The 288,358-nt window shown below is 37.1% G+C and overlaps 2 protein-coding genes and 1 pseudogene across 2 annotated transcripts; all 3 read right to left on the reverse strand.

The window, feature by feature from the left end:
• Nucleotides 1-5,025: 5,025 nt before the first annotated feature.
• Nucleotides 5,026-11,151, reverse strand: LOC149205999 (immune-associated nucleotide-binding protein 1-like; annotated as a pseudogene).
• Nucleotides 11,152-55,034: 43,883 nt separating this feature from the next.
• Nucleotides 55,035-63,402, reverse strand: LOC149206000 (immune-associated nucleotide-binding protein 9-like). Its single transcript, XM_089397563.1, has 6 exons — nucleotides 63,369-63,402; nucleotides 63,191-63,283; nucleotides 60,807-61,081; nucleotides 58,170-58,334; nucleotides 57,929-58,086; nucleotides 55,035-55,056 (listed from the first exon to the last, which is right to left on the reverse strand). Exons 1-6 carry the CDS (start codon nucleotides 63,400-63,402, stop codon nucleotides 55,035-55,037), a joined length of 747 nt encoding a protein of 248 aa, XP_089253689.1.
• A 59,897-nt stretch (nucleotides 63,403-123,299) lies between these two features.
• Nucleotides 123,300-230,491, reverse strand: LOC149206001 (immune-associated nucleotide-binding protein 9-like). Its single transcript, XM_089395248.1, has 5 exons — nucleotides 230,207-230,491; nucleotides 171,600-171,877; nucleotides 167,964-168,128; nucleotides 167,716-167,829; nucleotides 123,300-123,775 (listed from the first exon to the last, which is right to left on the reverse strand). Exons 1-5 carry the CDS (start codon nucleotides 230,412-230,414, stop codon nucleotides 123,533-123,535), a joined length of 1,008 nt encoding a protein of 335 aa, XP_089251374.1. The 5' UTR covers nucleotides 230,415-230,491; the 3' UTR covers nucleotides 123,300-123,532.
• Between the last annotated feature and the right edge of the window lie 57,867 nt (nucleotides 230,492-288,358).

Raw genomic sequence — 288,358 nt, forward strand, 5'->3', positions numbered from 1 at the left:
TAGAGAGAGTAGACCACCTGAGAGGTTTTGTAGCTATATGGCAATGGCTACCACCATCCTTGACTCTGAGCCTTCTAGCTATGAGGAGGCAGCTAGCCAGCAGGTCTAGAGAGAGGCCATGCAGGAGGAGTATTCTTCTATCATGAAGAATGATGTTTGGGAGGTGGTGCCGAGGCCTGAGGGCAAATCTGTGGTTACTTCTAGATGGCTTTACAAGGTAAAGCATGCTGCACATGGCAGCATTGAGAAATTCAAAGCGAGGTTTGTGGCTAGAGGTTTCTCCCAGGTAGAGGGAGTTGATTATAAGGAGACCTTCGCTCCCATGGCTTGATATACTTCGATCTGCTCCATTATATCGATAGCAGCAGAGATGGGTTGGAAGATCCACCAGATGGATGTGAAGATTGCATTTCTCAATGGCTTCATACAGGAGGAGGTGTACATTGAGCAGCCACAGGGCTTTGAGGTGCATGGGAAGGAGTCCCATGTGTGCAGACTGAAGAAGGCCCTTTATGGCCTGAAGCAAGCTCCCAGAGCTTGGTACTCTAGGATAGATACATACTTGCAGGGGATGGGTTTCACAAAGAGTGAGGCAGATCCGAACCTTTACTATATTATGATAGGTGAGGAGCCTCTCATTCTGGTGCTGTATGTGGACGACTTGGTCATTACAGGTGCAGAGAGACTCATAGAAAACTGCAAGAGAGATCTTGCGGCGGAGTTTGAGATGAAGGACATCGGCTTGATGCATTACTTTTTGGGTTTGGAGGTGTGGCAAGAGGAGGGGCATTTCTTCCTGGGGCAGGGGAAGTATATTGTGGACATCCTTGGCAGATTCCACATGGAGGATTGTAAACCCATGTCGACACCGATGATCACCAACTGGAAGAAGCTTCATGCTTCAAATTTCGAGTTGGTGGATCCCACATTGTACAGGCAGCTGATTGGTTCGTTTATGTATTTGGTCAACACTAGACCAGATATTTGTTTTGCAGTCAACACGATGAGTCAGTTTATGTGTGAGCCTAGGAAGGTTCACTAGGTGGCTGCAAAACACATTTTGCGGTACTTGCAGGGGACAGTGGATTATGGTCTGGACTACAGGCATGGGGATGGAGTGAGATTGGCAGGTTATACTTATTCTGATTGGGCAGGTTGTGCTTCTGATAGGAAGAGCACTTCAGGGTGCTGTTTTGGGTTGCGTTCGGTAGTAGTGTCATGGTTCAACCGGAAGCAGCAGTCAGTAGCATTGAGTTTAGCGGAAGCAGAGTATATGGCAGCCAGTCTAGCTAGTTGTGAGGCCATCTGGCTTCACAAGATGTTGTTTGGCTTATTTGGTCAGCCGTTGAGACCTTTAGTGATTTACTGTGATAATCAGAGTTGCATTAAACTCATGGAGAATCTAGTATTTCATGACAGGTCAAAGCATATCGGGATCAAATATCATTTCATTAGAGACTATGTTCAGAAGGGAGCTATGAAGCTTGAGTATATTCCCACTAATGAGCAGGTCGCAGATATTATTACCAAAGCCTTACCACGGGGCAAGCATGTCTACTTCAGAGACAAGATGGGTGTGGTGAGGAACACCTTCCTCGGTAAGAGGGAGTGTTGAAATTTGGTACTGAAGGACAGGTGGTTCCCTAAGGCTTTGATCTTTGGCCTAGGGAAAAGTGTCCAAAAGAATTTAATTTTTCTCCTAAAGTGACTTTATAATTTTTATAAAGTTAAATCTAATTTAAAAGTGACTTTAAGTGATAAAGTTACTAAAGTCTAATTTTAAAGTGACTTTAATAAAATCAAGGTAAAATTAGAAAAGAAATGTGACTTTGGACATAAATGACTAAGTGGGGTGAATTAAAAAATAGAAAGTGAGATTTAAATGAGCATTTAATCTTAGCCCTAGATCTCAATCTATTTCAGCCATTAGATTTAGGGATTCCCCAAAAGTATTTTAGGGTTAGATTAAAGGAGGAAAAGGAGGAAAAGGTCATTCATTATTTCAGGAGCAGATTGAGAGAAGGAGAGCAAGAGAGCAAGGGAGATTTCTGGACAGTGAGGAGAAGGAGGCAGCAGCTTGGCACACATTCCAAGGCAGCGTTTCAGCAAGTCCGTACAACTTAGTTAGCACACAGTGAAAGGTAGATTTTGGGCATCATTTTCTAGAAAGGCTATACAACAGTTTTGGTTCAAATTCCAAGGAGGCCGTACAACAAGTTAGCACAGAAATCGAGGAGCAAAAAATCTGAAGTTTGCTGGCACGTTTTTCAAGGGAGGTCGTACAGCAAGTGGCTGTACCTTGGCATGCTTTTCTAGGTAGTCCGTACAGCAACATTAAGGTTGAAATTTGGGCACAAAAAATCGAGGAGGTCGTACAACATTTATTGTTGTTCTGTTTTGCTGTTTGCAAGTTTTTCTAGTTGGTTATGAGGCATGAAAATGAGATAAGTTGTAAAAGTTTGCTTGCTGATTTTTTGCTGAATATTTCTCTCACTGTAAAAAGTTTTTTTTTTCTAGAAATAAGAAGGAGCTTTCGAACTGGTTTTCCCCAAGAGTTTTAGGGGGTTTTTCCAGGGTCACCTTGACCAAAAATCACTGTGTTTAAATGTGTTGAATGACTATTTGTATGTGCTGATATTTAGTTCTGCATTTTCCAGCATTCTGTAATATTTCCAGAATTTGTGTTTTCAGCAAAACTTATGTTCCAGTTGTTGAATGTATGGATATGGGAAAGGGTATTTAACTATTTTGGAGAAATAAGGTGAAACTGAAAACCGGGGTGGGAAATAAGAAATTTTTACAGGTAGCAGGGAGGATTGTACAGTAAAATTTATATGTTCCATCACCAGAATATGGCTGAGCTTAAATGGTGGGGTGTGGGGAGCCTTGCTCAGTGCCTGCAGGATTCAGAGATGGTAGCAGGGAGGATTGTACAGTAAAATTTATATGTTCCATCACCAGAATATGGCTGAGCTTAAATGGTGCAATTTGCAAATGAAAAGAATTAAAGAGGCAGTAGCAGCTGCATGAGTTGTAAAGCAATTTTATCAAAGACTATGGTCCAATACACTGTGAACAATGATCAGGTGTAGCATTTTGGAGTCACTCCAAAATAAGGCAAATCATCAGAATTCTAATAAATGTTAATATTATTGGATGTTTTAGTAAAGTCTCAATGATGTGTAATTCAATCAAACATAACACAGTCATTCCTCAATCAGAAATTTCTTTATTCCTAAAATAACCTACAATCTACAATTCATGAAAACTTCCCTTGCCTCATTATTCAAAGCTAGAAAACCCAATTCCACATACAGAGTTGAGAAGGAAAAATAACCTAATCATGCATCAATCTCATCTCCATACAAGATTTTCAAGGAAGTAGAAGTACAATGTCTAAATTCACCTCTTGATTTGATGTCATAAGTTAACTAGGGGAACCTCCCCTCATCGGCTATTATGTTAAACTTGTCAATTACATATCTTTCATACTCTTACATGATGTGGCCTCGACATTGAATTCAAGCTTCAAGCTTCCTGCAAATCTTTTCTCTGCATTGTAAATCCATTTTGATAATTCTCTGGATCCCATATACCATAATGAACTAGTCCCCTGTCCCACTTGTGACTTGTAAGACATTTAAAATAATCTTTTAGCCTACTATTAAAAGGTCTCTTACCAAAGTTCAAAATCAGATGAGGACTGAAGGTTGGAAAAATTCATAGCCGCATCAATTTTGTTCATTATGCTTTGGGGTTTGCTTTGGTAAACTTGAAATGTGGCTTAGAGCTCACAATAAGAAGAGGACTGAAGGTTGGAAAAATTCATAGCCGCATCAATTTTGTTCATTATGCTTTGGGCTTTGCGTTAAAATCTCCATAGTATTCATGGGATGCATAGCTATAACAATCACCAGATTAGAATGTTTGCAAGAGATTAGGAGACCCATATCTACAATTATATTCCAAGAAGAGGAGGTAGTAGTAGATTCTAAATAAATTAGCAATGCAACAACATAAATGTTTGCAACAAATTTAGAGAGATCCGCCTTCTTGAATAATGCACACATTACATGGATAATGGATTTTTGCAGTTTATGCGTTACCACGTTTCCTTTACAACATCTGGTGCAAATGCTAGTTACTATTTTCTATTATTTAAATTATAAAAATAAATCATTTAAATTATAAAAATAAACATAATGAAAAATTGTTTTAAAAATATTTAATAGGAAGAAGTTAAATGAAAAATACCTCTATGCTAGATGAGGCTTGCTATGATAACTAACGATCATTGTGTATGGTATTTATTGAAATTGATCATGCATCAACTCTAATACGGATAGAAGGAAACGAAAATAAGAATAAAGTAAGATTAATATTATCAAAAATATTCCATGGTATTCATATTTTAAAGATGAATTCCAAACTGAATTACACATCCCTTCGTTGAGATCCAGTCTCACAAAGCTGGTAAAGGTTAAAGGTTGAGAGATGTTCAACTAGTGAATCACGATCGTATACTTCAAGACTAGGTCGCACATGCACAATATATATAGACATTTACGACACATCGGAAGCACTTGGATAAGCAGTTGTCTATAACGCGACATTTTGAAAGTCTTTTTGACGGGTTTTTCCGGTCGAAATCCGGCAGGAATTTATTGGAATCACAAGTTTGATAGCTATTTTCTGCACAATGAAAGGGTCCAGGGGTTTTCGAGGGTGCTGAATCCAAATATACAGTTAAAAAACTATTTTAACGGCAACAAAGTCGAAATCCGGCAGGAATTTATTGGAATCACAAGTTTGATAGCTATTTTCTGCACAATGAAAGGGTCCAGGGGTTTTCGAGGGTGCTGAATCCAAATATACAGTTAAAAAACTATTTTAACTGCAACAAATCAAGATTTAACCTCAATTTCTTCCGCCGATTCCGTCACCAGAATCTCCAAAAAGTCGCATTATAGACAACTCCCTTGGATAATATATATGGCTGAGTTTTAAAAACAAAATCATTCACAATCAGATAACCCAACAAGTGAGCCGCCTAGGTTTTAGCAAAGCTAATCCCAGACAAGGGAGCCGCTTAGGGTTTCGCGAAGCTGAGTCCTCTCGAATTCGCAGTTGCTCTACAAGCTCACGGATTTTTTCACCTGATTTTTTCTCAATCTCTTCTCGTGCAGAACGTTGTTCTGTCACCCGTTGTTCCAATAATTTTGTAGCCATACGCAAGTTCTCCTCTACCTAATAAAACACGGAATGCCATGAAAATATGGCCAGAAACACAAATTCCAAACTCTAAAATGTGTATCAAGGCCATGACTTTGTCAATATCTCATCCAAATACAGAATAATAGTAGAATTCCATTATTTACTGTAACTCAACAATCCAATATACTTTACGGCGTAGGCTACTTGATTTTTCAACTACATGTTTTATAAATTTTTTACATTTTCATGTTAACTTGCATTCATATTTGACATGCTGGCTTAATTTGATGTAGGAGATTTTTCAACTACCTGTTATTATAATTTTTATAATTTTTTTACATTTCAATGTTAACTTGGATCAATACCTGACATGCTGGCTTAATTTGATGTGGGAGATTCTCATAACTCTTAGGAGAAGATTAGGAAGGGAATACTGTAACAAAGTTGTACATATTTTTCCAATTTAATTAGTATTAAAATTTTTGTATCTAAATTACATGAAATTAAGGACTAATATAATTGTATAAACAGTTTTTAAAAATCTAAACAGTTTTATAAATAGAACGATTACCATTTCCTGCGACTTCTTAAGCTGTTCCTCGTGTGCTTTTTGAGTATTTGTTGATTCGAATATCGACATCCTTGTGCTTATTTGACCATTCGTGCATAAATATACCAGAATTAGCAAAAAGGTCTCTCAGTATTCATTGCCACTATATTTGAATTCTGAAAATTGCACACGTACCTGAGCTTCGCGGAACAACTCATTAGAATAGGGAATGCCTCCTTTTTGGGCAATTATATTGTCTATTTGCTTCAGCAATTCAGTTCTCTGCTTTTCCTTCACTGTTTCTGATGTGGTTTTATTATCGAAAAGGACCTTTGCACCATTGCATCTCCTGCAGTCATCAGCATAGGTTTATATATATAAACAGGTCATTATCTAAATATATTGGTTTGGAAAAAGGAAAGCATATAACATAAACTGATTCCAATTTATTAAAGACACTTTGCTAACTCACTTCCATTTCCAAAATGGAAACGAAGGAAGAATAAGTTATAAAGCGCAGAATAGTTGTATTTTTTTGCTAGCCCATATCACATGATCAAGGACAGTTGGCCTAAAATTAATAGGCAAAATAGCATGTTAGATTATTATTGAATATATCATGATGAAAAATCACTACGATTTATAAAAGTGATTTGTAAGAGAATAGTTAAAGTTAATCGAGATTTATAAAATTTAATTATTATTATTATTATTATTAGGCAGCTTATTTTATTAATATTTATTTTATTTTGGAATCAAACTACACACTCATTATACTTTTTTAATTATTTATAAAATATAAAATTATTGAATACATAATTATTAGGAAGATGGTTAAGGTTGGTTAAGATTTATTTAATTTATTAAAATAATTTAAAAAAAATTATATTTTTATTTTATTTTTATATTTAAATAAAGTTTTCAAAATTATTATTTAAAAAATAAATAAAATAAAAATTAAATTAACATTTATATAAAAAAAAAATTTAAATAAATTAAATTCTCAGGACTAAAAGTTATTTAACCATCGGCTAAATTAAAAAGTAAAGTGTTAATTTTCAGCCATATAAAAAAACTCCAATCCAAGTCACCTACCATTAAAACAAGTAAACTCTATTAAACTAAGTCTTTATTCCTAAACAGTAATAATAAGACTATTCAAATTTTCTGATCTCCTTAGGGAGGTCCTATATCTGTAAGTTTTGGGTTTCATATGCTCGCAAGGATGCTAGTTTTGACCCTTGCTGTCTCTTATATGTACTCTTTATATTGACTCAATATAATACTATGAAGATTTTTTCTAGTTTTGACCCTTGCTGTCTCTTATATGTACTCTTTATATTGACTCAATATAATACTATGAAGATTTTTTCTCTCTAAAAGACTATTCAAATTCAATAGTGGCAAATTAGGACGACATTCACAAATCAAGATTATAATACACTGACATTAAAACAACTCTATTAAACGAATTGCATAGCAGCATATATCTTAATGATAGGATTACTCAATTCAACACTCCCAAATTAAGATAACATTAAGAAATCAAGATTATAATACACTAATATTAAGCATATTATAATAATTTTTAATAAGAAATAATTAGTATTAAACTTTATTTCAAGTTATTGTTTCAGTTTAGTATATTCGTTATTAAATTCAAAATATAATAGAGTCGCATTAAACATTATATAATAATATATATTTTTTAATTATTAAATATATTTAAATTATATTATTTATTATTAGTATTGATTATATTTCATTTAAAATGGGTAACATTATCTATTTCTAAAGCTTCTCATAAGACATCTCATAGTCGTCCTCTCTCTACTACAGGAGTTCCTTGTCTTGAAACTAAACGATTTCTTCTCTTCTATTCTATTTTTCTTAGAACTCCAACAAATAATATAGTGAATATAATAGAACAAATAATATAGTGAAAATAATAGAGAATGTCACGTGAAAGAAGGAGAAATTAGAATTTGTTAGCTTCACAGCAAAACATAAAGCATTTGGAGAATAGCAAGATGCATTGTGGAGTTGTTTTGAGGATTATAGGGATGGAAAAGTAAAAAAAAATACCGAAGTCAACAAATTGTTAAAGAAAATAGATTTGAGATTCTTGGACTCTTTGGTACGAAAGGGGAGAAACAATGTCCAATTACACAAATAAGTTTGGTACACTGCATAGTTAGAAAATAAAAGAAACTAAAGAGCCCAGGAAGTTGCTTCAAGGAAGGCATTTATTAAGAGCCTAAGAAGTTCCAAAAGGCATTTATTCCTGAAAATTAGTTTAGACTCTGGCGAGCATGACCAGAATGCTAAAGACATTAGGGACCATGGGCAGCTCAAGGCAGCCAGTAAGCATAAAGTTTTATGTCAAGTTGAAAACTTAAGGAGATGTGCGTAATACAAGATCAGGAATTAGGTATAACCAGAAATAGGAATTTATGGCATAGACATTGCCCTTTTAAAATTCAGACAACAATGTGATTCTAAGGGGGCTACTTGATATCACGAGGTAACAAGAAAACCATCCAGAACCAATTTATGGGTCTGTCGAAAATGTAATACTACGGTCCTAGCAGAACGAAGAAGAGAAGCAAAAATAAAATAATGTCTCCCTCCTAACGCTTTTAACACTTTTATGTACATGCATGCCTCACTGTATATGATAAAAGGCTATAGTGGAACACCATTTGTTTAGGCATATAACACTGGCCATATTCTATTTCTGTATGCAAGGAGAAGGACATTGCCAATTTTGTTGAGAAACAATCATTGCACAAACAGTTCAGCATTATGCCATTTATTTGTGAACATAGTTTACAAAATCTATTTTAGGGTTAAACTCTTTTTCATGAAAAATTCAGAGATGATTATTTTATTTTATTTTTATATTTAACATAAGTAGAAGAACTAACCTAAATGTCAAGTGGGATCTCACGCAAGTAGTCTTCTAATGTCTCTTCATTTGCTTCCAACTCATCACCACCAGTAAAGATAACTACCATGTAATTGAGAATTTTTTCACCAAACAACATTTGCAAGGTCTCCAAAGCAGCTGCTTCTTCTGGGGTATACCGATTTCTAACGGAAAGTACGAAAAGAACTGCATGGACACCCTCCTTTGCGAGGTCAATACATTTGGAAATTTCTTTGCCGATAATGTTTGGATTGACAGTCGGGTCAAATAGACCTGCAATGGAGAACTTTTTAACTTAGCTTATTGCCAATTTTACAACATTTAATCATTGAGACGACACTGCCAACTTTACAAGATTTGTTCATTGAGTCAACTCATTCATGGTCGAAGCTCCAAATTACATAATCAAATCATGGCCAAAACTTATTGATATTAAAAAAAAAAGGCCATCCAAAACCAAAAGGAATCATGATACTACACATTTGAAAGCTACTAAAAGTTTAACAATAAAGAGAAAGGAAAATTTTCATTTGAATACAGTGATTTCAAAATGGGAGGTTGTGCAGTGGGCTAGAGAAAGTGACCACCAGGGTCTCTTTCTAATGATTACCAAGCTGTTGACGTGTCTGGGATTTGATCCAAGGTGTGGAACAATGGTAAGCATTCTCTTTCCCCCTGCAACCACCTTTGTGTCAATGAATAAATCCTCCTCTCCACATTCTTCTTCATCTATATATTAATATGGGGTGTCCGTGAGCGCTGTATGTTTATGTGTTGTTAGCCAACGTCTCGGGCTACTTGTGGTCAAAGTGTGGTGTTGGGGTTTGTTGATGGTTACATGTGATGAATTTGTTTTTATGTGTTATGGCCAAGGATGAGGGAGGCGTGAGTTTTTTCCATGGGGTGATTCAAGGGAATATTCTTGTAGCTAAATGGGTAGTCTGATGTTTGAAGGATCCACTCCATGGCAAGTTTTGTTAAGACATAGGTTACATATTATAGAATGTCTTGTCAATGTTCAAGAATCTTTGGATTATGTGGGGCTATTTTAATATCTTTACATTTTTAAATTGTTGACACTTTCATTTTCATTCAAGTTCAAGAAATGTGTTTGGTTTTGTGAGCTCATAGATATCTAGGGGTAGGATTTCATGAGAAAACCAATTTGGAGCTAGAAGTTGCAAGATACCTATATTGAATACTCTTTCGACTTCCAAATTTGTTTAGTGATTAAGAAGAAGATTTTGTTTTGGTGAGATTTATAGTATGCCAATAGGAATGATTGGTCATCCCTTAGTCATGAGTATTATATTTATTCTATTGATTGTCTCACCATCATGGATTTGTCCCATTAGGATATTAGCTCTCGGAACCATTAGTGATGCATAGATCATCATTGTGCCCTTTCTTTTATTCATTGTCCCATCAGCATGGAGATCATTATCTTCTTCTAATAAAATGATCTATTAAAAAATAACTCTCACATGCCAAAATCTTTCTGATAATAAAGTTTCTCATCACACCCACTTTCGGTCCATTAATGCTCCCTAGGCGGCGTATTTTCTCAAATCTAGCCCATAAAGTTTGCCTTAAATGTCTGTCGCCTGCTCCATTTGGTCTCAAACCAAGCATCACATTGTGAATAGTGACTGCAATGGTCACTTTCCAACCAACCCGTGCGGCAGCGCAGCTACCCTCACGCTATCACGGATCCTATGACACTTCACTCCGGTGTGCAGTCTTGACATCGCGCAGCTCCCGGGCATATTAGTTTATACTCCCTCGCCTCCTTTCAACTTCCTAGAGCGCTAAGCCTGTACTTCCTGTGGCTACTCAGATGGTCGGGCCACCTGTATATGGCTTCAACTGACTACCATTGACTTTTCCTGGGAAGAGTTCACCATTTAATTTCACCAACTGCACCGCACCACCATCTGTGATTTCCTTAATAACATACGATCTCATCCAATGCATTCTAAGCTTCTCTGGGAATTTATCAAACTTACTATCATATAACAACACCAAATCATTCACCCTAAATGTGCGCAACTTGATATGTCGATTGCGCTAGGCCTTTTCGTGCTGCTTCTGTACCTGTTGGTAGAATCCAGCCAAAAACTATTCTTCTTCAAGCTCTTCCAATTGTACGAGCCTCTCCTGCAGGGCTCCCCGATCCATCATACCTATGAGCACTACTATGCACAGACTAGGCATGATGTACTCCATTGGCATTACAACTTTTACTCCATAGACCAACCTAAAAGGCGTCTGTCCTGTCAGTTTCTTGCATGTCATCCTATAAGCCCATAATACTACAGGTATGCGTAGGTCCCAATCACTTCGATGCACATTGCATACCGTTTTCAGTGCACTGCACACCTTGTTGAACGCTTCCGCGTGGATAACCTTTTGTGTGTTTATTCTTCCTACATGCTGTCTCCCCAACATCGAGAGCCATTTGCACATTTGCCCCCCCAACACATGCTTATTGACCATCACTCTCAGCGTGAAATTCATGTGCATCCGCGTAGGTTGTTTTCCATATACCTGCACCCACATGGCCAGATGTGCGTGTGGACCATCCCATCCATCGTGTTTTTCTGTCAGCCGCACCCTAAGCTTTCCAAATTGTGTTTGCATCATCCTTCTACATTTGCACTAGTCTTCAATGCTTCCTTTGTGTGTACCCCACCACCTCATGAGTGTAGCACGTAATACCCAATTCAAGCCCTGGAAACATTGTTTTTCTAGCACTTCCCTTTCAAATTTATCCAAGAAGGTATCTACCTCACTTAACCCATCATAAGTAGGCAGATCTCTCACTTCTGTCGATACGTAGCGCAATGATCTTTTCATCATATTACATTTCAACGTGGTTACTTCGTGTAATCGATTCTACCATCGCTATATCTGTTGGGTTGTGTTATATTATTTCTATGACTAGCTGACGTAGTTAACAGGGGGGTTAGAAGGGGGGCGAAGCCCACCTTTCATTGCGTCGATTTTGTATCGGGGGGGGGTTCACAGGGGGTTTTGAGTGCACCGTGGAAAATTTTGTTTTTGGACCCTATATTAGGTTGGGCAGACCTACCTATGGTTTTGGGCATGATTTTTTGTACATGGTTTTGGATGCAATGGTTTTCAGTCCATGGTATTGGATTTTTAGCATGTATAAATATGTATTGTAAAATTGAAAGGAACATAATGAAAAATCAAGTTGGTAGTCGCGATTTTGGGATCCAAGGGAAATCTCTGTGTATATGTGTTTTATGTGTTATGCTCTCGCATTGTTTATTTTCTGTGTTTTAGAATTCATATGCAGGTAATTTCTGTTCGGGGTTAAAACCTACATTTGTTATCAAAGTTGTTTTGGCTTCAAGGAGATGCCTTTGTTGCTGAGGGGTTTCGCTCGAGCCTATGGTAGACCCTATTCAGTGGGAGATATGCATGATCAATTCTGGTGGTGAAGGAAGATGGCGAGTAGTGGAAAGATAGAGATCGAGAAATTTAATGGTCAAAGTTTTGAGTTATGGAAACTCAAGATGGAGGATTTGTTGGTCGATAAAGATCAATGGGTCACGGTAGATCTAGGTCCTAAACCAATAGGAGTGTCCGATGAAGAATGGAAGTAGTTGGATCGGAAGGCTAAGAGAATAATACGATTATGTGTCTTAGATTTAGTATTGTTGAATGTATCAAGGGAAGCTATGGCGCAGGCTTTGTGGGAAAATTTAGGGACTTTGTACCAATCTAAGTCTCTGGTGAATAAATTGTTCCTATGAGAAAAGTTGTATAACCTGAGGATGAAAGATCGAGACTCAGTGACATAACATATGAACGCATTTAATACTGTGGTAAATCAGTTATTATCTGTTGATATTAAAATTTTAGATGAAGATAAGTGCATCAGTTTGTTGTGTTCTCTACTAGATTCGTGGGATAGTCTGGTTATTACAATAGGTAGCAATACAACTGCCTTGTAGTTTGATGAAATAGTCTCATCCTTACTGACGGAGGAGATGAGACAGAAAAATATGGAGAGCTAGAATGGTGATGCCTTGTCTGCATGAGGATGGTCTCAGAACAGAAACAAAAATAAGTCATCGAGTGGGAGATCTAAATCTAGAGGGAGATATAAATCTCCAGGAAAACCTGTAAAGGTGGTGTGCTGGAAATGCAGAAAGGAAGGGCACTACAAAAGGGACTGTAAATCTAAAGCTCCTGATAAAGGAAAGGGATATGATGATGCTTCTTCTACAAAGGTGAAAATCACCTCAGATGAAATTGGGGATGTGTACTTGGCTTCTTCAAGTATACATGTAGATCATGATGCATGGTTGATTGACTCAGGTGCATCCTTTCACTTCACTCCCCATAGAGAGTAGTTCTGCGAGTATGAGAAATATGATGGTGGTGATGTCTTATTGGGGGATGACAAGAAGGCTAGAATCGTTGGTTGCGGAAAAGTAAAGTTGAAGTTGTAAGGTGGAAGGGTTAGAACACTGCCAGGTGTTGTGCATATTCCTGCATTAGCTAGAAATCTGTTTTCTGTAAGCAAGCTAGATGATGCAGGTGTAAAATCAGTGTTCGAGAAGGATACCTGCAAGATGGTTCGAGGGGCACTGGTATTGATGCATGGAGTTCAAATTGGAACTCTGTACAAGCTACAAGGTAGCACTATTGTTGATGGGTGCAACAGTTCCATGGTTCTTGAAAGTGGAGCAGAAAATCTAGTGGTCTCTGGAGAGAAGACTATGTTGTGGCATCATAGGCTTGGACATATTGGAGAAAAGGGCCTTCGAATACTTCATGGTAAAGGTATGGTAGAAGGTATAAGTAATAGCTCTCTAGATTTTGATTTCTGTGAAAATTGTGTATATGGGAAGTAGAATCAGGTGAGTTTCCCCTCTAGTGGTAAGAGGGCAAAACAGATATTAGAGCTTGTGCACAGTGATGCGTTTGGACCTGTGAAGGTTCCATCACTGGATAAGTATGTGTACTATGTATCATTTATAGATGACTTCTCAAGGAATATATGGATATATTTCCTTAAGAATAAATCTGAAGTCTTTGACAGGTTTAAAGAATTTAAGGCTCTGGTGGAAAACCAGATAAAGAAGAAGATAAAGGTGCTAAGGAAAAATAACGGTGGAGAGTTTTGAATTAAGGAATTTGAAGAATTCTATAAGAAGTGTGGTATAGAACGGAAATCTACTACTCCATATGCACCTGAGCAAAATGGAGTTGCAGAAAGAATGAACAAGACATTGATGGAAAGGGCAAGAAGCATGCTTTGTGGTGCAGGGTTAGGATAGGAATTTTGGGCAGAGGCGATGGAGACAACATGTTACCTGGTCAACAGATCACCTTCAGCAACATTGGAGGATAAGACTCCATAAAAGGTATAGAATGGTAAGAAACACTCTCTTTCACATCTGAGGGTATTTGGATGTGATGCATATGTACATGTTCTAAAGGAGAAATGAACCAAGTTGGATAGTAAATCTGAAAAGTGCATCTTTATTGGGTATAAGGATTGTTTAAAGGGTTATAAGCTTTGGAACCCAGTAACAAGGAAGGTTGTGTACAACTGAGATGTGGTGCTTAGGGAGGTGAAAGATGTTATTAAACATGAAGTCCAACCAAAGGAACTTGAGAATATAGAGTTTGAGCTTAAGGAGGAAGATTTAGACTCTATAGTAGAGGAGGAATCAGAATATGAAGAGCCACAAACTCTGAGTGTGAGAAGATCAATTCGAGAAAGAAAGCAGCTAGAAAGATATAGTCCTGTTGAGGGCCCCGAGGTCGGGTCAACAACAAGGGGGATACCCACCCGGTCCGGAACCTGGTTGGCGGCTCCTTGCCCGTTTGGAGTAGCGGGTCCGACTTGGGGTAATGGGACTAGTTTCCCAATGTGATGGGTGTGTGTGTGTGCGTAGAGTCTGATGATATTAATCTAGAGGTTTTTTTAAACTAGTCTTGATTTTAACTGCTAAACTAACTCTATGCTAATGTAATCTAATGAAGAGAAATACATCTGATCTATGCTAACCCGGGGTGTTTTTCTTTTGTTTATGCGATCTAGAAGGATTTCTAACAGCAGCTGGTAATAAAGATCATTCAAATGATATCAGAATATAAACCAATAAAGATAAACCGTTCTGCATAAGAAGTTAGGCAGAATAGTTGTGAAAAACATATCGCATAATTAGTTTTCTATATGTTAAGCATGATTAAATGATCCCACCGTACAGAAGTGCCAAATGGTAATGCAGACATTCATACGATAACATATAAAGAACTCAGCTACATATCACTTTAGGGATACTAGCAGAATCTAGTCAAGAGATAAAAGTACCATTTATGACTAACTTCACCAATAAACTTCAAGTAATAATGATTTATTTCTACTTGTTCTAACATCTGCTAAGAGTACAGAAGTGCAACATCAGTAACAGATATTAAAATGAAAACATAAATAAATCTTGATCCATCTATTCATCAAAAACCTCCTCTGAGGGTGCAGAAGTGCATGTTCTGAGGATACGTTTTTTGACGGATTTCCGGACCCTTCTCCAAAAACCATGAGAAGGGTTAAATACCACTAGCTAATTGATATTAATTACACGAATCTAGGGAATCGGCTTCAAATGACCGCCCTTTACTAAAAGCAAATTTATTTCTAAAACTTTAAATCTAATTTCTGACCATTTCTGTATATTCTCTTTAGTGCTGTCAACAGCGCAACGTTTTCCTGGGAAGAGTCGGCTGACTGCCTTCTTCTTTTGTTCGGGAGATAAAAGTGGAAATAACAGGAGCTGGCACTTCCTTCTGACATACCGGAAGATATTTTCGAAAACCTTTCTCTAGCTGGGTGTATTCGCCGCGTGTATACTTAGCACAACCCAGGTTCTTCTCGAACTGATTTTGCTGTTGCTGTTTTGGTTTCCGGTTGTGCGAATGACTGAGCGGGTTAGGAGTCGCGCTGTATGGATAACCCTCTGTTTTAAGAATTGTTTCCGTTCTTTGTTCCAGGTTTTCCTGAAGCGTCTTCCTTCTCATGCGCTTCTTTCTCTGCTTTACCAAGTCTGAGCTTCAGGATCTTTTCTGAAAACGCTGCTTTTGTGCGCCTTTGACTCTGAGTCCTGGATAGTCTAATTTCATCAGTGCCGGTTGTCTGATAGTCTGGAATCCATGGTCCTGCTGCATGCGGCATCCGTTTGCGAAGGCATCTTCTCTCTGCTATTTGATTGGTGTTTTCCCCTTTCTCTCAGATGTTTCCTGCATATAGATTTATATCAGTTGCGTGTCTTGCAGTCTACGCAAAGAAGAAGGGAAATGAAAATATTGACATGAAAGCATTAAACTCTAATGAATGCGTAATCCTGACATGCATCATGACTTGACTCTTCGATAAATGCGATGCAATCATTCCTTGATACTCAAGAATGAGGTCATTAAATTCCTTCAAGGCGCGCACTTAATCCTGGGCTTGTCGTGTGATAAGTCTTTTCAGATCGCAGATCGCAAATCGCTGCCATCGCAGATCGCAAATTACAGATATCGCAGATCGCAAATCGCTGCCATCGCAGATCGCAAATTGCTGCCATCTCTGATCGCAAATCGCAGACATCGCAGATTTTGCTTAATGGTTATGTCGTATAGCGCGATGCTTGCGATTTGCGATTTCGCATATCGGCGGTCGGCGTTTTTTGAAGGTCTTGTTTTAAACGGGCGCGTGTGATGTATGCGACGTGATGAACTTCGCATCGCTCATTCGCGGTCTTGCTTTTCGCGCTCGAGCCATGCTTCGGCCTTTCTTTGCGATGCGATTTAAGCCTTAGGGAGAAAAATATAAAAACTTTAGAAAAATATTTTTTTTGGGATTTTTTGTTCAGGGTCCCCTCTTTGCTTGACATTATTGCTAATGTCAAGTGAAGAAGGGGGGTTGTTGGTGACCACAACAATGGCGATTCACTGCGAAGAACCAGTTATCTCTGCTTGTTCTTTTGCATTTTCACTTCCAAAACAGAAAAGTTTTCTTACGCCTAAATTTTGTTATGGACAGATAGAGTATTACCCCTTATCCTGTTAATGATGTTTCGCCACAACTTTTCATTTCATTCCGATTGTTTGCTTCCTCTGGGCTATTGCTTGTATTTATACCTAGACATTACTCAGTCTTTTCAAAGACAAAATAAGGTCTTCTCTGCGTATTGGCTTTGTAAAGTATGCTCATTTGTCGTAGGTAGAGCCTCTGTTGCCCGCAAGCGTCCATAGCCTCGACAGGGTTACCATATTATCCAACAATGATCCTTTTTCCTGCTTGAGGTTATTTACAACATTCCAGAGAAAAATCCTTTTGACACTTTTTCTTTCTTTTTTAGTTTCTTATTTCTCTAAAGAACAATGTCTTGGTTTGGTGGCCAAATTATGACACAGTCATTCACTTGATTTACACTTTTGCTGAACAAGCTGGCTCGGGATGAGACCCCTTGTCTTTTGATTGCAACAATCTTGAGTCGTTGCCCTGTTTTGATAGACAGTAGTGGCAAAGTCAGCAAGTTATAATATCTGTGATCATGATAAGCCGGCTCGTGATGAGACCTCTTATTCTTTGAGATATAGTGTTTTCTTGGATTGTTTCTCTGGATGCTGCGATTTTCCTTAACAGGGAGGAAGTCATTGTTTTTCCTTAAGAAAGCTCTGGACGACAATAATAGAGTTTAAGAACAGCAGTTTTGCAAAGAATACTTATTTTGCTATTGATGATACTTTTCATTGCGTTGGCATAGAACAATTTTTTGCCAAAAGTTACCTTCATCCCAGATTTCTTTGTAAAGTTGAAACTAACATCACATTCAAGCTAAAGTTAACTCTACCTGTCAATAATAAAAGTCATATTTTTCGAAAAGTTTTACTATTTATACAAGTGAAATCAAAATCTGATAGAGAAATGGTATATACTTCATAAATACAATTTATGATCACTCACAACCAACCTTATTTATATTTAAAAACTAAAACTAAAATAAAACTAAAATTACCTACAAAAATTAGAAGGATAACCTTCTATGGAAAATACATTTTGAGGATTTATCCGTTTACAGGTAGAGAATCTCTCCTGCCTGTCAAGTCCTGCAACACAAAAGTCGATGGGCCTATGACTTCTACTATTTGAAAAGGACCAAGCCATAGCTTCTGGAATTTCGTATGTTTGCCCTTCTCTTCGTGAGCTTTATCCCACTTCAAAACTAGATCTCCCATCTGAAAGTTTTTTCTGGTCATTATGTTCGAATCAAAAGAGGATTTTATCAGCGCTTGGTGGTGAGCGTGGGGTTTCTTGGCCTGTTCTCGTTGTTCTTCTAGCTTGATTATTTCCATTTGCCTTAGTTGTAAGGGAGAAGTGGATACTTCATCAATGTATTGTACTAAGGACAAGGAGGGAATGACTAAGTGAGTAGGAAGAACTGCTTCTCTCCCATAAACTAAATTAAAGGGAGAGGTGCCGATAGAGGCTTTCTTTGTAATTCTGTCTGCCCATAGGGCGTTTACTAGCGCTTTATGCCAATTCTTTTGGCTATGGTCGACTGTCTTTTTGATAATCCTAATTAGGTTCTTGTTCGTTGATTCAGCCAACCCATTACCTTGTGGATAGTAGTTGGCAGAATACTTTAGTTTGAACCCTCTTTTGAGTGCGAACTCAGTCATGGTATTTCCAGAAAAATATGAAGCGTTATCGAATATTAAGGCCGTTGGCAATCCAAACCTAGTAATGATAAACTGATCTATGAATTCAATAATATTTTCAGAATTAGCTGTCTTGAGAGGAACTGCCTCTACCCATTTAGTAAAATAGTCAGTTGCAGTGAGGATATACCTATGCTGTTTAGAGGAGTGAGGAACGATCTCACCTATTATGTCCAGGCCCCATTGGCTGAACGGCTGTTCGATGTTAACCGGCTGCAGTGGCATGGATGACTTCTTTTGTTTCCCTGCAGCCGTTTGGCAGACTTGGCATTTTCTTACGTGATTGCACGAGTCTTTGAATAGCATGGGCCAGTAGTATCCTGCACGTAAGATTTTGTTTGCGGTGGCTTCTCCAGCATAGTGTCCACCTGCTGGTCCATCGTGGAGTTCCTGCAAAACCTTTTCGGCTTCAGTTTTCTCAAGACATCTAAGAAGCACAGAATCATAGTTTATTTTAAATAAGACATCATCTACGAGCTGATATTGTTTGGCTTTTAACCTCAGGGCTCTCTTTTTGATGTGATCCAGGTGAAATGGAGCATATCCATTTTTCAGGAAATAAATGATGTCAGCATAAAATGATTCTGCGTCGTTTATGCTTACCTCATACGTGTGTACCTCTTCAGGCGATTCTTCGGGGATTTGCGATGCTCCAGCTAACATCTTGCAGAAGCCTTGGCCTCTTACGATGTGTGCCGGCTTGATTTCCAGGTCGTATTCTTGCAAGGCGGTGATCCAATTCGCTCTCTTCTCACCCACGTCTTTCTGAATCAGGAGGTTTCTTACCACTGGGAATGGTACTATGACCTTGGTATGGGCCTTTAGCAAGAAAGGTCTGAAATATTTGACCGCTTTGAAAACGGCATAGGCTTGTTTCTCTACGTCCGAATATTTCAGCTCAGCACTTTGTAAGTTTGAGCTAAAGAATGCGATTGGGGCTTCTGCCTTTTCTTGGTTTGCCTGGGTCAAGATCGCAGCATAAGAATTTTCTGAGGCGAACGTGTATAAGATGAATGGTTCTGAAAAATTTGGGGTTGCTAGGGATGGAGCGTTGATGATGGCTTGTTTGATTAAGTTAAACGCTTCGTGCTCGTCTAGACCCCATTTAAAGTTTGAATTCTTTTTTATCATTTTTTGTAAAGGAGAAATAATGCGTGAAAAATCTGGGACAAATCTTTTCACAAAATTGATCTGTCCTAGGAAATATTGCATGGTCTTTTTGTTATGGGGCATGGATATCTCGGAAATTTCTTTGATTATGTCCGGTTCAATGTGGATGCCTGATTTGGACACTATGAACCCTAGCAATTTTCCTTCACTCAACGCGAAAAAAGATTTCTTCGGGTTAAGCGAGATTCCATACCTTAAACATCTTTGAAAGATTTGCTTCAAATCTTTGAGATGGTCGCTTCGGTTCTTGGAGTACACAGTTATATCATCCAGGTAAATCAATACTGATTTATTGACTAACCCTTTGAACGCAATGTCCATAGCCCTTTGAAAAGTAGCACCGGCGTTGATCAGACCGAACGACATCTTCCGATACGCGTAGGTACCCCATTTAGTTCGGAAGGTGGTTTTTAGCTGATCGTCTGGGTGTACCAGCACTTGGTTATATCCTGAAAATCCATCCAGGAAAGACATCAATTCTGAGCCTGCTACAGCCTGTAGTATTTGCTCCATAGGTGGGAGGGGGAAATTGTCTTTCTGACAGGCTTTGTTGAGATTCCGGAAGTCGATGCAGATTCTAATATCTCCGTTTTTCTTCCTAACAGGTACCATGTTGGATACCCATTTGGAATGTCTGACCGGGAAAATTATTCTGGCTCTCAACAACTTATTCAGCTCAGTTTTTATCTGATTTTCCAGGTTGGGGTGGATTTTCCTGAGCTTCTGTTGGACGGGTTTCTCGTTGTCAATCATAGGGATAGTGTGCTGAATGATAGAAGTGTTAGAAGTTTTCAGCTCATCGTAGTTCCAGGCAAAGACGTTTTTGTACTGCCGTAGAAGACGGATGTATGCTGACTTTTTTTCAGGAGCTAGGCCTTGGCCTAGATTAACGTTTTGGGGTTTCTCTTCGGTTCCTAAGTTCATTGATTTGTAGTTCAGAGTTGAACTGTAAAGTTTGGCGTTAGCTGATCTTTTGAACCGACTTTTTAAGTCATACAAATCTTCTAATTTGACCACTGATTTGGGTATAGCATTATCCGTGCCATTTTGTTGTATTTGGTGGTCATGACAGTCCTTGTCGATTATCTGGTTTGAGTAGGATCCTTCAGAGGTAAGGAAACATACGATGTCTGGGTCGTCGTTGAATACTCTCCAGTTGGTGATGTTGTCAGGGATAGACGGCTTAAAAATTAACTCTATGGAAAACCTATCTGGACTAAAGTCTTCGGAGGGGATGAGTCTGGAGGCTACATTTGCTAGCAGGTCTGCGCTTGCATTGTGAAGTCTTGGGATTGATGAAATATTGAATGCTGTAAAATGCGCAGTGAGATCTTGCACTAAAGACTGATAGTGCTTTAAATGACTAGACAGGCAGTGTATGGTGTTACGTACCTGTTTGACGACGATCTCGGAATCTCCAAAGACTTGAAGATATTTGACGTTGCAGCCGATTGCTTTGTATAGGCCTTGCACCAAGGCTTCGTATTCCTCTGTGTTGTTCGTGCAATCGAACTCCAGCCTGCATGTGAGCATGGTCTTATTTCCGTCGGGGCTAATCAAGACGCATCCTTCTCCCGCTCCCTCATTGGACTTAGAGCCATCAAAATATAATTTCCAAAATAAAGAAGTATTTACAGGGTTATCTAAGAAACTAACACATTTTGAATCATCAGTCTGGGAAAAGTTTTCTACTTGGGACACGACTGAATTTTCTAAATATGGTGATATGTGAGCATTGAAATTTCCAAGGAAAGAGTCTACCGAGTAGTTGCCTATGATGCTGCTGTTGTATGCTATGGCTTCGTTCTCTCCCTCCAAATCTGTCACTATGTACTTTTGGTGCAGTTCTCGTTCAACCTTTATTTGATTTGGCTTCCCGTTGAAGGGTAACCACATGTGTGACCAGTCAGTCGAAAAATATCCGTGGAGCTTCTCGGACCAATCCCTGCTAAGAATTAGACCATAAAATTCAGGGATGTCAGCAACTAGAATATCGATGACCTGGCATACCTTGGGGTTGGACGACAATCTTATGTTCACTTGATTAAGTTCGCCTATCACTTCGACTTGTGATCGATCAAGTTGAACTATGCGCACTGCGGATTTTTGCGGTTGAACATTAAGTTTGGCACATATTGACTTGGGTAAAATATTGGTTGAAGCACCAGAATCAACCAAGCAGTTATGCACGTTTCTGTTAAAGATCTCATAAGTGAGGAGGAAAGGAGGAGTGTGAGATCTAGACCTCCCTCCAATCAAAGCGATGTCATTTGGATCGATTTTATTGATCGCGTTGATTGGGGGTCTTCCTATATTATGGGAAGCTATAGCTGTAGGTAGAGGTGCAGTAGGTACGGCGTGTAACTCTTTCATCATGACCTTCTGTTGGTGTTTCAATTTTCTCAACTTGTACAGGGTGATATTAGCCCTAGTCTTCTTCATGTCGTCGATGATGTTATACTCCATTTCATCCGACACTATTAGTGTCTTTGATGGAGGCGATTGCTCTGATTGGACTGGACTAAATGAGGTCGCTTTAGGGGTTGTCTTCTTTGTTGCGACCCTTTCTTTCGCTGGAGGGATTGCGCCCTTCTGTTTTGAGGTAGTCTGGGGAGGATCAAGTTGATTTCTGCTTCGTGTGCTAACCGGAAGTGCTTCTTGATCTTCCTCTTGTGGGAGGATGAAATCCCACATTCCTTGCAGTTCCACCACTTCTTCGTCGTTGGTCTTCGTTTCGATGGTGCTCTCTTCTTCTTCTTCTTCAGATTCCACATTTGAGACCACGTTGGGTGGCTTCATCTCCATAGGGGGATTTCTTTTGAAATTCCTAAAAGGCTTTCTTGGGGACGATTCTGCTACTTGCTTTCTTATGTCAATCATCTCATTAGACATTGCTTTCAAGACTTTTTGTAATCCTTCCATGTCGAAAGGATCCTTCGTTTGCTTCTTCTTGGTTTCTTCTTTGAAAGAGATTTTCTTAGATTTACGCTCTTCAATTGTAGATCTCTTTTCTAGGGCTACTACGCGTCTCTCGACTGCCAATGCCTCAGCCAAGTTTTTGACTAAGGTTGTCTTGCTTGCCCTATCTACGAAGATGGCCAAGTTTGAAGGTAAGGCCGTGATGTACCATTCGCATCTTACTTCCTCGCTGGGCTGGGAAGCAGTGGGGATTTTATTGAGGATCTTGTTGAACCGTAAGTTAAAATCTTTAATAGGTTCCCTAGCCTCAGCTTTAAGATTGGACAGATCGTTGATCAGTGTCGCTGTCGATCTATCATCGCCGAATTTGGTGAGAATTTGATTTTGAAAAATATCCCAGCTGGTGATAGATCCGGAGGGTAGCGAAAAGTACCATGACCCGGCTGTCCCTTGCATCGTATAGGGGAAGAGTCGAACCACGGCATCTTCGTTGGTGACCCCGTTGAGATTAACAGAAAGCATGAAATTATTGATATGTTCTTCAGCTAGCATTCCAGTTTCTGGATTGAACTTTGGTAACCACTTCTCAGGATGGGCAGGTATTGGACTCAGGGGTGGAGGCATTAAAACCGCCCCAGGGTTGTTCCATGGAGATTGTGCCATCGCTGAGTTGCTGGTTAATAAAAGTGTAGAAGATGATCTTCGAGGTTGAGAAGGTAGAGATGTTACGATCTTTGACGATTGTGGAGGAAGGGTTGCGGAAGATGGATGAGTGATTTGAGGTGGAGATGTGGGTGGTTGACTTCGCGGAGAGGGAGTTGAAATGGATGAGGTGGATGAAAGAGTCTCTCTGTCAGACTCTTGAAGTGCTTTCCTTGCTCTTTTCCTAGTGGGGAGAGGGATTTCAGTTGGCTGAATGCCGAACTTTTCACTCTTCAATCGGGTCAGAGGATGAGCAGGGTTGTATTGCGAAGTCAAGCTTCCTTTAGATTTATCAGATTTCTGGTTAAAAATAGAGAATCCCTGGAGTTTACGGATCAAGGTTTGAACTTCAGGGGGATCGACAATAAGTTGTTCTGATATATCGGGATGTATAGCAGCGGTGGATGTCCTAGCGACTTCCAGTTTCGAGTTTAGTCGTACCCGGGAAGTCGGGGAAGTTGGTGAGGGTGACTTGCTCTTAGAATGGTATTTGGATTTTGAGTTATGCGCCATTCATAGCTCGGCCCTCCTTCTAGCGCCAGAAATGTTGAGGGCCCCGAGGTCGGGTCAACAACAAGGGGGATACCCACCCTGTCCGGAACCTGGTTGGCGGCTCCTTGCCCGTTTGGAGTAGCGGGTCCGACTGGGGGTAATGGGACCAGTTTCCCAATGTGATGGGTGTGTGTGTGTGCATAGAGTCTGATGATATTAATCTAGAGGTTTTTCTAAACTAGTCTTGATTTTAACTGCTAAAATAACTCTATTCTAATGTAATCTAATGAAGAGAAATACATCTGATCTATGCTAACCCGGGGTGTTTTTCTTTTGTTTATTCGATCTAGAAGGATTTCTAACAGCAGCTGGTAATAAAGATCATTCAACTGATATCAGAATATAAACCAATAAAGATAAACCGTTCTGCATAAGAAGTTAGGCAGAATAGTTGTGAAAAACATATCGCATAATTAGTTTTCTATATGTTAAGCATGATTAAATGATCCCACCGTACAGAAGTGCCAAATGGTAATGCAGACATTCATACAATAACATATAAAGAACTCAGCTACATATCACTTTAGGGATACTAGCAGAATCTAGTCAAGAGATAAAAGTACCATTTATGACTAACTTCACCAATAAACTTCAAGTAATAATGATTTATTTCTACTTGTTCTAACATCTGCTAAGAGTACATAAGTGCAACATCAGTAACAGATATTAAAATGCAAACATAAATAAATCTTGATCCATCTATTCATCAAAAACCTCCTCTGAGGGTGTAGAAGTGCATGTTCTGAGGATAAGTTTTTTGACGGATTTCCGGACCCTTATCCAAAAACCATGAGAAGGGTTAAATACTACTAGCTAATTGATATTAATTACACGAATCTAGGGAATCGGCTTCAAATGACCGCCCTTTACTAAAAGCAAATTTATTTCTAAAACTTTAAATCTAATGTCTGACCGTTTCTGTATATTCTCTTTAGTGCTGTCAACAGCGCAACGTTTTCCTGGGAAGAGTCGGGTGACTGCCTTCTTCTTTTGTTCGGGAGATAAAAGTGGAAATAACAGGAGCTGGCACTTCCTTCTGACAGACCGGAAGATATTTTCGAAAACCTTTCTCTAGCTGGGTGTATTCGCCGCGTGTATATTTAGCACAACCCAGGTTCTTCTCGAACTGATTTTGCTGTTGCTGTTTTGGTTTCCGGTTGTGCGAATGACTGAGCGGGTTAGGAGTCACGCTGTATGGATAACCCTCTGTTTTAAGAATTGTTTCCGTTCTTTGTTCCAGGTTTTCCTGAAGCGTCTTCCTTCTCATGCGCTTCTTTCTCTGCTTTACCAAGTCTGAGCTTCAGGATCTTTTCTGAAAACGCTGCTTTTGTGCGCCTTTGACTCTGAGTCCTGGATAGTCTAATTTCATCAGTGCCGGTTGTTTGATAGTCTGGAATCCGCGGTCCTGCTGCATGTGGCATCCGTTTGCGGAGGCATCTTCTCTCTGCTGTTTGATTGGCATTTTCCCCTTTCTCTCATATGTTTCCTGCATATAGATTTATATCAGTTGCGTGTCTTGCAGTCTACGCAAAGAAGAAGGGAAATGAAAAGATTGACATGAAAGCATTAAACTCTAATGAATGCGTAATTCTGACATGCATCATGACTTGACTCTTCGATAAATGCGATGCAATCATTCCTTGATACTCAAGCATGAGGTCATTAAATTCCTTCAAGGCGCGCACTTAATCCTGGGCTTGTCGTGTGATAAGTCTTTTCAGATCACAGATCGCAAATCGCTGCCATCGCAGATCGCAAATTGCAGATATCGCAGATCGCAAATCGCTGCCATCGCAGATCGCAAATCGCTGCCATCGCAGATCGCAAATCGCAGACATCGCAGATTTTGCTTAATGGTTATGCCGTATAGCGCGATGCTTGCGATTTGCGATTTCGCATATCGGCGGTCGGCGTTTTTTGAAGGCCTTCTTTTAAAGGGGCACGTGTGATGTATGCGACGCGATGAACTTCGCATCGCTCATTCGCGGTCTTGCTTTTTGCGCTCGATCCGTGCTTCGGCCTTTCTTTGCGATGCGATTTAAGCCTTAGGGAGAAAAATATAAAAACTTTAGAAAAATATTTTTTTTGGGATTTTTTGTTCAGGGTCCCCTCTTTGCTTGACATTATTGCTAATGTCAAGTGAAGAAGGGGGGTTGTTGGTGACCACAACAAGTCCATATGCTTTATGTTCAAGTTTTGCTTTATCTATTACTGATGATGATCCCAGAACTGTGAAGGAAGCAGTAGATTTAGAGGATGGTAAATTCTGGAAAGAGGCAATGGTTGATGAAAGGGCATCTTTGCACAAAAATGAGGCATCTGGTGGAGTTTCTGGTTGGAAGGAAACCCATTGGCAGTAAATGGGTATTCAAGAAGAAGACAAATGTAGAAGGAAAGGTGGAGAAATACAAACCTCGGTTGGTAGCAAAAGGTTATTCCCAGGTGCCGGGAATTGATTTTGGTGATATTTTTTCTCCTGTTGCCAAGGTAGATTCTATTAGATTACTTCTATCTATTGTTGCTGCTTTTGATTTTGAGGTAGAATAGATGGATGTGAAGACAACATTTCTTCACGGGGATCTGGAAGAGGAGATCTACATGAAGCAACCTGAAGGTTTTACGGTGAAGGGTAAGAAATAACTGGTATGCAAGTTAAATAAGTCTTTGTATGGGTTAAAACAATCACCAAGGATGTGGTATCAGAAATTTGATACATTTTTACGGGGACTTGGCTTCACCAGAAGCAAAGCAGATCACTGTGTGTATTTTAAATTAATTGGTGACTATGTTATTTATCTGGTCTTGTATGTGGATGATATGTTTCTAGTTGGAAATGACAAAGAAATTATCCAGGATTTGAAGACCCATTTGTCCTCCAAATTCAACATGAAAGATCATGGTGCTACAAACTATATTTTGGGCATGGAAATTAAAAGAGATCATACAAAGAGGAAGCTCTAACTCAACTAGAGGAAGTATGTCGAGACAATATTGCAGAGGTTTAATATGTAGGATAGTAAATTGGTGAAGGTTCCTATTCCTGTAGGTGTAAACTTATCTGCTGAACAGTATCCCAAAACACAAGAAGAGGAAGAGGACATGTCCCGTGTTCCATATGCAAGTGCAGTCGGTAGCCTGATGTATGTGATGGTCTGTACTAGACCAAACATTGAACATGCAGTGGGAGTATTGAGCAGGTTTATGTCAAAACCAGGGAAGGAGCACTAGACAGCAGTGAAGTGGGTTTTCAGGTATTCGCGTGGCACTAGTGATTATGGTTTGTGTTACCAAGGAAGACTAGGATTGGACAGGGTGTTGGATATTCATGGCTTTGTTGATGCATACCAGGTTGGAGATCTAGATCAGAGAAGATCTACAAGTGGGTATGTGTTTAACATATTTGGAGGTGTAGTCAGTTAGATGAGTAAGAAACAATCTGTAGTGGCACTATCAACTACAGAGGCAGAATACATGGCAACCACTCATGCAAGAAAGGAAGCAATTTGGTTGCAAAGAATGTGTTCATGTATGGGTTTAGTACAGGGAGATATAGGGATAGAATGTGATAGCCAAAGTGCAATTTTCTTGGCAAAGAAACCTACATATCATTCAAAGACAAAGCACATTGATGTTTAGTATCAGTTTGTGAGGGATATGATAGAAGACAAAAAGGTGTTGCTGGTAAAAATGGACACTTTGAAGAATACTACAGATGCATTGACAAAACCTGTGAGGTCTGAGTTGTTCTCTTGGTGTAGGGAAACAATGGGCATTGCAGGGCTAGATAAATGACTAACATCTCCTGTGGCCCCTATGGAAAGAAAACAACAAGTGGGAGAATGTTGGGTTGTGTTATATTCTTTCCACGACTAGCTGATGTAGTTAACTGGGGGATTAGAAGGGGGCCGGAGCCCCCCCTTTGTTGCACTGATTGCATAGCGGGGGGGTCACAGGGGGTTTGAGGGGTGCAGGTAACCCCATTCTATGGGGTCTAAGGCAACGCCCCAGAAAATTTTGTTTTTGGACCCAATATTAGGTTGGGTGGACCTACTTATGGTTTTGTGCATGATTTTTTGCACATGCTTTTGGACACGATGGTTTTCAGTCCATGGTTTTGGACGCGATGGTTTTCAGTCCATGGTATTGGATGCTTCGGCATGTATAAATATGTATTGTAAAATTGAAAGGAATGAAAAATCAAGCTAGTAGTCCCGGTTTTGGGATCAAGGGGAAAATCTCTGTGTTTATGTGTTTTATGTGTTACGCTCTAGCATTTTTTATTTTCTGTGTTTTAGAATTCGTAGGAAGGTAATTTATGTACGGGGTTAAAACCTACACTATCTCCTCATCTGAATCTGAAGTATAGGAGCTCTCGTACTCTCATGAAATCCTCCCATCCATGGTGGGATTTACCCAGTCTTGCTCTCCCGCTATTATTTTGTAGATGCAGTCGAAATCATCATCATTTTCATAGTCGCACACTAGCTCTATATAGCACGATCCTTCAGCAGTGTCCAGGGGTATAACTACATGTAGCGACTTCTTCTCAAAAATCATCTTGTGCTTCTTCAGATTAATCACCATGTTCATGTTAGTGGCCCAATCAATTCCTAAAAGCGTGGGGTAGGGATTGTTGTCATCAACAATCTTTATCACTTCAATGTCTGCTAGCACACTCGCTCCTTCAATATCCATAGTAATTCCCTGCAATCTCCCATGGGCATTATCTTCTGCTAGTTTGCCATTCGCAGCTGAATAGGAGACCACTATTGTGTAGCTCTTCCCATTCGCTCCCATGTCTTCTTCGGCAGAACATTCGCGTTTGATCCTAAATCCTGAATTACTTGGTCCATTTCATATTCTCTAATCTATACGGTTAACCTCATTTCTCTTCTCATCTTCGTCTTATGCTTTCCAATCTTTTGGACTATGCGCGGTTCTCCTGGCGCGATCCCAAAGCATCTATTAATGAGTTCCTGTAATCCTTTTACAACATTACTCTCATGTAGTAACTCCATACATGTTTCCAGGAATGGCGTGAGCATAGATGGGTCCATCTCTAGCTCTAGTCTATCTTTTCTTCCTAAAGTGGAGGAATCAGTGAAGCTCTTCTTAGCTTCCATAAAGGTTTCCCAGGTGCACTCCAAATCAAACAGAACGTCTTTCGGCGGAGTTTGCTAACCCAAGTACTATCTTCTGGTTGTTTTCCCTTATCATCTCCCATCATGATTCCACTTTGGAGCATAATTTTCACATTCAGATCTTCCTCATGTGGCTCAGACCTCATCATCTGTAGGTTCTGAGTTGGGGGAGGTGGTAGCACTCCCTTGTCGCATATCCTAGATATCAAAGTAGGACAATCTTTTGTCTCATGATCAAACAAGGTGCAATATAAACATGACGGACACGTTGGATTCATGCAATCGTGAGCATAATGCCCTGGCCCTTAGAAATTGTAGCATATCAATTGTCCATGACCTCTTCCAGGTCCTCCTCCGCCTCGGCCTTGTTCGCGCTGCTGAAATCCCATTTGCACCATTCCTGCATTCTAGTCTAGGGGTCGCATTTTGGCTTGAACTCTGTAGGTGGGCATCCTATCCATCATCAACTCATAGCTTCTACAAGTGTGCTCATCGTGTCCCACCGACCTACAAAAATTACAGAACAATTGTTGCGAATTTTGCATGTACTTTTGTAACAAATGGCAGTTGTCTATAGCATGCTTTCCACCTATTTGACAAATTGTGCACCACAAAGCAGGCATCGCACTAGGTCCTTCTTATGCTTCGAGCCTTAATGGCATTGGTCCTCCTCCCGCGAGGTAATTTGTGAACATTAGGCAGTGGTCCTTGTCATGACCCTGACCCTTGTATTTCACGCACCACACCTCTTCGCGTACTTCTAATCGAGCTGTCGTGTCCCATTTCAGACTCTGCATCTCAAGGCATAAATTTTTCAGTTGCGCATGGACCTGCTAAAATCCTAAGTTACGATCCTGCATCAGGTTTTCGTGCAGCCTCATCACGATCTCTAAGGCCTCTGCCTGAGTCGTTAGCTTCTGCTAAGATAGTGCACTCCTTAAATGTGGCATTAGCGATGCTATAAACCATTCGCATTGTTGTCCATCCATCAAATTCATATTAGCTTCACAAATCATACATTTTAGCCTTTGATCCAACTCCCAAGGAGTCTCACCTGGTAGCATCGTGATCTCTTTGAATCCAATGATCGACTGTGCTTCAGACTTCAGCCTGCTAAATTCCTTATTTAGCGCAATCTGGATATCCACGATTCTTGCATTCGGATTATCATTAAAATGCTTAATATACCAAGTCAGCACGCGATTCTACAGGGCACTAACCAGCGTCACTTTATTTACATTGTCATCTATAACTCCTTTCGCTTCCCATACGACTCTTACCACGAACCAAAATTGGTTCAGATCTTCATTTCCCAATCCCTTGAACACAAGAAACTTTATCGTGCTTGCCATATTGAATCACAGCGGTGGCATAGGTGGTACGGGTGAAGATGGAGGTGATGGCAGCGAAGCTGGTGGCAGTGTGGGTGGGGGTGGTATGTGCAGAATTCTTTGTCTTATCATTCAATACCATGGACCGAAAACCATCGCGTCCAAAACCATGTGCAAAAAATCATGCAAAAAACAATAGGTAGGTCCACCCAACCTAATATAGGGTCCAAAATCAAAATTTTCCGGGGCGCACTCAAAACCCTCTGTGACACCCCCCCACTACATAATCAGCGCAACGAAAAAGAAAAAGGCAAACCCCAATCAAGCAAAAAGGAAAATTTGATAAGGCAAAGAATTTTACAATACATATTTTTACATGCCGAAGTATCCAATACCATGGACCGAAAACCGTCCTATCCAAAACCATGGACCGAAAACCATCGCATCCAAAACCATGGACCAAAAACCATCACGTCCAAAACCATGTGCAAAAAATCAAGCACAAAACCATAGGTAGGTCTGCCCAACCTAATATAGGGTCCAAAAACAAAATTTTCCAGGGCGCACTCAAGACCCCTTGAGACCCCCCCCCCCCCCCCCAACTACACAATCGACTCAACGAAAAAGAAAAAGGAAAACCTCAATCAAGAAAAAAGGAAAATTTGTTAAGGCATAGAATTCTGCGCATACCACTAAGAGAGAGGCAGCAGCTTCCCTCACTGCTCTCATCACCCCAGTCAAGCAAAAAGGAAAAAGGAGGCAAACCCCACTATATTTCATAACAAGAAAGAGCATAAGAATCAAACAAGGGAAGCCACAAATATCAACAAAAAATCCTATTGAGATTGAAGATTACCCTACATAAAGAGACAAAATGCGTTCCCCTAAGTCACCAATCACCTATGTAAGGAGGCCTAATACTAGATCAGCTTCCTCAAAATGTAAGGCAATCCTATAGGATCCACAGCAAAACCTACAAGAAGCGAAAACAGTCCTACAAGATACTCTGCAGAAACTATTAGAGGCACAAAAATTGGAAAGCAAGGTAGCGGAGCAGCAAAAAACAAAATAAGAAGACCCAGAGACAAAGGAACCCAACCCCCAACCTAACCTGGAATCTTATTACCAGTTTATTGAAGGAGGAAGGGCAATACCTCAAAAATTTGCCATCCTATTGTTTTTCGAACTTGAGAAGGAGAGGGCCAGAACCCACCGATGGTTGCAGATCACCAAATCAAAGAGGGTGAGAGACATTGGCCACATGGAAGAGAAACTCAAACAAATGGGAAAAGGGCTAAGTGGCTTAAGGGACAAAGAAGCAATAACGAGAAGTCAACTTGAGAGAGAAAATGCATGGCTGAGGGGATAGCTGTGGGAAAGAGAGAACCAACTAGCATGTATGGCTAGCCTCTCCTTGGAGGGCATCTAGTGTAGGATTCCAGCTAAATCCTATGATCTTCACCTCAAAAAACAATGCCTACAATTTCAAATTAAGACACTAGCACAAAGGGGAACCATGCCATTTTAGGACTACAAGCAGTCTATTGATCTTTGTGATCAAAGTACACTAGAGGATAGGGCCAAAATGGTTGAGTTTTGTTTGCACAACATGGCCCTCATAGACATGAATGTTTGGGACCCTAATGCCAAGCTAGGAGATCTACAATTAATGGCTTTGGCATCATGGATGAACCATGAGGAGTCAAGAGATGCAGAGATCAAAAGAATATTAGCCAGAGAGCAAAATGAACCTCTTTTGATCAGAGCTAATCAATCAAATCCCATGGCCCTCATCAGTACCCATAATTTGATTGCAAATGATCCTCAGTTGGCACCTAGATATCTTGCTGCCCAAGAGCAAGCAATTTCACATTTTGAGGATATGTTTAGGCTGCTAGGAGATGATAATATACATGCCTGCCTAAGGAGATGGAACACACTGCCACATAGCTTGAAGATAAGAGAATATCACTCCCCTCAAAGGTTGAGAGAGGCACTCAACAAGACACCTATGTATAAGCAATCTATGTAAAGGTTGAAGGTCAATTGGATAGGACTAAAACTCAGCCCATCACTACTCTTAGGGATGATAGAAGGGGAAAGAAGAAGAAGAAAAGAGGCAGTGGGAAGAAGTAGAAAAGAAAGCAAGCTTCTATGAACAAGAAGAAGAGACCATAGCAGAGGCATGGAATGTCAGAGAGGCTACCAAAGCCATGAAGGACATGAATATTGACTAAGTTGCTCAGAGGATGAGCAACAATTCAGTAGGGGGTGATGATGAGCCTCATCATTGGGTAATTATATGGGCCTTAATTCACCTCATAGCTTAGTCAAACCAACTATTCTCATAAATTATTGCATACTTTTGATTATATTTTGTTTATGAGATGAGTTAGAGTTGGATATTTTGCTTTGTGGTCTAATGTGCATTTAATGCAGGATTGAAGGAGAAAATAAAGGAATTTTGGCAAAGACCTTGGTCAAAAATCAAATGGGACAAGGGAGAGTAATTATAGGAGGAAAATCTTCCTCATTTACTACCCCTCCTTTCAAATATTTCTCATCATCTTGAAGTGCAAACAGCCAAATCATGAGGACTAGAAGGTAGGCGAGCAAGTGAAAGAAAAAGCACTAGTTTATCTCGAGTTTGGGATCCAAGCCTCCCTAATTTTAAGGAAGTTTTTGGAGACTTCAGATGTATAAATAGAGAGGCCTAGGACCTCAGTACGATTCAGATTTTTTATTGTAAAACTCTACTCTATTTTCAAGCTGCAAGGCTTGTGACAATTTTTGATGTAATCCATTGTTTTGATAAAGAATGAGTTTTGTTCTGAGCCAACACTGAGTTAAATCATAGGGTTGAAGCACTTGGGTTAGCACCCAACCCTAGTAGCCAAGTCTCCTATTTATTGTACATGTATGCTAGCATAGATTCATAGTTTAATTGTTCATTTGCTTAGTAGTTGCATTTCCATTACAGCAGTGTAGGTTAGATTGGTTGTATGATAGTTTTCTTCCATTTGTGCCTTATTTCAATTATCTGTTTAGTAAGGAGAAAAAGGATAAACATAAGGTTGTCAGTAGGTGTCTCAGCCTCACTTCCTCCCTCTCAGACCATGACTTGAGGAAGAGACCCTTCAGCGGCCCCAAAAACATAGATTTCTTGTTCTTGCATGAGCCTTGGAGTTTGTTGTCTTTGATTTGGTATTTGGCTCATGTTGCAAGGTAGATTTCATTGTCATCTCTTTCCATCTCCATTTATGCAATAAGATCTCACTCATGCTTTCATTCCATTCAACAATTTTCTTCATGCATAACATAGGCAATTGATTCATACTTTTCTAGTTTATGAAAATGTGTCTTGTTGCATAGTTCTTGGAAGATATACATGTTTTAAGAAAATCAGGTACTTCAGGAGGAGACTCAAACTTCATTGTAGGTTTTAACCCCGTACAGAAATTACTTGCATATGAATTCAAAAACATAGAAAATAAACAATGCGAGAGCATAACACATAAAACACATAAACACAGAGATTTCCCATGGATCCCAAAACCAGGACTACCAGCTTGATTTTTTTCATTATGTTCCTTTCAATGTTATGATACATATTTATACATCCTGAAGCATCCAATACACCCCCCCCCAACACCCCCCCCCCCCTGCTACACAATAGGCACAATGAAGGGGGACTCCACCCCCCTCTAACCCCCCAGTTAACTACGTGGGCTAGTACTGGAAAGAATATAACACAACCCAACATTCTCCCAATTGTTGATTTCTTTCCACAGGAGGCCACAAGAGAGCTTAGTCATTTTTCTAGCCCTGAAACGCCCATTGTCTCTCTACACCAAGAGACTTCTCAAAGCTCATAGATTTTGTCAATGTATCTGCAGTATTCTTCAAAGTGTCCACCTTTACCAGCAACACCTTTTTGTCTTCTATCATATCCCTCACAAAATGATATTGAACATCAGTGTGCTTTGTCTTTGAATGATATGCAAGGTTCTTTGCTGAGAAAATTGCATTTTGGCTATCACAGTCTATCCTTATAGCTCCCTTTAGTAACCCCATACTTGAACACAATATCTACAACCAAACTACTTCCTTGCTTGCGTGAGTGGTTGCCATGTATTCTGCCTCTGTAGTGGACAATGCCACTACAAATTGTTTCTTACGCATCCAATTGACTGCACCTCCAAATAATTTAAATACATACCCACTTCTAGATCTTCTTTGATCTATATCTCCAGCCCAGTCTGCATCAACAAAGCCATGAATATCCAACACTCTGTCCAATCCTGGTCTTCCTTGGTAGCACAAACCATAATCATTGGTGCCATGCAAATACCTGAAAACACGCTTCACTACTGTCCAGTGCTCCTTCCCTGGTTTTGACATAAACCTGCTCAATACTCCCACTGCATGTGCAATGTCTGGTCTAGTACAAACCATTGCATACATCAGGCTACCGACTGCACTTGCATATGGAACACGGGACATGTCCTCTTCCTGTTCTTGTGTCTTGGGACACTTTTCAGTATATAACCTCACACCTATAGGAATAGGAACCTTCACCAGTTTACTATCCTGCATATTAAACCTCTGCAGTATTGTCTTGACATACTTCCTCTGGTTTAACCAGAGCTTCCTTTCTACTCAATCTCTTTTAATTTCCATGCCCAAAATATAGTTTTCAGCACCAAGATCTTTCATGTCAAATTTGGAGGACAATTGGGTCTTCAAATCTTGGATAATTTCTTTGTCATTTCCAACTAGCAACATATCATCCACATACAAGACCAGATAAATAACACGGTCACCAATTAATTTAAAATACACACAGTGATCTGCTTTGCTTATGGTGAAGCCAAGTCCCTGTATAAATATATCAAATTTCTGATACCACATCCTTGGTGACTATTTTAACCCATATAGAGACTTCTTTAACTTGCATACGAGTTCTTTCTTACCCTTCACTGCAAAGCCTTCAGGTTGCTTCATGTATATTTCCTCTTCCAGATACCCGTGAAGAAATGTTGTCTTCACATCCATCTGTTCTACCTCAAAATCAAAAGCAGCAGCAACAGATAAAAGTAATTTAATAAAAATTACCTTGGCAACAAGAGAAAAAATATCACCAAAATCAATTCCTGACACTTGGGAATAACCTTTCGCTACCAACCGAGCTTTGTATTTCTCAACCTTTCCTACTGCATTTGTCTTCTTCCTAAACACCCATTTGTTGCCAATGGGTTTACTTCCAGCCAACAACTCCACCAAATCCCAAGCCTCATTTTTGTGCAAAGATTCCATTTCATCAACCATGGCCTCTTTCCAGAGTTTGCCATCCACTGAATCTACTGCTTCCTTCACAATTATGGGATCATCGTCAGTAATAGATAAAGAAAAATGTGAATGAAAAGTAGATGGACTATACCTTTCTGGCTGCCTTCTTTCTCAAAATGATCTTCTCACACCCAGAGTTTGTGGCTCTTCATCTTCTGATTCCTCCTCTACTGTAGAGTCTAATTCTTCCTCCTTAAGCTCAAACTCTATCTTTTCAGGTTCCTTTGGCTAGACTTCATGTTTAATAACATATTTTACCTCTCTGAACACCACATCTTGGCTGTACACAATCTTTCGTGTGAGTGGGTTCCAAAGCTTATAACCCTTTAAACCATCGTTATACCCAATAAAGATGCACTTTTCAGATTTACTATCCAACTTGGTTCGTTTCTCCTTTGGAGCATGTACATATGCATCACATCCAAATACCTTCAGATGTGAAAGAGAGGGTTTCTTACCAGTCCATACCTCTTGTGGAGTCTTGTCTTCCAACGCTGATGAAGGTGACCTACTGACAAGGTAACATGCAGTATCCACCGCCTCTACCCAGAATTCATGTCCTAACCCGACACCACTGAGCATGCTTCTTTCCCTTTCCGTCAACATCTTATTCATTCTTTCTGCAACTCCATTTTGCTGAGGTGTATATGGAGTAGTATTCAGTTGTGCTATACCACACTTCTTATAGAATTCTTCAAATTCCTTGCTGCAAAACTCTCCACCATTATCTGTCCTCAACACCTTTATCTTCTTCTCTCTCTGATTTTCCACCAGAGCCTTAAATTCTTTAAACCTGTCAAAGACTTCAAATTTATTCTTAAGAGAATATATCCATGTATTCCTTGAGAAGTCATCTATAAATGATACATAGTACACAAACTTACCTAGTGATGGAACCTTCACAGGTCCAAACACATCACTGTCCACAAGTTCTAATATATGTTTCGCCCTCTTACCACCAGAGGGGAAACTCACACGATTTTGCTTCCCATATACACAATTTTCACAGAAATCAAAATCCAGAGAGATATTACTCATACCTTCTACCATACCTTTACCATGAAGTATTCGAAGGCCCTTCTATCCAATATGTCCAAGCCTTTGATGCCACCGCATGGTCTTCTCTCCAGAGACCACTTGATTTTCTACTCCACTTTCAGGAACCACAGAACTGTTGCACCCATCAACAACTGTGCTACCTTGCAGCTTGTACAAAGTTCCAATCCGAACTCCCTGCATCAATACCAGTGCTCCCCAAACCATATCGCAGGTATCTTTCTCGCACACTATTTTCACACCTGCATCATCCAGCTTGCTTATAGAAATTAGATTTTTGGCCAATGCATGAATATGTAGAACACCTAGGAGTGTTCTAACTCTTCCACCTTGCAACTTCAACTTTACCTTTCCACGACCAACGATTTTGGCCTTCCTATCATCCCCCAAGAAGACATCACCACCATCGTATTTCTCATACTCGTAGAACCACCCTCTATGCAGAGTGAAGTGAAAGGATGCACCTGAGTCAATCAACCATGCCTCATGATCTACATGTGTACTTGAAGAATCCAAGTACACATCCCCACCTTCATCTGAGGTGGTTTTCGCCCCTTCAGAAGGAGCATCATCAGATCCCTTTCCTTTATCAAGAGCTTTAGATTTAGAGTCCCTTTTGTAGTGCCCTTCCTTTCCACATTTCCAGCACACTGCCTTTACAGGTTTTCTTGGAGATTTAGATCTCCCTCTAGATTTAGACCTCCCACTCGATGTCTTATTTTTGTTTCTGTTCTAGGACCATCCTTGTAAAGACAAGGCATCACCATTCTAGCTCTCCATATTTTTCCATCTCATCTCCTCCGTCAGCAAGGCTGAGACTATTTCATCAAACTGCAAGGCAGTTGCATTGCTACCTATTGCAATAACTAGACTATCCCACAAATCTGGTAGAGAACACAACAAACTGATGCACTTATATTCATCTGAAATTTTAGTATCAAAAGATGCTAACTGACTTATAACAGTATTAAATGTGTTTATATGCTCTCTCACCAAGTCTCCATCTTTCATCCTCAGGTTATACAGCTTTTTCTGCAGGAACAATTTATTCACCAGAGACTTAGATTGGTACAAGTCCCTAACTTGTCCCATAAAGCATTCGTCGTAGCTTCCCTTGATACATTTAGAAATACTAAATCTAAGACACAAAATCGTATTGTGCTCTTTGCCTTCCGATCCAACCTCTTCCATTCTTCATCAAACACTCCCATTGGTTTAGTACCCAGATCTACCACAATCCACTTAGCTTTATCCACTAATATATCCTCCATCTTGAGTTTCCATAACTCAAAACTTTGACCATTAAATTTCTTGATCTATATCTTTCCACTGCTCACCATCTTATTTCACCACTAGAATCGATCTCATAGATCTCCCACTGAACAGTGTCTACCACAGGTTCGAGCAAAACCCCTCAGCAACAAAGGCATTCCCTTGAAGCCAAAACTACTCTGATACCAATGTAGGTTTTAACCCCGTACAAAAATTACCTGTATATGAATTCTAAAACACAGAAAATAAATAACGCGAGAGCATAACACATAAAACACATATACACAAAGATTTCCCCTGGATCCCAAAACCGGGATCAAAAGCTTGATTTTTTTCATTATGTTCCTTTCAATTTTATAATACATATTTATACATGCCGAAGCATCCAATACCATGGACCGAAACCATCGCGTCCAATACCATGGACCGAAAGCCATCGAGTTCAAAAAACATGTGCAAAAATCATGCACAAAACCATAGGTGGGTCCGCCCAACCTAACATAGCGTCCAAAACCAAAATTTTCTGGGGTGCTACCTCAGACCCCATAAAGTGGGGTTACAGGTACACCTCAAACCCCCTGCGACTCCCCCCACTACACAATCGCCGCAATGAAGGGGGGCTTCACCCCCCTCTAACCCCCCGGTTAACTACGTGGGATAGTACTAGAAAGAATATAACACAACCAAACATTCATCACTGGCAACCACCTTTCACTTCATCCACCTTAGCCATTTCTTGTTCCAGCATCACCCACTAGTTTTTTTATCATTTTTCATTGAAATTCCCCTAGATACATTGAGTGAATCTAACCATCTCTTATCTTGGATATTGACTCCTGAGTGCTCCTACATCTTCTAACACCCCATTCTACTCATCACATACCTTTTCCAAGCTTCCCAACACCACAAACACCTCACAATTAGCTCTCGGCTGTATGCTATAGGTTTCCTGTAATTCCTACAAGATCATCCTGTAGGTTTCTAGTACATCTTGTAGGTTTTCGTGAAACAACCTGTTTTGAGGCCGAATTGATGGGAAACCTCTAGGAAGTCACAAAAAGCCTCCTAGGACCCTTCCACACCATCCAACCACTCCATAAACCTTCTATCCATCCTCAATCACCTTCCATACACCTATCACATCCACAAGAACAATTAATTTGTACACTTTATTTTTCCTAAAAAACCAAAAAAAAAGTGAAAATAGATTTAGTTTAGTTTTTTTGCTTACACATCAGTATGGTTTTATTCTCTTTACTTCTATAGCTTAGATAGTAGCATTTGTTTAGTTTTGATTAGCAATTCTACTTAGCATGGTTTTTTAAATGGTTAATTAGGATATGGTGTGATTTAGCATTACATATTGTTTTCTTCATTACTACAGTAGAGTAGCTCTCTTAGAGTAGATTTTCTCTTCTTCCATCAAAGAATCAAGATTCTTCTAACTCTATAGAAGTCTGGCTTGGAATCCCTGGGGTGTCTCGCCAAAAAAACAGTGACAACAGGCAAGACCTTCACTTTTACTTGTGCATATAGCACTGTCACCTCCAAGTTTGTACAAACCCAAGGTTGAGGAGTTGCAACATCCTTGCTGCAATACTGGTGCTCATCAAGTGGCCCTCCTTTAGATGACCCCAAAGTGCTTGTTACTATCACAAATAGGATGAAACGTCTTGAAAAATTCAAACATAACTACCCATTGTCCCCTAATCCTTGGGCAACTGGAATTTCTAACCCCTCACATTCAAGTTGTCAAGCTGCAGCTTCATCATCTTCCTCTCAGCCTAATTTTGTGATTTCTCTTGCACCATCCAAGCATTCGAATAGGCCACCTCTTCACCCTAACCAGTCTCAATCTTCAGCTCCTCCTATTCCTCTTGTTCCACAACCGACTGCAGTTATGAATGCTTGGGTTAATGCTAGGTATTGTCCCCTTGATTGCTGAGGGGGTTTACACTATTTTCCACCAAAATGTGATCAAAACCTCCCACAGTTCGATAATGAAGGTGATTGAACTATCAAGGATCATGTAATCAAGTTTCAAGATTATTTTAAAAATTTAGGTGCTGAATATGATGATCTCTGCATGAGAATGTTTGTACAAAGCTTTGAAGGGGAACCTCGCAAGAGGATTAGAACCCTCGCTGCAAATAACATTAACTCCATGGATAGTTTGGTTTCATTGTTTATACAACAATATGGGGTTAAAAAGAGTAATTAACTTTGACTTACAAAATTTTCCACTTTAAAATTGACGTTAGGTGAATCTATGTCTGATTTACTAAGTGTTATAACCACTTTCCACCTGTAGTTCTCCCTTCCGATACTTCTGCAATTGTGGTGTTCACTATTGTGCTAGACAACGACCTGTCATACGCTCTAAGAGAAAGAGAACCTGTGACATTAGATGATGCATAAGTTAAATCTTGCACTTGTGAGGGAAATATCATTGCTACGGGAAAAAGGTTGTCCCAGGATACTAACTCTAAAGGTAAGAAAAATGGTACAGATGCCTCCCAGCATCTCTCTACCTCTTCCTCTTTGCAATAATAGAAGATTGAGGAAATGTCAAAACTTATTAAATCTCTAACCAATAATATTCAAGGCTTACAACTGGGAAACAAACCTATTCCCCCTCTACTTACGAATCCTTTGGTTCAACCCAATTTCCATCCCAATCCGCGGAATCATAATCCAAATTTTCCCCAGCGCAACCATGCTCCCTTTAACCATCCTCATTCGCAACAAATGTTGCAGCAAGGATAGAAGCCTCATGAGACCCCATGAAGAAATAATGCTAATATTATCTAAGAATATGATGATGGCTTGATAAGCTAGCTAATGAACCTTAAAGAAGGATAATGCCCCAATCTAGATTCTATTAATTCCTTCGACATAGCATCCCCCGATTCTCCTGAGTACATAGAACCAGAATTCTGGGATACCCATCTTCGATGATTTGCAGAACAGTTGGAGGCTCAAATTCAGCATAAATATAATCTTAGGCCCAGGAAGGGGCCACTACCTCATAAGGAAATCAATCCTCGGCCTCCAATGGCTAAGCCTAGTACCACCTTCTAATAAAAATGCTTCTTTTTATTTTAAACTAAATTTTGAAACAACCAATAATATTGGCAAGTATGAAGATCTTCTCCTCAGATTAGAAACTATGTGCAAAATTAACATGAAGAATTTATCTATATTTGGTGACTACTAATTGGTAACTAAGTAGGTGAAAAACAAATTTTGGACTAAACACCATCATTTTCATGCCTATAGGAATCAGGTTTCGGACTTAGTCGCTAATTTTTTCTTAGAATTTAATCAACTACGGTCCCCCATGTTGAAAATGGCAACAAGAAATGCTAAAAATAGCATTGCTATAAATAATAGTCTAGGTACCAGTGTTGGACATAGCAACAAGGAATGAAAAATGGATGTGATAAAAATAGCATTTCGTGATACATTCTGATTTTAGTTAGTCCCTGAACTAAAATTGAGAAGTAAAATTTGAATTTGTTCTTCGTAGCTATTTGATTAATAATTAATTAATTCATCTTGAGCTAATTAGTTGGAGAAAATCAAACTTGAAGTCCATGTGAAGACATGCAACAGTTTCTCCATTGATTGAGGAATTTATCCTTTAGTTAAGGATATGAGGATGAGTTGTAATTAGTTAGCTTAGTCAACTGAGTTAAGTCCAGTTAGATTAGTTCTAATAGTTTGTAGAACTAATTGTGAGTTCAGTTAGTTAATGTGTGCATGCATGTAACTACTGCACTTCAGATAGCTGAATATTCTCTCATGAATAACTCATGCATGTCAGTTCAGTCAGAGACCCAATTAAGATTAAAGGATGGGACAATGTACTATCAGTTGGAGGAATTTTCCTATATAGGAAACTCATCCATGCAGAAGGATCTCATCTCCTTCAGGATTGTGCAATTAATTCAGAGGTTAGTGAGTGTGTGAAGAGGCCAATTCACACAGGTGGCATCATTGGACCCCAAGGAAAACTGCGCAAGGAAATAGGATTCTTGGAGGACTGAGGAAAGGCATATGTGTTGTCTACTCAGTTTGTGAGTGCTATTGAGGGATTGTGCTGAGAGCTGCATAGCCTGTGAGCTAAAGCTTTGTGTAATTCTGAGATAATTTCCACTTGTATGATAATACAGATATTGGGGTTTTAGGCTGAGGCTTTCCCCGAATTATTCTTCAGTGTTCATGTGTGTTTGCTTTCCCTTCATCAGTTATATGTGTTCTATTTGATCTTGCTCATATTCGATTAAGCTTCCGCAAAGTTTTTTGTAGAAGTAGATCTAGTATTTTACTTTAGTACATTGCATTATCAGGTGATCTACAGGTGGAATTTCTACACACCACAAACAAATCAATTAGATGATGCTTTGCCTGTTACAACAACCATTTTTGTCGCACCACTTAGACTTCAGATTAAGTTTGAGATAAAGGTCCTTTATAGACCCTCCATACCTGACAACATCAAGCATTGGAAGGTATTCGAGGATGAGCAAGAAATTAAGAAGTTTATACAATTGATCGAAGAATTCTTAGACCATTGCATCAATGAAGACAAGGAGGGTGATATGCCTCCAGCTTTTGCCTCTCATTTACATTCTAGGATTGAAAACCATAATGTTATTCAGCTGAAAAATAATTACATCCCCAGAGGATTGATTCCTTTGGAGAAAATTTTCAATCATAATGACGTTGTTGCTAGTCCAGCCCTTAAACCTTTGAATATTGAAGTAGATGTTGTTGACATCTCCGCTACATCTAAGAGTAAATTGATTAATTTATCTAAGCTCCTGCCACCTCATATGAAAGAATGTTATATTCATCTTCTCTCAAAATATGCTGATGTCTTTTCCTGGTCGTATGAAGGCCTCAAGGCTTATGACCAAAATATAATAAAGCATCAGATTCCCCCAAAAGAGTGAGCTAAGCATTTTAGATAGAAGCCTCATCATATTAACCCCCTTTTACTTCTTCCTATTGAGAAGGAAATCAAAATGTTGATAGATGCCAAGATTATAGTTCCCTTGTGATATTCCACCTCAATCGCAAATTTAGTACCTGTCACAAATAAAAGTGGTGAAATTAGACTTTGTGTAGATTTCAGGAATCGAAATAGAGTGTCCTTGAAAGATAATTATCCCCACTGTAAAATGGATGCCATTCTATAATCAGTAGTGTGTACTACCTGCATCTCCATGATGGATGGATTCTCTGGTTACAACCAGATAGTTATCCATAGGGATGGCATGTATAAAAATACTTTCACTACTCGTTGGGAAAGGTTCATGTATTAGAAAATGCCTTTCAAGTTAATGTATGTCGAAGCAACGTTTCAGCGGGCGATGGATATTTCCTTTTCCAATGAAAAGTATCAGTTCCATGGTCATATATTTAAATGACATGGTTTCATTCTCTTCCGACGATGACCAACACCTTAGACACCTAGAGGATATCTTCTAGAAGTATCGTAGGTTCAACTTGTTTTTAAATCCAAATAAATCTTTCTTTTTGATGACAAAAGGGAAGTTATTGAGGCATATAGTATCCTGCTAGGGCATTAGGATTGATCCCGAAAGAGTACAGGAAATTCAAACTATTTCTTTCCCTCACACTAAGAAAGAAGTCTAGGCATTTCTAGGGAAAATAAATTTTGTGAGAAGATTCATTCCCAATTTCATAGAAATAATCAAGAATATTACTTGTATGCTGAAAAAGGGTAATGATATTCAATGGGATGAAGCATCAAAGAATTATTTCCAAGAAATTAAAAGAGCTATTATGGAGGCTCATGTCCTCATTAGCGAAAATTACATGAAGGATTTCATCATTTTTCCATTCGCTTCTGAGCATACTATCGCTGTAGACTTGTTGCAAAAGAACCAATATGGGTATGAACAACCCGTTACCTTTTTCAATGAGTTCCTCCAAAATGTTGAGTTGAAATATAATATTATAGAAAAGCAAGCTTATGCCTTAGTAAAAACCCTTAAGGCATTCAAAGAATACATTCTGCTGGCTAAATTGATAGTATATCTCCCTCACCCTACTATAAAAGATATACTCTTACAACATGACACTGAGGGGTGAAGGGGAAAATGGATTGCTAAAACCCAAGAATACAATATGGAATTAAAACCTATTAAAATCATCAAATGACATAGGTTATCTAAGTTACTAACTGAGGAAAACTTTGATTCACTCGGCAACAATTTTATTTCTCTTAAGAGTTTGGTTGCAAAAGGGAAGATCAACAAGAAAAGAAATCACAGTTGTTGCAACCTCAACCCGATCCTACTGCCATTCATCCTAATTTTTTGTCAGCCGAGTGGTGCAAGGATATTATTAGTTACCTTCAGACTATGAAGCTGCCTAATTCCTTGAGAAAAGCTGTGAAATGTTCTCTTAAATTAAAATCTATTAGTTATTATATTATAGATGGCAGTTTATTCTAGAGAGATCCATTAGGTATCCTATTAAATTGTGTTCTCTTGTCTCAGGTCGATAATCTGATCACTCAAAATCATAGCAGGGTGTGCAGTGGCCACTATTCTTGGCGCTCTACGACCCATAAAATTTTAAGAAGTGACCTTTATTGGGCCACCCTTTTTCATGATGTAAATAGAAAAGCAAGGTCTTGCCACCAATGCCAGATTTTTGTAGAGAAGCAAAACCTCGCTGCGCTGCCCCTTAAGCCTATCGTAACTGAGGTACCTTTCCAGCAATCGGGTCTAGACTTCATTTGGGAAATCCACCCCCCTTCTAGCACTCAACACCATTGGATCATCACCGCAACCGACTATTTTACAAAGTGGGTGGAAGTTGCACCATTGAGAAAGATTAATGATAAGGCCGTAATGGAATTTTTAAATGAGAATATATTCTCTCATTTTGGCTGCCCCTAGAAAATTATAGCTAAAAATGCTAAGCCCTTTTTTTTAGCCGCATTTCATAATTTTTGTAATAACTATGAAGTTAAATTGGGGCACTCGACAACTTATTACCCTAAGGGGAATGGGCTCACTGAATCTACCATTACCTCTGGATAGGACCATTTGTTATCGATAGAGTTGAGGAGGAAAACTCATTCTCCCTCAAGAAATTTGAAGGAGAGGAAGTTGGTCATGCCATCAACGGTCAATTCCTCAAACATTACATTACCTACTAAAGATTTTCCTTTCAAAATAAATATATATATATATATATATATATATATATATATATATATATATATATATATAGATACGAAATAAAAAAACAAAAAAATAAAAAAATAGTAATAACAACTATAAGAAAGAATTAGTAATACATGACGTATATAGAATGTGTATATAAACAAATTAAATACAATAACGAGAAATAACTTGGAAATGTATATATATATATATATATATATATATATATATATATATATATATATATATATATATATATATATATATATATATATATATATGAAATAAAAATAAAAAATAATAGTAATAACAACTACAAGAAAGAATTAGTAATGCATGACGTATATATTAGGATAGAATGTGTATATAGATAAATTAAATACATAACGAGAAATAACTTGGAAATGAAATAATTATAATCAAATAATTCTTAACTAATAATAGTTGAGATGTAGGAATGAAACTGTAAACCTTATACAATCTGAAAAATACTAAGAGAAATTTTTAAAATCATGTGAGTTTTCTTTTCCCCATTTAGAAGTAATTAAGTGTTGAATTTTCTATTGTTAATCTATTCATGGTACCCTAGGTGGTTCCCAAACACAATCAACTTTAAGGTTATATGATTTGTACACAAAACAAATCCGGATCCCAGTTGATCCCTTGCCTCATGTCCTGGAGATCACCTAATAACCCTTTTATGTTGGAAACATCAATAGCACAAGTCGGTAAATAAAAATCATTTCCTCTTGTATGAACAAAAAACTATCATGGTCTGTTATCACTAATATTTATCCCAGATTCTTAAGCTGGGGTATGCTGACAACTCTGTCCAGGCTATAGATGCTTGCTGGAAGCAGAGCAAGGTCAGTGACATTGAGGGATTCAAGGCACAACCTACCCATTCCCTACATTTTGGTTAAAGCGAGGTATGTTGATGACTCCGCTGGGGCTACAGGAACTCCATTGAAGTGGAGCGACATCAATGACAATGGAAACCTCCAATGTGGTCCTTTCCACTGTGTCATGAAAATGGAAAGCTATGAAAGAAATCAGTTGAAAATATGATAGACCTTAACGGTATGGAAAAATAAGAAGCAAAGGAAAATCTTACCAGCGAGGCAATGAATGACTCCATCGAGGCTATAGACAATTGATGATAGTAGAGAAAAGTTCGATAGTAACTTCCATATAGGGGTGTCCTAAAATCTTGTATCTTAATGTTTTCCTTGTCCTGATATCTATATCTTTGCAACATGACAGTCACTTCAGAGGCAATCCTGTTACATATACTTTTATCAATTCTCCAGGAGACAAAATTCCCCTTTTGTATCACCTTTTATCTCTTCAGTTTTGTGTTTCATCACCTAACACGTAATAGTTTGTTTAGGAAGGGCTCCGGGGTTACCTATAAAAAATAGTTGTTCATTTGGCATACACATATAAGGGAAAAATAAATATATCGTAAAATAAATTAAATAATTATTTATGTCTAGGCACATTGAAAAGAAAATGAAATGATAATATAATATTGCATCTCAAGATTCCTTTCCATCCGACATATTTTAAACAAGTAAAATGAGAATTAACCATTTCATTTTAATAAAATTGAAACCACTACATTTTATAAGGTTAATTATGTAAATATGAGTAACACTTTTTCCACAAACATAGCCACAGAACCTCCGTGCTTTGTAATACTTAAACGTTGTACACAATGATAATTCTAATAGCTATCAAAAACCTGAATTCTTTCCTTAATAGGGTTGGAAGAGCCTGCGAGATGAACACTCCCAGTTGTCTCCCATGACAAGATACTTTACAATCCTTGACAAATTCTTCGTAGCAGTGTTATTTGACCTTAAATTCATTCCATACGCTCCTCCAACATTGTTATCAAGTGCATAAACCTATCCAGTTTGTCCTAAAGAGTCTCACAATGACCCTTGTTACTGCTTTCCACACTTGCCATTGTAGCTAGCTCTTTGTCATAGATGGTCTAGGGAATTGTGTTTTTCCCTAAGGTGGTGATTATATCCTTTAATAAAATCTTGTCATTTCTTCATTAATTTTCCCCTTTAATCAATTGCATCGCAAATATTTCCCCTGTGTTGTAACTATATGAAACTGCCTAATCGGGATCCTATGTCGTTGATTAATTGCGACTCCATAACACAACCAGAAAAGGCACCTAGCCCACATTCTTGGCTCCTTGCACCAAGAAGCCATCCCCAAATGGAGACAATGTTGGGATAGAATCCCACCCCCTACTAAAATATTTCTAAGTATTCCTCTCTCTTGAATTTAAATACGAGGGTAAGAGACCCTTTAGAAAGAGCGATCAGGTATATAGGGAAGATCTCGGTTAATTCAAGATCAATGACTATGGATTTCCCATCGCCTCCCATCTAACACATTATTTCCCTTCCCAAAAATCCCTAGCATGTTTAACACCTGCACAATTTCATGATCAATCATTGGAAAAGATTTGATCTAACATCTCATAGGCATGCTCACAGCATGAATAACACATGCATTAAACATGGCTTTTTAACTTGATTGTCCTCCATTGTTTGATCCCTTTTGATCCGATGACTCTTTGCTCCAATCACACTCAGACATGCCCATGAGTTAACGTTACCTTGTAGAACCAACGACACGATAGTCATTGATCGCCTCGAGAACATCGGTTACAACACTTGAACCTGCGCGCTACTTAACCATCGGCTCCCATGCCATGAACGAGACCCACCTTCTGAAGTTGGTGACTTGACCAATAAGAATAGGTCACTTACATGTTACATTAATTATCTTACTAATTTCCCCATAAACCTCCCGACCGCCATGTAGGTTTTAACCCTGTATAGAAATTACCTGCATACGAATTCTAAAACATAGAAAATAAATAATGCAAGAGCATAATACATAAAAAACACATATACATAGATATTTTCCCCTGGATCCCAAAACTGGGACTACCAGCTTGATTTTTCATTATGTTCCTTTCAATGTTACAATACATATTTGTACATGCCGAAGCATCTAATACCATGGACCGAAAAACCATCGCGTCCAAAACCATGTGCGAAAATCATGCACAAAACCATAGGTGGGTCCACCCAACCTAACATAGGTGAAAATCTGAACCCCATAGAGTGGGCTACCTGCACCCCTCAAACCCCCTGTGACCCCGCCGCTACGCAATCAACACAAGAAAGGGGGGGCTCCACCCCACCCCCGCCCCCCCTCTAACCCCTCGGTTAACTATGTGGGCTAGTCATGGAAAGAATATAACACAACCCAACATTCTCCCACTTGTTGTTTTCTCTCCATGGCAGGCCACAAGAGAGCTTAGTCATTTATCCAGCCCTTCAATGCCCATTGTTTCTCTACACCAAGAGAACTTCTCAGATCTCATAGATTTTGTCACTGCATCTGCAGTATTCTTCAAACTGTTCACCTTTACCATCAAAACCTTTTTGTATTCTATCATATCCCTTACAAAGTGATATTGAACATCAATGTGCTTTGTCTTTGAATGATACATAGGCTTCTTTACCAAGAAAATTGCACTTTGGCTGTCATAGTCTATCCTTATAGCTCCTTGTACTAACCCCATACTTGAACAAAATCTCTGCAACCAAACTACTTCCTTTCTTGCATGAGTGGCTACCATGTATTCTGCCTCTGTAGTTGATAGTGCCACTACAGATTGTTTCTCACTCATCCAATTAACTGCACCTCCAAATAGGTTAAAAACATACCCACTTGTAGATCTTCTCTGATCCAGATCTCCAACCCAGTCTACATCAACAAAGCCATGAATATCCAACACCCTGTCCGATCCTGGTCTTCCTTGGTAGCACAAACCATAATCACTAGTGCCATGCAAATACCTAAAATCCTGCTTCACTGTTGTCTAGTGCTCCTTCCCTAGTTTTGACATAAACCTGCTCAATACTCCCATTGCATGTGCAATGTCTGGTCTACTACAGACCATCGCATACATCAGGCTACCGACTGCACTTGCATATGGAACACAGGACATGTCCTCTTCCTCTTCTTGTGTCTTGGGACACTGTTCAGCGGATAACTTTACACCTACCGGAATAGGAACCTTTGCCGGTTTACTATACTGTGTATTAAACCTCTACAATATTGTCTCAACGTACTTCCTCTGGTTTAACCAGAGCTTCCTCTTTGCCTGATCTCTTTTAATTTCCATGCCCAAAATATATTTTGCAGCACCAAGATCTTTCATGTCGAATTTGGAGGACAATTGGATCTTGAAATCCTAGATAATTTCTTTGTCATTTCCAACCAGCAACATATCATCCACATACAAGACTAGATAAATAAAAAAGTCACCAATTAATTTAAAATACACAAAGTGATCTACTTTGCTTCTGGTGAAGCCAAGTCCCCATATAAATGTATCAAATTTCTGATACCACATCCTTGGTGACTGTTTTAACCCATACAGAGACTTCTTTAACTTGCATACCAGTTGTTTCTTACCCTTCATCACAAAACCTTTAGGTTGCTTCATGTAGATCTCCTCTTCCAGATCCCCGTGAAGAAATGTTGTCTTCACATCCATCTGTTCTACCTCAAAATCAAAAGCAACAACAACAGATAAAAGTCATCTAATAGGAGCTACCTTGGCAACAGGAGAAAAATATCACCAAAATCAATTCCTGGCACCTGGGAATAACCTTTTGCTACCAACCGAGCTTTGCATTTCTCCACCTTTCCTTCTGCATTTGTCTTCTTTTTCAACACCCATTTGCTGCCAATGGGTTTCCTTCTAGTCAGCAACTCCACTAGATCCCAAGCCTCATTTTTGTGCAAAGATGAAATTTCATCAACCATGGCCTTCTTTCTCGAACTGATCTTCTCACACCCCGAGTTTGTGGCTCTTCATCTTCTGATTCCTCCTCTGCTGTAGAGTCTGATTCTTCCTCATTAAGCTAAAACTCTATCTTCTCAGGCTCGTTTGGTTGGACTTCATGTTTAATAACATATTTTACCTCTCTAAACTCCACATCTCAGTTGTACACAACCTTCCTTGTTACTGGGTTCCAAAGCTTATAATCCTTTAAACCATCCTTATACCCAATAAAGATGCACTTTTCAAATTTACTATCCAACTTAGTTCATTTCTCCTTTGGAACATGTACATATGCATTACATCCAAGTACCCTCAGATGTGAAAGAGAGGGTTTCTTACCAGTCCATACCTCTTGTGGAGTCTTATCCTCCAACGCTAATGAAGGTGATTTGTTGACCAGGTAACATGTAGTGTCCACCACCTCTAACCATAATTCTTGTCCTAACCTGACACCACTGAGCATGCTTCTTGCCCTTTACATCAATGTCTTGTTCATTCTTTCTGAAACTCCATTTTGTTGAGGTGTATATGGAGTAGTCTTCTATCATGCTATACCACACTTCTTACATAATTCTTTAAATTTCTTACTGCAAAATTCTCCATTGTTATCTATCCTCAACATCTTTATCTTCTTCTCTGTCTAGTTTTCCACCATAGCCTTAATTTCTTTAAACCTATCAAAGACTTCAAATTTATTCTTAAGGAAATATATCCATGTGTTCCTTGAGAAGTCATCTATAAATGATACATAGTACACAGAATTACCCAGTGATGGAACCTTCACAGGTCCAAACACATCACTGTGCACAAGTTCTAATCTCTGCTTCACCCTCTTACCACTATAGGGTAAACTCACCCGATTCTACTTCCCATATACACAATTTTCATAGAAATAAAAATCCAGAGAGCTATTACTCATACCTTCTACGATGCCTTTACCATGAAGTATTCGAAGTCCCTTCTCTCCAATATGTCCAAGCCTTTGATGCCACGTCATGGTCTTCTCTCCAGAGACCACTAGATTTTCTGCTCCACTTTCAAGAACCACAAAACTGTTGCACCCATCAACAACAGTGCTACCTTGCAGGTTGTACAAAGTTCCAATTCAAACTCCCCGCATAAGTTAGGATCCTACATCGGGGTTTCGTGCAGCCTCATCGCGATCTCTAAGGCCTCTACCTAAGTAAATAGCTTCTGTTGAGATGGCACACTCCTTAAATGTGGCGTTAGTGATGCTACAAACCATTTGTGTTGTTGTCCATCCGTCAGATTCCTATTAGCTTCGTGAATCGTACATTTCATCCTTCGATCCAACTCCCAAGGAGTCTCGCTTGGTAGCATCAAAATCTCTTTGAATCCAATGATTGACTGTGCTTTAGACTTTAGCCTGCTAAATTCCTTGTTTAGGATATCGATGATTCTTGCATTCAGATTATCATTAGAATGCTTAATATACCAAGTCAGCACGCAATGCTACAGGGCACTAAGCAGTGTCACTTTATTTATATTGTCATCTGTAACTCATTTCACTTCCCATACAGCCCTTACCATGAACCAAAATTGGTCCGGATCTTCATTTCCCAATCCCTTGAACACAGGAAACTTTATCATGCTTGCCATATTGAATCACAGTGGTGGCGAAGGAGGTACAGGTGAAGATGGAGGTGATGGAGGCGAATCTAGTGGCGGTGTGGGTGGGTGTGGTATGCACGGAATACTTTGCCTTATCAAATGGATCACACTTCACGAAGAGACCTTCGCAAGCTCTTCCTCGTCCCCTCGCAGAGGTGAAATCAAGGGGTTGTTCTCTGGTCCCTTACTTCCTTCTTTTCTGTAAGCTTTCCCACTTTGCGTAACCCCAAACATCAATGTAACTACATAATCCTCTTTTCACACAATAGCATTTTAATCCAAGTATTGAGAGAATTTACGTACTTACCTCACGGTCCTTTGAGAAAACGTCGCTCTACCTCATTGTAGCTGACTGATGTATCGACTGCAAAGTTAGTAATGAATCCTCCGATAATCCGATCAAGACAGTGATCAACAGTGCATGCGTTCTTATCCTCAAATGCTTCCAATCTATGCACCAACTCTGGGGTCAACAAAATAGGACCGTCAAGCTTCCACCTTCCTTGGCTATCTGCTAGTTTCATGATCCACTCATACAACTTAGTAAGGAAAGATGCAAAGAAAATTTTATGGATATCTGTGTACAGGTAGTAGTCTAACCACTCTTCTTTTGACAATCGCAAATTCTTATTCTCCTACACCATGAACTTATGGATTCTTCTGTCCAACCAACCTTCAATTTCCTTCTTAGTTGGATTCCAATGATATGACATCAGACATCTCTATGTAGATTCTGGTCCTGGAAACGAAACCATTTGTTGGCTTGAGAGGGCCTAACCTAGGTTCAGAGTTAATTAGCCAAACAAATCCCTACACTACTAGCCCTTTCGGCATCAGCTCGTGAAGCACGGACTGAAGTCTCACTTGAAGCAGTATGGGGGGGTGCTGGAACCAAGTTTCCACACCCTTGAGATGTTTGAGTTCTTGATTTAATCCAACTGTGCCTACCTTTGCATAGGTCACTTCGTGCACTGTTTAGACCTACAAGACCTTCGCAATCTGTTAGAATCGTTCTTCACAAAGCCCTAACTAGGGGTTGAGATACTTTCACGCTGCTATGGTAGCAATCTACGCTATTTCCCCAAATTACATCGTGTATATTACTTATCTTCTTATAGATGTTAGTTAACTACTAGGCCTCTGCACACTCAGCTGCAGAGCCTTCTCCTACTCTACGACCCAAAGACTCGACTCTACACTTAAATCTTCCGCTATGCTTCTATTTCATGATTGTCACTTGAGTTTCTTTTTTTACAACTTAGAGCCTTGTTCTATTTATACAATCCCATGGTTCGCGGACCATGGGTAGATCTATATAGCCAACATTAGATTACAAAATTTAGGGTGGACAACCGTATGACACTTTTACAAACTACGCACTCCGCGACAACAAATTGTGGAGTCTTTACATCAGATTTACAACTTTTAAGCAAAATCTAGGCTTTAATCCCCAAAAATTCCCTTGGGGGATCCCATGCCCAACAAAAGTACACTAATCAGTGTGATCAGTGCCAGAGGATGGGAATGCCTACTCAAGAGATGAAATGCCCTTGTAGCCTCAAGTGACTTTTGAGCCATTTGACAAGTTGGGCATGGACTTCATTGGGCCTATCAACCCTCCTTCAAAGAAAAAACAATATATTATTGTGTGCACTGATTATTTGACTAAGTGGGCTGAAACCAAGGCAATTAAGGCAGCAACAGAAGAGAAGGTGGCTAAGTTCCTAAGGGAGAATGTATTCTACAAATTTGGGTACCCTAGAGAGCTAGTCATAGACCAAGGCAACCAGTTTACCTCCAACATGATTGAAGACCTACTCAGCCATCACAAAATAAAGCATAGGACCTCCACTCCCTATGATCCACAAGATAATGGGCAAGTGGAGGTGACCAACAGGGCATTGGAGGGCATCTTAACCAAGGTATTGAGCAACAACAGGAAGGATTGGGCAAAAAGACTAGTTGAGGCCGCTTGGGCTTATAATACCACATGGAAGACCACCACTAGATCACTCCCTATGATATGGTCTACGGGAGAAAGGCCTTTTCGTCCATTGAGTTTGAGTATAACACATTAAGGATGGTATTCCAACTAGATTTGGATCTCAACAATGCACAGAAAGAGAGATTGTTCCAATTGAATCGCTTGGATGAATTCAGAATGCAAGCCCTCCTACATACAGAGATAGTTCAACTTCAGAGGAAGATCTAGCATGATAAACATATTAAGGAGAAGAAATTTCAGGAGGGTGATTTGGCATTGTTGTATGATTCTAGGTATAAAGACTTCAAGGGAAAGTTAAGGACAATATGTCTCGGACCTTATGTTGTGGAAAGATTCCATGATAATGGTTCAGAACAAATTAGAACAATAGATGAAGAAGCCATTCCTCTTCTTATTAATGGGCACTAATTGAAAATGTACAAGAGATCTTTATGAAAACAAGATTTCATTGATAATATCAATAAAATAGTGATGATGGTGGAGAAAGTTCCAGCTCCTCCCTCATTAAGTCACTCAAAAAGAAAAAGAGAGAAAAAGAATAAGGACTCACGTGAAAACCTCCATGAGGTGCCTGAGTCCCATATTTGGGTTGAAAACCTCGTGAGGTGGCCTAATGATGAAGAAAAAAAATCAGAAGATCCCTGGGTGAAAACCTTCCTTGAGGCACCCAGGGAAAACAACTAGGGTCAAAACCTCTTTGAGGTGGCCTACTTGTTTTTCAGAGAAAAATATATAATTGTTATTTGCAGGTGGGTGAGAAAGATAGTCAAGGAGAAAAATGAGGATCCAAAGGGAACCCTGCCTCACACATATTCATCTCCTCCACTCCTTACCATGCATCCCTCCATAATTTCTATCATTTTTTCACTCCATTACTTCGATTTATGCGAAGACTGTGTTTTCTACAGGATCCCCTGAAAACCTACAGGATGATCCTGTAGGAATTACAGTGGCCCAGACAACCTACAGGAAGCAATATGAGGCACATGATAGATTTATTAGGTCCCTAAAATTCACCTTATGCATGATGTAACACCTCACCTCATCCTCCATCATCATCCCTCCACTCACCATTCAAAACAAAAAAAATCAGGTTCAACAGTTTCTCCCAATCTTAAAAAAAAGGGAAGGGAAAACAGAGTGGAGTAAGAGCATTACCTGAGTATCTGTTGCTCTACATACACTCCTACTCCTTATTTCCATGCATTACACCATCCTCATAGCCCCAGCCAGCAACATGATTAAAGAATTTTGAGGGAGAAGTAGCTGCAGGACATTCTGTAGTAGCCTATCCCACAGAATGCCAATCACCAGCAACAGGTCTTCACTAGGATGATCCAGGAGCTCCATAGCAACAAAAACATCAGATCTTCAGCCACAGATACCTGCAAAAGAAAAGAAACCATTAGCAGACAGCAAGAGGAGGAAAAAGAATGGCATGCAGCAAAGAAACAACACAACACCTCTGGTCTTCGACAGCTACAACATGGCATTGAAACCACAGGTAAGTATCCCGCTCGCTCACTCATATGCATCATGTAGTAAAAAATTGTAAGGGTTATGAGATAGTTGGTTTATAAGTGAAAAGGTGGCCAGTTAACTTGGCCACCTTCGTTCAGTCAGCACATGTAGAACCGAGTGTCCTCTCACACGTAGCTATAGTCATCTCAAAGACAGAGAAGGAGTAGGACAAAAAGCACTTAAGCTACAGATCTACAAGGTGGGAGCTTATTACGAAGAGTGGTAAATGATGAGGTGGTAGTGGGGACCTACGGTCCAAAAATGGCAACGTACCTCTGCTGCTAGCAAACCACCTCACCTCGAAACACCGTAAAGGGAAATAAAACATCGTTCCCATGCATTCATGCACTTCAACTCCTTGAAACTCCCTCACTCAAGTCGCTCTCATAACCCAGGCCACCCACTGTAAGAAAATATCCATTGTTCTACATAGGAATTCCTATAGAAGCATGCACAGGGATTCCTACAGGATACACAGAGACAGTCTACAGGATAGGCAGAGAAGAGTTCAAGAGGGTATATAATGGGAATTGTCCACTGCAACCATTCTAAAGAGGTAGGCTCTAAAATTTCATCCCCATTTGCAAGCAAATGAGCCAGAGATATTCTAAAATCTAGTGAATTTAGCAACTATGAGAAGTGAATTACATACACAGTCAACTCTGTTTTGCTCCTGCATTTAAAAAAAATTGTGTCAACCCTCTCATTTTCTCCTCAAGCTTCACCAGCAAGATGATGGGAGGTTTCAATATGAGAGAGCCCACAAACACTATGAGAATACAACAACACCCTCAAGTGCTTGAAGTCTTTACAAAACACAACTGGATGGTGTTTTTCGAAAAATTCACAGGGTATGATGATGAGGCGGTTCAATAATTTTCTCACTCCCTCACTCCACACAGCAGAATCCATGCCACTATTTTAGTAAGATGCCTCACTATAGATCTCACCCCAAAGCTCAACAGTAGGGTCACCACACTTCCCCTAGGAATTCCATGTAGAAAAGAAGACAATGGAGATAGTCAGGTGGCAAAAAGGAAATTATTTTTAGAAGGTGAATAACCCACTGAGGACAAAAATGGAGTAAGGAGGGACAGTATGACATACCCATGGAGTGAGGTAGGCTACCAAATCATCAAATACTTCTCATGTGAGAGTAGATATAGTGTTGTTTATGGCTATCATTTCAAGATCCTTGAAGAATCAAGATTTGGGGTAGAAACACCAGTTCACCAAAGACTCAACATACCGTATTTCTTGCTGCAACCACTCATAGACTCCAACAACAAAGTGAAGGAAGGGAATTCCCAACAATTGGCTCACCATCGATTGATTAAGATCCTCATTGAAGTTTCCCTCCAAAACATCAGAATCCCTAGAACATGGTCAGTCTTCAGAGACTTGCTAGTAGAGGATGACATCAAAACCCTCACTTATGATGTGAGTCCTTCTGTCACTTAGGAGGAGGCAAAACAAGAAGAGGAAGATACAGAGCTAGCTAAGGATGATATGGATGAAGAAGAAGCTAACACAGAGGATCATGATGAAGAGGAAGAAGAAGAGGGAGAAGAGAAGGAGGATGATAATGAAACAGAGGAGGAAACTAAGGAAGAAACTGATAGAGATGATGAAGATCCACAAGAGGAAGAAGATAGGAAAAACAAAGAGGAAGAAGGCATTGAAGCAAAAGGTAAATAACACAAGGAAGAGTCAGCTAGGGTGTATCCAGAGGCCATTGAGAGAGAGGCAACAACTTCCCTCACTTCTCTCATCACCCCAATCAATCAAGAAGGAAAAAGGAGGCAAACCCCACTATATTTCAGAACAAGAAAGAGCACAATAATCAAACAAGGGAAGCCACAAATATCAACAAAAAATCCTATTGAGATTGAAGATTACCCTACACAAGGAGACAAAATGCATTCCCCTAAGTCATCTATCACCTATGTAAGGAGGCCTAATACTAGATCAAATTCCTCAAAAGGTAAGGCAATCCTACAGGATCCACAACAAAACCTACAGGAAGCAAAAACAATCCTACAGGATACTCTGTTGAAACTACAAGAGGCATAGAAATTGGAAAGCAAGGTAAGGGAGCAACAAGAAACAAAATAAGAAGACCCAAAGACAAAGGAACCCAACCCCCAACCTAACCTAGACTCCTACTATCGGTTTATTGAAGGAGGCAGGGTAATACCTCAAAAATTTGCCATCCCATTGTTTTTCAAACTTGAGAAGGAGAGGTCCAGAACCCACCGATCGCTATAGATCGCCAAATCAAAGGGGGTGGAAGACATTGGCCACATGGAAGAGAAACTCCAAGAAATGGGAAAAGGGCTAAGTGGCTTAAGGGACAGAGAAGCAATAACGAGAAGTCAACTTGAGAGAGAAAATGCATGGCTGAGGGGACAACTGCATGAAAGAGAGAACCAACTAGCATGTATAGCCAGCCTCTCCTCGGAGGCCATCCAGCATAGAATGCCAGCTAAATCCTATGTTCTTTACCTCAAAGAACAATGCCTACAGTTTCAGATTAAGACACTAGCACAAAGGGGAACCATGCCATTTTAGGACTACAAGCAGTTTATTGATCTTTGTGATCAAAGTACACGAGAGGATAGGGCCAAAATGCCTGAGTTTTATTTGCACAACATGGCCCTCACAGACATTAATGTTTGGGACCCTAATGCCAAGCTAGGAGATCTACAATTAATGGCTTTGGCATCATGGATTAACCATGAGGAGTCAAGAGATGCAGATATGAAAAGAATATCGGCTAGAGTCGACTTCTTAAGCTGTTCCTCATGTGCTTTTTGAATATTTTCCATATAAATATGTACTTGTGGATTTGAATATCGACCAGAGTCGACATCCTTGTGCTTACTTGACCATTCCTGCATAAATATACCAGAATTAGCAAAGAGGTCTCTCAGTGTTCATTGCCACTATATTTGAATTCTGAAAATTGCACACATACCTGAGCTTCACGGAACAACTCATTAGAATAGGGAATGCCTCCATTTTGAGCAATTATATTGTCTATTTGCTTCAGCAATTCAGTTCTCTGCTTTTCCTTCATTATTTCTGATGTGGTTTTATTATCAAAAAGGACCTTTGCATCATTGCACTTCCGTAGAATCTCCTGCAGTCATCAACATAGGTTTATATATATAAACAGGTCATTATCTAAATATATTGGTTTGGAAAAAGGAAAGCATATAACATAGACTGATTCCAATTTATTGAAGACACTTTTCTAACTCACTTCCATTTCCATGGAAACAAAGGAAGAATAAGTTATAAAGCACAAAATAGTTGTATTTTTTCGCTGACCCATATCACATGATCAAGGACAGTTGGCCTAAAATTAACAGGGAAAATAGCATGTTAGATTATTATGGAATATATCGTGATGAAGAAGATCGTTAAAGTTCACTAAGATTTATAAAAGTGATTTGTAAGATAATAGTTAAAGTTTATCAAGATTTATAAAATTTAATTATTATTATTATTAGGTTGTTTATTATATTAACATTTATTTTATTTAGGAATCAAACCACATACTCATTATACTCTTCTGATTATCTACAAAATATAAAATTATTGAATACATAATTATTAGGAGGATAGTTAAGGTTTATTAAGATTTATTTAATTTGTTAAAATAATTTTAAAACATTAATATTTTTTTCTATTTTTATATTTAAATAAATTTTTCAAAATTATTATCTAAAAAATAAATCAAATAAAAAATTAAATTAACATTTATAATTTTTCTTTTAAATAAATTAAATTCTCAGGATTAAAAGTTATTTAACAATCTACCAAATTAAAAAATAAAGTGTTAATTTTCAGCCATATAAAAAAATTCCAATCCAAGTCACCTACCATTAAAACAGGTAAACTCTATTAAACTAAATCTTTATTCCTAAACAGTAATGATAAGACTACTCAAATTCAAGAGTGGCAAATTAAAACAGCATTCACAAATCAAGATTATAATACACTGACATTAAAACAACTCTATTAAACAAAATCTTTACTCTTGAGCAACATATATCTTAATGATAGGATTACTCAATTCAACACTCCCAAATTAAGAGAACATTAAGAAATCAAGATTATAATACACTAATATTAAGCGTATTATAATAACTTTTAATAATAAATAATTAGTATTAAACTTTATTTCAACTTATTGTTTCAGTTTAATCTATTCATTATTAAATTGAAAATATAATAGAGTCACATTTATATATATATATATATATATATATATATATATATATATATATATATATACTAACTATTAAATATATTTAAATTATATTATTTATTATTAATATTCATTATATTTCATTTAAAATGTTTAGCAATATATATTTCTGAAGCTTCCCATAAGACATCTCATAGTCGTCCTCTCTCTACTACAGGAGTTCCTTGTCTTGAAACTAAATGATTGCTTCTATTCTATTCTATTTTTCTTAGAACTCCAACAAATAATATAGTGAATATAATAGAACAAATAATATAGTGAATATAATAGAGAATGTCACGTGAAAGAAGGAGAAATTAGAATTTATTAGCTTCACAGCAAAACATAAAGCATTTTGGAGAATAGCAAGACGCATTGCGGAGTTGTTTTGAGGGTTACGGGGATGGAAAAGTAAAAAAAAATACCGAAGTCAACAAATTGTTAAAGAAAATAGATTTGAGATTCTTGGACTCTTTGATACGAAAGGGGAGAAACAATGTCCAATTACACAAATAAGTTCGGTACACTGCATAGTTTGAAAATCAAGAAAACTAAAGAGCCTAGGAAGTTACTTCAAGGAAGGTATTTATTAAGAACCTAAAAAGCTCCAAAAGGCATTTATTCCTAGAAATTAGTTTAGAATCTGGCGAGCATGACCAGAATGTTAAAGACATTAGGGACCATGGGCATCTCAAGGCAGCCAGTAAGCATAAAGTTTTATGTCAAGTTGAAAACTTAAGGAGATGTGTGTAATACAAGATCAGGAATAAGGTATAACCAGAAATGGGAATTTATGGCATAGACATTGCCCTTTTAAACTTCAGACAACAACGTGATTGTAAGGGGGCTACTTGATATCACGAGGTAACCAGAAGACCATCCAGAACCAATTTATGGGTTTGTCGAAAATGTAACACTACAGTCCTCGCAGAACGAAGAAGAGAAGAAAAAATAAAATAATGTCTCAACCCTCCAGAACCAATTTATGGGTTTGTCGAAAATGTAACACTACAGTCCTGGCAGAACGAAGAAGAGAAGAGAAAATAAAATAATGTCTCCATCTTAACGCTTTTAACACTTTTATGTACATGCATGCCTCACTGTATATGATAAAAGGCTATACTAGAACATCATTTGTTTAGGCACATAACACTAGCCATATTCTATTTATGTATGCAAGGTGAAGGACATTGCCAATTTTGTTGAGAAACAATCATTGCACAAACAGTTTAGCATTATGCCATTTATTTGTGAACATAGTTTACAGAATCTATTTTACGGTTAAACTCTTTTTCATGAAAAATTCAGAGATGAATATTTTATCTTATTTTTATATTTAACATAAGTAGAAGAACTAACCTGAATGTCAAGTGGGATCTCACACAAGTAGTCTTCTAATGTCTCTTCATTTGCTTCCAACTCATCACCACTAGCAAAGATAAATACCATGTAATTGAGAATTTTTTCACCAAACAACATTTGCAAGGTCTCCAAAGCAGCTACTTCTTCTGGGGTATACCAATTTCTAACGGAAAGTATGAAAAGAACTACATGGACACCCCCCTTTGCGAGGTCAATACATTTGGAGATTTCTTTGCCGATAATGTCCAGATTGACAATCGGGTCAAATAGAACTGCAATGGAGAACTTCTTAACTTAGCTTATTACCAATTTTACAACATTTAATCATTGATATGACATTGCCAACTTTACAAGATTTGTTCATTGAGTCAACACATTCGTAGTCGAAGCTCCAAATTACAAAATCAAATCATGGCCAAAACTTATTGATATTGAAGAAAGGGCCATCCAAAACAAAAACGAATCATGATACTACACATTTGAAATCTACTAAAAGTTAAACGATAAAGAGAAAGGCAAAATTTCAATTGAATACAGTGATTTCAAAATGGGAGGTTGTGTAGTGGGCTAGAGAAAGTGACCACCAAGGTCTCTTCCTAATGATTACCAAGCTATTGACGTGTCTGGGATTTGGTCCAAGGTGTGGAACAATGGTAAGCATTATCTTTCCCCCTGACACCACCTTTGTGTCAATGAATAAATCCTCCTCTCCACATTCTTCTTCATCTATATATTAATATGGGGTGTCCGTGAGTGTCGTATGTTTATGTGTTGTTAGCCAACGTCTCGAACTACTTGTGGTCAAAGTGTGGTGTTGGGGTTTGTTGATGGTTACATGTGATGAATTTGTTTTTTTTTGTTATGGCCAAGGATGAGCGAGGCATGAGTTTGCTCCATGGGGTGATTTAAGGGAATATTCTTGTAGCTAAATGGGTAGTCTGATGTTTGAAGGATCCACTCCATGGGAGGTCTTGTTAAGACATAGGTTACATATTATAGAGTGTCTTGTCAATGTTCAAGAATCTTTGGATTATGTGGGGCTATTTTAATACCTTTACGTTTTTAAATTGTTGACACTTTCATTTTCATTCAAGTTCAAGAAAGGTGTTGGGTTTTGTGAGATCATAGATATCTAGCAAAATTGTGGGGTAGGATTTCATGAGAAAACCAATTTGGAGCTAGAAGTTGCAAGATACCTATATTGAATACTCTTTCTACTTCCAAGTTTGTTTAGTGAATAAGAAGAATATTTTCTTTTGGTGAGATTTATAGTATGCCAATAGGAATGATTGGTCATCCCTTGGTCATGAGTATTCTATTTATTCTATTGATTGTCTCACCATCATGGATTTGTCCCATTCGGATATTAGCTCTCGGAACCATTAGTGATGGATAGATCATCATTGTGCGCTTTCTTTTATTCATTATCCCATCAACATGGAGATCATTAGCTTCTTCTAAGAAAAATGCCTATTCAAAAATAACTCTCGCATGCCAAAATCTTTCTAATAATAAAGTTTCTCATAATGCCCACTTTTAGCCCATTAATGCTCCCTAGGCAGCATATTTTTCCAAATCTAGCCCATAAAGTTTGCCTTAAATGTCTACCGCCTACTCCATTTAGTCTCAAACCAAGCATCACATCATGAATAGTGACTGCAACGGTCAATTTCCAACCAACCTGCATGGCAGCGTAGCTAACGTCGCGTTGTCACGGACCCCACTTCACTTCGGCACACAGTCTTGACATCGCACAGCTCCCAGGCAAATTAGTTTATACTCCCTCACCACCTTTCAGCTGCCTAGAGTGCTAAGACTATACTTCCTGCAGCTAGTCAGATGGACGAGCCACCTGTATATGGCTTCAACCGACTACAGTTGACTTTTCCTGGGAAGAGTTCCCCATTTAATTTCACCAACTGCACCGCGCCATCGTCTGTGATTTCCTTAATAACATACGGTCTCATCCAATGCATTCTAAGCTTCTCTGGGAGTTTATCAAACTTACTATCATATGACAACACCAAATCATTCAACCTAAATGTGCACAACTTGATATGTCGATTCCGCTAGGCCTTTTCACGCTACTTTTGTACTTGTTGGTAGAATATAGCCAAAAATTGTTCTTCTTAGAGCTCTTCCAACTGTGCGATCCTCTCCTTTAGGGCTCCACGATCTGTCATACATGTGAGCGCTGCTATGCATAGACTAGGCATGATGTACTCCATTGGCATTATAGTTTCTACTCCATAGACCAGCCTAGAAGGCGTCTGTCTCGTCAATTTCTTACATGTCGTCCTATAAGCCCATGATACTACAGGTACGTGCAGGTCCCAATCACTTTGATGCGCATTGCATACCTTATTCAGTGTGTTGCACACCTTGTTGAACGCTTCCATGTTGATCACCTTCCACGTGATTGTTCTTCCTACATGCTGTCTCCCCAACATTGAGAGCCAGTTGCACATTTGCCCCTGCAACACATGTTTATTGACCATCCCTCTCAGTGCAAAGTTCATGTGCATCCACGTAGGTTGTTTTCCATATGCCTACACCCACCTGGGCAGATGCACGTGTGGACCATCCCATCCATCGTGTTTTTCCGTCAACCGCACCCTAGGCTTTCCAAATCATGTGTGCATCATCCTTCTACATTTGACCCAGTATTCAAAACTTCATTTGTGCGTACCCCACCACCTCATGGACATAGCACGTAATCCCCAATTCAAGGCCTGGAAACATTGTTTTTCTGGCACTTCCCTTTCAAATTTATCCAAGAAGGTATCTACCTCAATTAACCCATCATAAGTAGGCAGATCTCTCACTTCTGTCGATACGTAGCACAGTGATCTTGTCATCATATTACAATTCAATGTGGTTACTTCATGTAGTCGATTCTTTCCACGACTAGCTGACGTCTTTAATCGAGGAGTTAGAAGAGGGGTGAAGCCCCCCCTTCATTGCACCGATTGCATAGTGGGGGCGGGTGGGGGTCAGAGGGGGTTTTGAGTGCACCCCAAATTTTTTTATTTTATTTTTTTCTGGACCCTATATTAGGTTGGGAGGACCTACCTATGGTTTTGTGCATGATTTTTTTCATATGGTTTTGGATGTGATGGTTTTCGGTCCATGGTATTGGATGCTTCAACATGTATAAATATGTATTGTAAAATTGAAAGGAACATAGTGAAAAATCAAGCTGGTAGTCCCGGTTTTGGGTTCCAGGGGAAAATCTCTATGTATATGTGTTTCATGTGTTATGCTTTCACATTGTTTACTTTCTTGTGTTTTAGAATTCGTATGTAGGTAATTTATGTACGAGGTTAAAACCTACATTTAGTATCAGAGCTGTTTTGGCTTCAAGGAGATGCCTTTGTTGCTGAGGGGTTTCGCTCAGGCCTATGGTAGACCCTGTTCAGTGGGAGATCTATGGGATCGATTCTGGTGGTGAAGGAAGATGGCGAGTAGTGGAGAGATAGAGATCAAGAAATTTAATGGTTAGAGTTTTGAGTTATGGAAATTCAAGATGGAGGATCTATTGGTGGATAAAGATCAGTGGGTCGCATTAGATCCAGGTACTAAACCAACGGGAGTGTCCGATGAAGAATGGAAGAAGTTGGATCGGATGGCTAAGAGCATAATAGAATTGTGTGTCTCAGATTCAATATTATTGAATGTATCAGGGGAAGCTATGGTGAAGGCTTTGTGGGACCAATTAGGGACTTTTTACCAATCTAAGTCACCGGTGAATAAACTGTTCCTATGAAAAAAGTTGTATAACCTGAGGATGAAATATGGAGACTCGGTGACAGAAGATGGCGAGCAGTGGAGAGATAGAGATCAAGAAATTTAATGGTCAGAGTTTTGAGTTATGGAAATTCAAGAGGGGGTTTTGAGTGCCCCCGGGATTTTTTTTTTTGGACCCTATATTAGGTTGGGAGGACCTACCTATGGTTTTGTGCATGATTTTTTTCATATGGTTTTGGATGTGATGGTTTTTGTTCCATGGTATTGGATGCTTCAGCATGTATAAATATGTATTGTAAAATTGAAAGGAACACAGTGAAAAATCAAGCTGGTAGTCCCGGTTTTGGGATCCAGGGGAAAATCTCTATGTATATGTGTTTTATGTGTTATGCTTTCACATTGTTTACTTTCTTGTGTTTTAGAATTCGTATGTAGGTAATTTATGTACGAGGTTAAAACCTACATTTAGTATCAGAGTTGTTTTGGCTTCAAGGAGATTCCTTTGTTGCTGAGGGGTTTCGCTCAGGCCTATGGTAGACCCTGTTTAGTGGGAGATCTGCGGGATTGGTTCTAGTGGTGAAGGAAGATGGCGAGTAGTGGAGAGATAGAGATCAAGAAATTTAATGGTCAGAGTTTTGAGTCATGGAAATTCAATATGGAGGATCTATTGGTCGATAAAGATCTATGGGTCGCATTAGATCCAGGTACTAAACCAACGGGAGTGTCCGATGAAGAATGGAAGAAGTTGGATCGGATGGCTAAGAGCATAATACAATTGTGTGTCTCAGATTCAGTATTATTGAATGTATCAGGGGAAGCTATGGTGAAGGCTTTGTGGGACCAATTAGGGGCTTTGTACCAATCTAAGTCTCCGGTGAATAAACTATTCCTATAAAAAAAATTGTATAACCTGAGGATGAAAGATGGAGACTCGATGACAGAACATTTGAACACATTTAATACTGTGGTAAGTCAGTTACTATCTATTGATATTAAAATTTCAAATGAAGATAAGTGCATCAGTTTGTTGTGTTCTCTACCAGATTCATGGGATAGTTTGGTTATTGCAATAGGTAGCAATACAATTACCTTGCAGTTTGATGAAATAGTCTCATCCTTGCTAACGGAGGAGATGAGACGGAAAAATATGGAGAGCCAGAATGGTGATGCCTTGTCTATACGAGGATGGTCCCAGAATAGAAACAAAAATAAGTCATTGAGTGGGAGATCTAAATCTAGAGGGAGATCTAAATCTCCAGGAAAACCTGTAAAGGTGGTGTGCTGGAAATGCAGAAAGGAAGGGCACTACAAAAGGGACTGTAAATCTAAAGCTCCTAATAAAGGAAAGGGATTTGATGATGCTTCTTCTATAGAGGCGAAAATAACCTCAGATGAAAGTGGGGATGTGTACTTGGCTTCTTCAAGTATACATATAGATCATGATACATGGTTGATTGACTCAAGTGCATCCTTTCACTTGACTCCCCATAGAGAGTGGTCCTGCGAGTATGAGAAATATGATGGTGGCAATGTCTTCTTGGGGGATGACAAGAAGGCTAGGATCGTTGGTCGTAGAAAAGTAAAGTTGAAGTTGCAAGGTTTAAGGGTTAGAACACTTCCGGGTGTTGTGCATATTCCTGCATTAGCCAGAAATCTAATTTCTCTAAGCAAGCTAGATGATGCAGGTGTAAAAACAGTGTTCGAGAAGGATACCTGCAAGATGGTTCGGGGGGCACTGGTATTGATGTGGGGAGTTCGAATTGAAACTCTATACAAGCTACAAGGTAGCATTGTTGTTGATCGGTGCAACAGTTCCATGGTTCCTAAAAGTGGAGCATGAAAAAATCTGGTGGTCTCTGGAGAGAAGACCATGCTGTGGCATCAAAGGCTTGGACATATTGGAGAAAAGGGCCTTCGAATACTTCATGGTAAAGTTATGGTAGAAGGTATGAGTAATAGCTCTCTTGATTTTGATTTCTGTGAAAATTGTGTATATGGGAAACAGAATAGGGTGAGTTTCCCCTCTAGCGGTAAGAGGGCGAAACAGATATTAGAGCTTGTGCATAGTGATGTGTTTGGACTTGTGAAGGTTTCATCATTGGGTAAGTATGTGTACTATGTATCATTTATAGATGACTTCTCAAGGAATACATGGATATATTTCCTTAAGAAGAAATCTGAAGTATTTGACAAGTTTAAAGAATTTAAGGCTCTGGTGGAAAACGAGACAGAGAAGAAGATAAAGGTGCTGAAGATAGATAACGGTGGAGAGTTTTGTAGCTAGGAATTTGAAGAATTCTGTAATAAGTGTGGTATAGCATGGTAGAATACTACTCCATATACACCTCAGCAAAATGGAGTTGCAAAAAGAATGAACAAGATGTTGATGGAAAGGGCATGAAGCATGCTCAGTGGTGCAGGGTTAGGATAGGAATTCTAGGTAGAGGCAGTGGAGACAACATGTTACCTGGTCAACGGATCACCTTCATCAACGTTGGAGGATAAGACTCCATAAGAGGTATGGACTGGTAAGAAACCCTCTCTTTTACATCTGAGGGTATTTGGATGTGATGCATATGTACGTATTCCAAAGGAGAAACAAACCAAGTTGGATAGTAAATCTGAAAAGTGCATCTTTATTGGGTATAAGGATTGTTTAAAGGGTTATAAGCTTTGGAACCTAGTAACAAGGAAGGTTGTGTACAGTCGAGATGTGGTGCTTAGACAGGTGAAAGATGTTATTAAACATGAAGTCCAACCAAAGGAACCTGAGAAGATAGAGTTTGAGCTTAAGGAGAAAGATTCAGACTCTACAGCCGAGGAGGAACTAGAGTATGTAGAGCCACAAAATTTGGGTGTGAGAAGATCAGTTCGAGAAAGAAAGAAGCCAAAAGGGTACCATCTTCTTTATGTTCAAATTTTGCTTTATCTATTACTGATGATGATCCCAGAACTGTGAAGGAAGCAGTAGGTTTAGAGGATGACAAACTCTGGAAAGAGGCCATGGTTGATGAAATGGCATCGTTGCACAAAAATGAGGCATGGGATCTAGCGGAGTTTCCGGCTAGAAGGAAACCCATTGGCAGCAAATGTGTATTAAAGAAGAATACAAATGCAAAAGGAAAGGTGGAGAAATACAAATCTCGGTTAGTAGCAAAAGGTTATTCCCAAGTGCCAGGAATTGATTTTGGTGATATTTTTTCTCCTATTGCCAATGTAGATTCTATTAGATTACTTCTATCTATTGTTGCTACTTTTGATTTTGAGGTAGAATAGATGGATGTGAAGACAACATTTCTTCACGGGGATCTCGAAGAGGATATCTACATGAAGCAACCTAAAGGTTTTGCAGTGAAGGGTAAGAAAGAATTGGTATGCAAGTTAAAGAAGTCTCTGTATGGGTTAAAAGAGTCGCCAAGGATGTGATATCAGAAATTTGATACATTTTTATAGGGACTTGGCTTCACATCCTCATCTTATGCTTTCTAATCTTTCAGACTATGTGCGGTTCTCCTAGCATGATCCCAGCACATCTGTTAATGAGTTCCTGTAATCCTTTTAGAGCATTATTGTCACGCAGTAACTTTGTACATGTTTCTAGGAATGCGTGAGCATAGGTGGGTCCATCTCTAGCTCCAGTCTATCTTTGGTTCCTGAAGTGGAGGCATCAGTGAAGCTCTTCTTAGCTTCCATAAAGGTTTTCCGAGTGCACTCCAAATCAAACTCCGCTTCTTTCGATGGAGCTTTGTGAACCCAAGTACTATCTTCTGGTTGTTTTCCCTTATCATCTCCCATCACGATTCCACTTTGGAGCACAATGTTCACATTCAGATATTCCACGTGTGGCTTAGACCTCATCATCTGTAGGTTCTGAGTCGGGGCAGGTGGTAGAACTCCCTTGTCACGTATCCTAGCTATCAGTGTAGGATAATCTTTTGTCTCGTGATCAAACAAGGTGCAATATAAACATGACGAACACGTTGGATTCATACAATTGTGAGCATAATGCCCTGACCCTCCGCAATTGTAGCATATCAACTGTCTGTGACCTCTTCCAGGTCCTCCTCTGCCTCGGCCTCGTCCGTGCCCCGGAAATCCCATTCGTGCCATTCTTGCATTCTAGTCTACGGGTCGCATTTCAGCCTGAACTCTGTAGGTGGGCGTCCTATCCATCATCAACTCATAGCTTCTACAAGTGTGCTCATCGTGTCCCACCAACCTACAAAAATTACAGAACAATTGTTGCGAATTTTACGTGTACTTTTGCAACAAATGGCAGTTGTCTGTAGCATGCTTTCCACCTATTTGACAAATCGTGCACCGCAAAGCAGGTGTCGTGCTAGGTCCTGCTTATGCTTCTAGCCTTAATGGCATTGGTCCTCCTCCCACGAGGTAATTTTTGAACATCGAGCAGTGGTCCTTGTCATGACCCTGACCCTTGCATTTCACGCACCACACCTCTTCACGTACTTCTGGTCGAGCTTTCCTATCCTGTTTCAGACTCTGCATCTCAAGGCATAAAATTTTTAGCTGCGCATGGATCTGCTAAACTCCTAAGTTAGGATCCTGCAACAGGGTTTCGTGCAGCCTCATCATGATCTCTAAGGCCTCTGCCTGAGTCGTTAGCTTCGACTGAGATAGCGCACTCCTTAAATGTGGTGTTAGCGATGCTATAAACCATTCGTGTTGCTGTCCATCCGTCATATTCATATTAGCTTCATGAATCGTACATTTCAGCCTTTGATCTAACTCCCAAGGAGTCTCACCTGGCAGCATTGTGATCTCTTTGAATCCAATGATCGACTGTGCTTCAGACTTTAGCCTGCTAAATTCCTTATTTAGCACAATCTGGATATCCGTGATTCTTGCATTCGGATTATCATTAGAATACTTAATATACCAAGTTAGCATGTGATCCTACAGGGCACTAACCAGTGTCGCTTTATTTATATTTTCATCTGTAACTCCTTTCGCTTCCCATATGGCTCTTACCACGAACCAAAATTGATCCGAATCTTCATTTCCCAATCCCTTGAACACAAGAAACTTTATCGTGCTTGCCATATTGAATCGCGATGGTGGCATAGGTGGTACGGGTGAAGATGGAGTTGATGGTGGCAAAGCTGGTGGCAGTGTGGGTGGGGGCGGCATGCACAGAATTCTTTGCCTTATCATCCAATACCATGGACCGAAAACCATCATGTCCAAAACCATGGACCGAAAACCATCGCGTCCAAAACCATGTGTAAAAAATCATGCAAAAAACCATAGGTAGGTCCACCCAACCTAATATAGGATCCAAAAACCCCTCTGTGACTACCCCCCCCGCTATGCAATCGGTGCAACGAAAAAGAAAAAGGCAAACCCCAATCAAGCAAAAAGGAAAATTTTATAAGGCAAACAATTTTACAATACATATTTATACATGCCAAAGCATCCAATACCATGGACCGAAAACCATCGCGTCCAAAACCATGTGCAAAAGATCATGCACAAAACCATAGGTAGGTCTGCCCAACCTAATATAGGGTTCAAAAACAAAATTTTCCGGGGCGCACTCAAAACCACCTGTGATACGCCCCCCCCCCCCCCCCCCCCCCCCCCCCACTATGCAATCGGCGCAACGAAAAAGAAAAAGAAAAACCCCAATCAAGCAAAAAGGAAAATTTGATATGGCAAAGAATTCCGTGCATACCACTAAGAGAGAGGCAGTAGCTTCCCTCATTGCTCTCATCACCCTAGTCAAGAAAAAAGGAAAAAGGAGGCAAACCCCGCTATATTTCAGAACAAGAAAGAGCACAAGAATCAAACAAGGGAAGCCAAAAATATCAACAAAAACTCCTATTGAGATTGAATATTACCCTACACAAAGAGACAAAATGCATTCCCCTATGCCACCAATCACCTATGTAAGGAGGCCTAATACTAGATCAGCTTCCTCAAAAGGTAAGGCAATCCTACAGGATCCACAATAAAACCTACAGGAAGCAAAAACAATGCTACAAGATACTCTGCTGAAACTATAGGAGGCACAAAAATTGGAAAGCAAGGTAGGGGAGCAACAAGAAACAAAATAAGAAGACCCAGAGACAAAGGAACCCAACCCCCAACCTAACCTAGACTCCTATTACTAGTTTATTGAAGGAAGTAGGGTAATACCTCAAAAATTTGCCATCCTATTGTTTTTCGAACTTGAGAAGGAGAGGGCCAAAACCCACCGATGGCGTTAGATTGCCAAATCAAAGGGGGTGGAAGAAATTGGCCACATGGAAGAGAAACTCAAAGGCATGGGAAAAGGGCTAAGTGGCTTAAGGGACAGAGAAGCAATAACGAGAAGTCAACTTGAGAGAGAAAATGCATGGCTGAGGTGACAACTACGGGAAAGAGAGAACCAACTAGCATGTATGGCTAGCCTCTCCTTGGAGGCCATCCAACATAGGATGCCAGCTAAATCCTATGCTCTTTACCTCAAATAACAATGCCTACAGTTTCAGAATAAGACACTAGCACAAAGGGGAACCATGCCATTTTAGGACTACAGGCAGATTATTGATCTTCGTGATCAAAGTACACTAGAGGATAGGGCCAAAATGGTTGAGTTTTATTTGCACAACATGGCCCTCATAAACATGAATGTTTGGGACCCTAATTCCAAGCTAGGAGATCTACAATTAATGGCTTTGGCATCATGGACAAACCATGAGGAGTCAAGAGATGTAGATATGAAATGAATATTGGCTAGAGAGAAAAATGAACCTCTTTTGATCAGAGCTGATCAATCAAATCCCATGGCCCTCATCAATACCCATAATTTGATTGCAAATGATCCTTAGCTAGCACCTAGATATCTTGCTACCCAAGAGCAAGCAATTTCACATTTTGAGAATATGTTTAGGCTACTAGGAGATTATAGTATACATGCCTGCCTAAGGAGATGGAACACACTGCCACACAGCTTGAAGATAAGAGAATATCACTCCCCTCAAAGGTGGAGAGAGGCACTCAACAAGACACCTATGTTTAAGCAATCTATGCAAAGGTTGAAGGTCAATTGGATGGGCCTTAAAATCAGTCAACCACTACTATTAGGGATGATAGAAGGGGAAAAGAAGAAGAAGAAAAGAGGCAATTGGAAGAAGTAGAAAAGAAAGCAGGCTTCTATGAACAAGAAGAAGAGACCACAATAGAGGCATGGGATGTCAGAGAGGCTACCAAAGCCATGAAGGACATGGATATTGACTAAGTTGCTCAATGGATGAGAAACACTTTCAGTATGGGGGATGATGATGAGCCTCATCATTAGGTAATTATATGGGCCTTAATTCACCTCCTAGCTTAGTCAAACCAACTATTCTCATAACTTATTGCATACTTTTGATTATATTTTGTTTATGAGATGAGTTAGAGTTGGATATTTTTCTTTGTGGTCTAATGTGCATTTAATGTAGGATTAAAGGAGAAAAGAAAGGAATTTTTCCAAAGACCTTGGTCAAAAATCAAATGGGACAAGGGAGAGGAATTATAGGAGGTAAATCCTTCTCATTTACTATACCTCCATTTGAATATTGCTCCATCATCTCAAAGTGCAAACAACCAAATCATGAGGACTAGAAGGCAGCCAAGCAAGTGAAAGAAAAAGTACCAGTTTATCTTGAGTTTGGGAGCCGAGCCTCCCTAATTTTAAGGAATTCATTGGAGACTTCAGATGTATAAGTAGAGAGGCCTAGGACCTTAGTAGGATTCAAATTTTTTATTGTAAAACTCTACTCTATTTTCGAGTTGCAAGGCTTGTGACAATTTTTGATGTAATCCATTGTTTTGATAATAAGAATGAGTTTTGTTCTGAGCCAGCGCTGAGTTAAGTCATAGGGCTGAAGCTCTTGGGTTAGCACCCACCCCTAGCATCCAAGGCTTCTCTTTATTGTACATGTATGCTAGCATAGATTCATAGTTTAATTGTTCATTTGCTTAGTAGTTTCATTTCCATTACATCAGTGTAGATTAGATTGGTTGTATGATAGTTTTCTTCCATTTGTGCCTTATTTCAATTATCTAGTTAGCAAGGAGAAAAAGGATAACCATAAGGTTTTCAGTAGGTGTCTTGGCCTCACTTCATCCCTCTAGGACCATGACTTGAGGGGGAGACCCTTCAGTAGACCCAAAAACACAGATTTCTTGTTCTTGCAGGAGCTTTGGAGTTTGTTGTCTTTGATTCAGTATTTGGTTCATGTTGCAAGGTAGATTTCATTATCATCTCTTTCCATCTCCATTTCTGCAATAATATCTCACTCATTCTTTCATTCCCTTCAACAATTTTCTTCATGCATGACATAGGCAATTGATTCATACTTTTCTAGTTTATGAAGATGTGTCTTGTTGCATAGTTCTTTGAAGATACACATGTTTTAAGAAAATTAGGTACTTCAAAAGGAGACCCAGAGTTCATCACTAGCAGCCACCTTCCACTTCATCCACCTTAGCCATCTCTTGTTCCACCATCACCCTCACTAGGTTTTTTATCAATTTTCATTGAAATTCCCTTAGATACATTGAGTGAATCTAACCATCTATTATCTTGGATATTGACTCCTGAGTGCTCCTACATGTTCTAACACCCAATTCTACTCATCACATACATTTTCCAAGCTTCCCAACACCTCCAACACCTCACAATTAGCTCTCGGCTGTATCCTATAGGTTTCCTGTACATCCTGTAAGTTTTCGTGAAACAACCTGTTTTGAGGCCAAATTGGTGGGGAACCTCTAGGAAGTCACAAAAAGCCTCCTAGGACCCTTCCACACCATCCAACCACTCCATAAACCTTCTAGCTATCCTTAATCACCTTCCATCCACCTGTCACATCCATAGGAACAATTAATTTGTACACTTGATTTTGCCTAAAAAACCAAAAAAAAGTGAAAACAGATTTAGTTTAGATTTTTTTCTTACACATTAGTATGGTTTGATGCTCTTTACTTCTACAGCTTAGATAGTAGCATTTTTTTAGTATTGATTTAGAAATTCTGCTTAGCATAGCTATTTAAATGGTTAATTATGATATGGTGTGATTTAGCATTACATATTGTTTTCTTCATTACTGCAGTAGAGTAGCTCTCTTAGAGTAGATTTTCTCTTCTTCCATCAAAGAATCAAGATTCTTATGACTCTATAGAAGTCTGGCTTGGAATCCCTGGGGTATCCCGCTGAAAAAACAGTGACAACAGCAAGGAACTTAACTTTTACTTGTGCATATAGCACTGTCACCTCCAAGTTTGTACAAACCCAGGGTTGATAAGTAAAGCTGGTAGCCTAGGAGTTGCAGTATCCTTCTTGCAATACTGACACTCCTCAAGTGGCCCTCCTTTAGATGACCCCAAAGTGCTTGTTACTATCACAAATAGGATGAAACGTTTTGAAAAATTCAAACATAATTACCCATTGTCCCCTAATCCTTGGGAAAATGGAATTTCTAACCCCTCGCGTTCAAGTTGTCAAGCTGTAGCTTCATCATCTTCCTCTCAGCCTGATTTTGTGATTTCTCTTGCACCATCCAAGCCTTTGAATAGTCCACCTCCTCCCCCTAACCAGTCTCAATCTTCAGCTCCTCCTATTCCTCTTTTTCCTCCTCCACCTCAAGTTATGAATGCTTGGGTTAATGCCCAGTATCGTCCCCTTGATTGTCAAGGGGGTTTACACTATTTTCCCCCAAAATGTGATCGAAACCTCCCATAGTTCAATAACAAAGGTGATTGAACTGTCGAGGATCATGTAATCAAGTTTCACGATTATTCTGAAAATTTAGGTGTTGAATATGATGATCTCTTCATGAGAATGTTTGTACAAAGCTTTGAAGGGGAACCTCACAAGTGGATTAGAACCCTCGCTGCAAATAGAATTAACTGCATGGATAGTTTCATTTCATTGTTTATACAACAATATGGGGTTAAAAAGAGTAATTAACTTTGACTTACAAAATTTTCCACTTTAAAATTGAGATTAGATGAATCTATGTCTAATTTTAATAAAATATTTACTAAGTGTTATAACCACCTCCCACCTACAGTTCTCCCTTCCGATACTTCCGTGGTCGTGGTGTTCACTATTGTGCTAGACGATGACCTGTCATACGCTCTAAGAGAGAGAGAACCTACAACATTAGATGATGCATAAGTTAAATCTTGCACTTGTGAGGGAAATATCATCGCTACGGGAAAAAGGTTGTCCCAGGATACTAACTTTTGAAGGTAAGAAAAATGGTACAGATACCTCCCAGCATCTCTCTGCCTCTTCCTCTTTGCAAGAATAGAATATTGAGGAAATGTCAAAACTTATCAAATCCATAACCAATAATATTCAAGGCTTACAAGTGGGAAACAAACCTATTCCTCTCTACTTATGAATACTTTGGTTCGACCCAATTTTCGTCCCAATCCGCGGAACCGTAATCCAAATTTTCCCCAGCGCAACCATGCTCCCTTTAACCATCCTCATCTGCAAAAAATGTTGCAGTGAAGACAAAAGCCTCATGAGACCCCATGAAGAATTAATGCTAATATTATCTAAGAATATGATGACGATGTAATAAGCCAGCTAATGAACCTGGAAGAAGGATAATGTCCCAATCTAGATTCTATTAATTCCTTTGACATAGCATCCCCTGATTCTCCTGAGTACATAGAACCAGAATTTTGGGATCCCCATCTTCGATGATTTGCAGAACAGTTGAAGGCTCAAATTCAGCATAAATATAATCTTAGGCCCAGGAAGGGGCCACTACCTCATAAGGAAATCAATCCTCAACCTCCAATGGCTAAGCCTAGTACCACCTTCTAATAAAAACGCTTCTTTTTCTTTTAAACTAAATTTTGAAACAACCAATAATATTGGCAAGTATGAAGATCTTCTCCTCAGATTAGAAACTATGGGCAAAATTAACATCAAGAATTTATCTATATTTGGTGACTCCTAACTGGTAATTAAGTAGGTGAAAAACAAATTTCAGACTAAACACCCTCATTTGCGTGCCTATAGGAATCAGGTTTGGGACTTAGTCGCTAATTTTTTCTTAGCAATTAATCAACTACAGTCCCCCATGTTGAAAATGTCAACAAGAAAAGCTAAAAATAGCATTGCTATAAATAGCAGTTCAGGTACCCGTGTTGGACATAGCAACAAGGAATCAAAAATGGAAGTGATAAAAATAGCATTGCTATAAAATAGCATTTCAGGATACCTTCCTATTTTAGTTAGTCCCTGAACTAAGATTGAGAAGTAAAATTCGAATTTGTTCTTCGCAGCTATTTGATTGATATTAATTAATTCATCTTGAGTTAATTAGTTGGAGAAAATCAAACATCAAGTCTATGTGAAGACATGCAATAGTTTCTCCATTGATTGAGGAATGTATCCCTTAGTTAAGGAGATGAGGATGAGTTGTAATTAGTTAGCTCAGTTAACTGAGTTAAGTCTAGTTAGATTAGTTCTAATAGTTTGTAGAATTAATTGTGAGTTTAGTTAGTTAATGCATGCATGCATGTAACTACTGCACTTTAGATAACTAAATATTCTCTCATGAATAACTCATGCATGTCAGTTCAATCAGAGACCTAGTTGGGATCAGAGGATGGGATAGTGTACTGTCAGTTGGACGAATTTTCCTATATAGGAAACTCATCCATGTAGAAGGATCTCATCTCCTTCAGGATTGCGCAGTTAATTAGAGGTTAGTGAGTGTGTGAAGAGGCCAATTCACATAGGTGGCATCACTAGACCCCAAGGAAAACTGCGCAAGGAAATAGGAGGCTTGGAGGGCTGAGGAAAGGCATATGTGTTGTCTACTCAATCTGTGAGTAGTATTGAGGGATTGTGTTGAGAGCTAGATAGCCTGTGAGCTAAAGCTTTGTGTAATTTTGAGATAATTTCCACTTGTATGATAATACAGAGATTTAGGTTTTAGGCTGAGGCTTTCCCCAGATTATTCTTCTGTGTTCATGTGTGATTGCTTTCTCTTCATCTGTTATATGTGTTCTATTTGATCTTGCTCATATTCGATTAAGCTTTCGCAAAGTTTGTTGTAGAAGTAGATCTAGTATTTTGCTTTAGTACATCACATTATCAGGTGATCTATAGGTGGAATTTCTACATGTTATCAGAGCAAAGGTGATCAAAGCAAAGAATAGTATACAAGAAGTGAGAAGTTAGAAGTTTAGAGTTTCTGATTATAGAAATCGAGTTCTTATCACATCTCAATTTCATCAATGGAGGTCAACGATTTGAGACTTGAGTATGCCCTTGATGGCAGCTCAAATTATATATCCTGGAAGGATTGCATGGAAGTGGTATTAGAGGACAACGGGTTAAAGGACTTCATTGATCAAGAAGTCCCCAAGCTCGCAGCAACTAGTGCCCAATAATTGGTGGAATGGAAGAAATGTGTGGCTAAAGCAAGGAGAATCCTCCTGGAGGGAGTTCAAGACCACATTGTCTCGAGCCTCCATGGGAAGGAGACACAATTTTCGATGTGGAAAACACTGAAAGATCTATGTCAGAATAGCAATGATCAGAGGAAGTTGGCACTGAAAGACAAGCTTCAGAAAATCAAGTGCGAAAAGAGCGACATGATCTCTACATTCCTGAACAAGCTCACCATCTGTAGTGATGAGCTTGGAAGTCTAGGGATTACAACAGCCGATGACGACATGGTGAGTCTAGCTCTCCTTAGTCTTCCTAAGAGCTGGCATAGCTACCAAGACTTGTAAAATGGAAGAGAGAAGCTGCCAGATTGGGAATGACTTTGGTCAGTTCTGATGAAGGAGGAGATAAGGTGAAGCACCAGAGATGGTTCCCCATCCAAGGAGGATGAAGAAAATTGCACCTTGGCGAGTAATGCAAAGAAAGGGAAGGAGAAGGATTCTCATCCCAAACCAAGTTCTTCCTATGGTGGGAAGACGTTTTACAAATCAAAAGTGTGATGCTTTCATTGTCATGAGGTGGGCCATTTTGCTACAAATTGTCCACTGAAGAAATCCAAGAAGGGATCCTTGGGAGGATCAGAAGGTGAGGCACTGACCTCACAGTTTGAGTTGGATTTCACACTCATCGCGCGCATGGTTTCATCCATGGTGGGATGTGGTCGGTTTCTTAACAGTGGAGCTTCCTTCCACATGACCGACGACAAGAGTTTATTTAGTACCTTGGAGGAGAAAGATATCCAGATACTCATAGCAATGGGTAATGATGAAAAGTATGGTGTCTCAGGAGTAGGCATGGTTGTTTTTTAGAGGGAGCATGGAGCTTACATTACCTTGATTGATGTCAAGTATGTACCAAGATTAAGGAAAAATTTGGTGTCGATCATAATGCTGGAAGACAAAGGCTATGATGTAGTCTTCAGTAAGGGAAAGGTTTTCCTTAGACACATCACCACTAGACAAGTGAAGCAGATCAGTTCACGAGTCAAGAACCTGTATGCTCTTGAGGTTCAAGATGCATGCAAAGGCTTGAGGAGCAAGGGAACTGTTGGAGACTTTGTGGTTGAGAGGGAGAGTACACTACCTCTCAACATGCAGTGCCAGAAGAAGTCTCAGACAATTGTGGAGGAGCCACGATTGGTGAAACAGCTTCAGGAGGTTGTGGAGCAGCGACAACTAGAGAAGCCAAGAGGAGATAGAGTGGAAGCAACCACTCATGCAAAGACCTCTAGTAGGGGAATTTTGAGCCAAGTGGGTAGAAGGATCACATGCAGCCATACCTTGAGGTGAGAGGTGGGGCGATGTGAAGAGATAGTCTCATGAAGGCTGAAATAGGGGTAGGATCCTCGAGGTACACAACCTCTTGGATTAGACCTTACTACGGGAGCCCCAATGAGGAGTAGCAGGACTGGCTGAGTGGGTAGAGGCAGATGCGGATGGAGCGGTAGAGAGAGCTACAGTGCAGGAGTTCCAAGATTGTGTAGAGCTAGCAGGTTACAACAATGCGAGAGGCACAAGAATGTTGCACCAGTGTAGGATAGCACAGAGAGGTGTGCAATGGTGCAGGATGCATGGAGTGTTGCAGAAACTCATAGGTTAGAGAGGGAGGACTTGTCAACGGCAGAGGGAGTTTCAACATCAGAGGGTGTTTCTAGCCCAATAGAGAGGTCAGTTGGGAGTTTTTATGTTTCTATGTTGCTAGAGCAACAACACTAGAGAGTAGTGTTGCATGCAGAACATTCCAAAGGTTCAGGATCGGGTTCGAGTTGAATGCCTTTCTTGTTGAGAGGGAGTGTTGAAAATAGCAGCAAGAAATGCTAAAAATAGCATTGCTATAAATAGCAGTTCGAGTACGAGTGTTGGACATAGCAACAAGGAATAAAAAATGGAAGTGCTAAAAATAACATTGCTATAAATAAAATTTCGGGATACCTTCCTATTTTAGTTAGTCCCTCAACTAAAATTGAGAAGTAAAATTCAAATTTGTTCTTAGCAGTTGTTTTATTAATAATTAATTACTTCATCTTGAGTTAATTAGTTTGATAAAATCAAACATGAAGTCTATGTGAAGACATGCAACAATGTCTCCATTGATTGAGGAATTTATCCCTTAGTTAAGGAGATGAGGGTGAGTTGTACTTTGAGTTGTAATTAGTTAGCTCAATTGACAGAGTTAAGTCCAGTTAGATTAGTTCTAACAGTTTGTAGAATTAATTGTGACTTCAGTTGGTTAATGCATGCATGCATGTAACTACTGCACTTCAGATAACTGAATATTCTATCATGAATAACTCATGCATGTCAATTTAGTCAGAGACCCAGTAGAGATCAAAGGATGGGACAGTGTACTGTCAGTTGGAGGAATTTTCCTATATAGGCTAACTCATCCATGCAGAAGGATCTCATCTCCTTCAAGATTGTGCAGTTAATTCAGAGGTTAGTGAGTGTGTGGAGAGGCCAATTCACACAGGTGACATCACTGGACCCCAAGGAAAATTGCGCAAGGAAATAGGAGGCTTGGAGGACTGAGGAAAGGAATATGTGTTTTCTACTCAGTCTGTGAGCGGTATTGAGGGATTCTACTGAGAGCTGGATATCCTATGAGCTAAAGATTTGTGTAATTTTGATATAATTTCCACTTGTATGATAATACAGAGATTGGGGTTTTAGGCTGAGGCTTTCCTTGGATTATTCTTCTGTGTTCATGTGTGATTGCTTTCTCTTCATCAGTTATATGTGTTCTATTTGATCTTGCTCATATTCGATTAAGATTCCGCAAAGTTTGTTGTAGAAGTAGATCTAGTATTTTTCTTTAGTACATTGCATTGTCAGGTGATCTATAGGTGGAATTTCTACACCCCACAAACAAAAGCAATTAGATGATGCTTTGCCTATTACAACAACCAGTTTTGTCCCACCACCTAGACTTCAGATTAAGTTTGAGATAAATGTCCTTTATAGACCCTCCATACTTGACAACATCAAGCATTGGCTAGTATTCGAGGATGAGCAAGAAATTAATAAGTTTATACAATTGATCGAAGAATTCGTAGACCATTACATCGATGAAGACAAGGAGGGTGATATGCCTCCAAATTTTGCCTCTCATTTACATTCTAGGATCGAAAACCATGATGTTATTCAACTGAAAATTAATTGCATCCCCAGAGGATTGATTCCTTTGGAGAAAACTTTCGATCATAATGACGTTGTTTCTTGTCTAGCCCTTAAACCTTTGAATATTGAAGTAGAGGTTGTTTACATCTCTTCTACATTTGAGATTAAATTGATTAATTTATCTAAGCTCCTGCCACCTCATATGAAAGAATGTTATATTCATCTTCTCTTAAAATATGCTGACATTTTTTCCTGGTCATATGAAGGCCTCAAGGCTTATAACTTGAATATAATAAAGCATCAGATTCCCCTAAAAGAGTGAGCTAAGATTTTTAGATAGAAGCTTCTTCATATTAACCCCGTTTTACTTCTTCCTATTGAGAAGGAAATCAAAATACTGATAGATGCCAAGATTATAGTTCCCTTGCAATATTCCACCTCAGTCGGAAATTTAGTACTCGTCACAAAGAAAAGTAGTGAAATTAGACTTTGCGTAGATTTCAGGAATCGAAATAGAGCATCCTTGAAAGATAATTATCCCCACTGTAAAATGGACACCATTCTATAACGAGTAGTGGTAACTACCCACATCTCCATGATGGATGGATTCTCTAGTTATAACCAGATAGTTGTCCATAGGGATGGCATGTATAAAAATACTTTCACTAGTCCTTGGGCTACGTTCATGTATTAGAAAATTCCTTTCAAGTTAATTTATGTGAAAGCAACATTTCAGCAGGTGATGGATATTTCCCTTTCCGATGAAAAGTATCAGTTCCATGGTCATATATTTAAATGACATGGCTGCCTTCTCTTCCGATGATGACCAACACCTTAGATACCTAGAGGATATCTTCCAAAAGTATCGTAGATTCAACTTTTTTCTGAATCTGAATAAATCTTTCTTTCTGATGAAAAAAGGGAAGTTTTTGAGTCATATAGTATCCTACTAGGGTATTAGGATTGATCTTGAAAGAGTACAGGAAATTCAAACTCTTTCTTTCCCTCACAATAAGAAAGAAGTCTAGGCATTTCTAGGGAAAATAAATTTTGTGAGAAGATTCATTCCCAATTTTGCAGAAATAATCAAGAATATTACTTGTATGATGAAAAAGGGTAATGATATTCAATGGGATGAAGCATCAAAGGATTATTTCCAAGAAATTTAAAGAGCTATTATGGAGGCTCACGCCCTCATCAATGAAAATTACACGAAGGATTTCATCATTTTTCCATTCGCTTCCAAGCATACTATCGTTGTAGTCTTGTTGCAAAAAAACCAATATGGGTACGAACAGCTACCATTCATCCTAATTTTTTGTCAGCCAAGTGGTGCTAGGATATTATTAGTTACCTTCAGACTATGAAGCTGCCTAATTCCTTGAGAAAAGCTGTGAAATGTTCTCTTCAATTAGAATCTATTAGTTATTATATTATATATGGCAGTTTATTCTAGAGAGATCCAATAGGTATCCTATTAAATTGTGTTCTCTCGTCTCAGGTCGATAATCTAATTGCTCAAAATCACAACAAGGTGTGTAGTAGCCACTATTCTTGGCAAGCTATGACCCATAAAATTTTAAGGAGTGACCTTTATTGGGCCACCATTTTTCGTGATGTAAATAGAAAAGTAAGGTATTGCCACCAATGCCAAATTTTTGTAGGGAAGAAAAACCTCGTCGTGCTGCCCCTTAAGCCTATCGTAACTGAGGTGCCTTTCCAGCAATTGGGTCTAGACTTCATTTGGGAAATCCACCCCCCTTCTAGCACTCAACACCATTGGATCATCACCGCAACCAACTATTTTACAAAGTGGGTGGAAGCTGCACCATTGAGAAAGATTAATGATAAGGCCATAATGGAATTTTTAAATGAGAATATATTCTCTTGTTTTGGCTGCCCCTAAAAATTATAGCTGAAAATGCTAAGCCCTTTTTAATAGCCGCAATTCATAATTTTTGTGATAACTATGAAGTTAAGTTGGGGCACTCAACAACTTATTACCCTAAGGGGAATGGGCTCACTAAATCTACCAATAAGAATATCATTAAAATTTTGAGGAAGTACTTGCATTCAAAAAAATGCAACTGGCATGTGGGACTTAAATATGCATTCTGGGCTTATAGGTTCAGAACCAAAAAGTCCATTGTTACTTCTCCTTTTTAGCTTCTTTACGGGCTAGAGGATGTGTTCCCGTTGTAGCTAGGTACAAAAGTTATGAAAAGCCTCCAAATGATTAACAAGGAAGCCAATGACTTATAGTGATGAATTAATCAAATGATCTAGCAATAGTAAGAGAAAGTGATATGGCCTTTGAAAGAATAAATCAGCACTAGAATAGATTCAAACGGTATTTTGACAAACAGGCTAAGAACAATTTCTTTTTTCCCTCGGAACTGGGTTCTAAAGTGGGACAAGAGGAATGAAGAGCCTGGTAAACACGGGAAGTTTGATAACCTATGGATAGGACCATTTGTTATCGATAGAGTTGAGGGGGAAAACTCATTCTCCCTCAAGAAATTTGAAGGAGAGAAAGTTGGTCATGCCATCAACGGTCATTTCCTCAAACATTACATTACCTACTGAAGCTTTTCCTTTCAATATCTATCTATATATATATATATATATATATATATATATATATATATATATATATATATATATATATATATATAGATATATATATATAATAGTAATAACGACTACAAGAAAGAATTAGTAATACATGACGTGTATATTAGGATAAAATGTGTACATAAACCAAATTAATTACAATAACGAGAAATAACTAGGAAATGTATATATATATATATATATATATATATATATATATATATATATATATATATATATATATATATATATATATATATATATATATATATATATACGAAATAAAAATAAAAAATAATAGTAATAACAACTACAAGAAAGAATTAGTAATACATGACGTATATATTAGGATAGAATGTGTATATAAATAAATTAAATACAATAACAAGAAATAATTTGGAAATGAAATAATTATAATCAGATAATTCTTAACTAATAATAGCTGAGATGTAGGAATGAAACTGTAAACCTTATACAATCTGAAAAATACTAAGAGAATATTTTAAAATCATGTGAGTTTTCTTTTTCCCATTTAGAAGTAATTAAGTGTTGAATTTTCTGTTGTTAATCTGTTCACGGTTCCCTAGGTGGTTCTTAAACACAATCAACTTTAAGGTTATGTGATTTGTACACAAAACAAATCTGGATCCCAGTTGATCCCTTGCCTCCTGTCCCGGAGATCCCCTGATACATATGCATCTTTGTAAGTCCTGTGAGACCTTTTTATGTTGGAAACATCAATAGCACAAGTCGGTAAAGAAAAATAATTTCCTCTTGTATGAACAAAAAACTATCATGGTCTGTTATCACTAATATTTATCACAGATTCTTAAGATGGGGTATGCTGACAACTTTGTCCAGGCTATAGACGCTCACTGGAAGCAAAGCAAGGTCAGTGGCATTGAGGTATTCAAGGCACAACCTACCCATTCCCTACATTTTGCTTAAAGCGGGGTATGTTGATGACTCTGCTGGGGCTACAGACGCTCCTTGGAAGTGGAGCAACATCAATGAAATTGGAAACCTCCAATGTGGTTCTTTCCACTGTGTCGTGCAAATGGAAAGCTATGAAAGAAATCAGTTGAAAATATGATAGACCTTAATAGTTTGGACAAATAAGAAGCAAAGGAAAATCTTACCAGTGAGGCAATGAATGACTCTTTCGAGGCAATAGATAATTGCTGATAGTAGAGTGAAGTTCGATAGTAACTTCCATATAGGGTTGTCCTAAAATCTTGTATCTTAATGTTTTCCTTGTCTTGATATCTATATATTTGCAATATGACAGTCACCTCACAGGAAATCATGTTACATATACTTTTATCAAATCTCCGGGAGACAAAATTCCCCTTTCGTATCCCCTTTTATCTCTTCAGATTTTGTGTTTCATCACCTAACATGTAAAAGTTTGGGAAGGGCTTCGGGGTTACCTATAAAAAAATATTTTTTCATTTGGCATACACATATAACGGAAAAATAAATATATAGTAAAATAGATTAAATAATTATTTATGTCTGGGCACATTGAAAAGAAAATGAAATGATAATATAATATTGCATCTCAAGCTTCCTTTCCATCCGACATTTCTAAACAAGTAAAATGAGAATTAACTATTTCATTTTAATAAAATTGAAACCACTAAATTTCATAAGGTTAATTATGTAAATATGAGTAACACTTAGTCCACAAACATAGCCACAGAACCTTTGTGCTTTGTAATACTTAAACGTTGTACACAATGATAATTCTAATAGTATCAAAAACCTGAATTCTTTCCTTAACAGGGTTGGAGGAGTCTGCGAGATGAACACTCCCAGTTGTCTCCCATGACAATATACTTTCCAATCCTTGATAAATTCTTCGTAGCAGTGTTATTTGACCTTAAATTCATTCCATACGCTCCTCAAACATTGTTATCAAGTGTATCAACCTATCTAGTTTGTCCTAAAGAGTCTCACAATGACCCTTGTTACTGCTTTCCCCACTTGCCGTTGTAGCTAGCTCATTGTCGCAGATGGTCTCAGGAATAATTGTGTTTTGTGCTACAGTGGTGATTATATCCTTTAATTAAATCTTGTCATTTCTTCATTAATTTTCCCCTTTAATCAATCGCATCGCAAATATTTCCCCTATGTTGTAACTATATGAAACTACCTAATCGGGAGCCTATGTCGTTGATTAATTGCAACTCCATAATTCAACCAGAAAAGGCACCTGTTGGCTTCTTGGGGCCTGACCCAGGTTCAGAAATGTTAGCCAAACAAATCTCGAAACTACCGGCCCTTTTGGTAACAGTTCATGGAGCGCGGACTGAGGTCTCACCCGAGGTAGCATGGGAGGGTGCTAGAACCAGGTTTCCACACCCTAGGGATGTCTTGATGAGGGCTGGAAGTTCGCGAACTGATACTACGGACTGCACTACTTCCTCGCAACCTTCAGTTCATAGAATCTACAATCGCGCAGTTTGTAAGACGAGTGCGAGTACAATTTACCTTTTCTGTGTTTAATATTATTATAGATCTTGAATTACTTAAGAAGGCACAATGCTTTAAGTTACCATTTAACATGAAAGGCATACGCGTCATCGTAAACCATAAACAAACGCATAAACCAGAATATAGAATAGATATGTAATATTCCAAAATGAACTTATCTTTATTAATGCCTTTTTCCAGTTACAATCCAATTCCTACCCTACGCACACAGCTGCAGGGGTCCGCACACATAGCTAAGGTCTCTACCAGGCCTCCACGCATAGAGCTGTGAAGCCTCTATCTCCTACTACAACGCAAAACTCAGACTTACAGACCCAGATCTAATACCACATTCAGACACCCATATTACTTCTTACATCACCAAAAAGCTGCCTTTTACACTTAGAGCCTCGCTCTTATTTATACATTCCCATGATCCACGGACTATGGCTAGGCTGACACATTCTAGATTAATCTACAATATTTTAGGGCGAACTACCCTTAGACTTGACCCATTACAATTCGCGCTCTGTGCACTTCGCGGAGCCTTTATAATACCAATACCCAAAAATGTGGGCTTTAAGCCCCAAAAACGTTACACAGGGGATCCGCTACCCAACAACACCTAGCCCACATTCTTGGCTCCTTACACCGAGAAGCCATCCCAAAATGGAGACAATGTTGGGATAGAATCCCACCCCCTACTAAAATATTTCTAAGTATTCCTCTCTCTCAAATTTAAATACGAGAATAAGAGACCCTTTGGAAAGAGTGATTGGGTATATAGCGAAGATCTCAATTAATTGAAGATCAACGACTAGAGATTTCCCATCGCATCCCAGCTAACACATTATTTCCCTTCCCAAAAATCCCCAACGTGTTTAACACTTGCAAAATTTCATGATCAATCATTGGAAAAGATTTGATCTAATGTCTCATAGGCGTGCTCACAACATGAATAACACATGCATTAAACATGGTTTTTTAACCTGATCGTCCTCCACCGTTTGATCCCTTTTGATCCAACGACTCTTTGGTCCAATCACACTCAGACATGCCCGTGAGTTAGCATTACCTCGTAGAACCGATGACACGATAGTCATTGATCGCCTCCAGAACATCAGTTGTGACACTTGAACCTGCGCACTACTTAACCATCGACTCCCATGCCATAAGTGGGACCCACCTTCTGAAGTTGGTGACTTAACCAATAAGAATAGGTCACTTACCTATTACATTAATTATCTTACTAATTTCCCCTTAAACCTCTCGGCCGCCATGTAGGTTTTAACGCCGTACAGAAATTACCTACATACGAATTCTAAAACATAGAAAAGAAACAATGCGAGAACATAATAGATAAAAATACATATACATAGAGATTTTCCCCTGGATCCCAAAAACGGGACTACCAGCTTGATTTTTCATTATGTTCCTTTCAATTTTACAATACATATTTATACATGTCGAAGCATCCAATACCATGGACCGAAAAACCATCACGTCCAAAAAGATGGACCGAAAAACCATCGCCCTCAAAACCATGTGTGAAAATCATGCACAAAACTGTAGGTGGGTCCGCCCAACCTAACATAGGGTCCAAAACCAAAATTTTCCGGGGCACTGCCCCAGACCCCATAGAGTGGGGTTATTTGCAACCCTCAAACCCCCTGTCAGCCCCCAGTACGGAATTAGTGCAAGAAAGGGGGGCTCCACCACCCACCCCCCCCTCGAATCCTCCAGTTAACTATGTGGGCTAATCATGGAAAGAATATAACACAACCCAACATTCTCCCACTTGTTGTTCTCTTTCCACAGGGGGCCACAAGAGAGCTTAGTCATTTATCCAGCCCTACAATTCCCATTGTTTCTCTACAACAAGAGAACTTCTCAGAGCTCACATATTTTGTCAATGCATCTGCAGTATTTTTCAAAGTGTCCACCTTTACCAGCAACACCTTTTTTTCTTCTATCATATCCCTTACAAAGTGATACTGAACATCAATGTGTTTTTTCTTTGAATGATATGCAAGGTTCTTTGCCAAGAAAATTGCACTTTGGCTATCACAGTCTATCCTTATAGCTCCCTGTACTAACCCCATACATGAACACAATCTTTGTAGCCAAACTACTTCCTTGCTTGCATGAGTGGCTGCCATGTACTCTGCCTCTGTAGTTGATAGTGCCACTACAGATTGTTTCTTACTCATCCAACTAATTGCACCTCCAAATGGGTTAAACACATACCAACTTGTAGATCTTCTTTGATCCAGATCTCTAGCCCAGTTTGCATCAACAAAGCCACAAATATCCAACACTTTGTCCAATCCTGGTCTTCCTTGGTAGCACAAACCATAATCACTAATGCCACGCAAATACCTGAAAACCCGCTTCACTGTTGTTCAGTGCTCCTTCCCTGGTTTTGACATAAACCTGCTCAATACTCCCACTTCATGTGCAATGTCTGGTCTAGTACAAACCATCGCATACATCAGGCTACCAACTACACTTGCATATGGAACACGGGACATGTCCTCTTCCTCTTCTTGTGTCTTGGGACACTATTCAGCAGATAACTTTACACCTACCAGAATAGAAACCTTTGTCGGTTTACTATCCTGCATATTAAACGTCTGTAATATTGTCTCGACATACTTCCTTTGGTTTAACCAGAGCTTCCTCTTTGCCTGATCTCTTTTAATTTCCATGCCCAAGATCTTTCATGTCGAATTTGGAGGACAATTGGCTCTTCAAATCTTGGATAATTTCTTTGTCATTTCCAACCAGCAACATATCATCCACATACAAGACCAGATAAATAACAAAGTCACCAATTAATTTAAAATACACATGGTGATTTGATTTGTTAGAAAGTTACATAATATTTTGCAAAAATATAAACACATAAAATGCATAAAACAAGAGAGACACAAATATACGTGGTTCACCCAGTTTGGGCTACGTCCATAGAGAAATAGCCAGTCCTTCTTTCATTATATTATCCAGCAAATTGAAGAGATACAACCTACAGTAGATCCACTATAACTCCCTCTTCGCTCTCAATCTCCTCTCTTTTCCTCACTCTAAATACAAATATACATCTACGCAATACAATTCCCTCATATATAGCGAGGGGTTGCCTTCTAGTGCAAAAAACCCTAAATTAAACATAACTTCTATCGTCAAATCATCCACTTAATGAACGACCCAGATTGACTAGAAATTACTATACTTTTACAAGGCAATTTTACATCTATTTTTAGCTTCGGGGGACCGCCAGCCCCCAGACCCCCTAGCCAGGGGGGTTTAGCCCCCCCGGACCCCCGCGGGGGGGACAAGTCCCCCCCGTAACCCCCCGCGCGCGTGGAGGGGTGTACAATCTTTTTGGAGTATACATCTGGCTGAAGAATACAAAAGATAATCAGGCTCCACACCCAACATGCTTTGCTTCTGGTGAAGCCAATTCCCCGTATAAATGTATCAAATTTCTGATACCACATCCTTGGTGACTGTTTTAACCCATACAAAGACTTCTTTAACTTGCATACCAGTTCTTTCTTACCCTTCACCGCAAAAACTTCAAGTTGCTTCATGTAGATCTCCTCTTCTAGATCCCCATGAAGAAATGTTGTCTTCACATCCATTTGTTCTACCTCAAAATCAAAAGCAACAACAACAGATAAAAGTAATCTAATAGAAGCTATCTTGGCAATAGGAGAAAAAATATCTCCAAAATCAATTCCTGGCACCTGGGAATAACCTTTTGCTACCAACTGAGCTTTATATTTATCCACCTTTCCTTCTGCATTTGTCTTCTTTTTGAACACCCATTTGTTGCCAATGGGTTTCCTTCTAGTCGGCAACTCCACCAAATCCCAAGCCTCATTTTTGTGCAAAGATGCCATTTCATCAACCATGGCCTCTTTCCAAAGCTTTTCATCCTTTGAATCTACTACTTCCTTCACAGTTCTGAGATCATCATCAGTAATAGATAAAGAAAAATTTGAATAGAAAGCAGATGGACTATACCTTTCTGGCTACCTTCTTTCTCGAACTAATCTTCTCATACCTCGAGTTTGTGGCTCTTCATATTTTGATTCTTCCTCTACTGTAGAGTCTGATTCTTCCTCCTTAAGCTCAAACTTTATCTTCTCAGGTTCCTTTGGTTGGACTTCATGTTTAATAACATCTTTTACCTCTCTGAACACCACATCTCGGCTATACACAACCTCCCTTGTTACTGGGTTCCAATGCTTATAACCCTTTAAACCATCCTTATACCCAATAAAGATGCACTTTTCAGATTTACTATCCAACTTGGTTCTTTTCTCCTTTGGAACATGTACATATGCATTACATCCAAATACCCTCATATGTGAAAGAGAGGGTTTCTTACCAGTCCATCCCTCTTGTGGAGTCTTGTCCTCCAACGCTGATGAAGGTGATCTGTTGACTAGGTAACATGTTGTCTCCATCACCTCTGCCCAGAATTCCTATCCTAACCTGGCACCACTAAGCATGCTTCTTGCCCTTTCCATCAACGTCTTGTTCATTCTTTTTATCACTCCATTTTGCTGAGGTGTATATGGATTAGTCTTCTGCCATGATATACCACACTTCTTACAAAATTTTCAAATTCCTTACTGCAAAATTCTCCACCGTTATTTATCCTCAACACCTTTATCTTCTTCTCTGTCTAGTTTTCCACCAGAGTCTTAAATTCTTTAAACCTGTCAAAGACTTCAAATTTCTTCTTAAGGAAATATATCCATGTGTTCCTTGAGAATTCATCTATAAATGATACATAGTACACAGACTTACCCAGTGATGGGACCTTCACAGGTCCAAATACATCACTGTGCACAAGTTCTAATATCTGCTTCGCCCTCTTACCACTAGAGGGGAAACTCACCCGATTCTACTTCCCATATACACAATTTTCACAGAAATCAAAATCCAGAGAGCTATTACTCATACCTTCTACCATACCTTTACCATGAAGTATTCGAAGTCCCTTCTCTCCAATATGCCCAAGCCTTTGATGCCACAACATGGTCTTCTCTCCAAAGACCACTAGATTTTTTGCTCCACTTTCAGGAACCACAAAACTGTTGCACCCATCAACAACAATGATACCTTGCATCCTGTACAGAGTTCCAATCCAAACTCCCCGCATCAATACCAGTGCTATATGAACCATCTTGCAGGTATCCTTCTCGAACACTGTTTTTACACCTGCATCATCCAACGTGCTTACAAAAATAAGATTTCTGGCCAATGCAGGAATATGTAGAACACCCGGAAGTGTTCTAAACCTTCCACCTTGCAACTTCAACTTTAATTTTCCATGACCAACGATTCTAGCCTTCCTATCATACCCTAAGAAGACATCACCACCATCATATTTCTCATACTCGTAGAATCACTCTTTATGGGGAGTGAAGTGAAAGGATGCACCTGAGTCAATCAACCATGCCTCATGATCTAGATGTGTACTTGAAGAAGCCAAGTACACATCCCCACCTTCATCTGAGGTGGTTTTTGCCTCTGCAAAAGGAGCATCATTAGATCCCTTTCCTTTATCAAGAGCTTTAGATTTACAGTCCCTTTTGTAGTGCCCTTCCTTTCCGTATTTCCAGCACACCACCTTTATGGGTTTTCCTGGAGATTTAGATCTCCCTCTAGATTTAGATCTCCCACTGGATGACTTATTTTTGTTTCTGTTCTGGGAGCATCCTTGTACAGACAAGGCATCACCATTCTGGATCTCCATATTTTTTCGTCTCATCTCCTCCATCAGCAAGGATGAGACTATTTCATCAAACTGCAAGGAAGTTTCATTGCTACCTATTGCAATAACCAGACTATCCCACAAATCTAGTAGAGAACACAACAAATTGATGCACTTATCTTCATCTGAAATTTTAATATCAATAGATGCTAACTGACTTACCATAGTATTAAATTCGTTCATATTCTTTGTCACCAAGTCTCCATCTTTCATCCTCAGGTTATACAACTTTTTCTGCAGGAACAGTTTATTCACCAGAGACTTAGATTGGTACAATGTCCCTAACTTGTCCCACAAAGCCTTCACCATAGCTTCCCCTGATACATTCAACATTACTGAATCTGAGACACACAATTGTATTGTGCTCTTTGCCTTTCTATCTAACTTCTTCCATTCTTCATCGGACAATCTCGTTGGTTTAGTACCCGGATCTACCGCAATCCACTGATATTTATCCACCAACAGATCCTCCATCTTGAGTTTCCACAAATCAAAACTCTGACCATTAAATTTCTCAATCTCTATCTTTCCACTACTCGCCATCTTCTTTCACCACTAGAATTGATCTTGCAGATCTCCCACTGAACAGGGTCTACCACAAGCCTGAACGAAACCCCTCAGCAACAAAGGCATCCCCTTAAAGCCAAAACAACTTTGATACCAAATGTAGGTTTTAACCTCGTACAGAAATTACCTTCATACGAATTCTAAAACATAGAAAATAAACAATGCAAGAGCATAACACATAAAAAACACATATACATAGAGATTTTCCCCTAGATCCCAAAACCAGGACTCCTAGCTTGATTTTTTGTTATGTTCCTTTCAATGTTACAATACATATTTATACATTCCGAAGCATCCAATACCATGGACCGAAAAACCATCACATCCAAAACCATGTGCGAAAATCATGCACAAAACCATAGGTGGGTCCGCCCAACCTAACATAGGGTCCAAAACCAAAATTGTTCGGGGCGTTTCCCTAGACCCCATAGAATTGGGTTACCTACACCCCTCAAACCCCCTGTCACCCCCCCCTCTAACCCCCTGGCTAACTACGTGGGCTAGTCGTGGAAAGAATATAACACAACCCAACACGCCACCGTTTTGACATTCTGCCTTGCTAGTTTAGCTTTCCACATGCTCTCTCGCAAAGCACGACCATGGTCATTTTGAAATTGCATGGAAAGTCTTTGGTCGACACACTCACCATTACTGGCTGATAAGTCATTCCTTTTATTCTCTTGTTTTTAAACCTATTCAACCATACTGACAGCTATGGCCAAGCCACCGAACAAGGAATCCCTCGTGAATGATATGGCTAGGGTTCAGGACACTAAGTTGTGGTTTCCCGATATCTTGACGTTGAAGAGGACCCTTACCCCTTCAACCCCCATGACGACTGACAACCTATGCCTTCTCAGAACTAGGATTTTGCATGCAACTCTCCCTCCATTCCATTTCAACCTTGACTTGATTATGCTATTGGTCGAGCATTTCAATTCACATTTACAAGCAATTTACTTTAAAAATAGTCACACATTCTTTCTTAGGGTAGACGAAGGGATATTGGCTAAGATGTTGGGTATCCCAGCCCAAGGTATTGACATAACGGAGAAAGTATTAGATAGGGAATTTATCACTTGGGCTGAAGAGGAAAAGCTCGAGTTCCTTAAGACCCTCTTTGAAACCCTTGACCTTGAGTTGAAATTACTCTTTCCCATTTCTACTCAGTTGCTTAAACCTTTCTACCAAACCTTGACTTCCCTCATTTCTGTCATTTTTGGTCTCGTTGATGATTCCCAGTTGGACGAGTCAGTATTTTTTTCCATTCATATTATCACCCTTCATCCTAACTAGCAAACCATAGATTTTCTGAAATACTTAGCCTGCGCCCTTACAATAGACTTATCTACCGCCCTTCCTTTCAGTTCTTGCCACCACTATTCTTACCTTGTACATTTGGTCCTTTACAATTACCCTGCATATTTCATGAGTCTTAAACTTATTCTGAGCACCACCGACACTAATGGTAAAGAGAAGGAGGTATTCCATTGGATAGATGCAATCTACCCTCAACGCCTCCCTTTAGCTTATTCTCAGTATATTGATTATTTTTCTTACCCCCTGAAGGCTAAAATAACGGAAACAAATGTGGGTAGAATTTTTGAAGAGCAGACCAAAATTCTAAGATTGACTGAATAGGAAAGCACCAGGAGCTAGTTCTTATTTCCTGATTATATAGTGTTATGCATGTATGCATTTGATAAGCCACCTTACCGGTTACCTAAGTATGTTTCTCCTTTATTGTTTGTGTATGAAGTTTTAAGGAAAAAAATTATAGTTAATGAATTTCATTTTGTTTCCAAAAAGAAAGGAGCACTGTTTAGTTATCCTTATGTTATTTCTCCTTTAATCACTAAGAATAAAAATTCCATTGATACTTTGGAAAGGGAGATCTCTTCTTTTGGATTCATGCAGGATGACTGCTGGCACTATGACCCCTTGGGTGTTATTTCATGACTTAAGAAGCAAGTTGGGTTATCAACTTACATTCACAAAAGCAGGCCCGAGTTGGAAAAGATGGAAAACTTACCAATACTAGCTGAGGAAAATTTGTAGCTAGCATCATCTATATGGATGACTAAGACATTTGCACAAATTGACTCTAGTCAATCCCAAATTCAAAGAGGTGCCAAAGAAATCGAACCCATAGTGTTGTGTTCTATTGTTTCTTCCATCAAATGAAAATCCAAAAGCATGACTCAACTTTATATGATTTGGTGGGTGAAGCCCAAGGAATGTGATGTAGATGCTGCTATGTTTGACCAACAGGTCGAGAAGTTGAATGCAGGAATCAGGTAGACTTTAGAATGTCAAACCAAAAGACTCAGGGGCATATGCCCTGGACATTTAACACTCATTCACGAAGCAAAGGGAAGTGATATCTTCTATAGCAGATTGACCATAGTTCCAAAGCATTCTCCATCCACAGATACCTCAGCACTTAAAGAAGTGTTACATGTAGGCATCCCCTGTTTTGTCTTACTACTAATTTTGAGGAAAACGTCTCGAATCTTATAGTGATTAGGGCCAAGATAGGGGAGAACCAACAAATGATCAGAGCTAGGACCCCTAACTATAAACTTGGGCAAGGTATTAGATATTGAGATGATAAATTTACATAGACATGTAGGTGAAATAGTGGTGTGAAAATTGCTAGACTCAACAAGAAACAAAAAAAATGTAGGCTATGCTCGAATAGGTCTCTAAACAGTTGTGTATAGATCGGGTAGGTCATCATACCAAAACCAACCATATCATAGAATTGGAAGATATCATCATATGATAATCAGAATAGCCCCATGATACTTCTCCTCTAAAGAAATTACTAGAGGAAAGGCATAAGGTCAAAGCACTGTAGACGATCCTTAATATCCATGACCACGATCCTCATGTCCTGATACAAGCTTTCAAGATGAGGGAGGATATCGAAACCAGTCTCCGAGAAATGGAGGTCGCCTTGCAGATTAAGGAAGGAGAGGGACAAGATTCTTTCAAACAATTAGAGATGCTCAAGAAAGAATTTCATGAAAAAGAAGAGCGACATCTGGAGCTCTTGACCGAGTATACAATGTAAATTAACAAAGCCCCTAGTTCGGCCCCGACCGTTGAGTCAGAAGATCCCAATTTATTGCATTTCAAGATCACTCAATTAGAGCTGGATCTATGAACACTCACAGAAGAAAAGGCACAAGTGAATCGTAGGTTCGAAGCTGCAGTAAGGCGAAAGAGTGCCGAAATTAAGAAAATTCAAGCTCTATGAAAGAAAAACATAACAAGGTTAAATATTTGCAATAATTCCTTCCTTTCACTGTGACGGGAAATACTATACTCGTATGGGCCAAAGAGGAGATATGGAGAGAAATTTGGTAGAAGATCACGATGGTCGAGGAATACATGAAGATTTTGGGGGACTCCGAAAAAGATCTAATACAAACGTATAGATAGGAGGCTAAATATAAAAATGAAGCTCTAGATAAAAGACAATAGCACCTTGATGCCATTATAGATGTGGTCAAAACCTTAGAGGATGTTTCCTTAGAACAAATGGGATTACCTAGTAGGGATGATTGCATCTATTCTCTATGTATGTTAAAGGAAAACTTGATTGAGTTCCAGGTTATGTGAGATGAATTTGATAAAGTCATCAAGGAGATAGATCATTTCAGAACTGAGTGGAACTACTTGGGAAGATTTGGTGTGCCTTCATTTTGGAATAAATAAAATTGGGCGATATCATGGCATACTTTCTCTGATCAACTGAAATTCACACCACAAGATTTAGTTTGTTTGAACATGCAAGGAGAAGAGATAATAGACCCTTCCATAGTTGTCAATTCTCTTTTCCAAGACTTTACTCTCCAAGATGGGATAAACAAAATTATACAAAACCTGTCTCCTACTAGGTACCAGATAAGGTCACGTTTGGTAGTAGTGATCACCAAATACAAAATCGTGCCTTGGTAACCTACTGTTGAATGGGACAAGATGGTAAAATTAAAGAATATATTCAAATGTTGTGTCACAGTCGAGCAACTCACTACTACCTCACAGTTTGTTAATCGTTACGGACCAACCTGAGGATTGGGATGAAATCCCCTTGATTACAACACATGCGCCAACTGTAAGGATGCAGGGGGCACACACACTCTCTCCTATGGGGCTCACTAAGAAAGCCAAAGCTCCAAAGTCGCGATGACACCATAATGTTTAATTATTTTATTCCCATTTTTTCATTTTATTTTATTTAAGTTTATTCAAACCAAATTTTAGTTGTTTATGTAAATACTGTTACAAAAAATTGTTATATTGTGAAGACTATTATAAAAATCCCTATTTCCCACTGGGGGGGTTGTTGACAGAAGCAAGAACTTATTTTTATACAGAAGCTGATTGTACATGTTACACAATTTTTATTTTCAAATATGAAATTCTATTATGGTGATCTCATGTTTCTTTTTCTTGTTATTTTAATTTACAATCACAAAGAACTAAATTTGAGGCTTGCCCTCATTTAGACATTATATTGTTTGGTTTTCATGTTCTGATATTTATACTATCATCATAAACGCTAAATTATCAGCCATGAGTTATGGATAACTGAAGGTCGAACTTTCATTTTACATAATTCCTGTCTCCATTGTGATTGTAGAGTTGTTTATTTTGTTCTTTATTTTACTAAATGCAATTTATTAGTATGTCTTCATTGTTCTCCAAAATCATGAAATTCTTCTTTTTTGTTAGCACTTCCAGTCACGATATTAACTATTAATTTTTTTTGTTTAAAGGCTAAAGAAAAATAATGAATATGCTTGTACTTGATGCACATGTTATGGTTTAAACTTGGTGAACAATCTCCATGCTTCTATCTTCTTATTTTAGCCTTTCTTTCTTTCCCTTTCTTAATGACCATTATTATTACTTTAGTCCAAATTTATAGTTACCCTTTCTGATCGCTCGAATTAGGATCTTAGAATTGAGATCCATTAAGTTGCATTCCTCTCTTCTGTTAAATCCATCCATTATTACAACAACTTATTATCTTCATCTGGCCTAATTATTTTTTTCGAAAATTAAATATTTCATATTCCATGGTTACCCGTTGTGGTGTGCTAGAGGTCAGCAGTGACACCTAGAGCGGGAGGACAAATTAGTCCTCAGTGAATGTGTACTTAATTTGTTTATGTGTGGGAATTATTTAAGCACCAACACTATCATTGGCATGGGTTTTTCTAGGTGTGACAATGTTCTTCAACCTTTCCTTTCCATTTTCGGTTTGCCATGGTGTGGTGGGTTCTCTTGTATTTGGTTAAGCTAGATTGCTAGATGGACTCGAAGCTGAGTAGGGTGGTCTTAGGATTATTCACAAGGCCTAGGAATACTAGGGTGGGATACATGGTAGAGATTGGTTGTGAACACCTCAATTGAACCTAAGAACCCCGACTAGTGAATGGGGAGATACATGGTAAATTTCAGAGGTGAATACCCTTGATTGAGCCTATGAATCATTGACCTATGAATGGCAGGATACACAGTAAAACTTAGAGGGGAGTACCCTTGATTAGGCCTATGAATATGTTGAGTGGTGACAGAGGGATACACGGTAAATCCAAGAGGGTGGATATCTTGCAGGCCTTGGAATCCCTTGCCCGGTAATGGTGGGATACATGGTAAATTTCAAAGGTTGAGATGAACAAATTCCTCATGGTTTAGGAGGAGAGATTCAGAAGCATCCATGCTTGTTTAGGCCCTAGTGATCGGTTGGGATTATGGTAAAGCCTGGTTGTATTAATGAGGGTTCAGGCCTAGTGATTCGGTAGGAATTACGGAAAAGCCTAAGGAAGCCCTGGTTGGTTTTGTTTTTAGTCCCACACTCATGCTTGGAATATGACACGAGGGAAATTGGATGAAAGAAAGTTTTGGTTTAGCCCAATCTATGGTCGAGTGGTACGTGGAAGTCCAAGACTTGGCTTCATTTTGTATATGTTAAGAAGATCTATTCTCCTTGGTATTTCATTTGTAAATATATTGTTTCCTATGATATTCTTATGGCTATTATATCCTAGTCATTTTTGTTGGCTATATGTTGGTTATGAATATGTTTTATGATAGACTTGATGTATGGATCTCACCATGTTTTGATTAGTAAGTGAATGTACAATGAATGTATGACCTAATAGATGATAATGCAACTATTTTGATATGGAAACAATGCTTATTTATGAATCCTAGATAATTATGAGACCACTACACTCATATTTGTTGTTATGACCTGTAGATTACTTATTTATGACATGTTTGATGAAATTCATGTCATGGATAGTAGGGGCAAGATAAAGAACTTGTACTAGTGGTTGCATTAGTAGCTTTGTTCCATTTTTATTTATCATTTCTAAAGGTTTCATGGAGTTCTGGGCACTGGCTTGAGACCTAGCCCTGAAAAATTGGTTTAGGATCTGGGGTCACTGTCTTAAAACTGCTTGGAAAATTGCACAGTCATTGGCATGCCTTGTTGTGGGAGTGACTGGAAGGCATCAGTCACATGCATGGATTTTCATGGGCGTTTCTGAGGGCCGAGGTTAGCAAAATGACAAGTTTCCTCAAGGGTTGGTCACCTAGAAGGGTTGGTTGGCTCCAGAAAGTTCTATAGCAAGTGTGGAAGGTCAAGTTGGCTTGGTTTTGTCAATTACACTTAAATATACATGGGGAGTTGAATCACATCATAGTATCATCTCATCACATGTTTACCCTAGTGGACTGGTTAACTTGGGTAAATGTGGGAGGAGGGCATTACAGAGTGGTACCAGAGCATGGTTCACCCCTTCGACTGGATGGGCGATGTGTTGGTCATGCATACATGTCGGTTGCATATGTGTTCTTTATGCTTGTTGTCTATGTGATTTTTGTGTATTCATGGTGGAGGTCATGGTTGCAGTTGTGTCACTAATGTGAAAGTTGATGGTGTTATTATTGGATGTGGTCATCATGAGTATATGTCGATTACACATTGGTTATGCATGTTAATGTTTATATGTTGTTATCCATACATTAACATGGTGATAGTTGTCGTGCATGAGGTAATGGTATGTGGTTGGTATGGTCATGCATTAATAACTATACAATGGTTGAAATGATGTGTATATGCTGTTATGATTATGATTATACATGTATCGTGCTAATCTGGTTAATCTTGCAGATGAGATACCCTTACCTGAACTATAATGAGGTATATTGAGTATGTTATGTTTTGGTTTAGCTGACATGGTATACTTGTAGGAAAGAGATCAAGATGACTAGCAATATGGTAGACTAAATTTCACAAAATTATCCCTATGGATCAGATGAGCAGCGTGTTGGTGAGAATTCTTCTTACTTAGTACACACATTGAGAAGTTTGAAGGTAGAAATAAGAATTTGCAAGGTGGATAATGATAGAATCATGCAGGAACAAGAGAAAGTAGTAGAAGTTAATGTACTAATACTTCAGAGTTTTTTAGAATTGTAGAGTCTGTAGCGGACAGTAACCGACTTATGAATGGCTCGATTCCAGTGCAGAAGTTCGTGCCGCCGGCTCCAGTTTCCAAACCAGTGGTTAGAATCTCTGATCCGGCGGTTGATTCTGCAGTTTCTCCGTTGGATTCCTCAGAAGTCGTTGTGGGAGGCTACGTTGTTGCAGCGAGATCCGTTGATGGGAGCGATCATGGTTCATTCCCTTCTCCTCGCCCTGATTGCTTGTCTAATGAGCTGCGCGTTGATTTCAATAAGAATTATTTTAATGGTAATAGTAGCCAGAAGGAGAGCGGTTTTGATTTTATTATTGATAATGTTATTAATAAATATAGCAATAATATCAATAATTATAATACGGATAGGGTTATAAATAGTGATAATAATATTATTATTAACGGGAATTGTATTAATATTGATGATAATAGTAATAGTATTAATAATTATAATTTTATTAATATTGATAATAATATTAAATATGATAACAATAAGAGTGTAGATATTAACAATGTTAATAATTTTAATAATTTTTTGAATAGTAATAATTCTAGGAATAATGATAATACTAATAGTAATATTAAGATTAGTGAGGATAGTAATAATAGTTCTAGCAAAGAAAATATTATGAGTAGTAACAATAATATGATGGTCGGGTTTAAGAAAGATAGGAGGAATAATTCTAGAAATGGATATAATAATCAGAGTAATATTAATCCTCCTTCCTCTCATAACAAGGTGATCAATCTTTCCAGTTTCTCTTTTCCCCATGGCGTTTTTAAGGTTTTGAGTAAAGGGCTAAATTTTGCCTTAGCTCCTAAGAAGATCCCTGTGGATGATATTATTTGTGACATAGAATTTGGGATCAGAGGTTTACCTGATAGGATCAAGGATACTATTAGGCAAGACTGTGCAGTTGTCTTAAGAAAGGCTAAACCCCCTGAGAGCAACCTTAGCAAGGAAGAGTCAGCAACTCTCAGATCCTTAAACCAGAACAAAGATATCATTGTTCTTAAGGCTGATAAGGGTGGTGCTGCTGTCATCCTCAACAGGGCTGATTACCGCAGCAAAATGTTGGATCATCTTCTTAATAATGGTAGTTACAGAAAGCTCCCCAAGAATCCTTTAAAGAAGGTTTCTAGGAATGTGGCTCTTGCCATTAAATCCATTAGTTCGTTGAGTTCCCTTCACCATAAACTCATTGAGAGCAACCCTATTACTCCGAGAATCTATGGTCTCCCCAAGATTCATAAGGAAGGAGCTCCTTTGAGGCCCATCGTCAACACTATTGGAGGTCCTACCTACCTTCTTGCTAAGTTTCTTGCGTTAAAGCTTAAGCCCCTAGTTGGTCGTACGGAGTCCTTCGTTAAAGACTCTGCTTCCTTTATTGATGAACTTAAGGACATTAAGCTTGACCCTGGGGACATTCTTGTTAGCTTTGATGTTGTATCCCTTTTCACTTGCATTCCTATTAAGGAGGCCTTGGAGGTGACCTACCACCAAACTGACCCTGACACTGCCAGGTTGGTTGAGATCTGCCTCAGTTCCACCTTTTTCAGTTTTGAGGGGGAGTTCTTCGAGAAAACCTGTGGTGTCGCCATGGGTTCCCCCCTGTCCCCTGTTGTTGCCAATCTCTTTATGGAAGATTTTGAGTCCAAGGCTCTGAATTCTTCCCGTCTCTTGCCTAAGCTCTGGAAAAGGTATGTGGATGATACTAATGTCATTTGGTCTCATGGCCAAAAAGAATTAGATCTTTTCTTTGAGCATCTCAACAATCAATCCTCTGCCATTAAGTTCACTAAGGAACAAGAGGTTGATGGGTGCCTCCCATTCCTTGATATTCTTATTTCAAAGAATGATGATGGTTCCATCGCCCACCAGGTTTTTCGGAAGAAAAATCATACTGAGCAGTATCTTCATGCCAGTTCTCACCATTTCCCGGCTCAAAAGATGGGTGTTCTCAATACCCTTGCCACTCGGGCCCTAAGGATCTCGGATAATAAGAGTTTTGAGAAAGAAAAATCCCATCTCCTTGATGTCTTTGTTGAGAATGGTTATAGTAGATACTTGGGACAGAAGGCTTTCAGAAAAGTTGCCAAGAATTCTCTAGCTAAAAAGGAACCGAAGGAACGGATTCCAGGTGTCCATCTTCCTTACGTTCAAGGGACCACTGATAAGGTTGCAAGGATTCTCAGGATGCATAGTGTCCCCGTAACCTTTAGGCCCCTTAGCACCATCCGTTCGTCCCTCAGATTAGTTAAGGATCCTATCGACCCCAAAGATATGAAAGGGGTTTATATTATCCCCTGCTCCTGTGGGACCCCTTATATTGGTGAAACCGGTCGCTCCATTAATCAGAGGATTAGTGAGCACGCTGCTGACCTTAAGCATAGAAGAGCTAAGTCTTCCGCTTTAGCTGAACATGTAGAAAAAACTAATCATCATGTTTGCATTGAGGAAGCTAGTGTTATCGCTAAGGTTTCGCATTTTCATCATCGGAAATTTAGGGAAGCTATTGAGATTGAAAAGAGACCCGACAATCTCAATAGAGATGATGGTTGGAAAATCAGTAGGTGCTGGGTCCCAGCACTTTCTTCTTGATCGTTTTTCCTGTCTCTTACTTTTATTTATATTTTTATTATGAGTTATTAATCCATTACTTATTAAACAATTACTATTAAAAATTGCAAATAAGAAACTTTTAACAATTACTTTACTTATTAAACAGTACTATAATAAACTATTACTATATACTATTTTATAATAAAACGATTACTATATACTATTATTTGGTCTTGTCTCTTATTTTATTTTTATTTATTATTATTATTTGTTTATTTATTTATTTTATTATATTATTATTACTATTACTATTATTTTTATTATTTATTTATTTAATAACTTAATTATTAACTATTTTATTTGTTTTTATTTATTTATAAACTATTACTAAATACTATTATTTAGTAATATAATAAACAATTATGAAATACTATTATTTGGTAATCGTTTTTTTCTCTTACTTTACTTTATTTTTATTATTTTTATTATTATTACTATTTATTTGTTTATTTTAATTATTATTTTAATTTATTTATTTTCTATAACTTAATTCTATTATTATTATTATTATTATTATTATTATTAATAACTTATTTCTATTATTATTTTGGTTATTACCTTTATTTATTTATTATTTCCATCATTCTTTCATCTTAATAACCCTTTTATTTGTTTATTATAAGGAATGGTCCCTTATTACTTTTAAAATTTTTAACTAAATTTTTTTTTGAATTATTCTTACATTTTTATTTTTTATCCGTTATATAACCTCTAACCAACTATAATTATTTTATTTTATTTCCAATCCCTATTTCCTCTTTTTATTGGAATATTTAATTTATTTATTCTTTGGTTCTAATTTATTTATTTATTAATTCTAAATCTAATTTACCCATTAATTTGTTTACATATTTATATATTATAAGAGATGGTCCCTTACGTAACTACTTCCCTTTAGTTTTACCTAACTAATGTTACCATTTATATTTTATTATTATTTTTTGATTTTATTTTTCATTTATATATTTATATATTTATTTACTTTTTACCTAATATAACTAAATTTGACCTTGCTCCTTAAGTCAACTTTTTAGGTAACCGTTGGTGTCTCTGTTCTAGCTATTTAAACAAGCTAAGCTGGATCTGTTTTTCAACTTGTCCCGACGATGAACCACACTGGTTGGTTCGAAACGTGTCGACAAATGGTTTCTCATGTGATTTTCGCCGAAAAATCTATCATTAAATTGTAGAGTCAGCGACCACCTTAGATCAACCATGGGAATGAGTATAGGACTGATGGGGCATATGGTAATAGTTATGCCGGTGGAAATAGGTCAAATAGAGATGACACAATTAGATAAGGAAGGCTCTTGGATACTCTTCATAGGAGAAGTGATGGACACAGGTTCTATTCTAGTTCTACTTATGACAGACACTATGATAGTCATCATTATCATCCTTACAAGAGGAGTGACAGGCTATATTTTCCAAATGAGTTAAAAAAATAAAAGCCACCTACCTTTGATATGGAGTTGAAGAAGCTAGACAATGGAGAGGCATGGTTACATGAGATGAAGAAATTACTTGAGTTGCATGAGTACACAGAGAATATGAAGGCCAAAATAGCTATCTTCAGCCTCAAAGGGAAAGAAAACATATGGTGGGAATATGTGAAATGGGTCAGAGACATTAGGAAAAAAGACTTGAGTTGGCATGAATTCAAGAGACTCTTCAGGAAGAAATACTTGTTAGAGAGGTACTATGATAGCAAGGCTAAGGAATTCTATGAGCTAAATATGGGATTGATGACATATGAGGAGTATATGACCAAGTTCTTGTAGTTATTGAGGTATGTACCGTATCGTAAGGATGAAAAGGCTAAATTTTAGAGGTTTTGCAATGGATTACCATTAGCATTTAGAGATTGTATTGAGTATGATGAGCCTTAGTCAGTTGAGGAAGTTATTGGGAAATTGAAACACTATTATGAGCAGTCAAAGTGTAAGATAAAATTGCAACAAGTTTGGAAAGGGAAAGACAAAGCTAAAGGTAAATGGAAGCCAAAAAGAACAAGGCCCCATGATGTAGGTGAGAAATAAAATGTTGCACCTTCCAAGAAGTTCAACATAGTTAGACAGGGACATGGGTCGTAGCCTGGAGGGTAGAAGAATAGAGGTGATGGTATGGGACCAATGCAGTGTTGGATATGTGGTAAGGAGAATCTTAGGAGAGAATATTCGCACTATCAGGGTGCTAGGCATCAGATCTAAAGTCAACAGGAGGCATAGACAGTTGGGGATGTTGGGAAAAGCATTCCTCATATCTATGCAACATTGGATAATAGGTAGGAAAATCACCAAGCATCAATTATCCAAATGAACAGTAAGATTTTTGATCAAGTTGTTTCTATTTTGATTAAACCTAGATCTAATTATAGTTATGTTAACCTTGACTTGGTGGATAAGCGTGGTTCGAATAAGGAAGTGCATGCATGATCTTGGTTAGTTCAGTTTACTATAGGTACAAAGAAGAGAGTTTGTCATTGGCTAAGAGCTTTTCCATTTGAGTGGAATGGCATTCCTACATCAGCGCATTTGAATTTATTATAGTTGGGATCATATAATATGATTTTGGGTATGGATTGAATATATCTTCACATGACCAAGGTGGATTTTTATGAAAAATATTTCGAGTGTTTGGATGAAAATAGAGAACAAAGGATCTTGAAGGGTAAGAAGAAGGCAACATATGTTAGAATGGTGAAAGAGATGCACGCAAAGTGCAATTGTAGAAAAGGGTGTATGTTATTTGTAGTGGCTATTTCTACTGATAAAGGTAAGGAGGAGGATGATGCGGAGGTATTAAAAAAGTACATGATATTGCAGCAATTTTAGGATGTGGTTCCAGTAAAGATGTCAGAGTTACCACCTCACAGGAAAGTGGATTTTTCTATTTAGTTGGTACCAGGGGTGACACCAACATCAAAGGCACCATACGTGAGTAGCACTCCAAATTTAGTAGAGTTGAAGTTCTAATTGAAGGAAATGCTTGATAAGGGGTACATTAGGGCAAGGGCATCACTGTAGGGTGTACTAGTGTTGTTTGTAAAGAATAAGGATGGTAATATCAAGCTATGCATTGATTACAAGTAGTTGAACAAGGTAACCATCAAGAATAGATATTCGTTGTCGAGCATTAATGACTTGTTTGATCAGTTTAAGGGAGAAATAGTGTTCTTGAAGATTGATTTGAGATCAAGATACCATCATGTAGGAATTAAATAAGAGTATATTTACAAGACAACTTTCCTAACCAGGTATGGGCATTATGAGTTTTTTCTAGTTCCATTTGGTTTGACTAATTCTCTAACTACCTTTATGTTCTTGAAGAATAGTGCGTTGTGTCCTTATGTGGAAATTTTTTTAATTATATTCATTGATGACATCTTGATATATTCTAATGAAGAGGAAGAACATGTCGCACACTTGGAATCAATATTGATATTGTTGAGAGAGCACAAGTTTTATGCTATGCTCAGTAAATGTAGTTTCTTTTAAATAGAGGTACATTACTTCGGACATGTTGTTTCCAAGGAAGGAATAATAGTGAATCTAGAAAATAATAGGGCTATCATGGAGTAGGAAAATCCTAGAAATGTGGATGATGTAAGATCATTTATGGGGCTAGCAAGTTATTATAAGAGGTTCACTAAGAACTTCTCTCAGATTGGAAAGGTAAGAAATTTGAATGGATAGAGGAATGTTCATCTAGTTTTGAACAATTGAAGTAGTTTTTGATAAATGCTCTAGTGTTGATTGCAGATTCGGAAAAAGAGTTTGTGGTGTGTAAAGATGCTTGTAAGAGAGGACTTTGAAGAGACCTTATGCAGGAAGGATAGGTAGTATTCTATGAGTCACAAAAACTAAATGAGAATGAAAAAAATTATCTTACACATGATCTTGAGTTGGAAATGATCATCCCCGCATTGAAGATGTGCATGCACTATATTCTTGGTAGGAGGTTTGTATTGACGAGTGATCACAGTGGATTGAGGTATTTATTTGAACAATTGAATCTAAATTCTAGACAAGCTAGATGGTTGGCCACAATTAGTGAGTTCGAATTTTAAATCGGGTATATCAAGGGTAAATAGAACAAGGTTGCAGATCCTCTTAGCCGGAGGATACACGTGAATCATATAGTGGATATGAGTTCTTATGGGAGAGACTTACAAGATCAGATCTTACAAACATGATAATAGGTACATGGATTTTTGGCAAGGTTGCAACAATGTATATGTGAGAAGGATGTAGGACTATAACCTTACAACATATGCTTTGATCATATTTAGGGACAACATACATGTTCCAAAAAAAAATGAGCTCAAGAAGACTATCTTGTGAGAGTTCATGCAAAACCATATTTAGGTCTCCCATGATACCAAAAGACATTGAGAGGAGTGAAGACGTTTTATCATTGGTGGAATCTAAAGAAGGACATGGTAGAGTTTGTAGCTAGATGTTTGGACCTTCATTAAGTTAAAGTAGAGTATAACCATCCAGATGGATTATTGTAGTTGATTTCAATTCTAGAGTGGAAGTGGGAGGTCATTTCCAAAAATTTCATTACATGTTTTCCAATGACATATAGACATCATGATTTCATCATGGTTGTGGTGGACAGGTTGAAAAAGGTAGCACACTTCATTCCAGTAAGATATACGTATTCAGCTAGTGACGTGGCACAAGTATTCATCAGAGATGTGGCAAGGTTACATGGTGTTCCGAAGAATATTGTGTTAGATAGGGATGCTAAGTTCACTTCTAGGTTCTCGAAAGATTTATTTGCATGTTTACGGACAAAATTAGCCTTCAACATAACTAATCGTCCACATATAGATGGACATACAGAGAGTGTCAACAAGATATTAGAGGACATGTTGAGGATGTATGTGATGCATTAGAAGAATATATGGGAGCACTACCTTCCATTGATTGAGTTTTCTTACAACAATGGTTACTAGGAGTCACTTAGGATGAGTTCACTTGAGGCACTCTATGGGTAGATTTGTAATAGTCCAATCAATTGGAGTGATATAGTGAACAAAGTGTTGATAGGAATAGATATGTTGGCAAATATGGAACAAGAAATTTAGGTAATATTGAAGAATCTTAAGGCAACATAGGACAAGTAGAAAATTTATGCAAATCAAAATATGAAGTCTAAGGAGTTTTAGGTTGGGGAACATGTGTACTTGCACATCAAGCCCAAAAAGAGCTCCTTGAGGATTAGATCATGTGCCAGGCTAACACCTCAATTTTGTGGACCTTTCAAGATTCTTGAACAGATTGGACCAGTAGCCTATCGAATTTCACTTCCTCCGACAGTGAAAGTCCATGACGTTTTACATGTGTCATTTCTTAAGGAGTATGTTAAAGATGTTTATCATGTTATTGATTGGTATTTATTGAAGGTGGACCAAGAATTGTATGAGCTAAATATGGGATCGATGACATATGAGGAGTATACGACCAAGTTCCTAGAGTTATTGAGGTATGTACCGTATATTTAGGATGGAAAGGATAAATTTTAGAGGTTTTTCAATGGATTACTGTTAGAATTTAGAGATTGTATTGAGTATGATGTTCCTTAGTCACTTGAGGAAGTTATTGGGAAATTGAAACATTGTTATGAGCATTCAAAGTGTAATATAAAATTTCAACATGGCTGGAAAGGGAAAGACAAAGCTAAAGGTAAATGGAAGCTAAAAAGAGCAAGGCCCCAGGATGCAGGTGAGAAAGAAAATGTTGCACCTTCCAAGAAGTTCAACGTAGTTAGACAGGGGCATGGGTCATAGGCTGGAGGGCAGAAAAATAGAGATGATGGTATGGTACCATTGCATTGTTGGATATGTGGTAAGGAACATCTCAAGAGAGATTATCTGCTCTATCAGAGTGGTAGGAATCAGATCTAAAGTTAACAGGTGATCCAGGTGTATATTGGTGGCCACCCACCAATTCCACTTGGACCCCCACCATTGCTTCTTTTAGTTTTTCAGTTTCCTTAATTGCAGCACAATTTACTATTTTTAGCAGTTTTTCGGGTCCTAAACTTTCAGATCCGTTTTGAGGCCCTAAACGACGTTTTTTTGGAAATCTACTGCCAATTTTTTTCTATCTAAAATCATCTTTTCAGTCATATTCCTTGGAGAGATCTTTCCAACGGGTTATCATGCACCTAAAACGGAGATAATATGACCAAGTCGTGACCTCAAGAAGTTGGCTATCCAACTGACCCCAACGGGGCCCATAAACTCTTGGTGTTACATCTCCTTGGGTTAGGGTTTTGGTTGTTTAGGATTTGCTCTTATTGTTCAATAGTAAAATGCCCTTGAGCCTCATTGTAAGGCAGTTTAGAGGCATGTAGCCGCCACATCTCTTCTTAGAGATAAGCTACCATTGCCCGAGCTAGTTTATTTCCATTTCTATTTGTAAGCATATTTCAGTATTCTCCATTAATGAAATGAAGTATTATTTTTGTTGTATCTATGTATTTGTGTTTATTTTTGTACTTTATTGCCTTCCTATTTAAATCTGGATCAGTGATATCAGAGTGGTCTGCTCTTTCTCTATTTTTCCTTGCATGTCCCCAACGAGGTTGGGATATATGGAGTTAGGGCTTGAACTGGTCAAACTTTTGCAAGACCAGCCTCACAAATCCTGATGACCTCCCATGGTGGATGAAAAGAAAGACAAGGGGGTAGGAGATCCTATCAAAATCTTGCTCGAAGAGGCCCTCGAGCGACAAAGGAATGCGATGATGGAAAAATTTGTCCAGATCCTTCAACGGCTACCCAAGGATGACACATCTACTTCCAGAAGCTACTCTCGAAGCACCACACCCTTTAAGGTACATGTTAACTTTGACATTCCCGTATTTCAAGGTCAGATAGATGCAGACATTGTAGACAAATGGCTAAATCTGCTAGAAGGGTATTTTTCTGTTCATGATTTTGCCGGCCAGGAAAAGATTACTTTCACTCTTCTCAAAGCCGCCCCCCACATCAAGGATTAGTGGGAAACCTACTGCGAGCAAAAGGATGAAAGTACAACCTCACTGTTTTCAGTCGCACCCACTTGGAATTCATTCCGGGCTAACGTCAAGGATCAGTAGTACCCTGTCAGAAGCTATGAGGATCAATACATAAAGTGGACCACGCTACAACAAGGAAGGGACTAAGACATTCCAGAGTTTACCAATATTTCTCATACCCTTTGCACAAAGTTGGGTATCAAGGATTCAGAGCATTATTTGGTAGTCAAATATCGTGGTTTCCTACACAAGTACATCCAGGATGAAATAGAATTCTTGAACATCTCCTCGCTCAGCATGGCATAATGATATGTTGTCAAGATCGAGAAAAAGATTAAAAAGAAGAAGCGAGACTTTGGATCTGTGAATCTGAGGCAAGGGAAAGGTGCCCCCAAACCGAAAAAAAAAGGACAAAGCCAATGCAGGGTGACGTAGGACAACCCGCAAAAGTAGCAAGCAAATAATAGCACCACAAAGTCGAAAAAGGACACGAGAAAGTGGTGTGTGCTCCATAAGAGCTCCACTCACAACACAAGCAAGTGTCGGGCCAAGCAATCACTGGTGGCTGAGCTAAAGGCTTCAGAATCAGAGGCATGTTTTGACTCTAAGTCAGAACCCAACAAGGGGAATGACAAATGGAAGTAGATTATCGATGGAGAGCCTAATGCCACCATTGCCACCACGAAGATCCAGAAGGAGTAACCTGAAGATCCGAAGGAGGAGGAGCACCTCTTCCATTCCTAGATGTGGGTAAAGGGCTCCTCACTATAGTTCATTGTCGACAGCGAGAGCCAAAAGAACCTCATTTTGGAAGAGGTCATGAAGCGGCTGGGCTTACTGACCACAGCACATCCACAACCGTAGACAATCGGGTGGCCTCACCAAGGATGGGATCTTTGCGTGAGCCAGCAGTGTCGCCTTCCATACAACATCAAGCCCTTCATGGATGAGGTATTGTGTGACGTTGCTCCCCTTGATGTTTTTGATGTATTATTAGGCCAACCATACTTGTGGAAGCGACATGCTATGTATGAATCAAGGCCTCGTGCTATTATTGTTACTTTGGGAAAAAAATTGTACAAGATACCAGAGGTAGCACAACCTACTGCCATCTCTTTTGTTACTGCAAAACAATGCAGTAAGCTCATTTCCAAAATAGGGAAATTTGTTTTCCTGATGATATGCCCTTAAGGAAAGAAGAAGATGGTGGCCATGACCTCTAGACAGGGCCCCTTTTCACGACAACTACAGATGGACAAGATCGTGGAGGAGTACGAGGACATCTTCACCTCCCCTACAGGGGTTCCTCTGCACTGTCAGGTCAAGCACTCCATCAACAAGACCCCAGGTGCGTCACTGCCCAATGGACCAATCTATCGGTGTTCTATTATGGAGAATGATGAAATAAAGAGGCAAATTTAGGAGCTGTTGTAGAAAGGTCACATCCGACTGAGTTCATCACCCTGTGGGAGCCCGATCGTGTTGGTATAGAAGAAGGAAAAGGATTTGGAGACTCTGTATTGACTATCGGGCACTAAACAAGATCATTGTCCGGAATAGGTACTCGATCCCATGGATTGATGACCTTTTGGACCTACTGAAGGGGAAAAATATTTAGCAAGATTGATTTGAAGTTGGGATATCACCAGGTACCAATCGAACCCTCTGATGTGTGGAAGACTACCTTCAAAGCCAAGGAGGTCCTTTTTGAATGGTTGGTTATGCCTTTCGGGTTGACGAATGCTCCTGCAACCTTCATGAGGCTAATGGATGACATATTGTAGTCATTCACCAACTCATTTGTAGTGGTATACTTGGATGAAATCTTGATCTTCAACCAAAGTTGGGAAGAGCACCTCCACCACATATGACAGGTTCTCCAAACACTGCGGCAACACAAGTTATGTGCCAATTTGGAGAAATGCACTTTTGGCATGACCCAGGTTCAGTATCTAGGATACATTATTGATGAATGGGGGGTGCATGTGGATCCATCCAAGATACAAGTCATTCAGGATTGGCCATCTCCAACCACTTTGAGAGAGCTCCGCAACTTTCTAGGTCTCGCCAACTTCTACTGCAGGTTCATGTTGGGATTTCCCATATCACTTGGCCCTTGATTCAAGTCACCAAGGGAGGAACGAAAGAAAAATTATTTTGGTCTGAACCTAAACAAAAGGCATTCACAGAGTTGAAACATTGCCTCTACTCAGCACCAGTGCTCGTATTACCAAACTCGCAACAACCATTTGAGATCGAGACAAATGTCTCTGACTATGCTATTGGTGTAGTCCTTACTCAACACAGGCATCCAGTGGCATACCACAGTGAGACACTTACAAAAATAGTCTAGAAGTATCCCACTTATGACAAAGAGATGTATTCCATTGTGCAGACTTGCCGATAATGGAAGCATTACATTTTGGGGAAGGAAACGGTCATCTATATAGACCACCAGCCCCTGTAGTTCATACAGACCCAAGGGAAGTTGTAGAATGATCACCATTAGAAGTGATCAACATACCTGCAACAATTCCATTTGAATATCAAGTATAAGAAGGGAAACACCAATAATGTTTCAAATTGTCTCAGTCGACCACCGATCATGGCGTTAACCACCGTGCTCAACTCTTGTGGGCATGAGACTTCTGGTTGGCGACTTCTCTACAAAGGCGACCCAGAATTCGGCCACACATACAAGACACTCTTGGAGGGTCAGCATGTTCCAAATTTTCACCTCCAGGATGCCCTGTTATGCCACCTTGGTCACCTTTGTGTTCCTTCAAGAGAGCATGCCAATATGATTTTGGAAGCACACTAGAGTCGAGCTGCTAGCCATTTTAGGGTCAAGAAAATGGTGGCAGTACTGTAGAAGTATTTCCACTGGCTGAATCTTCGACAAGATGTCAGGAAGTACATCAGATCCTGCACTGCCTGCACCATTTCCAAACTGACCTTCAAGAAGAAAGGCCTATATACCCCACTTCCTACCCCTAGTCGACCTTGGGAATCCATCTCCATGGATTACATGTTGGCCTTCCTTCTACTAAGCAAGGAAACGATTGTGTGTTTATTGTCATCGACAGGTTCTCGAAGATGGCCATTATGGCAGCCTGCAAGAAGAATATCATAGCAGAAGCCACTGCTAAACTCTTCTTTGAACAAGTGTGGGTACACTTTGGGATCCCACAATCTATCATCTCAGATCGAGACAGCAAGTTCCTCAATACATTTTGGTCCAGTCTCTGGTTGAAGTTAGACACCAAACTCGCTAAGTCCACAGCCTTCCGTCCCCAAACTGATGGCCAAACGGAGGTTGTTAACAGGATGATCGTACATATTCTGTGCATGTACAACTCAAAGAATCCATGCACATGGGATGAGAGCCTCCCCTATGTTCAACACAACTATAACTGGGCTCTCCACAGCTCGATTGGCCATAGCCCTTTTCAGGTGGGCTTGGGATTCCAACCACTATGTCCCATTGATGTGGCCATGCCATTTGTAGCTACTTAGGTAGATTCAGCTCATGTCCAGTTCGAAACAGATAAGGCAAATAACTTCATTGAGCACATCTGAGATATCTGCCAGCAGGTCCATGACATTCTAGAGAAATCAAATGCCAAGTACAAGCAACAACATGATCAACATCGGGTGCCACACAAGTTTCAGGTGGACGACAAAGACTAGTTTCATTTGCAAAAGGAACACCTTACTGGAGCCCATCAGAAACTCAGACCACTCCGATATGGTCCTTACACCATTACCAAGGTTGTGGGGGACAATGCATTTAAGCTCAGCATTCCCCCATTCCTTGGCCTACACCCATTGTTCAATGTGGACTGCCTTCGGCCATACTTTCCACCATTACTAGACACATCCAACATTGTAGAACAACTCCCACCAATAGAGTTAAATCCAGATTGCATGGAACAAGCTACAACTGATCAGATCATGGACACACAAGTCAAGCACACTCGCTAGCAGGAGATCCAACTGTATCAAGTTGTCAAAGCAGGCCAACTCCTTCACCAGGGCAAGTGGCTCACTAGGGACCAAGTTCAGTAGAAGTTTCCTCATCTCATGGAGGAACTCAACACAATGGGGACCATTACTTCCTAAGTGGGAAGGAATGATCTAGGTGGATATTGGTAGCCACCTACCAATTCCACTTGGACCCCTACCATTGCTTCTTTCAGTTTTTCAATTTCCTTAATTGTAGCATAGTTTACTATTTTTAGCAGTTTTTCGGGTCCTAAACTTCCGGAGCCATTTTGAGGACCTAAATGATGTTTTTTTGGAAATCTACTGCCAGCTATTTTTTTGAAAGTTTGTCTTTTTTGTCATAGTCCTTGGAGAGATATTTCCAATGGGTTATCATGTGCATCAAACAGAGATAATATGACCAAGTCACAACCCTGGGAAGTTGGCTATCCAACTCACCCCAACGGGGCCCATAAACTCTTGGTGTTACATCTCCTCGGGTTAGGGTTTTGGTTGTTTAGGGTTTGCTCTATTGTTCAATAATAAAAAGGCCCTTGAGCCTCATTTTAAGGTAGTTCAGAGGCATGTAGCCACCACATCTCTTCTCAGAGATAAGCTAACATCGCCCGAGCTAGTTTATTTCCATTTCTGTTTGTAAGCATATTTCAATATTCTCCATTAATGAAATGAAGTATTATTTCTATTGTATCTCTGTATTTGTGTTTATTTCTGTACTTTATTGCCTTCTTGTTTAAATCCGGATAAACAGGAGGTGAAAATAATTAGGGATGTTGGGAAAAGCATTCCTCATATCTATGCAACATTGGATAATAGGCAGGAAAATCACAAGGCATCTATTATGGAGATGAACATTAAGCTTTTTGATCAAGTTGTTTCTATTTTGATTGACCCTAGGTCTAATTATATTTATGTTAACCTTGACTTGGTGGATAAGTGTGGTTTGAATAAAGAAGTGCATGCAGGATCTTGGTTAGTTCAGTTGAATATAGGTACAAAGAAGAGAGTTCGTCATTAGGTAAGAGCTTTTCCATTTGAGTTGAATGGCATGTTTACATGAGTGCATTTGAATTTATTACCGTTGGGATCATATAGTGTGATTTTGAGTATGGATTGGATATATCTTCACAGGACCAAGGTGAATTTTTATGACAAATCTATTGAGTGTTTGGATGACAATAGAGAACAAAGGATCATGCAGGGTAAGAAGAAGGCAACATCAGTTAGAATGGTGAAAGCTATGCAGGAAAAGTGCAATTGTAGAAAAGGGTGTATGTTATTTGTAGTGCCTATTTCTAGTGACAAGCGTAAGGAGGATGACGATGTGGAGGTATTAAACAAGTACCTGATATTACAGAAATTTCGGGATGTGTTTCCACTGAGGTTTTAGAGTTACCACTACACAATAAAATGGATTTTTCTATTTAGTTGGTACCAAGGCCAACACCAACATCGAAGGCACCATACAGGAGGAGCACTCCAAAGTTAGTAGAGTTGAAGTTGTAATTGAAGGAAATTCTTTACAAGGGATACATTAGGCCAAGGGTATCACCGTATCGTGTACCAGTGTTGTTGGTAAATAATAAGGATGGTACTCTCAGACTATGCATTGACTACAAACAGTTGAACAAGTTAACCATCAAGAACAAATATTTGTTGTCAAGGATTGATGACTTGCTTGATCAGTTGAAGGGAGAAACAACGTTCTTGAAGATTAATTTGAGACCAGGATACCATCAGGTAGGAATTAGGGAAGAGTATATTTACAAGACAAGTTTCCTGAACAGGTATGGGCATTATGATTTCTTTTAGTTCCATTTGATTTGACTAATTCTCTAACTACCTTTATGTGCTTGAAGAATAGTGTGTTGTGTCCTTATGTGGATAAGTTTTTAATTGTATTCATTGATGACATCTTGATATATTCTAAGGATAAGGAAGAACATGTTGAAAACTTAGAATCATTATTGAGATTGTTGGGAGAGCATGAGTTGTATGCTATGCTCAGTAAATGTAGTTTCCTTCAGACAAAGGTACACTACTTCGAACATGTTGTTTCCAAGGAAGGCATAGCATTGAATCTAGAAAATATAAGGGCTATCATGGAGTGGGAAAATCCTAGAAATGTGGATGATGTAAGATCATCTATGGGGCTAGGAAGTTATTATAAGAGGTTCATCAAGAACTTCTCTCGGATTGGAAAGGTAAGAAATTTGAATCGATAGAGGAATGTGCATCTAGTTTTGAACAATTGAACTAGTTGTTGACAAATGCTCCAGTGTTAAAGATTGCAGATTTGAAAAAAGAGTTTGTGGTGTGCACGGATGCTTGTAAGAGAGGACTTGGAAGAGACCTTATGTAGGAGGACAGGTAGTATGCTATGAGTCTCAAAAATTGAATGAGAATGAACAAAATTATCTAACACATGATCTTGAGTTGGAAATGATCATCCTTGCATTGAAGATGTTTAGGCACTATCTTCTTAGCAGGAGGATTGTATTGATGAGTGATCACAGTGGATTGAGGTATTTATTTGACTAACTGAATCTAAATTACAGGAAATCTATATGGTTTGCAATGATTAGTGAGTTCGAATTTGAGATTAGGTACAACAAGGGTAAAGAGAACAGAGTTGCAGATCCTCTTAGTAGGATGATACAAGTGAATCATATAGTGGCTATGAGTTCTTATGGGAGAGACTTACAAGATCGGATCTTACAAGCAGGACAACATGATAATAGGTACATGGAGTTTAGGCAAGGCTACAATAGGGTACAGGTGAGAAGGATGTAGGACTATCACCTTACAACAGATTGTTTGATCAGATTTAGGGACAAGATATATGCACCAGACAATAATGAGCTCAAGAAGACTGTCTTGCGAGAGTTCATGCAAAACCATATTTAGGGCTCCCATGATACCAGAAGACATTGTTAGCAGTGAAGAAGTTTTATCATTAACTGGATATGAAGAAGGACATGGAAGAGTTTGTAGCTAGATGTTTGGGTTGTTAGCAAGTTAAAGCAGAGTGTAACCATCCAGATGGATTATTATAGCCGATTTTGATTCTAGAGTGGAAGTGGGAGGTCATTCCCAGAGATTTCATTACATGTTTTCCAAGGACATCTAGACAGCATGATTTCATCATGGTTGTGGTGGACAGGTTGAAAAAGGTAGCACACTTCATTCTGGTAAAATATATGTATTCAACTAGTGACGTGGCACATGTATTCATTAGAGATGTGGTAAGGTGACATGGTGTTCCAAAGAATATTGTGTCAGATATGGATGCTATGTTCACTTCTAGGTTCTGGAAAGATTTATTTGCAGGTTTAGGGACAGAGTTGGACTTCAGCACAACTTATCATCGACATACAAATTGACAAACAGAGAAGGTCAACATGATATTGGAGGACATGTTGAGGGTGTATGTGATGCATCAACAGAAGAGATGGGAGAAGTACCTTCCATTTCTTGAGTTTTCTTACAAAAATGGTCACCAGGAGTCACTTAGGATGAGTTCATTTGAGGTGCTCTATGGGTAGAGTTGTAATACTCCCATCAATTAGAGTGATACAGTGAAAAAGGTGTTGATATGAATGGATATGTTGGCAAAGATGGAACAAGAAATGAAGGTAATCTTGAAGAATCTTAAGGCAACACAGGACATGTAGAAAATTTATGCAGATCAAAATAGGATGTCTAAGGAGTTTCAGGTTGGGGAACATGTGTACTTACACATCAAGCCCAAGAAGAGCTCCTTGAGGATTGGATCATGTGCCGGGATGACACCTTGATTTTGTGGACCTTTCAAGATTCTTGAATGGATTGGACCAGTAGCCTATCGACTTGCACTTCCTTTGATAGTGAAAGTCCATGGCATTTTGCATGTGTCATTGCTTAATAAGTATGTTAAAGATGTTTATCATGTTACTGATTGGTATGTATTGAAGGTGGAGCAAGAAGGAGAATTACAACCATGACCACATTGTATTTTGTTGCAAAAGATGATCATTCTTCGGAACTGAGAAATTGAGTAGGTTAAAGTGCAGTGGAAGCACTTTGGGCTCGATGAAGCTACATGGGAGATGGAAAATCAGATGCAGGCTATGTATGCTTCTATATTTACCGGTTGAGTGAATGTTTTTGGTGTATGTTTTGGTGTGATGTTTTGGTAGATGTACATATGTATATTGATGTAAATACTTCCATAAGTTATGTTATAAAGCTCCAATAAGCATTATGGGTTTCATGTCATTATGGTTGTTATGTTGTTATGTTCTTCATGTTTGTTTGCTTCTGAACAAGTTAATTATTGTAAATACTACAATGAGATAAGTTATAAAGATCCATCGGAAGTATGTTTTTATTTCAACAGTCTTATTTATTGTACGTGTCATTGAACATCGAGGATGGTGCTCCCCCAAGGGGAAGGGTTCTGTAACAACCCTGGTGAAAGAAAGATTTGGTTAAGCCCAATCTATGGTCGGGTGGTACGCGGAAGTCCCAGACCTAGTTTCATTTGTATGTTAATAAGAGCTACTTCTCCTTGGTATTTCATTTGTAAATATAATGGTTCCTATGAGATTCTTATGGCTATTATATCCTTATTATTTATGTTGGCTATATGCTGGTTATGAGTATGTTTTATGATAGACTTGATGTTTGGCTGTCATCATGTTTTGATTAGTAAATGAATGTACAATGAATGTATGACCTAGTAGATGATAATGCAACTATTGTGATATGGAAACACTACTTCTTTACGAATCCCATATAAATATGAGACCCCTATGGTAATATTTGTTGTTATGAACTGTAGATTACTTATTTGTGATATTTTTGATGAAATTATTGTCATGGATAGTAGGGGTAGGATCAAGTAATCGTATAAGTGATTGCATTAGTAGCTTTCTTCCATTTTTATTTATCATTTGTGAAAGTTTCATGGAGCTCTGGGAAGTGGCCTGAGACCTAGCCCTAAAAATGTGGCCTAGAATCCATGGTCGTTGGATCCGAACTGCATGGAAAAGTGTACAGTCATTGGCATGCCTTTTCGTGGGATAATGGAGTTCTGAGATGTGGCCTGTGACCTAGCCCTAAAAACGTGGGTCAAAATCCACGGTTGTTGGATCTAAACTACCTGGAAAAGAGTACAGTCGTTAACATGCCTTTTCGTGGGAGAAATTGGAATGCCTCAGTCGCATGCATGGCTTTTCATGGGGGCGGATGAGTGTCCATACCAGTAATATGACAAGATTCCTCAAGTTTTTGTCACATAGAAGGGTTGGTTGGCTTTTGAAGGTTTTGTAGCATGTGTGGGAGGTTAGTTTTGTTTGGTTTTGTCAGTTCCACTTCCTTAACTGTACATGGGGATTTGAATCACATCAGAGTATCCTATCATCACATGTTTAGCCCAAAGGACTGGTTAACTTGGGTAAATGTTGGAGGAGGGTGTTACACCTAATGTCCAAAATTTTCCTAATAGAAACCTTAATTTTCTCGTGAGAAACCAACCTCCCTACTTTCTCCCTTATAATCCTCATATTTTTCTAAGGGGACAATGGGTAGATAAACCCCCCATCCAACCTCCATTGAGAAATAACGCCAATCTTTTAGAAGATTACGATTATGAAATTCCTAGTCAACAAATGATCCTCGAAGAGGAGGAACAACTTCTGATTATCTGTGTCAAACCATGAGCTAATTTTGTCTCAAAACCTACCCATTATATTGAATGTAGTTTTTGGACACTAGATATTGAAGGCATCAAACAACACTTGGAATCTCAGTTTTAGCATAACTATAATTTGAGACCTAAGAAAGACCATGTAGTTCAAGACGAGAGACTGAACAAAAATCCTCCTCCATATGATAAAGTTCATGATATAACAAAGGAATCTGATCTGTGGGACACAAATCCTCGCAATGTCCCTAATTTTAGTTTCCAAAATGAGCTAACTAAATTAAAATCAATATGCCTTTAACTCAAATAATTAAAGTGCCCACTCACAAGCGAGAAATTAATAGATTTTTTCAAAGTACCACTACCCCTGTTGATCAATTAGAACTCATTGATATAATCAATATACAATATGACACACCAAATATTACCATTAGACCACATCTCGAGAAAGAATACAATTTAATCCTACCATTTTACGTTAGTTTAAAAATACATGATTGGACCCTTCATAACTATATGTTGGATTCTAGGGCCTAGCATAATTTGATGCCCAAAGAAATCATGGATAAAATACGATTGGACATTTCCCGAGAATATAAGGATTTGTATTCATTTGATTCTTGGAGAGTAAAATGTCTAGTGGTGATTAAATACATAGTGGTAATACTAGCCCAGGTGCCAATTAAAAAGCATAGTCATAGATGTGGTAATGGTAGATGTCCCACCCAACTACGGTATGCATCTGTTGAGAAGTTGGGGAAATAACTAGATCTATCCTACACTATTATTCCTATTTTCGGAGGTGGTACTCGTTGCCTATATAGAGAATCACAACTCACTTATACTATTAGAATTGTCGCCTATGTTTATGCTTATGATTATAAGCTAGGAAATTTTGTCTTAACCTTATCTGATGAAGTGAAGGATTTGATGCACACAAAAGAATGCATACTGAAAATACACACAATGCAAGTTAGATTTAGATAGTGGTTAAGTAACGAATAATTGTCAAACCAAACATCCTCGATTAAGAGCTTATTGGAATCAGGTGTAGGATTTAATCGATAAATTTTTCTCTGCCATAAATTTTACCACTATCCCTAGATAAAAGAACAATTAGCTGATGCTTTTTCCATAACGGTGGTGACCTTTATCCCGCCTACTAAATCAAAATTGAAATACGAGATTGAGGTCTTGTATTGATCTTCCATCCCTAACAATGTTAAGCATTGGTAGGAGTTTAAGGGTGGCCAAGAAATATAAAGATTCATTGAGATTATGGGGGAGTTCTCTAAACAAGGCATAGACGAGGGACCCGAGGATAGTCATATAGATATCAATACTTTTTAATTCAAAAAAAATATAGGGAAACATCATATTTTTCTAATTAAAAAAACCTATATTAGGTGAGGATTTATTCCTTTAGAAAAGAATTTTGACCAAAATGATGCAATTGCACACCAGACTCTCAATCTCTTACACTTAGAATTTGAGCAAGTAAATTTTGCAAATGAAACTCAAACCAAATTAATTGATAAAATTTTGACCATACTTGCAAAACTTGATTTTCATCACTCATACATTTCATCAAACACTTTAGATGTAAATCTTTCTTCAAATTCTATGTATACAACCAATAAAGTAGTCTTTTTTTTTAGACATTTTTCAAACACTTTGCATGAAATCAAATAAAAAACACTGCACTAATTCCACTTATAACATACCAACTAAAATATACCACTCAATCATGTAAGTACTGGTTTCTTTCTTTTGAGGTATTTTATCAAATAGTTTGTCTACAAATTGTAATAAAAGTCCTTTTAACAAATTTCTTCAAATGCTTTGCATGCAAATAGGCATAGATTATCTACAACAATACTATCATACAACGATCTTAACATGAAACAATATTATCCACGTCCATAAATCAACATTGAAATTGGGGAATTTCATTAAATAGTTTGTATGTAATGGATCATTAAACCATTCAGGCATTTTTTTCAAACACTTTCCATCCACACTAATATAGCAACTTCCTTAGGGCATATATACTAAATTATACATTCCAAGTTCTTAAAATTAAAGTAGAGGATTTGTGGGATTTTTTCTCACCATGGTCCAAGTTCCAACTTCTGGAACCTCCTATAAGAAAATGTATAGTATCAATGTGAACATGACTTGTTTGATTCATTATTTCAAGAGCACCCAAGAATATCGACTTCCTCCTGTCATATCTCCTAAAATATCATGGACCAAGATTTAAAACTTGGTTTAGATTACCAGAGCGATTTCCCCTAACTATAGTCAAAGTTTCAGCTTCTCGACCCCCACAGAAGAAATGTTATAGAATAAATGCCAACATTAAATAAGAATTTAGGAAGCACAACTTCCTCTAATCATATTTCCTAAAACATTGTGACCCAAGATTTAAAAGTTGTACTAGATGATCAATAGGATTTCCTCTTACAATGGTCTAAGTTTTTGCTTCTAGAACTCCCAATAAAAAAATTTGATAGAAAAAATTCCAATATGACCTCTTTAAAGAAGAATTTAGGAAGCCCAACTTCCTCTAGTCATATTTTGTGAAAATTCGAGAGCCAAATCTGAAAATTGGACTAGACGATCAAGGAGATTTCCCGTCATTGTCGTTCAAGTTTCATCTTTTAGAACCTCCTAGAAGAAAAGATATAACAGAAATGCCAACATGACATGATTAAAGAAGAATTTAATAAGCATACCTTTGTGAACCTGTGTCGTTACAATATTTAATAAATATAAAAATCTAAAACGAAATAATATAATAGCTACTTCCATGATAAATTTGCTAAAGGGTAGATGCATGTACATATAAATTTTCTAGAAAGAGAACTTAGATAATAATGCATGTCACTAAACCATCTATGCAAGAAATAAATATGCATGTATTATACCCAAAAAAAAATAAAACTTGATGTAGGGTGACCCATGTTCCACCGCACCATAGGGTCAACTATGCTTCAATATTTTTCATAGTTGGCCACCCTTGAGTTAAATTTTGATGCCTTGAAAAAAAACAAAACTCAATGATTTCACACCAAAGTCTTGGTTAAACAATCAAAATATGGAACCCACTGGCCATTCTTAATTTCCATCTAATGGAAAGCACCAAGGTGGTTTATCTATTGTACAGAAAGAACCACAATGTGATTTATCAACTATACAACAAATAACATAATGTGTTTTATCAACTATACAACAAGCACCACAAGGTGGTTTATCGGCTATACAACAACCACCACATGGTTCTTTTTCGACTCTACAACAAGCACTACAGGGTGGTTTATCAACGATACAAAAAACACCATTGGGTGGTCTATCATCTATATATCAAACACCACAGAGTGGTTTATCAACTATACAACAAGCACCACAGTGTGGTTTATTAGCAATAGAGAAAACACCACAAGGTGGTTTATTGGTTATACAACAAGCACAACATGGTGGTTTATCAGCTATACAACAAGCATCACAAGGTGGTTTACTAGCTATATAACAATTAGTTCTTTGCCACCCATCCTTTTCCCAATTCAAATTTTCTAAGTGAGAGAGAGTGAGATGTATGAGTTTAATAGAAAAGGGGGAGAGTGGAAGCTTAAGAACCAAGAGGAAGAACACCTTGATTGCTCCTCCCACTTAATTTTATAATCACTACATGACACTTCATCTTCCCAACATTTCAATTTCTTGGAAAGAATAACCATCAAATCAAAGGGAAATCTTCACCCAACATATATTTTTCCTCTTAAGTCAAGTTTTCATGGTCCCGAAGACATCATAATCTATTGGTCGTTCCCTTTCTTTAGATCTAAGATTTTTATTAATAAATATAAATATTACATCATATAATAGAGCTTGACACCATAACATCAATGTTGGCACCAGAACATTATATGTTCATAATTACATTACAAAATTTGTGTAATGAAATGGATGTGGCACCATTGTTATAATGAACGTTTTGGCTGCAATAGTGATGAAGGAAACATGAAAACTATTTAAGGCACTCCTAGGATTATATGATAGATTGCATTTATTCCATTGAAGCAGTGCTTCAAAAAACATTTTCAACTTTTTGCATTTTGTGTTAAGATTATAGATGAAGTTCTTAGGATTGAATATTTTTTAGTGTTGTGGGATTTCAAGAACATGTTCCAAGAAAATGAGCAGGAATGTTTACAAATTTTTTTAAATGTGTTAGATATTCATGCATTATATGTATTTAATTTATTCTATATAACTAATTTGAGTTAGGAGCAAATTAAAAAGTGTAAAGTCATGATCTTAGATATAAAGGTTAGAACTAATTCAATCACAAAAATATTTTACATATTTTGATATCAAGAAAAAAATATATATATTTTACAAATTATCTATTACTTTTCATTATGGAAGTCTACTAGTCATAACATATTTTAAGGATTATACTTAGAACTCACTTATCTTAAAAAAAAAAAGAAGAATAAATAAGTTTGATTATTTCATAGAACTCACTCATGTTAAAAAAAAGGAGTAAATAAGTTTGATTATTTCATATAAGAAATTAATCCATAATTTTTTTTGAACAAAATAATAGTTAGCACATTTAAAGAAAAGTACTCGAAATTCATATATACCAAAAACAAAATAAAATAAATGATTATCTAATATCGATAACTGTTTTATAAAATTTTCAAATCAAAACCACGATAATATTTTGAAATTTCCATGATATATCTTGGACACTATATTTTCTGCAAATAATCTATAATTTCAAAATACAATTCACCATTAAATTAAAACAAGTTAATATGAAGTCATAGACATTAATTACAAAATTTAATACAGTAACATAAAAGTATATATGAAATAAAATTGTGGTATAGTGATAGTCGTAAGGTTCAACATAATTATAAAATTCAAGCCCGATGCATAATGAGATTCCAATCTCAAAGGAGAAAGGATTGGCTTTAAAAGTAATGATTTTAAAATCATCATTTTAATCCACTGAAAATAGGTACCTACAAGACGTCGAAATCCTTTGGACCATAGTTGTATGTTTTAGAAACAAAGTTATTCACGTTACATAATCCCACAAGAGCCTTCACTTGATTTTTTCTCAACCCGTTCACGACGAGGAGGAGGAGCCGGCGGCGGCACATAAATGATTTGAGGAGGAGGAGCCGGCTGAGGCAGGTTCCGCAATTTCTGATTAAGCTCACTGATTTTTTCACTTGATTCTTTCTCAACCCGTTCACGTGCCCTCTTTTCGGCTGCCAACTGGTCTTCATACATTTTTGCGGATATACGCAATTTCTCCTCTATCTGATCAAACCAAAGGCCGCGGGTGATGAAAATATGGCCAGAAAAGGCAGAGTTAATTTCAGGAAACGACTTTAACACAAATTTTAGGGATACAGTTTAATCAAACTTGCCATTTATGAAAAATCTAAACCAATCTTTATCCCTGGGCACAAGTTATCCTAATTCAACCGTAAAATATCAAGAGTCCCCAATCAAAATATCTGCTTAGAACTCCGGTAAGGTGCAACAAACAAAATTTAGTGAATCGATTTTTAAGGGAAAGCACCAAAAGAACTCCATGGACACCATCTTTTGCGAGGTCAATACACTTAGAATATTTGAGCATGAGATATTTACATACAAAAATTTTCATCCTATATCTTTTAATGTGTTTTATCTTATACCGTCAAAATATGTACCAATTTTTTAGTTATTAATTTGCATATGGAAAGTTGTAGATTTCTTCAAATTGGTGTCTAACTTCTTCCAAAGCACAGTCTAAAAGTCATTTAGAAATATGGTCTCCCTATTTGAGATGGTACTTGCTATCCCAAAGTGCAACTAGACCTTTTTAAGCAACAATTTTTATTCCTTTTTTCCGTGAATGAGACTTTAATGAGGTATAAGAATGTGCATCTTCCATTTTGCAAGGGATGGCATCAACCTTGATTTCTATTACTAGACTTTTAAGTATAACATAGTATGCATCCGATAATAAATTGAGATACATCTTGTTGAATCATAGGCAAATACACATACCTATATGAATTGGAAACTATCTTTCCAACAACAAAAACTCCTACAACCTTGGATGTGTTAGCCTCTCCAATAAGCTACATTTTTTCACCTATAGGAACACATGTTTGTTTAGCTTGTAGAGCAACCCATTATAGAGATGAAAGTAATCCTTACCATCACCTTTGTTTATTTATATTTAGCCCTATATCTATTGAAACACTTCTTTATAATCTCTATTTTCCATCATGGAAAATTTTAGGGGCTAATATTTGTAGGTGGGCTAATTTTGAATGATTTTTCCATAAAAATGATTCACCAATTTCCATTTTTTATAAAAATAGTTCGCCCAAGTTTTACAATATAAACTAATTTTACCTTAAAAATCACCAACATTATATAGAGACTATATATAAAATCATTATAAATTTTAATAATTTTACAAATATATCAATAAACATTTTATAGTTTTCATATTAGGGACTAGTGAGATTCGCCAATGTTTTTAAACTTCAAGATAATTTTCCATCCTTGAAATTTCCCATGTTTTCCATTTATACATCATCAATAAAAGGATGCAAGTGAATATGACTTCCCAAATCTATAATCTTGTATATGGGTGGCCTTGAAAGCATGTTTGCAAACATGTCAATATTTCTCTTCTTGTATTTCATCAGAGGATGAAATTTATACATAAACCACTTCCACTTTTATTTGTTGGTTTGTTGAATCTTGCTTTGGGCATGAAATACTATAGTGGCTAGTGATAAATGTGAATAATGGTTTCATTTTCCATTAGATAATGCTTTCACTTCTTGAAAACTTGAACTAGGTTGTAGATTTGATTATCATACATGGTGTAGTTTAGGACTGCACCATGAAACATTTCAAAATGATATCACATTTACTTTTGTCCTTGCAAAAGTATCATTACCATAACATATCAACCTATATCATTCTTCACTTTGAAAGGCTTCTAAAAATTATGTAGTGAAAGAACTAGTGCTGGATGGATCCTCAATTTCACCTCATTGGAAGCTCTCTACTAATTATTTCCTACTAAAAACTCTTACTACTATCTACAATGGCATGAAGTAGCATAACTATAGCTAGAATGGGTGCTATAAAATTTTGTAGGTACTATATTGTGACAATAAATTTCCTAACCTCAATGTCATTTGTAAGAACTAACTATGCGACAATTACCTCCATAATCATGAGATCAATCTTGAATTCCTTCACAAAAATCATATATTTAAAACACAAATTTTTGCTAACCAAACTCACATGTCTTAATGTTATCTAGCAATTTATGATTTTTCGAATTCTCTAATACCTACATGAGATGTGAGATCTTCTCATCCTAAGTAAATTTATAGACCAATATATCATCTACATACACTATCATAATGGATCTAAAAACAGACATAATCCATCATTCATCAAATGTGTGAATGTAGTAGTGCATTACATAAAATGAAAGACATTATTATCCATTCATATAGGAATTTCCTTGTCTTAAAGGTATTCTTCAAGGTTTCTTCTTTAACTCATACATATTGGTACCTTGATTTTAGATCTAACTTGGTGAAGTATTTGGCAAGTCACAATGGATTTAACGAATATTCAATCCTTGGTGGAAGACACTGAATCTTGAGAGTGGCCTTGCTCAAAATTATGTAGTTGATACACATTTCCTAAGTTACATGCTTCTTGGGTACCATGATGATAGATGGCACACAAGGTGAGGTGTTTGGTCAAATTAGCTTGTATTGTAGGAATTGGTAGTATTAATTCTATAGTTCATCTACTTCTATGATGTATTTTTTGTAAACCCAATATTTGGCACTAGGGAGTTAGGCAGAAAATGTGTTTCATGCTCCACATCACTCTTAGGTGGTAACCCTTAATTCTTCTAAAGAACTTCTTTGTGTGTCCATAACAACTATTCCAATTAACTCCTATTTAAAACATACTAGGAGAGATTCCTTTACTTTTCTTGATTTTTTAGCAACTTTTTTCTCTCTTAAGAAATAAATCACAAACATCCTACAAGAAATGATCAATCTCTTCACTTGGCTAACCCTCACGCAAAATACTTTTGGTATACCTTTGTGTGTATTAATGACAAAATTATTCCATCTTGGTATAGGTGATCATTTTTTTCTCTCCTCATAAAGATTTCAACCCTCATATAAATTTAGGAGAACCAAAACACTACACCATAGACATAAATTAGTACTACATCTATCTCCACTTCATCAATATATTATGCACTTATAACAAACAAAAAAAAAAATCATTATTTAGAGGCCTTGATTTGTACATCCTTATTTACCCATCCTAATGGATATGGGATAGGGTGATCATGAAATTGCAATCCATTATTTTTTAATTTATTTTTTTGTATGGGGTGTATGCATGAATTGGAACCAAATAGATCATGCACCTTTTTCTTCTTGACCTATATCGTAAGATGGAAGAGTTAAGTCATATCCTACTCTTCCTTATGATGAAGGATACTCAAGTCCACCTCCTTCTACACTATATTTTGACAATATTTTCATCCACATATGAGCTACTATCCACTAATTTTCCTAAGTCCATGGCTAGAAAGTTGTTATATTTTCCTCCTTAAAATCCTTTGGATTTATTTCTACATATAGCTTGCAATACTTAACTCTAATGTTATAATCAATATTAAAATGGTTGGAATGGTTGTTTTCATCCTTGTATTTATGTACTGTCTATTTTATTATTTTCAATTCCTTTCCACTTCTTCTTTCCATCCTTGGAAGCATATTGATGGCCTTTCTATTTGGAACCACTTAGTTTTACTTTTTTTTTTTACCTATATTCTCTATGTCCTATGTTTTCACATTAACCTCATCAACCTTCCTAGGTTCTCATAGCATCACTTTATTCTATGAATGGATATGTATACCTTTGAATACTTTAGGAGTGCATCTAGGCACTTTGGAGATATACCCAATGTAATCACTAATTTTTCACCTGGTGGCTCACGCTTCCACACTGTTTCCTTCCCTTTTCCTAAAGTGATACCAATGAATCTAGAGGTCCTCTACATAACTAATAAAGTACAAATGAGACTTGGTAAGGGTTTTAAACACATAAAATTTAGTTACTAGTGGATCATTCTCTAGCCTAAGTATCTATATGTGTCTTTCCCATAATGTTAGGGCATATCCCTCTAGTTTGATTTAGGAAAATAAAATATTTTACACTTATTTTATGTTATGGACAATAAGATAAATTTTTAACACTTTCACCTAATGGTTCAACTTGGTAAAATCAATCTCACCTTGAGAGAACTTGATGTTCACTTTTGCTTCCATTTTAAATAAATAATGAGAAGAAGCGATGGAACTAGAATGTTGTTACTCTTTATTGCACTCTTTTCTCAGTCGATTTTTAGGGTCTTCATTATATCACATTTTCTTATCGAGTCCAAATTTTAAGTTAGAGCCACTGAATTTTGTAAAAGGTACATACTTGCTCACTAGTTCATACATGGCTAAGCCCATATTTTGACAAATCTACCAACTTTTTCATCGAAATTAAAAAATCTCTCATATGCCTCATCTTGAGGGTTGTTGCAATTAATACAATCTATTATGGCTAGGGTTTTGAAATTTTCTTCTGAAGCCAATTATTGGATGCAACAAATTCCCACAAAACCCCCCAAAATGTGTGCTCTAATACCAATCTAATATGTAAAGTTCCATGTACATTCCACTGGAAAAATCCATTACAAAAAATATTAAAATATTATGAAAATATTTTATTATGCAATATATTACTTTAAATCTCATATTTATCCCTAAAAGTGTAGTCCTAAAAATTATGGAAATAATTAAATCTAAAAAGAGAGAAATAAGAAAATGAGAATACCATAGAAATGAATGAGCACAATATGTGACATGGAAGACCTAATATGAGAGAAACCATAGATAGAAGTGGAGGCGTGTGTCATACTCTATTATTCTTAATTACGAATTGTAAGTACAAAGAAAGGGGCACTCACTATTGAGTTTCCATGGACACTTTGGATAGAATGACTACTACAAAATATTCTACCTCGTCTATTATTCTTCAACATCCCATTGATATATGCTCTACCAAATTATGGAACAATCACAATACTAAATGAAAGGAATCCCTTATATCACTAGTAGCCACTTATTTAACATATATTAATAGTCATATATGGTTAAGTTTATGATTTTTGCATCCCTGAACATTGAATTAGTGTCGGTGTTTTGGATCCTTTAGAATATTCTTGAATATTGACATGTAATTGTGATAAAAATCTTGGGGGAAATGAATTAGAAAGCTTGAATGTAGGGAGAGGAGGAGAGAAAAAATACATATCTACCATGAAACCAATTGTAAGAACATTGATATAAATGCAACTAAATACATCACAAAAATATGAAAGGGGAGAAATGCAACTAAATACATCACAAAAATATGTGAGAGAGAGAGAGAGAGAGAGAGAGAGAGAGAGAGAGAGAGAGAGAGAGAGAGCATGAAACCAATCATAATAACATTGATATAAATGCAACTAAATACATCCAAAAATATGAGAAGAGAGAGAGAGAGAGACCATGGAACTAATCGTAAGAACATTGATATAAATACAACTAAATACATCAAAAAAATATGAAAGGTGAGAGAGAGAGAGAGAGAGAGAGAGAGAGAGAGAGAGAGAGAGAGAGAGAGATCATGAAACCAATCGTAAGAACATTGATATAAATGCAACTAAATACATCACAAAAATATGAAAGGGGAGAAATGCAACTAAATATATCACAAAAATATGAAAAATGGGGGAGAGAGAGAGAGAGAGAGAGAGAGAGAGAGAGAATTGGGTGAGAAGGATCTCATTAAGAAAAACCATTACATGCAATGAGGATAATTCTGGGACCTCTCCTTCCTGACCTTCACTCTCTTTGTATTTCCTTCTTATAAGCTTTCTTATTGATGGAGTCAACCTTAATTAGGTTTTCACATTGTGAGTTACATATTTATGAAGCTCCCAATGTTTTGGTTTGATCCCCCCTTTATAAAATAATTGTCCTCATAATTTATCCATCTTAAAAAAGGAGTAACCCCATTATGTTTAATGTACAATAATGATTACAATATGTTATGAGCAAATGAAGAGAATGGTTTGTGTGGTTCACCCATAACCATTGGTTTCTAGATTACCCATAACCATCATGATTACAATGTGCCACATGCCAATGAAGAGAATGGTTTTATGTGGATAACCCATAACCATGGGTTGTTGGATGACCCATAGCCAAGTTGGAAATAGAAAGCTTGGAGAAGGGTTTTCTGTGGTCTACCCATAACCATGAGTTTGTGGATTATCCATAACCTTCATTTTTTTCATTGAATTTTTGGCAACGGACTTCTCACTTGAACTTTGTTGATAACTTTTGCTACAAGTGATGAAATCAAATTCTATTGAAGACCCAATTGAGGTATTGGAGATATTTGGTGTGATAAAATCATCCTTAAACTAAATGTTCAAGCAAACACGCTACTTTACAAACATGTATAACTTCAATCATGGATATATATGAATGAGAAATTGAAATAAAAGTGCGTAAAAACCCCATTTGGGCTAATGGAAAATAATTTAAAATGACTTGTCATGCATCCTCTGAAATTCTCTGTGGAGGTTGTGGAAGCTACATGAAGTTTGCTAAAGATTTCTCCACTACATTCCATTCAGTGTTGTGCTTCCAGGCATCCATGCCACTATTGGAAATCTAATAAATGGTTGGAATGGGGTAACCAAAGCTTCTAGATGTAGAATAAGTAATTTTTTAAGTTATGTCATGGTTGTATATATTTGTAATAATTGTGAATGTGAGAACATGAAGTGCAGAGGGCCAAAAAGGATGCCAATGGTTTGTAAGAAACATGGTTTGTTATAGAGATCATGGAATCTTTTGTTCCAAACCAATGAATGTCGTGAATCAATAAAGGTGTTCCTATAGTGTTGAATGAATATCTAGGGGTAGATAACCCTATAATTATTATCAGTTGATGGTGAAACTTATAATGTATGTTCTAGCAAATTGACTCCAAATGTTCCAAAACAATGTTGGAGATCGCTGCAAAGCTTTATAAGAAAAATATTATTCAAACCCTGGTTCCAATAGAGTGGGTAACCTACTTTGATACCAATTATGTAGATCTTGTAACAAATATCTAGACGGATTGAATTCCAACATAGGATGAGAGAAAACACATAAATATTCCATGAAACTAATAATAAGAAAATTATTAAAAATTAAATAATGGAATACATAAAAAAATATGACAAGAGAGAGAGAGATAGTTAGAGAAGAAGGATTTGATTAAGAAAAACCATTGCATGCAATGAGAAAATTTTTATGACCTATCCTTCTGTTGTGCTCTACAACAACCCCCCATTTCATAAATTTTTTACATAAAACTCATAATATGAAATGGGTCCCTTCTAAACTTAGACATCTGAATAAATTGGTATTAACCCATCATTAGAAAAACCCTCATTAAAAGGTTCAATGGAAGTGATATATTTAATAAACCTTTTTGAAATAAAGTCGGCCTTTTAAATAAATATAAAGTTCTTTGTTATTGCGATAAAGCAATCGCAAGATCGCATATCGCAATGATAAGGAAAACATATAAAGAAGACCCATTGACTCACTCCGATCTGAAAAGCAAATCGTTATCGGATATTGGGACAAGGCAAAACACATAGCATAAAGAAACGCCTCCCTCATTTCTCCGATGCAATAAAGTGTATCGCCATCGGCAGTCGGCCGTAACAACCCAATACATGAATTATGACACATTCAAATCCTCCGATGCAATAAGCGTATCGCCATCGGCAATCGGCAATGTTGCAATGGCATAAGTAATATGACCTGAATCCATCCCCGATTGTGATGCATCAAATTAAGGCGCACATCTTGAAAACGTATTTAAAAGCCTTGTATGCATTATATCACCTATCGAAGATCGGAAGATATTTTGGATTAATTTTAAAGCCTTTTCATTCACATTACCAATCTCTGATTGCGATTATCCACCGAAGAATCTGAGCCACGCTTGAATGGATCATTCATCATATAAATGATATAATGGGTATTCATGAACTCCTTTACCATGATTGACAGGTTAAATGACCAATTAATGAACCAGTTATGACGAGATTTTCCTTTAGATTCTATCTGCTGCAGTTTCACCATAATCCTTTATTATACGCCAATTGATATAATTTCATATTGGTTTATATTGGCTATTCTCTATTTCACGTTGGTTTCATTCCCTGTGCAAAACTCTACCGAAATAATGAATTTGAAACAAATGGAAAAGAAATCTAAGAAATCCGTAGTAGTAGCGGCTCCTATAGCAACAATGCAGTCAACCAATGATCCAGGACCAAGTAAAAAGGATTTAATCTCAGACACTACATGTCTCGGCCTTGGAAATACAAGTTGGCAAAACATCTAAAATTTAATTGAAGCAGAGGAGCCTGAGGAAGTATCGGGAAAAGCTACTGCAGATTCAACTAGTAAATCAGAAGCTACCCTTAAAGATTTAGCTGATTCAGATTTGCACAGGATAATAGCACGTGAGAAAATTCTTCCATATACTGATGTAGTGAGATGGGTGGTAGAACAAATTCTAGTTTTAGACAGAAAATTTCACACAATTGATTTGGCTCATTTCAGCTTGATGACTTAAGGAAGATGTATCACTTGCCCGAACCAAAAAAAAAATACAACAAAGCCTTTCTTGAAAAGTTCGCAGAGGAGAATGAGACTGAATCGGCCCCAATTAGGCAGTGGAGACAAAATCCTGCAAGGCACAAACATGAATCATCAGGTAAGTACTCTGTAGACTCGTTGTCCTCTCCTTACTGTTATGCCTGGGCAATGACGTGTAGAATTTGGGGGTTGCATGATTGTGCAAAGTTCACTTTTGAAATGGTTCCTTTAATGGAAGCGGTAGTTAATAGTGAAGTGATGGATTGGGAAAACATATTGTCCGATAAATTAGCCACTGCGATTCTTGAATTTAGATCAAATACACGCATAACCACCAAGACTATTCCCCCTTTCTATTACAGTGATTGTATTATGGATACTCTTTGCTTTAATTCTGAATATACATTACTTGGGTGGAGATGGACCCCCCAGGACCCTATGCCAATCCACATTTATCATCACATGTTATGGAAGGCTCGCTATAAAGATCATTTGTACCAAATCTGTAACGGTTTCATGTTGCCTATCTACTATGCTATTTTTGATAAACCTGCCCCAAATATTTCCGAGGAAGCAGGAATTGATTTGACTACTGTAGGAAATTGGTTCAGAGAAGACAAGTTCACAGATATAAGGCTTTTTGGTAACCTTACAAGGCCTCATGTCCTTCCTTTGTATGTACCCGATAAGCTGTTAGCTCGGGAATTGGCATACCAGATAACAACCGCAGGAACATCTAAAACTCTTAGAACTTCTAAAAAGTAGGTATGGCCTACATTTCCTTTGAGATGCGGTGTTTATACTCTCCATGATTACAAACATGCAGAAAAGGAGGCAGAAAAGATAAACATGCTCAATCTTGCAACCATTCCCAATATGGAATATGATCCAAGGAAAGTTGCTTATAATGTGCTTGAACAAGCCAAACTTACAAAGTTTGATCATCAAGAAGATGAATTTGATGACTTGTTTTCCTCAGGAGAATCATTATCTCAGGTAAAATATTTGGCCAAAATGAGATATAAAGATGAAGGGCTGATAGAATTCAATAGGATCAGAGAACAGAGGTTGCAAACTCTGCCTCTGGACTCATTAGCTACCACCCCAACAATCCGGTCAAGCGATCCTGAACAACAAATTGTTAACAAACCTCCTGCTATGGAGAACATTCCCGAGAAAGGAAAAGAGCCAAAATAGGATAAGGAAAAGAAACAAGATAGTGAACATATTGATCTAGATACTCAGATTGATCCCAAACTCCTTAAAGAATGGCAACAATTTGATTCCATCATAAGCAATCCTGAAAGTTCACAAGGTTTCAACACACCTCAAGTAACAGTTGGTCATAAAACAGCGTCAAGTACGGTTTCAATTGAAGGAACCAGCGGCCTACCCACTAGCGAAGATGTAGAAATAATTCCTAAGGATCCATCCGATCATATTGTTTTGCAGATAGAAGAAATACCACCATTAGATGTCTTTTATAGTCCCAAACATAGCGCTGTAGTGAAAAGATAGAGGAAAAGGAGAAGAATTGATCAATATTCCCTTTTACCTATACAAACAGAGATGGCTAATGTGGTATGGAAAGAAGAATTCAATCCTTCCAAAGACCTCACAAAACTTTCTCAGTATGCTAGATCTTTCTTGGCAGCTACTATGGATAAAGCATCGGAAGTAAGAAATTTACTCAAAGAAAAGGACCAAACAATTGTTTCCTTATAGTCACAGCTATCCGAGAGACAGCAAAGAATAGAACAGTTAGTACAACAGCTAGCAGAACAACAGCAAATAAAAAATCAATTAATTGAACAATTGATCAAAGAGAAGCAGAGGATAGATCAGAGCGCAGCGCAGAAACAAAAAGAATTATCCGCAGCATTAGCCAAGCTGAAGACAATGAATGAACAAATGAGTAAGACAAAAGATGAGCAAATCGATCAACTATCACAACAGGTAGAAAAATTCAAAGGTGTTGGAAATAATACTGAGAGGGGGGGTGAATCAGTATTATCTAGCAATTTTAACAAATCTTCCTTATTTGATCTTTTGAATTATTCTTGCATATCAGTACCATAAAATAATGAGCATGAACAAAGAAAATAGACAGTCACACCAAAGAACACAAGATGTAAGGTGGAAACCCAATGTGGGAGAAAACCACCTGCTGCAATATGTCTCTATCTTCTTTCAATTTAGAAATTCTTTTACAATGATTGTGTACTGGTGCAGTCCTTTACCAGTACGCAGGCTGCAACCTGCAGAGAGCTACAACTCTCTCTCGTTTTCCAGTCTCTCCTGGAAGGGAGCTATAACCCCCTACTTCTTTTCATGAAGAATCAAATGATCAACAAGTATACAACAGTTACAGTCCACTACAGTTATCAGAACAGTAATCACAGAACTAACCCAGAACACCTTATGAACAGAAAAATACAGTCAACAGATCAACTTAAGACAGGGACGCAATTTTTCTTTCTGTGGCCTGCGACTGGACGCAGTTTACCTTCTGCTGCTCTGCGTGCCGACGCACTGTTCCTTTAAACTGCTCTGCGTACCGGCGCACCCAACAATACTATCGCGCCGCGTCTTTTGCTTCAGAGACGCATCCAATAATACTATCACGCCGCGTTTTTCGCTTCAGAGACGCACCTGAGCCCTTACTGTACTGCGTCTCGGCGCACTTTCCCTTCACTGAACCTGCGTCCCTTCAGATATAAAAGATATGAAGACTTCAGAACTAACCCAAACAGTCAGATCTGCAGATCTGATCATGCGCCATAGAGATCACAGTCCATTAGAAGATTCACCCTCATAGATCTGGACTAGATCTCACCAAAAGATATTCAACCAAAGACCATGCCCAATCCAAATGAACTCCTTTGCTTTATATAGGCAAGCTCCTCCCCAAAACATGGAACAATACCATGAGCCGACGTCATAGAAACACAAAACCGTCGGCTAGATACCACACAAGAAACCCCCACGTGCTTTTCTCTGTCTTGAAATGTGTGCACTGGGTGGACGCACCCCCTGAACGGCTGGCCTGCGTCCCTGGACGTGGGTTCTGCATGGTATACCTGCGGGGACGCACTTTCTGAACAGATTGCCTGCGTCCTTCTTAAAAATAGAGAGCTGATCATCAAAAATAGTGATCTACCACCTGAATGGGTTGCCATCAAGGACAACACCTGAATCATAATGCCAACAATCTCCCCCTTTGGACTTGATGGAAACCTTATGATCTTCAGCTTAATTCTCCCCCTTTGACATCAAGGGCAAAGGGTATGCTCCCCCTACGCTCATGCTCCTCCAGATCTGCAAATAACCAGAAATCCACCATGAAAGAGATAGAGACATATTGCAGCTATTTCCAAGATCTCCTTCTTCATAATGCCAACAATGTATTATGTGCTCCCCCTGAGCCTATACCACCAATAAGAAGATGTTCAGCAATAAGATGATGCATCAACAATCCCCAGCTTTTGCCTGAGGTATTCAAAAGTGTCCCTGGGCAACGGTTTGGTGAAAATATCAGCAACTTGTTCCTTAGAAGGAACATACTCCAACTTGACCTTCTGTTCAAGTACTTGTTCCCGGAGAAAATGGTACTTGATTGGTATGTGCTTGGTTTTTGAATGCATAACCGGATTCTTTGAGATGCTGATTGCACTTGTGTTGTCACATAAGATAGGGATTGGAGGTGTACAAGTGATTTGATAATCTTACAAAGTCTGCATCATCCAAAGGAGTTGGGTGCAACAAGATGCAGCAGCAACATATTCCGCTTCAGCTGTAGACAAGGCAATTGAACTCTGTTTCTTGCTGAACCAAGATACCAGTCTGGAACCCATAAAGAACGCACCACCACTTGTGCTTTTCCTGTCATCCACGCTTCCGGCCCAATCTGCATCTGTATAAGCATGAAGAGTGAGATCTGTATCTCTAGGATACCATAAGCCATAATTTTGAGTCCCTTGAAGATATTTGAAAATTCTCTTCACTGCCTGAAGATGAGTCTCCTTCGAATTTGCCTGAAATCTTCCAACTATTCCAACTGCATGCATGATGTCTGGTCGGGTACCTGTCAAATATAGTAAACTTCCAATCATAGATCTGTAGGTTGGTTGATGTACTGCTGCAGATTCATCATTTGCACTGAGACTACATCCTGTGACCATGGGTGTACATACTGGTTTTGCATCTTCCATGCCATATTTCTTCAAAATCTGCTTGAGATACTTGGTTTGAGATAAAAGGATTCCTCCTTCCTTTTGTTGGATTTGCAAACCAAGGAAGTATGTCAGTTCTCCTAGCAAGGACATTTCAAATTCTTTCTGCATGACCGAGGCAAAGCTTTGACTCATAGCTTCTTCATTGCTGCCAAAAATAATGTCATCTACATACACAACAAGTATTAGCAATTTGTCATTTTCAACTTTTATATACAGATTGCTATCTGCTGAACCTTTTGAAAAACCTTGTTGATGAAGATATTTGTCCAACCGGTAGTACCAAGCCCTTGGAGCTTGTTTGAGACCATAGAGAGCCTTTTTTAATCGGCATACAAGATTTGGATCATTTCCAAGAATGAACCCATCTGGCTGTTCAATGTACACTTCTTCATCCAAGTCTCCATTCAGAAAGGCTGATTTCACATCCATTTGAAATACTTTGAAGTTTTGAAAACTTGAGAGAGCAAGGAACATTCGGATGGCCTCAAGTCTTGCAACAGGAGCAAAAGTTTCTTCAAAGTCTATTCCTTCTTGTTGCGCATACCCTTTACAAACAAGTCTGGCTTTGTTTCTAATTACTTCTCCATTTTCATTCAATTTATTTTTGAAGACCCATTTTGTTCCGTTAACATTCTTATCCTTTGGTCTAGGAACCAGCTCCCAAGTGTTGTTCTTTTCGATTTGCTCAAGTTCTTCATCCATTGCTTTCACCCAACATTCATCTTTGCATGCCTCTTTCACATTTTGTGGTTCAGTAGAGGAGAGTAATGCCAAATAGCTTGAAGCTTCTGCAACTGTTCTTCTAGTTTGTATACCTGCTTCTTTCTGTCCCATGATCTGAGATTCTGGATGGTTCTTCTGAACATATCTGGATGGAGTCTTTTCTTCTATTCTTGTTCGTTCTTCTGCTTCTTCGTGAGGTTCTTCTTGAGATTCTTCTTGAGGTTCTTCTTCTTCATCATTCTGTCTTTGAGGGTAGCTTTCATCTTCTTCGATGTCTTCACGATGTATTTGCCTAGGAATGTATCCCTTCTCATCAACCACTACATCAATGCTGTCAACAATTCTGCCAAGTCTTTTATTGTAGCATTTGTATGCTTTGCTATGTGGAGAATAGCCAAGAAGAATGCCTTCATCTGCTCTAGGATCAAGTTTTCCAAGCTGCTCCTCAGTATTCTTGATATAGCATTTGCTCCCAAAGATTTTGAAGTGCTTTACCGAAGGAGTTTTACCACTCCAGAGCTCATGAGGAGTTTGAGTGCTGTTCACCCGAACATTTGTCTTGTTGAGAATAATAACCGCAGCATGTGCAGCTTCACCCCAGAAAGTTGCGGGAGTTCCTGATTCATCAAGCATAGCACGAGCCATTTGTTGGATTGTTCTGTTCATTCTTTCAACTACTCCATTTTGCTGAGGAGTTCTAGCTGTAGAGAATTCTCTCCTTATCCCATGTTCATCACAGAAATCGAAAAATTCATTTGAAGTAAATTCCCCACCTCTGTCGGATCTGAGGCACTTAATTTTGTGACCTGATTCATTTTCAACCAAGGCTTTGAAGGATTTGAATTTTTCGAATGCTTCATCTTTGTGCTTCATAAGTCCTAACCAAACAAACCTGGAGAAATCGTCAATAAATAATATCAAGTATTCCTCTCCTCTAGGTGTTCTTTTCCTGAATGGTCCACATACATCTGTATGTACTAGCTCAAGAGGCATGCTAGCTGATCCTTCTTTCTCTGGAAAGTTAGTCCTGGTTTGTTTTCCAAACTGACATGATCTGCATATGGTGTTGTCAGGAATTTTGATATCTGGAAGATCGCGAACTGCCTGATATTTGCATGCTTTCCTTATTTGTGAGAAGCTTAGATGTCCCAACCTTCGATGCCATAACCAGTGCTCTTCATCCTTGCTTAGATAGCATTGTTGTTGTCCTTCTTCAAATATGTATAGATTATTTGGAGTTCTTTTCCCTTTGAGAACTGTTTTACCTGTATCAAGATCACGAACAAGACATCCATTTGATCTGAATATAACCTCGGTTCTTTGATCACACATCTAGCTAACACTTAGTAGATTATGCTTCAATCCATCAACATACAAAACATTTCCAGCCTTAACATCTTCTTTTAAAGGAGCAATACCTTTTCCTTTTATAGTTGCAGGAGTATCATTTCCAAAAGAGACTTTCTTTCCCTTTTCTAAAATAGAATAAGACTCAAGTTTTTCTTTATCACTTGTCATATGCTTCGAACATCCACTGTCAATGTACCATAGATTTTCTTGTCCTTCTGCATAAAATGCTATCCCACATCTTTCTGTTTGAGGTTCCTTTATTCTCCATGTTTTGGTGCCTGAGGCTTGTTCCTTTTTCCGCTCTTGTTCCTTTCTTTCCTGAAACCTGCTTCTGCATTCAAAATCTTCATGACCAAAATTATTGCAAATAGAACATTCAACTTCATTTTCAAGAGCCGAAAAGTTGTTATAGGTCCTCTTTGTAATCCCTGTCATACTTCTTTGTTTTTGAGCTTCCCTAGTCATAATTGTTTTATACGAAACACATTGAGCTGCTTTGTGACCAAAGTTATGGCAAGAAAAGCATTGTCCATTGAAGAAGCTTCTGCGATTATTGAATCTACCAGCCAACTGATTGTAATTTCTATTTTCATCTATTCTTGAACCAAACTGAGAAGATTTTATCTGTGGCTGGTTGTGGCTTTTGTTCATTCTTAAGCTGGATTGTCCCTAATAGTTTCTGTTTGAAATTTGTCCCTGCTTTACCTGATGATCTTCATTGTGCTTTTGCTCATTTCTTCTTGCTGCATCAAGATAACTTTTTGAAGTGGATGCTTGAGAAGTTTCTCCATTATAGCCCAGACCTGTCTTATTTAGTGGAGACCGCTGCACACTGATAATCTCATCCAAAGTTTCAGATCCTTTGACAAACTTGAGATTAATAGCTTTTTTTTTCTCAATTTCTTTTCTAAGACCAACAATTTCACCTTCTAATTTTTCAAGATGTTTTTCCTTTTCATCAATTTGAAATTGTAGAGTATCAATGATCATGTTCTTTTCTTCTATACATCTCTTGAGTCTAGTAATTTCATCATAAAGGTTATCCACATCTACAACATCCTCATAATCATCATCTTCAAATGCCATTAACAACCTATATTTATTACCTTGTTCATCTTCATCACTGTTTGATAAGCCATCACTATCTTCATGGGTGTAGTAGCTTTTCTTATTTGCACTTTGTTTCTTGTTCCATCTAGCTCGTTCCTTTCCTTTATCCTTATAAGGACATTTTGCAGCATAATGACCTACTCTTCCACAAGCAAAGCATTTGAAAGGTAGCTTACCTCTGAACCTTCCAGAACCCCTTTGAAGATTTCTGACAAAATTTGATTCTTCTTCCTCTTCTTCTGGAACATGGCTTGCTTCATAGTGATCTTCTTTGCCTGATGCCTTAAAAGCAGCCTCCCTTCTGTCTGATGGACCTCCCTTTCTCATTTCATAAGCAGTTAGAATTCCATGTAGCTGAGACATAGTGAGAACACGGAGATTTTATTTTTCTTCTATTGCAGATACTTTAGATTCAAACTTGGGGGATAATGATCTTAGAATCTTTTGAACTACTATAGACTCTTTTATTTCTTCACCCAAATTTTTCATACAATTAACAATCTCATCTACCCGAAGAAAATAATTTGCCACACTTTCATCATTATACATCTTGAGAGTCTCATATTGAATCCTGAGAGTTTGAAGTTTAGCTTGTTTTACCTGTTCATCTCCTTCATAGCTTGTGATCATTTTGTCCCATATTTCTTTTGCTGATTTGAAGTGCATTACCTTCATGAATTCTGTTTGGGATATACTTCCTAATAGAGTACTGACTGCTTTTGCATTTGTTTCATACTTCTTTTTCTCAGCTGGATCTGTAGGAGTAGCTGAAGGAAAAGCATAGGCTGTTTCTACAATGTCCCAAACTTCTGTGCCAAGAGATTGAAGATATGCAGTAACTCTTACCTTCCAATAATTGAAGTTTGTCCCATCAAAAACCGGTGGCCTGATTGATGCTTCTCTCTCGTAGTTGCTCATGATGAACGATCTACCTTCAAGCGATCAAGCTTTTCTGAAGGACCTGCTCTGATACCAATTGTTGGAAATAATACTGAGAGGGGGGGTGAATCAGTATTATCTAGCAATTTTAACAAATCTTCCTTATTTGATCTTTTGAATTATTCTTGCATATCAGTACCATAAAATAATGAGCATGAACAAAGAAAATAGACAGTCACACCAAAGAACACAAGATGTAAGGTGGAAACCCAATGTGGGAGAAAACCACCTGCTGCAATATGTCTCTATCTTCTTTCAATTTAGAAATTCTTTTACAATGATTTTGTACTGGTGCAGTCCTTTACCAGTACGCAGGCTGCAACCTGCAGAGAGCTACAACTCTCTCTCGTTTTCCAGTCTCTCCTGGAAGGGAGCTACAACCCCCTACTTCTTTTCATGAAGAATCAAATGATCAACAAGTATACAACAGTTATAGTCCACTACAGTTATCAGAACAGTAATCACAGAACTAACCCAGAACACCTTATGAACAGAAAAATACAGTCAACAGATCAACCTAAGACAGGGACGCAATTTTTCTTTCTGTGGCCTGCGACTGGACGCAGTTTACCTTCTGCTGCTCTGCATGCCAACGCACTGTTCCTTTAAACTGCTCTGCGTACCGGCGCACCCAACAATACTATCGCGCCGCGTCTTTTGCTTCAGAGACGCATCCAATAATACTATCACGCCGCGTCTTTCGCTTCAGAGACGCACCTGAGCCCTTACTGTACTGCGTCTCGGCGCACTTTCTCTTCACTGAACCTGCGTCCCTTCAGATATAAAAGATATGAAGACTTCAGAACTAACCCAAACAGTCAGATCTGCAGATCTGATCATGCGCCATAGAGATCACAGTCCATTAGAAGATTCGCCCTCATAGATCTGGACTAGATCTCACCAAAAGATATTCAACCAAAGACCATGCCCAATCCAAATGAACTCCTTTGCTTTATATAGGCAAGCTCCTCCCCAAAACATGGAACAATACCACGAGCCGACATCATAGAAACACAAAACCGTCGGCTAGATACCACACAAGAAACCCCCACGTGCTTTTCTCTGTCTTGAAATGTGTGCACTGGGTGGACGCACCCCCTAAACGGCTGGCCTGCGTCCCTGGACGCGGGTTCTGCATGGTATACTTGCGGGGACGCACTTTCTGAACAGATTGCCTACGTCGTTCTTAAAAATAGAGAGCTGATCATCAAAAATAGTGATCTACCACCTGAATGGGTTGCCATCAAGGACAACACCTGAATCATAATGCCAACAAAAGGTCTTCCTCAACCAGCAGATTTCAGGTCCGAAGCTCTCTAGATTAATAAAGCATTGATTACACAGCTAAAATTGTTATGTCATAATATTTCCCTTGTTGAGCCCCTATGTGAGATTGCTTCATCAATGATTGACAAATCAGTCGATGCCAGGCAAGATTTGGAACAGGCCGATGAAACTTTAACCAATTTTCTTGCTTGGCAAGAGACCAGCGAAGGACAAGCCGCAAATCTGCCTAAAATTCTAGAGTCACACAAAGAGATTCTTTTCCTAGAATGGCAGACACAATTGATGAAAGCAGAAAGGGACACTTCAAGATGTAGATCAACAACCAGTAATTTAATTGAGTTAATCAATGATACTCTTTATTTGTCTAACTTGATTTCACAGTGCACTCCAAGTAAATTGCCATCAGTCAAAGCATTAGAACAAATATGCAATCAAGAATTGGAGAAGAATGGGAGATTAATCGGTAGCATCCAAAGTTTAACTTGGGATACCTTTTGGTTTTTCCTAGTTAAGCCATACAGTCAAAGGGCAGCACTCAAATGTTTAACCGATGCGATCGGTTACATGATTCCCAAAATTCATGATGCCACATATTCAGCCCAGCTACATTCTCGTCTGAGTCACCCTCCAGAATTGCAACCAATGCTTGCTATCTGCCAGCTCAAGCCAAAGGAAGATCATTTGAAATAGTGAATTATACTGCCGACTACAAATAGGCCTATTTTGAGGGGATTTTCATGATTTAGTTATACCACCTAGTAGCATTTTTATTTCATAATTAGTTAGCTTAGATAGTATTTATAGACCCTTTCATGTATTTGGAAAGGGTCCTCAGTTTTTGTATAAACTCAAATCAGTAAGTTACACTATTGTACTTTTGATATATTTTATGAAGATTGGGCCAGTATTCTGAATTTTAACGAAGAAAGCTTTGATGATATGTGCACTATTGCTTTATGGTGGAAGTGTTTCTAAGTTAGAAGAAGGAATTTGAATGCGATTGATATTAAGAGTGATCCAAATAACATATGGTACTATTTTCTATGCTCTTGATTCATTCTTTAATGTGAATCGACATTTATTTAATCTTGCTATCATTGGATATATATATGTGTTTTAACAACAATCCTTATGCTTATCACTATTGAATGTTTAAGGAGTGTTATTCTTTCAATCATATTTATGTCAATGATATATGAAAATAGTGTAATAATGTTTTAAATTATTACTTAGTTCAACTACTTGAACTAAGTAATTATCATATGAATAAATTTCTTTGTTTACCAATAGAGTCATCTATATGCCTGTTTGTAGATAAAGATCATCAAAAGTTACACTAAAGCAGAAACTCCCCGGGATAGATTAGTTGTTTATAATTTTAATTTATAGATTAAATCATCCATCCATTATCATTAGATATTAGAGAATCAACCACTTATCCATCCCATCTACAAACAATTGGGAAACCGGTCCCATTATTTCCAGTCGGAGCCACCACACCAAATGGAAAAGGAGATGCCTTTAAGGTCCGGACTGGGTGGTTTTCCCCGATGTTGTTGCAGTGATTTTCGAGGTATCAACACCTTCCCAACCTTCGCTCTCTTCTTATTACCTTCTTACAATGTGTCTTTTTTACAAAGTCAAATTTAATTAGATTTTACCCCACCATTTAGGTATTTAGTAAGTTACCTTTTACATAAAAATATGACTTAAAGACTTACACATCCAAACTTAGATGGTAAGCCTCCTTAAGAATTAAATCAAATGAGCCCCATGTGTGTGATAAATTGGTTTGATGTAGCATCAAGTTGGTGACATGGTTATTGATAAGGTAGGTTAACTTATGGGAGGCGTAATTGTGGTATTAGTATTGTAGTTGAGCTTACTATCACATTATTGGAAAGCTTGTAATGTGTATAGTAAAATTAAGAGGTTTTAAGATATGCTCACAAAATTTTGGCCTAAAAACATTCCATTTGATGCCTCAAACTATTAATGGAGGATTCCAAATCCCAATCTTGAAAATGGTATATACCCATAAATTAGGCCCTACAAACTAATTCCTCCAACTTTTCCACCTAGAAAGTAAATAAATAGATGAAAAAATATATAATGATCTATTTTGGATCATTCCATATGCCTCAATCTTTGTGTTAATGAATAAATCCATGTATCCCCATATTCTTTTTCATCTATCTATTCAATAAGGGTATCTCTTATTATCGTATCCTTATGTGTTGGTATAAGATTCCTTAGGCTGGTTGTCGGAAGCTACTCACATGTGGGAACAAAAACGGAGTTTTTTCTTTTTCTTGATGTCCAAAAATGGTGGACAACCATTTTGTAGATGATTAAATTACTTTTTCTTATGTTGACTAGGATTACAGTGGATGGTGCTAGATATTTTTTCTTCCCCACTTTTTTTTTCTTTTCTGGTGAGGCCTTTGGGGAAATTGCTAGTGATCACAAAACTAGTTATTTGTTGGTGGGTTTTGCGATAGTCAATGTTGGATTCCCCAAACATGTAATTTTGTAGATCTAGAAGTTATATTAATATATCTTGGAATTTATTTTGGTATGGACCTTTCTCTAGTTTCCATGTTAGATTAGTGTTTGCAATTTTTGCAATGCAAGTGCCTCTACTAGCATAATAAATGCTTCCCATTTGTTCGAAATTTGGTTAGGGTAGGTGAGTTACTCCAAGACTCCCATATATATTAACTATATTATTGGTTACCTAATAGAGATCACCTTCACATGACAAATCAAATATTATAGTCATATTTGTGGGTTAAACATGTTGGAGTTGAGATATTGTCGTTGATGACATGGGATGCTTGATTTTATTAAGGATGATGGTATTCATGGTTTTATTGATGTGGAAAGTTATGGGAGCATTTTTGTAGCTAAATCGATGTGGAAATACTTATAGGGATGTACCACATGGATATTATTTTTCAAACATAGGTTACACATTACACATCATCTTAGAAATATTTGGGAAAATTTTGGATTATCTTATGTTGTTTTAGTACCCCAACCTTTTTGTATCGTTGGAAATTATATTTTCATGGTTATATGAGCCACTTAGACAAAAATGTGCAATTTGGTGAGGTGGGATTTGTTGAGCAATTTTGTTGGGTATGATTTGGTTTGAAAGCTAATTTTAAAGTGGAATTTTTAGGGTATGTATATCACATACATTCCTTGCTCACAAGCTCATTTGTTGAACAAAAATATGATTTTATACTGGTATAGTTTATGGGATGCTAATAATAGCTCTTTGAAGGAATAGAAATCTCTTACTTCTAATTACACTCCTTTCCTTGTTGATAAACCCACCATGATGCATGTAATTGGCCTCATCCAACAAAAGGAGTTGTTCAGATAGAACACATTTGACATGAATGGGAGTGGAGTTATGGGAACCCCCTTTTTCTACATGACTCTCATAATTTCTACTCAATTTTTGATAAACATCATCAATTTAGTCTAGCTCTTAAACTTATGTCAGTGGCATCCAATTCTAAGGCCTGCTTATTTCATTTATTAGAAAATTTATACTTATAGGGCGTCTTACAACCTATAGGTGTTGGTTTGACTAGTGATTTCTTGAGGTTTTCCCTCTAATATTTGATTTTCTAAGAGTGGTTTCTCTAATAGTATTTTCCCATTATAATTAATGTTGGAAGAAATGAAGCATTATTATGGGGCAATTTTTTATGTAAGATTCATGTTTAAATAAAGTAGGCACTTATTCTTTGGGTGAGTCTACACTGAAAGAAATTTTGTTGTGTGGTTAACAATCATTAGTCTACTCATCTCTTAGTGGTATTTGGAATTGTTTGAGAATTTAAAATATGTTTGATCTTTGGAAGGCTGAGTTAAAATATGTATTTGAGAATAAAGTTATATATTTGTGTACCTTAGGTCATACGTGGAGATAGCATTATGGAACCAACTCACAAAATACATGAAAAGATGGATCAGCAACTTAAAAATTAGCCTCTTTGAGGGGGCAACTTGCTATACATTACATAAATGAAAAATTCTTGGATGATACAAATGACAAGACCTCCTTTCTATATAGAGGAGTCTAAGGGGCCACAACATAATCAGATCCTAGATAACAATAATAACCTAATGACACAACAATAACAATTGGGCTTCTATGGGGCACAATAATAATAATAAGGGGGCTACATGGGTACAACAATACCAATAATGGGGTTACACTAACAATAACTATGAGGAGCTACACTAGTATTATAGGGACCTAACATGCCCCTCTCCTTTGAAAAAGTGTTATCCTTAATGCTTGAGTAGTTTTGGATGCTTCTATATAAAATTTTGATCCTCCCATGTGGAATATTCAGTGGGTAAGTTCTTCCATTTGATGATATACTCTCAAATTTATTGATTTTTTAGTTGTTGGGTTCTTGTTTCGATGAGTGCTTTAGGTTCCAATATGATTTTTCCTTCCTCATCAAGTTCTGGAAATATTGTTTGAACTAGGAGCTTGTCACCTATAACCTTCTTTAAGCATGAAACATGGAAAACTGGGTGCACTCGGGAAGATGCAAGAAGCTCCAATTTTTATGCCATAGTACCAATATTTTGCAATACCTTGTAAGGAACATACTACTTTGGTGATAATTTATCATCCTTCTTAGGTTGCTTGAGGTAAATTTGTTTGTATGGTTGTAGTCATAAAAATACCCAATCGTCTGCATCAAAACTTCTTTTGCTACGATGGTAATCTTCCTATTGTTTCATTCGATTCTATGCCAAAGTGAGGATATCCTTTCAGAGTTGGAGAACTTGTTATTGATGCTCGATGTTATCTTCCACTACTTCAACCTTACAATTTTCTCATAAAGATGATGTGATGGACGGTGGATGATATCCATAAAGTGTCATAAATGGGGTCATTTTTGCTCACAGGGCCTTCACTGGGGGAGCAATACCATACCACGTGCATTCATATTGGGGGATATATATAGAGTAAAAAACGACATAATAGATTGAGCATATAATAAGGGGTAAATGGTTTTTATATTGGCAGGTATAAAAAATGGATCTGAAAGTTAATGAAAAATATAAAGGGGAATAAAAAATCTTAATGAAGAAATGGATACCTACAATATCTAGTGAAAGTAGGGGTTTTTTAAATTGAGAAGGTGTATTGGGTTTGTATTGGTAGGGGGTTAAACAATGTGATTTTTAATGGTATTTTCCAAGATGTAGTCAAATTAAGGGTATTGTTTAGTATGCCATGAACGCACGTGCTATGTCGGAGGTTCATTGAATGAAGCCCCCATGTTTTTGCTGTAGTATGGAGGGAAGTTTTATACCACCATTGAACTAGAGTTAACCACTTTACCAATTTTTTTTGTTTATCAGATACAAAGAAACAAATATATCATTCCAAACATTTATTCACTATCTCAGTTTTCCCATTAGATTGAGGATGATAAGATGAGCTATGAGCTAATTGAGTACCAAGACAAGGAAATAATTTCGTCCAAAACTTTCCAGTGAAAATGGGATCTTTATCGCTTACAATAATATTTGGGTTTCCATGCATCCTTTGAATTGTTTCCATAAATGCAGTAAAAAATTTACTAGCTTTAAATGGATGAGATAATCACAAAAATGTTCATACTTGATAAGTCTATCAACTATCACCATGATGACACTCTTTCCTTTGGAATTGGGTAAACCTGTGATAAAATCCATTGAAACCTCCTCCCAATGTTGACTTGGAATGGATAAAGTTTGTAAAAAACCCAAGTTCTTAATTGTCTCCACTTTATTTTGTTGGCGAACCAAACATTCTGCCACAAACTTTTGAATATCATATTTATGTCCATCCAAAAAAAATTCCTTCTTGACCCTATGGTAAGTTTTTTAAAATATTGAGTGCCCTCCTAAGTGAGAGGTTTACGATTTCAAAAGAATATTTTGTTTGAGTTGGGAATTCTAACAAAGATATAAGTGATCTTTGTAACATAATAAATCAATTTTCTAGCTAAATGTAGCAGATGTACTGGGATATTGCTGCAACGTTTGAATGAGTGTGCACAATTCTTCATCATTCTTCCATTCATCCCTTGCTTCAGTTATCCAACATGGTTTGATAATAGAAATGACACAAATGAATTCTTATACATCCTCATCCTTTCTTGAGAGTGCATTTGCAACAACATTTTGCTTCCCTTTTGGATTTCAAAGTCATAACCCACCATCTTTGTGACCCATTTTTGCTGACTCTTCTGAAGATAATATTTGTTCCAAAAAGTATTAAAGACCATCATGATATGTTTTTACCTTGAAGCGTCTTCCCATTAGTTAAGCTCACCATTTCGTTAGTGCATGTAGTATTGCGACATCTCATTCTAATAAATAGGTTTGTGTAAATACTTTCCTTTGATTGAACAAATTTCAAAATAATGGGTTTTCCTTCTTCCATTAAAACAACACAAATTCCATTTCCTCAGGAATCACATTCCGCAATAAAGGCTTTTGTGAATTTTGGCATAACTAAGACAAGCGCTTGGCACATTTCCTCTTTAAGACGTTCAAAGGCCTTAGTTACTTCTGGTATCTAAGAAAATGCATCTTTATTCAATAATGTTGTTAGAGTTGTTTCTATTCTCCCATAATTATTAACAAACTTGTGATAATACCATATCAACCCGAGAAATCCTCGAAGATGCTTTATGGTTGTGGTAATTTTCCATTCCTTAATGGCTTTAATTTTGTTAGGGTCTACCTTGAAACCCTCATGACATACAATATAACCTAGATATTCCACCTCCTATACTCCTAAGAAACATTTGGAGGTTTTTCCATATAATTGTTTCTCCTCCAATAGTTTGAGCACCTTGTCAACATGTGGAACATGATCCTTTGAGGACTTGCTATAGATTAGTATATCATCAAAAAATACTAACACAATTTTTGTAAAGAAGAGTTCGAAAATGGAATTCATCAAACCTTAAAATGTAGAAGGTGAATTAGTAAGGCCAAAAGGCATGACCAAAAATTCATAATGACCCTCTTGAGTTATAAATGTTTCTTTCAAAATCCCTTTAGTCTTGATTCTAATTTGATGATATCCTGAATGAAGATCCAACTTGGTGAAGTAAATTCATCCAAAAATTCATCAATGACAAGAATGGGAAATTTGTCTTTAATACTGAGCTTGTTGAGCTACCTATAATATGGACACATAGGCCATGATCCATCCTTATTATGCACCAATAATACTAGAGAAGAGAAAGAAATTTGACTAGGTTGAATTATACCGGCCTCTAGCATTTCTGCAACCATACGTTCAATTTCACTCTTTTGAGCATCGGGATATCTGTAAGGCCTGATGTTTGGAGGAACACTTCCTGGATCATGATCATGAATAGGTGGGAGGCCTTTGGGAGTCTCAAATACCTTGGAATGATTGCCCAAGTATTTTTGTAGATCGGGAGAAATAGATGATTTCGATTTTTGAACCTCTAGTGAGCATAATTGTGCAATTACGCCCCATTTTTCTTTCTTTACATGATTTTTCATGCCATTAGAGCTAATTGTCTTTCCTGGTTTCCCTACGATACACCATAATTCAACTTCCTTTCCTTCCCAAAATAATTTCAAGAAATTTTCTTGAAAATTTAAAGCTATAGTACCCAAAGATTGTAACCATTGGACTCCTAGTACAACATGAGCACCACCCATTGGAATGGAAAGCATTGAACTATTCAATACATATCCCCCCATGGTTAGCTTCATATTATGGAACTTTCCAAAGAAATGTATAGTTCCTCCACCATCACTTGACACTATAGTGTTGGATACAGGAAGCAATTCAAATCCTTGGCTCTCTTACAATGAATAAAATTATGGGTACTACCTGAATCAATCAACACTATTACCTTTTTCTTTTTGATATGTCCTTCTATCTTGAAAGTTTGAGGAGTGGTAATTCCTTCCAATGCATTACAAGATATGGTCAAATTCATTTCTTCTTTCTCTATGGTTTACATATAGGAGGAACATATGAAGCTATTTGCCAAATTTTTTTGAGTCGTGAGGCACTCTACAACCCAGTATAGGGGAGATGTGTTTAATCTAAGTAATGCAATGTAAGTAAGTTTTATAATATTTATTAAATGTTGTCAAAATTATATCTAGTAAAATATAATTGTTGCTTTCATATTCAAATTAAAACATATATAAATGTAAAATGTAATGTAAAAGCTAAAATGAAAAATATATAATGTAAAATATAATGTGAAATGTAATGAAAATGGAAAGCATAAAATAAATTAAATTAAAATAATGATTCTGTAACCATGTTTAAATTTAATTGATAAACACATAAAACCTTAATAATCAAAATAACTTATAATATAGAGATGCTTTTAACCATGCATGTTCACCCCCACTTTAATGTGGCTACTATTAAATTGGAAATAGGCTTTGTTACAATACCATGAGTCAATACCATGGATTATCAATACCAAATTCCCAAAAACCATATTTAACCCACTTTAATGTGGATACTATTAAATTGTAAATAGGCTTTGTTACAATACCATGGGTCAATACCATGGATTATCAATACCAGATATCCGAAAACCATATTTATATTTAATTAATAATGACATACAAACATAATAATTACAATAAACTTAGGATATAACAAGGTTTTTAACGATGGATATTCACCCCCACTTTACCATGGCTATTTTTAACTTGTAAATACGATTTGTTACAATACCATGGGTGAATACCATGCCTTATCAATACCAGATGCCCAAAAACCATAACTTGTTTCATAGTCAAAATAATTTAAATTTATAAAATTTTTTAAATTAAATCTAAAATAGAAAAGATTATAGCTACTTTTGATAATAATTTAATTTTATAACATTTTTTAAATTAAATCTAAAAGAGAAAATGTTATAATTACTTTCGATATATATTTAGACCCTATATCCTCATCAATACTAAAAAAAAATTGTAGATATTCCACACAGAGAGAAGGACAGAGGGAGAGAGAGAGATGGAGTTGAAGGAGGAGAGAGAGGGAGGGAAGAACAAAGACAGAGAGATAGAGGTGGAGAGAGATGGAGTTACAAGCGAGAGAGAGAGAGAGAGAGAGAGAGAGAGATGGTGGGGGAGAAAGGTGGAACATAAAGGGAGAGAGAGGAAGGAAGAAATAGAGGAATTTAAAGGGAGAGAGAGGAAGGAAGAAATAGAGGAATTGAGAGAGAGAAGGAGAGAGAGTGAGGGAGAGAATAGAGTGAGGGGGGAGAGAGAGAGGTTACTTTTATATGTAAACCATATAATTTGTTTGATCCCTAAGCAATTCAAGCCTCAAGTGAAGTGACATTATTACCAATTGCATATAGAATACATGGATTCATCGTATTGTTCACGCACACTTATAGAGGATATACATGTGGAAAATAAGGTTTATGATGCTAGGTAATCATGGATGATGAATTCTTCTCTAGTAAATTACAAACGACTTCAAAGTTGGAATAAATAACATTTAACTGGTTATATTTTTTAATGTGTTTATGTATTGATGGTAAAATTGAAAACTAGCAATATTATTTATTTATATAAACCAGTCTAGATGCATTTTTACTCCAAATATATCAAGCATGGAGAGGATCAAATCTCTTGAGGTGAAAACACCTTTTAAATTGCAAAAATATTTGATCTCTCTAAGATCTTGGTAGATACAAAGTTAAGGTGAATCTAGGATAATTTATTAATTTGAATGATATTATGTGTAGTTCCCATTCTTTTCTAACTCTACTTAAAGAAGGATTAAGAGATTAATATGACTCTACTTAAAGAAGGATTAAGAGATTAATATGAGGATTGACTAAATGTTTTTAACTATTCTAAGTGTATGTGACATATGGAATATACTTGATAAACATAATGAATTTAATAGTATTCACCGGTAAGCTGATTATCATATATATATATATATATATATATATATATATATATATATATATATATATATATAGATATGTTTGGATCATGAAATAAATACTTGTGCTACGAACAAGTGTGAGTTGTCGATTGTTGTTAGCACCTATAAGTAGGTGGTGTGAACTGATAGAAGATGAAGTCTAATAAGCCAAGATATATATATATATATATATATATATATATATATATATATATATATATATATATACATATAGATATGTTTGGATCATGAAATAAATACTTGTGCTACGAACAAGTGTGATTTGTCAATTGTTGTTAGCACTTATAGGTAGGTGGTGTGAACTGATAGAAGATGAAGTCTAATAAGCCAAGTGGCATAAAGGATAGGGGAAATGACTAATAGGGAATAAGAAAACTAAATAAGTTCCTAACTTTACATGAAGTTGGTGAGGTGACTGGCTTCAATGGGTTTATAAGTAAATGGGAAACTATAGTTAAGGTGCATGAGGGTAGTGGGAACCTGGACTGTACAAAAATGTTGCAAAATATTTCCTAGCAAAAATTAATTAACTAGAATGGTAAATGGGATCTATAAGGGAGATAGTATTACTATTATAGATTTTTTGTAGATGTAGTAAAACTTGTGATGATTATATTATACACTCAATATTAAATATGAGCCCACACATATTTGGGATATCAAGGAAATAAGGTTTCCTTGAGTGCAGCTCAGAGGAAATTAGTTGGTAAAATGAGAGTTGGAAATGGAAAGTAAATTTGGAGTTGATGAAAGATGTATTGATAGAATTGAGGATATTGCCTACCTATTTAGTATAATCTCGTTGTTATCTAGATTTCAATGTATTTCCTACTTTGGTGTTGTATATAGTTGGTTACATACTCTTAAAGATGCCCAAAAGGGATTTAATGCCTCCACATTTTTTTTTACCAACCCATGCTTCTAAAGTGTCTATATCATTATGCCAATGACATTGAGAACAATGGTTATCTATAGTAGGAAATTTGTTTGTCAAAGGTGGGTCACTATTTCTAGGAATAAATTCTTGGCTCTTGTTTGCAAAATATTTTTCATAGTGAATCTCATATCAAGGGGAATTTTCTCATACGAAAATATATTTGGTATTATCAATGATGATTTTCCTAATTACTGAAAATATTTGAATGCTTAACTCATATGAATGTTCGAATCAATGGAATGGTAAACCTATTCACCATAAACATGCTTCTAAATTTTCATAATGAATATGGAATTATTATCAACTCCATATTAACTATCATAACCATGTACATGAAATTTTTATTTTTATGTCCCAACAATTTTTTTTCTCTTTTCAGATTATAATACCATTGCATATGATATCTTGTTTATATGAAAAATGATTTTAATTGTTTGTTGGATGTAATACCATGTATGTGATATGTTGGTTAGTATGTGCTAATGAGATTGAGAAAAATGTGAAATCAGAGGTCCAGAGTATATCAACATTTGACGATCAATGATCGAAGCTCCAATGCATATCGGCGATTGGCGATTGATGAATCACAAATGTTGCGATATGCAATGTTGCAATATGAAAATGTTGCAATATAAGAATGGTGTAATATGCAAAGTGTCGATAGTGTTAAACTACCAGGGAATGTTGAAATAGGTTAATAAAGGATTTCATCACAAAACCAAAGGTGGATGGGCCCTTTCTCTCTCCTCTAGCGGGACACATGGCGACATATGATTGGTTCCGATAAAGATACATGGCATCTAAAATTAGCATGACGTGGTGGTATGGAGGGACACATGGCAGATAGTTTTGGAGTTTTAAGGGGTCCTAAGGGGGAAATCTAAGTGACAAGTATCACTACTCACGGGTTGCCACGTGGACTAATGGCGTCATATGAAAGGTCACACATCAGAGGTTGAGGAATATCGTAGCTCCAAAGTAAATTTTCCGATTGGAAAGTTTCGATGAGAAGGGCTCTGATATTGGGGATGACACATGGTTGTAACAGTTTAAAGAACCTTAGGGGCTAAAGAATTTAACAAAGAAAACACAACTCTCGATAGCGAATAAAATTCCTATCACCTCAAGGCTAAATGGTAGGTCACAACACTCGGTCCTATGGTGAAGAAACATGGTAGGTGATAAAGCAAAAGGAGCCAAGACAAAATCAAATTTGTGTTAAGTTACATTATAAAGGGCTTATGATATGGAATTAACCCGATAGTCATTGCCCCAGTTATATAACAAAATGAAGGCAAAAAGAGCAAGTGCAAGGGGATAAGGAGTATTGGTGAAACAATAAGGCAGAAATTTCTTCGATAGCACCATACAAAGAATTGAAAGCATATGAGTCGGTAGTTGTTGAATCACAAGATAAGAGGGATTGGTAGTTTTAAAGGGAAGCTCACAATTTTTGTGAAAACAACTCCAGCCACTCCATATTCAAAGGTAGAAGATCAAAAGTATTGAACCAATTTCCATATTTGAAGGCTAAAAATTTTCTAACAGAATTGAAGAAGAACGAAGGAGTTGTTTTGATGAATTGCTACAAGGGGAATTATTATGCTAGCAGAAATGCTAAACTACAGTTTAGGGCCCTATTCCACTTTCAAGGGAGGCATTTGACTAGATATTTATTTTGAAAAAATACAAGAATATTTTCCTATAGTTATTCTAGGAAAGACAAAATATTTTTAATCTTATTATTGCATACATGAAGTTAAAAGATATTTAAAATATCTCAGTTTCTATAATTATGTGATGACTATTATTTTTCCAACTATTATGTAAGGCACTATATAAACAATTTATGAATATTGAAACGAGGTTGGATTTTATTGGAAAAACACTTGTAGTCTAAATATATTTAAGAAATATTGAATATATTCACAATCTTTTGTGAGTAGATAGTAGGAAATTCATGTGTTACTTCTCCCTATTAGTATTTTCTCTATTATATACTCGTCTTCTTCAATTTCTAAGAATGTTAGTTTATGAGATTGGATTTCATTGACGCTACTCTCTTAAACCATCAGTCATTCATATTTGTTATTCTAGTCGTCTATAAACTATGCTTTCCTTCAGTTCTTTTTCTGACAAATATTCCAAACAGTCAAAGGACTTGTGACTTTCATGCTTTGTACACCATGCTCATTGGAGTTGTGATATCATTTGTTTAATGGTTGGACTTCATGACCAATGGTGTTGAAGATCACCTAACCAATTTATTCCTAGATCTAAATATGGCCACCTAAACTCAATTGCACAAAACCTTCTACTATAGTGACCATAGGGTAGTTGAGTTTTACAGAGAGATCCCTCTCTGGGTTGAAGGACCATCTTTAGCCTAAAAGAGGTTTTTGAGGTTATATTTAATTAATAATGACATACAAACATAATAATTACAAAAACTTAGGATATAACAAGGTTTTCAACGATGGATATTCAACCCCACTTTATCATGGCTATTTTTAACATTTTTAACTTGTAAATAGGATTTGTTACAATACCATGGGTGAATACCATGCCTTATCAATACCAGATGCCCAAAAACCATAACTCATTTCATAGTCAAAATAATTTAATTTTATAAATTTCTTTAAATTAAATCTAAAATAGAAAAGATTATAGCTACTTTTGATAATAATTTAATTTTATAACATTTTTTAAATTAAATCTAAAAGAGAAAATGTTATAATTACTTTCGATATATATTTAGACCCTATATCCTCATCAATACTAAAAAAAAATTGTAGATATTCCACACAAAGAGAAGGACACAGGGAGAGAGAGAGATGGAGTTGAAGGAGGAGAGAGAGGGAGGGAAGAACAAAGACAAAGAGATAGAGGTGGAGAGAGATGGAGTTACAAGAGAGAGAGAGAGAGAGAGATGGTGGGGGAGAAAGGGGGAACATAAAGGGAGAGAGAGGAAGGAAGAAATAGAGGAATTTAAAGGGAGAGAGAGGAAGGAAGAAATAGAGGAATTGAGAGAGAGAAGGAGAGAGAGTGAGGGAGAGAATAGAGTGAGGGGGGAGAGAGAGAGGTTACTTTTATATGTAAACCATATAATTTGTTTGATCCCTAAGCAATTCAAGCCTCACGTGAAGTGACATTATTACCAATTGCATATAGAATACATGGATTCATCGTATTGTTCACGCACACTTATAGAGGATATACATGTGGAAAATAAGGTTTATGATGCTAGGTAATCATGCATGATGAATTCTTCTCTAGTAAATTACAAACGACTTCAAAGTTGGAATAAATAACATTTAACTGGTTATATTTTTTAATGTGTTTATGTATTGATGGTAAAATTGAAAACTAGCAATATTATTTATTTATATAAACTAGTCTAGACCCATTTTTACTCCAAATATATCAAGCATGGAGAGGATCAAATCTCTTGAGGTGAAAACACCTTTTAAATTGCAAAAAGATTTGATCTCTCTAAGCTCTTGGTAGATACAAAGTTAAGGTGAATCTAGGATAATTTATTAATTTGAATGATATTATGTGTAGTTCCCATTCTTTTCTAACTCTACTTAGAGAAGGATTAAGAGATTAATATGAGGATTGACTAAATGTTTTTAACTATTCTAAGTGTATGTGACGTATGGAATATACTTGATAAACATAATGAATTTAATAGTATTCACCAGTAAGCTGATTATCATATATATATATATATGTTTGGATCATGAAATAAATACTTGTGCTACGAACAAGTGTGAGTTGTCGATTGTTGTTAGCACCTATAAGTAGGTGGTGTGAACTGATAGAAGATGAAGTCTAATAAGCCAAGATATATATATATATATATATATATATATATATATATATATATATATATATATATATATATATATATATATATATATATATATATATATATATATATATATATATATATCTATATATCTATATATATATATATCTATCTATCTATCTATATATATATCTATCTATCTATATATATATATATATATATATATATATATATATATATATATGTTTGGATCATGAAATAAATACTTGTGCTACGAACAAGTGTGAGTTGTCGATTGTTGTTAGCACTTATAGGTAGGTGGTGTGAACTGATAGAAGATGAAGTCTAATAAGCCAAGTGGCATAAAGGATAGGGGAAATGACTAATAGGGAATAAGAAAACTAAATAAGTTCCTAACTTTACATGAAGTTGGTGAGGTGACTAGCTTCAATGGGTCTATAAGTAAATGGGAAACTATAGTTAAGGTGCATGAGGGTAGTGGGAACCTGGACTATACAAAAATGTTGCAAAATATTTCCTAGCAAAAATTAATTAACTAGAATGGTAAATGGGATCTATAAGGGACATAGTATTACTATTATAGATTTTTTGTAGCATGTAGTAAAACTTGTGATGATTATATTATACACTCAATATTAAATATGAGCCCACACATATTTGGGATATCAAGGAAATAAGGTTTCCTTGAGTGCAACGTAGAGGAAATTAGTTGGTACAATGAGAGTTGGAAATGGAAAGTAAATTTGGAGTTGATGAAAGATGTATTGATAGAATTGAGGATATTGCCTACCTATTTAGTATAATCTCGTTGTTATCTAGATTTCAATGTATTTCCTACTTTGGTGTTGTATATAGTTGGTTACATACTCTTAAAGATGCCCAAAAGGGATTTAATGCCTCCACATTTTTTTTTACCAACCCATGCTTCTAAAGTGTCTATATCATTATGCCAATGACATTGAGAACAATGGTTATCTATAGTAGGAAATTTGTTTGTCAAAGGTGGGTCACTATTTCTAGGAATAAATTCTTGGCTCTTGTTTGCAAAATATTTTTCATAGTGAATCTCATATCAAGGGGAATTTTCTCATACGAAAATATATTTGGTATTATCGATGATGATTTTCCTAATTACTAAAAATATTTGAATGCTTAACTCATATGAATGTTCGAATCAATGGAATGGTAAACCTATTCACCATAAACATGCTTCTAAATTTTCATAATGAATATGGAATTATTATCAACTCCATATTAACTATCATAACCATGTACATGAATTTTTTATTTTTATGTCCCAACAATTTTTTTTCTCTTTTCAGATTATAATACCATTGCATATGATATCTTGTTTATATGAAAAATGATTTTAGTTGTTTGTTGGATGTAATACCATGTATGTGATATGTTGGTTAGTATGTGCCAATGAGATTGAGAAAAATGTGAAATCAGAGGTCCAGAGTATATCAACATTTGACGATCAATGATCGAAGCTCCAATGCATATCGGCGATTGGCGATTGATGAATCACAAATGTTGCGATATGAAATGTTGCAATATAAGAATGGTGTAATATGCAAAGTGTCGATAGTGTTAAAACTATCAAGAAAGTGTCGATAGTGTTAAACTACCAGGGAATGTTGAAATAGGTTAATAAAGGATTTCATCACAAAACCAAAGTTGGATGGGCCCTTTCTCTCTCCTCTAGCGGGACACATGGCGACATATGATTGGTTCCGATAAAGATACATGGCATCTAAAATTAGCATGACGTGGTGGTATGGAGGGACACATGGCAGATAGTTTTGGAGTTTTAAGGGGTCCTAAGGGGGAAATCTAAGTGACAAGTATCACTAATCACGGGTTGCCACGTGGACTAATGGCGTCATATGAAAGGTCACACATCAGAGGTTGAGGAATATCGTAGCTCCAAAGTAAATCTTCCGATTGGAAAGTTTCGATGAGAGGGGCTCTGATATTGGGGATGACACATGGTTGTAACAATTTAAATAACCTTAGGGGCTAAAGAATTTAACAAAGAAAACACAACTCTCGATAGCGAATAAAATTCCTATCACCTTAAGGCTAAATGGTAGGTCGCAACACTCGGTCCTATGGTGAAGAAACATGGTAGGTGATAAAGCAAAAGGAGCCAAGACAAAATCAAATTTGTGTTAAGTTACATTATAAAGGGCTTATGATATGGAATTAACCCGATAGTCATTGCCCCAGTTATATAACGAAATGAAGGCAAAAAGAGCAAGCGCAAGGGGATAAGGAGTATTGGTGAAACAATAAGGCGGAAATTTCTTCGATAGCACCATACAAAGAATTGAAAGCATATGAGTCGGTAGTTGTTGAATCACAAGATAAGAGGGATTGGTAGTTTTAAAGGGAAGCTCACAATTTTTGTGAAAACAACTCCAGGCACTCCATACTCAAAGGTAGAAGATCAAAAGTATTGAACCAATTTCCATATTTGAAGGCTAAAAATTTTCTAGCAGAATTGAAGAAGAACGAAGGAGTTGTTTTGATGAATTACTGCAAGGGGAATTATTATGCTAGCAGAAATGCTAAACTACAGTTTAGGGCCCTATTCCACTTTCAAGGGAGGCATTTGACTAGATATTTATTTTGAAAAAATACAAGAATATTTTCCTATAGTTATTCTAGGAAAGACAAAATATTTTTAATCTTATTATTGCATACATGAAGTTAAAAGATATTTAAAATATCTCAGTTTCTATAATTATGTGATGACTATTATTTTTCCAACTATTATGTAAGGCACTATATAAACAATTTATGAATATTGAAATGAGGTTGGATTTTATTGGAAAAACACTTGTAGTCTAAATATATTTAAGAAATATTGAATATATTCACAATCTTTAGTGAGCAGATAGTAGGAAATTCATGTGTTACTTCTCCCTATTAGTATTTTCTCTATTATATACTCGTCTTCTTCAATTTCTAAGAATGTTAGTTTATGAGATTGGATTTCATTGACACTACTCTCTTAAACCATCAGTCATTCATATTTGTTATTCTAGTCGTCTATAAACTATGCTTTCCTTCAGTTCTTTTTCTGACAAATATTCCAAACAGTCAAAGGACTTGTGACTTTCATGCTTTGTACAACATGCTCATTGGAGTTGTGATATCATTTGTTTAATGGTTGGACTTCATGACCAATGGTGTTGAAGATCACCTAACCAATTTATTCCTAGATCTAAATATGACCACCTAAACTCAATTGCACAAAACCTTCTACTATAGTGATCATAGGGTAGTTGAGTTTTACGGAGAGATCCCTCTCCAGGTTGAAGGACCATCTTTAGCCTAAAAGAGGTTTTGAGGTTACCTTAGGTTTTTTCCCTGCATCCATAATTTTCCCTAAGTGATAACACTCCATATACACACTCGTCTAGTTTTCTCATTTATGGAAAAAATTGCAATCAAATAAAATGGAATCACATTTTCTCTTAGTGGCTCAGTTATAGCACAACTCAATAATCTGGTAGTGGTTAGGGTTGACTTGGTCGAATCTTAAGTAGAGATACAATATCGACTCATATAGAGTCTCATCCATAATAATCACATGTTTAACCTAGTTTCTATGAATAATGGAGGCTGACATGACATCCTCTTGAATCGTGGTGGTCAAAATTGCATATGAACTTCAATTGAAATGATTCTTATGATGTTAGAAAGGTATCTATGTGTATAATAGTGATATAGTTTGGCTAATGTAAACAAGTTTTATCCCCAAAAAATTCCATTTAATTGCTTCAAATTGCTTCTGAAAGGTATCAAGCCCCAATTTTCTAAACTAGGACCCACTGGTAAAAACAGTCATGTGAGTTTATTCCTCCACATTTTCCACTTTAAAATCATATATATTGATGAAAAATAATATAATGATCAAATCCATATCACACCTCCACATTTTTCGAAGCTTTTGGTTGCCAAAATATTCTAATGAATTAGGTGAGAAAAATTTTCTTCCACCTTCACTTGGATGTACCATTTAGCCTTTCCTACAAGTTATCCTTTTAGTCCAATATGCCAAAGGTCATGCTATGTATGTCTTGCAATTGTGGACCTCTTCTAAAAAATTGTATCATCTATCAACTTTTCTTGAGCATCTAGTGCTAAATATTCTATAGAAGTTAGGAGTTATTCCTCTTCCTATTATAGCATGTAAGACTCATAGAGTTCGATATTCTTCACATACACCATTGCATAAATTTGCATGTATTGGGTTAGACTGGGTCTATAGATTTCATATCCCACCTTTTGCAATATCTCAAAAGTACCATATCATAGAGAATTTATTTTCTTACCAAGACCATGTACCTACTTCTCATTTAATTGTAACCATACTTTGTCTCCCACCTTAAAGGACTTATCTGTTCTATGTTGATCATGAATGGATTTGTATTTTTCCTATGAGTTTTGCTATGTCTCTCATAAATATATATATATTTTCCTAATATTCTCAACCATTTTTTTCTTCCCTTAAGGAATCCGTTTTAATATTCCCACTCATTCCTCCTTACTACCCATATGTAATGTCCAAATGTGAAGTGAAAAATATCCAAAAAAAGTTTCAAATGGGGACTTGCTAGTAGAAGTGTGGACCATTATATTGTATATACACTAGATTTTCATCGCAATTATTTGGATGTTTTTTATTGTAATCCCTCAAGAGATGCACCATATTCATGTTGAATACTTTTGTTTTCACATATATTTATGGATGGAATGTTACAAATATCTTCATCTTCTTATCCATCTTCTCCTACAATGTAGTCCAAAATGCACTAAGAAATCTTATGTCCCTCTATGCATGCCTCTTTATGTGCATCATGGGTGAAAGGTTCCATGTGCGTAGGAGATCCAAAAGATGTGATCATTAGTGTGGGTGTCCTTGAAAGCATGTCATCTAACTTGTTTGTGTTTCCATTATTATTCTTGACCATTGAATAGAATTTATATACAAACTCCATTCAATTGTAGTGCTTGGTTTCTTATATCTTAGTCTAGGCTTGTAGGTACTATAGTGGCTAATGATTTGTGTGGATATGATTTTATTCTTTCCCATCAAATAAATTTTCAACTTTTTCACATCTTGCACTAGGGCATATATCTCATTAGCATAGGTAGGGTAGTTAAGAACTACCCCATGAAATAATTTAGAAAGCTAGCATACATGCCTTCCTCGCTATATCAAGACTACTTCATAACATACTCACTTGCATCTATCTCCACTTCAAATGAATATTGTAAGTTTCGCAATGCTAGAACCGTTGCTTAATTTATTTTCTTCTTTAACTCCTCAAAGGCTCTTTGTAGACCCTTTCCCCACAAAAAAACTATTTCCACTTTCTGTTATGGCATGGACGAGTGCTACTACTAGTGAAAATGCGATTATGAATTTCCTCAAGTATGTTGATTTCCCAATGAAACTATTGACCTTAGCAACATTAGTAGGCGTCGGATCATTCATGATGACCTCCATATTTGTAGGATCTATCTTAATCTCTCCTCCACCTATAAAAAAATCCTAGATGCACTAAATATTATTGTGTAAAATCACATTTCTTGATATTTGCCAATAGCTTGTACTTATTTAACATCTCTAGCCCTTGCATCAAATGTGATATGTCCTCCTCTCATGTAGCATTGTATACTAGTATATCATCCACATAAAAAATAACAAATGAATCTATAAAACAAAATAATATATCATTCATTAACCTCATTAATGTAGTTAGCACGTTGCATATACAAAACGAAATGACTAACCACTCATAAAAGCCTTGCTTGGTTTTGAAGCTAGTGTTCCAGTAATCCTTTTCTCTGAGCCAAACCTAGTGATGTAATGATTTTAAGTCTATCTTGGTGAAGTGTTTGGCTTGTAGCAATTAATCCAATAGATCATCTCTCTTGGATAAGGGGTACCTATTCTTGAGTGTAACTTTTTTTAATGCATTGTAATCAATACATATTCACTGTGTCTCACTCTTCTCTGGCATCATGATGATGGATGACCCGTATGGTGAGGAACTTGGCTGAATGACACCTTGTTCCAATAGTTATTTTAACTACATCTTCATCTCACTTACTTCTATAATTGACTATCTATGCATCCTAGTGTTTTTAAATGGGGAGTGTGAGAGTATCTGGATCTTGTTCTCCACTTCCCTCTTGGTAGAAAACCCTTTAGGGTCTTAGAACACCCCTGTATGCCTATAAAAACTGTTCCTTTTGTTTTTTTTGTAGCTTAGTATATCCATCTAGGGATGAATTTTCTGTCACTAACGATTCTACAGAGTGATTTTCTTTTAAAAATAGTAAAACATACTTCTTGTTAGAACTGATAAGATTATTGGCCTGGTTGGCACTTATCAATGAAATTTTGGACTTGCCTTTGTGCACATTCATGGTGAAATAGTTTCCATCCTTGATAAGGAAGTAGTAGTTGACTCTCTAAATGAATATTGCATACTAAATGTACATAGAGTGGCTTAGAAACACCACTCCACATTTTTCAAGGGAGACATATAGTTCTACATCATCAATAAAATTGGCATTGATAGAAAATCTAATTTTACACCATTTGGTTACCTTTATTTCAACATCCCATTTTACCCATCTGTATGGACATGGTCTTTGATGATAACAAACTTCCAATTCCAATTTGTTGACGAGTTCTTTTGTAATGATATTCGTCTGTGATCTTAAGTCAAACAAAGCATCATTTTTTGTATGTTTCACTTGTACATTTATATGGAAGAACCTACTCATTTTGTTCTCTTATAATTGCTGAAGGCCACTAAAATTCATCCACTTCCTCACTAATATACAAAAACTATTATCACCAACATTCAAGCTACTTTCAACCTAGTTTCTCGAATCGGTGGCCATGCAATTTTTTTTAAAGAATATTTCTTTTTGTTATTTGATTTGAGATCTAGATGTAACTTCTAGCACTTGGCCTTTGTATGATCATTAATGTTACAATGGTTGCAATGGTTGTTAGGATATTTGCACTAATGTGTTTTGGCTACTATATTTTTGTCATTTTCCCCTTTCCACTTCCTTTTCTCCTCCTTCAAAGCTTCTTAGTGCTCCTTTTTCTTTGACCAACTTGATTGTCCTTTTTTCTAGCCTATGTTCTCGAGGTACTACCCTTGTATATAAGCTTTATCCATTGGTCTGTGTTTGAACAACATCCTTTCTTTCACAGATGGCTATGTAGACTCCATAGGTACATGATGGGTAAGTCTGGGTACTTTGGGGAGATAACTAGCATTATGGCCATGTTTCTAAATTTTGTGGTTTCCTCCATTACACGATGCCCCTGCTTCTTCCTAAAGTAATGTCATCGGTTCCACTAATCCTCTACATACGCAACAGTTTAAAATTGTTATTTTATGAGAGTTTTGAAATCCTCCCACTTAATCATAGGAGTATATGCCTCCAACCTTAAGGTCATCGTAATGATTTCCCATGAAGTTAGAGGATGGCCCTCTAATTTCAGTCAAACAAACAAAATATTCAGTTTTTCCTCTATGTGACGAACACGAAAATAAACTTCTAACTATAATAACTAATGATTTAACTTTATAGCATCAATCTCACCTTGATATGATTTGATGTCAACCTTTTCTTCCATCTTGAATAGACACTATTAATGGTTCATGCTACTTGAATTGGGTTGATCATTTTTGGGTTTTTCTTAAATTCCTTGTATGCTTGTTTCTTATCTATTGTTTGCCATATGATTTTACCTCCACGTTATAACCTCCATCTTCTTTGAATAGATTAAGCTTATTGATTAAGGCCACCATGAGGAGGCTTACATTATAGATTATATCTTCAACTTGTGTTTCTAGTTACAAAAAATTTTGCTCTAGAAGACCTTGAATGTTATTAAGAGATTCATAGGCCATGGTTATGGTTTTATGACTTTGGGATTAATACATTTGGGTCCCTTGCAGATTCCTATAATATACCCAAAGAAACATGCCATAAACTACAATGGTATTCCACTAGACAGTTCATCACAATAGATATCATAAATTTATATTAAATATACAAAATCTATACTAGGAGGGTTACTTTCCTTAGAATTCTAAATTTATTAAGTTACTATTTTTATGCATGTAATGTAGAAAATGAAAAAAAAAAGAGAACAAATAAAAATACAATCACTTACAACCATAATAACATAGGATCTCACTTGGGAAACCCTTTCAGGAGAAAATTTAGCAGGAAGGCAATGCTTCTCTCCTCTCTCTTTCTCTAAATGGAAATGGATACAAGTAGAAAGAAGTGAGACCTATTGCTCATGGGATACTACAATGCATAAATCTTCTTTGTTTTTTCTGTCCTTATCCACTATTTTCTATTTTGTCATCTATGAAAAAAATGCACTTCAATAAAATGGAACCCCTTTACCTCCTAGTGGCCTCTTTACAACATAATTTGATAGCGTATCAATTGTTAATTTGACTCCTTAAAATTTTAACTAGAGTTACAATATTGAATATTCTAGATTTTTTTTTCATTCCATGAATAATGGGGAATGACATGGCATCCTCTAGAATTATGGTGGTCAAAGCAAGAAGGTCAACTTCTAGGTGGCATAAGTTTTGCATATGGACTTTGATTGAGGCGATTCTTGCATTGTTGGTAAGGTATCTATGTGTAGAATAGATCTAGGCGATGTTTCATTGATGAAACAAAGTTTTAACACTAAAAAATATTATTTCATGCCTTAAACTACTTATGGGAGGGTTCAGACCCCAAATTTTCAACCACGAACATGTCGTCGAAAATAGTTCTGTGAGACAATTCCTCCACCTTTTCCACTCTAAAAGCATCACATGGATGACAAATAATATAATGATCCAATTTCAATTATATTATTGTTGTTACAAATGTAGTTTCAATTCCATCATTGAATTGGGCTTAACTATCTATGTCACGATGATACTCTTATTATGCTTCTACATACTCTTCCACAAAATTTTCAATTAGATATGAGCTATTAAAATCTCTTGTGTCTCCTATTACAATAGCAATTTCATTAACAATTGTAGCACTCTCGTGAATGGTGTTTCTTCCTCTTTCACTATATCATTTCCAATTTGGTAAATAAGAAACAAAGTTGTTGAATCATCCTTCTTGTTAATTTTGAACTGATCATTTAGATCTTTCTTCCTCTTTCACTATGTCATTTCCAATTCTTTAATTAAGAAACAATGTTGTTGAATCATCTTTCTTTTTTATTTTAAACGGATCATTTAGATCCTGCATCATAACCTCATAAGCTACTAGACTCGAAGATTCCTCAAACTCATTCAAAAAAAACATTCCATAAATAATATATCTACAATTCTCATTTTAATCGTCCAAAATCAATAATCTTTATCTAAAAAAATAAAATATTATAAAAAATAAAAATTCTTAAATAATTCATATTCATAAATCTAAAAAAACTTAATCACTTTAAAAATAGAGTAATAATAATACTAATAAAATATTATTTTTTTTAATTATACTTTTTTTTTTTTAATCTTTGTACTATTGAATCACTTATTTTCTTTGTTACACGGAAACCGCTCCCTAGAGGTGGGAAAGTGGTTCCCACGCTCCCGGAAGCTTTGGAACTATATGGGAACGTTCCCTTTTCTGTGGGAGTTGCAATGGGAACTTGGGAAAGTTCCCGGAGCTTTGAAGACTGTTTTTTTTGGAGTTCCCGCGTTCCTTGGGGTTGGGGAATACAAAGCATGTAGACAAATATGTTGAACTGCCCACAAAACATGAGGCTTTGTTGAAACCTTCGCAGGAAGAAAGGCCAAAGACATCCATAACACTGATATCCTTAATTGAGAAACTGGAGCAATCTCTTGATGGGTTAAGGAAGCGTGTGACACCTCAATGTAAGGGCAATATCTGGGATGTCATGCTGATGAGTATTTACTTTTTTGTTTATGTATATGTATTGCAGAAGATTGTGTGCATATTGTATGTGGCAGTGAGTGCTTAACCATTAGAGTTGCTTTACTTTTTCCCATAAGAATAACTAGAGAAACATAGGTAAAATTGTTCCTTCGTATTTTTAAGGCAGATTGTTTCAAATATTGGTCATGTGTCAGAGAAGTGATAATGAGCTTGACATTTTAATATTTTATATATATATAAAAGGGAGAGACTCAAGAAGAAAGACACCTAGAGAATATATTTATATATGAGAGACTATATATTTAAATTGATTTTAATATTTGAATACTTTGATTTTATATTAATTTTGATTATTATATAATTATATATTTTTTATTTTTATATTTTTTATTTTTTTTTATTATATAATATTACTGTACCCAAGTTCCCAACATTCCCACTTTCAAGAAACTCATGCAACATAGCTTATTTTATATTTTTTTTATACTCCAATCTCCAAAAATATCTCCAAACAAAATTTGAATGTGACCTGCATTAATAAGATTATGAATATATGCTTTTAAATGATCACGAATTCGACGCCGAATCTCTCTCCACACGAAGACTTTTAATTTTCTCCCTACGACACACTCGCTCCTTCGAGGGCGGGAGGATAATGGATATGCAAGTGGCACAGCGAGTTTGGTTTTTTTCTCTTAATGGCAGTGGATTTACAAGTGAAAGATCACAAGAAGCTGCTCTGATACCAATATAAGGGATAAACGAGGAAACCACATGATAAAACAATAATAGAGTTGCATTTTTGTAAGTAGAATTCATTGATTTAGTTTTTTTAAGTCAAGTGGTGATCGAACAGCTATGAGGTTTGGTCAATCCTACGCAGAACCAAAATTACCGATTTTTTCACTTGAAAAAGCTAGATGATTAAGTAGACTCAAAACTACTCAGAATAAATATACTAATCTCGCGTATGTTCCTAAATTTAAACTTTATCTGGCAGCGATGATACGAATAAAATGATTACCATTTCTTTTGTTTTCCTAAACTGTTCAGCCTGCTGTTTTTCCAATTTTTGCAGTAAAATCTCGTCCTTCGAAGATCCACCTGACTCGACTTCCTTGCGCTTCTTTGACCATTCCTGTATAAATAAAACATAATCAGCAATGACAGCCCCCTCTCTGTATATGTATATGTATATATATATATATATATATATATATATATATTCATTTCCCGTTCCAGTTCCCAGTATTCGGAAATGTGTAGACATACCTGAGCTTCGCGGAACATGTCATTAGAATAAGGACGCCCTCCATTTTGAGCAATTATATCATCTATCTGCTTCAGCAATTGCTTTACTTGTTCTTCTTTCACCGCTTCTGATTTGGTTTTATTATCGAACACGACCATTCTATTATTGCACTGCCGTAAAAGATCCTGCAGGCATCTACATAGGTTAAACGTTTACATATATGAAATTTAAACAGGTCGTTTTAGTAGCTAATACATCACACCTGATGATATATGTATGAGAAAATAAAAAACATATTGTTAAAAAAAAACTAACGACAACAAAATTATATTTCAATATTCATATTTTAAGCGGTGTAAACCGGTGTGTTTGTGTCGAGGTAAAGTTTTGATCTATTCAAATTCCATGTTTAAATTTTATATGGAGAAATTAAGAGTAGAGTCGTCTGGATTAAATCACATAGTCTTAGTAAAAACATCGAGCATTTAAGAATATAGTGCTTCCATCTAACATTAATTAGATCTTTCTCCTATGACAAAGATTGTAAAAATGCGAGGAGAGCAATTAAGGGAGCTTTTGATGAATCTCTTAAAATGGACAAGATAAAAATATACAAAGCCTTAACTAAAAGGAAAAAAAGTCAGCACATTCATCAAAGACACGACAATCTCTTACACCTCTCTAAGGTAGCTCCTAAGAAATTTTGGATGCAGATTTTGACGAGGAAGACTAAAGATAATCATAAAATTGCTCTTCATGATTGGAATTTCTATCCTAAAAAGCTTTATGAATCTCCAAATGTCATGGATAACTTGGAAACACTGCCCACAACGAAAGAAGTCTTCTCTTTAGAAGACATTATGTTTGGGATTAATCACCTCGCTAATGGAAAAGCCAAGGACATTGAAGGTTACCAGGCGGAAATCTTAAAAATTGGAGGTCTTGTCCTCATCCCCCACATCTACAAGCTTTTCAATCAAGCTGTGAAGCAGGGGTTCCCTAAAGCTTGGACTGAGAGCCTCATAATCCCTATTTTTAAAAGTGGATATACAAATAACCCCTCTAATTATCGGACAGTTATGATCAAGCCTCTCTTAGCCAAGTTATATGGTAGTATTTTGGAAAAGAAGTTAAGCATTTGGCTTAAAAGTGAAGGTAAGCAGGCTAAAGGCCAAGCTGGTTTCAGAAGGCATCACTCAACAACAGACCACCTCATTACGCTTAGGATCATTGTGGAGGAATGTCATAATGATAAATCCAATTTCTTCTGTTGCTTTGTGGACTTTAGAAAGGCTTTCGATATGGTTCCTAGATACAACCTTTGGAATAGATTAGAAAAGCTAAAGGTTCCTCTCGAGTTGAGAGCTGATGCTATAAGGTTATACGAGAATGTAATTGCCAAGATTAAGAGCAATGAGGGGTGGTTGAAAGATATTAAGTGTAATATCGGAGTTAAGCAAGGTTGCCCCCTCTCCCCTGCCCTTTTTGGCATCTACATCGACAAGCTCAAAGGCTATTTATAGGAAGCAGGATGCGCTGGCACGATCTTAGTTGGGATTGTCGTCATCCTTCTTCTCTATGCTAAAGATATTGTTCTTCTCGCAAGGTGCCCATCTGATCTTGATAAGCAGCTCAAGGTTCTTAAGGATTTCTGCTCCACCATGGCTATGACTGTTAACACTGACAAAACAAAAGTTATGATTATCAAATCCAAGAAGGACACTTACGCTAATTTTATGTATGACAATAATAACTTGGAGGAAGTGTATTCTTACAAGTACTTAGGAATTGATATTCATCACAAGCTCAACTGGAACTACAACATTGAGAAAAGAATTAATAGGGGGTGGAAAGCTTATTTTGGTCTTGAAAATAATTGTAAAATGGCAAACCTCGTAACATGGGATAAAAAGAAGTTCCTCTTTGAAACTTTAGTCACCCCTGTTATCTTATATAGATGTGAGGTTTGGGGTTGCAGCATCTCTAGAGAATCTTGGAGAAAGATTGAGAAAATCCAGAAGCGTTTTATAACGTATAACCTGAAAATTAAAAGTAATACACCCTATCCTATTCTCCTTATTAAAGTAGGTCTTTCCCCTATCGAGAGCCTAGCTATGATTAGGCTTCTGCTGTACAAGCACAAGCTCAATAACATAGGTGATCATAGGCTTCCTAAGCTAGCTTTAAATTCCAACCAAAACCACTTAAGGCTTAAGCGCAGGTGGTATAAAGACACGAGGACCTGGTTAAACTATTGGGAGATCAATGAGAATGATGCGTTGCAAAACATTAATAACATTAAAGAGATTGTTACTTCTAAGTTCAAAGAAAAAATGTGGTGTGAGAATGATTTAGCGGGTAAAGAAAATTAAGTTATTATAAAAAGGTCATCAATCCTAACCTAGAGGATCGAAAGTATCTCTCTATTTTAAATAACTCAAAGAAGAAAATCAATATAGCAAAGATTAGAACAAATTCTCATGAGCTCCTTAGTGAAACAGGTCATTGGGCAGTTACTAAAACACCATGGATGGAAATGATTTGCCATCTATCTGAGAATAGGAACATTGAGGATGAAAACCACTTCCTCTTAGAGTGCCCCGCGTACAACCACATTAGATCTCAATTTCATAATCTTTGTCACAACACTGACCTTCCTAACATTTTACAAAGTCAAAATTATAGTGAGCTCGCTTCTCTCCAAGCTTTTTGAGCATAGGAATAAAATCTTAAATCAAAATAGATAATTTGCTTCTCTAGGTCTGATAGTCTCAATCAACGTTAACCATCATCATCATCATCATTTAAATTAAAATAAAAAAAAAGGAGTAAAGAAAAAACACATTTACATAGAAAAAGACTCATTTACATAGCTAGAATATCAAAAGACTCATTTACATAGCTAGAATATCAAAGAAACCGAAAACCCTAGGAAATTGCTGCAAAACGACTTTTCAGGAATAACGTAGAAGCAAAATAGGAATTTATACCATAGCTACTAGCACTTTAAACTTCAACCGGCAACCAAATTGAATCTAAGGAAAAGGCGGCTATTTGACATTATGGGTCAATGAGAGAAACATACAAGGTAAAAACATGGGTATGCCCGAATGTGCAACTAAACAAAGAAAGGAGCCAAAATAAAATGGCGTTGTTTATTGATGTTATAAATTTGTAAAAGGTAGTTTTCTGGTTGTAAAATAAATTTTAAAAAATCAAAATGTTTGAGTGATTAATTGTTTTTTAATAATGGAAATAGATTCAACACAATCAAGAATTTTGAGCATCCAAAATTTTAAATTTTAACAACTATAACTTATATTTTCAAAAATTCCTATCACTTTTATCATAATCTTAACGTAATATCTATTATTTTCCCTAATTTTTTTAAACTAAGCCAAAATAAAATAATAAAATAATATAATGTTTCACTTCTGCTGTTTTCTTTGCGTATAATAAAATAATATAATAATAATATGGTATTATCTTAATAAAATTCACTTCCCATCTCTGTATGGAAGTCGAAGGACATCGCTGATTTTCTCAAAAACAATGCTTGCAAAGAGAGTTCATTACTATGTCATTTCTTTGTGAACATCAATTACAGAAGTTATATTAGGAGATAATCCCCAACCATGAAAATGTTAGATAAGAACCTGAAGCATAGATGGGCTGTCCTTCAAGTAGCCTTCTATTGACTGTTCATCGTTGTCGTCCAACTGGTCACCCCCAGTAAAGATAATGACCATGTAATTGATAATTTTCTCACCAAACAACGTTTGCAAGGTCTCTAAAGTGCTCGCTTCTTCTGTAGAAAATCGAGTTTTAACGGACAGTACCAAAAGAACTCCATGGAGTCCCTCTTTTGCCAGGTCGATACATTTGACAATTTCTGAGCCTAGAAAGTCTAGTGTGACAGCAGGGTCAAAGAGACCTGTAATGGAAAGATTCTTAACTTAGTTTATTGTTAGTGTTACAATATTTTATACAGTAAGACAATATATTCATAGTACAAACTGCACACTACAAAATCAAACCGTGGAGCAAACGATGCTGAAGAAAACAACCATGAAAGGAACCATAATAAAACACCTAAAAGTAATAAAAAAATAGCCAATAAAGAGCAAGTTGAAATTTGCTTCCAAATACATTTAACTCTGCATAGGAGGTGATGGAGTACACTGGACAAACTAACTCGTTTTAAAGATTATATTTTAATAAAAAATATAATCATATTTATTTCGTTTACGGGGTGAACCATTTGTTTCTTTGAGTAATGAACTATAGTGAATTTTTAATTTCTATTAAGAATCACAATAAAACATTATTATATTTTGAAATTTTTTAGTTGAGTAGTTTATTATCTTAAATTTCAGATTTATGATTAATACATTAGTCCTTAGAATTATATAAATGTTAATCAAATGAATGAAGGCACCATCTATAGAAGTATACACAAGATGTACCATGGGAAACTCACAATGGGAGAATAGCCATCTAAAAGGTCATGCCTATGCTCTACTTTTTTTTGTTCATGATTAAAGGAAAGGGATACTCACTATCAAGTTGACATGGACATTCTTGCATGAATAACTACAGTGAAATATTACAACTACCGTAAAATATTTTACCTCTTATATTACATTGCAGTAGCTCACTCCTAGACACTCTATTCAACTTTGGAAAAATATAGAACCCCTTGTGTCTCTAGTGGCCTAGTGTTTAACATTCCTTGGTGGTTGTCATCCAGGGTTAGGGTTAGAGATTTTGCATGCCGGGTTAAATATTTTGCATGCCTCAACCCTCAGTTAGTGTGAAGGTTTTAATTCCTCCATAATATGCTTGAAAGTCTACACATAACTAGCCTTGCATGAGAAAATAATCAGGTCTGATGTGTCATCCACTTGGTACCATAATGGTCAATAGGTTTACAGGAGGCATAACTTCCACATACCAACTCAAATTGAGGTGATTTCCACATTATTGGAAATATTTTAATGTGTAAAACAACATTGAATGATCAAGAATTAGGATTGCAAAGTTCTGAACTCAAGGAATGTCATTTAAAGCCTCAAATTAGCTCTAGAAGATTCCCAATTCCAAATCATCAAATTGGTACATACCCCTAAAATGGGGATTGTAGGCAAATTCCTTTAGTTTTTCCACCTAGAAAATGCCATGATAAATGACACATTATATAATGATTAGTTATAAATAATAACTTCCCATTTAGGCCCAGTTTTTTGTTCCCAAAATCTTTTATTGAATAAGGTGAAAAAATGTTTTCCTATACTTTCTCTCTAGATTACCATTTAGCCTTTGCAAGAAGGTGCTCTTTCAATTCAACCTACCAAATTTCATGCTTCCCTTGTCTACTAATTCTAGAACTAATTTGCAAAATTATATCTTCTACCAACTCTTCCTAAAATTCTTGTGTTATTTCCTCTATGGTAGGTAGGATGTACTCCTCTGTTTCATGATCTAATGTGGAAGGTTCGTAGAATTTTGAGATTTTCCAATTCACTATTCAGTGACTGCACATATATGGGGGTAGAGTAAATCTATAAGAGTGATCATCCACCTTCTTCAATACCTCAAAAGGACTATCAGCTAGAGCCTTGATCTTATAAGGACCTTGTAGCCTTTTATGTATTTGGATGTAACCAAACTCCAACTTCCACCTTGAATTTTTTCTCAATTTTATGTTTATAATTGTTTCCTTGTAATGGATGCACTAATATTTTCAAGAACTTTTTCTACTTTCAATGGATCTATTTTTATGTGTTTAATCAATCCTACTTGTTTACCATATACAACATCCAAGGAAAATGGGGCAAGTTACCAAATACAAGCTTCAAAAGGGGACTTACAAATATCAATATGGATTTGACTATTATAAAAGTGTTGAAGATAAACCAAATTGTCATCCAATGACTTTGGATACTTGTAGTTACAGTCTCTCAAAAGTTGAATCAATTTTCTATTGACTAATTGTGTTTGAGCACGTGCCAATGGATGGAAATATGTGGATCTCTTCAAGAGATTGATAAATCTAGTATCCCTATCTAAGATATTTTTCCTTATCCCAAATTTCATCCAAACCTTTTCAAAGAACATGTTTTTTGCCTCTTTTCCTTTGATGGAATAAGACTTGACATTTTACTAAAACTTTCAATTACCATAAATATATAGTCATGTTTATTTATAATTGTTAGCAATTCACCCATAAATATCAATGGAGATGTTACCTTAGGGTTGAGTGGTTATAGATAACGGATGGTACAAGCCTTTCTTTTTATTATTAAGTTTATTCATACAATAAAGTATGGATTCCCTAATAAATTGAGCCACGTCCTTTTGAATTTTCAGTCAATACAAATTCCTTTATAAGTTGGAAACCATATTTCCAATACCAAAATATAGTACAACCTTGGAGTTGTGAATCTCTTTGATAAGTTACAATATCTTAACTTTAGGAACATAGATCTTGTCTTCCTTGTAGAGTAGCACATTTTGCAGATGATAGCAAATATTACAGTCACATTTTTCTAAACGAATTTAGCCCTAGTGAAACAACTTGTTAAGGTCCTTGTCTTCCATATATTCCTCTTTGTATACCATATTAATAATGTTCCCTTTCTTATATTTGATTACTAGATGATTTTTTTGTGAAAACTGCATCAACTTGTAGTGCTTTGTTTGTTGAAGCTTACTTTAAGCCTACAAATACTATAGTGATTGGTGATGAGTGTGAATAATGGTTTCCTTACCCATTAGATAATGCTTCCGCTTCTTAAAAGCTTGAACTAGGTCATAAAGTTCCTTATCATAATAGTTTAGTTCAAGAATCCACCATGAAACTTTCCAAAATGATAGCTTATAAGATTACATATGTTCATTAATATTTCTCTCATAGAAACTCCACTTGCATCCTAGTCCACTTCAAAATAATTCTACAAATTAGCCAATGGAAGAACTAGTGCTTAATTGATGTTTCATTTAAGCTCATTGAAATCTTTGTAACAGTTCTTTCCCTACTAAAAAATATCACTATTGGTTGTTAAAGCATGAAGTGGTGTAGTTATAGCTAAAATGGATGATATAAAATTTTCTAGGTATTATGTTATCCTAATAAATATCCCATTCTTAGTGATGTTAGTAAGAATTAGCCACTTATGATGGTCTCTATATTGATGAAATCTATCCTAAATTCCCTTACACAAACCACATACCCTAAAAAAATGATTGTTAAGAAAACTCACATATCTTCCTTATTTTAATAAAAAATATAATCATATTTATTTCGTTTACGGGGTGAACCATTTGTTTCTTTGAGTAATGAACTAAAGTGAATTTTTAATTTCTATTAAGAATCAAAATAAAACATTATCATATTTTGAAATTTTTTAGTTGAGTATTTTATTATCTTAAATTTCAGATTTATGATTAATACATTAGTCCTTAGAATTATATAAATGTTAATCAAATGAATGAAGGCACCATCTATAGAAGTATACACAAGATGTACCATGGGAAACCCACAATGGGAGAATAGCCATCTAAAAGGTCATGCCTATGCTCTACTTTTTTTTGTTCATTTACGAAATGCAGATTAAAAGAAAGGGATACTCACTATCAAGTTGACATGGACATTCTCGCATGAATAGCTACAGTAGAATATTTCACCTCTTATATTATGTTGCAATAGTTCACTCCTAGACACTATATTCAACTTTGGAAAAATAACAATACTAAAAGAATAGAACCCCTTGTCTCTCTAGTGGCCTAGTGTTTAACATTCCTTGGTGGTTGTCATCGAGGGTTAGGGTTAGAGATTTTGCATGCTGGGTTAAATATTTTGCATGCCTCAACCCTCAGTTAGTGTGAAGGTTTTAATTCCTCCATAATATGCTTGAAAGTCTACACATAACTAGCCTTGGATGAGAAAGTAATCAGGTCTGATGTGTCATCCACTTGGTACCATAATGGTCAATAGGTTTACAGGAGGCATAACTTCCACATACCAACTCAAATTGAGGTGATTTCCACATTCTTGGAAATATTTTAATGTGTAAAACAACATTGAATGATCAAGAATTAGGATTGCAAAGTTCTGAACTCAAGGAATGTCATTTGAAGCCTCAAATTAGCTCTAGAAGATTCTAAATTCCAAATCATCAAATTGGTACATACCCCTAAAATGGGGATTGTAGGCAAATTCCTTTAGTTTTTCCACCTAGAAAATGCCATGATAAATGACACATTATATAATGATTAGTTATAAATAATAACTTCCCATTTAGGCCCAGTTTTTTGTTCCCAAAATCTTTTATTGAATGAGGTGAAAAAATGTTTTCCTATACTTTCTCTCTAGATTACCATTTAGCCTTCACAAGAAGGTGCTCTTTCAATTCAAGCTACCAAATTTCATGCTTCCCTTATCTACTAATTCTAGAACTAATTTGCAAAATTATATCTTCTACCAACTCTTCCTAAAATTCTTGTGTTATGTCCTCTATGGTAGGTAGGATGTACTCCTCTGTTTCATGATCTAATGTGGAAGGTTCATAGAATTTTGAGATTTTCCAATTCACTATTCAGTGACTGCACATATATGGGGGTAGAGTAAATCTATAAGAGTTATCATCCACCTTCTTCAATACCTCAAAAGGACTATCAGCTAGAGCCTTGATCTTATAAGGACCTTGTAGCCTTTTATTTATTCAGATGTAACCAAACTCCAACTTCCACCTTGAATTTTTTCTCAATTTTATGTTTATAATTGTTTCCTTGTAATGGATCCATTAATATTTTCAAGAACTTTTTCTACTTTCAATGGATCTATTTTTATGTGTTTAATCAATCCTACTTGTTTCCCATATACAACATCCAAGGAAAATGGGGCAAGTTACCAAATACAAGCTTCAAAAGGGGACTTAGAAATATCAATATGGATTTGACTATTATAAAAGTGTTGAAGATAAACCAAATTGTCATCCAATGACTTTGGATACTTCTAGTTATAGTCTCTCAAAATTTGAATCAATTTTCTATTGACTAATTGTGTTTGAGCACGTGCCAATGGATGGAAATATGTGGATCTCTTTAAGAGATTGATAAATCTAGTATCTCTATCTAAGATATTTTTCCTTATCCCAAATTTCATCCAAACCTTTTCAAAGAAAATGTTTTTTGCCTCTTTTCCTTGGATGGAATAAGACTTGACATTTTACTAAAAATTTCAATTACCATAAATATATAGTCATGTTTATTTATAATTGTTAGCAATTCACCCATAAACATCAATGGAGATGTTACCTTAGGGTTTAGTGGTTATAGATAACGGATGGTACAAACCTTTCTTTTTATTATTAAGTTTATTCATACAATAAAGTATGGATTCCCTAATAAATTGAGCCACGTCCTTTTGAATTTTCAGTCAATACACATTCCTTTATAAGTTGGAAACCATATTTCCAATACAAAAATATAGTACAACCTTGGAGTTGTGAATCTCTTTGATAAGTTACAATATCTTAACTTTAGGAACATAGATCTCGTCTTCCTTGTAGAGTAGCACATTTTGGAGATGATAGCAAATATTACAGTCACATTTTTCTAAATGAATTTAGCCCTACTGAAACAACTTGTTAAGGTTCTTGTCTTCCATATATTCCTCTTTTTATACCATATTAATAATGTTCCCTTTCTTATATTTGATTACTAGATGATTTTTTTTGTGAAAACCGCATCAACTTGTAGTGCTTTGTTTGTTGAAGCTTACTTTAAGCCTACAAATACTATAGTGATTGGTGATGAGTGTGAATAATGGTTTCCTTACCCATTAGATAATGCTTCCACTTCTTAAAAGCTTGAACTAGGTCATGAAGTTCCTTATCATAATAGTTTAGTTCAAGAATCCACCATGAAACTTTCCAAAATGATAGCTTATAAGATTACATATGTTCATTAATATTTCTGTCATAGAAACTCCACTTGCATCCTACTCCACTTCAAAATAATTCTATAAATTAGCCAATGCAAGAACTAGTGCTTAATTGATGTTTCATTTAAGCTCATTGAAATCTTTGTAACAGTTCTTTCCCTACTAAAAAATATCACTATTGGTTGTTAAAGCATGAAGTGGTGTAGCTATAGCTAAAATGGATGATATAAAATTTTCTAGGTATTGTGTTATCCTAATAAATATCCCATTCTTAGTGATGTTAGTAAGAATCAGCCACTTATGATGGTCTCTATATTGATGAAATCTATCCTAAATTCCCTTACACAAACCACATACCCTAAAAAAATGATTGTTAAGAAAACTCACATATCTTAAGGTTATGCATCAACTAATTACTTTCTAAAGTCTCTAACACATTCTGAGATGTCAAATAGTATCTTCTAAGCTAGAGATATAAACCAATATATTGTTGGCATTATTATGAATGTGTTGTACTTGATGGCAACCCATTTGTAGAAAAAAAACTCACTTATATAAGGTAACTAGATAAATCTATGAATCTACAGGAGAAATATCAGATGTGACAGAATGCTTGGCAAGTGTATTTACAGATGTGAAAAAATGCAGGTCAGCTCAAAGGAATTAGTTCAGATGTGATGTACAAAGGCAAATCACATTATAACAGATCTATTTAGAGGGAACAAAGTAATGATACAAAAGAACAGGATGAAGTAACAAAGGACTACAGATCAGAATCAAGAAGTTGAAGAAAAAGGACAGTTTTAGGTATGTTAAGTGGTATATTCTTGTTCACCTTGTCGAAGCTACGTATACACACAGGTTGATTGAACAAAGGAAGTGTATACGTACACACACACTTTCACAGAAGGAAAGGGGCGTACATCCTGGAAAACAAAAGTTTTTGGTCCAAGGTATTTGACCCAAGGTATTTGGTCTGAGGTATTGGTCCGAGGTATTTGGTCCAGTGTATTGGTCCTAAGTGGTTTTGGTCCATGGTATTGAGAAAGGCCTAAAACTATATAAGGAGGAGAAGATCATTAGGCCAAGGTGTGAAAGTATTTGAATATCCTATAAAGTGTTGGATCAAATATGCAGGTTAATGAGCTTCTGATGCCTTATCTGATCAAAGGATGCACCTATGTGGCAGATGAAGATTGATGAACCGAGATCATAAAGACTTAAATGTATTATCATTATGGGGTTTGATCTTGGACAGTCTAGATCTAAATACTGACGCATGTTTTTATTCTGTAAATGTTATGATCTGGGTATGACTGAAGTCTGGAATAGTTGTGATGTTTTAAATTAGCATTTACAGATCTGTACACAGGTTCACTTTGGCAAAAGCGTGTACACACGCTGGTTCAACACATCAAAGTAGCTTATACATTATGAGTTAAAAATTGCACATCTATATGTAGGTTCCCTTTCGTAAAAGAGCGTATACACGCTGGTTCGACACATGGAAGTAGAGTATACCTTATGAAGTGTGATGTTTAAAGTTTCAGTTGTTTCTGGTTGCTTTTGTAGAGTTATGGGTTCTGCTTTGTGTTTTGGTGATTGTATTCTGGTGACAATGTTCTAAATATGATTTACTTCAGTGATGATGGATTGTCAGTGATTGATTGATTCAGTTGTGGTTGATTCAGAAAGTGATGTTTGAGTTTCAGTGATTGCTTGATGTAGATGTACCTGACAATTCTATTACAGTTATGATTATGAGCATCAATGTTATGATGGGTCCAATATGAAAATTGGATGAAACTTGGCCTTCACATTGTGGTGTTGAGTTCCAGGAGTATCCTGTCTGAAAATTTATGAAATGTGATCCCTGAAGGAAGAGAGAAGGTTGTAGCCTTCTGTAGGCCGGTGCCTACATACTAGTAAATATATCGGCTAGTACAAAAGCTAGGGGGTCGTAGATCCCTTCCAATAGAAACTGGAGAACAAGAAAAGGTTGTAACCTTCTCCAGGTAGAAGCCTGCGTACTGGTATGAGTCTGCACCAGTGCAAGATTGTAAATAGATTTTCTTATTATTAAAGAAGACAGAGACGACAGCAGCAGGTGGTTTTTTCCCCGCATTGGGTTTCCACCTTAAATCTTGGTGTTCATGTGTGTTGCTTATATGTGATGGTTTATTCTGTTATTACTGCTCATGGTTAAAGTTTACATGATTAATGAAGTACTGATGCTCTGATTAATGATCAACATATGGTGAATTTGCTGAATCATAAGTTTGGTAAAAATAAGCTGCTTGGTTTAAATACAGTTGCGTGTACACATAAGTTCCCTTCATTGAAGTAGCATATATGAAATTGAGTATGAAATTAAAAAGTTATAGAGTTGAATAATACTGTTTCACCCCCCCTCTCAGTATTATTTCCAACATATATCACTTATGTACACTATCACAAGTGAATCTAGAAAATGTTGTAAAGCATTATTTATCGAGTGCATAAATGTAATTAGTGCATTACATAAAATACCATCTATTCATATAGACCTTTCATTGTCTTGCAAGTATTCCTCCAAGTTTCATTTTCTTTAACTCATACCTACTAGTATCCTTATTTGAGATCCAACTTGGTGAAGTACTTAGGAGGTTGCAATTAATCTAATGTTTCATTCATTCTGGGAAGAAAGTATTGATTTTTTGTGTGTGAGATTATTTAAATCTCTATAGTCAATACACATTCACCAAGTTCCATCCTTCTTCAGTATTATAAAGATACATGACGCCAAAGGTGAGCTGCTTGGTTGAATTACTCTTGACTCTTGCAACTACTACAACAATTCCTTCACTTTGTCTACTTCTAGGATGGACATTTCGTAAAACCAAATATTTGGAAATGGGGAGTTAGTTAACAACTATATCTCATGCTCTACTTCCAGTCTTGGTGGAAATACTCTATAAAGTGTGCCCAACTCCATGCTAGCTTCCACTAACAACATTTTATGATTTGCACACACTAATTTTTTTTTCTTTATCCTCGCTCATATAACTCATAAAAAATAACTTTGATACCATTTGATTAATTTTTACTTACATATTCACAAGATGAATTCCCAAAATTCTACATTAACATATATGCAAATCATGATGAATTAGTAAAAACATAAATATATCATAGCCATTAAATGTTTAACGTAAATTGCCATATATAAAATACATATAAAGATTTGCATTAACACATAAATCATAATAGAACACTTATCTTAGTGAAATCCATGAACTGGTTATTGAATAAGGATGTCCCTCCCAGCCTCAAGCACTATTATAGGCCACCCCTAATCTAGGGCTATGATACCACAAGCACTAGAATGATCACTCTATCACTCAAACCAATACATTATGTTACACAATTACCTTACTAATACAACCATCCCAATCACCATTTTTCTTTTCCACCTTACCCCACACAAGCCAAGATGGGATCCCACTTCTCTTCAATTGTAATCCCTCAACTAACAGGGATCTAATGTAAGCTATCTAGGAAAATACCTATGTTAGGACACTAGATATGATCCTACTATAAATTTTCACTAGATTCCACATGTAACTTGGTTTCTATCACGTTTATATAAGTTCCTCTCTCCCAACACACCAGGAAACCATATGAATCAATAAAATGAGTAGGTAGGAATGAACAACCAACCCTACCCTCAACTCAAAAAATCCTCACTTTTATTTGCACGGCCTTAACTTGACACATGACATTATCTAAATTACTCCCATATAACCTAAGGTTTACTTTCCATAGAGTTAATGAAATTAAAGTTATACTAAATAATACATATCTCATGATTTTGAATTTGACGTTTATAAGCCTCCCTAACCACTCTTGTTTCCCTTTTCTTGATTCATACCCCCCATACCCTTTTTTACTCTATGTCATGTAGCCAATGATGTAGTCTATTATTATCATTATGTATAATAATTTCATTACATATCATGGCCCTATCACCCAACCCAATAACCTATATCTTTGTCATGTACAATTTTCATTACAAAATCAAACGTATTGCATTCCCCTCAAGGGAAAATTTTAGGGGATAATCTTTCCAGGTGGGTGAATTTTCCATGTTTTTTCCAAAAGAAATATTCGTTAATTCACATTTAAAAGAAAACGATTCTCCCACATTTTATAGTATAAAATTATTTTACCTTAAAAATCGCCAAAAATTTATATAGACTAATATAAAATCATTAGAAATCTAAATATTTTTACAAAAGTATTGCGAGACATTTTACAATTTCCATATTAAGGATTAGTAAGATTCACCAAGGTTTCTAAACTTTAAGATAAACTTCCATCCTTAAAACATTCCTTGTTCCCCTCCCCCTTATTTTTTGATTTTCTTTAGTGCACATACTATGTAGGGGTTACTATATAAATTATACCTACACAAAAATGATCAAAACGAGTATGAATGTTTTCCCACATATCCTCTTCGAGCTCCCACATAGTTTTCTCAAGGATATAATAGTGATAACAACTCCATCAAACCTTTACCAACCCTTATGGATTTGTTCCAAAGTTCCTTCACATTTTTGTCTAGGATAAACACTATCTCTACTTGAAATTCCCTTTTGGGTTCAACCTAAATCATGTTCCAATCAATAGTGAGGTTAGGGTCATGTACATAATTTTTCAATATTATGGGAATGAATGCATGTAGATAATGCAAGTTCATATGCAGCTAGACCAATCCTACAGATATCTCAAATAACCCACAAATTTCTTATCCTAGACTTTCTTTAAATTTTATTTGATTTTCATTATTTGTTCTTCCATTTCCTTGAGCATATCTAACCCAAGCACTACTTTTTTCATTCGATGATCCCAAATCACTAGAGTATTAAATTTCCAACCATATAATTACTTGTATGGGATCACCTTTAATGAATCCTAATACCCATTATTATAGGAAAATTCAACTACGTGTAAATATTATTCCCATTTAGATGGTTTGTGCGCCACATGCATCCTTAGAATATATTCAATGAAGTGAATTACGATCTCTATCCACCCATTCGACTCTATATGATATGATTTAATGAGGTTCAAATTAGTTTCAAATGCCATAAATAAAATTTTCCAAAAGTTTGATGTAAAATTTGGATCACTATCAAATGATTTTCTTAGGCACTCCATGTAACCTAGTAATTTCACTCATGTATATTTCTGTAAAGTTGGTTGTGTTATATGATGATTTTATTGGAATAAAATAGATATACTTAGTGACATTATCCACCATCACCATAATGGAACCATGTTACTTCAAATTCCCATAAATTTTCCTAATAAAATAAACCGGAATGAATTATCACTTCCAATTTGGAATGGACATTGTATGTAGCAATTTAGTTTGATGCCTATGCTCATCCTTAACATTTTGGCACTCAAAAATCCTAGCTATAATATCAACCACTTTCATTTTGATACCTAGCCATAGGTATTGATTTTTGAATTTTTAAATTATCTCTTTGTGCCCTAGATGCCCAACATAGGGTACATCTATAAATTTCACTTAGCACTATTGTCTTTAACTCCTAATAATTTGACACATAAATCTTTCCTCCATTCATAAGTGGTGGGACTGTGGGGTATGAATCCTTAAGTACTCGCACTTATAATATCCAATTTGTATTTAAAAACTTATTAATATAACTCCGAAGACCTAAGCCTTATCAAATCATTTCCAATGTGACCTTGCGCTCAGAACCGAAGGCTTAAGTTACAATTCAAAAGCTCATTGACAAAAATTAGACTTAGGGTTTTGTGATTTTCAATGTTGGTATTCGTTGTTGCTCTGGTGAGGCTATGAAGGCAGGGTTTCGTCCTTGTGCCTCTGCTCTGTTCTCTGGTTTCAAGAATGCAAAATAGCTTGTGGCTTCGGCCCTCTAGTGGCTACGTTGCTCCTTGCAACCTTTAACCTCACATTGGGTAACTGTTTTACTTCTGTCGTGGCTTTGACCTTGTTGCTTTCAAGTCATTCTGCAATTTCATGTATCCATTGGTTAATGTATTTTCTTGGGTTAGTGTTCTGATAGGTTCTTGGTCCCTTCTCCAGGCAACTCGGCCTCTACACGACTGGTAAGTTTTCTGTCTGATTTTTGCTTTCAATTCTTTTCGAGTTTCCTCTAACCCTTCTGCTCCTTCCTCGCAGGGCTTCCTTTTAGAGTTAGCTTCTATAATGTCGCTATCTGCGTGGGTTGTTTGCCCCTTCTCCCAGCTTCTAACCCTACTGTGCCATACAACCTTGGTACTGAGAGAGTGACTTCACCTTCGCTGCGATGTGAGCTTGCTCGACTCCTCCAAGGTAAGTTGTTCAATTTAATCTTTGTGTAGCTTTGCTATCATGTTCAGTTTCTCTGCTCGTGGATCTAATTCTCTATCTTTGTGCTTTTGTAGGTGTTGTAGTGTAGATAGCCTCTAGCTATGCCTAGCTTCTTTAGCAACCCTGGGTAGATAGGGTAGGGTCTTACCCTTTCATTTTTCTCTGTTTTGAATTGATGTTGGTTGTTCTGTACTGTTTGTGATCTTCAACAGTTCAAAACCCAGATGGGTTTTCGGCCTCCCTTGCTCTGGCTTGATGTGATTTAAATTTTGTTAAAACCCTTACAGGGTTTGGTATTTAGGCCTCTTTCATCTTGTTGTTAGCTTGAATAGGTTGCTCGCTTATTGTGTTTCTATTGATCGTGAGACTGTGAGGAAATAAAAATATATACGGTTATTTAATTTATAATTTGTAAATGATATTGTTACCTGTGCTTGCTTTCCTCATTTGTCGTTCAATTTATTTTGGTTGTATTTGGTCCTCGCTTTTGGGTCTGTAACAAATTATTGGTCAATCTTGTTTCAACATCTAGATGGTTTCAGCTCCCTCTAAACTATCATCTTAAATATAGAATGTCTCGCACATAGAAAAAAACAACTTTTATTTTAAAGTATAAAAGTAACCATTAAACACTTGCTTGCTCACAAAGAAATCTATCTTCTTGACTACTCTCTCCCTCTAGATGGCAGACCCTCACTTGGTGGTCTGGCTTGATTTTAATACCTTGCTTGTAACTCCATACAGTTGAGAAACTATCATTAAGTTTTCTAGAACTAATTAACTAATTAAACTAACTCTACTAACTAATTATTCCTAATTTGTTCTTTAACTTTGGAAAACAAAAATTACAAGACTATGTTAGCCCAACCTTTAGCCTTCAAGGAAAAAATAAAAAATAAAATGTCCTCTTGACCAATCAAAGATAACGAATGCTTAGCTACAGTTGTAGCCCTTCAATTGGATGCCCCTGCATCAAGCTCTCGAGGTAAATTAATCTCATGGCTCCTACCCATGAGCTCTTCGATAGAGTACTTGGCGCCTTGGATTCATGCAGCATCTAACCAGGAACTATCCTCAATAGGACGATTCTTCCACTTCACTAGATATTGCAAATATTCCTTTTTTCACATCTTCCTGGCTATCTTCATGTCCAAAATCTGTTCTATCTCCAAAGGCTGTGCTAAAGGCATCTACTTAATCCATTATTATTCCTTCCCCTTGGTGTCCCGTGTTCATCTTTCTGAACTGTCTTCCACATCAACAACAACATATGGGTACAGATCTACCACATTAAAAATGGGCAAGATTCCAATTCCCGGAGGTAACTGCAACTCGTAAGCATTTGCAGAAAACTTCCAGAGGATTTTACAAGGTCCAATTTTCTTCATCTTCAGCTTGTTGTACTCTCCTTTAGGAAACCTTTTTTTGCATAAGTGTTCTAGTACTAGGTCTCCTACCTCAAACTGTACCTTCCGTCTTTTCAAATCTGCTTTCTGCTTATATTTTTGGTTGCTATCCTATAGCTTCTATTTGACCTGCTCATGAAGATCATTGATTGCTTTTGCAAAATCTTCAACATCAACACTTCTGCGCTCCAACTGTCCCAAGTCTCTCAACTCAAATATCCCATGTGGGTGTATTCCATAAATGATTTAGAAAGGGCTTCTGCACGTACCTCTATTGGGTGAGTCGTTATAGGAAAACTCTGCCTGTGCAAGAACATGATCCCACTGTTTGGAATTCTCACCAAACAGACTCCTCAGTAAATTTCCTAGACTCCGATTCACAACTTCAGTTTGCCCATCTGTCTGAGGGTGATAAGTTGAGCTAAAATTGAGTTTGGTGTCTAACCTTTTCCACAATGTTTGCCAGAAATGGCATGTGAACTTCACATCCCTGTCTGAGATAATGGATTTTGGTAATCCATGTAATCTGACTATTTCTGAGAAGAACAGGTGTGCTACATGTGTGGCATCACTTGTCTTCTGGCATGGAATGAAATGCGCCATCTTGGTGAAATGGTCCACCACCACCATGATGGAATCATAACCCCATTGTGTCTTTGGTAGACCCAAAACAAAGTCCAAACTGACTAAATCTGAAGGTCTTATTGGGATAGGTAAGGGTGTATACAACCCTGTGTTTTGACTGCGTCCTTTTGCATGCTGACAAATCTTGCATCTAGTTACAAATCTCTGTACATCCCTTCGCATCCTCAGCCAATAGTAGAAATGACTCAGTTGTTCCAAAGTCTTATCGATGCCAAAATGTCCAGCCAAACCACCACTGTGTTTTTCCTGAATCAAGTTCTCCCGCATAGAACACTCTGGAACACACAACTGTCCTCCTTTGAACAACAATCCCTCCTGCAAGTTATAGTCCAACCATGGGCTATTGTCCCTCAATAGTGGATTTTGGCAAGCTTCATAAGCTTCCTTAAAATCTGTATCCGTCCTGTACAAGTCCTTAAGGTGCTCAAATCCCAATACTTGCACTGTGCTCTCTTGCAAGATCAAACTTCTTCTGCTTAACGCATCTACCACCTTATTAGATTGACTACTGATGTGTTTCAAAACAAATGTGAATCTCTACAAATACTCCACCCATTTTGCATGCTTATGATTTAGCTTGTGTTGTTGCATAATGTACTATAGTGCTAAATTGTCTAAAAACAAGACAAATTCATTAGCTAATAAATAATGTCGCCAATGCTTCAATGCCTGGATGACTGCATAAAATTCATTATCATAAGACGTGTACTTCTGCCTGCTCTCATTCAGCTTTTCACTAAAATATGCTACCGTCTTATCTTCTTGACTGAGCATTACACCAATGGCTGTCCCACTGGCATCACAACGAAATTGAAAATTTTTGTTGAAATCTAGTAGTTTCAAGACTGGTTGTTCAGTAATATTTTTCTTCAAAATTTGAAAGCTCTTTTCGGTATATTTTGTCCAATAAAAAGGCCAATTTTCCTTCTTAATGGTATCCACCATAGGTGCACAAATACCACTGAAATTTTTAATAAAGTTCCGATAGAAACTCGCCAATCCATGAAAACTTCGCACCTCAAATAGACCTTTAGGAGAAGGCCAGCTAACTGTAGGTGCAATCTTCTCTGGGTCCATCTTCAATTCATTTTCAAAGATTGCAAATCCTAGATAAATCAGTTCTTTCTTGAAAAAATAACACTTTTTAAGATTTATCAGCAATTTATTTTGCTGTAATTTTTCTAGTACATACATGACATGTCGAAAATGCTCCTCCCTGGTCTTGATGAATATAAGTATATCATCTAGATATACGATCACAAATTTTCCTATGAATTTCTTCAACATCTCACTCATCAAGCGCATGAATGTGCTAGGAGCATTACTCAGCCCAAATGGCATAACTAGCCATTCATACAAGCCTTCATTGGTCTTGAAAGTCGTCTTCCACTCATCACCTTCTCTGATCCTGATCTGGTGATAACCGCTCTTTAGATCTATCTTTGAAAAGTATGTTTCCTCGCTTAAACAATCCATCATATCATCCATTCGAGGTAAAGGAAACCGATACCTGATGGTGATTTTATTGATCGCTCTGGAATCAGTACACATTCGCCATTCTCCTCCTTTCTTGGGGGCTAAAACAGTTGGAACCGCACAAGGGCTCAAACTTTCTCGAATCAATCCCTTATCCAACAAATCCTGTACTTGTTTTCTAATTTCCTCGTTATCCTTTGGACTCATCTGGTAAGCAGCCTTGTTTGGTAAACTGGCTCCCGGAATGAAATCAATGTGGTGACTGATGCTCCGCTTGGGCAGCAACTTATCAGGTAGATCATCTACCACAATATCATTGAATTCCTGCAACATCTCCTGTATCTCCACAAGCAGATTAGTAATTTCGGTATTTAGCAATACCACTCTTGGTCTTTGCATGATGGCATAGTTCACCTCATTACTTCCAACTTGTCACAGAAATTCCTTTCCACCTATCAACAGGGTCTTAGTTCCGCTAGCTTCGGTATCTTTTCCTTCCTTCATGGGCATGAGTGTATGCTTCACTCCATCTTTAACAAACTTGTAGCAATTATTTTCCCCATCATGGATGACCTTTCTATCATACTGCCATGGTCTGCCCAGCAGAATATGGCATACATCCATAGGCATAATATCACACATCACACTGTCCTTATACTTCCCAATGTGGAACTCCACCTCACACTACTCATCAACCAGCAACTGGTGTCCTTTCTGCAACCAAGACACCTTATATGGCATTTGGTGTTTCAACCTCTTCAACCCCAAATTTTCCCCCATCTCAGTGGCTACCAAGTTATCGGTGCTTCCACTATCGATAATCAACTTGCAGCATTTTCCATATGACTTGCACATAGTACAGAATAATTCTTTCTGCTGTGTCGTGTTAGTCACTTGCTTAGCTGGTTTCAGAAGAACCTTATTCAACACCAAGGCTTCACCTATTTCAGGGGCATCCTCCACCTCTTGTGGCGGTGCCTCTGCTGCTTTAGGTTGAGCAACGTATGCTCCCCTCTATCCAGCTTGTTCGTTTTCAGGACATTCAAAATACCTGTGCCCCCATTTGTGACACTTGTAACACTGATAGGCATTTCCTCTGCCTCTGCCATTACCTCTTCCTCGTTGGTATGACCTTCCTCCTCTAGTGTTACCTTCCCTTTCAGTTTGTCCCAAAGTTTTCAAACTACTGCCCTCTTCATTGCTGTTGGTAGTCCTACCTCTGCCAAAGGGTTGTCCTTTTCCTCTATTGGAACCGTGTCCTCTCTTTGCATTCTGCTTTGTTGTAATATTTTCTTTCATATTCAAAGCACATTGATATGCCTCCTCAATAGTTCTAAGAGAAAGAATGTTGATTTCGTCTAGGATTTCCATCCACAGACCATTCACAAACCTTGTTGTATTTTCAGGGGTATCTTCAACATATCCCCCCCTCAGGTTCACTTTATAAAATTCTTCAGTGTATTCTCTTACAGTCATCATTCTCTGTCTTAAATTCTGCACCTGTCTGTAAAGGGAAATTTGATAATCTTTAGGCAAAAATTTACTCTTCATCTTTGCAATCATCTTGTCCCATTTCTTGATCAAGGGCTTGTTTAATCTTCTTCTTTCTTCCTGCACACTGTCCCACCACAGTGCTGCATGTCCTTTCAATTTGGTGACAACAAACCTGATCTTCTTGTCTTCACTGATTTCTTCATATTCAAAATATTTATCTAGTTCACTTATCCAGTCCAACAATGCCTCTATGGACAAATTGCCATCATAATTAGAAAGCTCTGGTTTTGGATTGCTACTAGCCAGCAAAAATGATCTCAACAGTTTAATCTCTGGTCCCTCTTCATGACCCATCCGTCATGGCTTTGTTTTTCTCCTCACTATCATCCCCACCTTCTGGATCTCTGCGCCTTCCTGCTTGCACTACTGCCAAATGTGCAGTCAAGGTCCTAATCTCTTCTTGTAGCCCTTCATCTGCTACTCTTCTAATGGCTCTACCTTGACCTCTTCTACCTACCTCCATCTTTACTGAGAAAAGGAACAAACCTGCTCTGATACCACAATTGGTGGGACCGTGGGGTATGAAACCTTAAGTACTCGCACTTACAATATGCAATTTTATTTAAAATCTTATTAATATAACTTCGAAGGCCTAAGCCTTATCAAATCATTTCCAATGTGACCTTGCACTCAGAACCGAAGGCTTAAGTTACAATTCAAAATCTCATTGACGAAAATTAGACTTAGGGTTTTGTGATTTTCGATGTTGGTATTCGTTGCCGCTCCGGTGAGGCTATGGGGGTAGGGTTTCGTCCTTGTGCCTCTACTCTATTCTTTGGTTTCAAGAATGCAAAATAGCTTGTGGCTTCGGCCCTCTGGTGGCTACGTTGCTCCTTGCAACCTTTAACCTCGCATTGGGTAACTGTTTTACTTCTGTTGTGGCTTTGACCTTGCTGCTTTCAAGCCGTTCTACAATTTCATGTATCCGTTGGTTAATGTATTTTCTTGGATCGGTGTTTTGATAGGTTCTTGGTCTCTTCTCGAGGAAAATCGACCTCTACACGACTGGTAAGTTTATGTCTAATTTTTTCTTTCAATTCTTGTCGAGTTTCCTCTAACCCTTCTGCTCCTTCCTCACAACGTTTCCTTTTAGAGTTAGCTTCTATAATGCCGCTATCTACATGGGTTGTTTTCCCCTTCTCCCGGCTTCTAACCCTATTGTGTCATACAACCTTCATACTGAGAGAGTGAATTCACCTTCGCTACGATGTGAGCTTGCTTAGCTCCTCCAAGGTAAGCTATTCAATTTAATGTTGTTCAATTTAATCTTCATGCAACTTTGCTATTGTGTTGAGTTTCTCTGGTCGTGGATCTAATTCTCTGTCTTTGTGCTTTTGCAGGTGCTGTAGAATAGATAGCCTCCAGTTGCACCTAGCTTCTTCAGCAACCCTGTGTAGACAGGGTAGGGTCTTATCCTCTCGTTTTTCTCTATTTTGAATTGATGTTGGTTGTTATGTACTGTTTGTGAGCTTCAACAGTTAAAAACCCAAATGGGTTTTCGGCCTCCCTTGATCTGGCTTGATGTAATTTAAATTTTGTTAAAACCCTTACAAGGTTTGGTATTTAGGCCTCTTTCGTCTTGTTGTTAGCCTGAATAGGTTGTTCGCTTATCGTGGTTTCTATTGTTCTTGAGACTATGAGAAAATAAAAATATATACAGATATTTAATTTATAATTGTAAATGATGATGTTACCTATGCTTGCTTTCCTCATTCCTCATTTAGTTTATTTTGACTGTATTTGGTCCTCACTTTTGGGTCTGTAACAACTTATTTTTCAATCTTGTTTCAGCATCTAGATGGTTTCAGCTCCCTCTAAACTATCTTCAATATAAAATGTCTCGCACAGAGAAGAAAACAACTTTTAATTTAAAGTATAAAAGTAACCGTTACACACTTGCTTGCTCATAAAGAAATCTATCTTCCTGACTACTCTCTCCCTCTAGATGGCAGACCCTCACTTGGTGGTCTGGCTCGGTTTTAATACCTTTCCTGTAACTCCATACAGTTGAGAAACTATCATTCAATTTTCTGGAACTAATTAACTAATTAAACTAACTCTACTAACTAATTATTCCTAATTTATTATTTAACTTTGGAAAACAAAAATTACAAGGCTGTGTTAGCCCGAACTTTAGCCTTCAAGGCAAAAATAAAAATTAAAATGTCCTCATGACCAATCAAAGATAACAAATGCTCAACTACAGTTGTAGCCCTTCAATTGGATGCCCCTGCATCAATAAGGATTCCATCCCCATTCAACTCATAATTGTTTTTGTGGTGTTAAATTACATTTTGTAGCTTCTATTTAATTTGCATGGACTACTAATTTCAAATTTCATCCTCTAAAATGATGGCTTTTAAATCAAATTTTCTTTACTTGTGGCTATAACATGCATTCTTGTAATTATTACATGATCCACCTTGCTTTCTTTTCCACTTATTTTCCTTGTTTTTAATTCGTACTCATAAATAAATTTTAGCCATTTTATTTTCCTTGCATTTAGCATTGGTGGCTCAAATAATTATTTCATTCCACTATGATATATTTGCAACTCAAACCTCCTTCACATGAGGCAGTTTCGACATATTCTAAGGGCATGCATAAAAAATTGAACTCCAAGTCATGCATGGCATAATTATGTTTGCGCACCTTTAATTTCCTAGATCCATAAAATATCTCATGGCCAATTTGCATAAGGTATCTATCAACCAGTTCCATGTATGCATCAATGCACACAACAAATTCCTCATTCAAAACAAAAAGTTTTAAAAATGGTGCTCTTATCAATAAATTCTTTAATTTTTCAAATATCTCCTAACATTTTGTTTTCCACTCAAATTTTGTTCCTTATTTTGAAAAAGTGATGGGATGAGAAATTTTTGAAAGGCTTTTAATAGATCTTATGTAGTAGCCTACAATTTCCATGAATATCTAACTTCATTAAGATTTATTGGTTTTATCCAACTACTAATTGATTCTATCTTCTCTAGATCCATAGCTATACCTTCTTTTAACATGATATTACCAAAGTAATGGATCTAATTTTTGTAAAAGGGAACATTTAGTAAGTTTGTCATATATTTGATCCCCTCTCAATACCTATAGCTCCACCCTTAATTATTTCTAATGATCTTCCTCTAATTTGGAATAAATCAATATGTCATCTAAAATGAAAATGTAAAACATATCCAAGTATTTTCTAAAAATTCCATTCATTATCTACTCACATAAATAGTAGGTGCATGGTGCTACCACAAATTCATAGTGTCTATATCTTGTCCTAAAGGTTGTTTTACTTATGTCATCTTATTTAATTATTACTTGAGGGTATGTTGATCTTAGATAAATCCTATAAAATACCTTGGTTCCTTCTAACTAATCACATAAGTCATCTACCCTTGGCAAGAGATACTTTTTCTTGACTATTACCTTGTTCACTTGCCTAAAATATTTGCACAATCTCAATCTACCATCTTTCTCCTTAACAAGGAGAACAACACCTCCCTAGTGTGATGCACTTGGATATATGTACCCTTTCTTTAAAAGTTCATCTATATTCATTTCTAATTTGCTCAAATCCATTGTACTCATTCTATATTTATTTTTGGATATTGGGGTAGCTCTAGGAAACAAATTGATAAAAAAAATATATGTCCCTCTTTGATGGAAATCTTATATTTTCACCAAACATGTCCTCATATTCTCTTATAAGTGGGTGGTGTTCAATACTTGGTACCTGTTGACGGTGCTGGAACTGCCAACATTCAGAGGATCACCTCGGTATGAAGTACCAACTAGACCTCACACCGTTTGGTGGGGAGTCCCATCTGGTATGATGGATCTGTTGCTATTATCTTAAGGATTTACCTTAACTCTTTCTTGTCAGCACAGAAGAGTGGTCTACTTTGTCTTTGAGAAGTGAGGTTCGCTTGCTTGGTGAGTGTAAGTGTCACTAGAATCAATGGTTCTTTCACTGCAGAGGGAGAGGGTTAGAGTGAGTCCCAAGTCAGTTGGGAGAAGTCCCAACTCTTCTAGGAACACACAACACAATAGGATGTGCACAGCTTCTAGCGGAGTAGTCCATGTGGATGTGGCAGTCACAACACACAAGGGAAGATAACATGTATAACACTCAGCAGATTAGTCCACACGAGTGCAACGGTTGTTACAGAAAGTTCTATGTGAAAGGTCTGTCTGATGTCTAGGAAGATAGCCACCATGGGCAAGACAAAGTTAGCAGTATATAAAAAACATTTTCATTCACATATTATGTATTAAAACAAGTGAAATAGCTCAAATGTGAAACACAGGTTAAGGAAACATGCATCACAAGTGTTAAAGATTAGTCTTACAATAGTTGCAATACATGTGTGAAAACGTGATGGCCTATTAGCAGGCTTCTGAATTAAGAGAATGTTCCAAGACACATCATTACACCATACATCACTAACCCCATGAGCAGGGCATTGGAGCCACTACTTACTCCTCAAAGAAAATATTACAGACTCTCTTGGCTATGTGGGAGGAGCTGAGGTGAAAAAGTCCTTTACATGTACAAATGATGGGGTATTTATAGCCAAGGGTGAAACTAACCCTTGTGGTTGTTCAACTACCCTCGTGACTATTTGACTTCCATGACTTTTTGACTTTACATGACTCTTTGTACAACAAGTGGGTCTCTTGGACTTCCACGTTACATTACATTGATAGACAGTATGGACCACAGTAGAGATGTGGATGACATGACTCGACATGACAGTTATGGTACATTAGTGTTGTTGATTGTGTGCATGTTGAGCTGCAATGTTGCTGGGTGATGGATGTCCTCATGGTGTTTCACAACTTCACCTCCGTATGGGAAAGTGCATGGATTCTTCGATGGTCGTTGGTTTTCTTGATGTTGCTTTTGCAAGTTTCTCCTTGCTTGAATGTTGGAAGGCTTGAGAGGTTTGTTTGTTCGCAAAAGGTGCATGTTCATTCGTTCATCCATCCGTGAGCACATCTTGCATGTTTTCTCATTCGTTCGCGAGAACATCTCTTTGCATGCATTGTTTTTTCATCCATTGGTGAACCTGTCCTTTTTCATTTTCTCCCCTTCATTCATCTCGTTCATCATCGCACCATGTTTGTTTGTGTACCTATTCCTGTAATGGCTCATGATGAGATGAAATCAAATCCAAAAACCTCCCGGTCTACCATGATACATAATCATTTTGGATGTAGGTGACTAGGAGAGGCAACAAGGTTGCGAGGTGGGATGGAGGCTCCAAGAAGTGCTAATGAAAATTGTGCAAGAGTCACTAGGTGATGGAGATGGGAAATTTGGATCGACAGTGACTATTCGTGAGGTCTCGCCCGGCTGGAGGACAAAACTGTGCAATTTTTTAGGGGAACACTCTTGGCTGCAAGAAGGATGGGTAGGCAAAATCTGCACAATTTCTGGAATGAGCGAGTAGCGGGGCTTGGCAGGAAAATCTACATAATGTTTTGGAGGAACAGGCTGGGCTACATGGAGGCTTGGTAGATAGAAATTGTGCAAATTTTTGGAGGAACTGGAAGCTGTCTATTGAATCACTTGGCAGTAGAACCTACACAATTATTAAAGGGAACTAGCAGTCTTCTGCTGGGAGCTTTTGGCGAGAGAAATTGCACTGATGCTGGGAGTCTGGCCTACTAATCATCTTTGCACAATTTCTGGGCTGAGTAAACTATTGGGCAGTAGAGGGCCTGCTCATGAAAACTACACGATTTTCTGGATGAGTAGTCGGTTGACTATTGGGAGGGCTGGCTGGAAAAATTGCGGAATTTCCTGAGAGAGATAGGGACGGGCAGTGGGTGTCTATCCAGCCTGTCTCTGTAATTTTCTCAGTCAGCAGAGCAGGAAATGCTTGCAGCCTCTACGCAATTTTTCAGGGGAGTCAGTCCCGGGGTGGCTATCGGGTCAAACTCTTTGGTTGACCAGCATGGAGATTGATTGATTTTCTTGTATGCAACACAACCTAAAATGAGTTTCTTGGTTCTCCTGTGCTATTCTGGGTGACAGTCGATCGAGTCAATGGTGGGGTGATGGTTTGGCTGTCAGAGGGGAGTCTGGTCGTCAGAACTTCAGAAAAATGACTAAGTGTGTGAACGAGTGAAAGATGCATATGTGATTTAATCTAGACACACAGGTACAACATGACTGACCAACGGTGTAAGCGACAAGCACAACACTTGTGATTTAATGTTGGTCGATCGTGACGACGCTTGCGTGAAAGTGAATGTGACTCTGACTATGAGTACGACAGATGATTTCATAGCGAACACAACAAGTACACATGAAGTGAAGAATTTGAGCATAACCAGAACATGGTCGCAAGCATGACCTTGACATCAACATGAAAGACTTGGTGAAATGAACAAGCAAGGCGGATGCGAAGACCCATGCGAGCTCATGGAGTGAACCCAAGTGCATGTAGTCATCAAGTGAAACTCTCAAGGGAGGCTTCGAAATTGGGTGCAGGCCAAAATTGTGAAGGGTGGTTGTAGCCACTACAACGCTTGGTGACACACTGGTAGAATTCCAGTTTCTCAATTTTGGTTCAATGCTAGTACAGGACCTTGGTCTTTTAGGGAGAATTGAATCATTGTGCAGGTTACTTTGGCCTCTCCACTTACCCCATGGACATACATGATTCACATTTTTCCAACTCAGTCAAACACAATAAAAAATTCAGCTTGATCACTGTGTTTCGAATTCGAGAAGGGTAGTTTAGCTCGTGAGTTGAAGATTTTCAGAGTATGAGTTTTCATCTCTGGTGTTTCTCCTCTGCTAGTCGTCTTGGATAGTACCCCGGTGGAGTCACGTAGGAACACATGCATTGCTCCATTTCCAGTGAGTCTGGTCAGTACCCCGGTGGAGTTACATGCTTCACCTCTCTGCGGAGGAAGCCTTTTTGTTCTTTTTCCTTTGTATTTTTCAAGAGGATTGTGCATAAGCACTTATTTATTTTTGGGGCAAAAGAGGGATCCCAACTTATTGATAGAAGAAGAGGTTGTTCCTTCATAGAAGCATGTAAGACCTATGAAATAGGTTTGCTCGTTTATATTTTCCCCTTCTCCGTAGCTACTAGTTGGATGAGCTTGAACACAAAGAGTAGATGGCTAAGTGTAGGCATGAGGCTTCCTAGTGTGGACACAGGCTCATGGTTGGACCAAAACTTCCCTTGCAGATGGCTCGTATTTTATGTCAAGACTTCATCAGCCGAAGGTTGTAACCAATCACAGATAAGATGGACACAAGATTTTCCAAGTACTTGCAGTGTCACAAGTCTCTTCAAATTTCAGCTACATACACTATTCAAAAGTCAGAACGTAGTATTTGGCAGCACTTATTTACAGAAAAAAAAAATAGTAATATATCAAGAAAACAAAACAAACGTAAAAATAAAATAGTAAGAAGAACAAACAAAGTAAAAAAAAAAGATAGTAAGCAAAGAAAACAAGATGAAGACAACAAGGAGTAAGTAGACGATGGACATAGCACGGGGCGCGACCTGACCTACTGGAAATAATGCTTTAGATCTTGGTCGTTGACAGGGAGGCTTTCAATCCTCTCGCCAAGTGATTGAAAAAGTTACGTGTGTGGGCCAAGCTTCTCGTGGACTATATACAAACCAATCCATAGGGACTAGAACTTTGTATGTTTGATCTTGTATTCGTGGGTCTTATCCCATTTTAGAACTAAGTCACCAACATCAAAGTTAGCTTTCCCTAAAATCTTCTTATCGAGCCATCTCTTGATATGGTTCTAGTGGAGTGTGAATTTTTCTTTTTCTTTCATCCTTTCTTCCTGAAGCTTATGGAGAGCATCCATCCTATGCTGAACTAGCTAGTAAGGCTTGCCTTGGGATTCCTAGGAAAGTTGAAGTGCAGGTAAGTAGATATTTGGTGGAAGGATGGCTTCTTTTCCATAGACCAGGAAGTATGGTGAGGTATTCATAGAAGTCTTTGGTGTTACAACATCAGCCCATAATGCATTTGTCAGGGTGGTATGCCAATTACGCTGCTAAGAGAAAACAGTCTTCTTGATTATATGGATGAGGTTTTTATTCATGGCCTCTACGAGACCGTTTTCTTGCAGGTAATAGTTAGATGAATGCTTTAGCACAATACCATTCAGTAACGAAAATTCATAGAGTTTCAAAGTTGAAAAGTAAGTTGCATTATCAAAAACAAGTGATACTAGAATGTCGAAGTGTGGGATGATGTTCTACTGGAGGAAGCTGATGACCTCCTGGTCATTCGCTTGTTTGATTGGAACTGTTTCTGTCCACCACATGAAGTAATTAGTTGTTGTTAGAATGTAGCAATGGTGCTTTGAAGAATGTGGCAATATTTCCCCAATGATTTCCAGTCCCCACTGTTGGAACGGTTTGGTCACTACAACGGGGTGCAGTGGGGTTGCACATCTCCATGTTCTTCCGGGGCATCACTAATAGACGGGCACTTGCGAGCATAACAATGTGAAACCTTGAATAATGTGGGCCAGTAGAAACCGGCTTGCATAATTTTGTGCACATTGGTGTTTCTCGCAAAGTGACCCCCGGTGGGTTTGTCATGCAATTCTTGAAGTACCTTCTTTGATTCATGTGCCTCCAGGGACCTGAGCAAAACTCCATTATTGTGCTTCATGTAAAGCACTTCGTGCACCAACTGATATGCCAAGGCTTTAAGGTGCAACGCCCTCTTCTGTCTGATGGAAAAGTGAGACGGTACGGTGTTGTGCTCAAGGTACTGGTGCACATCTACATACCAAGAGGTTTCGTCCTCAGTGGGTGTGGCTCACCTTATATCATACATCTCAATTTCCTACTCCCAGCCAGCAAGCTCTTCTTCACTCTTTGATGCATGCACCGCTTTAGCTACAAGTCTGCAGAGCCCATGTCCTTTGATCATGTGAACCAACTTGATTTCAAGATCATACTCTTGCAAGCCTATCATCTAGTTCACACGTCATTCACCCAGTTCTTGTTGTACAAGCAATGTGTGAACTGTTAGGTGAGGGACGAAGAATATGCAGTGGTTCTTCAGCAAGTAGGGCTTGAAGTGTTTCATCACCTTGTAAATTACATAAGCTTTCTTGTCAACGGTGGGGTAGTTGAGCTCTGGTCCCTACATTCTTGTGCTCATGAAAGAGATTGGGTGTTCATCATTCATCTCATCCTTCTGAGTGAGTACTGTAGCTAGTGAATTATCAGAGGTGAAGGTGTATAGTAGGAAATCCTTCTTTAAGTCTAGGTTGTAGATTGCAGGTGCTTATGTGATGGCTTGCTTGATTGAGGAAAATGCATACTTTTCCCTCTTGCCCCAGCTGTAGACTGCATCTTTCTTGATCATGTCCTACATGGGTGATCCAGATTTAAACAGGAACGTAAAAAATTATAGATATAACCATACATATAGAGATGCAGCAGAAATAATACTTCATTTCATTACTATAAAATACTGAAATATGCTTACAAACAGAAATGGAAATAAACTAGATAGGGCGATCGTAGCTTATCTTTGAGAGGAGATGTTCCACCTACATGCCTCTAAACTGTGTTACAATAAGGCTTGAAGGCCTATTTATTGTTGAGAAACAATAGAAAACCCTAAACATCCAAAAACCTAACCCTAGGAGATGAAACACCAAACTATGGGCCCCGTTTCGGGTAAATTGGTACATCAACTTCCTGGGGTCATAACTTTGGCATACGATCTCCGTGTGATGCACACAATTGCTTGTTAGAAAGATATATCAAAGGACTACAACTTTTGGAAGAGAAACATCAGTCCATGGACCCATGTTTCTCCCAGAGTTCCCAAAAAGCATTATTTAGGACCTCAAAATGGCTCCGAAAGTTGAGGACCCGAAAAACTGCTAAAAATAGTAAATTGTGCTACAATTAAGGAAACTGAAAAACTGAAAGAGACAATTGTGGGAGTCCAAGTGGGATAGGTGGGTGGCCACCAACATCCACCTAGATCAATGGGCTTAACTATCTGCACATAATCCAAGATGAACTTCAGGAGAAAGTTTATCTTACCCAAGAAGGAAACAATGGCTTTCTTGTTGACTCGGTAAGGGATCTGTGTAATAGTTTGGACCCGGTCCAGATCCACCTTGATCGTAATTTTGGCGACAATGTGTCTGACAAGGTTCCCCTGAGACATTGTGAAAATGCTCTTTTTGGGATTCATGGAAATCTCGAATCTCCGACATCGCTGAAAAAAAAAATTGAGATGGTGTATGTGGTCTTCTTCTCTTTTTGAGAACACGGTCACATCATCGTGGTATACCACTACGCTCTTTCCGATGAGTCTGCAAAAAGTGATGACCATGGTGTGTTGGAAGGTTGCGCCTACATTCACAAGCCCAAATGACATTCGTCTGTAAGCGAACGTACCCCACTTGGTACCGAAATAGTTTTAAGTCTATCAGGTTCTACTATCAGAACCTAATTGTATCCTGAGAAACCGTCAAGTAGAGAAAAAAATTGTGCCCCAAATACTATTTGAAAAATGTGGTCCATAGACAACATGGGGTAGTTGTCTTTGTGTGAGGCACGATTCATGTTCTAGAAATCAAGACACATGCGGATTTCCCCGGACTTCTTATGTACAAGAACAAGATTTGAAACCCATGTGGAATGATGAGCTTTGTATATGATCCATGCATCCAATATCTTAATGAGCTCTTTCTGTATAAGGGGTTCAAGAGATGGATGTACTTTCCTCAGCTTATTTTGATATGGCTTGACCCCTTCTTTGATTGGGATGATGTGTTGGATGATCTGTGTGTTATAAGTTTTCAGATCATCATACATCCATGCGAACACATCTTGGTACTGTTTGAACAAGTGAACAAAGAATTGCTACTCTAGTTGTGTACAACATGTACCAATATTGACAAACTTCGGATCTTGCTCTATTCCTAGGTTTATCAGTTCGTGCCTCCTAGTGGAACTGTGGGTCTTGTTGTTCCTTAGCCCCTAAAAACATTCTTGCAAGTCATAAATATTTTCCAATGTTGCCACACTTTTCGTGATAAGGTGGCCTTTCTTGTCACCAGCTTTTGCTTATAGAGAGTACTCGTTCTCGTCATCATCTATCGATGCATATTTGAAGATTTTAGTGTTGTCCATGAAATGAATTATCTGTTGATCATCATTAAACACGCATAAATTAGTTATGTTATCCGAGATATATGGTTTGTACAAAATTTCAATAGTAAATCTATGCCTAATTGGTGACATTCTCGAAGCTGCATTTACTAGAGCATTGGCAGCTGCATTACGCGTAAGTGGTACAAAAATGATGTTAAATGCTTGGAAGTTGGAGATTAGTCGCCATACCTCTTGTTGGTAACTTTTGAGATGCGGTGGAAAATAGTGAATGGTGTTACGTACCTGCCGTACCACTATTTCAGAATCTCCTACCACTTTGAGTGTGACCACGTTGAGGTTGATGGCCTTCTGCAAGCCTAACATGAGTGCTTCATACTCAACAACATTGTTCATGCACTCGAACTCCAAGCGACTTGAAACTAGATGCTTCCTGTTGTAAGGGTCAATTAAGACACATTCAGCTCCTAAGTTTTCCTCTGTCTTTGATCCGTCAAAGTACATGGTCCACAACTTGTCTATACATGGACCACTTGATGTGCCAGTACTACTACTATTACTGTTGATGTTACTACGCTACTATTGGTAAAATGTACTGTACAAGTTTCATTACCATCACTTGGGCAAGGAAGGAGTCCCAACTGTGTGTCTGGTGGGTTGGAGCTGGCCGTGCAGGATAACACCCCAATGTTGTTTCTAAGAGGCAGTTGCCAAACATGAGTTCTACAAAGGCCAATGATTTGTTCTAACTGTTAAGGGGAGTGACATTATGTTTCATATACCTCTCAGATAACACCCAAATCTGGTTGCATTTTCCCTTGTACAGAAGCCACATGTGAGACCAGTCCGTAGCAAAATATCCGTCTAGCTTGCTGGACCAGTCTTTTCTGAGTAGTAGACCATATTCTTCTGGTATGTCCACATCCACTATGTTGATGTGTTGATGGACTCGACCATCATGAGATAATCAGGTGATCATGTCTCATATTTTACCAATGGCTAGTACCGATGTTAGATCAAGCTATATGATTCGCGTCGATGTCTTGCTCCATTGTGCATTGATCATTTTCACAATGAAGAGCGGCATGATGTTGACTGCCATGCCAGAATCAACCAAGAAATTGTGAATACTGCAGTTAAAGATTTTGAATTATATCAAGAATGGAGGGAAACCGAAGATTGCTTCTTCCATCCGGAGTGTGTTTAGCACGGTGGAAAGTGATCCAAGAGGCGTACTTGTTCTTTGCTGGTAGAGGTTGTGTTGCCCATTTCTGTCTGTCCTAATGTGCGCAGCAGGATGTCTCTCTGACTCTGGATCTTGGGTAGCTCGAACAAACTGATGTTCGCTCGAGTTTTTCTTCATGTCATCTACAATGTTGTATTCCAGAGGCAATAAAGTCACCGAGGTCTTCGAGGTAGAATGAATGTTCTTGTCATTTGGCGGAGTGTTCCCTAGCTTGTTGCTCATGGATGTACCCTTGTCTGTCGTTGTCTTCCCAGACTTGTTTTATGTTTTCTTCTTTAGGGTAATCGGTGGATCGGCCTTCCTCATCAGCAGTCTCATCTTTTCTTATGCTTTCCCAAGTGTAATGGGAGCCCCTTTACTCCTGACATTGTATCAGTCATTCTGTTTTTGGGGCTCCCTCTCAATGTTCATCTTCAACCTTGTTTGCGATCACTGATATGCGTTCACCACATGCCCAGAACTTGATAGTTCATCAAGTGCAACATCTTTTTCATCATCAGTGTCTTCCGACTGCTCCTGCATATTTTTTTCTGCATCAAAAGTATGACTACATAGAGAGTTCACTACTTGTTTCAAGTCCAAACAAGAGTTCTCGGGGTGATTTTCTTCGTGGTATGAATAGAATTTAGGACATGCACATTGTTCAACTTGTAAGATAGAGCTCTATGCAGTTTTTGGAGTGGGTCATTTGCTACTTGATGAGTTTCTTTCCTATCTCTGCCTGGGTGCATGACTGCTTGCATATGTGTCTGTTTTCCGTTGTTTGAACTCGGACACTTTCGTAGTCAAGTTCTTGACCATGCGAGTGATGGTTTCAATATCAGATGCTTCCTTGTCTCTACCCTTGGTTGCCATTGCATGGGACTTCCTTCTCGCATCTTTGGAGTCCTTTGTTGATTTGTCATCCTTGATGACTCCAATTGCATGCAGGTCTTTCTCAACAGCAATAGCCTCTTCGCAGTTTTTTAAGAGTGTCAGTTTCGCAGCTTGTTTAACGAACTACGCAATGCTAGTTGGCAGTGTGGACGTGTAGTAATCAGTAGTGATGGAGTCATGAGGTTTAGTTTTCGCTGCAAAATTGTTCAATATGTGTGTAAGCCTCTTATTGAATTCTTTTACATTTTCTTTTCCCTCCATATTCAAGCTTCCCAATTCTTTGAGTAGCATGGATGGGGTCTTGTCATCAACAAACTTTTCAAGGAACATGTGTTTGAATGCACCCCAGTTCTGTATAGAGTTCACTGGAAGGCTGTGATACCATGTAATTATGTGACTATCAAAGGTACATGGAAACAATCTACATGCTACATCATCATACTGTACCTCAAGGGTTTGCAGCTACAGGTAGAAGTTGTCCAAGTGATCTTCTGCCTTCACCGTGTTGTCGGGTTTAAGCTTGATGTTCATTCTCTCTGTTCGCTTCAGCATCTTGTGCAGAACAGCTGGGAGAGCCAATGTTCCCTAAGTCATCCATTCTAGATTTGGGTTAGCCATCACTTCTTCTTCTTCGTCCTCCTCCTATCTTTCAAAATCTGATAGTTCCAGATCTAAGTCTGTTGGTTCATCTCCGCCTCCACCTCCTTTACTACCTTCCGCTTCTCATCCTATATTGAAGTCTAATCTAAAGATCACAAGAGTGTCTTTTTCACCTTGCAAAAAGACCAAAGGTTCCTCTCCATCTTCAATATCTTTTACCAGACCTTCAAGTGTGGCAAGGAATGCTTCTTTCACCAATGATAAGAAAACTCCTATAGGAGTGGCTTTTGGCTTTCTTGATGCATCTAGAAGATGTTGTATGCTTGGGATCAATCTGACTTCGATGGATGGAGCGAAGTTGATGATACGAAATATCATGTTCAGTCCTAGGAGGTGAGGAGTAACCAACTGTAGAGTTGCGTGTAGGTGAGAGGGAGTGCGAGTTACTTCCTTAACTAGATGGTTGATGAATGAGTGTGAGAGGATGTTCAGCCATATACAATTGGCTTCCCTCCTTATAGCACCAGAAATGTTGATGGTACTAGACCTGCAAACATTCAGGGGATCATCCTGGTATGAAGTCCCAACTAGACCTCACACCGTTTGGTGTGGGAGTCCCATCTATTATGATGGTCTAGTTGCCATTATCTTAAGGATTTGCCTCAACCATTGCTTGTTAGCACAGGAGAGTGGTCTGCTTTGTCTTTGAGAAGTGAGGTTCGCGTGCCTTGTGAGTGTAAGTGTCACTAGTGTCAATGGTTCTTTCAATACAAAGGGAGAGGGTGAGAGTGAGTCCCAATTCAGTTGGGAGAATTCCCAACTTTGCTAAGAACGCACAACACAACAAGACGTGCACAGCTTCCGACGGAGTAGTCCACATGGATGTGGTAGTCAAAACACACAAGGGAAGATATCACGTATAACACTCAGCGATTAGTCAAAGCGAGTGAAATATTTGTTACAACAAGTTTAATGTGAAAGGTCTACCTAATATCTGGGAAGGTAGCCACCATGGGTGAGACAGCATTAACAACATATACAACACATTTTCATTAATAGATTATATATTACAACAAGTGAAATAGTTCAAATGTGAGACATAGTTTAAAGAAACATGCATCACAAGTGTCAAAGATTAGTATTAAAATAGTTACAATACATGTTTGAAAACATGCTAGCCTGTTAGTAGACTTCTGAACTAAGTGAAATTTCCAAGACACATCGTTACACCATACATCGCTAACCCAGTGAGTGAGGCATTGGAGCCACTACTCACTCCTCAAAGAAATGATTATAGGGTCTCTTAGCTATGTGGGAGGGGCTGAGGTGAAAAAGTCCTGTGCATGTACAAATGAGGGGGTATTTATATCCAATATTGAAACTAACCCTTGTGGCTATTCGACTACCCTCATGACTATCTGACTTCCATGAATTTTCAACTTTACATGACTTTTTATGCAACAAGTGGATCTCTTGGACTTCCACATTAAATTACATTGATAAAAAGTATGGTCCAGAGTAGAGAAGTGGATGACATGACTCATGACATGACTCGACATGAGAGTGCTAATACATTCATGCTGCTGCTGGTGTGCATGTCGAGCTACAGTGCTGTGGGGTGATGGATGTCCTCATGGTGTGTCACAACTTCACCTCCGCATGGCAAAGTGCACAGAGTCTTCGATGGTCATTGGTTTGCTTAATGTTGCTTTTGCACGTTGCTCCTTGCTTATATGTTGGAAGGCTTGAGAGGCTCGCTTGTTTTTGAAAGGTGAATGTTTATTTGTTCGTCTTTCCATGAGCACATCTTGCATGTTTGCTCATTCACGTGTTCGCGAACACATCCTTTCATGATCGTCCATTCATGAGCACATCTCTTTGCATGCATCGTTTGTTCATCCATTGGTGAACATGTCCTTTTATATGTGCTCCCATTCGTTCATCCCATTCATCATCATGACATGTTTGTTTGTGTACCTGTTCCTATAGTCACTCATGACGAGATGACATCAAATCCAAAAACCTTGTAGTCTACGATGATACATGATCATTTCGGATGTAGGTGACTGGGAGAGGTAACAAGGTTGTGAGGTGGGATGGAGGCTTTGGGCCCTGCTGATGAAAATTACACAAGAGTCACTGGGTGATGGAGATGGGAAATCCATATCGATAGTGACTGTCCGTGAGGTATGGCCCAGTTGGAGGAAAAAACCGTGTAGTTTTTTAGGGGAACAATCCAGGATGCATGAAGCCTGGGCATGCAAAATCTGCATAGTTTTTGGAACGAGTGGGAAGAGGGGCTTGCCAGCAAACACTGCACAACTTTTTTTAGGAACAGGTCGAGCTACAGGGAGGCTTGGCAGATAAAAATTGTGCAATTTTTTGGAGGAACTGGTAGGGATCTTGGCAACCAAAACTACACAATTCCTGGGGGGAACTGGCATCTGGCTGTTAGGTCACTTGGCAGCAGAAACTGCACAATTCTTGGAGGGAACTGGAAGTCTGTTGTTGGTGAGATAAATTGCACTGATGCTGGGAAGTTGGCGTGCTGATCATCTATGTGCAATTTCTGAGTTGAGAAGACTGTTGGGCATCAGAGGGCCTGCTCATGAAAACTACACAATTTTTTGGATGAACAGTTAGTCGACTGTCGGGAGGGTTGGCTGGAAAAATTGTGCAATTTCCTAAGAGAGATAGGGATGGGCACTGGGTGTCTTTTTGGCTTGTCTATGACATTTTCTCAGTTAGCAGAGTGAGCAATTCTTGCAGCCTCAGTGCAATTTTTCAAGGGAGTCAGTCTCGGGGTGGCTTCTAGGTCAAACTCTCTGGTTGACCAACATGGAGACTGATTGATTTTCTTGTGGGCAACACAGCCTGAAATGAATTTCTTGGTGCTCCTATTCTATTATGGGTGATAGTCAATCGAGTCGATGGGGGGGCGATGGTCTGGTTGTCAGAGGGGAGTCCAATTGTCAGAACTGTAGCAAAATGACTAAGTGTGTGAACGAGTGAAAGATGCCTATGTGATCTTGCAAACACACACTTGCATGACTCGACAACGAGATGACTCAAACCATCTAGACACATATGTACAACATGACTGACCGACGGTGTAGGCGACAAGTGTGACACTTGTGATCAATCATTGGTCAAACGTAATGACACTTGCGTGATAGTGAATATGACTTTGTGTGTGAGTGAGACAGATGATCTCATAGCGAAAAAAACAAGTACACATGAAGCGAAGACTTTGATCATAACCAGAACATGGTCACAAGCATGACCTTGACATCAACATGCAAGACTTGGTGAAATGAACAAGCAAGGCGAATGTGAAGACTCACGCGATCTCACGGAGTGAACTCGAGTGCATGCAATGATCAAGTGAAACTCTCAAGGGAGGCTTCGAAATTGGGTGTAGGCCAGAATTTTGGAGGGTGGTTGTAGCCGCTACAACATTACCTCATCCTTAGCTTCCTTTCCCATATGAGTTTCATAAACTTGACACCCTTTTCTAAAGATCTACTTCAACTGCATGGCTCATATTTCTAGGATGGAAACAGGTCTTGGAACCCCTTAGACCTTCTCTTCAGAGGCTTCCTTGTGAGGAAAAGAAAATTCCTTTTTGGAAAATATATGATAGGATGACGCTTTTCCAACCAATTCATGCACATAATAATGTTGTAAGAACCCAAATAAATGATGTTTAACCCATAAAATGTATGGGATTATTACCTAGCAAAATGGGTTATCCCATGGGAGAAAGCATGTCTCCTACATTTGGAAGCTAGCCAGCTAGAAAATCATTGGTATTCCCTTCTCAATGATGGTATGCCACGTACCTCTTCTATAAGCATCAACCATACATCTCTCACCATCCGAAATTGTGAAAATTTCATCTATTGCAGAACTAAAAATTATTTTCATAACTGTAAATTTAATTATGCAGTTTATTGGCGACAATAAACAATGAATAAAATAAAAAACTACAACTTTCACCATAAAAAATATTGCGGGAAATAAAATACTGGAAACTGAGAAATTCTAGCACACACACAAGAATTTTGACACAATTATTTTTGGACAATTCACCCTGGAAAAACCCAATGTGGAAAAATCGGTGTTGAAAATGAGGGTTTTATTATTATTCTTTAGCAACAATTGCGAGTACAATAATTTAGATCCTCCACTCACAATATATTATGAAGAAAATACTAGAAAATTTATTGTGAGAATTTTTCTTAACCCATAGCTAATTTATTCCCTTGAAATTGCCTCCCTAGCCACACGCAGATCCTTTTGCATCAACCTCTACGCAGTGCTTGCACAAACCCTCTGGGAATTTCATCCTTCCTCTTACTTCCTCTCTCAGAAATTGGAACACTTCCTCGTGAACCACTGCTAACCTCCTCTACCACCTGCTACTCACCCACTAGCTCTATATTCTCTACAAAGTTTCTTCTACTGAGAAAATCAAACTACCTAGGAAATTGAGTATTTGTGCTCGTATATAATCCATCACCACATTGATCCCTTCTTATATCTTCCTGTTGGAACTCCAAAGGCCAAGATTAAATGTTAATTGATGGCTTGGATGATTTCTAGATCGATTCGTGTGAGCTTCTAGAGAATTCTCACCTTGGCTTAATTAATTCTGATTAATTAATCAATTTTCCTATGTTTAGACTTAGGAAACATTAAAAAATAGGTTAATAATCTAATTAATTCATCTCTAGGTGGAATTTCCAGAAATGATTTCTTGGTTTCTAAGATCTCATTTATTATAGCTTCTCCACCAAATTACATGGCTAGACCACATCTGATGCTACACAAACTAACACTTTGGCTTAGAGAGGACAATGTTCATTCTATTACTGCACAACCTGCCACAACACTCTATCTCTTTATCATCTCATGTCATGTCATTGATGTCTGGTTGCTGCTACCCACCAACTGCTATGAAATGTTGATGATGTGGTGCATCTACGTTGTTGTTGGCCCTACTGAAATGTTGCCAATGCTCCATTTTCACTATAGCTCCCTCTGATATGTTGTTGTTGCAACTCCAATGAATGCAACTGCAATGAATGCAACTACAACGAATGCAACTACAATGAATGCAACTGAGAAGTATCTAAAATAATTTGTCCCTGCTACTAAAATGTGTTCTCCACCATACCCATCTGTTCTTTGAAATATATAAACTTATCTCTCCCTAAAGTTTTCATGAGTATATCTAAAACATTCTACTTTGTGGGAACATACTATATCTGGAATGCACCACGTTGTACACAATCTCTCATGAGATGGCATTGAATATCTATATTTTTCAACCTGTCATGAAACACAAGATTCTCATGCAGCTTGATGCAACTCTAATTATCATTACAGATACTGGTTGCCTTCATCCTCTACCTGAGCAAGATTACTATCAACTTCCAAATCCATATATCTCCACATGTAATTGTTCTTGCTGCCATGTACTCTGCTTCTGGAGAGCTCAATTCTACAGAATTCTACTTCCTACTACACTACAAAACTATCCCTAATCCAATGTTGAAGCAGTACCCGGAGGTACTTTTCCTATGTACTGAACTGCCTACCCAATCTGCTTCTGTGAACCCAAGTAGTCTAACATCATCCCCTCGGGTATATCTGAACCCATACTCGAATATGTCACACACATACCTAAGAATATGCCTCGTTATTTCCCAATATACCCTCTTTGGCTCTACCATAAACTGACTGAGGGTATTGATTGCGAAGAAAATATCTAGCCTAGTGTTGACCAAATAAATAAGATACCCAATAAGTTATTTATACGAGGTGGGGTCGACATCCTTGTCATATGATGCATCTATATTCGTCCAGTTGGTGATCATGGGTGTAGACATGGGTCTACAATACTACATTCTAAACCTCTTCAGAATATTTATAGTGTGTCTTCCCTATCTAAGGAATATCTCCCCATCCTTTCGGCACACTTCCAACCCTACAAAATAGGGCATCAACCCCAAATCCTTCATATAAAACTTTTTTGCAAGGATTCTCTTGTAGTCCTCTATGAGCCCTAATGATCATGTCAAGAAGAGAACATCCACATACAATACTAAGATGAGTGGATCACCCTCTACCATCAAATAGTAAAGGTTGGGATTTGTGTCACTCTTGACGAATCCCATATATTACAAGTAGTTGTCAATTCGACCATACCATGCCCTAGGAGCGTGTTTAAGTCTATATAGAGCTCTCTTCAGTCTACGCACATGAGTTTGCCTTTCATGAGTCTTGAAGCCCTTTGGTTGTTCTATGTACAACTCTTTCTCTATCACCTCATTCAAGAATGTTGTGTTGACATCCATCTAGTGAATCTTCCATTCCATCTCAGTGTCTATGGATATAACTGATTGCATAGAAGTGTATCTGGCTATTGGGGTGAAGGTCTACTCATAATCTATCCCTTCTTTCTATGCATACCCCTTTTCCATGAACCTAGCCTTGTATTTTTCCACACCTCCATCTGCAACATACTTGATCTTGTAGATCCATCTATAACCTACAGTTGACCTGTCCTCAGGCCTTGGCACCACCTCACAAACATCATTCATCATGATAGAGCTATAATATTCTACCATGAAATATACCCACACTTGATGTTGTGCAACCTCCTGAAACCTGGAAGGTTTTGCAACCTAAGCCACTAATGCTTGGTACTTGTCAAGTTATCTTCTCTATATCTTGTTTGTCCTAGGAGATCCAATAAACTCCTCTGCATCTCTCAATGTTTAATGAAATTCTCTACTAGCTTGATCACTAGTGGTGGGGGGTTTAATCAGCTCCTCTTGATCCTTCATTTATTTCTCTGTATGCTATGAACTCCAAGGATCTCCTACACCTGAGGAAATACTTGTACTAGTCACTATACTTGATCAATGTGATTGTCCTATTGCTCGTTCCACTAACTGACCCTATGGTTGCCCCTACTACTCGACCATGGGAGCTTCTCCTGAATGATTCTAATCACTTGTATGCATTTCACGAGATCCCCAAAAAGCTTAGCCCACCATGAACTTCACATCTCATCTAACCAAAATCTTCCTACTACTAGGAATGTAGATCATGCATACCATTGACATTTCATTATACCCAATGAGAAACCCCTTATCTACAGTCTGATCCAATTTGGTATGCTTTTCATATGGAACGTGGCAATAAGCAATGCTTCCAAAGATCTTGAAGTGACTAACTTCTTGTTTCTTCCCTGTGAAGACCCCTTTTTGTTATAGACATTTTTGTGCCTTACAGCATTGAGCATGAAATGTCCATAATTAAGGGATCCAAAGTCCCTAAACATGTTGTTCCTACCCCTAGAGGAACAAGGCCAACAAACCACAACAATTCACAGAAGTTCTCCACCTGAAACTACTCAAAAACAAGTCAATTCTGGATCATGTCAACTGCTCCACTGAGCATCTGCGCTGAATGTCAACTGCTCCACTGTCTATCTGTGTTGAATGTCAACTCCAACAAAGGCTACCTGCGCTAAGCGAGATTGGACAAGTGGCAAGGCTCATTCCTCAATGTGTCAATGCTCAGGAAGCTTCCAAAATGACACTTGCCTCAGGGAATTCGACTGATGATGAGTAAGAGGTTCTAAATCTCCAAGTGGAAGCAAGAACCTCCAAGTGGACTCAAGAACTGAGAGAGGGAGAGGACACTAGTCAGATCTCAAGCTGACTCACCCTCTCTCCAAAATAACTATATATAGATCTCTCCTCCATGAGATCTAGAGGTTGGAATTTTGTTATTGCAAAGAATCGTTGTTGGTTTGAGACTGGAATCATTGGGTGATTAATGCTTTGAAGGGAGGTGAAGATAGGAATTCCATTCTGCTGGGAAGGAGATGCTGGATTGGAGCCCTCTGGGTTGTATCTCTTCCTGAACCTTGTTATTTATCAATAAAGCTATCTTGGTTTTCTCCTATATAATGATGTATCTTTGATGTATGATTGCATTAGTGTATTTGATTTATTTCTAATCCTGAATCATTTATGAATATGAATATCTGTCTTTGTGTTGTGTTCTTCTCTTGTCGCAAGTAGTTGTTCTCTTGTCGCAAGTAGTTGTTCTCTTGTGATCTCGCAGGAATCTGTTGAAGTTGGGCAAGCGAGGAGGCAAGTAGCTGTGAACACCCAAAGAGAAGAGGATTTGGATCGAGGGACAAATGGAAGACACCGGTAAGTCCATTGATCTCTCTTCTTTCGCATTTCATAAAGGAAGAAACCAGAATAGCTGTCTTTGTTTGTTGCTAAGGCACTGTCACACCTTAGGTGGATAGGATCGTCCTGCATAGGCATTTTTCCCCACAAAAAATTGGCGACTCCACTGGGGATACTTGTTTTAGTCATTTTATTTGTGTTTACATCATTGTTTGTTTCATAGACTCAACAGCAACAATCGAACTGCTTCTGCAAAGTAGACTGTTGCTGCATTGATCCTTCACTGGGTTTTTGTCTATGATCTGAACAATGGACTCACAAATGACTTGATGATCCTTTTTTATAGTCTTTAGTACCCTCTCAAAGCATCCCTTTGATTATACCTTGCTTGTGTTTCTGATTTGGCCTGAAACAGTTGATTTTTGAACATTTTATGACCCGGAACCCAAGAGAAACGAGAGTTTCTCCTTCAGCGCAGACACTGTGAAGGCAGTCTGCATTTCAACGCAGGTCCCGTGAAGGCTACCTGCACTGAATGTCAAACTCACAGTGTTGAGGTTGCGCTGAACCAGTTTGGCCTTGTGCAGCTGGGGTTCTCTGCTGTCTGTTGCCCTGTTTTGATCTTTGTTTTTGCAGCCTTTAACCAGCATAGGTACCAGTCTGATAACCCCTTTTCTTTGCTTGAATTCCACCTCCTTTTGTACAAAAAGACTATGAGTGTTTTTATGTGTTTGTGGCGTCATTTACAATTTTCCTTTGCATGAGTGAAATAATCATCTTGTAGCCCTTGATTCAGATCTGATTGATTGTGATCTTAGGAGAGAGTTCATTGGCTTTTTACAGTTGATTATACATTTGCTTTTGCTTATTGGTTTGAGTTTGTCTCTTTTAAGTGTCGAAACAAGTATTCATTTTGAAAAATCGCAAAGTGATTGTAATCTATTCTACCCTTGTTGATTTCGGAAAAAGTAAACTTGTTTGTATCTCTCATTTAAAAGCGAATTCAAAGTTGTACAAAAAGCTTTCTTTGTAGGCATTTATACTAAGAAAGCGGAAAACAAACACCTGCATTGTGCATTTGCATTTTGATAAGTTTGCATGATTGATTTAGGAAGAGTGCATTAGAGTGTGTTGATTGCTCTTTGAGAAAAGATAGTGTCTTTCTTTTCCCTTAGTAGCTAGGGTTTTCAAAGTTGAAAAGATTATAAAGCTTGCTTATCATCTTAGACTGCATTTAGGAATTGTACCATACATCTCGTGGTGATCCTGAAAGACAAACTTCTAAAAATATCAACTTAAAATAAACTGAATGAACCTAACAATGCTTTGCAACATAACGCACAACATAGAGGTCTAGGCTAGAGACGTGTTCCGGCGTCGTTAAGCCTAGTGACTGTCGATCTCGTGGAAGGTGGGTGATTCCTCCTGAGGGACAATAGCGCTAGTACGGATTGTGCTCCCACGTACCGTCGCGTATATATTGGGAGACCCCTATAGGCATATATCCTTTATCCTTAGGAAGCCGTGTCGGCCGCCCTACTGATCGCAATGCAGTGAACACAGCATTCACGAAGATCGACCGCCCGTACCTTAAAAAGTATTCTGCGGTTTTGAGAAAAGTTTGGCACACCCTCTGCCTAGATCTCCAGAGCAGTTTCTTTTGGCCTTTTTCAGACTCTATAACAGAAAAAGTCCATCCGAGCATTTGTCACTTTGGGCTCGTTAAAACATCGAAGGAGACTAGAGTCATCTTTAGCTTTTTCTCGACTCTTTAAAAGTGAAAAAGCAAGTTGTGTCTAAAGCGTCGTTAACAATTTATTTTAAACGGAACAATCACCCATTATTCCCGCGTTGGTCTTTAGGTTGAAAATATGGAGCACACCAACCAAGGAGTTCCCCTTGGTGGAAATCCTAGTCCTTTCTCCTCTTGGGGAGATGTTGGTGCGCCCCACATGGCCACATTGTCGCTTCCAGGACTGACAATTGGCCTACCAGTCTGGCTCTTTTCAACCAATGTCATTTAGAACACCACAATTCCTGAACAGTCGAGTCAACAGTTAGATCAGACAAGAATTGCCCACCCGCCTTCCACTTCATCTTCCTCTCCTCCTTCCTCTTCGCTTGACGGAACTGGTCGAACAAAAATCCAGGTTCCTAAGGAGAAGAAGGAGAAGAAGAAGAAAGAAAAGAAGAAGAAGGAGCCTAAGGCGACTGGGGGCAAACAAGTGTCATCTAACAAAAATCCACACACCACACTCGCAAGGCCTAAATCACCATGCATCATATGCAAGGGAGACCACTTCCATAGAGATTGTCCCTGTATCCCCCGGATACTAAGAGACTGGACCCCCCGTTTGCACAATTCAGTAGCATCGACCTCTGATAGCCATGTCGACTGCTCACCGTCAACTAGTGGGAGTGAAGCCCCAAGACAGAGCGCGAAAGCTAAATTTCCCTACAGACTGTGTGAAGGCGATCACGCCATCCACCGTTGTCCCTTATTAGACGAGGCAAAAAGAGTTCTGGAAGATCGCCCGATTTTACGAGCGCATCTTCCTCCTGGATATCAAAGACTCCTGCCAAGTCCCTCGCTAGTTGAGAACCCGGCTGACCTGCCCAGGTGGTCAGCCGAAGCACCTGTCATTGAAGATGAACCATCTGAATCCATACTTGACGAAAGTCTAAAGGTTGAAACGGTAGTTGACCCGGTTTTGCCTTCAGAGGCTCTATCTTCGAATGACACCGTCACAGAGGAGAATAAAGATGACACCGTCCAAATTCTCTTCATCAGCACTGACTCTGATGATCAAGGGGGCAATGCCACCATTCCTTTATCGCAGGAAGGAAGTTCATCAGAGCGATATCCGGCCGTATACTCGGTCCCACCACCAAGCAACCTGGTTGTGTCCTTCGACTGGAACCAACTAGGCAGACCCCGCTTGCCAGCTAGCATACCATTCAGAATTATTGTCCAAATATACAGAATGGTAATGGCTGGCACAGTTATTGATGAAGGGGCATTTGTGAGTATCCTTTCCTCTATTGCTTGGAAAGCGCTTGGTTCGCCTGCGCTTTTGCCTAAAATGAGAAATCTATCAGGCTTTGATAAGGGAACCAGTCGACCTTTAGGGATCCTCCCAAATGTGCCCATAACATTGAAAGGGAAGACCGTTCAAATGAACGTGATGGTCGTTCAAGGACCCTTGGATTATAACCTACTCCTTGGACGAGACTATATATATTGCATGAGAGCCATCGTCTCATCACTCTTTAGAGTAATGTGTTTTCCACATGAAGCAAGAATGGTCAAGCTCGTGGACCAACTTTCATTCCCCGGATCACGCATCACAAATAGTCAGATACCATCCCTAAATGGTCTGTTCACGCAAGAAGTGTCTCAACCCACGGTCCGTCCTCCTGATGAGCGCGATTAATCTGGGAGGATATGACTGGAACCCAGGGGGCATGCGTCCTGGTCTGCTTCGGCAGAGAACTTTGGGTATAGGGTAGGTTTCCACAGGAGAATATGACTAGTCCGTACCCCGTCCGTCTAGGAAGAGGGGTTGTTCTAGAAAAAGATTCTTTTGTCAAAGTTATGTGAGAGGACGGGACCCGTCGCTCACCTTTGTCTATTTCGGTAGACATTGCTGAGGAAGTGTTTTGTTTGAAAGATTAACGAGACAATCTTTGGGTAACCTGAAAGAGGTAAGCCTCTCTCGTTAAAAAAAAGGTTTTGGCGGAAGAGAAGTAGAGGTAACCTTGAAATCGTACTTTATGCCTGGGGGCATGCAAACCTTTTGGAGTGCTAGCAAGGGGCGACTATTTATTTTTTAAATTTTTAGGTCCTCCCTTTAAACCTGTAGGTCTAACCCTTTAAACTCGTAGGATTAGTTGTTTCCGAACTTGCATAACGAAAGGATCTGGGGCAAAGCTTACGTAAGATGAAGCTCCATAAAAAATAGCATCTCCAATGAGACACTCTTATCATATGACTGGTATAAACGAGCAGTTTTAGCATAAAGTTCATGCTCGTTAAAAAATAAACGCAAGATCCGAGCAGTTTTAGCACATAGTTCATGCTTGTTAAAAAATAAACATAAGTCTGAGCAGTGTTTTGGCACATTCAAGCTCGTTAAAAAATGAACCTATTCCGGTAAATAACCATTGTGTATGTAACCTCATCTGCCATAAAAGCCTTGGTCGTGTTTGCACCGTCACCTCCACTTTTCATTTGGCCGATCGTCTACCTTCATATGATTGTTTACCCATTTTGAGGAACAGCTGCAAAGAGTGATTTCACCTAGCCATCCTTGTGACACTGCCGTGATTGGAAAATTCCAACCTGTACCTGGAATCAGCTGCTAACCCTGTTCATCACTCGTTCCTCAAAAGACGAGTCTTCCTTAAGCTCTTTTCAACTGACTCGTAAAATATGAAAGGATTGCCGAGTTTTGGCCTTCCAGCTCGTTAAAGCGACCGGAAGTGCTATCCCTCCTCTAGATTTTAATCTTTTTTGACCTGAGGGATTATTGCACAAAAAGATCGAGCGCTTGTTTTGTTCGGCTCGTTAAAACTATCGAAAACTCATCCCTTCTGTATTGTTTTATACTTTTTCGGACTTAAGGGATTAGATGACGAAAAAGGACTTTTGGAGTTAACTTTATGTACCTTTTCAGACTCTCTAAAAATGAAAAGGACCGAGTTATCCTTGTCATTAGACTCGTGAAAATCACTAAATAGCGACAAACTTGTCTTTAGATGAGAACGAGTTTCACTATCGCTAGGCTCGTTAAAACATAGCGATGGGCTTGCCCGAAGGGCAGGTTATAGAACAAGCATATGTTATCCTCCTCAAGCTTGACAAAAATAAAGAGGCACTGGTCAGCAATGACTGGGGAAAAATTGGGAGAAGATCAAGAAAACTTTGATGGTAGCAGGTCGCTCTTGAACATGACACTTTTCCTCCGTACCACAATCGGGTTGGGTTGTTTCATTCACCGGTCACATCACCATGGTCTCGCCAAACCATCCATACTTGGGGTAATGCTACCGATCCATCGCATTAGTGTCGCCATATGTTCAAGAGAAGTCGTTCAGAAAGAGTCAACCAGGTCCCATCCACTGCCATACATTATCCTTCATCCATTCATGAGCGCCACCCTGAATCATATGTCACAGATTGTTTTCACCTCCATTAAAATCATTAGCTCCATTCCGTGTCACTGATGTGGGATTCATTAAGGCCCTCCTTTGACGGATCACTTCTTGTCGACATCAGCTCATTATCCAAGAAGTTGATCTAGGAACAACCCCTTCAGTACTTTGAAGCTTGCATGCCTCAATGGCAAGTTTCTCACTTCAGGCGACATGTATACATCAATGACCTTCGACCAGAAGATTTTGCGTGGTGTTCGACGCCAAGTCCTTTATTCACACCACGTGAATTGTACTGCAATACCTTTAGGGTCATTATCATTATCGGTGATTCCTCTTGCACTTGTTAACGGTTTACCTCATTGACCGGTAATCAAGCGATGTCTGTCCATGTTCGACTTCAGTGCAATTCTCACATGGATCGACTTGTACTTAGAGTGAAGATCAAACGAGTTTGAAGACCCCGAATCTAGTTTCATCCATCCGGGCTGCGATATATATTCAGGAAAAATAAAGAAATTTGACATGTACATCATTGCAGCAGATGATCATCCTACTCAAAGGATGATAATTTCACCAAAATTATCAGTCTACCATCAGACGATCGTCTGTTCTATGTACAAAAATGAATTTATAAAGCTGAGCATGGGAATGCCCGCCTCAGCTAGATCATGAAACCAGTATGAATCATAATGTATTGTATCGTATCTTATTACAGGTCTCCTCCCAGCAAATGGATGAACTTCGGACCATCCTGGATAAAGCATTTCACCCGATAAACGGCCTCATACTTTAGGGGGCAACTTTTATAGACATTTTTGTGCCTTACAGCATTGAGCATGAAATGTCCATAATCAAGGGATCGAAAGTCCCTAAACATGTTGTTCCTACCCCTATAGGAACAAGGCCAACAAACCACAGCAATTCACAGAAGTTCTCCACCTGAAACTGCTCAAAAACAAGTCAATTCTGGATCATGTCAACTGCTCCACTAAGCATCTGCGCTGAATTTCAACTGCTCCACTGTCTACCTACGTTGAATGTCAACTCCAACAAAGGCTACCTGCACTGAGCGAGATTGGACAAGTGGCAAGGCTCATTCCTCAATGTGTCAATGCTCAGGAAGCTTCCAAAATGACACTTGCCTCAGGGAATTCGACTGATGATGAGTAAGAGGTTCCAAATCTCCAAGTGGAAGCAAGAACCTCCAAGTGGACTCAAGGACTGAGAGAGGGAGAGGACACTAGTTAGATCTCAAGCTGACTCATCCTCTCTCCAAAATAACTATATATAGATCTCTCCTCCATGAGATCTAGAGGCTGGAATTTTGTTATTACAAAGAATTGTTGTTGGTTTGAGACTGGAATCATTGGGTGCTTAATGCTTTGAAGGGAGGTGAAGATAGGAATTCCATTCTACTGGGAAGGAGATGCTGGATTGGAGCCCTCTGGGTTGTATCTCTTCCTGAACCTTGTTATTTATCAATAAAGCTATCTTGGTTTTCTCCTATATACTGATGTATCTTTGATGTATGATTGCATTAGTGTATTTGATTTATTTCTAATCCTGAATCATTTATGAATATGAATATCTGTCTTTGTGTTGTGTTCTTCTCTTGTCGCAAGTAGCTGTTCTCTTGTCACAAGTAGCTGTTCTCTTGTGATCTCGCAGGAATCTGTTGAAGCTGGGCGAGCGAGGAGGCAAGTAGCTGTGAACACCCAAAGAGAAGAGGATCTAGATCGAGGGACAAACGGAAGACACTGGTAAGTCCATTGATCTCTCTTCTTTCGCATTTCATAAAGGAAGAAACCAGAATAGCTGTCTCTGTTTGTTGCTAAGGCACTGTCACACCTTAGGTGGATAGGATCGTCCTGCATAGGCATTTTTCCCCACAACACTTTTGTCGTTTCCTTCCCCAATTCTCTATGAGAAGTCTTATTCTGAATATACACTGTTGTGTTAAATGCTTCTTTCAATAAAAACTTGGCAAAATATTGGTCATATAAGATAGCTTTGGCAGCCCCAACTATTGTTCTTTTTTTCCACTTCGCTACCCCATTCTTCTATGGGTTATATGGAGTTGTCCATTCCCTTTTGATGTCTTCCTTCACGAAAAAATATGTGAAGTCTTTATCATTATATTCTCCACCATTTTCTGAGTGAAGCACCCTTATCTTCTTCCTTGTCCAAATCTCCACGAGAGCCTTAAAATATCTGAAATGATCGAAGACCTCATCTTTGGTCTTCGAGAAGTAGATCCAGGTTTTCTTGGAATGATCATCAATAAAGGTGACGAAGTATTCGGCACCACTGAGAGCTCTGGTGGATATTGGGCCAAAAATGTCTAAATGTATAAGTCCTAACACGCCATCTGCTCTGTTGTCACTTCTTGGGAATGCTTCCTTATCATAACTCCCATGTACTCATCCCATGCACACATCATCATGTTCCGTGCTAAGTTATGGAACCCCTATTACTATTTCCCTAAGCATATTGAGTGCTCCATGGTGTAGATGCCCCATTCTTCTATGCCATAACTCATTCAGTTCTTTCCCACTGCTACGATCATTACGTGTTAGTGCCATTAGAGAGTTGAGATGTAACCTCTAGAATTTGTTTCTTTCAACTCCAATTTTTCTTACCCTCTTCCAACTTAAGTTTTTGACAAGCACTTTATTCCCTACGAATTGGATATCATATCCCTTATCCTATAACTGGGATACTAAAATTAGGTTCATACCCAATCTTGGCACATACAATACATCTGTAGCGTTTGTTCTTACTCCTGGCTCCCTCTGAAAATCAATGGTACCTCTCCCTATTGGAGTACACTTTGTTCTATTTCCCATTATAATATATAAGTCTAACTCCTCCTCCTTGTAGCTAGAGAAATATTGTCGAACCCCTGTCATAAGAGTTGATGCTCCATTGTCTATATATCATACACCTTGTGAAGTTGATCTTGATAAGTAAGCAAATTCATCTTGCAACCTAGAAGACAAATAGGAAGTCTCCTGAATGTCAATTATGTCCATGGTCATGCTGAAGAATTTACAATTTGTTATTCCTCTTTCCACCTGACATTGATTTTGAAACTCCAAACTGCTGTAAAACCCTCTACGCCCAAACATGGAATTTGCTCAGTGAAAAATCTAAGCTATCGATGCTCCCTTTGGCTATTGGAATAACTCTCTTGTGGAATTCAACTTTTCTCCAACCTTGAAACTGATAATCGAATTCCTACCCCAGAAACGTGGCCTTTCGGTCAAGGAACTTCACTACTCTAGAAAATTTTGGCCCGCTACTTCCCTTTTGCAGTGAAATTTTCTCTTCCACTACCATGATTCTCTGGTGATCACTTACACTCTGATACCATGTGAAAAATTCATCTCTTACAATAACTAGAAATTATTCTACTAATTGTAAATTTCATTATTCAGTTTATTTTCTACGACAAGAAAAGAATAAAATCACAACTGTAATTTTCATCCTATCAAATATTGTGGAAAATAAAATACTGGAAACTGAGAAATACTAGCACACACTCAAGAATTTTGACACATTTATTTTTCGAAAATTGTCCTCGAAAAACCCAATGTGGGAAAAACGATGCAACAAGTGAGGGTTTTATTATTATTCCTTAGCAACAGCTTTGAGTACACTAATTTAGATTCTCTACTGGAAGTCTAAGCCAAGAAAAATACTGGAAAAATTATTGTCAAATTTTTTCTCACCCAAAGCTAATTTTCTCACCTCAAAATCTAGAATCATCGAATTCCAAGTAGTCTATGTGGACAAAATTAATTTTTGAAGATAATGAGTGGGTTTGGTCAAGGTCAGCTAGGAATTTAGAGACCTTGTGACAATTTTTCAAGGTTTTAATGGAGCCCCCATACTTGATATAAATATAAGGTGAGTGATACTCATTTGTGTTGATGATGCTGGACCCGCTAGAATTCAGGGGATCACCCGAGTATGAAGTCCCAACTACACCTCACATTGTTTGGTGTGGGAGTCCCATCTGGTATGGTGGCCCGATTGCCGTTATCTTAAATATTTGCCTCAAATCTTGATTGTCAACACAGGAGTGGTCTGCTTTGTCTTCGAGAAGTTATGTTCGCATGCTTGGTGATTGTAAGTGTCACGTGTGTCAATGGTTCTTTCACTATAGAGGGAGAGGGTTTGAGTGAGTCCCAAGTCGGTTGGGAGAAGTCACAACTCTACTAGGAACACACAACACAACAAGGACATGCACATCTTCTGACAAAACAGTGCACACAGATGCAGAAATCACAACACACAAGGGAAGATAACATGTATAACACCCAGAGGATTAGTATGCGTGAGTGCACAGTTGTTATTACAAGTTTGATGTGAAAGGTTTGTCTGATGTTTGGGAGAGTAGTCAACACGGGCGATACAACATTAACAACATATACAACACATTTTCATTAACATATATGTATTACAACAAGTGAATTAGTTCAAGTGTTAAATACAGGGTAAAGAAACATGCATTACAAGTGTTCAAGATTAGTCTTACAATAGTTACAATACATGTGTGAAAATGTGTTGGCCTATTAGTAGGCTTCTGAATTAAGCGAAATTTCCAAGACACATTGGTACACCATACATCACTAACCCCATGTGAGGGGCATTAGAGCCACTAATTACTCCTCAAAGAAAACATTACGAACTCTCAAGGCTATGTGGGAGGAGCTGAGGTGAAAAGTCATTTTCATGTATAAATGAGGGTGTATTTATAGCCAAGGGTGAAACTGACCCTTGTGGCTATTTGACTACCCTCATGAATGTTTGACTTCTATGAATTTTTGACTTTACATGAATCTTCATCCAGCAAGTGGGTCTCTTGGACTTCCATGTGACATTACATTGATTGAAAATATGGCCCACAGTAGAGATGTGGACAACATGACTCGAAGAGACAGTGTTGGTACATTCATGCTGCTATTGGTGTGCATGACGAGATGCAATGTTGTTGGGTGATGGATGTCCTCATGGTGTGTCACAGCTTCACATCCTCATGGCAAGGTGTGTGGAGTCTTTGATGGTCATTGGTTCGCTTGATGTTTCATTCACACATTTCTCCTTGCTTGTATGTTGGTAATATTGACAGGTTCATCCATTCGTGAAAGGTGCATGTTTGTCCATCCATCCATTTGTCAACAAATCTTACATGTTTTCTCATCCGTCTGTCTGTAAACACATATTCACATGATCATTTGTTTGCGAGAACATCTCTTTGCATGCATTTTCTATTCGTCTATTGGTGAACCTGTCCTTCTGCATTTTCTCCCTTTGTTCATCCCATCTGCCATGCGCCATGTTTGTTTATGTAGATGTATATGCAGTCACTCATGATGAGACGACATCAAATCCAAAACCCTCTTAGTCTACCATGATGCATGATCATTTTGGATGCAGGTGACCAAGAGAGGAGACATGGTTGTGAGATTGGACGAAGGCTCCAGACACTGCTGATGAAAATTGCATAGGAGGCAGTAGGTGATGGAGATGGGCAATCCGGATCGACAGTGACTATCTGTGGGGTCTCACTCAGTTGGAGGACAAAACTGCGCATTTTTTGGGAGGAACAGTCTGGGCTATGGGAAGGCTAGGTAGGCATAATCTACACAGTTTTAGAAACGAGCGGGCAATGGGAGCTTGGGAGCGAAAACAACACAATTCTTGAGGGGAACTCATAGTCAAATGTTGCCTCACTGGTAGCAAAACCTGCACAATTCCTGATGGGAACTAGAAGTCAGCTACCAAGATCTTGGCAGCAAAAATGGCGCAATTCCTCGAGGGAACTGGCAGTCAGATGCTGGAGCTGGGCAGTAAAAACTGTGCAATCCTTGAGGGGAACTGTCAGTCGGCTGTCAGGAGATACTACCGGGAAAAATTGTACTAATACTGGGAGGTTGGCCTACTGGTCACCTCTATGTAGTTTCTGAGTTGAGCGGACTACTCGGAAGCAAAGGACTTGCTCATGAAAAATGCACAATTTTCTGGGTGAGAAATCGGTCGATTGTCGGGAGGGATGGCTAGAAAAACTGTGCAATTTTCTGAGGGAGACAGGGAATGACACTGGGTGTCTATCTAGCATGTCTACGTAATTTTCTTAGTCAGTAGAGCGGGTAAGGTTTGCAGCCTCTACGCAATTTTTTAGGGGAGTCAGTCCCAGGGTGGCTGTTGGGTCAAACTCTCTGGTTGACCAGCATGAAGGTTCATTGATTTGCTTGTAGACAGTGCAGCTTGAAAAGGCTTGTTAGGTGCTTCTACATTGTTTTGGGTGACAGTCGACCAAGTCGATGGCGGGGTGATGGTCCGGCTATTAGAGGGGAACACAATCGTCAAAACCTCAACAAAGCGACTAAGTTTGTGAATGAGCGAAATATGCATATGTGTTATTGCAAACACACACTTATATGACTAGACGACGAGATGACCCAAAACCATCTAGACACACATGCTCAACATGACTGATCAATGGTGTAAGCGACAAGCACGACACTTGTGATTGATTGTTGGTCGATCGTGACGACATTTGCATGACAATGCATGTGAATCTGTGTGTGAGTGCGACTGAAGCTTTACATAGAGAACACATTAAGTACACACAAAGTGAAGACCTTGAGTACATCCTGAACATGGCTGCAAGCATGACATTGACATCAACATGGAAAAAAATTGCGTGAAATGATTAAGCAAGGTGGGTGCAAAGACTCACACGAGCTCACAGAGTGAACCTGAGTGTACACAGCCATCAAGTTAAACTCTTGAGGGAGACTCCAAAATTGGGTGCAAGCCAAAATTTTGGAGGGTGGTTGTAGCCACTACAACACTTGGCGACACACTGGTAGAATTCCATCTTCTCTGTTTTGGTTCATTGATATCATAGGGCGTTGGTATTTCGGGGAGTATTGAATCATTATGTGGGTTACTTCAACTTCCTCACTTACACCATGGACATACATGGTTCACCTTTTAGTAACACAGTCAAACACAATCAAAAGTTCAGCTTGATCACAGTGTTTCGAATTCGGGAAGGTTAGTTTAGCTAGCGAGTTGAGGATTTTCAGAGTATAAGTTTTCATCTTTGTTGTTGCTCTGCTACCAGCAGGCCTGGATAGTACCCCGGAGGAGTCACGCAGGAAATCACACATTGCTCAACTACAAGTGAGCTTGGTTAGTACCCCAGTGGAGTTGCATGCTTCACCTCTCTGCGCAAGAAGCCTTTCTCATCTTTCGCCTTTGTATTTTTTTTTTAAGAGGATTGTGTATAGGCACTTATTTATTTTTGGGGCGGAAGAGGGATCCTGACTTATTAAGAGTAGAAGAGTTTGTTCCTTCACAGAAGCATGTAAGACCTCTGACATAGGGTTTCTCGTTTATATTTTCCCCCTATCCATTTCTACTAGTTGGATGGGCTTGAAAAAACAAAGAAGAAGATTGAGTACAGGCATGGGGCTTCCCAGTGTGGACACAGGTTCATGGTTGGACCAAAACTTCCCTTGAAGATGGCTCGTATTTTCCGTCAAGAATTTATCGGCTAAAGGTTATAACTAAGTACAGAGAAGACAGATACAAGACTGGCCAAGTGCTGCAGTGTCACAAGTTTCTTCAAATCTCAACCACATACTCTATTCAAAAGCTAGAACATAGTAGTTCGCAACACTTATTTCCAGAAACAAAAATAGTAGGGTATCAAGCAAACAAAACAAATGTAAACTAAAATAGTAAGCAGAATAGACCAAATAAAAACAAATATGGTAAGCAAGGCAAAAAAAATGAAAACAACAAGTAGAAGAAGACTATGTACATGGCACAGGGCATGGCCTGCCCTACTAGAAGTGATGCTCGAGATCTTGGCCGTTGACGGGAAGGTTGTCAACCATCGTGTCAAATGATTGCAAATGGTATGTTTGTGGGCCAAGCTTCTCATGGACCAATATAATACTATCGGGTTCCGCTATCGGAACCTGGTGGTATCCCGAAAGACCTTTAGGTGAAAAGGGCATGACTGCTTCCGATACTGCGTGCAACATAGGCTCTGATGATGGAACGAGGTAGTTGTTTTTATTCCGGGAATGGTTCAAGTTTTTGAAATCAATGCACAAGTGGATTTCCCTAGATTTCTTACGTGTAGAACTTAAATTAGAAACCCATGTATGGTGACAAACTTTGTAAGTAATCCAAACATTCAACAATTTAGCCAATTCCTTCTATATAAGAGGTTCAAGCAACATATGTGTTTTACCCATCTTTTGCTACAATGGCTTGGCTCCTCCTTTGCTTAGAATCATGTGTTGGATCATTCATGTGTTGTATGTGCTCAAGTCATCAGATACCCATGTGGACACATTCTAGTACTCTTTGATCAAGCAGTCAAAGGCTTGTTGCTGCTGCAGTGTGTAGTTCGTACCGAGACTAACTATCTTCAGATAGTAATTGGTTCCCAGGTTGCTCTATTCATTCATAGTTGTGAACTTGTGGGTTCTGCTGTTTTTTGGCCCTTAAAAATGGTTCTATAAGTCATAGAGCTTTTTGAGAGAAATGACACCCTTGGGAATGGGGTTGCCTTTCTTGCCATCAACTACAGTTTTCAGGGGCTGCTTGTGCTCATCTTCATCAGTTGTTGTGTCCTTGAAAACATCAACATTGTTCATGGAGTGTAGTATCTATCGACCATCACCAAAAACACATAGCTCAGTTATGTTATTAGAGACAGAAGGCTTATACAAAACTTCAACAATACATTTATCCCTAAGTAGTGACATACTAGCAGTTGTGTTTGCCAAGGCATTGGCAGCTGTAATACGCGTTCTTAGCACAACAGTGATATTAAATGCTTGGAAGTTAGAGATCAGTCACCATACCTCTAGCTGGTAACTTTTGAGACGAGGTGACAAACAATGAATGGTGTTACATACCTGTCATACTATTGTTTCCGAATCACCTACCACTTTGAGTGCAACCACATTGAGGCTAATGGATTTTTGTAAGCCCAACACGAGTGCTTCGTTTTTTGTGCACTCAAACTCCAAGCGGATTGAAATCATGTGTTTTCTATTGTTTGGATCGACCAAGATGCACCCGGCCCCTAAGCTGTCATGTGTCTTTGATCTATCAAAATACATTGTCCACAACTCATCTGTACACATACCGTTTGACACACTTGTACTGCTGCTACTACTAATAATGTTACAATGTGCTATACATGTTTCATTTCCATCAGTTGGGCAAGGAAGGAGACCCAACTATGTGTCTGGTGGGGTTGGAGCTGGCCGTGCAGGATAACACCCCAACGTTGTTTCCAGGAGGCAGATGCCAAACATGAGTTTTGTGAAGGCCAACAGTTCATTCTTGCAATTAAGGGGAGTGACATTGTGATTCATATACCTCTCGGATAACACCCGGATTTGGTTGCATTTTCCCTTGTACAAGAGCCACATGTGTGACAAGTTTGTAGCAAAATATTTGTCCAGCTTTCTGGACCAGTCTCTGGTGAGTAGTACATTGTATGCTTCTGGTATGTCCAAAACAACTATGTCGATGCATTGGTTGACTCAACTATCATGAGATAGTTAGATGATCACATCTTAGAGTTCACCAACAGTTGGTACCGATGTTCGCTCAAGTTGGATGATTCATGCGGATGTCTTGCTCCATTGTGCATTGATCCTTTCATCAATGGAGAGTGGCATGACATTGGATGTCGCGCCAAGATCAACCAAGTAGTTGTGGACATTGGAGTTAAAAATTTCAAATGATAACAGGAATGGAGGGCAACCTAATTTTTCTTCTTCCATCCAGATTGTGTTAAGCACAGTGGAAAGTGATCGGGGAATATATATGGCTATTCTATCACACATTTGAATAAATTTGAGGTGAGGGTTCTTTCACAAGTTATGAAAACTTGTTTTATGAAGAGGTATTGGACCACCTACAACTCCATCCATAATGTGAAAAGAAACATCTCCAATGAACACCAAGCATACAACTTGGTTTAAATGTGCTACAACTTCATGTCGTTGTCCTATTATGGTGAATAAATGAAGAATAATAGAACATATATGACTTGTGAGAACATTCTATTGTAGGGTAGTTTGGAGAATGGAGTCATAGCTTTATAGCTCTTGGATATTGTACTTTTGGTTTATGGTACTCATAAAATTAAACATGCAACACAGATGTTACCCTAATACACTACCAACATCAGTACTAGTAGCATTCTAAATGTTGTAATATAAACTTCATAACCTTCACAATTGCATGGGTTTCATGTAGCCCATGGTGGCACTCTTTCCTTTGTTCCACAACTCTTTCCAGCTACTCCTATTGTTAGAGGTTTCTTGTGGCAAGAGGAAATATTAGTAGATAGGAACATTATTTGTCTTGAATCTTTATTGTGCCCTATTTTGTAGGAATTATATGATGGTTTAAGGATGTGGTTTGAACTATTTATTGCATATTATAACTCTTTCATCATGTTGTTGAAATCATAATAGAGGGGGGTCAAATGGAACCACCATAAAAAAACAAAAGTTCCAATTAATGGAAAGAAAATACTATTAAGGAAGCACACTCCTTGAAGAGAAAAGATGGCCTACTATTAGTGCACAAGAGAGTGAAATGTTTTATAATAGACAAGGTAACCAAAAAGAAAAACATTAGAGTTGATCAAAAGTGGAATAGAGGGAGATGTTTCTCATAGGTTAAAGAATGATCAATGTCCAAATAGGATTGTTTACAGATGAATTTTAAATGTGTATATGTACACTAATTAAGAGGTAGTACACCCTCTCAAAGTGGTTTTACACACACATGTTTTAGTAAACTAGGTTAGTGTTAACCGAAAACTACTATTATTACAATAAAATGTACACTCATGCCTAAACACATTCACTAATGGAAAAATATTATTTTGTCTTGGAAAAATGGGAGGATTTCACCATTCTGAACAACCCACCTTAAGTTAAATAGGGGGCATAGAGAAAAATGATGAAATACAAATGCTAGTTGGATTTTGAATGTCAAATTCAATATAGTTGACTATGGAAAAAATGAAAAAGTGAGTGGTCGTTTTAATACCCAACTCAATGATGAGAGTGAATTTTCGAATTTTAATATGGAATACAATTAAGGGTCAATTTATAGATACCCATCTCAATTGTAACTCACTTAAACAAATATGAGAGAGTGTGCATATATCTAACTTGAATATAATTTCACCTTGACGAGGACAATACTATGCATAGAAAATTTCTCAATAGGTGTGCTTTATGCACAAATATAGGGTGCTTTCATGGTGTGTCAAGCACACCTATTTAGTTAAATAGGTGCAAACAAAGTGCAACTATGGAATATACAATTGAATTCCCACACCATGGAAAAGAGATGGTACTCCCTAAATAGAAAATGAACCAACCAATTTGATTGACAAATAAGATGTGCAAAAGGTGAGTGGAATTATGGATACCCAACTTGAATATAGCTCACCAAATACATGTGATCGGTTTTATAAATACCCATAGCAAAATAAAGTTATCCCTATCCATAACACCCGTCTTTAATTTGAACCTTGGAAAGAGGGCATTGCATCAAAGTTTACCCCTTTAATGCTAAATGCAATCCATATAGTAAAGAAGTAGTCTACCTTAAATGTGATATCTCTGACACCAACTAACATTTCACAATTTGTTGAAGGTAGTGTCTAGTAAAGGTATAAAAGAAAGATCCATTCAAACATGTTGATCAACTAAATATATAAAGAGTGGCACAGGATATCCCCAAAGTTGATGTTACTAAATGTTGTACATCTTGTTACCTCCCGAATTTGCACTTTGAATGTTACAATGTCCTCTAAGAAAGCATAATGCTAGGAGCACTTATGAATATTTTCTAAGGTAACGATGCACTAAAAAAGGATTTTTTGGATGGCTTACTTAAAATAAAATGGATGGAAAAATTTATGGAGTAAAAAAAAACACTAACTAGTGGTGAAAAGTGTAAGGGATGCTCACACCCAATGCAATACCATGTTGAGATCACAAGAGGGAAGCATCAAATAGGACCACCAACAAACCTTAAATCTTGTGATAAATTTAGAAACTAGTAACATTAGAGAAAACAACTCCTTAGAGAGAAAATATGCCCTAGCACAAATGTGTCAAAGAGAGAAAATTTTAATAACAATGAAGATAATCATAAAACAACAATATGTTATAGCTATTCAAAAGTAAGGTAAAAAAAGAATCCCAAAAAAACAATAGAAACATTCCCATAAACTATAGACTCTAGAGAACAACACCAAAGATATAAATAGACTTACACATAAACCACTTTATAAAAAAACTAATTCATAATTAAAATCACAAACTTATTATTAAGAAATAATGCTTAAATATGTATTCATATAAAACTCAAGAAGTAAAATAATCTCAACAAACAAAATTATTAACAAACATAATAGACTTTAATAACACTACTTCGCTAACACCAAATATTACTTGAAACTAAATATCATAATTGATCTTATAATAAAAATATTATAAGTTAATAATTAATCCTATTTGTTAGTTTATGCCTTTAAAAAGTAAATATTCCTTATTTTCTTCAACTATATACATATATATCTATATAATTTATAAAATATAAAATCAGATTTATACCGTTGCTTTGTGTTGCTTTTGGGTCCAGATGTGACTCCATAGTGATATCTTAGATTTATGCTTTTGTTTCGGTGAATGGCTCCTCTAGCAAGATTTTGTTGCATTGTTCTATTAGACAACGGTGTCGATTAAGCCCTTAGTTGTCGATGCCTTCCTATATGTCGGAGGTCACTAGAATTCAAGGGAAGATCAAGCAAAAATGATCATGTGTTGAGAAGAACTCGCCCCCACTTCCAAAAAGAATCACAAGCCATGGAACTTGCTTGTTAATATGATATTTTGTAGAAGTTTTTAAAGTAAGAAAATTTTTAATTTTTAAAAATTATAAAAATTATTACGAGTTAGATATTATATTGGTGTATGAGATTTTTTTGGGAACAAAAAACTTATTTTGGGTGGTTGTTAAAGTTAATATGATATCTTATAGAACTTAAGGTAGGAAAATATTTAACTTTTAAAATTGTTACAAGTTAGACACCATATTGGTGTATGAGACCTCCTTCTTTGTGAAACAAAAGACTTACTTCGGAGCAGTTATTTGACCACTAAATCTAAAAAGGCATACATATTCTACCCCTCTTCTTTTGAACCTGTGACTCCTTAAGAGGAATCATCTTATAGAACTTAAGGTAGGAAAATATTTAACTTTTAAAAATTGTTACAAGCTAGACACCATATTGATGTATGAGACCCCCTTCTATGTAGAACAAAAGACTTACCTCGGGACAGTTATTTTACTGCTAAATCTAAAAAAGCATACATATACTACCTCTCTTCTTTTGAACTTGTAACCTCTTAACAAAAACAAATACTCTTAATCATTAAACCCACTCAAACTATATACATAACAAACCAAATATTCCACCAACAAAAATTAAAAATAAAATAAAATAAATAAATAGAGTGATCACCTGGCGTATCGATGACATTCACTTTTCTGCCGCCTTTCATTTGGACTTGTTCCAACTGACAAGTGCCTGTAACAGCGGAAGATCTTTGAAGAGACTTAAAGGCCCTGCGCCCAAGGATGGAATTAGCAGTAGCACTTTTACCATTGCCCGTTTTCCCCACCAACACCAGATTGATCACCCCACTGGTAGGTGTTCCATTTCCTGCCATTCTATCTTTTCAAGGTGCTGGATATTTGCTTCAGCGAACGTCAAAACGCAGAGTCAGCAAATCAGTTTGCAGCCCAACCGCCTTTTATAACGTTCCCAAGTTCTCCGATTGAGTACGTCGTAGCGAGCGAATCACTTTGTAGGGAATATGATGATGTACCGAATCACTTTAACTGAATACGACGTTGCGAAATCGCCCTTTATAACATTCTCCATTCTTTAACTAAATATCTTTATACGGTGTCGCTATTCACTTTGGAGCCCATTTGCTCGGATTCTTTATCTGAATACGACGTAGCGAATCACTTTGTAAGTTAAATTCACAAATGCCCTAAACACATATCAAAACCTGAATGAACTACACATATAAGAACCTGAATCAACTACGGGTGAAAACCTGGTGACTTAACATCCAAGACCTGGTGACTTAACATCCAAGAGTTCCTTAACCACATATCTAGTTACCATCTATTCAAAATCTCTTAAACAAGATTGAAACGTTCAAATATTTTATTATAAACCATATAGAAATATTTTTTTAATTAACAGTTTTTTGAAAATCATCTATCTATCTATATTAAAAAAGAATTTAATATCTCAATCATACTTTTTGTAAAATGTTTTAAAAAAAATTCTTAAAAAACAACATTAGAATAATTCTTTTTCTATGAACATACTTTTGGAAAATAAATATTAACCTACTTTTGAAAATGTGTCTATCCATATCCAAAAGGAATTTAATATCTGCATCATATTCCTTGTAAAATGTTCTAGAAAATATATTTAAATGTATTTGATTTTTTCTTTTGAATATATATATATATATATAGAGATCTTATTATATTTTTTTATAAACAAAATATTCAATGTTCACTTATTATAAAAAAAAATGATTGATTATATATAGTAAGAAAAAAAATCATGTATGACTCGACTGATAAGGAGAGGTACGCTAGTGACTTGACATTTATTATATAAAAAATATTCAATGTTCATTTTTTATATATATATATATAAAAAATTGATTATATATATATATATATATATATATATATATATATATATATATTTATTAAAAAAATTAAATGCTTTACAATCCAGTATAAGAGTGTAATGTAAAAAGAGAATGTCAACATTTTTAAATGTCCACTCAATATATTCAATCGATTTATATGAAGTAAAATATATTAATATTAACTTAATATATGAATATCCAATATTAATAGGATAGAATGTCAATATGAAGATATAGATTGAATAAAGCAGTGTTTCAATATTTATAAGAAAGAAAAATTGTCACAGAGAGTACAATAATTGGGTATATAGATTGAATAATAGGACTGGGATTGGCTTCTTAAAAAGTTCGAAAAGAAGTCTGTACTATCAAAACACAAATGGTTATCTATGGGTAGCCGACTGATCATGGTAAAAGTAGTCCAACACGATATTTTCAACTTACTGGATGCACTTGTACAAACTATCCTAATCAACAATCAAAAGAATTGATGCTTTAATTGGAAACTTCCTTTGGGATGGTACATGGAAAATAAAAATATTCCATTTGGTCTGTCTCAAGGTTATTTCTAGGGGTGAGATAGATTGGGGTTGGGGTATTAAAGACACTGACCCCTTTAATTGGCCTTGTTGACTACAAATCTCTGGAGAGATTTTGAAAGAGCGAGATTATGGCAGAATATCATATGGGAAAAATAACTTAGTAACTTAAACCTTCACGAATGGATCGGAGTTAGAGCTCCATAAAAGAAAAATGCCTCGCAAATATGGATAAGTCTATTATTGACTAAGAAATCAATTTGTGGCAATATTAGATACGAGGTTGGTAGGGGGAACAAAATTGTTACTGGTCTCGACACCATCAAGGGTATGGAAGGTTGTTATTTATTATCTAAGCCTATAATTCAGTTTTTAAATCACAAAGGTTTGCTTTTCATGAGTCAGCTTAACTGCTAGCATGTCACCTTGCTCTCTGTTCCTAGATGGGTGAATTCTAATGATTTAGGGTTGTCAGTGTCCCACGAGGCAGAGTGGTAGTATTTTAGGCATAAGTTGTCCAATGCAGGCATCATGTTGTCTAAGGAGGAATATTTTCTTACCTGGGGTGGGAGCAAGAAGGATGGGAAAATATTTGCTAAGGAAACCTATAGTTACATCTCTTAGGGATTTAGACTCTCAACTGGCAGTTATTGGGCGACAAAAATGTGGAAATGGGAGGTTCCCCTTAAACTTAAATGTTTTGAAGGGCATGATATGTGCTCATTATGTGGCGGAGAAAATGGAACAACAATACACCTCTTCTTACAATGCCCATTCATTGTATCTACCTGCCATGAGGTATTAATTTTCCTCAAGATTTATTATTTCCTGGATTTCTCCTCAATTGATGCATGTATTTCTTAATGTACTCTCCCTTTCTACATATGTTCGAGCAATTGGAGGTGTCAAAATGAAAAAAAATTAACCAATACCCTCCTGATTTGATGCACACTAGGCTAAAGATATTGCCTTTCTTTCATGAGAATGGACCTAAGAGGCCTAAGAAACAAAGCATCAATCATATCTACAAATAAATTCAGTCAATAAATCCGATATGCTTCTTTGACAGAGCTTCGTCTGAAAAAGAATATAGATGTGGTTCTTACATTGTTCTGCAGCCGAGACAATCATATTGTGTTAGCTAGTCCAAAGGAGCTCGAACAAATAGTAAAGAGGAAATGCTTTTTTTTTGGTGTTTCCTTCAATGTGCCAAATGGGTGGAACTTAAAGAGATTGACATCATTTAGGATTCTAAAACTATGATTGAGTGGGCTCAGGGTCTCTCTAATTTTGGGGCTCCCTCACTCTTCCATTGGATGGTCAAAATTCGGGCTCTGGTGGCTTCATTTAATCACATTTCTTTCACCCACCTCTATCAGGAACAAAATAGAGAGGCTGACCTCCTTTACAAAAGAGGTTGGCCGGCACACCCAGATGTTATCAGTTACTAAGCTCTTGTACATGGCGTGTCTGGTTGCTCGCTTAGTTTCATGTTTTAGAGGCAAGGGGAGACCTTCACATCTCCATTCTGGTTGTTAGTTTTGGCTATTGCATAGATGAGACAGACAAAAGCATATGTTTCCAGGTTAAGGAATTTATTTTAGTTTATGTTTTGGGATTAAGACCTAAAGTTCTCACTAATACAAAATGGCTAATCAGTTACTAAAAAAATGACTAAAATTGGCATATAAACGACTATTTTCAGTAAATGACCAGTAGTAGCTAATTTACAATATCTTATAACGCGACCAACTTTTAGTCATTTCTAGCTTAGTCACTAATTTGTTGTCTCAATTTCATCATCTAGTAATATATTTAGTCATAAATTTAGTCATTAATTTAGCCATTGATTTAGTCATTAATTGTCACAATTAATGACCAAATATACAACAAAATATATTACTATAGGATTATCCAAAAAAACTAATTAATGACCAAAGAAATATGACAAAAAATGTTAGTCGTGTTATAAAATACTATAAATTAGCTACTAATAGTCATATATATGCAAATTTTAGTCATCATTTGAAACCAATTAATGACCAAAGAAATATGACTAAATTTTGGTCGTGTTATAAGATACTGTAAATTAGCTACTAATAGCCATATATATGCAAAACTTAGTCGTCATTTGTAATCATAAATTTATCGTTTGCATTATTCATTTATCTTTTTTGGTGGTTTTGTATTCATTCTATAAATGACTAATTTAGTAGTTTATATTCATTTCATTTACTTTCATTAACAATCATTATAAACAACTAATTTAGTCATGTATTCATTTTATTTGTGTTCATCATTAGTAAAGATAAACTACTAATTTAGTAGTTTTAAATTGATTCTATATGTTCATTATTAATCAACATAAATTAATTAGTATGATTTTGCGACTAAATTTACAAAAAAAATTAAAAAAATAATACAATATGCATGTTTATGTAAAATAAAAACACAAAGTTACATATGTTAATTACTATACTAAACAATATCAAGTGAAACTATAAATAATTTCAACCACATAAATTATATTATATGAAATGTCAAGTATTACAATATGCGTTTCCAACTTAATATTGGTTGGACTAAAATTTACACATGAAATGTTGTTTCATTACTTCAAAACATTATCATTTTGTTTCCAAAGCATTGCAGGTGAATTCACCAACTTTGAAGACATGACCATCAGTATCTATGTGTGTCTTATGCGGGATATTGGCTCTAAGAGTATCACTAGACCGATTCTTTTCTCTTTCTCTCTTCTTGTGTTTGTCACTCCAGTGTTATTGTTTTCCTCTTTCTTCAATTCTTGCTTCTGACAATCAATATTGAGTTCCTTTTCTTAAAACCAAAGAAAATACAATGCAGAGTGTAAGTCATGAAAGAAGATCAACACTAGAATATAAACTAAAGTAGACTATAAAATATTTATACGACATATACCTCAACATCAACAATGTCAAAGCCATTTTTTCCCATAAAAGCAAGAAATCTGAAAAAGTTTTCTTCAGTTGGGAGATAGTGGCCACTATGTGGCCAGATGACCTGTATAAACAAAGAAAATAAAATTTCACCATAGAAAAAAACACCTTCATAACTTAGTATTCAACCTTCACAGAAAACTTAGGCACAATCATTCCAACCAAGTTACATGCTAAAAAACTCAAGTTGTAGATAACTTGTGAAAAAAAAAACTGAGATGTGATGTCTAATCCTTGTCATTTTATTTGAAACAACATTTCATTCTCTAACACATGAACTCAGTCAAGTATATAAACAACATGAAAGTTAAATTTTCTAATAGTCATGAAAATATTTTAACACAAAACAACTAAAAATATTTCAATCAATATCTTGTAACACTAATTTCATCTTCAAGATTTGGTTGTTGTCTAAATGGACATGATATCAAGAATTTTCAATTTCATAGTTAAAAGACAAAAAAAAAATGTTCAAAATATAGTCAAACAATAAAACGAAGATACCATGGAATGGACATTACAATTATAAAAAACTCAATTCCCTATCCAGCAATCTTTTGTTTGGCATTCCTAAAACATTTTCTTGCCCAGAATAACCAATGAGGTGAAAGAATCACAACCTTAAAAACCATAGGAATAGCTACTAGAAACATTTCCAAAGTTGATGGCCCAGGTACTTGAAGGATCTCCAATACCAAATGAATCATATCTAAGTCATGCTTTGCATTGTCTCCCCATCCTTTTTCTGATCACATTTCCTGTAACCTGCCCACACCAGAGTCAAATAAAAATCAAACGAAGGCATTGAAATTTGTTTTTATCTTTTATATCTATAAAATTTGAATCTAAAAATCTTTTAACACAAAACAACAATAATACTAATAGTATCTTCAAGTTTTGGATTTTGTTTAAATGGATATGATACTAAGTTAAATTTTATAGTTACACAAAAAAACAAAATCAAAGTAAAAGTTGAAAATACAATCAAACAATAAAGAGAAGATATCATGGAACCGGCGTTGCAATTATAAAAAGTTTTTTTACTTATCCACGAGTGTCTGAAATTCCTAAAATTGCTTGTCCAAAATAACCATGAGGTGAAATAATCACAAAATTAAAAAAACATAGGAATCTTTCCTAGAAACATTTACAAAGTTGATGGATCAAGGGCCTAAAGGATATCCAACAATAAATTAATCATATCCAAGACATTCTCTGCATTTTCTCCCCATCCTTTTTCCAATCCCATTTCTTGTAATCTGCCCACACCCGATTCTGGTAACATTCAAACGAAATATTTTATATTTTTGTAGAAAAAACTAGGGATTTGTGAAGCATGTTGCATAAATGGTACAAATACTCATAAATATTTGCAGAAAATAATATTAAAAGATTTTATATTTTTGTAAAAAAGAATTGGAGATTTGTCCAATAGGATAATTGCATTGTACAAAAATTGTTACAGCAAATGTATCCATAAATACAGTGGATCTTACTCATAAATATTTGCAAAATATTTGTCAAGTAGGAAACATGTACGGCTTTGGAGTCCTAGTTGTGTGAACGTTTGAAATATTTGATGTATATTTGATTTTGTTCTTCTTTATTTTATCTTTGAAGGCCCTTCATCTAGTGAGCCTATAATAAGAGTACCTCTACCAACATAACCCTTACATGAAGTTGGTGGCTGACTACTTCTAATCCTGCAAGTTGTTACAGATGCAAAACAACAGAGGTCATACCCACAGAGTATAAATTTACAAATTAACTGTTAACCCAACCATTGTGAGTGTGAAAGGGACTTTTACTGCTTGGAGCATTTGGAGGGCCTAGAAGGTTTCCTAGAAGATCACCTCTCTACTCTCTGGAGTTGGCTTCTAGGTTTTTAGATTTGATTGTGATTTTACTTTTGGTCTCTTTATTTTATATAGGAGTCTCTTTGGAAGTCCCACTTTGTATGGACATCATTATACCTAAAATAGTCTCATTGACTGTTATGAAACCAACTCACAAAAAGATAGAAAAGAGAGATCCACGCCTTAGAATTCAGCCTCTTCGAGGGGGCAACCTCCTTTACATTACATAAATGAACAATTCTTGGATGACACAAATGAAAAGACCTCCTTTCTATATATAGGAGTCTAAGGGGTTATAACATATTCAGAGCCGACATAACAATAATAATGTAAGGGCACAATAATAACAATAGTGGGCTTCTATGGGGCACAATAGTAACAATATGGGCACTACATGGGCACATCAATATAATAAGTGGGTTATACTAATAAAAATAAGGGGTTACACTAGTAGTATAGGGGCCTAACATGCCCCTCTCCTTCAAAAAGCGTTGTCCTCAACGCTTGAGTAGTTCTTGATGCTTCTGTATAAAATTCTTGTCCTCCCATGTGGAATATTCAGCGGGTAAGTTCTTCCACTTGATGAGATACTTTGAAATTGATCGATTTCATAGCTGTCGGGTTCTTGTTTCTGTGACTGCTCCAAGTTCCAATATGATTTTTCCTTCCTCTTTAATTTCTGCCAATATTGTTTGAATTGGGATCTTTTGCAACTTTTGAATAAGTGGCCATACTTCTTCGTCCTTCTTCCATTCATCCCTTGCTTCGTTTATCCAATCTGGTTGGATAATATAAATAGCACAAAACAATGCTTCCACATCCTCATCCTTGAAGAGTCTTCCCATTTGGTAAGGTCGCCATTTTTTAAGTGCCTGTTGTTTCGTTTCATTTTGCACCGAAGTGGCGTTATCCTTTAAAAGTTGGAGAACTTGTTGTTGATGCTCGATGTGATCTTCCACTGCTTGAACCTTTTTCTTCTTGATATGTCCTTCTATCTCTAGAGTTTGAGGAGTGGTAATTTCTTTCAATCCTTTACAAGATATGGTTGGATTTATTTCTTGATGCTCGATGTGATCTTTCACTTCTTGAACATTTTTCTTCTTTATATGTCCTTCTATCTTGATAGTTTGAGGAGTGGTAATTTTGAACAATGAATTACAAGATATGGTTGGATTCATTTCTTCTTTCTCGATGTGATCTTTCACTTCTTGCACCTTTTTCTTCTTGATATGTCCTTCTATCTTGAGAGTTTGAGGAGTGGTAATTCTTGCCAATGTTTTACAAGATATGGTCTGATTCATTTCGTCTTTCTCTGGGGTGGGGTCCTCGCGTATATCTTCTAATTTTTTGTTTCTTGATCCTTTTCTTCCTCCTCTTCATATTCTATGTAAAATAATTTCTTCTCAGCACACTTATGACCTTTAGTGCATTTGCTATCACAATTGTAACAAAGCCCTTTTTCTCTTTTTTCTTCCAATTGTTGTGGTGTAACCCTTGTAGGTTGTGGAAGGATAGGAGAAACAACACTTCCATCTTTATAGTTGTGAGGGGTACACTTCTTGGTTTCCATAATTTTTCTTTCCACTATGTCACAAATCCATTTTACAATTTCCAATTGTTGTGGTGTTGCTCTAAAGAAGGTGTTGCTCTTTGTATCCTCATAATGTGCTATCATTTCCTCCGTGAAAATTGACCACGTAACAAGTTTTTTACGTGAACAAAGCCTTTTGTACCATAAAAATTGATCTGGTTCTAAATATGAAGATGCAATACATACCTTTTGTAACAGTTGTACACCATGTATATCAAAATATTGCTCCATCTGAAGTATCCAATTTACCAGATCCTTGCCATCAAACTTCCTCATCTTTCTTTTTCTTGATTTTAGGAGCTCTACCTTGAAACGACTGTAACTTTGTACTTTCAAATCTTTAAGTTCTAAAATTGTGACCTATAGTAGCCCTCTGTGTCCTCTTTCCAATGCCACTAGTCTGATCTAAATTGGATTCTCCAAGAAAGAGTTATGCACAATATTCCAAGATGACCTTATTATAGACTAGTTCAGTAGAGCGAACTTGTACGACGTGCCACGAGTCACTGTTTCAACCTTTGGATCTAAAAAAATGCATACAAGAAATTACAGTCTGTTCTCTTTCTGTAACGTTTTACCAAATTTCAATCCGATCTTCAGAGAGAAAGTTATGAAAATTTTCCCTAGGTCACCTATTTTTAATGTAATTCAGGAGTCTACAAAAAGACCAACTTCCTCAGATCATATCTCCGAAAATATCACGCGAAAAGCTTTGAAATTCGGACCCAAGGTTCAGCGCCAATTCTTCTCAAATGGGTTTTTTTTGCGACTTCTGAAACGTCACAGAAAAAAAGTTATAGCGAAAATGCCACGATGACCTGTTTGGATCAGCAAAACCCTAGAATCCGAAGCTCTGATACCAAATGTTATGAAACCAGCTCACAAAAAGATAGAAAAGAGAGATCCACGCCTTAGAATTCAGCCTCTTCGAGGGGGCAACCTCCTTTACATTACATAAATGAACAATTCTTGGATGACACAAATGAAAAGACCTCCTTTCTATATATAGGAGTCTAAGGGGTTATAACATAATCAGAGCCGACATAACAATAATAATGTAAGGGCACAATAATAACAATAGTGGGCTTCTATGGGGCACAATAGTAACAATATGGGCACTACATGGGCACATCAATATAATAAGTGGGTTATACTAATAAAAATAAGGGGTTACACTAGTAGTATAGGGGCCTAACATTGACCTACTTTAGTAGTCATTTGTTGGACATTAATACATTTATCTTATATTTTCTTTTTTTATCTTATCTACCGATCTAACATATCTAGAAATTATTTTACAACCAAACAAAGATGCTTAATAGAGACACTAATACAATAATCAATCATCCAAGTGAAGCTTAAGATATGAATTTAGGCATAGGCAACAAAAGAAAACAACTTTCTATTGAATAAACAGACTTGAATAATACTTTTGAAATTTGATAACATAAACAGTTAGGAAAAGGGTCAACACACCTCTCTTTCAGCCCCTCAACAACTAGCATTAGCCCACTATAACAATACAATATGAAGCCCAACCAAGAAGGAATAAATTTGAAACGAAATGATGATGACTTTGGATGCAAATCAGCCCTAAATATTTTTCTAGAATCAAACTTCAAACCTACAATTTCATCTTCAACCCCAAATACAAGTGTCTATGCAATTTCTCCATAATGAATTATTGTCTATGGATAGAAGACCTCCTTTTATAGGCTTGCTTTTACACTTTATATGGAATAAGATATAAATGAATAATCTAGAATTTCCTAGATGTGGGATGCTCCAGTAAGTAGCCCTTCATTATGACCTTCAAATAATCAAACAATCAAAGTGTCACCCTTCTATACCAAATGCTCCACTAAAATATTGTTTTCCTTAACATTTGTGTCTTTCTAGAGGGTTCTCCATGCAACAACCCCTTAAAATAGGGTTGATTGATCATAAGCAACATTATAATAATGTCAAACATATGCATACAATTTTGTAAGAAACAAAAACAATATTAAACTACAAATGTATGTGAAAAACAGTTCCATCAGTACAACAAAGATTAATTAAATTTAATACGCACTTTAAGTTTCAAAAAGAAAATAAAAAATAGATATTAAAGGCTCAGATGCATTTAAATAGGTATTAGAAAATGTTATAAAGTGTTACATGTTCTAGCCCTTACCATCCACCATGTTCAATAGCATCCTCTGCAAAAGCATCCAACATGCCAACCATTGAAGAGTGCATGAAGACTGTCTCCAGAAATATACCTTCTGTATATTTCGCCTAAGATCCAAAAAAAGGAGGTGCACTATTTAGATTACTGTCTAATGATACTCTAGCTTCCTCACTGATATCTTCAAAATAGTCAACAATTGCACTAATCAAAGAAAAAATATAATAAAGAATTCTTACATGTTAGTACTGTTTAGGCTGCGGAATTGCAAGTTTGTTGAAAACATCATAACCAATGAATGAGTTTTTCATGATAAATATTAGAAAGTATGAAAGCTATATAAATATGGAAGCTAAAACACACCCATGCAAAAATAGAAAAAGCATGAAACAACTATGAGAAGTGGCCCTAAATATAAGAGAACCAAAAAGTACCAAAATAGGAATATAGACGTAAAAATCAAGATCTTTCAAAGTTATGCATCAACTATAATTTCATATTTCCCATGAAGAAACAAAACCCAAATAATAATATCCATCCAAGTTATGATGGTCACAAGCAATTTGAACTGATACACGGATCTAAACCATGGAACAAAGAGGGTTAGCTTGATGGTTACTGGAAACATAACAACAACAAGGTTAATCTCAGTACATCATGCACCATATATATTGCAAAAAATCAACAACAGTATGTACCATCATATAGAGAACATTTGGGCCTCGAAATGAAGTCGGTAGAATAAGAACTGACTCACATTGCCTACATTGCAAAAGAAAGCAATGGGCCATATAGACAATATCCAAGTTCTGCAACAAAAACATGGTTGAATACCCAAAATATGTACCACTGGAATGACCAATTTCCAAAAATATTCACAACAAATACAAGTTAATCAAGATCCACCATTCACTACAGGATGTAGTCTAGTGGTAAGCGAAACGATTACTAGTACTGTGATGAACCAGGTTCAAAACTTGGCAGACATGCCCCACACCAATTAATGAGCTATATTGAAGCAATAAATGGATGGTGTTTGCATAATTATAATATATGAAACATAATTTCTTAGCCCCTCCCCCTCTAAACAAAGGGAAAAGTTCCCTACATGGTAAACAAAATAATGTAATGTACAATATTTGATCTGAAATAAAAATATTACTCTGTATTCCTTAGGAAAAAAACCAACACTTGTGTATTTGGGATTAGGGAAAAAATTATCAGGCAACATTCCTACTTTTGCATATCTATGAGGAGGCTTGAGAATTACATCATGAAGGACTAGGAATTTCTTTATCTATGAGCTATTTGCCTTTAATTATCAAACTCACCAAGAAATCCATCTCATTTTGACTTGAAGACAATAGAGAACATCCATGGTCATAATGTTTTTTCAAAAATCCCTATAATGAAATGACATTGTGCAGGATCTAGCACTACTATGCATTTAGCAATGACATAATGTGAAAGGGGAGTTACTGATACCTATAAATTTTTCAAAACTTCACAATCAGACATAATTAAAAATTTATTTTACATGGATTTTACACTCTACCTTGAAAGTGAGAGAAAATCACCTTTATAAAAGAATGTTAAAATGTAAATTACAACAACTTGATAAAAACTTTTACATTTTGGATCAAACGCCATTTTGTTAAAATGTTATGCTATTTATTTTATTTATTTCTGCTTTAGCAAGAAGAAGCCCTAGACACTCCTTATCATTTTTGTTTCTTCTCTCGACATAATTGTCCTGATGATGAGTCTAGTTAGAGACTCGAAACGTAGACTTTTAAAAATGATACCTGTGGATTCTATTCTTAAATCTAACTCTTCAAATCTCAACCACAAAAGTCTCCAAACAGCAACTCCTTATCTTGTTATTTTACTTTGCAATATTTTTTAATGCATTTGAATTGTTTTGGTCATTAAAGATGATCCATAAACAAGTGACTATATAGCCAACTAGGTTCATCAACATGAATTATTTGTGAAATTTACTTTATATTATGTTCTTAGTCTTAGAAAAAGATATCAGTCTTCAGAATGGCTATAAGGCTTCTGTTATTTTTGCAATTTTGAGTTTAAATACTTCACAACACTACTCAAGACTGGTAAGAACATTCACCCATCCCCTTATAGAATGAACTCAACATCTCAAAAATGTACGATCAAGCCACACAATGGACACAAAGGAAGGAAATGAAATTGTGATTCAAAATGAAAATACATTCAACTTTATCCTCTATTATGTTTGTAGAATGAACTCAACATCCCAAAAGCATATAAGGTCAAGCCACACAATGGACAAAAACGGGAAAAAAATAAAATTGTGCTTCAACATTGAACCAACTCTATAATTCTCTCTCATGATAGTGCACCTGAGAGTTTCTCTTAAGGTCAAGCCACACAATGGACAAAAATGAGAAAAAAATAAAATTGTTCTTCAACATTGTACCAACTCTGTAATTCTCTATCATGTTAGTGCACCTCAGAGTTTCTCTTTTCAATAGTTGTCTTTTTTATCCATCAAAATCCTAAGTGATTGGACTCCATAGTGGGTCAAGGTCATTGTGGGGTTACAAAGGTTTCACTTTATTAATATTTGCACAACACCAGAGATTCATGTTAAAATTGGCAACTAGGGAAAATTCCACTTTGGACAGCTCCTTTGGGAAAGATGATTATGGCATTAAATTTATCTTTTCGAGAGGACCAAAATTGACCTAAATATCACCAAAAATGGATAAGGAAAAATATGCTTTTGGATTTATGAAACACCCATGGGTAACTCATAATGGTCAGCTTGGGGTTAACTAACCAAGTTAAACTCCTCTCCAACTCCTACAAAAGTAAGGTCTCTTCAACCTCATAAGATACATCTTGCTTGCATCTTTGATGCAATCAAGTGGAGGTATTGGCAAGATGCAAAGGTTGGGGCTGGTTTGGGTGAGTTTATTTTCTTATTATAGGGACGAGAAGCTATGGGTAGGTTGTTGCTAGTTTCAAGACAATTCAGAAGATATGTTGGGGTTACTTTTCATGTTCTCTCTCCTCTAAATATGCCAAGCTCCTAAGACAGGAGGTTGAGGCTTCCAAAAGGAAAATTGAGTTGATTTGATGCATATTCTGGTCAGTATTTACCCTCTCCCACAGGTCAAGATATAGCTGCAGGCTTGAGGGTAGTTTTAGGGCTGCTTTGTGTGAGGTTCCTCTTGTGAAGGATGGCTAAAACTCTAAGAGGTTATTTCAATCAAGCTGCAGGCCTAAACAAGCTTGAACTGAGGTCATAAGTCTAAGCCATTTCCATCAGGTGAGTTGTGGAGAAAACTTGAGGGCTGAAACTAGCCCTAATCAACCTTAGAATGTGGACAGTGACATTAAAAGGAAAGGTGCAACCTTGGTCAGTTGTTTGGAGGAGAGTAAAGTGTTTTTAGACATGAGATAATAAACCCTAAACATAATTCAATCTATAGCTAAAGAAGGTCAAGCCAAAAATGAAATTTTTTTACTATCGTTTACCACTGAACAAGACAGAATGTGATTGTTGTCGTTTAAAGGCAGGTTACTGGAATGTGATTAAAGAAAGAATTTTGGATCATTTCTTTAGGATTTGGATAGTGATACTAGTCATCTCATTGGAAAGTCTTTATTAAATTTGATTTTACTCTCTTTTTCTCTATTGTACATTTGATTAGAATAATAAGAAAATTTGTTTAAGGATTTTCCCCATCTTGGGGTTTTTCCCTGGCTTGAGCCATATTCTCATGTTCTTCTGCCTTGGCTTGTCTTCTTCACTTAATCATTTATGTTATTTCGTTAGGTACTGCCATATAATGTTTAATTTGATTGCTCATGGATTAATAGGCATATGGTTGAATGAAGTAACTAACCTAAGCAAGAACATGTTAAGTAAAAATGAACATGGTATCAGAGCTCAGGTGAGGAAAATCCCAAGCTTAAGAGATTGCAATCACTAAGAAGCATAGGAATTTCATTGAGCAGTAACCTTAAGCCCTCTGTGGTAGGACAAGTCTGAGTTCAAGAATGACAAATCTGTGATATTGTCTTAAGGCCTTCTTCAAGACCTAATCATTGAACATGGGCACCAATCCAAGTGAAACTCAATCATTACAAGCAAGGTTGGAAGTCATCAAGGTATGTTTCAGTATTCATGAGGTGTGTTTTAGATATTTTTAGAGGATTATTTTCAAATTGTGTCATAATCATATAGAAGGAGATGTTTCCCTTGCCTTGACTCTGGAATCCTTCAGTAACCCTAGAGGTGTCATAGAGGCATAAAATGATTTATATGTCAGAATAAGAACTCCAAATCCTTTGGCCTAGTGAAGTTAAGGCAACTCAAAATTTATTATGATCTGAGTTCATCAATGTTGTGGTAGATTGGCCTAATCAATCAAGAGGCTTAGTGCTGGCCTGATTACTATTCTCTTAAAAAAAGTGAATTGTTGCAGTATCACTGTGATAATGAAATGTTAATCCTAGTCACAGTCCTACAACAATCATTCCAACAAAATTCTAAGAAAAATAGTGTCCTTAATTGCGATGTGTCTAAGCTTCGAAGAAGTCTTCTAAATATGATAACTAGCTCAACATTAAAGAAGGGTACCTAAAGTCCAACAAATAGTTTCGATGATATTTCTCTGAGATTGGATCAATTTTGAAGAATACCTTTGTCTCATTTATGCTCTGATTAAATTTTAGCACCATTACTCAGGATAAAAATGGTTGAGTCTGTTACATAATTTGAAGAAGTTGAAGTTTTTCCATTGTATAATACTCAGTTTAAAGGGGCTTCCACTATAAAGAGGCTATTACATACTCGGTTGCCACAACAATAGGATTTAATCAAGCTCCTTATCTACTCCAGTAGTAGTGAATGAATTTATGATCAGTCTTTGTGGTATGAGCAACAGTCAGTGAAGCAACATCTTACAATCAGTTCACAGTAACGTGGGAATTTTGAGCATCCTGATACACATTGCAGTGACATATTCACTATTGAAGCCAAAACTCAGAACCCATGTTGATGCATCCAACAAGTAAGAAATCAAGTAGACACCATATTTACAGGAAGACCATTATTGACATTATCTTACATTCATACATGCAGTCAACATTAAGATAAGTTCAAAGTAGTCATGGCATTTTGACAAGTTTTCAATGGTAGTATCATTACGATGATAAGATTTGTTCACAATCTAAGTTGTGAAAAATTCATGGCCATGGATAGTACATTGACATTTTTACCACTTTGTTGATTTTCCAAGCTTCTCTTCAAAATATTCTCCATATAAAAAGAGGCTAGAAAAAAAGACATAGGACGATGAATCAGCAGTAAAGGCTCATCATCATTTTGGAGAATAGCATAAAAGGATTATTGCATCTCTACAAAGTTAAGTATGTATGCCTCAGTATAAGATCCTTGATTTGCACAATCTACATTAGCTCATGTATTTCTTTCAATAGTTGAGCCCACCTGTTGAGATTTCTTTATCTATAAAGGTTACACTGAGATCCCATTATAGATACATATTTGGTTACATTGGAAAGAAAGATAGTTTCTTGCACCAAGAAGTGGAAGTTTTCCATTTTTTAATCCTCTTTCAGTTTTAAAGAAACAGTCTCCTTGAACTTTCAAAATAGAGGTTTCGTTGAAAACATGTCAAAAGGGAACAATCCTGGAAGTTTGAAAGATTTGAAATAAAAGTTTGCACAGCAGAGATGCTTAGTTATATCATCTCTTCTATATGTATGGCATCTCAACATATTTAGCTCAACCACATCTATGGTCTCTTTTCAGTCTTGCATTATGCATGATATCATGACAGATTAAGAAGAAGCTATAGGGATCCTATAGTAGACGAAATTGCAGCTCACTTGAATCTTTCAATCTTAAAGAACAACTAGGAGAAGAAGTGCATGGCACTTTGGTGCAATTCTTTGTAACAACCCTTGTCAATAGAGTTGCCTTGATGAAAGTGCACTACAGGTCCTTGACATCTTGGTTTCATTAAGCAAGGATATTATGATGAATTGTCTTAATGTAAAAGGACACCTCCTCTTCATTGATCCAGTAATTCGATACATTGCTAGATTTCATCTAGCAATCAAAAATAACACAACTATCCTGAGTTAATATCATAGGAGGATTTTTTCTCTCTAAATGAAGGACTTCCGAATTCTCTTCTTTGACCTAAACCTTCTTAAAATTTTGATGTCACAATTACCTCATGGAAAGTCTCATCTCTAATCTGGGCAGCTCATAATGATTAGCCAAAACAAGACTTCAGAGGGAGATATGATGTTTGGGTTCAGCTATTGATGATGTTTGTCCAACAAATAAGAGGGAGTTGATGAAAGACCTAGATTTATTATTAAGCTTAAAAATCTAAATAGAGAATTTGTTGAACTAGTCATAGTCAACACTGGTGTATGCTAAGACTTTTAAGGATATGCCTCATATATATATTGGATATCTGATCATTAAAGATCAAGTATGATCTAAAGTACATTTTTGGTTTGATAAATGGAGAGCTCATATAAGTATTATATCTCTTGGGGACCACCTTCATTTCTTGAACAAATCAAAGATTCAATTTTGTTACTCTAGAAGCACCATTGGAGTAGACTATATAAAACAACAAGCCTAGTTCTTGCGGAGTTGTTTCAAGCCTAGTTCAAGGCTTAGAGATTAGTTTTATTGCCTATTGAAGTAGGGTTATTTGTAAGAGATGTAGCCTATTTTTATTCAAAAAAATTCTCAAGCAAGCAAGGGTTTTCCCTGTTGGGTTCCCTAAAAAATTGTTGTGTTCTGTTTTGTGAATTTTGTGAAAATACTTATGTTCTATTCTGCTGCTATTTGGTAGAGAAATTCTATGTCTGTGTGAAAAGAAAATTATTTTCATATTTTTTATACTAGCAAATCATAATTTCGTGGAAATTTTACAGGCCTAGGGCATGAAGAAGGAAGTACGCACATCGCATGAGCTAGTATTGGAGAAGCATAACAAGTATTTGGAAAAATGCCTTGAAGGGAATTGGTTTAGAATATGTCGAGTCATAAACAGTGTTATGACACAAAGATAATGATAGGCAAGCTGTGGTTAAGTAGTTAAACCTAATTCAAAGAACTTTTAATACCTAAACCAAAGTTCAAAGCCCCCTGAAAGCATGTTCTCGTGTGAATGCATTCATTTGTCTTTTCTAGCAGACCCACATTAGAAAGAAAATTCTTGCCACAATTTCAAAAAACAAGTTTCCTAACTAGTCCATTCCCAAGAACTTGAAATGTTGCTTGTATCTTTCCTGTTTCTATATCAATAATCAATATATCCCCTTTTGAATTCCCATCATAAATTAAATCACCTATCTTATTAAAACTTGTAGCAGTAGATTTAAGAGCTACACCTACATCAAATAATTAACTTTGAGAATGAGCAACATGTTCTATATCAGCAGATTGTGTTGAAATAGGAAGTACATACTAGTTGATTGAATTGAAGGCCACAAGGATTAGTGCATTGGCCATCGAACAAGCCAAACTCAAAGATGGATTGTGTGATCCAATATGAAGATGAGCATATAAGGCATTCTAATGGAGTGAAATACATGCAACCTTTTGTCCTTTAGCAGCAACCTAGAGTGTCAAAGATTTATCTGTAGCATATGTCAGTGATTGATGACCACACCTAGACCAACACACACTTGTAATAGCTAAACCATAGTCCTTGTCACGAAGTTCCTTAGCAACTCCTTTGGTTTCAAAGTCCCATATAACACAAGTTCCACCTATACAACCAATTGTTTCATCCATATAAACAACAATTCAAATCTCTTTCCAACATATAGAGATGAAAGTGAGCATTTAAATATGAAAAATAAGCATACAACATAATAAAAATTGTCCAGAGAAAAGTAGAAATTCTAAAATTTGGTAGCCCATGGGAAAATAAGATAACAAAAATTGTTATTAATCATCAATGTATTAGTAAAAAATATGAGTTTCTAAAATTTTTGCATTCATATCCAAAAAGGAAAAGAGAACATGAAATAATTTTATGATAGCTTTAACAAAATTTATTTCCAGATTTCCAAGTTTGTTGAATCACAAATGGAAGAACCTTATTTAATTGTTACTAGTAAAATTTAGAATATTTCCCAGCTACTGTTAGCCCACTCTACATAAAAGCTAAAAATAGCTTTAGAAATTTGAAGCTTCTGAATTCGCTAATTTTCAGTTTCAATGACAAAGGAACACAAAACATGACAACATTTTCATCAACTCACAATCTAGAGAACATTTTGCTTGAACACCAAAAGGCTATTTTTTGTTTCTTCTTTCAATCAAGCATTTTCATATCTAACAAGAATTGATAAATGATAAACCTTTGATGAGTGTTCTTTGGAAACCACATATATCACATATGATCTATTTTAGTTCATGGTTACGCATAATAACAAAAATCTCCACTGAAAATTTAAAAACCTCTATGTAGACTTGACACTTCAGAATAGGGAGATAACTTAATACACTAATACACAAAAGATTACACATTTTCATCAGCTCACAATCTACAGAACATTATATTTCAACATCAAAAAGATATTTCATATTTCTTTTGTTTCTTCTTTCATTCAAACATTGTTATATTTGACAAGAATAGATAAATGATAAGCTTTTGTTGAGTGTTCTTATAAACCATATATATGACATTACACCTATTTTAATTCATGTTTACACATAATAACAAAAAATTCCATCATTGAAAATTTAGAAACCTCTATGTAGCCTTTACACCTTGAACAATGAGATAACTTAATGCACTAGTTGAATTTTCCATCAAAGAATCAATTTCAACTAGTTCCCTCCAAAGATACCACAATTCTAGATGCAATCTCCTCCTTTTAGTAAATAACCCTCCCTAATTTATATATGGCCTACACATAAAAATTGATGATAGAAAAGTAGAAGTAATCTGAAAATATCTTTAGCTTTATGCAAGTTTGGAACAAATATTTGAATGGGAAGAAAGAAAAACTAAAAATCAAATCCCTACAAGCAAAATTATAGAGAGAGAGGAGGCAAATGGGTAAATGGGTAAATGAATACTAACTAGCGAGAAGTGTGCTATTGAGGACCGTTAGTTCTAATATCTCCTTCTTCATCTTTTTTATTTTATAGTTTGTTTTCTTAAGTTTCAACTCCATCATATTTTTTACTATATACTCTGTTGATTAGCCTTCACATTCTTGCTCAAGGAAAATGGGAAGCACTGGGCTTGGAGGCTTAAGGACTTCAAAATTTCCTGCCTTTTCTCCTCCTAAGGAGAATGAGAACTGTTATGGCCATCAAGATTATGAATGATTAGCCTTCACATTCTTGCTCAAGGAAAATGGGAAGCACTGGGCTTGGAGGCTTAAGGACTTCAAAATTTCCTGCCTTTTCTCCTCCTAAGGAGAATGAGAACTGTTATGGCCATCAAGATTATGAAATCTGGCCAGTTTGAAGGATGGCTTGCTTAGAACTCGGTCCTTCCACCTTCTAGTGATCCACATAATTAAAATAATTGGTAATATGGCCATTGTATTCCTAATAAGTATCCAAAGAGATTGGACATTGCTTGCTTTCCACCTGAGAACCTTACAACCTTTCTTGGCCTCATAGGTGCACACCATCGATGGCAGCTTCTATAGATTCAAAGAACTTATAATAGGAGAGTAAGGCTACTTATTAGCCCTCATCGATGAATATTCAGGCTTATATAAATCTTACAATGAAGAATCTACTGAACAATGTTTCCCAGAAAATGTAGAAGAGTAGAAGAGATAACTCTAAGAACTTGGAAGATTATATGGAAAGGAAATATGTAGGTTATGAGGAACATGTAGTCCTTTTTTATGGTTGTAATGATGAATTCAACACGCTAGTTCACAAGTAAAATTCTCTAGAATTTAGCAATGCTTTACAAAAAAATATCAGAAGAGATGGCTCTATGAACTTGAAAATTCTATAAAAGGGAAATTAGTCGATAATGAGGAACATGCAAATCATCTTGAGAATTGTAAATATGAATTCAAAACCCTATTTCATAGCTTGCATGCTTGAAAATGTTGAAAGTGATATCTCAATGATTCTTCAGCATTTCTTAATGATGTGGATGTAGAAGAGGATTATTCTGAATAATTAAGGATTATTTTATTGCAAACTGGAAATGATGATGTTAAGCTAAATCTTGCAATCACCAATAGGAACTCAATACTCTATGACTGTAATTTTGGCTTGACTGGAGCTAAAAATAAACCAGTTCATAGTGAAAAGATAATAATTAATACAAATAATGTTAAGAAGTTAAATAAGGAATATACAAGTCATGACCAGAAATTTGATGTTAATATAGCCATTTGTTTATGCCTTGTTGAAATTATTTGTAGTACGTCAGTGAAATCCAAGGACCTGTTCATTTAGTAGTATTTTTCATCGTTGTTAAACATGTACATAAGACTTCATGCACAAAGTCCTCTTAATAATAATCCACAGTGTACATCAACCAGTACCATGCAGTTTGACCATGCAGTCAACATTTCTAGATTTGAATGCAATGGTAGCACTAGCATCGATGTCTATATAAAATCCCTTTATCTATTCACTGCAAGTACAATTTTTTGTAGAGATTATTTTGTATAGATATCCTAATCAAGGCTTGCTACCATAATAGGTGATCATATTAATAGATTTTGCTGATATAGAAGCATCTCAAAATGGTAAATTTTTATCAACTAGAATTTATATTTGCTTCTTGTACAAAAACTCGACAAGAATTTGTAAAAGCGAATGGAAATTATAATACTAGGTGTACTGATTGTGTGAGTAATTTTGCAAATAGGGTTGACTGAAAGAGTTTATATGCATTATGCATATGATGGATTGAACTGTAAATTATTATGTAGAAGTTTTTATGTTGTAGAAGTGTTTTAAGAGGTGAGCATTGATAGGAAGGCAAATTAGTCCACACCAACATCCCTAAAATAGAATTTATGCTCACATCCCTAAATGGGACTTATGCCCAACACATTCTCACACAATCCAATGTCAACACGTATGCCTAGTGTGGGATTCTATTAGATACTTGTGGAGTTTTTGATTGAAATCCTGGACGAGATGCGATTTCATGGAGTGTCATGATAAGTCATGGCAATAAAATGCCTGTATTGACATTGTTTCATCATATGTAGCAAGAAGGAATACCACCCAATCGATTCACCTTTTCTTGTTCTCTATCTCCATGTGCCAAATTGAAAGCTTTAGAAGGTGATGTGAATATAATTATAAGTAGATTTTAGTTTGATGCCTTTGTGGAAACTGTCCTCATAGACATGCATGTGAAATGTGGAACCATAGAGAAGGCATGGTACTTGTTTTACAAGACATGGTCTAATGAAACACCATCATTTCTTGATATGCACATAAATGAAATGCTCTTGAGGCCTTGAAGCTCTAAAAAGATACATAAAGGTATTGGGCTAGAATCCAAAATCTTTTATAAGGTTCTTCATGTGTGCCACTTTGGAAACTCTAGAATAGAGCATGGAGATTCATGAACAAATCAAGGGAGTGGTCTTGAGATGAATATGTTTGTATGGAATTCCTTTGTAAGCATGTATGTGCAATGGGGAAGCATGTATGTGCAATGGGGAAGCATATATATTGCAAGTGATATGTTTGGAAAAATCCCTTAGCAAAGCAATGTCACATCGGTTGTGATTATTGCTAGATATGTAATGAATGGGTAGGGAATATATGCACTAAAGCCTCTCAAATAAATACTAGTCGTAGGAGTAAACCCACATAAAAAGAACTTTTCCAATATCTTTATTGTATGTTCTTACTAGGGAACTAGAGAACATGGTATGGAGATTCATGATTAAATAATCAATTGGATTTTAGTTAATTTTTTTTGTAATGGGAACCCTTATAAACATGCATGAAAAATGTGAAATCATAGATAGGACACAACATTTATTTGATTAAAAGTAGCCACCACATGTCACTTCTTGGAAAACCATGATTGCAACATATTCCATGTATGGACACGGGTACAAAATGGCTAATTAGTTACTAAAACAACAACTAAAATTCGCATATAAATGACTATTTTTCATTTGATGACCAGTAGTAGCTAATTTACAATATCTTATAACGCGACCAACTTTTAGTCGCTTTTAGCTTAGTCATTAATTGATTGTCTCAATTTTATCATCTAGCAATATATTTAGTCACAAATTTGGTCATCAATTTAGTTATTGATTTAGTCATTAATTGCCACAATTAATGACCAAATATACAACAAAATATATTACTATATGATCATCTAAGAAAACCAATTAATGACCAAAGAAATATGACCAAAATGTCGGTTATGTTATAAGACACTGTAAATTAGCTATTAATAGTCATATATATGCAAATTTTAGTCGTCATTTGAAACCAATTAATGATCAAATAAATATGACTAAATTTTTTTCATGTTATAAGATACTGTAGATTAGCTACTAATAATCATATATATGCAAAATTTAGTTGTCATTTGTAATGAAAAATTAATCATTTGCAGTAGTCAATTATATTTTTTTGGTAGTTTCATATTCATTATATAAATGACTAATTTAGTAGTTTATATTCATTTCATTTATTTTCATTCATAATCATTATAAACGACTAATTTAGTTGTATATTCATTTTATTTGTGTTCATCATTAATCAATATAAACTACTAATTTAGTAGTTTTAGATTGATTTTATGTGTTCATTATTAATCAACATAGATTAGTTAGTATGATTTTGCGACTAAATTAATAAAACATCATACAATGTGAATTGGTTCATCTAATATGAAAATTCAAAATTACATATGTTAGTTAAAATACTAAACAATATCAAGTGCAACTATAAATAATTTCAACCTCAGAAATTATATTATACGAAATGTTGAGTATTACAATATGAGTTTCCAACTTAATATTGGTTGGACTACAATTTACACATGAAATGTTGTTTCATCACTATAAAACATTATCATTGTGTTGTCAAGTCATTGTAAGTGAATTCACCAACTTTGAAGACTTGAACAACAGTCTCTATGTGTGTGTCTTATGCGGGATATTGGCTTTAAGGGTACCACTAGACCGGTTCTCTTCTCTCTCTTTTTGTATTTTTCGCTCCAATGCTAGTGTTCTCCTCTTTCTTCAAATCCTGTTACTTACCATCAATACTGAGTTCCTTTTCTAGAAACAAAAGAACCTAGAATGTAGAGTATAAGACATGAAAGACAATGAACACTAGAATATAAATGAAAGTAGACTATAAAGGATTTATATTACATATACCTCAACATCAACAATGTTAAATCAATTCTTCCCCATAAAAGCAAGAAACTCGAACAAGTTTACTTCAGATGAGCGATAGTGGCCACTATGTGGCCAGATGACCTGTATAAATAAATTAAAGTCACCATAGAAAAGAACATCTTAGTAACTTAGTATTCAACCTTCAGGGAAAGCTTAGGCACAATCATGCCAACTAAGTTACATGCTAAAATGCTCAAGATGTAAATAACTTACTAAAATAAATAATCTAAGGTGTGATGTCTAATCCTTGTTATTTTATTCACAACAACAATTTGTTGTCTAATGCATGAACTTGGTCAAGTATATAAACAACATGTTCTCAAATAACAATATGAAAGTAAACTTTTCTAATAATCATGAAAATATTTCAATACAAAATAGTTAAAAGGATTTCAATCAATATTTTGTAATATTAATTTCATCTTCAAGCTTTGGTTGTTGTTTAAACAGACATAATACCAAGTACTTTCAATTTCATAGTTAAAATGTAAAGCAAAATCGAAATAAATGTTCAAAATACAATCAAACAATAAAGAGAGGATATCATGAAATGGACATTGCAATTATAAAAAAATTGTTTACATGTTCATCAATATCTTATCACACATTCCTAAAACATGTGCTTGCCCAAATAACCATGAGGTGAAAGAATCACAACATTAAAAGCCATAGGAATACTTACCAGAAACAATTCCAAAGTCGATGGTTGAAGTGCCTGAAGGATCTCCAACAACAAATGAATCATGTCCAAGACATGATCTCTATATTGTCTCCCCATCCTTTTTCTAATCACATTTCATGTAACCTGCCCACACTAGAGTCAAGTAACAATCAAATGAAGGAATTAACATTTGTTTTTATCTTTTATATGTATAAAATTTGAATATAATTTGTTTTGGTAACATATTAATTTGTATTTAAAGCATTCATGTCATGAGAATGTATCAATCAAGTAGAACATCAAAAAAATTGACCTCAATGAGGTCCTCTAATAATTTCTACAATATCAATATTTGTCTTGCTGTGATATCTTGGATAGAGAAAAGAAGATATCTGCAAATGAAAAAGCCATATATTACTTATGTTCAAACTATGTATATGGTGTATTCTTAGGTAATTTTTTAATATGTCCCTCTACCTTTACCAAAGCAGATTGTAGCTTGGTTAAACTCTATATCCTTTAATTCAACATCAATTTCTGCAAGATAAATGTCACACATTATTCTTTCCCATTTCTCAACATGCTAGATATGATAAATTTAAAGTCACATAAAAGCAAGAGGAAACCATTTTATAACCAAAGAAAATAAACAAACAATGCCTCTAATAAAACTTCACACCTCAGAAATTACTCTTCCACGTGCTCAGACTAAAGGTGATATTCTCATCTTTAGGTCATATTTAATGGGATATTTTTATTTTTACCATGATTTCAATTTGGTGCTAAAATAAATATAAATCCAGGTTATTATCAGTGAACTTCAAGTATAATTCATAAAAATAATGTCATTATAAGGTATGGAGAGAAACATCTTCATAACTAGGATTCTCCATTTTAGTTTGGTTTGAGTTGAGTTGGTATTTGAATATATAGTTTTCTTTAAAGAATTGAAATAAAAAGATGAGAATTGAAATAACCCTATGATTTTTTAATTAATTCATATTATATATCTCTAAAACAGCCAGGTCATCCTTCTCTACTATTTGATAGAGATTTATTGGCATAGAATAATAATGAATTAACTATCAAACACAATGATGCAATATATTAACCAAGGAAAGAAAAATAACATGGCTTTGGTATTTGTGTGCTCGAAGGAAATCCAACAATGGTTGAGTTCTTTCTTTATCATGAAATAGTATTGAAGACAAATGCTTGTTCAAAAATTAAACTCTATTACCAATAAGAGATGGTCGTGTTGGGTAAGGAAATGATGAATTGAAGGGCTCAAGGTCTATCTCTAATACATTGTTATCCTTGTCACTACAAATACAAAGTTGTCATCATTTTCTTATCCATGTAAAAGGAAAAGCGAGTTTTTTATTTCTGCACTTGTGATAGTATATGAAAAAGAGAGCACTAGCGGAAATCAAAGTGTGTTGTCCCATCATTCAACCTAACAAAAAACTTATATATTTAGTTGCTGACTACAATGGAAATCAAATGTAAAACCCACTCAATTTGATCTTTACATGACATAGTCATAACGAAATAGTACAATAGAAGCATGCTAACTCATAAACAAGAGATGATAAAAAAGAATAATGGAACATTATTTCCTGCAACATAATTAGCATGAATGAAATTTCCACAGAATTCATCCAAAAATGAGAAGAACTTATAGAAAAAGAACATATCATTAGTGTTTTTTTACCCTCTTTAACACATGTAGCCTAGGGAAGTAGAGGAGGCCAAATGTAGTAGGATTCCAATTGTGTGGGATATAAAAACAAAAATGTGGAAAAACACGCCTGCCAATTCACAAAATCTCACTCTAAATAATAGAACATGTTGAGGATAGTAATTATGAAAATAGATCATGTATTAAGATCAAGCCCCTTATTGGTCATCAATTACCAAGGTGACTAGTAATTTTTACTCGTAAAAAAATATATCATATTTAGTGTAATGACTGTGTGGATATTTTTGGGAATTTTTTTACATTTATATTATGACGTCGTTGCAGGAGAGAGTGATGAAAGTTCTCCAGGTTTTGTCAGACTAGTTTCTTCTTTCATATGCTTATGTGAATGGATAGAGAGCTACCTTTATTTGGTTTGGAAATTCAAGTGTCCCTCCCTTTCATTCAATATGTGGAGATTCCCCACCATTGAAGGACCTTGATAGTTCTGAATCCAATCTTACGGACATAACGGATGGATCTGGTCCAAATCAAGATGTTGCTATGGTGATTGGTGAGGGATAAATAGCTCGAGAATTGTTTAGTATTCCTCTTGTGGAGCTTGAAAGATAATGTAGGAAAAATGGTTTATCTATTTGTGGTGGTAGGGAGGTAATGTTTTTTCGATTGCTTAGCTTAGAATAAGAAGAGAAGCATAAGAACCAAGATCAAGACGAGGATTTCAGGTATGGGTATAACTTTGCAATCAAAGGGAAGCATGCAAGAGAAACTGATCCTTATATACAATTGGGAGGGGGAAGGTGGAGCATGGGTGAAGAAAGAAAATCCATACTTTATAATTGTAAGGACTATATATCATTATCATCATCTAGGAAAAAATTTCAGGAAGAATCATCTTTACGGTCACGGGTTGAGGAACGTGAATCAGTGGATGCCTCTTGCAGTGGAACTTTACCAAAAAATGTTGGTGTGGTGATGGTAGTGTCACGTGATGTGCCCCCAAAAGTTCAAAATATTCTAGGCAATGTCAAGGAAAATTTCTTTCTCTACTCCTTAACTCATATTTTACCCCATCCATGTTTTGATAGACCAATTATCAAGATCATAGAATGATATTTTCTTTAATGAAGGAGTCCAAGGGCTAACAATTTAAGGATATGATCAATTTAAAAAAAAAATGGATAGTCTTGTCTGACTTGCAAGGACTTGAGTGTCAAACTTTCTACCGAGACAATATTATTCACATGTCAAAATTTTGAGTATGACTTGGGGTTGAGTTTGAATGAGAGGATTTTGCTTAATATTTTTTAGTCAAGGAAAAGAACCAAATTTAGAGTGCATTTGAATTATGATTCATGAAGCATAGTAACAGAGTTGGTGATCTTAATAAGGCCCATCCTTGTCGTGATGTGTTACATTCGAATGGAATGAATGCATGAATTTCAAAAGGCTGAGCTATGATATAAATCATGGGAAATTTTGAACAAATAAATAACCCAAACCTAACACTTGAGATATGATATAAATATTGGGGAATTTTAACCAAATATATAACCAAAACCTTAAACCTAGTAGTGTAAAATGCATTGTTTGAAGTGTGGCTACTGAAGACAAATTTCTTAAATAATTTTAAAACTTAACATACAAATAATTTATAAAAGCATGGAATTTCGTTGTCAATCAAATGTCAAACCAGATAACAATTAATGTGATAACCTGCAATAACAATCCAAAATCAACAAGGCATATTGGACAAATGTTCAAAACTCATTGGGGACATCCTAATCCTACAGGATGCTCATCTAAAGAAATCGAAAATGTTACCTTGCCTGGGAAACATGGAATGTTAATGATATAAATGACAAAAAGATAAATAATTAAAATTGAATATTAGAATGAGCACAAACAACGAATGATAAACAAAATGAAAATGGGGCAAAATGTCGCATACCCACTCCATGAGACTGCAATCCTCTTCCATACTCAATGTTTCCCAAGACTAAGTATGTCATTCCACTAGTGTCCACATCCTTGTATCCACAGTAGAATTCATCCTCGCATCAACATATAACCTACATAGGTCATACCCTTTCATAAAGAAAAAAATAAAATAAAATGAAGCCAGGAAGCCTTTTTACTGGTCAACGGTTTAAAGATTTTGAAGCGTGTATTTAAAAAGAAGATTTACATATCATGGATCGTCATAATTCAAGTAATCAATTAAATGAAGTTCTATCATCTCTAGAGCAAGGGTGCTCTGAAGAAAGAAACCTAATACACTGATTTCCCTATCATGAAATTCAATTATGTCTACATAAACATGTATATACGGAGATGAGAGAGTGGGGATCTAAGACATCGAGGTATGGGATATTTTGTTAAGATTTACTCACCAGATCTAGCACAGAATCTAGATCAACCAAGAAGCAAGATATTTGACCTTTGCCATAGTGCGTAATTATTAGATCAATCATTCTGCAAGCCAAATATTTGATTTTAGCTCAACAAAAATGTGAGAGTAATCGAGCATCGAATCCCAAGTTTTCCTCAACTTTGTCAAAGACCGACTTTCAGTGAAACCTTGGCATGCCAAACATGTAACCAACATGTTAAGCACCCACCATGTCTCCATTACAAGTAACTTCGAATCTAAAAACCTACTAGTTTTTCTCCAGGTTTTAGTAGCTCACTGCATCTCTCTTTCTCTAGTTCCCAACTAGTTGTCGCTAGTTCAATCCCGATAGAATATGAAATCACTCCGATGGTTGAGATGTTGTATTCAGGGGAACCAAACACATGGATCCATTGAAAATCTAGTCACATGATCTGGATTAGCTTTATCCTCCCAGAGATTTGGATAGGTGTTACCCAGGTAGAAACAGTGCCAGATGTAAAATAATGCCTTTACATTGCCAATTATCAAGGAAAGATGATGTATAACCCCTATTGTTTAGGGAAAAATCACCCAAAACCACAAATTTAATATTTAACATTTAACATTGTTAATATAATGTGGGCCATATTTAAAAATCAATCTAATTATTATTATTATGTATAAAGACAACATAAATTTAAAATATAAAGAGGTTTATGAATAGTAAAAAAAGGTATTGTAAATAAATATAAATAAAAATAAACAAGAAGTATGGTAAATAAATAAGACTTTTTTTTTATATTTACTCCAAAGGTATGGTAAATAAACAAAAAACAAAAACAAAAAAACTAGAGGTATGGTAAATAAATAAAACCTCTTTTTATCTTTACTCCATTAACCTCTTTATATTTATGAAAACTCAAAAAATGGGTTTTATTTAGCTGGATGCTACGAGACACATAATTATTAATACCATGGGCCAATTACCATATTTATAAAAGAGGTATAAAGATATATGGTAAATAAATAAAAACATATCAAATAAGATTAGAAATCAACATCTATGTGATCAAGAAAGATAGAGGCATGATTTTCTAATTGCCTCTGCGAACGCTCGAGCGTGCCCCTGCTGCTAGGTGAATTCTCGAATGCACCTCGGCCCTCGGCTCCCTGTCATGGCCCCTCTGGAGGCTCCACTGGAGGTGGCTGATGATCAATAGGCCTTCTCAGCTCTAGTTAGATCCTTACCACCTCAGAGGCCTCGCCCAGCAATCTCCAAGTTTGTGAAAAAGCTCGATGTTTTGCAGGAAGTTAATCTGCCCCCAACTCTACCTCGCATGGCCACCCTTGCTCTAGCAGAACGAGGTCTCATTGGGCAATTTACTAGACTCTGGCCATCACCAAAAACAATGCAAAGATGGGTGGAAAGGAATTGGTCTGATAAAACACAAGGCAAAATCTCCATACGATTCTGTGGAAAAGGGTATTTTACCTTTCATTTTGAAACAAAAGAAGATAAAGACTTGATATTCAAGAATGGGCCCTATTTCATGGATTCAAGAGGTTTATACCTCAACAAATGGACTCCGGACTTCGATCCTGAGTTGGACATACCGAGCGTTGTTCCTGTCTGGGTTCAGCTTCCTCATCTTCCTCTTCACTGCTGGGGAGATGAATCAGTTCGAGCTATTGGGAACGTTGTAGGAAGATACATTGATTGCAGTGAACCTAAAGACAACATGCAGGCTTGTGCCCGCATCTGCGTAGAAGTTGATCTAGGCAAAGGACTTCCAGAAGCCATCAAGCTCAAGGTGGATGATTGGACCCACATCCAGCAATTAGACTACGAACAGATCCCATTCAAGTGCAAGGTATGTCATGAATATGGCCATTTTTCCAATCGCTGTACTAAATTAGTAGATGTAGAAAATACTTCGCAAGAGGAGCAATGGGAAACAGTTAAGAAAAAGAAAGCAGCCCCCAACCCCAAGCCAAGCTCAGAAGCTGGACCTTCTGCTCGTATTCCACCCATCCCATCCACCTCGTCCCTCTCTAACTCCGCTCTAAACCCGCTGGACCAACCCGACCCCCAACCTCCTTCTTCATCCTCCAACCCTTTCCATATCCTCACTCCCCCTGAAGATAATCCCACCCCCATAGCCCAAACCGATGCCTCAAAATCTCCTCTCCCTCTGATTATCTCCTCCACCCTCCCTCCTGATCCATCCTCAGCCAGAATCACCAGAAGTAACTCAAAGGAGCATGGTGCAACCTTAGACAATCAAAGGAAAAATGGGCTAGGAAGGAAATCTACTAAGCAGCAAAGAGATGAAAATGCCCAGAAGGATATAGCCATGGGCATCCAGAATCCCATAGAGTCCTACATCTTGGGACAAATTGACAAAGATTCAGTAAATAAGGAGCAGGGAGGGCGAGCAACTCTCTGCAACCCCCACTTGAAATGATGAAAGTCCTCTCCTGGAATAGTAGGGGACTAGGGCACCCCTCCAAAATAACTGCCTTAAAAGATCTAATAAACCAAGAGAAACCAGAAGTTGTATTAGTTCAAGAAACAAAACAGGGGCAGCAAGAAATGAAAAAAATCATTGCACAACATAAACAGTACAAAGGCTGTGTTTGTGAATCAAGAGGAGCCTCTGGGGGAATTGCAATGCTTTGGAACCAAAATACTTGGAGTATTACAACAGAAACAATCAATCAGCACTGGATAAAGACTGCTCTGGAGAGTACTACAAATAACCAAAGGATAATCATTTACAATGTATATGCACCAAACCATTATAGAGATAAGGAACAATGTTGGGGCTCCCTCAGCGAAAATATAGCTGAAGAAGAAAATAGTAACATTATTCTGGGGGGAGATTTAAATCTCATTTTGCACTCCAATGAGAAACGAGGAGGCTGTTTCTCCCCAGACCCCTACAGAAACCAGTTGGAGACTATCATGCAGGACTGCGACCTTGTTGATGTAGTCCCTAAAAACCGCAAATTCACCTGGAACAATCGCAGGCTGGGGAAAAATAACATCATGGAAAGACTAGATAGAATCCTAGTGAATGTAACTCTCCTTTCCACCTACTCAGCTGCCTATGCCTTCATTCACCCTTTCACAGCTTCAGATCACTACCCCACTTCTCTGGTCCTTGAAACCCACTACCCATTGGGGCCTCTCCCCTTCAAATACAGTCCGTTGTGGAATGAAAACACAACAGCCAAAGAACTTATCCAACACACTTGGCATCAGCACATAGAAGGATCATCGGGATACATTTGGGAAAGCAAAATTAAAAGAGTCAAATACGCTCTAAAAGATTGGGCAAAAAATTGCTACAAGGAGCCAGAGAAAGAAAAAAGAGAGACCAAAGCCAAGTTAGAGAATATTATGAAACCAGCTCAAGAAAAGATAGAAAAGATAGATCAATGCCTTAGAATTCAGCCTCTTCGAGGGGGCAACCTCCTTTACATTACATAAATGAACAATTCTTGGATGATACAAATGAAAAGACCTCCTTTATATATATAGGAGTCTAAAGGGTCATAACATAATCAGAGCTGACATAACAATAATAATGTGAGGGCACAATAATAACAATAGGGCACTACATGTGTACATCAATATAATAAGTGGGTTGTACTAATAACAATAATGGGTTACACTAGTAGTATAGGGGTATAACATGCCCCTCTCCTTCAAAAAGCGTTGTCCTCAACGCTTGAGTAGTTGTTGATGCTTCTGTATAAAATTCTTGTCCTCCCATGTGGAATCTTCAGCGGGTAAGTTCTTCCACTTGATGAGATACTCTGACATTGATCGATTTCGTAGCTGTCGGGTTCTTGTTTCTGTGACTGCTCCAGGTTCCAATTTGATTTTTCCTTCCTCTTCAATTTCTGGCAATATTGTTTGAATTTGGATCTTTTGCAACTTTTGAATAAGTGGCCATACTTCTTCGTCCTTCTTCTATTCATCCCTTGCTTTGTTTATCCAATCTAGTTGGATAATAGAAATAGCACAAAACAATGCTTCCACATCCTCATCCTTGAAGAGTCTTCCCATTCGATAAGGTCTCCATTTTTTAAGTGCATGTAGTATTGCCAACATTTCCTTCTCATAAATAGTGTGCTTGAGATGCAGCAGTAAAAATACCCGGTCACCTACATCAAAACATTTTTCACTACGATTTTGACCTACCTATTGTTTCGTTTGATTTTTCACTGAAGTAGCGTTAGCCTTTAAAATTTGGAGAACTTGTTTTTGATGCTCGATGTGATCTTTCACTGCTTGAATCTTTTTCTTCTTGATATTTCCTTCTATCTCTAGATTTTGAGTGGTAATTTCTTCCAATCCTTTACAAGATATGGTCGAATTCATTTCTTGATGCTCGATATGATCTTTCACTTCTTGAACATTTTTCTTCTTGATATGTCCTTCTATCTTGATAGTTTGAGGAGTGGTAATTTCGACCAATGAATTACAAGATATGGTTGGATTCATTTCTTCTTTCTCGATGTGATCTTTCACTTCTTGCACCTTTTTCTTCTTGATATGTCCTTCTATCTTGAGAGTTTGAGGAGTGGTAATTCTTGCCAATGCTTTACAAGATATGGTCTGATTCATTTCTTCTTTCTCTGGGGTGGGGTCCTGGCGTATATCTTCTTCTTTTGATGTTTCTTGATCCTTTTCTTCCTCCTCTTCATATTCTATGTAAAATAATTTCTTCTCAGCACACTTATGACCTTTAGTGTGTTTGCTATCACAACTGTAACAAAGCCCTTTTTCTCTTTTTTCTTCCAATTGTTGTGGTGTAACCCTTGTAGGTTATGGAAGGCTAGGACAAACAACACTTCCATCTTTATAGTTGTGAGGGGTATGCTTCCTGGTTTCCATAATTTTTCTTTCCACTATGTCACAAATCCCTTTTACTCTTTCCAATTGTTGTGGTGTTTCTCTAAAGAAGGTGTTGCTTTTTGTATCCTCATAATGTGCTATCATTTCCTCCATGAAAATTGACCACATAACTAGTTGTTTACGAGAGCAAAGCCCTTCATACCATAAAAATCGATCCGGTTCTAAATATGAATATGAAATACATACCTTTTGTAACAGTGGTACACCATGTAGATCAAAATATTGCTCCATCTGAAGTATCCAATTTACCGGATCCTTGCCATCAAACTTCCTCGTCTTGATTTTTCTTGATTTTAGGAGCTCGATCTTGAAACGACCGTAACTCTGTACTTTCAAATCTTTAAGCTATAAAATTATGACCTATAGTATCCCTCTATTTCCTCTTTCCAATGCCACCAGTCTGATCCAAATTGGATTCTCCAAGAAAGAGTTATGCACAATCTCCCAAGATGACTTGATTATAGACCTTTCCAGAAGAGCGAACTTGTATGAAGTGCCATGTGTCACTGTTTCAAACTTTGGCTCTAAAAAGTATCTACAAGAAACTACAGTCTGTCCTCTTTCTGTACCTTCTTACAAAATTTCAATTCGATGCTCAGAGAGAAAGTTATGACGATTTTCCCCAGGTCACCTGTTTGAAATGTAATTCAAGAGTCTGCAAAAAGACCAACTTCCTCAGGTCATATCTCCATAAATATAGCGCCAAAAGCTCTAAAATTTGGATCCAAGATTCAACGTGATCTCTTCTCAAATGGGTTTTTTTTAACTTCTGAAACATCGCAGAAAAAAAGTTATAGCGAAAATGCCACGATGACCTATTTGGAGAAGTGAAACCCTAGAATCCAAATCTCTGATACCAAATGTTATGAAACCAGCTCAAGAAAAGATAGAAAAGATAGATCAACGCCTTAGAATTCAGCCTCTTCGAGGGGGAAACCTCCTTTACATTACATAAATGAACAATTCTTGGATGATACAAATGAAAAGGCCTCCTTTCTATATATAGGAGTCTAAGGGGTCATAACATAATCAGAGCCGACATAACAATAATAATGTAAGGGCACAATAATAACAATAGGGCACTACATGGGTACATCAATATAATAAGTGGGTTGTACTAATAACAATAAGGGGTTACACTAGTAGTATAGGGGTCTAACAGAGAATCTCCATAGCACAATTGAGAAGTGCAGATTTTAGCAGGAAGATAAAGGTCACGAAGACAAATTGTATGGCCAGCTTTATTGCATCAATAGAGAAGAAGAACAAAAATGGAGAATCAAGTCTAGGCAGCTATTGTTGAAAGGTGGAGACAAAAATTTGGCTTTTTTCCATAAGTAAACTACAGTGCAGAAAATTAGGAACAACATTAACTCTATCAGTGAAGGAAATCAACAAACCAACCACAGTGCTTTCAAACAAGCTGCTTCAGATCATTACAGAGAACTCTTAACAAAAACTGGAGAAGAAGAAGATTACATAGACCTACTGCAATATTTGCCTAGTGGGATCAGTGCTCAAATCATTAACAATTTGAGCAAGGAGATAGAAGAAGAAAAAATAAGAGGAGCCATCTGGGCTCTCCAACCAGACAAAGCTCCTGGTCTGGATGGCTTCCCAATTTGTTTCTATAGAGCTCACTGGGGAACTATTAAAAAAGATCTCATCAAAATGATGAAATGGATTCAGCGCAAAAGGAAAATTGGAGGCTATACCAACTCCACCCACCTAGCCCTCATCCCCAAAGAGAATCGACCCTCAACCTTCTCTCGTTTCCAGCCTATTTCTCTTTGCAACTCCTCTTACAAAATCTTCACCAAGATTTTAGCTACTCGTCTCAAACCTCTTCTTCCTTCGATCATCTCTGAAAACCAAGGTGGGTTTCTGGCCAACAGGCAAATCTCTGATTCAATTCTCCTTGTTCAAGAAGCAATTCATTCCAGCCATTCCAGGAAAGAAAAAGGATTCATCCTGAAGCTGGATTTGGCCAATGCCTTCGATAGGGTAAGGCATTCCTTCCTAATTGTTGTTCTCCAAAAAATGGGCTTTGCTGCGCCCTTTCTTGATCTCATCAAAGCCTGTATCTCGGGGCCTTGGATTTCCCCCCTTGTTAATGGTAGGCCTGGACCTCCCTTTCAATCTTCGAGAGGGCTGAGACAAGGCTGCCCTCTCTCCCCTTACCTGTTTATCTTGATGGTTGAATCTTTCAGCAGTGCCCTAGATCACAAGAGACGAGCTGGCCTCATTACTGGCATAAAGTACGAAAATGGAGTTAAAAACATAAATCATTCCCAATTCGCTGATGACACCCTGCTAATAGGAGGGGCATCTATCACAATAGCCCGACGTTTCAAAGCTCTTCTGGACAAATATATGAGCTATTCAGGAGGCATGATCAACCATCTAAAAAGTTGCATCTATGGTTGGCATGCTTCAACCCAAACTCTCCATAATATAGCTAACATTTTTGGGGTTCCTTGCAAGCTAAATTGGGAATACTTCAATTACCTGGGAATGCCTGTGAGCATTGGGCCCTTAAAAGCTGAAATCTGGGATACAATTATTGATAAAATGAAGAGAAAAGTGCAGCAGTGGGGATCTACATGGCTTAATCCGGTAGGTCGCCTTGTCCTCCTCAAATCAAGACTCTCATCTCTTCCACTTTACCAATTCACTCTAATGCAGGCTCCAACCACCTTCCATAACAAAATGGAAAGCATACTCCGCCATTTTCTCTGGCAAGGGGGGAAAAATGAAAAAAAGAAGTTCAATCTTGTTAGCTGGAAGCAAGTAATCCAAGGTCAGGACTGTGGAGGACTCGGAATTAGATCTCCTAAACTCTCAAACTTGGCTTTTGGAGGTAAGATCGTGTGGAGACTAATTGGTGAACAACCAACATGGTGGAAAAGAGTGCTAGAAGCCAAATACCTTAGCAGCCCAAGACAACAGCTTTTGGACTGTGAAATACCCGCTAGAAACAGTTCAAAAGTTTGGAAACTATGCAAAAACCTAATCCCATTTTTGGCTCAAAACGGCAGCAATGTTAAAATTGGAGCAGACAAGATTATGGGGAATCAGTCTATCAGCAGTCAACCAGGTACAGATCAAATCCTTCTCTTTCTACACAACAAAGGAATACACTTTCTGGACCAAATCTCGCAATGGGACATTAACTTGCAGATTTGGAAGGGATGGAATTTCCCTCCCATACCCAAAGATCTCAAGGAGAGCTTCGACAATCTTCAGACTCATCTCCACAACATTTCCCCTATAATAAAAAATGGCATTGACAGTTTTCGATGGGATCCCACAGGTTCTAGTTATACAATTCAAGCTAGCCACCAATATTTGTGCAATAGAGACTATCCTGCTCCTACTTGGACACACTGGAAAATTGTTTGGAAGTCTGAGGCCATCCCCAAAATCAAATTCTTCATCTGGACCCTTTTGAAAGGGAGAATCCTCACCACTGATAATTTGCAAAAGAGGGGTATAGTTGGGCCTTCTCGATGCCCAAACTGTCAAGAAGCAAAAGAAACTATCCAGCATCTTTTCATCACATGTCCCTTTGCAATTTCTTATTGAAGTGGAATTTCCCCTAATGACCATTCCCCATGGAACCCCCAAAATTCCATTGGCGAGGTTCTGAGTCTCTGGAAGAAGAGTTACCCTTGGTAGCATAAGAAGAACAATATAGCTAAAAGGGTTTGGGACACTCTCCCCTATACCCTTCTGTGGAAAATTTGGCTTGTAAGAAACCGCAAGATCTTCAAAGGCAAGGAAACCATCACAAGGCAACTTTGCAGCAAGGCAAAAATTTTAACGCTAGAAACCATCTCTACTAAAAACATGAATAAAATTGATGTTGCTAGCCTCTGTGTCGAAGAAAGAGATTTTATCGGCTGTTTGATAGATAAAAGCAGGAGCAATCAGATAGAAAACAATGCCAGCATCCAGTCCAGCACCCCCAAACACAGTTGGAAAATAAGAATCAAAGAAGAAGAATTCTCAAGATGGCTCTGAAACAACAATTCCCACTACCTCTTCTTTGATGGAGCCTCTAAATCCAATCCTGGAACAACAGGTGCAGGCAGAGTTATTTATAATCCCAGTGGTAACATCATAGCCACTTTTGAGTGGGGACTGGGTTCATTATCCAACGATAGGGTAGAAGCTCTTGCCCTCTACCAAGGACTAAATCAACTTCAAAAATTTGGAATTAGTAAAGTGATGATATTTGGTGACTCAGCCACCATCATCAATCTCATGGTTAGCAATCGAAAGGCATCCAATATCTTTCTTCAGCAAACAATAAACAGGTTTCAAGCACTAAACCATCAAAATATGGATCTTTAATTTTACCATGTGCTCCGCGCTCTCAACAAAGAAGCTGACAGTTGTGCTAGCAGAGCATGCTACAGAACCAAAGGCAATCTTCTCTGCAACAATTTAGAGTCCCAACATCACCTCCCTTGAGAAAATTTCTCTACATGATATGTGGCAACACAATTGATCCAAATCTCTGCAGCATTTTTAGGGGATACTCTGACAAGATTCAACATCATTCCACCACTGCCAAATCTCTGTCCGTGATCTTCTCACCTTCCTTCTATCCCATCGCCCATCCTACGCTCTCTCACTTGAGTCGATCCCCTCACTCTTGTGACTCCTTCCTCCTCTCCCTCGTGAATCCGTCCCTCCTCTCCAGTGGTCCTCTCTCTTTAAATTCAATTTCCCTCCCTCACTCCAGTGCACAGTTGCTCTGGTCCCCTCTGCGTCCCTTTACGTTTGTTCCTCAATCCCCTGCTTGGCTGGGTTCTCTGCTTTCCCCCCAACTCACTGCTGCTTCCCATTCCACCCTTGCTTTCATTCCCCTTTGCTCTCTGTCCTTCGATCCTTCCCCCCCCCCTCCTCTGCAGTGTAAGCTCTTTACGCTCCCTTTCCTCGACCTCGAAGGGCTACTCCTTCTCCTGTTCTGATCTTCAGGGCATTCTCAGTCTCTGTCCATCTCTGTCCTCAATGGCAAGGCAGATTACCTCTCATACAATAGGCCCCTCTCACTCCATCTAGAATAGCGAGACAACATTCAACATCTAAGAAATGGCAAGGAACGAAGACTGCCTACACTGTGCAGACCTTTAGGCAGAACTGGAGCAAATTCATGTCCATCAAAAAATCATAGACTCTAAAATTGATTCCCATGCTAGAATGACTAGTGAGAAATGCGAAGCAGACCTCAACCTCTTCCTTCACAGAGTCTCCTCGCTCCAGGAACAGTTTAATGATCTGGCCAACAGATGCAGCCATGCTCAGGAATCAATTGACATCCTTAAATACATGATGGAGAAACGAAATGTGCCCAGCACCAGTTCTTCAAGTTTCAAGAATATTGAAGCCAACAACAAGCCAAAAGAATCAACAACACGACAGATCAATCATATTAGCATAGATTAAGATGTATTGCAGATATTGCTTACTATTGTCTCAGTTTGTTAGAATTTTCACTAGCTCTTGTTTTCCACAAGTCATAAATGACATAAGCAAAGGAGAAAATTGTCTTTCTAATCATCTCCTAGCTTTGCCTACGGGCCTAAAAATCTTGTATCTCAAGAGTTCAGTCTCCCAATCTTTTATTGGAATATAAATAGCAATCTACTATGTTTAAAAAAAAAAAAAAAAAAAAAAAAAAAAAAATTAGAAATCAACATCTAATTATATACCAAGCCTATGGGCCAAATACCATTGTAAATAAAAGAAATATGATAAATAAATAAAAATATAAATAAACAACAGGTATGGTAAATAAATAAAACCTCTTTTTTTATTTGCTCCATAAACCTCTTTCCACTTACTAACACTCAAAAAATAGGTTTTATTTAGGTGAAGCCTATGGGAAAAATAACATGGGCCAAATTATTATTAATACCATGAAAACAATAATAATAACCATAATATTAATATTAAAATATTATTATTATTATTAAACCTAATATTCATATTAATATATCATAATATTGATATTATTAAATATAATAACTTTGTTTTAATCCAATATTAAATTTGTTATATTATAATATATATTAATATATCATTATATATATTAACTCTATATATACAAGAGGTAAGAACAAAGACATAAAGTTATAGAGGTGGAGAGATAGCGGGAGTGACAAGGAAGAGATGGAGAGAAAGTGTGTATGTTTAGGGGTGAGATAGAGAGACAAATAAGGACAGACAAAGAGAATGGGGCAGAGAAGTAGACATAAAGAGAGAGGGAGGGATATATTAACATAGTGAGAGAGAGAGAGAGAGAGAGAGATGGGGGAAGAGATAGGATTGAAAGGAAAAGTGAGAGAGAGGGGGGGGGGTAGAGAGAGATAGAGAGTGAGAGAGAGGAAGAATGGGAGATAATACTTGAGAGAGAGAAGGAGAGTGATGGGGTAAGGGAGAGGATTAGAGGGAAAATATATATATATATAGAGAGAGAGAGTGTGTGATGGGGGAAGAGAGAGGGAGGTAGGAGAGAAAGGGAGAAAGAGGAAGTACGAGAGAGAAGATTTGAGAGAGAGGAGATAGGGCGGGATAAGGAGATGGAGTTGAAGGGGTGTAGAAGGAGGGAAGAAGAAATACATAGAGAGTGAGAAGCGTTGAGAGAGAGAGAGTAACAAGGGAGAGATGGAGAGAGAGCGTGTATGTTTGGGGTTGAGATAAACACAAAGAAGGAGATATGGAGAGAATGGGGAAGAGAAGGAGAGAGGGAGGGATATAGTAACAGAGTTGGAGGCTGAAGAGTAAGAGAGAGAGAGAAAGAGAGGAAGGAAGAGAGAGAGGATGTGAGGGAGTGGAGTGAGGGAGGGAAAGAGAGATGGAGTTTGAAGGGGAGAGAGAGAGAGGTAAGAAGAAAGAAATATAGAGAGAAAGGTGGAGAGAGAGAGAGAGGGAGAGAGGAAAGAAGTAGGGAAGAGAGATAGAAGCAGGGGAGAGGAGAGAAGGGGAAGAGAGAGAGAGAGAGAGAGAGAGAGAGAGAGAGAGAGAGAGGAGGAGTGAGGTATAGGTAGATAGATTGAAGAAATAGAGTGTATTTTTGGTGGTGATATAGAGATCCAAAGGGAGATAGAGATATAGATGGAAAGTGAAGAGAGGAAAGAAGAGAGAGACGGAGAAAGTGGGGGAGGGACAAAGAGATTGATAGATATGAAGTGAAATAGCATGTGTGTTTGGGGTGTTGAGATAGAGTGGAAAATAAGGAGAGATGGAGGGATATATAGATATATATGGGGGGGGAGAGGGAAGAATATTTCTTGCACTAGATACATTGATTTTAGTGTAGATGGTGATTTCTAATCCAATTTGATTTCTTGCACTAGATGCATTGATTTTAGTGTAGATGTTGATTTCTAATGATATTTGATTGCTTTCACTAGATGCATTAATTTCAATATAGATGATTTCTAATTCTATTTGATTGCTTGCACTAAATGCATTGACTTCAATGTAGATGGTGATTTCTATTCCTATTTGATTACTTTCACTAGATGCATTGATTTTAATGTAGGTGTTGATTTCTAATAATGTTTGATTGCTTGCACTAGGTGCATTGATTTCAGTGTAGATGGTGATTTCAAATTTTATTTGATTGCTTGCACTAAATGCATTGATTTCAATGTAGATGGTGATTTCTAATCCTATTTGATTGCTTGCACTAGATGCATTGATTTCAGTGTAGATGTTACTTTATAATCCTATTTGCTTACTTGCACTAGGTGCATTAATTTCAGTGTAGATGTTGGTTTATAATCCAATTCTCTTACGTGCACTAGATGAATTGATTTGAGTGTAAGTGTTGATTTCTAATCTTATTTGATTGCTTTCATTAGATGCAGTGATTTTAGTGTAAATGTTGTTTTCTAATCTTATTTAATTGCTTGCATTAGATTCATTAATTTCAGTGTAAATGTTGATTTCTGTTTTGATGTAATTGGATGTATGATGGTACATTAATTTTAAAGTGATTGGATTAACATTGTGCATTGATTTCAGTGTAAGCACAAAAAATTATTGACAATGTACATTTATTTTTGTGTTATTGTAATTCAACCTATTAATATTGGAGAGAAGGAGAGACAAGGAATGATGTTTACTACAATAGATTGAGATAAAGATTTAAATGGTTTATGGTTTAACCTGTCGTTTTCATATAATCGATATGAATATATGAAAATCAATATGAAAAGTGGACAAAAGTAACAAGGGTGACAATGAAAATAATAGAAGAAAATAGTTTTAGATTAAACACAATGAAGACTATTTTTAATTGACTATATTATTATTATTCACATTTTCTATCATTCAACACTATTACATTGTCCATTTACATCAAAAATTTATATTTCATCATTTTTCATCACTAAAGTTATTATCATCACAACAAATTGAGGCAACTAAGAAAATTTAAAATTAAAATATATAGATTAATCTAAGACATATTGGCATATTTTGTTAGCCTCACTCTCATAATAAAACAATTATAAATCCAAAAATCATAATTAAATAAATCAAATCTTGAGAATTAGGAGTTAGTTCCTCAAACTAAGGAGTTTAGTTAGCATGAGAGATTCTCTCCAACTAGTTCTCCTATATTAGTGTTTTGTTGAGATAATTTCTCAACCAAGTTTGTTCAAGGTAGATGCACTATCTTGAGACAACTTCCTCATGTATTTATATGCATCATAAACATTAGTTAAATAATGAGAAATTCATGAGAATGAGAGACTACAAGAAAGTCTCTCATGGATTTTCTGCCATGTCTAGTTTTTTTGTATGTCTGATATTTATTTTATGAGTGTGGGCGTGTTATTAGTGTGTTTATTATTTTTCTTCAATTGGTATCAGAGCTGGAAGCTTTGGGTTTAATCCTCATGGAGGACCCAGGTAGATATGAGAGGAGTCTGACACTGTGAGTTGACCTTTAACCTATTGAGATCCAGCAGCTCAATGCAAGCGTTAAAAGTGTGACCGAGAAAAGCATTCACCGAATTCAAAACCAAAGATTTAGTGCTGGAATATTGTGGAATTGTTGCATAAAGACTATGCGTGAGCGTTGAGGACCACTCGTTGTTGAGGAGGAAAGCCGAATCTAGTAGTACACTTGATTGTTTCAGTCGTGAGAGACAGTATTGTAGAATGACATAGAGATGCATATTATGGTGGAATATTTTTTGCATAGAAATGAATGTGGGGTATTGCAAACTGAATAAATTTTGGTCAGCCATTGAAGTTCTTTCACATGTAGCAGCGGAAGCAGATTTGAATAAGTGTGGCCTCGTCAAGTTAAGGTATGAGGGTATTGTTGTCATTTGCACATTTTAAAAAAGATTTCTACACCTTTCATATATTTCCTTGGAAAACCGTCTCCAAGTCCTCATTTTCATCTTCCGCAATTACTTTCTATAACGAATTTGATAATTTAGAAAGGTATCCAATCACAGACAATCGAACATTTTCCCTACTGAAGTTTTACAGTTCCTCCTTTAAGACAATTTGAAACAAGTCCATGAGAAAATTAATCTCTATCTTTGGTCGAAGCCAATTGTCTGACGAGAAAGAAAACACAGTCATAATTTGCATGCCCCACTTGCAGGATAGTTTGACAACTTCACTCAGTGCTCTCCTGCCTGTTTCATGCCCTGCAGTTGCTGGCAATCCTCTTTTCTATGCCCATCGCGAGTTACCATCAATGATAATAGCTACATCATTAGCGTGTGATATCTAAAGGTGTGAGGCTACGATTGGAAGAGAACTGGAATAATTCTCTATGAGAAGGCATTAAGACAAGATAGTGAATCGCACGATGCCATGGAGGCATCGAGTTTTCTTGGTATGTATTCTGTTGCCTCAAGTATACAAGAGCTGAAGTAACCTGATCATTTGTATCCCTGAGCTGATGAACGACAGTTGCATACTGTTTCCAGAAATTCTCTGAATTTCTCATGGCCTCTCCATTTTTCTTGTGACCATCGACATCGTCATTCATATTTCTCAATTCTACAAATATTGCTTCCTTTTTATCAAGTGCACGAGTCAATTCGGCTAGTGCCCGGATGTCAGCTTCCTTGGCCTGGATTTGTGCTAGTGTACAAGGTTGGTTATACAATGCTTGTTGGGTAGCCGCAACGACTTCAAAAACTGGGATAACCTGCATCAACATTGCGCTCAAAGAAATAAGTTGGAACAAAAAGTGACCCGCTAGCGCTCTCTGGTGAGTGAACAGTTTGATGCAGGACCACTGTTGAACCAACTTGGAGGAACCAACGTCCATCTGCACTGAATTTTGGCTTAGCTCTCACGGCTAACTGGTGTAAGAAACCCTAATGTGAAATGCAGCTCCGCCGCGGCAAGCATTGGATCGGTGCATAGTGGACATTGTGGAATGCTATTTGCTGGAGAATCCGAGTTTTGGATAGAGCGATCCGACTACATTAGCCGGATACGTTTCTCTATGAAGGGTTTTCCTAGATGACCATGATTTATCTGAGAATGCTCTGAAAACAAAGCGTTAACTCCATTGGGAATCTTCGATTTGCAGTGAGGTGGCAGCCCCGTAGCGAAAGGTTGGCGGTGTGAACCGTAAAGGTTGGAAGGTGATTTTTCAGGGTGCAGGGGAGCTTAATATAAAACATTGCTCGAGTAACTAATGGATTTGAAATTGAGATGAGAAATAAAAAATGATAGGCAAAACAGATCAAAACCTGGCGGAAAGTGAAGAAACTGCTGCAATGTATCCTATAAATGCTTGTATTGGGTGACATAAAAGACCTTCGTAGGTTAGAGCCTATGGAGGAACATGCTTGCACCAGTGGAGGAGCCAACGTTCAGCATGAATTAAAAAATAATACATTATGGAACCAATTTTTTCATAGCCGCAGTAATCGAGAACCATGTGTGGAATGAAGAGCATGAAATTCTAGTCCATGGCCACATGCAAAAAAAGGAGGAAGGTATCATTAAATTCTCTTTAATTATATTTATAAATGGAGGACAAAGTGTGTCTTGAGTGCTTCATAAATAACGTGCATGCCCACAAATTTTAGTTATAAGAAACATATGGGAATATTTTCTTAATGCTTAAAACAAAACTTTTATTATTCAATGGTTTTACTTTTTGCAAAAAAAAAAGTAAAACATTTAAAAAGAAGAGGAAGTGGGTATGTGAAGGTTATAAAGTATTTCTTTTGGAGAGATAAGTAATGTTTGTACATTATTTTTATGTAATGGAGTGATAAGGTAATGGGAAGGTAATTTTATAAGAAAAGGTATTTTTTGAAATAAGATGTGTTTTCTTATTTCTAAAATGATGTTTTTGGAGTAATAAGGGTATGTTTTAATATTTTGGAGTGATAAGTTTTTTGGAGTGAGAAGTAAGAGGTGATTTGTCTATATTTTGCTGAGATAAGCAGTATTTTTAATGGAGTAATAAGTGATTTTGTAGATTCATAAGCTACATATTTTGTAAATTTGGAGCGATAAGTGAATTTGTTTGGGTGAAAGACATTATTGTAATCCAAAGTAATCTTTTACTTTGAGAATGATTGAGTCAGTGAAGGCAATTTTTGAAGACAATTTTCTTCCGAAGTTTGCAAGTGTGACATTCTCATTGAGAAGTTTACACTGCAAAGTTGTGACATTGAAGAATGATGTACTCCAATAATTAATAAAATCATAAGTTTTTGGAGGTGATTGTGTCCTAGATCCACCCGAAATTGAATAAGGGGATCTTAGGTACACCATGTGTATGTTTGTAATGGTGCATGATTCTTGATATTGTTTTTTGTTTTGTGTCTAGTTTTAACACTAACCTTCATGTGCTATCTTTCTAATATGGTACACATGTAGCATACAACACATGAAAAACTTGCATGCACATTCCATTCAAGCTTATGTAATAAAGCAAACTGCAAGCAATCAAGAAGCAACAATACATAGTCAAGTTGTCAAAGACATTTCTACATCAACATCCAATCAAGTTGTCATCTACATCAACAATTTTTGCAGCCTCTCAACAACAACTTTTTGGAAATTGCACTTGCACCATTTTTTTAATAATATCAATACAAAACTGTAACTTGCAAATCTTAATTTGTAAGTCAGATTGTACTCAAAGTCAAATTTAACTGAATTGTACGAGTGCATTCTCAGTTGTAACTGACACCCTAATTTGAATTGCTAATGTGAATACATTAAGTCAAGTAAGTCTTCAACTGAGTCATCAATATTGAACTTGTCATTTGTCTCTTGGGTGTATTTTCGACAATTTTTGACACCCTTCCTTTTTTAAATCGGCACATTTAATGAGTACATTCAAGAAAGCACAAAGTGTCAGTAATAAATCAAGCAAGTTCAAGCAATCCATCTAATAAGCAATCATCATCAAATAAGTGTATTCTATTCTTTAAGTTAACAATAAGCAATAAATCAAGCGAGCATGTCATTCAAGCAATAAATACAAGCGAGCGTGTCATTCAAACAACGAAGCAAGCAAGCGTGTCAGAATCAAGTGTGAAAGTTCAAAGCATGACATCTACAAAAAACAAGCTAGTGTGAAGTTGATTGAAGCATTCACAAAGTGTCAGTGAAGCATTCAAGAAAAGCGATCATCATCAAGCGGGCCTGAATTCAAAGTGAACAAGTTCACATGGCGAAAAGCATTCAGTTGTTAAAGATTTTTAACAATTTGATCCTCTCAAGTGATGAAGACATGGTACAAATCAGCAAAGCAACTGTTGTTTATATTTCAATGAATCTACAACAAGCACATGAAACAATTGAGTTCCTTCAACTGCAGTCGCAACTTCAAAGAGATGAGTTGCAACAGAAGGGTGATGTTTCCAAGTCTTTCATCCATACTGATGAAGATAAAGATGTTCATTCCAAGTCACTGATCCAACCAACTTCAAGCGTCGAAGTGGTCCCTAATCCAGTTCAACTTTCTTCCAAACCAATCATCAAGCCATGGAAAGAACTCCAATGTACAAAAAATTGGCAAGGATTAGGATATGACAAAGATGACGCCAAATTTCATATTCCAGATTATTCAAGTCCCATTAATTTCATCAGTGCAGGATTTCTTGATCAAATAACATCAACTATCCATGAGAAAGTTGTAGACAAACAGACATGTGAGCGAATTGAAGTTGCAATCAAACCAAAATGTCTTCATTGTCAAAGAATCGATCATCTGGAAGATCAATGTTTTGATCTCCATCCTTGTCACCATTGTGGCAAGTCAAATCATTCATCAGCGAAATGTAGCAAACAACAACAATCAACTAGATTGAAGATCAATTATTCATGGATTGATCCCTGGGAATGGTCATCCACGGTCAGAAGATTGTGTAAGTTTTAAAAAATAATTCACTCACAAATATTGCAGCCAGCAGTAAAAATGAATATGGTACTCTCGTGTAGTTGAATGGGGGATTACAACAGTGAAACTCTCCTACACCTGAAGGGGGGGAGTTCAAAATTTAGAAATAATTTGAAGAAGATTGTCTCTCCTTTCAGCTAACAAAAGGGGGAAAATGCCAATGAAATTGATAATGGTTGTCAAACTGAAATTATTGATAATATTAGCGAAGTAGCTAGTGGGAATCTTCAAATCAGCCAGTGGGCATATTCAAATCAGCCAGTGGGTATCAACAATAAAAGCTGCAGTGAGCAGTTTTCGACATCAACAAATTCGCCAATGGGTGATTGACAACAAATTCGGGAGTGAGTAGTTTTCAAACACAGCAAAGGCAACAATGATTTATTTTTCAAAGTCATCAGCCAGTGGGCGATCATCATCAGCAAATACGCCAGTGGGCATTCATCATATTTTGTCAGTGGACACAGGATGTTGATTGCAAGAAAATGATAGATGGATCCTTTTGAAACTTGGCACGTGATGGAGTTTTCAAGCGACATTCAGAGGTGAATCAGACATGTAGATGATTCATGTTCTCTTTAGATTTGAGTTTTTTCAACATCCAGCTTTGGCGGTTTTTCAGGCAAATGTCTTTTGAGGATCAACTTGAGAACTTGGAAGAGGGTTCCTTGTTCTTATTTTGGATTTATCATTGAGGGGGGGAATGTTAGCCTCAATCTCATAATAAAACAATTATAAATCTAGAAATCATAATTAAATAAATCAAATCTTGAGAATTAGAAGATAGTTCCTCAAACTAGGAAGTTTAGTTAGGATGAGAGATTCTCTCCAACTAGTTCTCCTAGATTGGTGTTTTGTTGAGAAAATTTCTCAACCAATTTTGTTCAAGATAGATGCACTATCTTGAGACAACTTCCTCATGTATTTATATGTATCATAAACATTATTTTAATAATGAGAAATTCATGAGAATGAGAGACTACAGGAAAGTCTCTCATGCCTTTTCCACCATGTCTGGTTTTTCTATATGTCTGATATTTATTTTATGAGTGTGAGTGTGTTATTAGTGTGTTTATTAGTTTTCTTCATATTTAAAATGATTATATTAATATTAGATGAATTTACTTATTATTGATAAAATTAATCATATGTTCGTTAGATTTTCTTTGGCCGCACATGACTGAAACCAACCTAGATCCATCTTAACTCTAGATCTATCAAGTGCTGAGAGGGATCAAATCTCTCGAGGTACAAACCTTTCCTCAAGTTTTTCACTCAAAAAAGAGGTTTTCACCTCAAGAGATGTGATCCCTCTCGTCGCTTGATAGATCCAAAGTTAAGATGGAACTAGGCTGGTTTTATTTTAAAATTGAGGAAATTACAAATATTTTTGAAAGTAACTTTTCATTAAAATAATAATTCTTTACTTTCAATTACATAAATTGATATAAAACTAGCTTGGATCTATCTTAATTTTGGATTTACCAAGGGCAAAGGGGATCAAATCTCTTTTCACTTTAAAAAAGGTTTGTATATGAAGAGATTTTATGCCTCTGACACTTGGTAAATTAGGAGTAATATGATTGAATTGTTAATTATAATTATAACTATTAATTTTATATTTCACTTTACTTATTTTTATTTTAATAATTTACCCCAACTTTATTTTTCTTAAAAATTTTCACATTAAATTTCATTTTACGAAGTTTCCTCAAATCAGATGTTAAAATTGATTTTCAAATAAAATAAATTGGCTATATAGAATGGGTTGTTAAGGCATTTCTTATGATGTTATTGGTTTAAACTTTGATTAGCTCAGTGTGCCATGTGTGAGGCAATGTGGGTACACTTGGAGTTGATTGTGGTAGTGGATAGAATCGATCCTTAAGTACAAACATGCTATAGTTGTCTATTCTCTAATATACAAAAAAATAACAATAATAATAATAATCTTATTTTTTTTATTTTATTGAATTAATTATTTATCAAAATTAGATTTTATTAAAAGCACATGATTTTATTGGAAGTACTTTAGGTGATGGAAATAAAGGAAACTAGTTTTTTTGTAAGCATTTTCTAAATTGTATATCCACTCAAACACTCTCATAGAAAAAAAGTCTTGACCCCACCCATCAAGCAAGCCACCCAATGTCCCCTTGATGGCCCCCTCTCACTCTTTAGACTACAAGAAGGATATCCTTATCTAAGGGGGAATCTTTAAATATTGAACTAATCTAGGTCATTGAGTAATGAAGGGAAGTTCCTAATGAATACTAGTGATTTGAAACTACTCACTCTCAAAGTAAAAGGTTAGGGATAAGTGTGTGAATAGTCAAACAAACCATGAATTATTAACAAATTTTGAATGATTTTGATTACGCAACTATGCTTATTCATACAACCAAATTATACTTGAAAAATGGAATATAAAGATTGCTCAATTAACCATATAGCATGAGATGCTAGTGAAGCATATATAAAATGGCATAATAAAAAGAGAAAATGAATCACAAATTGTCTATACAAGTAAGGCATTAGATCATTCATTCATCATATTCATGAGCATTGGATATTGAGAGTTCGTTATCATCATCAAGAGACCATTCCACAATTAAGAGATCATACACCAACAATATTAACTATGCTTGGGACAACAAAGAGTTATGTGTTTACGATGATAAATAAAGGAAATATTCAAACTTATCGTTGTTACTAAGGACAATGAAGACAACAAAGTTGAATGTGGACAACTTACACATTTGTAACATTCAAATGTCATTCATTTATCATCATGCAAGTTGCATGAAGGAAATTTGGTAGTGGTATTAAGTGAATATTCTTTGATCAAAGTTCATACCCTCTCCTTAGCACTACCACTTTGCAAGATGAAGAAGAAATGTGAAACATATGTGGAAACAACTAAATAAGTTGGAAAGTTTGTTGCAACATATATAGGTGGTTATGTTGTGTTGCAAAAGGAGGTGTTGGCCCACTCCCCTTTTCAATAATTTGTCAACCTTTGAATTTGATTCCCTCTGAATGTGATCAAATTATATGACCCTAAAGATTATAATAAGCTCCATAATTTTAATCTTCCTTTGATCCAATAAAGAACTGTACAAGGAAGTATAACATTTCATCTAATCTAAAACAACCTTTGAATCCACTATGACTTGTAAGTTTAGATTGTTGAAGTGACGCAATTAAAATGACTAACATAAACGACTAATTCATATTATTGTAGTTTTTGTTAGGTAGCCATATTTGTTTTCCTATACTAAACTAGTCATTTATGTTAGTCATCCTTAGTAGTATTACTTATTATTATCTAGTTGTATATTTTAACTGGTGACTAAAATAGTCATTTATGTTAGTCGTTTTTAGTTGGGTTTCTTAATATTGCTAATTTTTTGTAGTATTTCACTTGGAAAAGTTGTGGTGGCTAACTTTTTTAGTCACCAAGTCTCTAATTTTACCATTTTCTACTAGTGGGACAAGGTAATGATTCTCTCAAATTTTTTGAACAAATGTGGCAATTAGGTATTAGGTCAAAACATATTCAACTTATGTTTTTTCTACCTATGGATATGTAGGCCTAGGGCATGAATAAGGCAATACCCAAATTGCATGAGCTAGTATTGGAGAAGCATGCCAAAATGCCTTCAAGGGATTTGGTTTAGATTGGTATGAGTCATAACCAATGTTATGACTCAAATATAATGATAGGCGAGTTGTGGTTAAGTGGCTATAACTTAATTCAAATAAATTTCAATACTTAAACCAAAGTTCAAAACCCCATGAAAGCATTTTTTCATGTGAATGCAACCAATGGAATCAATTGATGCATCCACACTGACGGATAACTATTGCATCCTAGACCAAGCTGAAAGGCCTACGAATACTGAGTGAATTTTGTGTAATATTATCAAATCCAATCGTTTTTTTTCTCAAAACCAGTATGAAATAGGCCTCCAAACCGGCATATTTCACCAAACTGATCAGTTCAAAACTAGTTCTGTGTAGTTTGTACTTATGCAGGGCAACATAAAAAAAAAAAATTCCTTTTTTTTGTTTTTTTATTTTATTTTTTCAGTTGGTTGGCCCACTTCTAATTCTCCCCTAGGCTAGCATAATATTCAAGCTTATGGCCCTCAGCCTAATAATCAAGCCTATGGCCCTAGTATTTCTATGCAATTCATGGTAAAGTTAAATTCTTAAAGTAAAAGGATGAAAATGAAAGATAAAGGAGAATGTCACAAGGAGAATGTCACTTTTACTTAAATTTCTAACATTACCATGAAATGACTCAGCATGTTTGAGAGTGGTTCCAATCTCATTGTATTTCATATGGAGAAAGTAGAATTTTAGATTTATCTCAAAATCCAGTAAACTTAACAGTTTTTTAGGATTTTAGGATTGGGGGGATTGCAACGTTTCCATTGGATTTTTTCATGTAAAAGGGTATGGAACTAGTATTTAATAAAGAGAACCAAGCCCTCTATGTACTTTTATGTTAGTGGCATTGGTTGTCGAACTCCTCTATCATGACTCTACTAAAAATGTACCCATCACTCAAACAAAATCTTGACATGACATGTTACATTTTTTCTATCTTATTTTAATGCCTAAATGGTTATATTGATGACAAAGACCCCAATATAGGCTATGATTTTGATGATATGTAGGCATTTTTTGTAGCATTATTTTTTGGATGTTAGAGGCCATCTAGAGCCTATTTGTTGATGTATTTTCGGTTCAAAGATGGATTGCACTCAATGCTATTTTGGTTATGTGCACCCTTACATGCAATGTAAATGAGAACTTTTGCATATTTGTGTATAAATGGTTTGGATTCATATGGATGCACATGAATATATGTGTTTTTATTTAAAATATTAATATTTTATGTGTTTTTGGTAAACCGATTTTTTTTTCGGTTTTTTACTGGTTCCAGTCCAATTCCGACCGGTTCTCGGTTCACAAGGTTTTTCAGTTCGATCATCAGTTCGTTTCTGATAACATTGATTTGGTGCAATAAATGACCTATACCAAATATTGATGCCATGAATATCAAAAATTCAAATTTATATGCCATAAATTCATTAAACAACATTTTGACATAAAAAAATCATTTAAAATGTAGATAGCCATAAGCATCCTCAAATACATAAATTTGTGTATTTGATCTAAACAAAACTCGCCCAAAAGAGCAAAAATAAAGTGAATTTTTAGTTTATTTAGCTCAACTTATCTGCAAGCCCCCAACCATTGCAACATGTCAAGGACCATAGTCATCATAGAGATAAATACAAGGCATGCACTTGTTACAAATTAAGTTTTCACTTCTTCACTTAGAAAGGAGTCACTAGGTAAAACACTACAAGCTTAAGATTAGTCATGGTATCATTTGTATGTTACTTGCAAAACACTGCCAAGATCATAAAACCTTAGGTGGAAAAGCCCTTGCCTCTTACAACATGTTTCCATATTTCCTAATTACTTGCTAACAACCTCTCTTAGCAATGAACAGGGATTCATGGACTATTAAGTTGGTTTTAGCAAAAATGGAAGGTTTCAAAGTAGTACCTAATAATGTTATGCAAAAAGAAATCAAAAGGTAAAATTTTAGCTCTCGAATTTATCCAAAAAAAAAAAGTAACGCATTTTGAAGCAAACAAGTCTTCAAATATTTGCATTATTTGTATCCAAAGCAAACAAATATTGCATAACTCATTGTTGAACTCGAAGAAAAAACCAAAACACTATCATGGAATGCAAAACAAAAATATAGACAAAAAACATGTCCAGCCCAAAAATTTCTCAATGCAGATGCCTAAATAACTCAAGAGGTCACGATTTACATACTTGTTGATGTATTCCCTTCCTTTTTCAACAAATATTTGATGGGGCTCTGAATATGCTCTCTATGTCTGTCACTCAACTGTGAATTTGCCCACCTCTTCAATAGCATCAAAGTTTTTTCTACTTCTCTTATATCCATGGAAAAGACCTCCAAATAGCCCTTTCAAAACCAAAATAACCCACCCCCTTCCCAAGAAATGTAGAAATTAATCGACCACCTGAGGCATGGGTGGCAAAGGCACAAAAATTGAAAAGGCTAAAAACCTATCTTTTTCTTTTAAGTTGGTTTTTGTGTGCAAGGAAAGTTATAAAGCTAACTAAATTTGTAAAGCTAAAAGTTGTAAGAATGAATAGCTGCCTCAAATCCCTTAGTGGAAGCTTTTGTTAACTTTGAAAATAATTGGAAATAAAAATAATAGGAGGATAAAATCAGCAACAACAGTCCTAAATCATCCTTTGGACATTGAAAAGAGACCGAATGCCATGTTTAAGGAATTATGCTTTAATCCCTTCATCATATACCACTCTATTGGTACTCATAGCTCTTACTACTCTCCTGGTGTCCCTCTGAGTGAAAAGGCAATGTGAGGAAGGGGGGAGGGGATGCGGAATAATATGTTGTCAAGGGATGTCGGAAAGGGAGGTTGTGTGAGAGAATAGGGACTAGGGGTTAAGGTTGGGAAGGATGGCTCAGTTCCTAGGAAAAAGGTTACACCAAAATTCTTTCGAGTGGTAAAGGATCTCACAAAATTATCACCTCCTCTAGGAGAGAAATGTTCCTTTGCAGAGGGCTACATTCCTTAACTAATAGCTTCCTTACTTTGGGGTTTTTTTCATCCTTGATAGAGGGCTTTTTTGTCTTTGTTCCTTTGCAACTTCCAGAGGGTAAACCCTTGAAGAAGAGCTCAGAAATGAGATGGCAAGAAGCAACGTTGTGAGGATTTACTCCATACTCCCGGCATACTCACCCAACAAGCAAAAGGTGTCATTGTTGACTCAAGTACAAGGATAAAGACCACACCTTGAAAGGGATTATTTACAGGTAAACTTATGGTATTCCTATGGCCTTGTGAGAGTATAATTCTTGCTCTAAGAAGATCTACCACTTCTGAAAGACTCGAGAAGCTTTTAGACATAATATGTGTGTAAAAAATTCATAGATAATTTCCCTGAGACCAGCCAATAGAGTTCAAAGAAAATCCTAGAAAAATTAGGTTTCCATAGAGGAACCTTCCAAACAATATATTTCGAGACTCAAATTCCCACTCTTAGTTGGCACCGACAGAGTCATAAATTAGCAGCCCAGTATAAAAAAAATCAAGAAAAAGAAGTATGGTACAACAAGATTTTTTTTTTCACAGGTAGATAATTTATATTCAATCAGTGATAATGGTCATTCATCTTTAGCACAACACTATTATCAATGCACCATTCAAATTTTAGAGTAATCTCTAAATAGTAAAATTAAACCGCAAAAAAATGTTCTATGGGATGTAACGGAAAAAACATGTGGCAGCTACTACTCGTTATACCTGGATAAAGTCCTCTTGGGATTTAGTCTACAGGGGGAAATGGGGAATATAAATGCATTCAACCCAATTTGAGAAAACAAACAGTTCAACATTTAGCAGAGAAGTGGGCAGAGAATGTGTAGTACCAACTTTGGAAGCTCCCTTGGGATGCATTTACGAGCATTCTGCATTTCTGTCTAAGGCACAGATGATGAATATAGTACTAGATATTTAATGAATGTGATTGTGTATGTGGATCTTCTTTGCGACATTTGGGAGACTAATTCCCACTCTATGATTTCTTGTATGTATTTTCCTTTGTGCTTTACAGACAATTTTTTTAGCAGACGAAGCTGCCTGAGATACTGTTCATCACTAGTAGTTGTGTGGTATAAGTAGAAATGGGAGAAGGAGGAGGGGGAGGGGCATTGTGATTCCACTTTTGTCTCTTATATACAAATATGTAATTATTCAAAACCTTCCATTCATATTCTGCTACCAAATCAAGGCCCACATCTAGGACCAATAGTCTCTATTGTGATTCATTTACGACTCTGAAGGATTGAGCCTTAAAAAACCAAGAGAGAAGGGAACACAATTGAAAACTGGGTATGTGAAAAAGGGGAAATAAAAAATGGTGTGGTTTTGAACGACTTGGAGTGGTTGTGAATCACTTGGCGCAACGAGTGGAGGGAAAATCAAATTTTCATCTCTCCTCATAAAAATGTATGGTTGCATTTAGCTGCAATCGTTAATTACAGTATGGAATATTGTGTATATTTTCTATTTTATTGTGCATCTAAAAAAATTCAATTCGAAAAGAATATTTACTTCTATTATTATTATGTTGGTATAAATTTAAGTATTTGGTACAATATTATAGAACAAAGTTTTAAATATTTTTTTAAAGATTAGTATATTAATTTATTAATTTAAAATTGTTTTAAAAAAATCAATTGAATGAATTTTAAAAGCATTAATATAGTTGAGATTTTTTCCTAAAACATAATTAATATTTGAATTTTTTATTTATATTTAAAAGATAGAGCAAATTTTAAAAGCACATAAAATAACATAAGTATATTTTCTTTTTAAGAGATCACAAGTTCAAAACCTGAGGGGTAGAGTATGTATGCCTTCATAGACTTAGCAATCAATGATTATTATCTAATTTTAAGGTCAGTAGACTTAGCAGTCAATGATTATTATCCAATCTTAAGGTCATGGCCAAGCCAGACACCAAATTGGTGTATGAGACCCCTTTGTTTGTGGGACAAGGGACCCACCTCCGCACAATGATTTGACGGCTATGTCTACAAAGACATACATACTCTACCCCCTTCAAGTTTTGAACCTATGACCTCTTAGGAGGAAACACGTGCTCTTAACCATTAGGCCCATTCAAGTTGTGTATAAAGAAGACAATTTAAATTTACACACTTTACATTTTCATTGCATTGTAAATTTATGAAATTGTTAGTTTATTTTTTGGTTAACTTTTCTAATTGCACCAAGAGGCGCTTGCAAGTAATGTAATGTAATGTCCTATAAACATTTTGGCTCAAAGTAAATAAAAATCAGAATAATAAAATAAAATAAGTGTTTAAAGAAGTATAATCTTTTTGCTAATCTATAATAACTTTGAATCTCTTATATCACTTCTAAGTTTAGATTGTTGAAGTGACACATTTAAAATGATGAACATAAACAACTAATTTGTATTATTATAGTACTTGTTAGGTAGTCATATTTTTGTTCCTAGATTAGTCATTCACGTTAGTCATTTTTAGTTGTATTACTTATAATCTAGTCATATATTTTAACTCAGGACTAAATTAGTCATTTATGTTAGTCATTTTTAGTTGGGTCACTTAAGATTGTTCATTTTTGGTAGTATTTCACTTGGAAAGTTGCAGTGACAAACTATTTTAGTCACCTAGTCATTAATTTCACCATTTTCTACTAGTGTCTCTTTGTAGTGTAGTCTTGGTTTAGGTAGCTGTGACCTTTGTTTTTTCTTTGGTTGGATATGTTAAATGATGGAGCATTTTGTCCATGCTACAGAGAGACTCTCTTCTTTGAGCTACAATGTATCCTCCTTTTGTTTAGGTAATGAAAGCCAGGTTTTTTTTTTCCTTTTGAAAAAGAAAATATAGATTGAATAAAACTATGTGCCAAGGTTTATAAGGGTGAAAACATTACATCTTGGATTAGGGAGAACACACTCACGTGAGTAAAATGATTAGGTACTTCGATTCACATTCTCTTCATTGTTAGAAATGGTAATTACTCTGACATGTGGAGTTGGCTAAACATAGATAGTCAGTTAACTAAGTGATTGAGTGATTGAGTGTTTGATTGCTGATTCAAGTCAAGTGATAGACAACTTTTAGTGTGTGGTTTCATGTGGTTGCATGTCAAGATATTTTAGGCAAGTCACTAGTTGGAAAAGGATAAATACCCTTTACTGGGTTCATTGTAAGTATCATGTTTTGTGTGATCAATAGAAGAGCAATAACTTGTGCTTTATGTGTGAATTTATGCCTTGTCTCCTCTGCCTTTCCAACAAATTGGTATGAGAGCTAGGTTAAGCTAGAGCTTTCAAACTAGGAGAGCCTGCTTGCAAAACGTCATTCAAACAGGGAGAGCCTACTTGTAGAACCACACTGTGTGAGTTAATTCACGCTGGATGAGAATACCGAAGTATTTTTAGTTTGTCGCTGTAAAGAAAGGAATGTGTCATCTCCATTGTCCTGAGCCAACGGTGGACTCACTGTCAACAGTTCATAGAGTTGTAGTTGTCGTTTTGTTTTAAAGCAAAGTGAGGGTTGAAGTCATGATTGCCTAAACCATCATCGTTACATTCTCGCGCATGTGAGTCGCCCAAGTGTTCGAACAAATTTAAGTTTTTGTTAAAGTCAACATTATTCCAAAGTTTTTTTAGAAGACGAAGTCAAAGTTTTTAAAATGGGCATAGCCAAGGTTTAATTGAAAGGCTTTTATTTTAAAACAATCGCCCAAAATTTGGAAGGTTTATTTTGGTTGAAGTTTAAGAAGGAATATGTATTTAAGTTTAAGTGCATTCAAAAGTGTGAATGTTTTATGATCATAATGAAAAATAATGTTCGTACATAAAAGTAATTTTTTATTTTCACAAAAAAGGAAAAAGGTTTTTTATTGGAAATCGTGTTTATGGTTTTGTAAAAGTTCATTTTCTTGTTAAAAAAATTTGTTTCGTGGAGAATGACAGTTTTTGTTGTGAAGATTGTGCCTTACGAGGCACATATCGAAAAATATATTTTTTTTTGTGGGCGATATGGAAGACAACCTCATGCAATCAACAAAGAAACTATAAGAAAAGGAATGACAATAGTCATGGGTCGCAAAGTGTGATTGAATCATATTAAGAAAATAAATAAAAAAGAAGAGGCAAAGATCATGGTCATGGTTAGAGAGGTTCAGGACAAAGCCGAGGAACTCAGAAGTCTAGAAAAAGATGAAGAAGAATTTGGTGCAAGTGGGAGTGACATGCAACAATAGGTTATGTCACAAGCAAAGAAGTCAGTCGCAGATCTGAGAGTAGATGAGAAAGACTCTGAGAGGAAAACAGAGCTTGGAAAATCCCACTCAAAAGTGGATGATGGTTTTCAAAACCATAAAATTGAAACCCATTATGCAAGCATGCATATGGATGAAGAAGATGCAACAAAGATTGCAAAGAGAGAAGCAAGAGCCTATGTGTGTGAAGCAGAGAAAGAGCATATAAATGCTCAAGGAATCCACTGTAACGTGGATGATGCAGATGATGGTGAATCCCATTGTGATGAGACAAATGTTGATGATGACTACAAAATTATATGTGAATTGGTGAATCCAGTCGCAGCTGATGGATTTTGTGAAGTTGAAAT

Source organism: Pinus tabuliformis, chromosome 1_2 (genome assembly GCF_031772625.1).
Source record: "Pinus tabuliformis cultivar Carrire ecotype Pingquan chromosome 1_2, CPIR1, whole genome shotgun sequence".
NCBI lineage: Eukaryota > Viridiplantae > Streptophyta > Pinopsida > Pinales > Pinaceae > Pinus > Pinus tabuliformis.

Bases quoted from the DNA above. Each gene is read 5' to 3' on its own strand.
- LOC149206001 (XM_089395248.1), bottom strand. From the start codon at position 230,414: ATGGCAGGAAATGGAACACCTACCAGTGGGGTGATCAATCTGGTGTTG. The intron at 168,129-171,599 runs GTTCTTATCTAA...AGATGCCTGCAG, and splicing joins ACAGCCCATCTATGCTTCAG to GATCTTTTACGGCAGTGCAA. The intron at 167,830-167,963 runs GTATGTCTACAC...TTATTTATACAG, and splicing joins ACATGTTCCGCGAAGCTCAG to GAATGGTCAAAGAAGCGCAA.
- LOC149206000 (XM_089397563.1), bottom strand. From the start codon at position 63,402: ATGGATGGGATGGTCCACACGTGCATCTGCCCAG. The intron at 63,284-63,368 runs GTGGGTGTAGGC...CATGTGTTGCAG, and splicing joins CCACACGTGCATCTGCCCAG to GGGCAAATGTGCAACTGGCT. The intron at 58,335-60,806 runs GTTAGTTCTTCT...TGATGACTGCAG, and splicing joins AGATCCCACTTGACATTCAG to GAGATTCTACGGAAGTGCAA.